Source organism: Polypterus senegalus, chromosome 15 (genome assembly GCF_016835505.1).
Source record: "Polypterus senegalus isolate Bchr_013 chromosome 15, ASM1683550v1, whole genome shotgun sequence".
In the NCBI taxonomy this organism is placed as follows: Eukaryota; Metazoa; Chordata; class Cladistia; order Polypteriformes; family Polypteridae; genus Polypterus; species Polypterus senegalus.
Window position 1 is genome coordinate 53,723,505 of NC_053168.1, and position 288,358 is coordinate 54,011,862.

Sequence of the window (288,358 nt, forward strand, 5' to 3'; positions counted from 1 at the left end):
TTCATTCCCGGGAATGAAAAATGTCAGGGAATCATTAGCTTCTGGTAATCGGGAGTCTGGGATTAGATTCCCTAATTCCAAGTACTCTGTTACTTCATGAGTAAAAGAGAACATGTCATCTTCATTAACCCCAGAGCCCATGGAAATGTTACATTTCAAGAACAGACTAATTCTTCTGCTGTCCTGTCTATGTGCATGCTGAGCACCCCTCACTGGTTACAATTTAGATATACAGTACAACTAATGTGCCATAATGTCAGGAACAGGCTGTGTCATTCAGTTTTTTTTTTAATTATAATTATAATTGTATTGTTAATTTTTTTTACTCTTATTTTTGTGACATCATTGTATCACAATTTGTTTAGCGCTTTTCTATGGATGCCATCATCTTGTGCTGTAGTTTGTATGGGTTATGCCATACCGTCAATAACGAGATGCCTGCTGCTGGTCACAGGAGTGTAGCACACTACTTCTATATAAATTACATTATAATCTGGACTGTTGTTTAAATTTTGACTCATTTATTATTTTACAGCCCTAAAATTTATGGAGGTAGTGTTCTGAGAGTTTTAGAGGTCAAAGAATTTAATGGACTAATCTGTTTTTTGATTTAGGATGTTTTTGAAGTCATTAATTTTGAAATACTTCTTCCTGTGGCACCATTTTGTTTTTAGTTTTGGCTCTGCCATTGTTTGCTGACTGAAATACTGGGTTGCCAGATTGTTACTAGACAAGACATCCATGAATGTGCGATGTGTGACGGAATAACCACAACAGTATATAGGTTAGTTTGTAAATAATTCAAAACTTAAAACCCTAACATCATCATTATTAAAGATTGCTCTGGCTGTGAGTTGTTCTTCAGCTTTGAAAATGTTTTGTGTTTTGGCTTAGCCTATGTGAAATATTCTGTTTTTGGTCATTCTTGCTACATCTCTTGATTTACAGTATGATTTTGTCTCACATCCTGGCCATCGTTTATTTGAATTTTATCCTCCTAGGTTCGACCTCGACTTGTTATTACCAATATGTTCTGTCTCCCAATTCCATACTATTTCAAACTGCTGCTGCCCTGTCATTACAGTAAGATGGAGGCACACTCAGGTAATCCCAGCCCGGATGCCAACTAACCCATGTCATCTACGACAACAGGCATTTACAAACATGGAAGTCTACCAAAATGACTACTCTATTTCCTTCAAACTGGCTTAGACAGATTGTATCAAGCAGAATCCATACTGAACTCTTTCTTATTTTTTTTATTGAAGGGTATATGCTGTTGTAGAATCATTAATAATTCAAAATGATCGTCTTGTTTTGATTCTGTGAAACCACAAGTATGAAAACTCACACACTCACCTCTTCCTAGCAGGTGTGTAATTGATACATATAATTAAATAAAAGACATATAATGGTTTGTTGTTGGATACGAATCTGCAACAGCTGACTGTATTATAGAAGGTAGAGTTGGCACTGAGGTCATTTTCCCATGTTCCTCCTTATGGAAATGTGGGAGGCCCAGTGAGAATTATTTACCAGCAGCAGTCTATGTGATTGCATGTATAAAATAAACAAAATGTTAATTTCCCTATAGTCACAGAAAAAAAAATACTAGTGGTAATTATCTTGTCTCTTGTGGAAAGCCATACAATCTAATAACATTTTCAAAACTGTTTTCCCTAAAATTTCAAACCTTGTAAAACAGCTTTTCATTTGTCAGATTTATTCACAGCTTTTAATAGCCTAAACAATATTTAAATTATCATCATGTCTCTTGTGCTTCCTAAAGTATCACTTTCACTTGTGTCAAAATGAAATGACTTATTATTCTTTCTTTAGGTAAGTGGAGTGTGAAAAGGGAGTGTGGGTGGATCAGTGCCACAGTCCATCTGCCAGCACCTTAAGGTATACACTGTTTAATGTAATTATTGGTTGGCTCATCATCCTGTGATCAGAGGTTGGGAAAAGGCCCATAGGAATGTTCTCTGCACAAGGAGAAAACATAAGAAATGCTTTATGAAAGGACACCACAGCTTTTATCACTTGCCATTCACTTACGGTATGTTGCAAAACAAATTTAAAAACTAAGTATGCTACCTGTAATGTGCTATGTTACTTGTTCTTTTTTTTAATTGTTATTCTATGTATTTATCAATTACATTATGTGCACTCTTTACTCGTGTCTTTGAAACTGGGCCGTTCCCACCATCCTTCTGCAATTTAAGTGTGTTTGAGTGTAAGAACAGTACAAATACATTTTCTGAGAGAAGTAGCTTATGTGCTGTTTTAGGACTAACTCTCTGTAGCATGTTTGGCAAGTTTCGATGTCACTTTTTTACTTCAAAAATGAGTATACTTGAAATCTGGGCATATTTGCTTCTTCAAATTCTCAGTACAATATGTTGGACTGCTGTTGAGTCACTATCCGTTTTTTAGTGTATAAAATACAGCTGTTCTGTCCCTCTTATTTCTAGTGCAGTGGTTCTCAACCTGTGGGGCGGGCCCCCCAGGGGTGTGCAAAGTAACAAAAGGGGGGCGCAAAGATGTGAAAAAAAGAAAACAAGAATCGAAAATATGAAAAATACATCTATTGAAACCAAAACAAATTAACTTAAACTACATTCTGATAGCAGAAAAATAAATATAGAGTTAGATACTGTAAATGTTGATAAAAGTTAAGTAGGTATAATAAAATACCTACCTATGATATATCATTAATTAAAAAAGAAAAAATTGGTATTAGTGGGCTCCTTTCAAAAAAACATTAGGGGGGTGAGATTAAAACTGTTATGAAAACTCGGGTCGCAAATACTTAAAGGTTGAGAAATGCTGTTCGAGTGTGATAGTACCAAATATGTGTACTGCATATTGAGACCATTGGCATAAAACTGGAGACAAACAGCTGGTTCTTAAGCTCATATTTCTGCTTTCCCAAATTAGTGACTTTGATCTTGTCTATCCTACACTGAGAAATTAATGAGTGGTATAAATCTATTTAAGTCTGAAGATAAGAGTCACGCTGTTTCTACAAAAGAGACAGATGAGGACAAATTAGACTTTAAGTGTTGTAAATACAAAAGAGGTTACCTACAGCAAATACATTGGTTGATACTGTAAAGGGAAATAAACTGAACATTATTGTGTTATGATTCAGTGTGCTCAAAATGGCAAATGAGCCATCGCCTGCTCAGAAATTAGAATCACCCTGGGTAGCCTAACTCCAAACTCTACTGGCAGGCTTTGGCCTATCTAGGCTTCAAAAATGGAGAACAAGCTTTTGAAGTGCAAAAGTACTGCATCTTAATTTCCAAAATATATGAAAATGCCCTTCAAGGGGCAAAGAAAAAAAAAAACTCTTCAATGCCGAGTCTAAAACCAGGATATTTATAAAGAAAGGAATGCATTTATTATAAACAAAATGACAAAAAAGAATTTTCCTATAAAGGCAATCCACACTGAACAAGACATACTCTCAGTATGTATCCTTTCTAAATGATGATGAACCACTGAAGAATCCAGTCTTGAGTGTTCCGCCAAGAGAAGGAAAATGGCAGGCCAAGGAGAGAAATCTGAGAATGGTTAATAAGATAAGCTGTAAGTAAATATACAAGGGTTGTCAAAAATAGGAAGATAAACCTAACAAATGTCCAACCCTAAAATGTGAGCCAAAATCAAGGACATCGCCAAAGAAATTCAACCCTGAAACACTTTAAATAGCACAAGAAGTAGCAGTCAAATTTAAACAGAGAATGCACTGAGGAGCCTGTTTAAGTATCATCACTTCAGTAATGTTACTAAATGCAACCTCTGGTTCAAATGTCCTTACACAAAATGTCGATGGCTGTAACAAAAAATAGATGGTGTCGCTGTAAAATAAAATCAAATGATAATTAATTTATATATACACAGACATTAATAACATTCAGTCTAACAATATATAGGCTCTGGGTGGACCTTGAGCCATGGTGTCAGGGTGGCTCCATCTCTTGAGGTTCCACCCACAAAACACAAGGAACGAAGGAGAACCTAAAATACATAGATAAGAAATAATAAGAATAATAGTAACAAAAATACGTAAAAACAATAAACACCAGGAAAATGATATTGTACAAGAAACAAAAAAGACTGCACAGACATAAAAATCTGGAGGCCTGCGTTCACAGACATGCACATCCATGCAGCATGACTACTGATAAAATTTACATTGCACAGATTCTCACAGACCCTCGTGGCTATGCAGACGTGCAAAGTATAAAGGGTACCTTCAGGTACAGGCTACTGGTAATGTGTATGTTTTTATACTATATAAAATAGTTATTTATTATATCAACAGGGTGGCACGGTGGTGCAGTGGGTAGCGTGGAGTTTGCATGTTCTCTCCGTGTCTGCGTGGGTTTCCTCCCACAGTCCAAAAACATGCAGGTTACGTGCATTGGTGATTCTAGTGTGTGCTTGGTGCGTGTGTGTGGATGTGTGCGCCCTGCGGTGGGCTGGCGCTCTGCCCGGGGTTTGTTTCCTGCCTTGTTACCTGTGTTGGCTGGGAATGGCTCCAGCAGACCCCTGTGACCCTGTGGTTAGGATGTAGCGGGTTGGATAATGGATGGATGGATTATATCAACACAAGGTTGTCATGTTGTGGTCAATGTTAGGCATGCTTTCCAATAGTAGCAGGCAGATTACAGTAAAACATCCAAATTTAAAGTGAAAAAGAAACAAAAACTGAGGAGAGTAACATTAAAAGACCTAAAGTGTCTGGCAGTTTGGTATGAGGCAAGGAATGCTGACAGGTAATCTGAGGTGTTGGTCTTAACAGATTAATGAGTTTGCATCGATCTGAAGAGAATTCAGCAGTGCACAGTAAGACAGTTGATGTGTTCACTCTGTTTGTTCTGTGTCATATCTCAAGCAGGATCTTTTTGAACTACTATAGAAAGCAGTGTGGATGGAACAATTGGAAGAAATCGGGAGTATTTTGTGATCAAAGGCAAAGGTCAAAGGTAAGGCTTTTAAGACAGTGGTAAGACCAGCAATAATGTATGGAGCTGAGACATGGCCAGTAAAAGGAGCACAGGAGAAGAGGTTAGATGTGGCAGAAAGGAAAGTGCTGAGATGGATTTGAGGAGTTACGACAAAAGGACAGAATAAGAAATGAGACAATTAGAGGTACAAGAAACGTGGGAAGAGATATCTCAGAAAGTATAGTAAAGTAGGCTGAAAGTGGTATGGACATGTGATGAGGAGAGACAATGAATATGTGGGCAAAGGAGTGATGGGAATGGAAGTGCAAAAGAAGAGAAAGTGAGGGAGGTCAAATAGGAGCTGGATGGATAAACTAAAAGAAGATATGAAGGAAAAGGACTTGACTGGCGAGGAAGTGCAGGGCCAGGCTGTTTGTAGAAAGTTGATCAAGCGCACTGACCCTTCATAGAAGTGGGAAAAGATGAAGAGAAGTAATTTGTCAATACCTTTGAATAAGAAGAGCACTGAAATGTGAATTGTAGAAATGCATGCAATTGGTGATGAAGGTGTCACTGGTTTGAGTACGTTTTTGTGCTTAAACTGAGAATGATTCACGTTTTGTGACAGTAATTATTGTTTGAATTATTCAATTTGTAATAAGATTATTCACCTTTGCTTTATTTGTTTTAAATTAGTTTTTTTTTCTTTTAGGCACAACTTGTTTTTTTGCCTTTAAATGGTATTTTCATTTAATTAATGGGTTGATTTTTGATTTCTCCCTGATGAAATTAGTTGAGGAGAATAAATAAGAGTTGATCAGGATGACAGGACAAGTCTGCATGAGTGGAAAAGCATACAGAAAGGAAAGTGTTGCTGGGATGTTTGAGGTTTCGAAGTACTACATACGTATAGCTTTCATTTTAACTTTTTTAATTGAAATGGTTTTACATTTTAATTGAAAACTAGACAATCTTAGGAATTTAGATTGAGTTCACGCTGGCAAGGTGAACTGCAAAGTGGTGTATTGGAAATCCAAGAGGCTTGGAATCTTTGTGCTATGCCAAAGTAAAAGGTGGAGGAGAGAACTGAAGTGCATTGGCTGGAAGGACATTGGAGAGAAACCTATCTGTCAGTTTCTATCTTAAGCTAAGCGCCTTATGAGGTAGGAACCAGACCACAGCTAATGGTGGAGGGTTCCTTTGGGATGGTGGGCTCTTTCCAATTCCTAAAAGGTGTTTTCTCTTCACAGATTGGTGGACCTGGTGCCAACGTTGAAGAAGCAGGAGCTACTGTAGCAGCTTAGACCTCAAACCTTGTCTTTTATATTTTATTGTAATAGTGTTTCCAAAGTTGTATATAGGAATCCATAGTTTCATTGTGTGGAACCTAAAAAAGAATCTGGTTAAAAAAAAGAAATAAAAATGGGAAAATCTGCTTCAATAGTAGAGTCCTAGTGCTCAGTACGTTATTATCATTAGGTGGTGTAGTCGGCCTATTTGGCATTAACATTCTGGGGCACATAAAAGGAGAAAAAAATCAAAGTCTAGCAATGATCCACAGGTGTTATGAAGATATCCTTACTGATCCCAAAACATAATCTTTTAAAAATGAGAGTGCTGTTGAGTCCCAGTAAGGATGGTGACAGTCAATGATGAGAAATGTATGCAGAAACCAGACTTTAGCAAGGTGGACTCACTATCTGAGGCAAGGTGGCGGTCCCATGACTAATGGTTTAGTTTTCATTGTGTTGAACTGTCCATAGATTGATGCTGTTGAGGCAGGCAGTTAGCTTTTGTATATTTGATATGATCCAGAGGCAAAAACAAGAGAAAGTCATTCTTTATTCACAAAAGCTGCACTTGGCAACAATAATAATAGTAATAAAACAAGTGGTTTAAAATGGAATTTAAATGTGGGAAACCTTTACTAATTATGTGGCATCACATACCTTGGGTGTGCAATCAGCACTAGTCATTATTCTCAAAGAACTTACTTGATACTTGTTAAAAAGTGAAATGTTCACCTCGGGTAGCACTTCTAAAAAACAATTTTGTATACTTTACCCACAATGAGCATATGTAATTTATGCAATCAATTTCCCTATAATAGCTGCATAATTTGGGCATTTTATGCAAGCAATAAGAGTAAAAGTGTATTTATTTTTTCCATGCTGACAGATGTACCATCTATATACAGTAGTTGTTACTCTTGGTAATACTGGTAATGATGTTGAGCTGCGTTACCATGTGTGTGTTATCTGACATCTTTAGCTTAATTTGGAAATGTACTGTCTATTAAATATAGTGAGGATGTTTTGGTGCAGCAGCCCTTAATAGTTATATTCCTATTTAATGTAAGATTTGGATGATCTTAAGAAAACTCAGCAAATGATCTTGGTTGGTGTAAAATGCAACATGAATCAATGGAAGAGACAGTTAAGTGGAAGTATGTTTAATAATAATAGATTAAATTGAATTAATCATGCAATGAAAAGCCACGAATCATAATACAAATAGTAATGCAGGCAACCTAACTGCTTGGTTTCTGGCGGTGTTGTTTGGCCCATGCAGTCTGCACCTAAAAAGTAGTAGACAACAACACTTACTCAGTCAAACTAATGATCATTTTGTGTATTAAAATATCACCTACTGTCCATCTGCCTCTTCTCTGAGTATTTTATTACCTTGTCTATTTAGTTCAATTTGTACAAAAATAATTTGACATTCTGGCTAATTCAAATCAGGCAGGTAAAGACACATGGTAATATAGTGCGTGAAAGCCAGCTCGACCACTGACAGACAGACACTGTTTTCCAGTCCTCCACACACGATTTATTAAACTATTTACAAATGCCCAGTCCATAAAGAGTCCCGCACCACACACAGTGCCTCCAGCACCAATCACCTTTCTTGTCAAGCCTCCCAATGCTCCTCTTTGGGCCGCCTTCTTTCCACTCTCCCAAGCCTTGTCTCCTTCCTCCCAACACCAGCTAACCGACTGTTGGAAGGCGGCCCCTTTTATGTTTCCATGGATATGCTCCAGGTGCCCCTTGATGAACTTCCATTGGCATTTCTTGGTGTGGTGGAAGTGCCGACTGAGGAACCGGAAGCACACCGGGTGACCCTGGAATACCTTTCGCCTTGTTTGGCAGAAGTGCTGGCTTCCAGGGCTTCAGGGTCCCAAACCTGCCCCCTGGCGGTGGCCATGGGTCCCTATAAGGTTGAGCTTCCCAGCTCAGTTCCCATGACGACCATAGCAACCAGGGCGGCTGTCCTCTCCTGGCAGAGGCACTATATAGGTGTCCCAGCTGGGTATGGCACCCAGCCGCCCGTGACAAGTGTATCTGCTGCATTCATTACTTCTGTTAAGAAACATTCAGTTACATTCACAAGTTACATCCCTCATTTTCTTGGTCCAAATGGTAGCTGGAAAATGTAAAATTAAAAGTGTAAGTCCAGGGAAAACACCAAAATGTGGTGTGCTTTGTTTGGACATGTTACAATATTTTAGATCATCCTGTAATCTCATCATAGTTTGCTATTCTAAAAAAAAGCAGATTTCTCAATGATAAGCATTGAAGAATTCCAAAAGATTTTAGGTAAATAATTCCTGTACAGTGCCTTTCATGCTGTAATATATACTTTTTATTGAAATGACAAAATGTATTTCTTAGAATGAACCTAACATATTAAACCAATCACAGACGTTTCTTTTTTTTGCTGAGTATATATTGTGGTCCACGCCCAGGAGGAGGAGAGGAGGGCTTGTGCCTCCTCCAGACCGCGAGGGGGCGTCCGTCCTGGTTATGTTGGGGGCCACAGGTACAAGGCTTGGAAGCCTAGCCCTGTAGGGACCCGTGGTCACCGCCAGGCGGCGCCCCGATGCCGGTTTACCCCGTGTGGTCTTTGGCCGGGGATGGAGCCCGGCCGGGACACCTTGGAAGACCAGAGGAGGGCGTGTACCTCCTCCAGACCGAGAGAGGGCGTCTGTCCTGGTTATGCAGGAGGCCCCGGGTACCAATTACCAGCCCTGTAGGGACCCGTGGCCACCGCCAGGCGGCGCCCCAGTGCCTATTCGTCCCGGGAGCCCAGCACTTCCGCCACACCAGGAAGTGCCAGGGGGAAGACGACAAGGGATACATGGACGGCTTCGGAGCGCAGCGGCACTTCCGCCACACAGGGTGTGGCCAAGACTAAGTGCCGGGAAGCAGCTGGAGCCCATCCGGGTTCCCATAAAAGGGGCCGCCTCTCCAGTCATTGATGGAAGTCGGGAGGCAGTAATGACGGAGCTGGAGAGAGGACAGGAGGCGGCCAGGAACAAAGGCACAGTGACTGTGGGCCCTGGACTTTGGGGGATTCAGTGCCAGGGGCACTGGGGTTTGTGTGAGTGCACGTGACTTTGGATATTGTAAATATTGTAAATAAACAGTGTGTGGGTGCAAAATATGTTGTCCGTCTGTCTGTGCCGGGGCCAGCGTTCACAATATATATATATATATATATACTCAGCAAAAAAAGAAACGTCCTCTGACTTTCAACTGTTTTTACTTTCAGTAAACTTAATGTGTAAATATTTGTATGAACAGTAAAAAGAGTCATCACCATAAGACATAAACTAAAAATGTTTCACAATGTGTCCCTGAATGAAGGAAGGCTCAAAATCAAAAGTACCAGTCAGTATCTGGTGTGGCCACCAGCTGCTTGAAGTACTGCAGTGCATCTCCTCCTCATGGACTGGACCAGATTTGTCAGTTCTTGCTGTGAGATGTTACCCCACTCTTCCACCAAGGCACCTGCAAGTTCCTGGACATTTCTGGGGGGAATGGACCTAGCCCTCACCCTGCTATCCAACAGGTCCCAGACATGCTCAATGGGATTGAGATCCGGGCTCTTCTACTGCGAGGATGATCAGCTGTCCTTCCTGTCTCCCTGTAGCGCTGTCTTAGGTGTCTCACAGTGCGGACATGGCAATTTATTGCCCTAGCCACATCAGCAGTCCTCATGCCTCCCTGCAGCATGCCTAATGCACGTTCACGCAGATGAGCAGGGACCCTGGGCATCTTTCTTTGGGTGTTTTTCACAGTCGGTAGACAAGTCTCTTTAGTGTCCTGCGTTTTAGAACTGTGACCTTAAATGCCTACTTTCTGTAAGCTGGTAAGGTCTTAACGACTATTCCACAGGTGCATGTTAATTAATTGATTATGGTCAATTGAACATGCATGGAAAACATTGTTTAAACCCTTTACAATGAAGATCTGGAAAGTTATTTGGATTTTTAAAACATTATTGTTGAAATACACAGTCCTGAAAAGGGACGCTTTTTTTGCTGAGTATATATATATATATATATATATATATATATATATATATATATATATATATATATATATATATATCAAATTAAAAGAATTGGGATCACAGCTGGGAAAGCTCTGTTTAATAAGGGGATTTTTGTTACATTGGAGAAGTAACACTGCTATGTCAGAGCTGTGTCTTGCAGGCCTACTTTAATGAAACTGATGCCATCTTTCCGGTGTAGGAGCCCATTAAGCAGCGTAGAGCGAAAGAAGATGAGTTTGATAAGGTCATAAGTGACATCCAGGTAGGACTTCTTCTGGAGTTGGTAATGGAAGGTCTCTGGCCTGGTCTCCCCACAGTATGGTTAAATCAGTCTCCATAAGACATTCGCATGGAAAAAAAAAACTCCTTTTAGTTGCCAAAAGCAATGGATAGTAATCAAGGCAAAAATAACAATAATAGCAATCAGTTACTCAGATGTTTCCTCTATTGAGGTGGTTGATCAATTGATAATACACTTCTAAACTGAGATGATCATTTATCCTGTCAGGCTAAAATGGGTGGGAAGGAAAATGGAGGTTTAGCTAAAGACCTCCTCAGACGTCAGTTTGTATATATAGTAACAACAAAATTCTGTCTGCTACCTCAACCTGGAAACACAATTAAAATAAAACTTTTATCAAAACTGATGAATTCATTAATATTAAAATAAGAGAATAAAAAGTGAAAAATATAATTCAAAGTAGCAAATATTTAGGGTTAGATTGAGCTATTTTCCCACCTCTGCTAAGCCTAATTTCAAATATTTTTCCTGCCAAAGGGCACCTTTGGAGCTGTTTTCCCCTGAATCCAGCTATTCTAATTTAATCCTGAAAAACAGTCAGCAAGGCCAGCATTCATAGCTGTATGATCTTTTTATTTTCTTGTGGGGCTGTAATGTATCCCCTATAACAAAGAAAAAAAAAAACTACAAAACTTTGATACTTTGCAATATATTCAACACAGCAATCATTCTTGAAATTAAATCGATACTGAAACCATGATACATGTAAATTATATTAAAATCATGATAAATGTTTTTTAAAAGCTGCCGTCTATATATAAATTCTATATAAATCATACTAATATCACTAACAATCAACAACATTACAGTAAAATATTACACTACATATTTAACTGATAACTCATAAAAGCAATTAACTCAAAAACCTTTCGAAGGAGGTCACATGGCACTTAGAGTTTGTAAACTGGGTGAGTTGTGCTGGCTGGGATGTTAATTTTGTGGTAAAGGCAAGTCACACTAAGCAGAAGCTTACTACAGGAAAACACAATGGATACCACACTCACTCCCATGATCCTCTGCTCAAGGCATAGTAAACACTGATAACAACATAGCTGCGGGCAGGCATTGAACCCAATTTTTTGTGTTTGTTCACATAGAAGTTTCTGGATGTAAAGAAGAGAGACTCTGTGTGTGTGTATTTAGCATATGTTATGAAATAATACTGCATTTCTGTGTTCCTTGCCAACCATTCAGTCTTTTAACTTGGAATAACAGTATGATGTTCCTTTAGAACAAATTTTCACTTTAGTGCCTCAATTTCAAGCATGAAAATGGAGCCTGTTCTTTCTGACAAGGGAAACATGCAATCAGGTTCTTCAGAGTAGTTGTATAAGAAATTATGGCAAGATGCTTTTAAATGCTTTCAGCAGAAAAGGGACTATTAGGTGAACAGGACAGAAGTAAAATTAGCGTACTTTGAGCCCCGGCATTTTAAATTATATACTTTTCATGTTTCTTAAATAATTTTGCATGAATCAACAAAGCACTCAGTACATTGGTGTTAGCATGCCAGTGATTTTATGATGGCTTTGTAAGAAGTGTGGTTGTATGCTGACATTTTTTAAATATACTGTATGTAAATATAATGTCTCCACATTCTCTATGTGTGTATATGTACATATATATAAATCCATTTGCTCAACTATATTTGCATCTTCCAAGACCAATGAATATATATGCAGATAAACACTAGTTGTGTAACCTAAGAGGAGTTGAAAACTGAGTAGTCAACATAGGCCTCATGTTTTTAATTTGATTCATCAGTTGTCCATCTAGTAGACCAATTTTCTTATTTTTTGACCCTTGTTTGATTATTTTTTAACACCCCCCATCTTTTGCCTATTTTAAATTTTTTCATCCTAACCCTAGCAACAGAATAGACACGCGGATACAGAGACACACACACAGACACTTGTCCTTTTATTAAGGTGGATATGATGATTCTGTGTTAGACATATTTAGATTAATATTTGAAGTACACCATCTGTTGGAATGTACAGTATTTTGTAATGCATGTAGTAATTTTTATTCCAGCAGAAATTACATCACAAACGTTAGCATTGCTTTTACAAAATCCATGCAGAACGCCATATAAAAAAGACAGCAACCAGACAGACACATAGATACACAGACACCCATATGGACACTGGTCATTCTATTAAGGTGGGTGTATATATAGATGTATTTTTCATATTTTAGATTCTTGTTTTCTTTTTTTCACATCTTCGCGCCCCCCTAGGGGGGCCCACCCCACAGTTTGAGAACCACTGTAGTAACAGATAGATAGATATAGTAGATACTTTATTAATCCCAAGGGGAAATTCACATGAACAAAAAACACATGAACAACATCAAAGGTTTGGGGATCCACCACATATACTTTAAAGTAGGTAGGCAACGAAATGAGGTCTTTACAGAGTTGAGTACAAAACAAAACTGAAAACAACAAAAATGGCTGTCATATATATAGTTGACTGAAGAAAAATGACATAATGGAATGTGGCATTCTGGAACCAGAAGTGACATCAGGAGGAGGCGGGATCTTGAGGATCTGAACCGGAAGTGATGTTGTGGTTGCCTTCTGATGACAGGAAATGATTGTTAATTTGAGGGTTCGTCGGTTGTTCTGCAGGAAGGAGGAAGAGTTAGACAGCAGCTCTATATCCTAGAGGGAAATTTGTTTTCAGCAGGAAATGTTTTATGGTGGACAGAAGATTCCTGCAACTTCGTAATGACATCAGTAAAGTCAGAAACTGGATGGAGGGGTGTATATATTTCATCATCCCTCAATGCAAAGGTTTGCTAGAGTCCTGCTGTAACTGTGTGTGGGTGTAACTGAGATTGGCAGCTGATCCATCAAAGGATGTTTCCTGCTTTTTCTAAGCATCAAGCTCCCCATGTTCTTGAACTACACAAGTAAGTAATGAAAAAAAATAGATATGTTTTTATATTTGTTGTAAGCCACTGCATTTTTGTGTGTCCAAGTGTTCTAGAATACATAATAATAGTCTCCCAAAATACTTATATCGGGGGACATTTCATAGAGGGAGCATTAAAGCAAAAAATGATAAACACTGTTGCAGGAAATGCTTCCAAACATTCCCTAACATCTAAAGGGCCCAAAATAATTAATTAGTAAAAGTCTCATCTAAACATATGGTTTACAGAATAAGACATTTTATATGTAAACTTATCACAGAACAAAGTTAAATGTTATATATGATCTCTTTATCTAATTTAAAGTGTTCTGGTACAAATGAAGTCAGGATGTCTTAATTTAACAGGCAGGCAGTTTCAAGCACTTTTTTTCCTTTTCCCTTTGTCACACACGTGCGCATGGGAAGCAGCTAAAGGGCTTGAGTAAGGGCAGTTCCGAGACATACCGGGATGTGGCAGAGTGCACTTTCTCCCTTGTCTGCAGACCATTCACGGGAGATTCCACCTGGTCCTTTTGACGTCTCTTCCGGGACCGTGCCAATGGAAGGAGACCATGCCGGCTCCGGCTCCTGTGATGTCACGTCCGGGCTCGCACCAATGGCAGAAGACCTTCATGAGCCCGACCCCTTTGACTTCACTTCCTGTCTTCCCCTTTAAAAGCCACCACCTTTTCCCTATTCCCTCAGTTCTGTTTTGGACTTGGTTTTGTGCACATCAGTGCGGTATTCATTTGATCGACTTTGCAACCAGGAAATCAATTATACGGGTGGCTGCCCCAAACCGTTTTATGACTCATATGTCTGGTTTTTGCGACACCTTACAACACGTACTTGCCCCTCTCATACGTGCCATTATAGATGCTGGGATGTCTGTCTTTCGAGTAAGATGGGTTTCAATTTATCGACTTCTAAAAAGCTACTCTCTCTCTCTCTTCTATTTTCTTCAGCTTTCACACTGTTACTGGCTTTTTTCCCCACAAGGGAATTCTTGTTTCTACATCTCACTCCAAGTACACAAGCTTTATATCCAACCTCCGGGTTACATCTTGCTAAAGCCTGGTTTCACATCTAAGGTCAGAGGCAGCTACAGAAACACCATACCAAAGCTCCTTCCACGAGCCACTGATTTCAATGTACCCCTGCACCCTCAGAACCCTTTAAATGAATGCCTCATTCAGGCTTCCGCAGGCTGCTTGCTCAGGCAGCAAAGTCTCATAGGTCCTAACTAGAAACCACCTGCTGCCAACTTCTAGTCTGAAGGATTATCACTGGTCACTCCATTTCTGTTTAACCCTCTATCATGGTTGTGTACCAGCCATGCGTCAACAGGAAGTCACCCTGGCTGGGCCAACTTTTGTCTTCTGGGCTTTAGTGATTCTGCCATAACTTTGTTGTCTACAGTGCCCCATGCAAAGTAACTGAGCACAAGGCACACTGGCAGTCACCAAGATAGACCAATTACTGAGAATCACTCTGTTGGAGTCTGAACTGCATCATATTGGAGTAACACATCAAATATTACACTCACTCCCATGATCCTTTACATAGAAAACATCTAAACAACTGTTTGTACGTAATGAGTCAATGGTGCTCATGCATCCAGCTTTGCCCCGATTTGCACTCCTGGGCAATTACCATGAGTCCTGCGCTCCGGGTCTCTCAGTGTTGCTGCCAGTTTTCCTGTTCACAGTTGAAAGTTCACAGTCAGATGTGTGGTCATACACAAGGAGAAACACAACATGTCAACATGTTGTGACTCGCGAGTCACTGTCTTGCACTCCAAAGCATGAGGCTGAGTCTCAGTACTTTAGCAAAACCAGCTTTATTCAACTTGAAATAGGAACAGCAAGGTTATTTATTACAGCGGGGCTACCACTCTCCTATACACAGACCCAGCAAACAGGCAGAGTCGGGGCCAGGGCTGTGCCAAGTTATACTGTTCCCTGCATTTATAATATTCCTTGCATCACCCATTCGTGACAAGCGCTATGCTGCTGTGCTGCGAACCTTGTCTCAGCGATGGACAAGCAGTCCTCAATGCGGCAGTCACGCTTTACTGTGTCGTCCCATTTTTTGTATCCTAAAAGAGTTCAGAAACCTCATAATGTATGTGTTTACATATGCTGTTATGACGTAACATTACCTTAACGAGTTCCTTGAACCTAAAACTGATTTAGACATTTAGATTTAAAATTGCTGAAGTCACTTTATTAAAGCACAATGTCTGGGTTCCAAAAGTGTAGCAAAAGCAACGACAATCACAGCAAACAGTAAAAATTTAATTATGGCCTAATTAATTGTGCCTAACTAGAGGACACAATATGCTTGTTTTCTTCCAAAGCCATGTTAAATCTCTTTAATCTTTTGTTTAGCTTTAGTCTGTTTTCTGTGCTAATGAGCTGTTGTCCCATTCCTTGCATTTTTCAACCCAAAGTAAACTGGTTTGGAGCAGCCAGTGCAAAGTCCTCCTGGAAGATTTCAAATGCTGGGAGTGCTTAGTGTCTGGAATCAAACATAAGGTTGTTAGATGGCTGTCCTAAGCAATACAGAGCAGAACCCCAGTAGTTTTCATCAGGGAATCTCTGCTGCCATCTTATAGTCGGGGCGGAGAAGTCTGGTGTCCCAGTTTTGGATTCTTTACACAAGAAACTTACTCACGGGCAGGTGAAAAAAGGTTGCTTATAGTTCTTTCTCGTAGTATGGTTTCTGGTTAAATACCTCTTTGTGATGCTGCTAACCTTTTTGTGGTCCAAAGGGGAGGAAAAGAATGTGGAATCGAGTTTCTTTCTGAAAATATGCAGCTGCCTTTAATAATGCAGGACATCCAGTACAAAAGTAATCAACACTGTACAACACAATCATCTGGAATTCTCCAATTATAATGTATTATTTTAATAAGAAAACAACTTGGGCAAAATGAATACTTTCACAGAGCTCAAGACAACAGCTAGACCTTGAAAATAAAAGAGTTTCCTTTCTTATACTAGCCAATCTCACAGCAATGCCTGATCGAGAGATTGCAGCAAACGACATCAATTTAGTGCTCCCCAACTGTCAGATAATGGACACTTTGCCATGTACTCTCCTGTCTGCTGCCAGAGGTCAGTGCTGTAAAGAACATCTTTTGCTCTTGTGACAGATAGTTACTTGCTACAGGGGGAGATGATGCTGACCACATGACCACTTAAACTTATCAATTTTCTTTTCTTCAGCTCAGAAAGTCCTTTGTGCTTTTAGGAAATCAAGTTTAACCCTTGCTGCCCACTGCTTGCTCTTTAAGGTGACTTATATTTGTGCTCAGGTGATTTTATGACTTTGGGGCTCTCCCGAATATAGCTGGGATTTTAATTTTGATGCATTACCATTCTAGATAATGGATATTAGATGGTTAAGATGCAGTGTCAGTTTTCAAAGCACACAAATAAATATATTGAACTGAGTAGCAATGAACCATTCCTGAGGTCATTTTATCATTACAAATGGAGCATCCTTCAAAATCATTTCATCAGCCACAGCAAATGATGATTGTTTAAGGGGCTGTCAGAAGTAACCAAATATTTTATTTTATCAAAGTAGTAAAAGCTGTGATTACCAGTAACTGTCACTTAGCCCTGGGGTTCAAGTAACACACTTAGATGCCCTGCTGTGAATGTGGACACTGTGAAAGGGAGCCCATTGGGATTGTAATTGCAAAGACAGGAATTGGGTCCTAAGATGCTCAGATGACAGGTGTTGTCATCGTCACTAAGAACAAACCACAGTCGTTAGGGGGCACAATACCCCGATATTGTACATATAGCTCTTGGAAAAAATGACTGCTGGTGAACTACTATACTGTAAGTCTGTGATTGTAGAGGATGATGGAAAGCATGCCTTAAGTCCCCTGAGGTGGCACCAGGGTGACTTGGTATCTAATATACCATATGCCTATCCATTCCTAGTTAGAATAGTCAAGTGACTACTGGATTGAGAAGCCATTTCAAAGAAGGCTGGGATGGCAAGGAATGCTTCTGTTTGCCTGGTAGTTACCCTAGCCCTTTCCTGACCCCGAATATGGTAGATAGGACCTCATGCAGAAGTAGCAGGACTTTTGTCAGCTATCATATGCTAATACAGTCGATTCTGGTTAATTGGACCACCGGTTAATCAGACCAGCCGCTTATTCAGACCAAATCCTAAAGAACCGAAACAGATCATATTACATAAGCCTAATATTGTTTGCTTGTTTGGACCAAAATTACATTTAATTGGACCAAAGAACGTGACAGAGAATAAGAAAAAGAAGCCACAAGTCGCCGGCGGAAAACGGATGTAAAGCAGGTCAGCGACATCGGGAGGATCCCTGGGCTCCCCAGCAGAATTTATACTTTTATCAAAGGTCAGGAAGTCAGAAAATTTGTACCAAGTGCAAACCAGTGGGGGTGAACTTGCCTGCTCTTTCTTTCCTAAAATGACTGCCCTGCAGCCAGCGACATGAAGTCGAGCGTAAACAAGTGCAGTGCGTAAACAGAATGCGTCAGATCACACTAGACAAGTTCTTCAGACGTTGACTGGAATTTGGTAATGTAACCTTTTTTATTGTGCTTCGCATGCTGAGTGTCGTGTAGATCGTTTCGAAGAATTTGTAGATTTCTTGTTCAATAAACAAAGTTGTAAGCAACCATATATGTACATGTACGTAGTTCTTGTTTGTACGTTCGCCATACATGTGTGCAGCACAATAAAAGTCATAATGACATTTTAATATGTTACTTATAGCACGTCCCATCTTGGTTGCACATGTATAGGGCATGTTCGTGTAATCGGACCAGCCGGTCATTAGGACCAAAATGATCGCGTCCCGATGTGGTCCGATTAACAGGAATTGACTGTAGTATATGAAGTGGGGAAGTCTAGTCATGAAAAGAGTACAACTGGTGGGAGAAAAAGAGGCTAAAGAAGCAGAAGGGGGTGGAATGAGCAAATGGGGTGTGTGCTGTTACATGGCTGTGTGGTTATGTGTGGTAGGCACCCAACCAGATACACAGGAGGAGAGCCGGTATGGGTAGCCCCAGAACAGCATTAACACTGTTGTTTTAACTTATTATCTAACTACTGACTATGATATTTAGTGGTCAATGAAAATCAGACATATTAACAGATACAAATATCATTTCTAAATCGCTCCAGCCATGGAAATTCATATTTAGTCTTTTAACAAGAACTATTTTGTGTAAAATTAGTACAATAAATGTACACAGTAAGCTGGTTAACTCTGCAGATGATAGCAAGACTGGTGGACTGGCAGATAATCTAGAATCCTTGAACCATTACAGAGAGACCTGGACAGCATACAGCCTTTGGCAGATTTTGCGGCAGATCAAATTTAACGTCTGTAGATGTATATTATTACACGTAGGATGTTTGAATACAGAAGGGAGGACTAAAAATTGAGAGTACACCTTATGAGAAAGATTTAGGAGTCATAGTGGACTCTACACTATCAACTTCCCAACAGTGTTCAGAAGCCATTAAGAAGGCAAACAGAATATTAGGTTATATAACACGGTGTGTGGAGTACAAGTCCAAGGAGGTTATGCTCAGCCTTTATAATGCACTGGTGAGGCCTCATCTGGAGTACTGTGTGCAGTTTTGGTCTCCAGGCTACAAAAAAGACATTGCAGTGCTAGAAAAAGTGCAGAGAAGAGCGACAAGGCTGATTCCAGGGTTACAGGGGATGAGTTATGTGGCAAGATTAAAAGCTGGCAAAAGTTTAAGCTAAATTTGTGAATGCCACTAAATGGCTTTATATCACTTCTATGCTTCAAAATGATAGAAATGAGGAACGCTGAGGTCTTGCAGCCATAAGCACTACAGATTCGCCCAATATTACAGCCTTCTTTTCATGGGTGTCAGGACGTGCTGTTACTGCTAGTATTTGTAAAAATGTACTAATAAATACAAGCAGCAATAACTGCCACTTGAAACTGTGTTTAACACTATAAAAACAATGAAGCTATCTAATTAATGTCAAAGCTGCGGAAGAGTTTAATACAAACCAGACATTAAAATTGGTTTCTTACTGGCATTAGCAGTTGTTTCTAGCGCTAACATACCTGGGTAAAATTTATAGAGAAACAGTGTTTATAGAATGATAGAATCTATTTATCTATTCTGCTGTTCATGTTCAGGGTTAAGGCTGTGCCCATTCTGTAGGCAATATGTGCTAGAATGGCAGTCCATTTCAGAAGCAATATGAAAGAGTCACACCATGATTTCAATTAGCACCCAAATTCATTGATTTATTCTGCACATCATGCCTACATCTCATGGAGTCCCTCAATAAGCTAAATGAGATTGTTCCATTGATGTAATGGTGCCCTAACTAAAGAACATTCCAGGCTTTGGTGCAGTACTTTTGACTCAGGTTTGGACCTTTATGACTGATCACAAGAGGCTTATTTGGAAAAATTGTTGGATGGCCATTTCAATGTAAAGCAGTTGATAGAAGTAAAATTAGCATTATACTATAATATCCATTCAATTAAATGAAATGTGTAATAATCTGGAAATTAAATAGGATCATTTTAAAATTAGAAAATATTTGGATACTACTTTTTATAAATCTTTGCCGCAACATTTTCTGTTTTGTGTTACTCCTGCATTCTTGACTCTGGATATTCCTTTAAAGCAAAAACGTTCCAGAAGTGATCTTGATGTCCCTGAACTTGCCTACAGAGAGTTTCTCAATATCGTCTCCCTGGAAATTAGTCCTGCCATCTTATGGCTTAAGGGACCTGACTTAGCCTCCAAAGAGTTCCCAGATGTGCCATAAATGTGAAGAAGCATCTATGCTTCATGGTTTATATTCCTCTGTATAAATGGAGCTACTTAGCAAACCCAAATATGTCAGTTACTTTGGATCTTTAGTTATTGCCATGAAGAATTCCAGCATAGAGTGTACCCATGTGGCACTCTACCACTCAGATCTACTATCTGGACCCTCAATCTTTGTAAGTTCTCTGTGTCATAATGTAACACAGTTTGTACAACTTCAGGACCAGAAACGTTTTTCTGAAATAGGTTTCAGTCAACACAGTTCCTTCTACTTAGACACTTACTTATAAACTTGGCGCTGATAGAAGCAAGATGTTATATAGCAGAGGATGATTGATTAGCAGGTGGGCTAGCAAGGAAGTCACAGCATGAAAAATACAGGAGCCCAAAATTCATCCAGGGTCCCAAATAAAACTAATTAGGCCTAATTAACTGTATGGTCAAAAAACATTCCTTCAACCGTATGAGTTAAATTGTGGTCTCATCCAACCTCATTACCAGAAAGTTAGAAAAATAGGGGCAAGTCAGTCCTTTTCATTATTAGTGGACAATTCCATATCCTTGCAAGAAAATGGATGGAAAACTAAATTTGTCAATGCCACTGAATGGCTTTATGCTGCTGCTCTGTTTCAAAATGATAGAAACGAGCAACACTAAGGTAACTTAACTTACATAATCTTAGAAAAGAGGGAACATAAACAATTCCATTCTAAGGAACTGAGTGTGATAATCAAAATGCTGCAAAAATGTAACACCCCACTAAAATCACTTCTTCATTTTTCATAACAGTCAACCAGAAAATAACAATATCCATCCATCCATTTTTTAAATTGCTTTACTGAAATTTAGAGGTTCAGAAAGCCAGAACTAATTTGGTAGCTTTCAGCTGAAAGCAGGAAGCAACCCTGGATGGACAGTCAGTCCTTTGTAGGTTACATTCAGTTGCACATGGTCAATTTCTCATAAGTATATGCTTCATCATTACTAATTTGGTATTCCAATCACTAAATTAGAGTATATTGTGCTTGTCAGAATTGAATGAATTGTCACCTTTTTCTGATGGAGCACTCTTTATATTTTCTAACTTGTTTGTCAGAAAAAGAGAAGGGTACATATTAGGTCTAGTAAGGGAACCACCAGTTCCTTGAATCAGGGCCCTGTGAAACACACAAAAGCCAAAAACATCTTTAAAAAGGTTTTCTTGTCAGATAGTAACCTCAGACCTGGTATGACTAAGCTGTGCCATCTTCACGTAACCATACTAGTCACTCAACCTGGAAATGACCTTGCATTATTCTGGCCTACATTACAACATATGTCAAGTGCTGTCTAGAGATTATTCAGTAGATTGAGATGTTATGTGTTCAGTGAATATCCCTTATGTCCTTGGAAAAGATGAGGTTAAATTAAAATTATATTTTGCTATAACCATTATAATTATTGTTATGTATAACACAGCCAGCAATCACTACCAGTAATCTCTAAGGACCTAACTGCTTGTATCAACCACCTGCCTCCAGATAATATCCTAACAGCCTGTTCAGTAAGATGAAAGGATTGTTGGTTGATACCAGCTATTAATCAGCAATGCCTTTTATTTGATGTATTTTACACGTACTGTACCACAAGTTGGGGAGAATGCACTGATACAGTGCATTGCCGCACCCACTACACAGCGAAACAACTCGGGATCCCAGTTTGCAACCCCCCAGACAGACACGCGATCCAGTCCTGCCCTCCAGAAATGACCCTCTATCTGCTGCAGCCAGGTTTTACGTGGGCGACCCCTTAGCCTGGACCAGCTACTCGGGTCCCCAACAATGAGGATCTTATGAGCCGGATCACCCTTGGGAAAATGCGCCACATGGCCGTAACTGACGCTCCCTCACAATGCAGGCAATGTGCCTCATTCGGGACTCCATGAGCAACCGCTCATTCGACACAAAGTCAAACCAATGGTACCCAAGGATTTTCCGGAGAGACACAGTACCAAAGGAGTCCAGTCTTCATCTCAGGTCACTGGATAGTGTCCATGTCTTGTAACCACATAGCAAGAGAGGAAGCACCAGGACTCTAAAGACTTGGACCTTCATCCTTTTGCATAGACATTGGGAGCACCACACCTCCCTTTCCAGCGACCTCATGACCCCCCCCATGCTCTCCCAATCCATCTACTGACTTCATAGGAAGAGTCACCAGAGACATGAATGTCACTGCCAAGGTAAGTAAACCTCTCAACAAAGTCAACACTCTCTCCGCAAACAGACACACTGCTGATGGCTGTGCCCAAGAGGTCATTAAAGGCCTGGATCTTGGTTTTTATCCAGGACACTCGCAAGCCCAGACACTCAGACTCCTCACTCAGTCTCTCAAGCGTCCTGATCATTGCCTCCATTGACTCCGCGAAGGTCACAGCATCGTCAGCAAAGTCAAGATCTGTGAATCTTTCTTCACCAACAGATGCCCCACAGCTGCTGGACCCCACGACCTTGCCCAACACCCAGTCCATACAAGCATTGAACGGAGTAGGAGCAAGAACACACCCCTGATGAACCCCAGAATCAACTGGGAATAAAGCAGAGGTCCTGCTTCCACTCTGCTCAACACTCACAGTACAAGTGTACAGGCCAGCCATAATATCCAGCAACCTCGAGGGTATCCCACGAACCCTCAGGATGCTCCACAGGGCAGCTCGATCAACTAAGTCAAACGCTTTGCAAAAATCGACAAAGGCTGCAAAGAAACTCTGCTGATATTCACGTTTGCGCTCTATGAGAAACCTCAGTGCCAGGATGTGGTTGATGGTAGACTTCTTAGGTGTAAAACCAGACTGTTCTGGTCGCTGGTAGATGAGCAAGTGATCACGGATCCTATTGAGGACAACCCTAGCAAGGACCTTACCCGGCACCAAGAACAGTGTTATCCCCCTGTAGTTGCTGCAATTCAGGCGATCACCCTTCCCTTTCCAGATAGGGATGACAAGTCTCATTTTCCAGTCAGTTGGGATGATGCCAGTCTTCCAAATGGAAGCAAATATTGCTTGCAATGCCAGGAGGACAGCCTTACCACCAACCAGGAGAAGTTCACCCCGGATACACCAGATCCCTGCAGCCTTTCCCCCCTTCAGCTGATTCACCACCTGTGCAATCTCAGTGAGATTGGGTAGTTCACAGCTAATTGGAGGATAAAGCTCAAGGACTGTGGTCCCGGAGATATCCAACGTCCTAGCCGGAGGATCAACTTTGAACAACTGCTCAAAGTAGCCAGCCCAGTGGGTCACAACTGCAGTGTCATCCGTAAGGACCATTCCATCAGCTGCCCTGACTGCGACTCTCCAAGGAATAGATTCAGATGTGTGTAATGCATCGATTCCTCTGTAAGCAGGATGTGGGTCGCTAGACCAGAGTTGCCATTGAGCCGTGCGCTGTGGTTCCTCTCGATGATATCCAGTGTGCCCTGTGAGATGAAACACCTCCTTCTGGGAACACCTGTAACACCAACACAACCCTCAGCAACCTTCAGGGTCTTGTCACAGAAGGTCTCCCACATCACATTAGGATTGACAGATGCACCCAAATCTGAAAGTTCCTCACACAAACTGCGCGCAAACTCATTAGAAACAGCCTGATTCTTGGAGTCTGGCCAAGTCCAGGCTCATTTTCCTAGTAGGTGGTAACCTGCTGGACCTAAGCTGGATCCTAAGAGTAGCAACAACAAGTCTGTGGTCAGAATTCACAAACTGGGTACTGTACCACACATTAATGAAATGATAATGAGTTAAAAAAGTTACAGAAAATTGCTTTTATGAAAACATGTATTCAACCGATGGTATCAATAATGTCTAAAAATTTTTCCTGGTGTGACAATTGTCTGGACTGGTCCAAGAAAAGTGAATAGATATTGGAGACCAAGTAATGGTCCATCTTAATTGTTATGAACTCAGAATGTTCCCAAAGCACATAACCTCCCAAAAATACTCAAAAATGCCCACTAGAGGTGGATATTACCATTAAACGCTAGCTAGTAATAAGGGCAGACGCAAGATTTATATTTTACAAAAATGTTCTGTAATAACATGAAGTTCTGTGGAGCACAGAAAGGAAAAACAGAGTTGCCAGCAAAGGTAATCCAAGGAAAACAAAGTCCCAATACACCAATCCAATAGCAAAGATAACAAAAAGAAAAAACATTCTAGCAGTCACAAATACAAAAAAACATCCTGCTTGTACCCTAAAAGCACCTTCCTTTTATATATGGAATAGTTTTCAAGCAGCGCCAAATACGTCATGCTGAGTCATATCATTAGGCTGTGAATGGGCTGTAGGGCATGATATTCACAGTTATCTGTAAACAGAGAGTGAATCCTTCCAGTGTTTTTACTGTGCTTTGGTTTCTAATCCTGAGAAGTGACAACAAGTAGCTTTACAAACTGACGAGAAAACAAAAAGTTCTTTAGTGCATATATGCAGCACTGGCCCTCTTAAAAGTCAAATTAGAGTCTATACAGTAATCCCTCCTCGATCGCTGGGGTTGCGTTCCAGAACCCCCTGCGATAGGTGAAAATCTGCGAAGTAGAAACCATGTTTGTATGGTTATTTTTATATATTTTAAGCCCTTAGAAACTCTCCCACACTATTTATAAATATTCTCCGCACAGTTATACAGTAAACCCTCGTTTATCGCAGTTAATCCGCTCCAAACAGATAAATGAATTTCCACGAAGTAGAATTCTTTATTTATAAATCTAATATTTTCGCAGTTAGAGCACTGAAAACATGTTTACGACCTTCTAAATGCGTTTTTTAACATTATTAGAGCCCTCTAGACATGAAATGACACCCTTTAGTCAAAAGTTTAAACTGTGCTCCATGACAAGACAGAGATGACAGTTCTTTCTCACAATTAAAAGAATGCAAACATATCTTCCTCTTCAAGGTGCGCGTCAGGAGCGGAGAATGTCAGAGAGAGAGAGTAAAGTAAACAATCAAAAATCAATAGGGCTGTTGTGCTTTTAAGCATGCAAGCACCGCAATAAAGCGGCGCAATGAAGGAATCAATGTGAAGGTAGTCTTTCAGCATTTTTTAGAGGAGCATCCGTATCTTCTAAGCAAACAGCCACTGTGCAAACAGCCCCTCTGCTCACACCCCCTCTGTCAGGAGCAGAGAATGTCAGAGAGAGTGAGAGAGACAGAGAAAAGCAAACAATGAAAAATCAATATGGGCTGTTAGAGTTTTTAAGTGTATGAAGCACCGCGCGGGAAGCATATTGTATATCATTGAGGAGTTTTTTATAATACATAATACGTGCTCTGATTGGGTAGCGTCTAAGCCATCCGCCAATAGCGTCCCTTGTATGAAATCAACTGGGCAAACAAACTAAGGAAGCATGTACCATAAATTGAAAGACCCATTGTCCGCAGAAATCCGCAAACCAGCGAAACATCTCTGAAAGCATATTTAGATATGCTTACATTTAAAATCTGCGATGGAGTAAAGCCGCGGAAGTCGAAGCGCGATATAGCGAGGGATCACTGTATGTCACATTCAACACTTTTGAGGTTGTTTGTTTGTTTGTCATCACACATTATAATAATGGCTTTGTAATATGAATTACTATACTCACTAATCATCATTTAGCTGGTTTGGCGTTACTTTCTTACTTGATGAAAGGTGTCATCATTTCGTAATTTGCCTAAAATGTATCTATGAATGGGTCAGAGTTGCTGTAAATAACACAAATTTTCCTGTTCAGTTTAAAAATCCAGACTTCTTGTGTGGAAATTTGCATACATATATTTTGGGTATCTTTTTGAGCTTATACAAGTTTTATAAATATGACCCCCTGGACAGAACTGATTTGCCTAGAAAGAGGCCTCACCCCTGGCAGCCTTGCCCCCAAACTGAAAAGGCAGGTTTCAAGGTAAATATAAACACTAAAGGAAATGCAGGCTAGAAATGTTCAAAAAATACTTTTAATTGACCCAATTACACAAACATGCCCTTGATGGAAGATAATTACTGTAAACCGTTGGATCGAAATTACAAAGGTTAACTGAGACTCTTTATAAATAAAGTTTTATTTAAAAAAATTCAAAATTAAAAGAAAGAAAATGAAAAGGTAAAAATAAACTAAAAAAAGTATGTCGAAAAAGGCAAAACAAGGCAAACAAGAAGGCCAATGGCAAAATCCAATACACGAAAACAAAAATCCACAATAACAATATTCACACCACAAATCTCAATGAAACGCTGAGGGACCTACACCTAAACCTGAATTTTAAAGACTGAGGATGGTCATTAAGCAATGATGTAATGGTGGCGTTGGCTTTTGGAGCTCCATCCTCTGAAAACAAGGTACATACAGTAAGTAAACAACATAAATATCCAATACATAAATATTAAACAATAAATAATGATTACAATATTACAATAAACAAATCCTAGCTGAAACAGAACTGTGTCTGAATGGACTTGTCCGATGTGCAAGTGTTGCAAAGTGCAAGGGAAATAAATCACTATGATTCATGAGCACATCCTCGTTTTGAAAAATTCTGAAAAAGAGAAAATGCAGTCAATCATCAGTATTAGTTTTGACAGAATTGGAAAATGGAAAGACTAATGTAGAAACTCTTAAGCAGACAAAGGTCGGAAGCCAGAAAATCAATCAATGTAGAACACCAAAGCCTAAAAACGTGAGCAAGATGCATTGTCAAAATACTTAGCAAAAGGGAGTTGTTACCCTAAGGCCTTTTAAGTAACTACTAGCAAGCACCACAAAAGACCCAAAATTATATATCAAATATCTACCACCCTTCTCATTTGTGTATTCTTACACTTATCAGTCTGCAGGGATATAGAGTTCGAAATTGCAATATTGTGGCACCCAGGATTATGGTTTGACTTCACCCAGTTATGACTGTCACTGTAACCTTACTATTGGAGGTGTTCCTCCTTACTCCTGATTGGTCTAACTAAGAAAAGTACTTTTTCCCCATGTTCTGGTGGCAGCACAGAGCAAAAATGCGAGCCAGGGAGAAGACTTATTAAACTTTATTTTTTAATAATTATCTCAATAATTAGTGCCATAGCCCAAAGGCAAACTAGAGTGTAACAATTCACACCATACAGCCTGGATTCTCCTGTAGTTCAATACAACAGATGAAGATCAGAAACACACCCAATATGAGTGCTGCCATACCAGGCTGCTCTTTTCTTGAAGGTTTTGCAGTGACTCATCGCAATCTCAGTTTGACTTCCCTCTTTGATCAGCTCATCATCTAATCTTACATAGCTATACTTGGGTATAATAATGTTCCTGGCTTAGTGGCACTTGTCTGTCATCTGGGACTTATAGCAGTAGACTGTTGTACCGTGTTAGCCATAAATTATTAAATTAAATATGCGCCTGTCTCCTCACCTCTCCCTCGAGGATTATAAGGCTATCTTACACTGCTGATGTCAGGAACAAGACTGGCAGGGTCTACTGCTTCGGCAAGGCATGTGTTTCTGTGTATTTGTGAGCATCTTTTATCAGCAGAAACATGCATGGCCAAGCAACACTTTTTACAGCATTTTAAATCAAATTTTAAAATGGAAATAATGCCATAGACTCTTGACAATTTTTACTTAAACTAATTATCCAATTATTCATGTAATTGTTACTAAATACAAAAGTGTTTCAAAGTACATCTTCCTTAAAACATAATAGGTTACACTAGAATATTATAGTGTTTTTTTGGACTTTCTCTTTACCAATGAGACTTGCCACACTGAGAAACAAAGTTATTTAAAAAGGAGAAGCAAATGTTTAAGCACTGCAACAGAAATTCTGCTTCTTCATACACCATGGTGGCAACAGAGGTGTACTGCCTGGCACAAAATGGCCGACCATGGCATATCCATCAGAATGGAAGTAATCAACATAATCAAAAAAATCAAAACTTCTATGCAGTGCTTACTTCCATGAAAAATGACACTTCTGTAATACTGTAGGAAGTTAATGCAACTGATTGCAATGTACAATAACTTAGAATCAAGTACATTAACTTTTATAATATTTAATATGTGCACAAATAAATGCACAATAAAATAGCCATTCAGGAGCACTATACCATGCAAAAATACACTTCATTTTGGAATGAAAAGTGTAATTTTAAAACATGAAAATCAATTTTAATTTTCCACACACACATACCGAAATCACATCTTCTCGCAGTTTTGAACATCATCGAATCATAATCCAAACTTAACTTGATAGTAAGTTGTTCACCAAACTTCCATGTCCATGGAAAATATAAACAAATCATAAACTTGACTAAACTTAGGGGGACTGGGGTGGGGGGGTGGGGAGAGTAAGAGAGCAAGCTATCTCTAATCTATCCTTTTAATCCTTATAATTATTATTACCAACAATAGACTGCATGGCAATAACTTTGGAATTGGAAATCAAGGTCAAAGCTGTCCTACTTTCAGTTAAGACTACAAAATGACATCAAAAATTCAGAATCAATGTCTCCATGAAGGGTCAGTTAACTTTGTGAGCTGGAATGTTAAAGGCCTGAATCATGAATTAAAGAGAAAGAAAGTATTCTCTCACCTAACAGGTTTAAACGCTAAAATAGTATTTTTACAGGAGACCCACTTATTAAGCATGGATCAGTTCTGGCTGCAAAAAGACTGGACTGGCCAAATGTTCCATTCCAGCTTTACAAAGAAAACTAGAGGGGTGGGAATTCTCATACATAGAACAGTCTTATTTTTGGTATCAGATGTAATATCTGATCCTTAAGGTAGGTATGTGATTGTCATGGGCAATTTATTTAATTGTAAAGTGATTTTGATAAATGTCTATGCACCAAATCTGGATGATAGGGAATTTATGCAAAATGTATTTGCATCTATTCCCAATGTGAACACTCATGAAATTATAATGGCTGGCGACTTTAATTGTGTTTTAAATCCAGAATTAGATAGGTCTCCTGTCACAGGGGTGACGATATATAACACTGCAAAGACAATCACAATTTGTAACTGACCACAACTTATCAGACCCCTGGATATTTCTAAACCCAAACTCAAGAATATATTCCTTCTACGCACCAGTGCATCATTACTACTCAAGAACTGATTATTTCTTTATAAATAACAATTTCTCGCCTACGATTAAATCTTACAAGTACGACGCTATTGTTATTTGCAACCATGCCCCTCTGGTCTTGGAGCTAAAATCATTATGCCCCACATACTCATCTCGCAGTTGGTGTCTTAACCCACTTCCATTAGCAGATGAGAACTGTACAGAATTTATATCAAAACAAATCATTTTTACATCCTCAGAGGTCTCTGCAGAAATACTTTGGGAAACCCTGAAGGACTTCTTAAGAGGACAGATTATCTCATATTTTTCCCACAAAATAAATTAGAAACCAAGTAGGTATCAGAGCTAACCAGTGAAATTACTAGAATAGATCAAGAACATGCCAGGTGTCCAAGTGAGGCTCTGCATTCAGAGCGCAACCTCTTAACAACTAAAGAAACTGAACAACTCATTTTTAAATCAAGACATCATTACTATGAACATGGAGAGAAAGCTAATAAGCTCTTAGCTCAACAAATCCACAAGCAAGAAGTTCACAATGCAATCCCAGCAATCACCAACACAAACAGAGACAAAATCATTGACCATAAAAATATAATGCACACATTTACAAACTACTATAAATCCTTATATTCTACTGAGTTTAAATAAGACAAGACACAATCTAATGTATTTCTGGATGTATTACAGATACCATAAATAGATACTCTTAGTGCAGAGGAATTGGGTAAACCTTTGGCACTATCAGAATTACTAGATGCTATAAAGTCACTTGAAAGTGGGAAAGTAGCAGTCCCTGATGGCTACCCTGTTAAATTTTATAAGCAATTCTCCACTTAGCTAGCTCCCTTTTTATTAGCAACATTCACAGAAGTTAGAGACAATAAAATTCTACCTTAAACTTTATGCCAAGCATTAATCACTGTCTTTCCTAAACAAAATAAGGACTTATTACAATGTGCATCATACAGACCAATTTCTCTTTTGAATAATGATGTTAAGATACTCTCCAAAGTCCTAGCTAGAAGGATGGAGAAAGTGCTCCCTTCGGTAATATCACATGATCAAACTGGATTTATTAAAGGCCAACACTTAGCTTCTAATCTTCTACGCCTATTTAATGTAATATATTCATACGCAACGCACGTTTGGCCTGAACATTTGTGCATGAATCAAACTGCTGTATACCAATCCAGAAGCTTCAGTTTGTATTAATGAAATTAATTCAGACTACTTTAAACTAGAACGTGGTACCAGACAAGGATGCCCCTTGTCCCCACTGCTATTTGCAATCATCATTGAGCCACTGGCAGTTCACTGTCGAAATACTTATCAGATAAAAGGGATTATCAGAGAAGGACCGGGACAGAAAATTTCTGTATATGGAGATGATATGATACTGTATATATCCGACCTACAAAATACTGTGCCTGCAGTCTTAACAGCACTTACAGAATTTCAAAAGATCTCTGGTCTCAGAATTAATTTGAAAAAAAGTGTGCTCTTTCCAATGAATTCTCAAACATACTATATTAGTTTGGAACACCTTCCCTTTTATCATTGCAGATCAGTTTAAATACCTAGGGGTAAACATCACAAGTAAACATAAAGCTCTTTATCAACAAAATTTCTCCATCTGTATGGAAAAAATTAAGCAAGACTTGCTTAGTCTATCCTTCATCTCATTTTAGCTGGAAGAATTAACATTGTTAAGATGAATATCCTTCCTAAGCTTCTCTTTTTATTTTAAAACATTCCAATATACATCAATAAATCGTTCTTTAAGCAATTAGATTCAACCATAACCTCATTTATTTGGAATTTAAAACATCCACGTATCCAAAGAGCAACCCAACAAAGACCTAAGGCAGAAGGTGGCCTGGCTCTACCTAACTTTCAGTTTTATTACTGGGCAGCAAACATACAAGCTATCAAAACCTGGACCCAAATAGATGAACATACACATGTTTGGTCTGCAATAGAAATAAAATCCTGCTGTACTTCTTTATATTCCCTGCTTTGTGCCCCTATAAATGCAAGTTATCGCCAATATACTAACAACCCAATTGTGCTTCACTCACTCAGAATATGGAACCAATGTAGGAAACATTTTAAGATAGAGTAGCTTTTATCTGTGGCACCTCTGCACAAGAACCACCTTTGTCAAGCCTCGCAAACATATGCAGATTTTAATATCTAGAAAACATTTGGGATTAAATCACTTAAGAGATCTGCATGGACAACTCCTTTGCATCCTACAAACAATTACATTCCAAATTTAACTTTCCAGCAACACATTTCTTTCACTGTCTTCAAATTAGAAACTTTGTTAAACAGAACCTGCCCGATTTTCCTCAACTCCCACCTTCCTCTATGCTGGAAAAAATATTGTTCAGTTTTGAGGACTCAGACAGCATTTCTGCAATATATAAAACCATTCTACTGTCCCTCCCTTTCAAAGATCCAAGAGGACAGTGGGAAAAGGATCTCTTACACAATATCACAGAAAAGGAGTGTAAGGTAGCAATGCAGAGAATTCACTTGAGCTCCATATGTGCCAAGCATACAATTATTCAACTTAAAATTATATATCAAACACATCTGTCTCATTTAAAATTGTCCAAAATGTTTCCAGGGCAAGATTCAACCTGCAAATGCTGTAATCAAGTTCCTGCCTCACTGCGTCACATGTTTTGGGCCTGCACCAAATTAGCACCATTCTGGACCAAAACTTTTAAATGCCTTTCAGGTAGCCTTGGTGTCACAATCCCTCCTAACCCATTAACAGGTGTGTTTGATGTTCTTCCAGATGGGCTTAAAGTGGAGAAGGACAAACAAACTGTGATTGCCTTTATTACACTATTGGCACGCAGACTTATCTTGCTAAACTGGAAGAATCCTAACTCTCCTCTTTTAAGTCAGTGGGTAACTGATGTTTTATACTATTTGAAATTGGAAAAAATCTAATTCTCACTTAGAGGATCCGTGCAGAACTTTTTCAAAACTTGGCAGGATCTAATTAATAACATTTTAGATTAAGCTCTTAAAGCTCTGAGGAAGCAGATTCTCTCCCCATTTCTTTTTCTTCTCAATTTATCTTTATCCATTTATTAATTCTCTAGCTTTAAGTTTTACTCTGTTGGCCATGGTCTGTTTCTCAGGGGTAGGGGTTGATTTGTTTTCAATCCTATTTTTGTAAAAATCGATCTATTTGTATGGAATGTTGTGTGATTACAATAAAATCTATAAAATAAAAAAAATGTAAAATAAAAATAAATAAATAACAAAATACATTATAAAATAAATCTAAAAAATCCTGAAACTAATAATAATGCACACAGAACATGAAAAAAAGAAAAGCCAAACATGCAGAGATTAACAAAAAAAAAAAAAACGCAAAACGATTTGTCTTTTTTCTCCTTAAGTGGTTATACTCCTGCAATGTTCTCACTGACACTCCGCTCCTGGTAGCCAAAGCGAGTGGGGCCTTCAATTGTTGATGTGTGTTGCTACTTATGGCAACCATCTTAGGCATCGCAATTTGATGCTCAGTGAATCCCACACCTCTTCACTGAGGAACAGGTTGTTGGTGGGTGTTTGCTTGCTGTTCTCCTCCATCATTAATTTTAGCTTCACTTTACATTTGCTTCTTTCAAGCTGTATTGCCAATTTTGACAAAGACAAACATCAAAGGGCCAAAACAGAAGCAGAAGGGGAGAAAAGAAAAAGTCTTAGTAAGAAAAAGAACCCAGCAAGTCTGAAACCAAGACAAGCCAGAGGCAATTAAGACATGTAAGATTTAGTACAGACATTTGGGTGGGGGAAACAAAAAAAAAAAAAAGAAAGGACCCAACCCAATAGGGACTACTCAGTGGTTTTGGTTGGAAAGCCACATATTGGTATTTGTTCCAAATAAATCTTAAAACACTTTAAAGTTTGTCTGGAGCTTCAGAGTAATTTTTGAGTACTTTGGTAGCAAGGATGGCAACATATGGAAAAATTAACAAGTTTCATCCAGATACAGACAACTGGATGCAGTATGTAAAATGTTTGAAGTTTTACTTTGAGGACAATGATATTGATTTGGATGAACAAAAGAGGGTGTTTTTTTAAGTGTGTGCAGAGGGAAGTAGTATATGCGGTCATACAAGATTTATGTCAGCCGAAAAGATCAGAGTTTTTTCTGTCTGAACTTTAAGGTAAAATAAAATATTCACTATTTCCAGACACACAGCATTATAGTTCAGAGGTTCAAATTTCATTCAAAAGTGCGCCAACCTGGACAGACAGTTTTGAGCATTTGGAGCTGAGCTACAGAGACTGATGGAATTTTGCGGTTTTGGTGCTGTACTTGATGACATGATTCGAGACAGATTGATGTATGAAATATATCATGAGCACATTCAAAGGTAGTTACTCTCAGAACCCCAATTAGCATTAAAAAGGGCAGTAGAGCTAAGATCGATGGAGGCGCCATTTATGACAAACCTTCAGCTGCTGTCAGGGCCTGAAGATCCTGTAAACAAACTCCAAAAGTCAAAGGAGTGACATTAGCGAATGGAGGAATGTTACCGCTGTGGAGGAAATCATGTTGCAGTAAAGTGCATGCTTACTGACGCAGTGTGTCATTCGCGCCAGAAGAGTGGGCATTGAGCTAGAAAATGTTGCAGCGCTGCATTAGCATACACTGGAAAACGAGTCAGAGACAAAAAGGTGAGTGGAACTCGTTCATTAGAGGAGGGGGGGGGGGGGTAGAACATATCTATTCACTGTTTGAAATTCTTGGAGATAAAATAAGCCCTTATAAGGAGAAGCTAAACATTAATGGACAAAGAGTGGAGATGGAAGTTGATAGAGGAGTGTATGTGACATAAGTGAAAACTACAGAAACATTAGGGGAGCAAAACTCCACCCAGCAGGATCAGAGAGACAAATAAGGGCCTGTTACTAAACCCAGGAGAAACATCTGCCTTTGCTTGTGGTACAGGGGACTGGCCCTAACTTGTTGGGCAGAAACTGGCTACAGCACATCAAACTACAGTACTGTATATTGAAGAGCATTTTTCAGCGTTAATACGGTGACTCCTTCAGAACTTGATTTGTTATTAGGAACATATGTTCAGTGATGAATTAGGCACACTAATGGGAGCAACAACAAAAATTTATGGTGAGTCAAAACACCAAGCCTCTGTATTCTAATGCCTGGCCCCTCCCATATGCTTTGAGGGATAAAGTTGAAATAGAATTGAAGCGATTACAGACTGTGGGCATTATTGAACCACTACAGTTCTCAGAATGGGCTGCCCCAGTTGTCACCTTGGTAAACCACAAACATTCTATATGGATATGTGAGGACTGCAAAGTCACGATAAACCAAGTTTCCAAACTGGACAATTATCCTGTTCCAAAAACTGAGAATTTACTGGCAGTGATAAGCGGTGGGGAAAGGTTCACAACATTAGATATGTTGCAGGCCTATCAGCAGCTAAAGTTACATGAGTACTCAAAAAATACACTTCAATGAACACTCATAGAAGTTTGTACCAGTATATGAGGCTGCCTTATGGAGTTTTCTCAGCCCTGGACATATTTCAACGTAGAATGGAAAATTTGCTACAAGGCATCCCACAAGTGGTGGTGAGAGTAAAGTAGAAGTAAAATAAAGCTGGCTAGTAAAGTGTGGAAAAATCACGATAAACAAAACGAGCATCATGGTCATTACGCACGAGAATGAATATTCAAGTAATCAAAGTCAGTATATGTGAGGGGTATCAAATTGGAGCAAACAGGTCCCCTGTCTTAGAAAGTAGAACCAAAGGAGGGTCAGGTAGTACAACAACTTCAGGATCAGTATGATGAAGAAAATAATCAAACACTAGATAACTCCAGTGCCGAAGGGGAAGATGCCACACTATCTCAGTCTCAACAGGCAGAGGCCAAGTCACAGAACAAGTGTTTTGAAGGCAGTGAATCAGCAGGCTGTAAGAGAAAGAGACAAAACTCTCCGGTTTATGAGAGGAAGGCACCTACTTACAATATCTTAAAGATTATGTGTATGTGGAGGCTAAATCATGTCCTTTTGTTCTCAGAAGGGGGGTTCTTTCAGTTAAGAATAATGTATGAAACTGACAGGGGAGGAGATATTGTAAGGTTTAAACTGCACCATTTGGTATAAGCATTTGTTTTGAATTGAAGCCTTCTGGTCATAGTGTAGCTTTGGCTTTTTTTAGATTGTTCTTTAAAATTTGCTTGTCATAGAGTATCCTTTTGAGTTATTGTTTGGCTTGTGCTTTTGCGCTACTTTGTTAGAGTTTAGTTTGTGTCTTTGAGTTTTGTATCTGCCAGTGTTATGATTTGGGTTTAGTTAATAATTTTTGATGTTCTTCTGCTGATCATTTTGCATGATCTTATGCTTGTTTTGAAGGTTTTCTCTGTCAGAGAATTAGAATTAGAACAATTAGAACAATCTAGACGAGAACAGGCCATTCAGCCCAACAAAGCTCGCCAGTCCTATTCACTTGCTTCCTCCAAGAAAACATCAAGTCGAGTTTTGAAAGTCCCTAACGTCTTACTGTCTACCACACTACTTGGTAACTTATTCCAAGTGTCTATCGTTCTTTGTGTAAAGAAAAACTTCCTAATGTTTGTGCGAAATTTACCCTTAACAAGTTTCCAACTGTGTCCCCGTGTTCTTGATGAGCTCATTTTAAAATACAAGTCTCGATCCACTGTACTAATTCCCTTCATAATTTTAAACACTTCAATCATGTCACCTCTTAATCTTCTTTTGCTTAAACTGTAAAGGCCCAGCTCTTTTAATCTTTCCTCATAATTCAACCCCTGTAGACCTGGAATCAGCCTAGTCGCTCTTCTCTGGACCTTTTCTAGTGCTGCTATGTCCTTTTTGTAGCCTGGAGACCAAAACTGCACACAGTACTCAAGATGAGGCCTCACCAGTGCATTATAAAGGTTGAGCATAACCTCCTTGGACTTGTACTCCACAGATCGTGCTATATAACCTAACATTCTGTTAGCCTTCTTAATGGCTTCTGAACACTGTTTGGAAGTTGATAGCTTGGAGTCCACTATGACTCCTAAATCCTTCTCATAAGGTGTACTCTCGATTTTTCGACCGCCCATTGTGTATTCAAACCTAATATTTTTACTTCCTATGTGTAATACTTTACATTTACTGACATTAAATTTCATCTGCCACAGATCTGCCCAAGCCTGTATGCTATCCAAGTCCTTCTGTAATGATATAACGGATTCCAAATTATCTGCTAATCCACCTATCTTGGTATCATCTGCAAACTTAACCAGCTTGTTACTTATATTCCTATCTAAATCATTTATATATATTAAAAATAGCAGCGGCCCTAGCACTGACCCCTGTGGAACACCACTCTTAACATCAGCCAGTTCTGATGAGGTTCCTCGCACCATCACCCTCTGCTTCCTGTGTCTGAGCCAATTCTGCACCCATCTAAAAACATCACCCTGAATTCCCACTTCTTTTAACTTGATGCCCAACCTCTCATGTGGCACCTTATCAAATGCTTTCTGAAAGTCCAGATAAATAATATCATAAGCTCCACTTTGATCGTATCCTTTTGTTGCCTCCTCATAGAATTCCAACATGTTAGTAAAACACGACCTCCCCCTTCTGAACCCATGCTGACTGTTCAGAATAACTCCTGTCCTTGTCATGTGTTGCTCAATCTTATCCTTAATAATTCCTTCCATTAATTTTCCTGTGATGCTTGTTAAGCTTACTGGCCTATAGTTGCTTGGATCTGCCCTGTCACCCTTTTTATATAATGGGATGATATTTGCCATTTTCCAGTCCTTTGGAATCTCTCCAGTGCACAGTGACTTCCTAAAAATACGTGTCAAGGGTTTATATATGTACTCACTAGCCTCCTTAAGAACACGAGGATAAATATTATCTGGGCCTGGTGATTTGTTTGATCAGTTATGGTATTTATTTTTAAATTTTCCAAATATTTTAGGAATTGTATAATATAATAATGTGGCTGCCATTTTGAATTCATTTGAATAGGACCACATCCTATGTTGTCAGTGATGCAGCCACAGAGATCGTGACCCATAGCTTATCGGCACAGTGCGTTAAATGGTCAGCTGTAGGTGCACTGCCTCATCTGATCTGCAGATTCAAAACCCTTACTAAATCCTTGATAAAAAGATTTTCTGTTCTAACATTTTTGCTGTGAAAGTTCAAATTTGATTTTGTCTTACACTGTAGTTTCATTGCTAACAGAACAAGATGCAGAGGACAGAAAGATATGGAAGAAGATGATCCGCTGTGGCACCCCTAACAGAAGCAGCCGAAAGAAGAAGAAGAAGAAGACTGTAGTTTAATTGCTGTTCTCTTGACCTAGGGCTGCCAACTGTCTTCCAGAACTGTTTTCCCAGACATGTCCTCATTTTTAATGAGCCACGGACTGTTTGGGTGGAATTTATAAAATTTTGAAAATGTCTGGAATTTTGGCTTCTAAAATTTTAAAATATCCATATCCTTATCATTGGTTAAAATTGAAAGCTGTACACCAATCAGCATTTGCAAAAGAAGTGCACACATGTTTTTCCCTGAATCTTCACTTCCATTCTGTTAGTAAACAACACAGATATGGACGAGAATAGTAAATGTCTGTTCAACTTGGCTTTTTCACTTCATCTTTTGAATTCAGCTATCTTCTTGGCGAGTAGACAATTCTTTATGAATGTTGTTCCTTTCCTTAATTATTTGTAATCCTAATTCACATTAACTAAGTGAATTTTTTCAAAATCAAAATTGCAATTTCACGTTTTCTATTTGAGATCTTATTTTCAATTCTTCTTTTACCGGCTTGGTTCAACAAGAAATTTCATACATCCAGGTACAGTCTGTTATATTTAAGTGCAAGTAAGTAATATTGCTTTGTAATATTTTAATGAAAAATATTGTTATTACCACCTCTTGTTCCAAAATGGATTTATAATGGTAAATTAATACATCATCTACTAAAGTTGGTGGCATGGTGGCGAAGTAGGTAGTACTGCTGCCTCACAGTTAGGAGACCCAGGTTCGCTTCCCGGTTCCTCCCTGCATGGAGTTTGCATGTTCTCCCCGTGTCTGCGTGGGTTTCCTCCGGTTTCCACCAACAGTCCAAAAACATGCAGGTTAGGTGCATTGGTGATCCTAAATTGTCCCTAGTGTGTGTGTGTGTGTGCCCTGCAGTGGGCTGGCGCCCTGGGATTGGGACCCTGTGTTAGGATATAGCGGGTTGAATAATGACTGACTGACTGTAATCTTTGTCTTGTTTTTTGTGTGTGTGTAGACTGCAAGATTGCTTCTTGAGTTTCAGGGTCAGACTTATTTCATTTTTCTAGTCCTCACTGGAGGTTTACACCGCCTTTTTGAGTTTCATAGGCACCACAAAGCCTACAAAGCAAGCAAAGCCTACATAGCCTGTCCTCCTCAATATACAGGATCCCCATATAATATGGGGAACTCTTTGCTGTCTTTTGCACTGAGGAACCATTTTTAAATGCCTTCTACTGATTTGTTCCTGCTTACGTGACCCTGGAGTAATCATTCCCGGAGCATTTTCTACAAACACATGCACTACTGCCTCTTATAGCAACCCATTTAACTTTTCTGGCTTCGTGTCCTGCTCTTAAGAGATGTTGTGTTGTTTGCATTGTCAAAACCTGATAGGGCCTTGCTTCTACAATTTTACTCCCATGTTGCCTGCAATGATGGTCTTGTTACTTTACCACTTGAGCTCCCACATACTATACATCTCCTGTTTTAGCAAATAAGGTTTCAAAACACTGTTTACCAGGGACCATTGTGTGTTCTTCTCCAGGCATTCCTGTTTTCCTTTCAAATTCAGAAGATGGGAAAGTAAGGTTGTGTGAAAGATTTAAACTAGCCTAGTTGTGTAAGTAAGCCTCGCAAAAGACCAGCAGCCTGTCCATTGTTAGTTGATCCTGATTGTCAGGATAGGCTCTAGGCCTGGCCTCTGTGCTGAGAAAAATGGATAGTGTCAGTCAGGGAGTGAATGAATTAATTTATAATTCTTTATTTATTTGTCACATACATAGTTATACAGGACACCACGCAGTGAAATGCATGTTTTCGCATACCCCTTGGGGTCAGAGCGGAGGGTCAGCCATTGTACAACGCCCCTGGAGCAATTGAAGGTTTAGGGCCTTGCTCGAGGGCCCAGCAGAGTAGCATCTCTTTTGGCAGTGACGGGGATCCTTAGCCTCAGAGCCACCACTTCGCCCCATTGCACATTCATAATTTGAATATACTGCACCTGTGAATTTGTATAGTTTTAGCCCATATATAAGAAGGCAAATATTGTTGAAATTCCTATGTACAAGTGGGACATGGCTGTTTTCTGAAAAGGTGTAAAAATGAATAATCAGCAGCAAATATTAATACTTCAGCTCTAATCAAGCCTGACGAAAATGATGCATTAAGGTTTATAAACCCTTAACACTTAGGACAGACACTGCCTCTACACAACCATTTAATGATAAAAGTATATTTAGAAAACAGATTGAAGGATGGAGGGATATATGGAGAAGCAATACCACTTAACTGTCGTATAGTACGATTTACTGGTTGTATTTCTTTTGCAAACCTGAAAATGCAATATCAACAAAAAGAAATACTTGAACAGACAAAAAATGGCAACATTTCACACAATACCGCTGACCATACATGCATAAATGTCACAATTTAATTTCAAGCAATGTCAGGTACTTCTGTGAATTGAATCAATAAACACGCAGAATGTTTAAAGAGGGACATTGTTCCACAACCCTAGGACAATGAATGGCCATTTCGGGGGCCATTTAGGTTCATTTTCCATTGTGCCAGGAAAAGCCTACATAATTTCTTTCAGCTTTCTCTAGACAGCAAATATAAACTGATCTTCTGGCCTTTAGCCTCCAGCCTTTCATCTCTCTCAAAATGGTGACGTTGCATGAAGTTTTAGTTTCCATAGTTACTAAGTACTCAATATTAAATGGTAAGTGCCAGACTGCTTTCTTTATAGCACTTCAGATTTAGCCTGAATAAAACATTTTATATTTATATACAGTTAGGTCCATAAATATTTGGACAGAGACAACTTTTTTCTAATTTTGGTTCTGTACATTACCACAATGAATTTTAAATAAAACAACTCAGATGCAGTTGAAGTGCAGACTTTCAGCTTTAATTCAGTGGGTTGAACAAAAAGATTGCATGAAAATGTGAGGGAACTAAAGTATTTTTTTAACACAATCCCTTTATTTCAGAGGCTCAAAAGTAATTGGACAAATTAAATAACTGGAAATAAAATGTTCATTTCTAATACTTGGTTGAAAACCCTTTGCTGGCAATGACAGCCTGAAGTCTTGAACTCATGGACATCACCAGATGCTGGGTTTCCTCCCTTTTAATGCTCTGCCAGGCCTTTACTGAAGTGGCTTTCAGTTGCTGTTTGTTTGTGGGCCTTTCTGTCCGAAGTTTAGTCTTCAACAAGTGAAATGAATGCTCAATTGGGTTAAGATCAGGTGACTGACTTGGTCATTCAAGAATTTTCCACTTCTTTGCTTTAATAAACTCCTGAGTTGCTTTGGCTGTATGTTTTGGGTCACTGTCCATCTGTATCATGAAACGCCGCCCAATCAATTTGACGTCATTTAGCTGGATTTGAGCAGACAGTATGTCTCTGAACGCCTCAGTATTCATTCGGCTGCTTCTGTCCTGTGTCACATCATCAATAAACACTGGTGTCCCAGTGCCACTGGCAGCCATGCACACCCAAGCCATCACACTGCCTCCACTGTGTTTTACAGATGATGTGGTATGCTTTGGATAATGAGCTGTTCCACGCCTTCTCCATACTTTTTTCTTGCCATCATTCTGGTAGAGGTTGATCTTGGTTTCATCTGTCTAAAGAATGTTTTTCCAGAACTGTGCTGCGATCATCCACCACTGTTGTCTTCCATGGACGTCCAGGTCTTTTTGCATTGCTGAGTTCGCCAGTGCTTGCTTTCTGTCTTAGTATGTACCAAACTGTAGATTTTGCCACTCATAATATTGTAGCAATTTCTCGGATGGGTTTTTTCTGTTTTTGCAGCTTAAGGATGGTTTCTTTCACCTGCATGGAGAGCTCCTTTGACCGCATGTTGTCTGTTCACAGCAAAATCTTCCACATGCAAGCACCACACCTCAAATTAACTCTAGGCCTTTTATCTGCTTAATTGATAATGACATAACGACGGACTTGCCCACACCTGCCCATGAAATTGCCTTTGAGTCAATTGTCCAATTATTTTTAAACTCCTGAAATGAAGGGATTGTTTTAAAAAAATACTTTAGTTGCCTCACATTTTTATGCAATTGTTTTGTTCAACCCACTGAATTAAAGCTGAAAGTCTGCACTTCAACTGCATCTGAGTTGTTTCATTTAAAATTCATTATGGTAATGTACAGAACCAAAATTAGAAAAAAGTTGTCTCTGTCCAAATATTTATGGACCTAACTGTACACACATATATATATATATATATATATATATATATATATGTATATATATATAGTGGCAGTAGGGGGCGCTAGTGCTCCCTTGAACCCTCAGGTACCACGCTGGACACTGGATAAAAGTCCAATACTCTTTATTATTTAAGAATAATGTGCACAAAGCACCCTCCACACTATTCATATATCAAACCAACACAACAATACTATTCTCTCTCCTCCTCGCCCAGACACTTTTGCCCTCCTACCTCCCAGCTTAGCTCAGTGTCTGGACTGGCCCATAGTCCTTTTATACACCCTGACCCGGAGGTGTTCCTGCCCAATCAGACCACAGTTCCTTATTCCTTCCTGGTCAGGGTAAACAGTCCTTTTCTTCACCCCGGGAGCACGTCGTTCCTTACTGTCGCATGACTGTGACGTACTCCCGGGTTATAGGGCACACAAGAGCCCACGAGCCCCCCTACAGCGACTCCCAGTGGCCCCCAAGGTATCCAGCAGGGCTGTGTATAAATACTACATAGTCCATGAGGCCCTGCTGGAGCTCGGGGCACGATCCTGCTGTCGGGAGAGCTCCTCCTGGCGGCCTGGGGGTGAGGGCCGAGCACGGCGCAGTCCTCCACAATATATATATATATATATATATATATATATATATATATATACATATATATATAATACTAAAGAACTCCAATATATATATAATAGTAAAGAAATATTTTAATGATGTTGTGCCTCTGTTAGTGTGCACTGCTATCATTGCACTCAGTCCATGTAACTAATATAATAATATACCTAACAGACAGACTCACTGATTAATATGCTATGAAATACTTAAAATAAAAACTAAAGTACTACTGATGTCTGAGCAGGTGACAAACACATTATGGAACAGGGAAAGCACAAAATATGTACTTACATTTAAGAAATCCCAATGCTGGTACAAAATGACATCTTCCAGAAACCAGTGTGAGTAAGAGATACGGGCTAAAGGCTGGGATTATAATCTAAAGATGGCTCCCAAGAAGTGAAGTCATAGCTGCCTCAGGAAATAGGAATAGGAATAGGAAAATATAATACAAATCATACCAACTGTGCTACCAAGGAGCCTCATTAGGGAAATACTGGGGCTTTACTTTTTGTGAAGGAGACCAGACAAACCTATTGCTCACGGTGTGTAAAACAGAAGCTTCTAAGAGCCTTTGTAATCCACATGTCACAAGTTTGTGGCTGGCCACCAGCAATTACCACAGTAAAAATGTCCTGTTTGGGACAGACTGTGGTTTGATTTAATGACAAAACAGCCACCTATGTGATTAATTACTTTAGTCCCTCATTTGTAAGCTTAGAGTTGGGAGGTAATTTGTACTGAATTCTCACTGGCACAGTCGCAAAGAGAGAAGAACGGGGGAGAGTCACAAACAAAGCTGGGAATTTTAATAATTTATATTACTTATCTATGTTCAATGTGAGTTTATGTGCATTGAATGACATGTACCTTTTTGGGCCTGCATAAAGCTTTGGGGATCCTGAGAAAGGGCAACATTAACAAATTCTTAATAGGCAATTTTAAAGAAAGCCTATACATACAGTAAATGTAATTCTCAAAAGCTAAAATGTCGATAACCTGTTTACTGTTGTTAAGGCAAAAATGCATCTGTTACTTATTTACTCTTACGTAAGAACAATTTAACAAGGGCTTCCTTTGGTCTTCATAACACTACAAAATATCAGCAGATAAGTTTTTTTTTCTTTGTACAGTGTGGCATATTGACATTATGGTAAAATGACTTATTAATAAGAAGAATTCACAGGTTTTATACTATCAGTTAAGCCACCTCAAACCACTCCAAAGTTTTGTTAGTAGGTCACATGGCAGAGAGGTAGGTCACTTTGCAGCCCAAGAGTATACCTCTGAAGATGAGCGACGTCCCTTCTGCTTGGCCATTTAAGTCTTGCCACTTTGGTCATCTAGGTATAAAGCAACTGGAAGCAGGAGTGATCATTACATTTAGGAGTATCCTCTTGCCAGGTGGAACCTGGAAAGGCAGCAGTGGGCAGGGGAGAAGGGTCTGGTGGCTCCCCGTGGAACACCATGGATCAGGCAGCGGGGACATGGGCCAGGATGGAAAGATGTCTGTGCCTATTGGTGGACGTCTGCGAGGTCCAAATTGGATAAACCGAAGACGCATTCATTTTTAAAGTGAAGCACTGGGGACTAAGAATTTTAAAGAAGACTCCTGCCTGAATTTTAACCTCATTTTCATGGATTTATTTATTTGATCAATTAAACCTCTACTTAAACTTGGATGTTTTTATGGATCATTTATTTATTAACTTTTGATTACTGCAGTTTTTGAACACTTGTTTTTGTTGAGTTTTTAATAAATGCACTTGCACTTTTCACCATCTCCGTGCTTGATGTGTTTGGTCCTTATCTGCCATGCTCATCTCGATTACGGTACTGATGGTGTCAGGTTCAAGAGGCTTCCATTACAGAAGTGGGAGAAAGGAGCTGTCCCGTACCGTCACATTAGCCCTAGGTGTCTATGCAAATATGGAACCCCAGTTGTGTCTTATAGAACAGGCCAGTTACAGGTCATGCCATCATTATATAGGGCAGCCGGAAATTATACATAATCTACTGAGCCTTCTTGCTGCCACTTATCTTCTTGAGGAGCTCTTAACATTTTTCCCAGTGTATATTGTGGTATAGCAACCTCTATCAGTGGAGGTTTTGTATCACTGGCAATGTTTACTCCCAGGGTCTCTAATGACCCTGTCTTATACTACCTCCTTTTCCTTGAAGTTGCCGTCCCTACCAGGGTCTCCATTGCAATATGTAAACTCTACAAAGAAGAGGACGTCTCAGCCTGGATTCATACTGGTGCATAAAAGCCGTGCAGCTGCACAGCTAGAATATTCCAAACATTTTCCACATTAATTTAAGTGAATATGTGGCACAGTAGTAGTGAAAAAGAGCTGTGTTCAGAGCTCCAGATTGTACTGTTTGATTTTGTTCTTCCAGTATGCCTTTTCCATTGAGTCAAATTAGGTAGGCACCACTGTTACAGCAATTATGCAGTACTCCTAATTCAATTTGCCTAGTGAAATTAAATTAGTCCTAAACTTCTCCATTAAAGCTAATTGCTGTTCATTCATTTCCATAAACTGGAGGAGTGTCTGGGGAAATCCAGATCATGAATTGCTTGTCTCTAATAACAGTGATGATAGTGAGTCTGTTATTCCTTCCAATGATTAATGAGCATGATTTTTAAATAAGATCAGAAGGAACATATATAACAAACTAAAACACACAGGAAGCAAAGAAAATGATCTGCAACATCATGAATGATCTTGCTTGACATGTCAAGCCTTTCTTGTAAATATTTTCTTATTATTCATAAATCAAAACGATTAAAAGTAGTGAAGTGTAGTAAATGTGCTTTTCTGAGTAAAAGATCAGGCTTTTGATATATCAGAAAACATTTGCCAGGTTTGTATACAGTGATCTGTAGAGGGCGTTCCGTATACTTTAAGCTCAAAAACAACTGTCAACTCTTATGTTTCAGGTCTAAAATACTCATTGTTTTTTTATAACTTCATTTTCCAATGGCCTCTTTCATAAACAATAACAATATTTATTATATCCTTTTCTTTCTATTTTTCCTGCTGCCTCCACCGCATGTGAACTTTGTCTTCCTCCTCGTCCACTCCTGACTTTCATTTTGCCCAGGTGAGGCAGAGAGATCCTTTTTAAGCTGTCCAAGGAGTACTTCTGGCATGTCAGTACTGTATCCAGGAAGGACTTCCAGGTTAGGGAATCCTACACCTGGCAGGAGAGCCTCCTCCCAGCAGCACCTTCAGTGACACCCAAGGGCCGAAACAGTGTTGCGCTCCAGAACTACATCTTCTAAGCAGCCATGTAGGTGTCCAAATGAGAAGTACACTAGAGGGATGATGCCACCCTCTGCCTCCTGACCAAGAATACCTGCCCTATACCTTATACCTGCTGCAGGAAGGGGAATAGCAACCATGTGGGCCACAATGCCCATCGATGCACAACGAGCATCCAAAATAGACTCCTGGATGGGTAAAAGTCCATGGACATCATCTATCACAACATAATTGTTCCTATGGTACTGTACATTACTGAAGAATACCAAGAAATAGAATTGGAAAATGTTTTCAAAATCACAGAGTGGATACCTATTTCTGTGTTTTTGGACTGCATGTTTGGTTGATTAGTTTAAATGACTCAAACGCTCTTGGTGGCTTAGAGTTCCAATAGCCCTAAAGCTAGATGATGAAATGCGAACAGAACTGCATGTGCTCCTGGGATATGTATGAGGTCACAGCGTTGTGTTGGTGTTGCTACAGAGGTTGTGGTCATTGATCATCCATACATATTTTTATGCAGAACTGCAAATACAGGGAATGCAGAGGATGCATTGCATAGTTGGCCACAGTGGCAGGGGCCCATTAAGACTTTGGTTCATTATTTAGTGACCACGACTGTCCTCCAGCATTGCTCTGTCAACCAAAGGTCACATTGTACTAAAGTAAATTGCTCTTTCTTCAAGGGGAGAGTCATAAGTACAGCGCTGAGTATGATCTTGCATTTTCACTTCAAAACAGCTTGTTTCACCACTGTTCTTAAGCACTATAAGAAAATATCAAGTGGGGTCATTAAATTTTAACGGGGTGAAAGGTAGAATAACCTTAATAACTTTCTCACAACTTCTTGGTTGCAAGTGAATGCCTCTACGCAAAGCAAGTGTCACACACGTGCGCATGGGAGGCAGGTGAAGGGCTTGAGTGAGGGCAATTCTGAATCTAACTGGAATGTGGCAGAGTGCACTGACTCTTTTTCTCACCTTCCTGCAGACCATTCACGGGAAGTTCCACCTGTCCATCTTGATGTCACTTCTGGGTCCGGACCTATAGATGAAGGCCTTGCCTACTCCGGCCCCCTTGATGTCACGTCCGGGCTCGAGCCTACGGCTGAAGACCTTTCCAATCCCGGCCCCTTTGATGTCACTTCCTGCCCTGACCTTTAAAAGCCTCCACCTTTCCCTTATTCCCTCAGTTCTGTTTTGGACTCCAGTTTGTGCACATCAGTGCTGTCATTTATTTGTAATTTGCAGACAGGAAAATAATATATAGGTGGCTGCCCCAAACCTTGCTATAGCCCTTTGTGGAGTTGTGACACAAGATAAAGTTGATCTCAGTGCAGCAACACAACATTAAAAACACACACATATATATATATATATATATATATATATATATACGACATTTACTTGTGTACCACGTGCCCTCGTTTAAGACGCGTACCCTAATTTTTACAAAGAAAATCAGGAAAATCGTTTTGCCCCGTGTACAACACGCGTTGTGATTGTATAGGAAGCATTTAGAGAGAGAGCACGAGAACGCAAGCAAGCGAGAGAGAGACAGAGAGAGCACGAGTAAGCGAGCGAGAGAGAGAGGGAGCGTGAGTGCGCGAGCGAGTGAGAGAGTGAGCGAGTGAGCAAGCCCAAGCAGAAGAAGTAAACATTACAGAATTACATTTCCTTGTGTATGAAGCGCACCTGATTTTCTAATGGATATATTAGGCAGCAAGTGAACAGCCAGCTATTAAATGTGATGTGCTGGAAGCAGAAAAAATGGACAAGCATAAGGATCTGAGTGACTTTGATTAGGGTCAAATTGTGATGGCCAGAAGATGATCTGAACATCTCCAAAACAGCAAGTCTTGTGGGGTATTTCCAGTATGCAGTGGTTAGTACCTACCAAAAGTGGTCCATGGAGGGACTACCAGTGAACCAGCAACGGGGTCATGAGTGCCCAAGGCTTATTGATGCACATATGGAACAGAGAAGCGCTACTGTAGCACAGATTGCTGAAAAATGTAATACTGGCCATGACAGAAAGGTGTCAGAACACACAGTGCATCACAGCTTGCTGGATATGGACCTGCGTAGCCGCAGACCAATCAGAGTGCCCATGTTGACCTACAATGGTCACATGGGCATCAGAACTGAAGCATGGAACAATGGAAGAAGGTGGCCAGGTCTGATAAAGGACATTTTCTTTTAGATTACGTGAATGGCCGGGTGTAAGTGTGTTTTTTTACCTGGGTAAGAGATGGTAGCACAACACACTATGGGATTAAGGCAAGTCGATAAAGGCAGTATGATGCTCTAGGCAATGCTCTGCTGGGAAACTTTGGGTCCTGGCATTGATGTGGATGTTACTTTGATACATACCGCCTATCTAAAGACTGTTGCAGACCACATACTCCCCTTCATGGCAACGGTATTTTCTGATGGCAGTGTCTACTTTCAGCAGGATAATGCACCCTGCCTGCCACAATGCAAAAATTGTTCAGCAATGGTTAGGGGAACATGACAAAGAGTTCATGGTGTTGACTTAGCCTCCAAATTCCCCAGATCTCAATCCAAGAAAGGATCTGTCTGATGTGCTGGAAAAACAAGTCCAATCCATAGAGGCCCCACCTCGCAATTTAAAGGATTATAGGATCTACTGCTAACATCTTGGTGCCAGATACCACAATCCTACATCTTTTTACTCCAGCATCTCAAAGGGAAGTATGTTAATTAAATAGCCCTTTCTCATGTGGCCCCTGTTGATGTAGGTATATGTATGGGTTAGCCTTGCAATGGACTGACACCCCACCCTTGACTGGTTCCTGGCTTGTGCTCTGTGCTACCAGAAATTGTAACTCTGAATTGTTATTATATATTATTTTATATTAATCATACAGCTCAAAGAGTTTTTCAAAGGATTGCATATTAGCTCAGAGTTATGTTGACAAGGGTGTAAAATGATACAGTTTAATCCATAAAAAAGAGTGTTAACATAAATTATTGGGCACAAAGAAAGCAAAGCACACTTAATTATTTCATTGTCTGAAAATATTTAACTATAATGACTGGAAACCATCCAACAGCATATAAAGTTTATTACTGTCATAATTTCCTTTTTAGCCCAGTCTTCAATATGTCACATTTTAGACAGTCATTCTATAAGCCCTAAATATGGTTCCGCACAGAACTGAAAAGGTCTAGCCAAATGGTGGAAACACAAAAGGTGTTGTGCTTGTTGGGAGGAAAGGCAAACATTAAGTAATAGAGGTAACCAGGAGAAGAAACAATAAAACAAGCTGAATAATTTGCCAACAAAGGGTCCACCCTACCATTCATCGATCTTAAACACTAAACCAAAAATCAAAGCTGAAAGATAAAAGAAGTTGTCTGAATGCTAAAGATAATTCCTAAATACTAACACCAAACAGGCAGAGAATTCTTTTGATTTATCCGTAAACTCAGATGCCCAGGAAGTGCACGAAGCTAACCATTTAACCTGTTGCCATGATGATGTCAGCACTGTTTTGTGGGCACTGTACTGGTTCATGTTAGTGAGGCGGTAGCTGAGTGTAAATGCAATACTCTCAGTTTATCAGCTGATCTTCATCCCTGTCCTCACCTTTTATCATAAGCTGTGGCTAATGGCTGAAAGAATGAGATCTGAAGTATAAGTAGCAGAAATAAAGTCACTTTGCAAGGTGGTTATGCCGACACTCCATTACAGGATCAGAAGCTCAGCATTTTGGGAGAACCTCAGAGTAGAGTTGCTGCTCCTCCTGATTGAGAGAAGCCAGCTGAGGCGGTTTGGGAAGTCTTAAGCAGGCTTCTCAAGAAGCTCTCCATAGAACTGCTTTGGGCACATCCCACTGAACAGAGATCTTGTGGCAGGACCAGGAGGGATTATATCTTTTGGCTGCCTTAGGAATGCCTGGGAATCACCAAGAAACGGCAGAAATCTGGAAAGTAAGAGCTGACCTGCTTAGCCTGCTACCACAGAGTCCCTCACCAGGAAAAGCGGTTTCAGAAAATGAAATGAGACAACTACAGATCATAACAAAAGGAACAGACAGTATCATGGTTAGGAACAGACAAAAGAGGCCTAGAGAAAACATAGAGAGTCAAAGTCAAATAAACAAACAAGATGTTTTACCACTAAAGTGTTCTCAGAAAAATCTTTTGGCTTCCACCAACACTAAAAAAAAATCAAAGGTCTGCAAGTAAGAGATCAAAATACAAAAATATCTTCTTTTATAGATAGAACCATCGCTTTTTTCCTGACTATACACAACAGTACACAGTACCGGAACCTTTTATTATTGTACAAAAGTTAGTCAGTCAGTCATTATCCAACCCGCTACATGCGAACACAGGGTCATGGGGGTCTGCTGGAGCCAATCCCAACCAGCACAGAGTGCAAGGCAGGAACAAACCCCGGGCAGGGCACACACACACACCCACACACCAAGCACACACTAGGGACAATTTAAAATCGCCAATGCACCTAACCTGCTTGTCTTTAGACTGTAGGAGGAAACAAGAGCACCTGGAGGAAACCCACACAGACACAGGGAGAACATGCAAATTCCACGCAGGGAGGAAGCAAACCCGGGTTTCCTTACTGCGAGGCAGCAGCGCCACCATTGCACCACCGTGCCGCCCTGTACAAAAGTAATCATAAATAAAATTGTTAATAAATATTACACTAGATGTCACTTTTCCGTGAATGAATTTGTTACATTGCCATTTACAATTTCTTTCGTTTAGGTTGCTACTATTGGTTTACTCCTGTTTTTGAAATATTTCCATTGTTGATACATGTAGATCAGTTGTTGGCAAACTGTGGACCGGCCCGTGGACTAATTATAGAAATATCACACATTCGGGCTCTCGTGACGTTTTCTAAGCAAGATGCTACTGCAGTTGGCAGATGCAAGCATAGCAGTCAACAAATTTGCTGTCCCACACACATGCAACCAAACCCCCAGCACTTCAAACAACTGATGCTGCTTAAAGGAAAAGTGCGCCTGTTCTGGTTGGCTCATTTCAGTATCTCAAATTGCTCCTTTGCATCGAAGCCAGGCAGAGAGAAACTCTCTGTGCTCACCCCACCACAGTGCTCTGAACTGCATTTACTTGCATACGTCTTTCCAGCTACACAAGAGGCACCGTGCTTTGTGGAGGTAGGTGATTACGATATTAAAAATTTTTGCAGAAGCAAACAGTTTTATATTTATAACCAGAGCAATGTCAAAGCAAAATGCCTTTGCTTTGAAACTACTCTGTATTAAAAGCTATCAAGATCAGTGCTCAAATGTTTATAAGCTAATGTTTGTGTTAATGACAAATATATCCACGGGTGCCATATGACTCATTATTAAAAATTCTGCCAACCACCAAAAAAGTTTGCTGACCCTGATATAAGATCGATTCTGATTAATGATCGAAGGGAAATAGTCTAATTGTTATATCCATCTTCTTTTCTTTATTTTGGCATTTTTGGTTAATTTCCCCCTCGGAAATATATTCACTTTTATTTCCTTTTTGCAGCAGCTACCAGCTTAGTGCACGTGCCCTGTGACTTGTTTTTAATCACAAAGTGATCTACCGATTTTCTAAGATGAATAAAATAAGTGCTTATTTCGTGCTGGCTTATCACAGGAGAAAACCTGAAGATGCAGAATCATCATCTGTTCCTACAAAAAAATCAAGAAAGTGAAAACAACATTGCCAGTACTGGATGTATAGATAAAGAGGAATACAATTCTGGTAATGATGGGCCAGAACTCAGAAAAATTATTTCTTCCAGAGAAATGAATGGCTTTAAACAAAGGATAAAATGTTAGGTTAACCCACACCTTAAACACCATTGCTATATCATCACGTGAATGTCAAAGAGGATAGTCTCGGATGAATCTAATAGTCACCCCATCGATATCGTCTTTGTTAAGGCAGACAACATCTGTAATGATGTTCCTGACAAACGTAGGACCTCCATTTCTTAAGTTCACCCCAGATAGATATGTGGACCTATGGTTGCTGTGAGGATGTCACTTTGCAGTAGATACTAAGAGCATGCAGCGATCAAGAAAAGCAGAAGGAACATCGGACGATATGTCAAAAGTATGGAAGTTCCTGTAAAATGCTCTTAATAGAAAATTTCATGTGACTACCACCGCCTTTTTTCTTAGAGAAAAAGCACTGGAAAGTACACAAAATCACAATGTGTCATGTTTACCTGCATATTACATGACCAGCAGTTGGCAGATTGGCTGTTGGTCTCAAAATGGTGGCACCCATCCAAAAAACAAATTACATAATGGCAATACCAAAATGACATAATAATTTAAAGTACAAAAACAAATTGAAATCTAAACAATAGGTGCAAAAATGAGTATTAAAAGATCATTTTTAATATTACAACAAAGACTTCCACATACTGTAGCTTTTCTATGCCATTCACATACAACATTTAGTCTGGCCTGCATAACCACTTTCCTGTAGCTGACTTGACATCTTCATCAATGGCATAGTGTGTTAAATCGGGGTACCCCTTCAGAATTGGTAAGCTGTTTGAAGTCACACAGGACCAGACATGGAGAAAAGGTGCATGTGATATCTCTTTGAATCCAAAGTTTCACAGACCAGCCTTTAAACCCCATGCAATGGGAATAATGAACAATGGTGCTGTCATGATTTAGTTTTGCTGTTGGTTTTTAGCTTATTTGGATAGTAAGTGGTACTGTCTTGTACTTGATTTGGAGATTAGGCGGTCAAGGATTCCTTTCCTGTCATTATTTGCTCAAAGTTCCTAATGGATTAGGTGTTTTTTTTTTTGTTTGTTTTTACATTTTGGATGCAATTTTATGTCCTTTAATAGCCACCATTTTTAATACTTGTTGTTTGGTCCACATTCTGCATTTCAAAGTTGGCTCAGCGTTCTCTTCATTATCTGATATCCAAATACCAAAAAAACTTCAAAACCTTTTTTAAAAATCTTTTTGTGCATTTCATTTAGCTTTGACCTCTAGGCTGGTACTTTTGGGATAGAATTTGTTTTGCTGTCTTTATGAGCATTTCCTTGGTTTTGCTCAAAGGTTTACCAGCCAGTTTGCTGTCAGAATATTTATGAAATAAAAAGGGTTGGCTGATAGCTTTCTTCAACGCTTTAGCATGACTGAGTGCTGCAAATACCACATCCAATCAACATAATATTGATCAGTTATTTCAGTCTGTCAATGCAAAATTCAAAATGGATTACACTCTAAACATCATAAACATTGTGCACATGATCTTGCCAGTGCTGGTTTGAATACTGAATTTTTTAGCTGTCAAGCATCACCATGCAACCATTGTTTCAATTCTTGTGTGTTCCATTCATTAACTCTGTGCAGGAGATATCAGACAAGTGTATCTCTGGATTAAAGGACATGCCCTACTCTGAGAAGCTAAAGGAGCTAAACCTCTTCAGCCTTGTGAAAACCTAATTAAGATCTTGAAAATTCTCAAAGCTGTCAGGAAGTTGATGCAGCAGATCTCTTTCAATTAAATATTGAATCAGTAACTTGCAATCTGGGTGGAAATTAAAAATATGTGCATTCAAAATTTAAATCAGGAAAACATTCATCGTGTAAAATGTCATACTAATCAGAAAAAAGCATGTGAATCGTATATTTGAAATAGAAGATCTGATTCATTATTATTTAATCTCTCTCTTGAGACCCTGGCCACCTGCTTTTCCTCAAAAAATCCCTGATGTCTTTCTGTTTCTCAGAAAGGCCACCCTCTGACCTTCCCTACATTCTTGAACCATTTAAATTTTATGAAAATTAGTCAGGATACAGAATTAATTTATCCAAATGCCTCCTGCTATGACTGCCTTTCATCATTAATTCTCACAATGTTTTAATAATATTAAACCATCCTTTTCGTCCTGGTCCCATCGTTATCTTTCTGATCCCACCTAGCAATCATTAAAAAGAAAATTGAGCCTGGTATTAACTTACTAAGTTCTATGCTTCCTCTTTCCCCTTCTGTTAAATCCTGCTAAGACATCAAATCACTCCTTTTCCATTTTTATGGAATGGTAGGTGAGCTCTGATTTGTGAAGGCTGAGACTGGTGAGTGGCCCTATGAGACCTTGAGTTACATCATTTCGCTTTCACACACACTTGTTCTTTAAACTCTATAGCAGAGGATAGTTTAGTTGAGAACAATTGCAGCGCTGAGTTGAATTGTGCTTTCACTTAAGAGTGTCCTCTGTCTCTTGATGAGTTGAAATTTTCCTTTGTAATTTCATCCTCCAACATCAACAGTGGTTCTGGTGGTGATATCAAAAACTGAATGTCAGCTATGGATTTCCTGCTAAAATGGGTGAGGTCCTAAAATTGAATGGTAAAATGCTTGCCTTCTGTTCTGAAAACATAGCACTTAGAATCCAACATTGGGCTGATCTACCTGCTGGTCTGGTGGAGTTGACTGTTTCCTACAGTCTGTAGGTTTATAACATTTTAAGGGCATCAGTCATTTGAGCGTTTTGTTTTATACTTTGTCCATTACTTGCTTAAAACTGCTAATGTTTCGTTTCATGCCTTATTCCATGTTTCTAATAAAAATTAACACAAAAAGAAGTAGCAGCCCTGACATCTTTTAAAATATAGTCATATAGAAATGTAGTACGCTTTTTGCTTTGTGTCCTCCCCACCATAACCCATCATCTATCGGGGGGAGCGAAAGCTTTAGATTTGTCAAATATTTTGATCTCCAGTTTTCAACAGATCTCGATGTTTTAGGGTTCCCTTGATACCAAAACCACTGATTTCTCAATGATTGCTGTGTGTCTGTCTGTGTGTCACAGTTTCTTGAGGACAGTCTAGAGCTAAAACAGCTGAATGGAAAAATACCAAACTGAAAACTTAAGCCTGTTATGAGAAGATGATGTGCTGATTAATTTTTGAGCCAAATCATGTAAGAGAAAGAGGCACTCTAGAGGAACCCTCAAATACAGTAATTCTGCAATTAATAAAGAATTCTTCTTGTCAATTGCTGTCGTAATGACCTATTTTATGATGAGAAAGATCAGCATCCCAGCGGTAAATAATTACTGCAATGTTATAGAATAGTTCAGGTAATTTGGTTCCTAGGGTGCAAAGCCTACTCATGCTCACGTCCAAATTTTTATATTGTAAAGTTTTACCTATCAGCACATACATCATAATTGCCCAGTCTTCACTAAGTCCTAAAATTAGGTACATTTAAGTTCATGTGACAAGGAACACATAACAAATTTGAATTTTTCACCATCTATTTAAAAAAAGAAAACAGAACCTAACATTGCTCATTTTGAATTGTATTTTCATTTCTCGGTTATGCCCCATAGGAAGTAGAACACTTTTATCTCTACTGGGTGGCAAAGTATTAGAGCATCTGTAAGGGCTACTGTACGCCATTCTTTGGCAAGTTAAAAATGGACTGATTGTAGGTGTTTCAGAACAAAAAGTACTCACGTATCTCTGTGTCACTTACTTAGTCTGGGTGGGTATGTCCAATATCAGTTTGATGCAGAGAAATTTGAAACCTTTACTTCAAAATTCCACCCTTTTGGTATCCTTCACAAGCTCAGATTTTATGCATTAAAAATGCACTTGCTCTTTCCCTGCAAAAGAACATTTTCAGCAAGCTTCCAGCTGAGAAGATTATGGAAGCAGCATTTTGGGATACATGGGGATATTTTGTGTTGACTACATGCCACATAAATTGCAGTGACAAGAGTAGGCTATTCAGAAAATTGCATACATTTGCTGTATTTACCTTAAACTTGAAGGTATAACAACTGCCATCGAGGGAATTTATAGGAGACTCTTGACTTTTACTTTATTATTTTGTAAACCTGTATTGGTACCGTTATGAAAAGCAATCCTTATATTCACATTTGGTGCACTTTAACAAGGTACAGGGCATTGTAAGTGACAGAGAAAGTTAAAGGATAATTGGAAAACATGTTATAGACAAAAAGACTTTACCATTTTCAGACACACTCCTAAAAGCCATTGCAGCCTGAGAATAGTTTTCGCTTAGTCTTGGTTATATAAAATCAAGTGCTCTTTTATATGTTTAAAAGTACATCATAACAAAAACAGTAACACTCACTTACTGCGGTAAAATTACAAGGTAATAATTATCCAGTATTAACAGCCAAGTTTCTTCTGAATATGCATGATGAATGTCATGCTAAATTATTCCTAACCTGCCATTTTATGTAAAAGAATAAAGCCTATATATACAACATCATAACATTCCGCATTGTGAAACTTGACACCATCTTGTTCTGTCTCATCCCAGTCCCCTTCCATACCATATCTAATGCACATTCCTTACCAAACTCAGTGTGCTGCACCACAAGTGTCACACCTTCAGTGTCATACCTGTATGATCTTCTGCTACATCCCATTCACAATTTACATGTAATGATTTGCATTTTAAAAATAAAATAGAAGATAACTAATATATTGAATTCAGCTTCATCCATTTCTTGTGTAATCCATAGTCTTTTTAGGATTATCTGTTATATTTTACACACAATATATTTTGTGTTCGTTCATTTCCTAGGGACACATTCTGTAATCTGCCTGCTGTGGCAGGCTTTAAAAGGTAATTTAAGGTGGAAATCTTCCACACTGACCTTTGGACTTTCAATGACAAAGCCACACATTACATCTTAAAAGTGACATGTGACACCATCAGTTCTTTTTCTAAAAAAGGCTGTCAAATATGTAAAGTGTTCGTGATCACATGGCCATGATAATAGTCAATGTTTTGTATTGTTCATCCTACAGAGTTACGTTAGCCTGTCGAGATGAAGTATAACACAGTTTGTCACAAAAACATTTTCATGGCAGTCTATTCGTCTGCTTAGAGATACCGAGTGTCCTTGCAAGTCACAGATGTTTCATTTTTTTGTAGCTTCGCATTGAAGATAAGTTCTTGATTTTCATCTTTGCTATTGTGTGAGAGCTGTGATTATGAAGTATATAAACGTTCAGATGGATGATCTTGTTTTCCTTTCCATTGTTATCAGAATGGCTTGATTTCCTTGAAGTAAGGACACAACTTTTATTTTTTTCCGAGTTTCATGGGGACAAATGAAACTTAAATGTGTAAAACAAGACTGATATTAGTGCACCTAATCTAAAACATAAATTAATAAAATTACAGTTTTGTGCTATAAATAAGGCAATAATGCAGTAAACTGTATTCTTTAATTTCAATTCATTTTGATAGAATTAAATTTGCCATTTTCATCACTAAGCAGTAAAAAAATGTTATATAATGAGTTATACAATGTTTAATAGTTAAAAGGTTTTTCAGATCAACTTAACTTTGGTAAATGACACCTGTGAACATGCAGAAATAAAAATATGAAAATATCAGAATTTGGACACAAAAAACACACTCACACAAGTAAAATAATATGTTTATATAATAATGAATGTGCTGTTTATTTTATAATTATACAGTGTTTAAAAAGAACAAAAGTTAATGAAAGCAATTTCAGGTAATTTTGAAATTATTTCAATCAATGTAACTAAAAAATAATTATGGAGCCTATTTTCCATGAGCGCTCTTGATAAATGAACTGACCAAAACCTCAACAACCACAGTCATTGTGTAAAATATCTTTTGTGTTTTGGTGAGAGCTGACAAGAGCCACCCACCTCCCCGCGCCCCCATCCTCCATTAGCTAGGGAAACAGGCAACTCTTTTAAAAACGAACTCTCAAAATAAGGTACACACTGTTTAATAAGCAATTTAAATATACATTTTCTCATTATTGGTTTCTTCAATGTAGCAGTCATTTTTTACTCCTTAAGCAGTAAAGGTTTACTGAATCTGAGGTCTAAGAATTTCACTGGACTATGTGCACATACCAGTATTACTGTTACTAGTTCTACTATTATTACTACTACTTTATTTTTTAATTATTTACCTGATTCATGGCAGGTAAATGTGAAAAACAACTTGTATAAACTTGGACTTTTTAAATATATCTCTAATTAATAAAGAAATTAGTAAAGCATTTTGCTAAACATACTTAGAGAGACTAGTAAGGAAAATAGAGAAAAAATAAAACATCAATAAAACCAAAGTACATAAACAGTAAATATCATTACATTTACTTTGGCCTATCAATAAACCAAAGTTTCTGATTTTGCATTTTGATACTAAGATGGGATACTGGAGTCCAGGTTCCTTCCAGTCTTTCTTCCACATCCCACAGATGTACATGTTAGGTAACTGTGAGTTGGGCTCACGATGTACTGGCATCCCAGCTGATGCTGGACCCTGGAATTATGGTTGCTGCTGGTGGGATAGGCAATGGGTTTCTAAAATGGACAGAATGGACAAGCATGATAGAAATGGATGAATGGGTGAATGAGACAGAAGCAAACTAGTTAACAAATGAAATGCAACAGATTTAAACTGGAGGGCTATGAAGGCACAATTTGTACTGGTGTAGGCTCTTAATATATATTAAAATATACAAGATGCAAATTGTGCCTATTATTATTATTATTATTATTATCCACTCTGACCTGTAAAAATCATGCAAATTTGCCCTTGGGGATTAATAAAGTATATCAAATCAAAAATTCTTATTACAGGTACTGACTGACAGTGACTCGGTATTGGAATATGCAGCTTCCGTAAATGGCTAACAGATTATTATTATTTTAAAACATTATAACTGATGTAGTTTAAGTTATAAAACTGTTTATCTATTTGCTGCTTCTTGGTTTTCTCACCTCATATATATTTTCTTCTACTGTACAGCAAGTTACTCAAGTGAGAATTGACTAAATGATGTAAACACAAGACATATAGAAAGAAAGTGTGTTAAAGTAAGAGTAGAGAACTTCACACACAATGTTGAAACAAGAGTGGATAATGTATGCAGTGTCCCCTAATATTTTACTTGTACATTTTTATTTTATTTGGTTTTTCAGTTACCTTCCTTTTTTTGGTACACATTCATATCTTAAAAACTACATTCATCTATCAAAGATTACCAAGTGCAGAAACTAAATATAAATACTTGCCAATATTATGTTTGAAAGAAGACAGCAGTAAAACGATAGTCATGTTGTTTTTGAAAAGTGTGATGTGATTAAATCCTGGAATGTGTAAAGAGGTTTGTAAAATACTTTCCTTAAATACTCTTCTGAATATAACTGCATTTAAAAATCAAATAATGAATAGAGCTTTCCTTTTGGGATTCTGGCGATTTTGAAATTTAAGCTTCCTTCTGCCTGTTTGTAAAATTCCATGTGTATATGTGTATTGTGCAGATACATTTGTAGAAGGATTAAATAACAGAGCAGGACGCATAGTCCACCTAAGCAAATAGCCAAGATGGCAAAAAGTATTTAATTTCAAGTTAAACACTGTAAGTTAATATGCCTTCTTTTCCTTGACTAGGTTCTCTGTGTATAGCTCACCTACTAAGAATTGTTCGGGCCACTTTAAATGTTGAATACAATTAGGTAAAAAAAAAAAGTGCATAGCATGCATAGCTTCCTCAATGCAGCAAATGTGATCTTTGTCATTATGTCATAAATCCAGCCATCCATCCTTTATGAGCACACTATTACAGCAAAATCTGGGGCATTGTATTCAAAAACAAATAATATCTCAATAAAAGGAGAAGAAACCACATCGGCTTAAATTATATCTCAAACATAAATGTCTTTTTAATTTAAAAAGGCCAAGCATGTTGCACCAGTTAACAATTAAGGCTAATACTAAGGAGTGATTAAAAAATGTAGTAGCTACATGCCATTTTCAAACACTTGTGTTAGTCTATTTGTTATTTTTTAACAGCAGCACCTCCTATACTGCGAGAACATACTGCTGAAGTTACTCTTTAGAATTGATCTTTTTCCACTGCAAAATACTTTTTTTCAAAAGGATTTTTCAAAGTATCTAAACTATCTATTTCAAATACTACATTTCACTTTCTGGCAAAAAATATTTTCCACATTTTCATTCTACATTAACAAATTTGTCATCTTCTTAAAAATTATAGATTAAGCAAAAATGAGAAGCGTTAGCAGTGTTAGCGTTCAAAGACATGGCTAGCGTGTAATTATTTTATTGCAATGCAGGATTCTTGCACCGCTCATTATTTATTAGGCAGACATCATAATTTTTTATCTCCATTTACTTCTTAAACTCTCTCTAAGTTAACAGAAAATACTTTTTAATCATGCATGAAAACCATAGTGCTGGTTATAATTTGAAAACAAAATATTTTTATGTTTTACTAGACTCAAAGGATGGCAGGATGGCAATGCCTTATTTTACAGAAACATTCAGTATTCTGTTATACTACTTCCCTGGGTAAGCGTAAATGCATATCTTTAGATCTCTAATAAAATGTGTAAATGGAATAATCCACAGTGTTGGAATTCTCTTTTGATCTTTTTAATACGCCCATTTGCTTAAATAGAGTACATATACCTGAACATGGAGTGGAGTCACACTGTACTGTGTGTGGGGCTTTTCATCTGGGTGTCAGATTAACAGCATGACACTGTTTTATAAAGCAGAATAAATGTATGCTTAATGAGTCTGCTGCCCTTTAGAAATAATTTACTCAGCAATCAGATATCATTTCATAATTAAAATGTGCTTTTTTTACTATGTTAAAATATTCAGCCACCAAGGTTTGGTCTCACTTTAAATTCCTGTACTGAAATAAAGCTATCATATATGTTAATGAAATTAATAAATGTCCAGGAGACTATATATTGACATTACACCTTGTTTTCTATTTTAATTTCTTACCTAATATGGGACATTTTCACTTACAGAAAATATTCTTCCTTGCCTCATCATAGTTTAATATAGAACATTTCTGATACAGGATGTTTGAGATTATACCTTAATCTGAATTATTTTAATTTTTTTCTTCCTTTCCCACTGTAAAGAACTGAAGTAAATTAATAAATACTTGCATTAATGACGTCACCAAACAAATTTCTGATATGTTACATAGTGAATGTCTTCGTAATGCATATGAATTAAAGTTTTATACCCTGAACGGTGAATAAAAAATAGTGCAATGTGATCTGCATTATATGCTATTGTGGTGTAGTGACTGATTTTGAAAATGACAATAAAACAAATAGAATATTCTGAAAAACATTTAGAAGATTTGTTTATTGTTTTGAACATGATGAGAAAACTAGTTGTAACTTAGTGACAAAAATACTGTTTGATGTAGTCCTGTATAGAGCACAGAATAAGATTGCATTCTTAAATATCAATCATATGTTGAGGTCCACTACACATTTTCCATCCATATGTATGATATACAATGCATTATTTCTTTTATTTCCAGTCTATGTTCTAATAAATGTTCAATAAACTATTGACTGCAAAAAAGTAAAGCAAAAAATATTTAATAATAATAATAATTCATATTATTTAAAGGTGCCTTTCAAGATCCATCTTTTTATCCATCAATTTTCTCAGCTTGCTATTCCAATTCATGCTGATGAGATGAACTCAAATAAGACCATTTTTTTCAATGCAGTTTATGAAACATTTTTAGCATTTCCTGCTTTTTGTTTCTTAACTTCCCTGCACACAAGCTCCATTACAACTTGCAAAAAGTTATCTGTTGAATTATTATGTGAGATTAATAATGATAACTCAGTATCTCCATTCATTCGTCTACTTTGTTAACCCACCTAAATCAGTGCAGAGCCTACCCGGACGCAACATCAGGAACCAACCCTGGATACCCAACCAACACTGGACAAGGCTCATTCACACAAACATCGACACGACTTGGTCTGTGTTAGTTCAGGGGGGTGGAGGGTTCTAGAGAAAACGCGAGAAAGGTCCACACTGGTGGGCAATGGTGGATCTGGTGACAGACAGTCAGCAGTATTAACCACTTTATTGCCATGCCTCACCTAAATCAGGATAGGATCACATTCATATTTTGGCATTTAGGTATTATTTAATAATTAATTTAGCAGATTTTTAAATGTGATTAGCCCAAGTTATTTGGTAAACATTTGTACCATGTACAGTATTTACAAAATGCCTTGACGACAGATGACTGAATATAATATATATTCAGACAAAAGCAATGGTTAGTTTTCTCTGTTCGTAGAATGTCTTTTAATTTACAATCTCACAGACACATACACACACATAATATATATATATATATTATATATATATATATATATATATATATATATATATATTATGCATGGTATTATGCATGGTAATTTAAAGCAAGCTTATTTGCAATACCATTATTGCACAGAATCGAATTTAAGCTTATCCTTCTTTTTTTCAATTTTAGTACATAAACAAAAAGAAACTACTTTTTCCAAGATTCAGATATAACAGTGTAGTGAAACATGACAGAGCCATAGTGTCACTGGCAGAATAAAAAGGTAGCTTCTGGAGAATCTGGACTAAGATTCATGTCAAACACACAGGCCTGTAGTTTCTAATCCACTCCTGATGCCAGGCATTAATGTGTAGGCCCTAACCTTATTTCTTCTATGCTTTTCTTACTGCTGTTTGGAAAATAAATGTCCATACCAGCACTTACCAGATATTTTTTGTCAAAGTGGCCCTAGTAAATTTCTCCTTCAGGCAATAAAAAGCACTAACATTTCCGTCTCCCGTACTTACCTTTTAAATAGAGTGCCCTTCGCTTTTTTCCCATGTCCATTAGGCCTTACAGCCTAATCGAGCAGGACCAATTGCTCCCATGGTGAGATCATTAAGTAAATTATTTTAAGATCAAACAGCCAGCAGTGACAATAAAGTCCCATGTAAGGTAAATGCTTCAAAAGGTCCCCCCTTTCAAATTAAATCTCCACAGGCTATTCATCACCTCTCGGGTGGGTTGCCCAGCTATTACTCGGCTTTTAGCTGCAGGCTAAGGTAGCACCACTAATTGGCCTGTGTAACTAAACTGACCTGTAGACAGAATAAAACTTTACGCCAGAAGAAAATAAAATCATTTAGGTTAAAAAAAATACACACTTGCCATGGTTACGTCAACTAAAAAATTAGCAAGTAAAATTTGTCTTGTTATCAAAGGTTAAAGGATGCATTGTCTATGTTTAGGTGCCCCTGAATGGAAAACATTCAGGTAATGGCAGTCAGCCCCCTATTTAGCTTAGGGACAAGCAGCTTTTGTCATTTGCTTTTTCCCTCTCTTTTCTCATTTTTATTTATTTCCTCACAGCAGGTGTCTTTGATCTGTGAAATTAATGGCAGATGGAACAACTTAAATGCCTCCTACAGGTGCACAGAGTTTCTTCCTCAGGTTGTTCTCCCCCACCCGACCACAAAACACACTGGATGCATACATACAAATGAACTTTCAGATGATTATGGTAGGTTGAGCACAAGCAAATTCCCAACAAAAATGCAGGTCACACCTACATGAATGGCAGAAATGAGGTAACAGCTTAATTAAAGTGGGGGAAAAGTATTAGTCCTGCTGTGAGTTAGTTATATCACTTGAGGAAAGGTAAAAACACTGGCTGCTTCTGATTTTTTTTGTCAACAATGAGCATCCTCCTTCTGTATTTTGATGCTAATGTTCCTTTGTAAAAAAAAAAAAAAATCCGTCTTTCACAAAACATTATTGTAGGCTTCCTTAGAATTACATTCATTCACTAAAGTTCCTTGTAGTGTTTCCTTTACTATTTTATTCCATATTCTTCCAATCCCAATGTTTGTATACAAAAGGCGATCTTTCCAAAGTTCATTCCTATTGTACGTCTCTTATTGCTGACATAGGCATTTGATCTCAACAGCTGTGTAAAGGAAAATGTGGGATCAGAATATGACTGAAACGGAGTTGGTATACTAGCAACTGTAGCTGCTGGTTCCTCCATCTGATGCTGCCTCTTAGAGGTACCAGTGACCCTCCCGCCCTACCATTTCATCTTCCAGTAGGCATTTCATCTAATAGTAGGCACACCTCTACAAACCAGCACTGATTCCACAGTGAAATCAACCAAATGCTTTCAATATAAGTTTATTCCAACAAACTTTATTTCTGCTTCTGCGTTGTCATGTGGCTATCAATCAATTAATGGACCGATACTGTTGAAACTCTATTTCTGCTTCTGCGTTGTCATGTGGCTATCAATCAATTAATGGACAGATACTGTTGAAACTCTATTTCTGCTTCTGCCTTGCAGGATATTCAACTCTTTTGCCCCCCTAAACCTTAAACCACTAGGGGCCACTATTAGTCTTTAAAAAGCCTGGGAAGAGCATGTTCTTATAACTATTTAAACACACATATAACATATATCTTTAGGCAGTACAGGCATTTCAAAAACACAATTCTCAACAACTTTTTAAACAACCTGCAAGGTTATACAATAAAAATAAATAGATGTCAATGTTTGACTAAAAAGGAATCTTGTGGATTATCATATGATGCTATGAAAATACCCTGTTGGGCCTGCCCTTGTTTCCATCTGATTGTAATCTTCTTATATCCTGTATGTACAGGCTGTCCCAAAGCAAATCCTCTGAACCCTAAAAGTTATATTATGTCTACCACTCACATACTTCTTTCAGATATGTTTGAAGGTCTTTTTGGTATATCATGCTTGTCCAATGTCACTGCCATTTTTAGACGTTTAAATCAGTAAACTATCTTTACCTTCTGTGTATTGCTAATGTAGAGAGAGAGCATATGTTAACAAGTATAAGAGAGCTTTATAATTGTTGATATGGGGAAAACCAATCAGTTTAATACAAAGTATTTCATAGTGAGGAATTAGTAAGCTCTTGAAAAGACTACACAATTAGAAGAATCAAGAGACATAATTCTGTATAAATGCATCACATATACAAACAGGTCAACAAAACTCACAGTCATTTCAAATGAGGAAACACACTGCAAAGCGAGCAACATCCCTTTGAAAAAATAATATTTTTAGTAACGTGTTATTTCAAAAGTAAAGACAAGAAAGGAACTCCTGATGTACAGCACACAAAACAGTCAAAGAGTGTAAATGAAAGTAACAACTGTTTGTATGGTGTGGTGAAAACACAGTTTTTAAAGTTTGCCATATTACATTTTAAGATTTGAGAATGAATATGCAAAAATTGAATTTTACCATAGTTATTACAATATGTAGAAATTTTATATTCCTCTTTGGAAAAGTAAGCTCACCCCTTGATTCAGTAACCCTTTAGATCCCTTAAAATAAGCCTTAATCATCACACCCATCCACCAACAAGTTTGATTGGACGTTCATCAGACCTGATATTTTGCCTTATGGCCAACCTACTCTGTTTTTGTGTCTCCTTCCAAAGCAAGTATCTAGGGTCTCATTCAAGTACACTTTTGAAAAGTTCTTACTGGTGAGCAGGCTATTTCACGATTTTTCCATAAGAGCCATTCCTATTTTTTTCTTTAATATGGGCTCATGAATTTTGATATTTACCTCAGCAAGGGAGGTGGAAAACATTGTTCAAACTGTCCCAAGGGGAGTGTGAATCTTTAAACAGCATCATGCAGTCAAAATGTTTGGTTACAATCTGGAAAAAGAGCAACTTCTGGGTATTTTGGCAATAGTCATGAACTATTCTTCTTGTTAACTACCTTGAATTGATAGACGTTCTATTTTTGTAAAATTTTCCTTTACCCTTTTTAGATTAAAAAGGGACTGATTTTATTTTGTTTTATTTTTTCTGGGCATGGTGTGTTACCACAAACTGAAGCAGATCAAATTTAACTGTGAAGGTTTGTGATGTTTCTATAAACAGTGTTGAGCATGGACTAGTTCAAAAGAGCACGTTTATTGAACAAGCTCATTTTTCTAAGAACGATGAACTTAACGTAAGGTATTTGCAAGTGAAGAACTTGAACATGAGCTAGTTCAGTTTTATGTGATATTCGGGATCTGGTTTAGGTCCAGATTAAATGTTTTGCCTTACCCTGCAATGTATGGTGGAATACAATAATTTATCTAAATAGGGTATTCATATAAGCACAAATAGTGGAGTTTTACAAATATTTACTTCGTACAAATTTTTTGCCATTTATTTGTATTTGGAAAAAATAACATTGAATCTGCCTGCTTGTGCTTAAGTTGCACCCCTGCTGACACGAACACGCGGTGAAGCTCTGCTTTCGCTTTTAGGAAAACATTGTACTTTACTAGGCCACTTTATATTTTTCCGCTTTGGACATGCAATATGTGACGCGGATTTTGACCAGCAGCATAATAGGTTAGTTCACCTACACACTGGTTCTACAGTCGCCATTTGTGTCACATGGTTGGAAATAGAGTGGTAATTTATATGTATAATTGCATCTATTTCATTTTTTTTGACTAGGAGGATATTAGCATATATGGTCATATATGTTTGTTGCTGGGTATAACTCAATAAAGTGTATTTAAATTAAAAAAAGTATTTTATTCAAGAACACTGTTATAGCCCAATATAAGGTATACAAAGTTGAATAAAGTAAACTCATGGGTTATTTATTTTCACTCCTTAAAAAATACAAAATGAACTGAACATGAACTAATTAAAATTAAAATGGTGAACTACGAACGTGAATGTATTCATTTTAATCTGTGTGAACTGAACTTTGAGCTAGTTCTTGTGAGGTGTGAACTTGCACAACACTGTCTATAAATGTCCTTTCACTTGATAACCATGCATGTGTTTTCTTAACTGAGATGTTATAACATATTGGGTAATTTTTAGGTTGAATATTCTTGTGTAGATTACCTTAAACTTTTTATTTGTGCTTGGTAAGGAGAGGAACAGTCGCATTACCTCCTGAAGACTGTATTTGGATTCTGCCTATTTTCAGAGTATACCACATCCCAAACAATGTGAGTTTCAAAGGAAAAATATGATGAGAGGGCACATCAAAAAAATGTTGGGTACTAAATTTAGTAATACGCTTGGTAAATGTCTGCCAGGCAATTCATGGACAATTAACAATTGGTGCCATGTTGAAGAGGCAGAGTCGGTGATGGGATTAAGGTGAGGTTATGAGTCCTCTACCTGGTATTGGTCTTCCTGGCTGAGAGTGGTGAGTGACAGTGTTACACCCAACTCCTCCTCTACTGTTCCTGTCACATGTATGATACATTAATTTGTTAACTCTAAATTAAAACTGCATGAGAGACTGTAGGAGTGTAAAGGACTGTTCTGTGCAGTAGCCTTATGGACTATTCAGGACCTGTCCTGTTACACTCAATGTTTTTGGGTTTGTCTAAAGCTCTCTGTAATGCTGAAGCTGTATCAGCTAGGCTTAGAATAAAGATGGATGATAACTGGTAAGAATCAAGTAAAGGTAAATGTATGTCACTGTGTTAAACGAACTTTTACTGGGTTTACATGTATTTTCTACTGAGTACATTCTATGATTACTATGAAATACAGCAGTTATTAATTCTATTAAGAAAGTCATTATGTACATATTTTAAATAGAATTTCACTCATTCCACCTTCTAAACAACTGGCTCAACACATGTAATTTAATGTTTTATTTATCATAAATATGACAGTAGTTCTATCTTTTGAATGATGCATTTAAGCACAGACCTACAGAGGGAATCTGCAGATGACAGATATATATGGTTGGCTCCTCTAATCTGGTAAATCAGTGAAAATCAACACTTTCTTTATTATCTTTTGTTAGAATTGAATTCAGTACTGTGGGATACATCAAGGTAGTGCTAAAAAACAGAAAAGATAAGACATATGATTTATCTAATGTGCTGACGTTTGTTTGAAATCCATTTTTCTATGTGGCTATTGTAATTTTTCTTGTATGTAAAGAGATGGAAATAAAAACTATTTGGTCAATATTCCATCTAAAGAGTTGTGTTGTGAGTTATTTCATTTAACGCTGTATTGTATAATTAACACCAAAGCTTTGAACTTCTATGTTTTACTAACTGCTTACAGAGTTTTCATTTCGCTGTTTGCTTTCTCTGCTTGATGAAAACAAATATTGCACTGAGAAAACTGACAAATTGATGTCTCTTTATTGTGATCCTGCTCTAATTTGATAATGATGATTTAACCTTCTGTTCATTTGTCCCTCACATGATACTCAAATTGTTAATTTTAAGAGGATACACAGGTGGTTCTTAAGATTTTACATGACATCGTATACAGAACTCTGTACTAACAGAGCCAGTGGTTCACCATCTACTTTTACTTACACCACTTCTACCTAATGACTGTTCCTTCATCCAGAAAACAGGAAACATCATCCTGGCTAACCCTATGATGGTTATGCTTTTAGTCAAGTGCTAGGCTGGAAGTTCCAGAAAAAGTTTTGCCTTTGCCAAAATCTTCACTATACATATAACATCAAGGAAGAATCCGTACTTTAGGCTATCATACCCTGACTAGAGCTGCTGATTAGCTCTGCATACTGTATGTCTTTTTGATGTACTGGAATACAAGTATCATTTTTTAAAAACTGTTACTAACCCTTCTCTGTTCTGTTTCTCTTGTTAGTATCTGGATGTGGCACTTGATTCCACTGCTCTACTCCTAGGTTCCTCTTCTGCATATGGAGAAGTCATCTCAGATAAAGCAGCATTGAAATCATCAAATGGAAAGATTCTCTCATCAGACTGGATGGCCAGCACATACCCCACTATAGAAACCCAGTAGCAGGTAGACGGCCAGTTGGCCGAGGTCTTCAGGACTGAGACTTTGAGGAAGACTTCCTATTTTACAATTTTACTCTTCTCTGTTATCAACTGGCTAACAGTTAATTAATGGACAGATTTTTTTTCTTGGTTTCCATTTCTGTTTAATCGGTTTCTACCTTGCTCTAATTGTTTTAAAAAAATCAGTTTTTTATGTGTACCAGTTCTGCATTTAGTAATTAAGATAATCTATATTTGAATTTTAACTGAGAATTGTTGACAGCGTTCTGTGCCTGCACTCAGTGAAGAGCGCTATAAAAAAAGTTTTATTGTGCTACATTGGGTGGTACGGTGGGTAACGCTGCTGCCTCTCAGTTAGGAGACCTGGGTTCACTTCCCAGGTCCTCCCTACGTGGAGTTTGCATGTTCTCCCCATGTCTGTGTGGGTTTCCTCCGGGAGCTCTGGTTTCCTCCCAGTGCAAAGAGATGCAGGTTAGGTGTATTGCAGATTCTAAATTGTCCCTAGTGTGTGCTCGGTGTGTGGGTGTGCGCCATTCCTAGGGTTTGTTTCCTGCCTTGCGCCCTGTGTTGGCTGGGATTGGCTCCAGCAGGCCCTGTGACCCTGTAGTTAGGATATAGCAGGTTGGATAATGGATGGATGGATGGATGTACTATATTGTGTACTGCCCTGAATGAGAAAGGCAGATATCGCTTTAAAAAAAGGACCAGGAGAAAAGACGTAAAACTAGGGACAGGTAAGATTTATAACCAGGAAGTTGACAATCATGAAAACCAAACACAAAACCCTAAATTGCAGTCACATCATTGAATTAGAATCATTAAACAAAAAATCTCAAAAAAATATAAACTTATTAATCTCTTTTTTGTTCTCTGAAAACTCAGAAGAAAAGCAAGTGTTCATCGTGACTTTTATACCCATGGCCACTTGATATCACTTTTGGTCACGGCCAGGTTGTTTAGCTAGAAATGCAGCAACAGCTACTCCACAAAATGGAGTAATGAAAAAGATGGTAAAATAATTTAACTTTTAAACAACTCTTTCTAGAGGCAAAATAATGTCAAATTCAGAATCATTGGGTTAAAAAAATCCTTTTTTTCAAAAACACCTCAGGGAAGGCACAAAAAATAAAGAAAAAACCAAACCACAATACAAGATGCTTTTAGTATTTCAACTTCCTCTTCTTCTTTTGGCTGCTCCCGTTAGGGGTTGCCACAGCGGATCATCTTCTTCCATATTGTCCTGTCTTCTGCATCTTGCTCTGTTAGCTTTTAGTACTACAAATATAAGCAAATATTTAAGAATAATTTGTTTACTAGATGTTTTTGAGATTCTCTGTGTCTAAAGATGGCTGTTGTAAGCAGAGCTCTGATTCTTCTCACCTTGAATATTATGTGTCATAAAGGTAATAGCTGATAGGCCTTTAGTCAAGTTTGGTCAAGCTGACTGCAGTGTATGCTGGGAGATTTAGATTTCAGAGTGCTTTGTACGGTGATTTTATTTAAGAGCTTTGAGTACGAGGGAACTAACATTCAGCCGAGTATAGGATTCGTTTGCTGTTGATGAGTTTGAGTAATAAAAGTGTTTTGTAACATTTTCTTCATTTTATTTTTCCTGCATACTGTCAGTTGGTTTTGAGAAACTATTAAAATGTCACTGCGGTGGGTTGGCACCCTGCCCAGGATTGGTACCTGCCTTGTGCCCTGTGTTGGCTGGGATTGGCTCCAGCAGACCCCCGTGACCCAGTGGTTGGATTCAGCGGGTTGGAAAATGGATGGATGGATTAAAATGTCAGCACACCCTGCTACCAGAGATGAGAACCTATTGCTAAGTTAACCACAATGTTTTATTTTACGTGCTTATTGGGCTTAAAAGGAGGGAAAGCTGCTGCCTTTTAAAGACCTGGCACTTTCGGAGGGCCTAATCTCTTCTTCAGAAAGAAATCTTTTTTTTTTCATTTTTGAATGAGAAGACATAATCTGCAACTAAGAAATTGAGCCACCTGTGAATGTTCACCAGCATCTTTCTGTTGCTAATTGGACTGCATGAAAGTTTAGCCAATTTCAGTTTCTATGTGTCATTGATGCAGATAAATAAAGTTTGTGAATGAAAACCTGAAGCCAATTTCTCTGTCTGGCTGCAACAAGTTGGCAAGGTTTGATTTTTAATTCCTTGTCTAACTGCAATCCATAAGGCATGAGGGGATGCCTTTGCAATGTCATCTGCTGTTGATAAACTGATTTGAGATAATGGTTTGGAATTAAAGACAGCCCCAGATAGTGAGCGGCATGGCATAAGGTGCTCAAGAGTGAAACATGTGGAGTGCAGTGTAGACAGTAAGACGGCTAAGATGTTTACAGGTTACAGTTACTCAATTGGTTTTGACTATTCTTAACATTTCCCATCGAGAAAAAAACCTAAGGGGTTAGTTAGTACCTTTTGTGTTAAGTGCAAACCACAGGTGATCTGATAATAAAATAAAACAGGCATTCACAGATAATTGAATCTGAGTCAGGAATGAGGCTAAAATGAAGAGGAGTTATACCGTTTCTTTTTCTTGCACTACAAACTTCAGCTTAAAAGTTTAGCTTTTATATTGTACTGTTTCAAGATTGATCCTTATGCCTTAAGAGGTGTTAAAAACAGACAGACAATGATAAAAAGTTAGGGTACCACCCTAGTGAACCAGTATAATTGGAATGAAGTAAACAAGCGATAATTGCAAAAACATCTTTTTAGATGCGAGTTCCAGAGTGAACTGTTTTCAAAATGACCAAACATCCAGTCACAAGTCCTTCCACACATGCATGAGTAGGGGTTGTCTTCAGGGCTTCTGTGCTGGTTGTAATTCCACTCTGAGTCACGGGGTTGGTGCTGTCATTTATACCCCTTCCTCTTTTGCCTTCAGAAACGAAGACAGAAGACTTGTCAAACAATGGTGTCACTTCCATTTCCATGAGAAGCCTCAACCCTTCCAGTCCAGGGGCATTTAACAACCAGCCACAGTGGAAGTCGCTAGTCACTTCAAGACTCACATCTGATAAGATTACATAACGTCCAGTATACTGGAAAAAACGTTTCTCTGCCTTTTTGATTTATTAAGTGAATTTACCAACATGCCAATTTATGGAGTTCATTGATTGGTGCCGTAGCACCACATTATCTTTGTTTTCTCTTGTTATTACTCTATATATTCACATAAAATATATACAATATGTGTTTTAAAGTATTATATATTTATACACACTGTTTGTTTTATTACAATGAGCTTGAGTCTGGATCTTTGCTTTTGATATTCTGTCACAAATGTTTGTATGCCGTACAATTAGGGAATCCATTCCCGGACATTTTTCATTCCCACATTCACAGGAATGAAACTGCTGTAATTCACAGGAAACCGGGAACGGCCAAGCTCGCATATATAGCATGTAAAAGTGTAAAAATCAATCAAGAAATAACAGAGTTATAGTTGAAAACTGAAGACTTCATTGATGTCTGTCAGACAACAGCTTTGAACAGCAAGTTTAAATTGCAATGCGTCAGTCTGTTGCATCCACATTATCTGTGTCAAGAAACTTCCCATCACAGAAACTGGATGTATCAGTAACAGCTGAAATGGCGGTGTTTCACAGCAACGGCAAGCAAGGGCGTTGTTTAGAACAAGTGTATCAGTATCTGATAACTGTGCTGCCTACTTCAGTGGAGGCCAAGCATGCTTTCTCAGCGGCTGGCGTACTCTGCACGAAGTACACTCTCGCCTGGACGATCGCACGCTGGACATGTTGTGCTTTCTATTTTCTATTACTGCAACTAACTAGATCAGGAGTGCCCACAGTTTTTTGGCTTGCAAACTACTTTTAAAATGACCAGGTCAAAATGATCTGCCTACATTAAAAATTATATATAAATATATATATACTGAGTATACTTTATACATAACATATATGTTGTTGTACCTTGCATAACTGAATGACCTTTATGGCACAATAACAATACATTTATGGTCACTACAGTATTTGGATTTAATAATCGTCATGTGGGAAAAGGCTGACTCGCATAAATAAGTAGAACTCAATAATGCAGTCAAGGAGCTTTTGAATTCAGCCGAGTGAAAAATGACGGCTGTCCGATTAACTGCGATTTTAGTTCCCTCTCCTTTCTCTTTCTCAGATCGCTTTTCGGAAGGAAGTCAGTTTCGTATTATGAACAGCTCGAAAGTGCCTTTCCACATCTTCCTTCTTTGGAATAGCAATGATACATTGACAGGTCAGACAAACGCACTTCAATTGTGATATTGTGGGAAAAAAAAATCCTCTTCCAATTCCACATCCAGCCCATAACCTCCCCAAACAATTTTTTTTTAAATCCCTTCTTTAGGCGATATAAATTGGAAGGCTAACAAGATCACAGCTGGAGGTTTGCAGTAGCTCGCACGTTTGATTGTGCATGCGGGATGACCAGTGTGTTAGAAGAAAAGAGATCTCAGACTGGCCGCCCTGCATGTCAATCAAGTGGCAAATGCCATAGGGAGGATATATGATAGACTAACATTTAAAAAAAAAAATGTTTTAATGCAACACGATCTACCTGCACTACCTTTGCGATCTACCGGTCGATCGCGATCGACACATTGGGCACCCCTGAACTAGATACATGTACTTATATGACAGCATGAACTGCTTGTAGATAAGGTAAGTCTTTTATTGGTGTCAACATATTGCCGTAGTTTTATTAAAAGTAAGTGTCGGTCATTCTAAAACCGTTCACTTGTGAGATGCCCGTGCACTGTGTCATCCCCAGGAGCCCGGGATTCCCAAATTCCTGGGAATGGATAAACCTATCCGGGAATGGATTCCCTACTTACAATGCTGTGACAAGACAGCAATGGAAAAAATTATATGCTTTTGTCTCCACTAGTGAAACAGTTACAATGAGTATCAAGAACACTTTTTAATTTGATAATAAAATGAAGTTATATATTTTAATACATTATTGTGGCATTAAAGAGTGACAATGTGTTGCATGTTGGGTGGACATACAAATAGAGTTTCACAGGAATCTGGGTACACATGACAAGAGTACAACTCCTACTATGATTATAGTATGGTATACATTTGTAATCCTTTTGACATCATAAGCAGCCTTATACCTTTTCACTATGTTATCAGAACATTCTGAGTCAAACATGCGTCTAACAAAGACATCTTTTGAAGGACTGAAAAATTGACCCTTGTGGAATACTTTTGCTTAATGTGACTGCCAGAATCCATAAATTGTGCAGAAATAGGATGATTCAGCAATTGAATTCAATATTTTGCATTACATCATGTCTTTACATGGTTTCCATGCTGCTATCTGTTTTTATTGGCACTCATTTAATATTTTTGCAAGATACATTTGGGGAAAACAGGATGTGTAGTCTAGGGAAACATTTGTAGTGGGAAGCTGAATCAGCCCCGGATCTGTTCAATAACAAGAAAACATGCATCTCTTCTTCATTAATTTGCAACTTTCCCCAGACTTTTTAAGTAATCTTCTTGTGTAACCTGAGGCAATAAACAATGGGATCCCCATTATGTTCAGCCAACAGATGGCGCACATCAAAATGTACTTATAAAAAGTCATTCTGTAGAAATTACTTCAATGTACTGTACTATGGCTCACTAACATAATATAAAAGAAAGTTTCCTTAAAAACCTGTGCTAAGCTAAGCTTGATTGTAGCTTTTATATGATGTAACCAAACAAAATTAAGCAAATATATTATAAACTGAAAATGTATCTTTACTCCCACACCAAACACTTCCTTTTGACTTGACAGACCTTGAGTGTATATTTACATCATGAGGGTTGCTGTCTGCTAAAAGTTAAATTTGTGGAAGGAAAAAGCACAGAGAAAAATATAAAATACAGTGATCCCCCGCCTATCGCGGAAGTTACATTCCAGACCCATCAGTGATAGGTGAAAATCCGCGCTATAGAAAGACCATATAAGTAAATTTTTTTATAGTTTAAGCCTTAAAAGACCCCTCCCACACGCTTTAAACACATGTAAACTTATTAAAACACACTTTGTAAACACATATGATACAGTATGTGGATGTCGGGCTAAGGATAAGAGTAACATAATAATAATAATAATATAATAATAATAATATAGTGTCCTTTTAATTCATTCAAGCCGTAATTGCAAGCGATGTCTGTGTAACTCTTTTCTTCCCTTCTTAGAAGATGCAGGACGCTTGGGAGCCATCGTAGGGTTTAAAACAAAATGAAAAGTTCACAAAAAGTTTGCTCACAACAATCGGACCACAAGCAAGGTACGCGATATGCAGAGAACTGAGATGCGTCGGGGACCCACGCTCGTTGTTCTTGCGAGATTACACCACGTTAGCAGCAGCCAATCAGAGCCCAAGAGAATGAAAATCCCGCTCTGTGTCTCCTCTTTCAGCCAATAATGGGCCTTGTAAGAAATCATCTGGGTACTGTAACGCGAAACTCTTTGTCTACAGTAGTGACTGCTGAAAACCGTATGCTTTGTTATAAATTGGCTGCAAAGTACACTACAGGTAGGATGTACTTATTGAAATGTTCTGCGATATAGCGGGAGTGCGATAGCTGAACTGTGATAGAGCGGAGATCACGATATAGCTTAAATTATTATGAATGCACCTGCACATACTACACATACATAACAATACTGTACTAAAAATGAACAAATGGATCACATGTTGTTTTTACATTTCATATTACTATCTGGGCGGCACCGTGGTGCAGTGGGTAGCGCTGCTGCCACGCAGTTAGGAGACCCGGGTTTGCTTCCCGGGTCCACCCTGTGTGGAGTTTGCATGTTCTTCCCGTGTCTGCGTGGGTTTCCACCAGGTGCTCCAGTTTCTTCCCACTGTCCAAAGACATGCAGGTTTGGTGCATTGGCGATCAAAAATTGTCCCTAGTGTGTGCTTGGTGTGTGGGTGTGTGCACCCGGCAGTGGGCTGGCACCCTGCCCGGGGTTTGTTTCCTGCCTTGTGCCCTATGTTGGCTGGGATTGGCTCCAGAAGACCCCCATGACCCTGTAGTCAGGATATAGCAGGATGGATGGATATTATTATCTCTTACATTGGACACAAGGGGGTAGAGAAATAACCCTATTGCTGAGCACAATGCAAGAACCACAACTTGGTTTTCTTTCCATAATAAATGAGAAACAGGCACAGTAAAGTCCTGCCTTGATGATATGATACATGAAAATGCTTTTTGAATTAAAAAGCTCCACCAGCTAATTTTCAACAACTGCAGAACATATTCACAAAATGTAAAAACAAATTTTATACTCTGTGTTCAACCTCATTTTATCTATTATATTTTTCCTACTATGCTCTGCAAGGTCTGACAGGTCTGTTTCGGGTTGCAGAAAATCTTGTTTTTGTTTGTCAGTCTCTGAATCTGACCATTCCATTAATGTATGTAATATACAGTAGATGTTCGTCTTCTTACTCTAGTCAATTTTCAAACTACAGTAGTTGTTTTACTTCTGTGAATTTTTTAGACCAGATCCCTCTGTGGGTCTGCTTTTTAAGAGTACTAGAAACAGAGTCAAGCTTCCTGTGACTTACCTGTGAATCAAGATTACTCTCAAACATAGAAAATTGAGTGTTAGGTCCTTTGTATCCATGTGCTCATTAAATCCATTTAAACTGAAGCATAATGTTTTCAATGTTTAAATAAATCTAGTTTTTAAGGGCCATACTCCCAGCCTTGTAGTCCTGTTGAATTATGTCATGAAGATTTTAAAAGTGTAGATATTTCACAGGTAGAAAGCAAGAGCCAAACAAACATATTTTTTTGCCACACATTCTTGCTGTTAAGCTATCGTTGCACCTCATTGCAAAGCAGTGGGGAACTGTGCAGTAAACTGAAATCAGCGTCATGTTTGTGGGACCTGCTTGAAATGATGTGTGCTTTGTGATGTGGCGATTATTCCCATTGGAAGTATGCATTAAAAAAAAGACAGAATGCTACCAGAAAAGAACACACAAGGTCAGAAATAATGGTTAGGTAAGTTGTAGCATTAGAGTGACACTTATTTAATATTAGGATGTTTTATACATCTGCATCAGTGGGTAACTTTCTGAGATCATCAAAGATAAGCACTACCACCCCAGGACACCAGTGGGCATGGTCACTGACTCTTCTGTTCCTTTCTCCTCCCACAGCTCAAAGAAGACACCCATTGAGGGCAACTGACTCCGATCCTTTTGGCCCACCAACTATAAAAGTAGAGAGCTCTTGGGAGGAGGTATGTCATTTGGGAGATGAGCTACCTGTCCGAAGGAGCTCCGACTCTAAAGCGTGACTGCTCTTTGGAACTTTTAAACTGGAGCCAAAGGCTGAACATATCTTTTTGTTCTTTATTGCGCCATTGTATGCCTATTATTCTGCCTTACCTTTTTGTTTCAACATTTTATTTGGACTGTTGCATTTATCATGGTTAACGACACATGCTTAATGTATTCCAATGAAAATACCTCCTATCATTAAGCTGCCATTTTCCCCCCTGTGCTACTGATACAATGTGTTAGAAACATGGAAATGTGTTGTGTAATTTTAACGCATAAAATATTTATATTCTACTGTTGTGTTTATGAAGTTATTGCAACACCAATTAGTGATCATTTTTCTTGTGTTCTTCATCATTTTGTGTGTGTTTTCTAGTGGCCAAACTAAAACTTATATCTGTACACTATCACTGATAACACTGGTTGGTGTCTTTGATGGTGACTCTGATGGTGACTTTCCTGGCCAGGATGTCTATATAATGGAGAGGCAATAATGGATGGGCATCCATGATAACTGAATGACAGGAAGACTGATTAATGGGACCCTGTATTCTCCCTAAACAATGGGTGACAGCATCCTGCTACTGGAGCTCACATTTGCACACCTGCAGGGCTACATTGGAGCTATAGTCCTGATGGACAGCCCTTTTGGGGTACTTGGGTGCCACCAGGTGATGCTGCTGGGGAACTCCCCTTTAAGGAGGTTTTGCTTCCTGGGTAGCAATCCTGGGTCCAATATAAACTGAGCTGCTCTGCCTCACCCAGGCAAGCTGAAGTCGGGAAAGGAGAAGGACAACTCTTTTCCGGGGAGGAGTAGCGATTCTGTGAACTCGCCAATCCTAATTATTACTCCATACTTACTACTGATGAGTGAACACAGGCAAGTATGGACTTGCATATAATTTTGATCAATCATGAAACACAAATTATTATTATTATTATTATTATCATTTTATAGGAAAATACATTTATGGAGGAGTTGCATTGTACCATACAATGACAATAAAGGAATTCAATTCAATTCAATAGAAGAGAGCACGTATTTACAAATAATTATGACTGGCTTCTAAGTCGATTCAGATTTCCAAGAGCTATCCTTTTGGAGCTGTGTGCTGTTAGAATACTAGAATGTGTACTTGAAATCATTTTTATGATGAAATGCATTAAATTATATATATTACATTCTACACGTAAATTGTTAACTTCATTTAAATAATGTATACTGTTAATAATTAAACATATGGGGGCACGGTGGTGCAGCAGTAGTGAAGAGGTGGTGCCCCGTGTAGGGATTGCTCCTTCCTTGTGCTCTGTGCTTGCTGGGACTGGCACAACTCTGGATGGATGGGTGGATGGAATACTTAAGCATGTATAACGAAGATTTTTCAAAGATTACAGCTGGTTTTATATTTATTTATAGATGCTTATCTTGTGGCGATTGGTTACATGGAAAAAAAAAATGGAAGGACAGGAATTAGGGGCTGGTACATTTGACAGACACAGTACTGCTGCACTAAATTATTCCATCCAGGGTCACACGAGGCAGTCATTGCTACTGCTGTGCCACCATGCCCCCACATGTTTAATAATGTATATACTTTAATGCATTTCACCATGAAAATGATATCAAGTATACATCTTAGTATTCTAAAGTGTTCAGAGAGCTGTAATATCATGAATGTATTGTATTCTGTGTGGCGATCACTGCCTGAATGTTACTGTCGGCGAAAGAAAAAGCCTGTTTTTAGAAGCACACATAGGAGCACGTAGAATATGAAGTATTTAACATGCTACTTTAGTTACGATGGAATTTGAGAAACTCTAGTAAATTAAATATTGATTTTAATATGAAGTTTATGACATTCCCCTTTAATGACAAAATAAAGAATGAGATTAAAGTGGATATTTTGAGATTAAAGTCAACATTTTTTACTTTAATTTTGACAGACCTTTTTTTCTTCACTCTGCCAGTATTTTTCTTCTCTGTGTCCCTAATACACTTCTGTATTGACACTCAGACAATCGCCTTTTCACATCAACTTCTAACTGCTTCTTTTTTATTTAGGGTACTGTGCAACTTTCTGAACTTGAACTTTTGAGTGCCACTCTATCAACTTCCTTCTGTTGCTCATACCTCTGCCTAAACCACTATGAAAATTTTGCATACTCCTTTAAGAGAACTACTTTTATTTCAATACCAAAGATCCATTTTTGGACTTCATCTCTCAGTATGACATCTGAAATATGTGGTCCAAACAAAAAGACTCCGCACAATGACAAACTTCTATAGTTTTCAAAGTCATTGAATGGAAAAAGAAGCTGCTTTGTAAAACCTGGCATATATTTAATTGTAACGACCTGGGGTGTGAGTGACAAAGGAATGGAATTAGCTTTGCACCGATTACTGGTTAGTAGCCCTAAAAAGAACCTTTGGCTTCTTCAGTGGCCTTGCACACTCATACATGCCTGCACCCTGGCTCCACCTCACTTTATTCATCCACGATAAGAGGCAACAGATATACCACACTGTCCACTGCTCTGTTAAAAGAACCAAGGCCAGGATCCTCATCTGAGGTTCACCGGTCACCATGCATCAGTTGATGGACTTTAGGAACAGGGTGACGAGATCAAGTGCTCTCTCTGTGCTGTGTCTGCACACCCCTATCAACACTGCTCATGGGACTACTTTCATGCTGGCTTCTCCAGGTAGTCCCGCTACATTGAAAATGTCTTGACCACCTGAGGAGCATGTCACTCTCAGGTCTGGACCCATGGGAGCTAAACTATATTTCAGGTAAGAGGAACCCAACTTTTGAGTTAAGGTAATTATAGTCACTGATCTTAGCACCAGAGTGTGGAGACGTGCTGCATGTTCATTTAGCACATGCTAATAAGAATTGCTCTGTACTCCGTACACCTGACAAGAATGACCCTATAAACTATAAGCTGTAAACATACTTCACTGGAAATCAAAATATAACACCTTATAGAAAGGATAGAATAGAAAATTTGAATTGCTACAAAGGCTGGGAGTTTGTTTTTTTTGTATTTAATTTAAATTTATTTATCACGACTGTACAATCCTAATCATATTTAAATATGGAAAAAGTATATGCTGGTGAATAATTCATATTTTTGTTTTTTGAAAGCTCAATATCTTAATTAAAAACACACTGCCATCTACAGGCTACTGATGAAACTACAGGATAACACTCTTATTATAAGGGAATGCAATTTTATTTTTTAATAGTATTATTAATATGTTAACCTCCCCTGTCTAGATATAATGTGCAGAACAATGTATAAGGAAAAAAGAAAGAAAGGAAAAAAGTCAGTTATCATTTTACTAAATGAAAATCAATCCTTTCTTTAAAGGTAGCGCGTTTTGTACTGTACAAATGATCATAGCGATACTATAGCAAAGTTGCCATCTTTTGTTTAATAGTGCATGGAAATCTGATGGAAATGGGAGCTGAAAATCTTTACCTAGACAACAGCATTCTGTTTTCTCTGAACTATCTGGTCATCTGATCTCTGAGTCTCCATGTGACATCAAATATACGCAAAAGTATAGAAAAAAAGATTACTTTTATGGACAGTGATTAACAGCTTGTGTGTTTGTCTGTGTCTCTCTGAGATCTTTGATGTTAGTGAGTAAGAAGAAGCACTAAAACAACCTTTTAATTAATAGGAAAAATGCTTCAGGTAGAAGTCTGCAATGCTTTGTGGCTTCTATTCCAGCAGGTCAGCTAAATGGCCATTAGTCAGAGATTACACATATAATATTGTCCTATTCAGTCTCTTTGAAAGCGTGACCTGTCTGCTTAAGGTCACAAGTGCACAAAGGTGTCACTTAAGCAGACTATCATTGCAGATAAATTATATCATAGTGTAGCTACAGCTCTAACAGCTTTAGGAATCCAGGGCCACATTGATTTTGCAGTATGTCTTTTGGAGATTTTACAGAGCATTCCAATGAAGAGAAAGGAACACACTGGTTCTGGACAGATGGGCGAGTTCAGTCTTCTGTAACTATGATCTTTCAAAACTACTCCAACACAAACTTTGCACAATGCATTGAAAGAATACGTCTTATCTTTTTTCATACAATTATAATTAAAATATTTTCAAAGTATTTTTATATAGTACAACCATGATCAGAATTGGGTGGCATGGTAGCGCTGCTGCCTCGCAGTTAGGAGACCCAGGTTCGCTTCCTGGGTCCTCCCTGAGTGGAGTTTGCATGTTCTCCCCGTGCCTGCATGGGTTTCTTCCGGGTGCTCCGGTTTCCTCCCGCAGTCCAAAGACATTCAGGTTAGGTGCATTGGCGATCCTAAATTGTCCCTAATGCGTGCTTAGTATGTGTGTGTGTGTGCCCTGTGGTGGGCTGGCACCTGCCCAGGGTTTATTTCCTGCCTTGTGTCCTGTGTTGACTGGGATTGGCTCCAGCAGACCCCCGTGATCCTGTAGTTAGGATATAGTGGGTTGGATAATGGATGGATGATCAGAATTAAGAGATGTTCTCAATTTTATGTTTGTTCAACCAACAATTATTTGTTTCATCCATTCACTTCTGAATCTGCTTAATTCAGTTCAGGGTCATGGGGATTGAAGTCTGTCCTGTTAGCTTTAGGTGCAAGACAGGAATCAATCCATCACAGGACACTCTCACATACCCATATTGACCTAAACTGCACATCTCTGTTATGTGACAGGAAAACTGGTATTCAAAAAGAAAAAAAAAAAACACATATAGACATGTGCAGAACATACAAACTTTAAAAAGCAATGCCAGGTCAGGATTCAAAGCCAGGAACCTCAGGCAGAAGCAGCAAGAACCACTATTACACCATATTGTTTATTTACCTACTCATTTTGAATAATACACTTTTGCCTCCTGCTTTTACCAGTTCATTCTATATCTTTCAGAAGTTTCAAGCATTCCTTGTTTTAAAAATTATCTATTAGGTTAGAACAGGGGTGATAATGGTGGCAGGCTCATACTGGCCTTTACCCAATTGAATTGCTTTTGTAACCACACCATCAGTAACAATAACTGGTGATTATCAACAGCTTTTTGAGCCTTAACTGAAGCACCTGAAGGAGATATTCTGTGGTACATTTAAAGATGAATGGACACCTCTTGAATTATTACTTCATGCCATACATGGAATGACGCTTCAGAGTTTTCACCCATATGTTTGGGTTGTACTGCATGTTTCTGGATGTTTTTCAGTCACTATGGCTGGGGCAGGGAGTTGTTTTAGTAAACTGATATTGATTATAAATTACTTACACTCAACAATGTACAAAGAAAGACTGAACAGTCTTGCAATTCTCTGCATTCAATGCTTGATTGTGCACAAAATGAACTTTGCGGATGTTATTAATGTTATTTGTTGCATTTGGTCTATAATGTTACAAAATACAAGCTGATAATCTTTTCCATTTCATATGAAATGTTAAAAGTTATATATTGATAATGTTCTGTTAGTAGAAACTTTGTTGAATACACAATTCGGTGTGAGGCTGCGACTGAGGTTAATGAGGAGCCCATTAAGAAAGTTCTGTTGCACTCCCTGACATGTACAATGGATTCAGAAGGTTTTCAGACCCCTTAGTCTTTCTGTACACTTTATTGTGTTGGGGATTTAGAATTAAATTGATAAATTTGCCACTTTTGTCCATTAATCTACACTACACTACACATAGTGTATGTTCTCTAGCACAGTTTTTGCTTTGCGTCCTCCTCCACTATAACTTATCATGTGTGGGGAGAAGCGAAAGCTTTAGATTCGTCAAAAGTTCCCATCTCCGGTTTTCAATGGATCTCAATGATGGGTGTCAATCAATCAATCAATCAACATTTATTTATATAGCACATATTCATACAAAAAAATGTAGCTCAAAGTGCTTTACAAAATGAATAGAGAAATAGAAGACACAATAAAAGATAAACATAAGTCAACATTAATTAACATAGAATAAGAGTAAGGTCCGATGGCCAGGGTGGACAGAAAAACAAAAAACTCCAAAGGCTGGAGAAAAAATAAAATCTGTAGGGGTTCCAGACCACGAGACCGCCCAGTCCCCTCTGGGCAATCTACCTAACATAAATCAAACAGTCCTCTTTGTATTTAGGGTTTTCATGGAAGGACCTGATGATGATGGTCACGTAGACTTCTGGCTTTCAGTCCATCAATGTTGGTGCATCATGATGCTTTGAGTAGGTGGTGGTGGCGCAGGCCGCCACCACAAAGAAACCGGAAAAAGAAACAGAAGAGAGAGTAGGGGTCAGTATGGATTTTGGAGCCACTGTGAATAGTTATTATGAAGAATTGAACATACAGAGTATCAGTATTAAGTTAAAGTGAAGTTATAAAAAGGCCATGTTAAAGTAATGTGTTTTCAGCAGTGTTTTAAAGTGCTCTACTGTATTTGCCTGGCGAATTCCTATTGGCAGGCTATTCCAGATTTTGGGTGCATAACAGCAGAAGGCCGCCTCACCACTTCTTTTAAGTTTAGCTTTTGGAATTATAAGGAGACACTCATTTGAAGATCTAAGGTTACGATTTGGAATATAACGTGTCAGGCATTCCGATATATAAGATGGAGCGAGATTATTTAAGGCTTTATAAACCATAAGCAGTATTTTAAAGTCAATCCTGAATGACACAGGCAACCAGTGTAGTGACATCAAAACTGGAGAAATGTGTTTGGATTTTCTTTTCCCTAGTTAGGATTCTAGCAGCTGCATTCTGCACTCGTTGCAAATGATTTATGTCTTTTTTGGGTAGTCCTGAGAGGAGTGCGTTACAGTAATCTAGTCTACTGAAAACAAAAGCGTGAATTAATTTCTCAGCATCTTTCAATGATATAAGAGGTCTAACTTTAGCTTTGTTTCTTAAGTGGAAAAAATGCTGTCCTAGTGGTCTGATGAATATGCGATTTAAAATTCAGATTACAGTCAACGGTTACCCCTAAATTTTTTACTTCCGTCTTAACTTTTAATCCTAGTGCATTAAGTTTATTTCTGATAACCTCGCTGAATCCATTATTGCCAATTACCAAAATTTCAGTTTTCTCTTTATTTAGTTTGAGAAAATTACTATTCATCCATTCAGAAATACCAGTCAGACATTGTGTTAGTGAAACAACAGAGTCGGAGTCATCAGGTGCTATAGATAAGTACAGCTGTGTGTCATCAGCATAGCTGTGGTAACTCACGTTGTAACCTGAGATAATCTGACCTAACAGAAGCATGTGTATCTGTGTGTGTTTGTATGTATGTCACAGGTTCTTGAAAACGGTCTACAGCTAAAAGGACAGGATGAAAAAATACCAAACTCGAAACTTAAGCCTGTTATGACATGACGATGTGCTGATTAGTTTTTGAACCAAATCGTGCAAGAGAAAGAGGTACCCTAGAGGAACCCTCAAATACTGTAATTCTGTAAGTAATTATGAGCTCTTCTCGTCAGTTCCTATGGTAATTACCTATTTTGTGATCAGAAAGATCAGCATCAGAGCGGTAAATAATTGCTGAAATGTTATAGAATAGTTTGGGTAACTTGGTTCCTAGGGCGCAAAGCCTAATGATGCTCATGTCCTAATTTTTTTTTTTAAAACACACAAAATAGTATAAGCATTAGATAGCTATTGGTAATCATGCCAAAAAAGGAAGAGGAATGATAAGTAAACCATAATTTGTTTCCTCAAAATTTTAATATATCCTTGTGAAAAAGTGCAGACGCACTGTTAAGATCAGGAAACAATGCATAGAAACATCATCAACTTTGAAGAACCGATGGAAATTGCAAGGAAAATCTGCAGTAGAATATCATCAAGTTGCTTGCGTCACAATATTGTATTATGGTGGTTTATTAATGCTGTGCAATATCTTAAGTATGCTGATTTAATTTACAGCTTATACATACAGTATCCCTGTAGGCTAACATGTGTCAGTATTTTACACCTGATAAGAAAATTCCATCCTTGAATAAACTCATCTCACATAAATCTTTTTTTTTTAATTGGATTTTAAATGGATTTTAAGTATTTTAGGACTTCTGAGAATTAGATGGAGAATATTCTCAATTATGGGGCATAACAAACTTTGGTCAAACTGTCTATGCTTTATTAGGGTAGGTTCGTGTGAGATATTTGTATTCTGAATGTACATTTCCGTATGTGGTACATGTCACAACAATATTAATGTGATGTTTTCACAACTAAAGGAAGCTTTCATACAACAGGAAAACTTGAAAAACATGGTGTGAGTTTCAAATAGTGCTGAAAGGACATTGGTGATTAAAAACTGTGAACAACTTCATGGTCTTCTGTATGCCATTCCATTGTTGGTTCTGGCACAGATTTTTGCTTCTCAAGTGCATTGGAGAGCCAGATTCTCAAGGAACCAACATCGTTTTCTGGATGAGAATTGTTCACTTTGAATAGGTTAGTGCTTGGTTAGGCAGTTTATAAGGATTCATACATGTAATTTTTTTTCATATTTATTAAATTTTTGTCATACCTACACTATATGTATATGTCAGCCACATTATAAATGTTTGCCCATGCAACAAAATTAACAAAACTATAGGGAAGCTCTACACAACTATTCAGATCTATGCTATAACATTATTAACATAGATCTGAATATGTAATGCATGTTAAACTAAAATGACAGCAAAGAACAAAGAAAAATATATTTTTTACGACAGCAATCATTAGCCACAATCTCTAAAATTTTATAACATGCTCATATACCAGTGTTAAATTGTGTCACTGACAACCGTGCTACAATTTCTAAAGCTGGAAGCGCTGGGCTTATCTATCTATCTATCTATCTATCTATCTATCTATCTATCTATCTATCTATCTATCTATCTATCTATGTCTGAAAGTTGTACTGTTCACTCTATGTGATCTGTTGCAGTGTGCCAGTGTGTGCATTGAAATAGGTGCGAGCTAGTAATTGGCCAGACAGTCTGTTTCTAGTGAAGCTGACTAGATTACTAATTAAATCTGCATTAGTCACTGCATTGAAAAATGACTTATTTTTAAAATAGAAGACAAATGATTTTTAAGAATGGAATCAAGACACTTGAGTTGGGGCACAAAACTCATGTCAACCTTACACCATGTCAGACTCTGGTCAGTCGGCATGGGGCAAACAAAGCGTCCACAAAACCCATGTCAATACTGCCTCTGAATGTAATGAGCAACTGTAGGAGAAATTGCTTCTTCACATAATTCTCATAAACCTCAGTGCATGAGAGGAAGAAAGAGCTCCGTAGTAACTAGTATGTGCTTCTTTACGTTCTGTTTGATTAAAAAACTTTGAGCAGATGAAGAATTTGAAACCCATCATAAATCAACCAAAAGGTGCTCCTGTCAGCTGGCTACAGTTAATAGTGTTGCTGACTACTGGATTTTCATATGACAATGGTTGTGCATCTTTAATACCAAGGTTTTATTTCTCTGCAACATAATGAATAAGAAAATGAATTCAAGTGCTATGCTGAACCACAAACCATGCATCACTTTGTATTGGATTGTCTGCTGTTCCCTGTGACCCTGACCTGGATGACCAGGTTAGAAAGAAAAATGTATGTATTCTGCAGAACAGCAAACATTAGCCATGTGCCACTGATGGAGTTATACTTGTAGAAGCAATATGTCTTGTTTTACAAGCAACAATAAAATGTATTACTTCTGCATTCCCATAGAGGGCATACAGAAAGCAAACAAGAAATCCCCAAACCTGACCTCAGTGTATGATGATATATTTCATCAAAAACTGCCATCCTTTACTGTATACTGTATTCTCCCACCTCTGCTTTGAAGTGGATTTATTCAGAAAGACTTAATGCTTTTATTTCATGTTTGGAATGGTGCCCTACTGGCACAAATTGTAAGCCCTAGCTTCAATCAACAACAATAAGTGTCTAAGGGAAAATGGCAGCATGCCTCTACTGGGAAAAGTCACCTTTGATTCTAAAATACCAAGTTTATCCTTTAGCTTTTTTTTTCTTATAAAAATGTAAGTGTGTATTTTTAACTCCCCTGAACTGGTAAAGCAGGTAAGTGAAATGGATGAATGTGTTTTCCATAAAACATCTTAACTGTATTTGATCCGTTCTGAATAAAGTACTCAGGTCAGAAATTTGTTGGCAGTGCTTGCTTTGGTGACTCTGTACATGCAGTTAGGACTTTTTTTTATTAAAACCTTTTAAGATTAGAAATTCACAGCGTTGTTTTTATGTTTATGTGTCAGCCTAATAGAGAGAACTGTATTGTAGTTGTAATCAGAAACTTTTAACAGAACATTCTCAACTGTAGGCAATGCATGGACACAGAGCAGAATGCAGTACCATAAACATTAAATTAAAATGACAGCTCTTGCGCATTGTGGTCCACTGATACACAGCTACAATTAATAGCATCATCTAAATATCATTATCACAGAAACCAAAGTAAAGACTTTAACCTCCAAATTGAACGCTGGAAATTACAATGCACAAAACAATTACAAAGAAAATATAATTAAGGCAGGAAAGTTAAGATAGTGCAAAAGTTCAAATGATGTTGGTTGATTGCTGAATGAAAAAAACACACTTGAAGTAGAATTATATGTAAAGTGCGCAGTTAATTACATAGACTGAATTAACTGAGCAGCTCACAGATTACTGAATGGGTGGCTAATCAAGTCATGATATAGCAATAACTTTTTTTTTTACTTTTAGAAATGAATATTTTGGAGAGGAGTTAGCATCCATAAAATGAGACTTGTGCTGTTCATGTTTACTAATTTAAACTTAAAAATGTCACTCTGAATCCATTAGTAATCCCCTCAAAGTAATCATATTAGACTGAATATGACCCTGACTTAATTTTTACTTAAAAAGTGAAATTATGCAGTCTTAAATTGGAATAAAGTATATTTTGTACAGAATGCAGATTGCTGAAAATTTCTACAAAAAAAAAAAAACAATTCCACTCTTTTAGATTTGCAGGCACCATACTTTAGAATGGATTATACAGTAGCACAGCTGTTCATTCTGCCACCTCATAGATTTAAGAATGTTAGATCACAGCACCGTCACTGTCTGTGTTATTTATGGGTCTGAATTTGATTTCCACACTTAAAAGATGTGTGCATGTTAAGCTAATTGCAGCCATCTAAAGTGGTCAAGTGCAGCAGGGAGTTCGACTGCTCTGGGCTCAGTTCAAAGTCATGATGGATAAAAGATGGGGCAGGAGAAGCACAGATAAATGACATTTTGTTAGACTGAGATTGATACCCTGATACCCTCTATTAAATGGATTTCTTATATTTAATGATTCACATTATTAAATAATGAGTAAAGCAGATATTTAGACATTTACACAATACCTAAATATTGCAATGCTGTCTGTAGGAAGGACCCACTGTTTCTGATTTACGCACATACAACTTCAACCAGATGCACATTTAAATGGGACTCAGTGCAAGAAAAATTCAAGGCTAATACTAAAAGTGCCAGAGAACTGGCTGAAACATGGCTAGCCAATGAAAACACCATTAACAAACATTTGGACATGAATCCAGCGTATGCAGGCTTGAAAAGAAGAACAGGCACATAATAAATAAGACTTTATGACCAACACCCTCCAAACCCTCATTAACATTCCCCAACATACATTTACCCTCCCTTTCTTATTTGCTACATAATATATCACCTTGGATTCCTGAATGTTTAATCATTTTCCCATGATGATGACTCCCGATAGGAGCTGAAAGCTTAGGAATAACAAAGTATTTTAATATTTCTCCCTTTATGGATTTTCAGCTACTAATATGCAAAAGCTTATACACATACTATATATATTTAAATTCATCATAAAAAATCCTTACAGTAAAATATTAATTTTATTTTAGTATTTTAACTTATCATATTGACTATATTAACTACGCATCTATGTAATATATATATATATATATATATATATATATATATATATATATATATATATATATATATATATATATACATATATATATATTGTGGTACATGGCCTGCAGTATGGTGGTGCCCCAAAGACCAGCAGGGAGTCATGGACTTTGTAGTTTTTATCCTCAGCCCTGCTGGGTACCACAGGGGCCGCAAGAGGGAGCTGCAGGGAGGACCGAAGACTTCTTTGTGCCCTATAACCCAGAAGTGGGTCAAAGAAAGAGCAATGTGCTTCCGGGGTGAAGAAAAGGACTATTTACCTGACCCGAAGATCACATGGACTGGGGATTGGGAACACTTCCGGGTCAGGGAATTTAAAAGGATTGTGGGAGCTCCCAGATGGAGAGCTGAGCTGGGTGGAAGGGTGGCAATGCGTCTGGTAGTCGGAGGATTGGATGATTGTGTTTAATTGTGATTGTTTATGAGTATTGTGGAGGAGAGGGTGCTTTAATAAAGTCATCATTTGTACTTTTTCCTGGTGTCTAGAGTCTTGGACAGGGGTTCAAGGGAGCGATACGGCCCCAATCTGTCACAATATATACATATCTAAATATATATATATATATATAGTGATGTTTGGCCGGACACCACCAGTCGGAAACCACATCTTTATAAAAGCACACGTTTATTTGTCCACAAATAAACAAAGAATCCAGTTCCAAACACTACACAATGCATAAAGCAAATAATCCCCACAATGAACTTTCTCTTTTTCTTAGTCCTTCGCCGCCTCTATTCTCCTCCTGGGAGCTTCGTCCTACTCCCACTCCCGACTCTGGCACCTAGACTGTAAGGAGGCAGCGCATTTTATTCCCGCCCAGATGTGCTCCAGGTGGTTGGTGACAATCTTCCAGCAGCACTTCCTGGTGTGGCGGAAGTGCTGCCCTTTGCTCTGGAAGCACTCCGGGCGTCCCTGGCGGGTTCATCCGCCATCTTGCCGGGTGTGGCGGAAGTGAAAGTTCTCCAGGTCCTATGAGGCTTGAGGCGCCCCTGGCAGTGACCACGGGTCCTTACGGGTTAAAATCTCTTTGTACCTTTCCCATGGTCCTCTCTTTGGCCAGGGCGGTTGCCCCCTTGTGTCCCGGAAGCTATTACTGTCCCTTTCCGGTCCCTCCAGGCATCCTGGCCAGGTAATAACCCAGACAATCTGCCTCAATATATATATATATATGACAAAGTCAGAGGCTTCGCCTTAGGTGCTGACGTCCAGGTAAGTACACCTTATAAACCCCAATAAGGGTGAAACATGTTGCATGTACTCTTTGTATTATTTGGCAGATACTGTATCATATATATACAATATATATATATATATTTTCTTATATAAAATGCTATATCTTCTAATATAATACACTACTGTGGCTCTCCATTTGTCTGTCCAGGATTTAAAATCACCTGTAGCTCGAAAACCATTTGAACTATTGACCTGAAATTTGGTACACATATACTACAAGACGTCTACTATTCGTTTTCGGGGTGATGATTGACCTCCAAGGTTATTCCTCATTTCATTTTTATTTTATTTTATTGTAGAATGAACTCTCGGCAGCGGGCAGCAGGGCGGCCGTGCGGTGCATGCATACATACAGGTGCTGTTCTCATCACTACCACCTTCGTTGTCACTTCCCCTACCTCTTCATATCTTAAATCGTTCTTGAGACAGATTGAAGACTTAAGTGCCAGCTTAAGTGAAAAGTTAAAGAAACCGTACTAAGTAACTGCAACACAAACACTGACTTAATCAGTTTTAATGCAAAAAGATGCCGACAAAAAAAGAGAAGAAGTGAGCTGCTAGGGTGGAGAATAGAAGAGCTGCTCAGGAAGCAGTAAGTGCATCAACCTCTGAGCAAACGAATGCTAAAAGTACAAAGAAAGAGGATGAAAACTATGAATGCTCAAGTCATTAGTGTATATATATATAGTATATATACTATATATATATATATATATATATATATATATATATATATATATATATATATATATATATATATATATATATTAAACTTACCCTGTCGTGGCACATACTGTATCGCTATTCTTAACTAAGATCCTCACCATGTAATGTCTACTACAAATAACTGTGACTGTTTCTGTCCTTTAATGGATTTTGTCTGACTTAGCAAAGTTTTATAAGTCTAGGGACACAGACTCCCACAAAAAAAATCCTCTCTGACCCATGACACAGTTTAAAGTTCTTAACTGCTTGATGTGGAAGCTCAGCATAACTCTTCTAAATAGCATTATTGTGACAGGAGACTAATAGCTTTACACAGGACAAAGAAAACGCTTCTGCTTCCTAATTTATATTTTGTGCCTCCAATTCCTCTTCAGTGGAAGGCGAAACTGATGTAAGAATACAGGCATGAACAGTAAAGCAAAACAATAGGAGCTTTCAAAGTTAAGTGACCATTCAAATGCTAAAACAGCATTGGCTAATTATATAGCATTCACTAGCCACTTACAAGTCTTTTATCTGAGTCACTCAAATGCAAAAAAGCCAAAATGCAGTGTTATTTCTTTCGAAGTGGTCATCTGCCTTGAATTGCTTTTAAAACATCTTGGAGATACTTAAAAATTTACTGTTGAGACAGGCCCCATCGTAGCATAAGAATAAGGATCTTCATTTGTTACTTACTGTATACTGAATATAGAAAACGCATTAGGTTTAGATGATCGGACCATTTGAAACAAGATATGTTAGGAAAGCAGAAAAGCTTGATGATTGGTTGTCTACTTGTTTGTAAAATTCCTTCTGCTCTTTAAGTTACAAATACACACAATCAACATATTTTATACACATGCACAATATATACATTGTGCATTGACTTGTAGTTTAAAACTAGACCTTTCCTTATAACGTATCATTGTGGAAACTGACTTTAAAATTCACACCAATACATTCTCTTTCTTTCTTTCTTTCTTTCTTTCTTTCTTTCTTTCTTTCTTTCTTTTATAAAGGACACCACAGATGGTAATCAATTAATAGATTGTAGACACAAATACAAAATCTTCTTAATGAAGAGAACAAGCCAGGTCAGCTTTTTAACACTTCATACTCCTAAATGGTATGCAATTTAAGCTAATTAAATCAAATTGTTCCCATACAGAACTAAGTTATTAATAATTTATGGCATGCAGGAAGATTTCATTTTTAAATAATACATTTATTTGCTTTTGCTTTGATGTTTCCTTTTTTTATAAGCCACAGGTGTAATAAATCTTTCTTGAGATTCCACGCTCCTAAGACTGTGCCCAGCAAAAGAAGCAACTCTGTTTAGACAAGTCTATGTTGAGCAAATTAACAAAAGTGAAAACTCAAAGGTTAAATCTGCTTTCATGTCTCTGCGTTCATTAATCAAATGATTAAAAGAAAAAGCTTTGTCTTAGGACCTCTAGGGGTTCTTTGGTAATTTATTCCAATTGCATATTGGCTATTTTTCTAATTTCTGAATTCTTTCTTCCTTTTATAGCTAGACTACCATTTGCCCTCACAGAAAATCACAATGTGCCCTGATTGTAAGGAATAATGATTTGTATCCGCAGCCTCTCCCATGTAACCTTCCAAAAATAAACAGCATTGTTGTCATGTACTCTTCCATTGAGACTTTACAGGGTCTAATTCAAAGCTGATTTTTGTCTACTAGACTACCTGTGGTGTCATAGTGGGCTAAAGCCTTAAAAGCATGGTACAGTCACAGTGCTGGCAGCTGCAATACAAGTGTTCTTTTTTCAGAGAAATGGGACAGATACTGGTTTCAGTATAAAAAAGGTAAGATTGTATTACTTTAGAACAATACTTAATTGCTCACAATACAAATGATCTTTAACATGAGAACCTACAACATCATTTCATGTTTTATACAGAATCCATGTTTGCATTTGAACCTAAAGCTTAGATAAACTGTAGTTTCCAACTGTCATTTTGTATTTGTTTAAAGTGTTGAAGGGTGCACCAGGGTTGGGACTATGACCCGTTATATTAAACTGCCAAGATAACATTACAAAATGTGAGGTTGTAAATAATGTTTATTGAAAGTCCACAACTACACCTAAACACATTCATTATTTCTATTACTAAAATATCTAATTTCCAACTTAATGTACTGCTTTGCATATAGACAAGTACATTCCCACACACACCACACCAATTAGACAATTAGCCTAAAAATGGAAACCCAAACACAGTTTCAACTCAGTACAGGCCTCAAAGCCTGCTGCTAACCACAAAGCAATCAATGAGGCATTTGCCTGCAGAAATGTACAGTATTTAGTACAGTATATTGTCAGAGTAAAGAACTCTATTTGGTTTAATTGAGATGTTAGACAGACTAATTAATATATTTTACTAGCTTGTCTTCCACTGAAATAATGTTACCCTTTACAGCATCAGCCATAACTATGAGTTTTCTCAGATGTGACATTAATTAACAAATTATGAGAAAAAGACATAAAGAAACCAATTATTTCTCAGAGTCATATTTTATATCCAGGTTTTTGAAAAGCAAATGACATACCATGTAGAAGAAATGAACTTTTACCAATTTAGGTCAGAAAGGTCTTTACTGATACAGGCAGTCATGTGGAGAGCAGGGCATTGCAGTTGTATCAACAGCTCTGAAGAAGCAACCTCAACATTGACTTTCATTCCATCTGAACAATAAATACACAGACTACGTATTCTCAAAGTAAAAATGAAAGGATACATGACTGACAGCTCTTATATACTGTATTCAAACACTTTTTGTTTTTAATACATCCTTTGTTCCAAAGAAAAACAGTCTTAAGTAAAGCATTTCATCCTTATGTTAAGTCTTATCTGTACTTGTACAATCCTTGGCGCTACGCCCAGGAAGCTTGTAACACTTTTGTTTTTCAAAACCTACCACACAAAAAAAAAAATGCAGATTTTAAATCTGACTCCTGATCAAGCCTCAGTGAGATAAAAGTACATCATACAATGGTGGTTATTGTTGAAACAATCAATATATTTCAATAGAATCCCACAACAACAGGCTCTGACGGTCAATCGTACAAGTAAGAATTTCACTGTACTCTGTGCACATGACAATAGCACTACTAATGTGTAAAAGCTGAGCTGCAAAAAAGGAACATAGCAAATAACTGATGGGTGTTTTCTTAAGGAGACACACTTTTTTTAATTTTATTTCATTTTTTATTTTTATTTTATCGATCTTTTTCTTCTGCAGTGCACCAGCCGAACCTACTCACTTTTTACTTTATACTGTAGATCAGAAAGTATTGGATTGTAAACGGTACTGTAGATTTTGTAGGGATTGTGAGGAGCACTTGCAGGGAGCTGGCCTTGTCTCTGTGCAGAGTGGGCACATTCCCCAAGTATCCATTTGGCATTCCATCAGCTATACTAATATCCTCCAAAAAGTGCCACGCATGTTAAGTTCAGTGATATAGTACCTGTAAATTGGACTCATACAAGTGACTGTTGGCAAACCCAGATTAAGACCCCCACAGAGCCCTGGGTGACTTAATGAACAGAACACCTTAACAGAGAATTGATCTTACTTTATATAATGCAGCTTGTGGAATGCAGTGTGGTAATTCCTACTCTTGGTTTTGGTACATGGAGACTCTACTGTTTCACTGAGTGGATGTGGGAGTTTGGGTCCCTCTTTTTTAATTGTGTTGTGTGGACACTCAATTGTTACATCAAGTGGGTTGGGGGGGTCAATTCAGATTGGTGAAAAGGCCCCTTGTCACACACCCAGAAAATCCCAGTCAGGAAATATAATACCTTGCATATGCGCTGGTTGTCCTGGAAGGGTCACAGGCAGTGGCACCATTACACAGTTGTACCTTGAATGGAAGCACTGAATACTCCCCTTGACACTAGGTGGCAGAAGTGCTTCACCTTATAAGAGAGAGATGGACCGGAAAAAGGATGGACAACCTCCATTACAAGTTAGCAAACTTTTCTTGGCTGGGATAACAGAAACTGGTTTGGTGTTTTAAGAGGTCAGGCAGAAAAAGGCTTCTTTGAGTAACTAAGTGTCCTAAGGTACAAGGACACCAGAAGACACTAGAGGAAGGCCTAGCAGGGTTGCACCTTACTCAGGAACTTTGGGGTTTGGATTAAGTGACTCTGGAATGAACTTTAAAGCCTTTTTTCAAACTTGAAAACTCAAAGTGAGGAGGTGAGCTGTGTCAAATGGCCAAAGGTGGAAGGAAGAGAGGTAAGAACAGAAAGAGACAGAGTGAGCAAGAGTGAGTAAATATTAAAAGGTGAGGTAAAGGAAGGAGCAGTTAGATAAGGTAAGGATTTGCTGAAGCCTGTAGAGGTACACCCTGCTGCTGTATTGTTTTGCTTCTCCTTATTTGTCCTTTGCTTGACTACTTTTGTTATTCCCTCTCTTAAATTTAATTATTTTTCACACTACTCATAATTATGAATATTGTACTTTGTAACGTTGCAAGTAGTATATATGCTACCAATTCTTATGTCATAAGGCATGCAGATCATATGGAAGTTTTATAAAAAAAAAGTTTTTCTCCAGCATATACTGTATATCTAATGTAAGAAAATTTGCCACATATATTGTATGTTAAAGAATATGATTGCAAACTAAGTAGCATATTATTCTATAAGGCAGGCATATTGTCCCAGAAAATTTTTACTTAGATTTGACAGGAATTAAAAGGACATACCATAAGAGAAACACACACTCTATTATAATTAGTATTGTTTCATTAAATTGTAGTCTAAACTGTATTCAAAAGTAGTAAAAATATGGCAACATTAGGAATGAATTTTTCATTTTTTGAATAAAATGATTCTAGAGATTTATACTTCAGAAAGAAACAAATACTGTAAATGAACTGACATTTTCTGTTGAAAAGTTCCTCACAGATTAACATTTATGATGGTTTTCAACAAACTGGTGGCAAACTTGAAGCTCACAAGATTTTTGCGTTTTCTGTTTGCAGAGTTAAAATACTATAAAATACTGAAGACTGGGCATATCAGTCACAATTACACCTGTGCTTTGGAACAGGTCATCAAATTGAAGCCAAGCATGTTCAGGACCAACCAGTACTTAGATGGGTGACCATCTAAGATAAGAAGCTAATGTAGCTGCTGGAAGAGGTGAGGCCAGCCGGGAACGCTTACCTTGTGACCTTTGTTTGGATCCCAATGTACTAGTGCAGTGATGGGGACAACTGTGCTGTAAATATGGTGCTGTCTTTCAGATGAAACATAAAACTGAGGTCCTGACTCTCTGTGCTCATTAAAGATCTCAGGGCATGTTTTGAAAAGAGTTGGATTTATTCTGGTGTCCCGGCTAAAATGTCCAACCATACCCTCGTGCATTCTTGCCCCCAAATCATCCTGTCTCTAACTGGCTAGCTATCTAATCCCTTTAATGTGTGGTGAGTGTACTGGTGCAATAATGGCTGCAGTTAGATCATTCAAGTCGGTGCTAGACATTAGTGGTGAATGAAATGGTTCCCCTCAAGATAAACTGCTTTGAATATTGAGGAAATTGCTATATAATTATAATTATTGTGCTGTTGTACTGTCTCTTCAAGCCAGTGGGCAAATAAAACATGAAAATAAAGTTTTTATTTTGAGAAATTAATATGGGGAGTGATAGAAGGATAGGGCAATGGATTAATCTAGTTCAAAACAAACAAAAGTGAGAATAACAAGTCCCTGTGGAACCTGTCATTGTGTTTGTTCAGCGGGTTGGCTCTTCCTCTTGCCTGTATCCATATATTGTGCTTCAACCACCCAGTCTTTCCTTTACCTCCAGTTCTTTCCTCTAATGGCCTACTCCAGCCTCCACATCCCTTAGATGAGCGCTTGAATCTACTCAACTTGTAATCTTACACTTTACTGCCCATTTGCACAGAGCGTTAATTACAAATGATAATGACTTAGCAAAGCGATTTGCACAAACCTGAATTTAGACCAAATTAGCAAAGCGATTTGCACAAACCTGAATTTAGACCAAAATTTAGTGATGTGAACGAGAGGCATAATTGGAATTGATTTGACAGGTGTGCTACAGATTATATGAATTATTTAGCTGCAGAAAAGAACACAGGTAATCAGTGTGAACGAGGCTAAGTATTACTTCTATCCACCCAAAAAACGCTTTAAAACCTCCAAAAAAACCTTTTTAATGAGATTCATATTTTGCAATTGTGGAATGGCATACCAAAAAAACTAAAATTACTGCCAGTTTTGAAAACCTGCTGACCCACAGTGAATTTTCTGTAATCCACATGTGCAAATTCTTTCATATATGGCACAGCAATATATGTTGCCATTGTCTGTGCTTTTTTATGTCCCAAAGTTAGGGCCATGTAAGGCTCTGTCCTTTCCCCACCCCACCTTATCTTGCCTACAACACCAGACATTACAATACAATTCAGGGAGTGCAGGCAGTGCAGGATTTACGTATAAGCTACACAAGCTATAGCTTAGGGCCCCCGCCTTATTGGGGGCCCCCAAAACAAATTGTCCGAGTGAGCAATTGTCATATATACTTATAAAGGGCCCCATGTCTCAAATAGCTTAGGGCCTTATCAAGTCTAAATCCGGCACTGTGTGCAGGTGCATAGCACTATAAATAATTCTTAGTTCAAAAACTATTAAACTATTAATAGTATTTTAAACTATTAAAATATTATACTAATTACTAAATACACAATCTTAGACACATATAAGACAGATTTGTGAAAGCATACAGTGACCGAGACAGAAAATGATTAAGCATAAATTGAAATCAACAATATCTGTCCATTGATTAAATGATGAACTATGATCAGTTAACAATGGTGTAGCTTAAAACTGTGAAAGAGAAAGTCAAAAACAAAGTCCCAGTCCCAGCTGCATACCTGCTCCTAGCTTTTCTATAGTGGAGACAGTGCTGGCAGTCCAATTTGATGACTCTTTCCATCCAATGAATCCAGCACTTCTTTATCTGACATGATCTACCAGATCCTCTGTTACATTATAAGCTCCTTGACTGACTCTGTTACTTACACAGATTTGCTAAAGGCTACTAGATTGAAGGACACTGCAGTGATGCTGTAGGTAGTGTTGCTGTCTCAAAAATCAATTCCAATGAATGACGGTTGTATGTGTAACGTTTGCAATGTGTGGGTTTTCTTCTGGGTACTTCAGTTTTCCTTCTGAATCTCCAAAATATGAATGCTAGACTGAGTGCTAAGACGTGAGTGGCTGTTCCAAATTTACCCTTTACATGCATATGTGTAATTGATCCCTGCAACAGATTAGCACCCCATCAAGGGTCGTTTCCTGCATTGCAGGATTTACAAGGTGTATTTACCAGTTTCAGTTTTTCTACGTTTTATAAAATATTTTGAAATATTACATAGTTTGCAATTTGGCAGAAACCTCTATTTCAAAAAGGGTTAGTGTAGTGATGCCACTAACTTTGCTCAAAATCCATTGCAGAAAGATTTTTAGTTTCAAATAGCTCTTAAATGTGTGGTTGATATGGACAATATGAAGAAAACTGCATTTCTCTGTTGCAGGTGACATTTGGTGTATTTGCAGGGACATTTGAGGTATTTGCTACATATTTAAGGAAGAATCCAACTGAGGACCTGTAAGCACATTTGTTTGAAATATTTAGTTTCTTGGAACTCTTGTCACATGAAGTAACCTTCATTCTGCTAAAAAACAATAGATTGGCATGTTTCATTTTGGCCATTTTGTAACCTACAACTGAACTTTAGGTATGTCAGTACCTTGCAACCCAAGTGAACAGAATAACTAGTTTCAGCAGTGCTACTGCAATTACAAAGGCTTCTCTAATAGCCGATTAGCATTTAAGTATGAGGTAAGCTAAGGGAGTTGACTCTTAGGACACTGAAGGAATGGCAGCTGAAAATGAGGCTTTACAGCCATATGTGAATAAGAAATTAAAAATCTGTCATTTCAAGAATAAAAGTGATTAGCAACACTAGTAATGTCTTGGCAGTATTTCTAATTCAATTTAACAGTATGTTGATAAGAAAGGTATGAGTTTCTATAAGAGACAGGAACATTTCTGGGGGACATCAAAATTTTGAATGGTGTATGTATATATATATATATATATATATATATATATATATATATATGTATATATATATATATATATATCAATATATATATATTGAGACGGGTGGCCAGGGCCATTACCTGGCTGGAATGCCAGCTTGATGGAAGGACAGGACAATAGAGCATCGGCAGGGCACTACCTTCACCATGACACTAGAGGGCAGCCCTAGGTGACTGTGGCACCATGGATTCCCACAGGGCACGCTGGGAGTTGGAGTGTGGCATAGCCCTGGTGGGTTCCAAGGGGGCTGCCAAGGGGAGCTGCAGAGCCCTATAGGGGGCTTTCACCACAGCTGGGGGTGATTCCAGGTCTGATTAATGAGCCACTTGGGACACTCCCAGGGTTTCCTTAAAAGGAGCCGCCTCACTCCATTCGTAGTGCCAGAGTCGGGAGGAAGAGGGACAAAGCTTGCCAAGAAGAGGAGTGGAAGCAGGCGACAAAGAGAGAAGAAGAAGTAAGAAGGAGGACTGTGTATTTAGTGCTTTAGTGCTTATGTACTGTGCTGTTGTAGGAAGTGAGGGAGAAGAGGTTCCCACATGTGCAACATCAATCTTCTGGTCTGCACAGAGAGGAAAGGCAATATCACAGAGCATCAACCACTGGAGCAGCAGAGAATTACTGTCACCAGAGCTCTTAAACTGTCCCCTATGCACATGCATGTGACAAATACATATATGAGAGTATAAGCAGTCAGTCTAACCTAAATATGTTTTCATGAAATTTTGTATATTTCATAGGAAACAATTAATAATTCTGAATCTAAAAAAACAAGTCAATTGAAACAAAGGCAAAAGAAGCCTGTTGCATTAGCACCAATGGTGGCTCTTTAAGATCTGAGTTTGACACCCCTATTTTAGATAATAAATGACAATTTCCTTCTTTTGTAATCTTGAAGGGCTTTAGAAAATACACAGATTACAATTTTATAATGAAGAAAAGTGAAAATGCATTGAATAATAATGATAAGCTTTTTTTTTAAATGCCAGTTACGGTGCATTGTAATGTTTTGTCAAAGCTTCCTTTGGCAGGCAAACATACTTATGGTAGCAAAACATGATTTAGCTATTAAAGCTAAACAAATTGTGTAAAGTGAATAAATTGTGCTATAATAGTCATTACTTATATGTATAGTATACATTCTGTTTTTTTGTTGATTTATAGTTCATAGCCAAGCCAAACTGTGCATTGGTATAAATTGTAAAAAAAAAACCCATATGTATGGTTAAAAAATTACAGGTACATACACCAACTAGTTCCTCTCATTGTTAATTACTTTCTCAAAACAAACAATAACCTCATGTTTGGCAAAACTGGTTTCACAAACCTGTGAGTAAATCACACCAAGTTTTCAACTATATATTATTATTCCATGCAGTAATATTTTATACTTAAAGGAAATGAGTTGCATACTCACATATATTATAATATGGAATGACTATACTTTAATTTACGTTTGTCTAAAGACAACTGAAAAAACATTATTATTATTATGCAAGATAATTGCTATCATCCAATGCAGTGTTAATGACAATGTATGTATAATGTACTTTTAGATAGATAGATAGATAGATAGATAGATTACTTTATTAATCCCAAGGGGAAATATATATACTGCAGAATTAATTTTAAAAGGAGAAGCACCAAACTTTTTTATTGTTCTTGGAACAATATCATTTGGCAAAGTGCTTGTGAATGTGCACAGGTTAAAATCTTTTGGAAATACGTGGTGGATCAGCCAACACAGACAATTTCTTACCCAAAAGGCAATTTCTAACTCCACTCCCTAAAGCACACAATTTAAGCGTGTATCACACAAAACTGTCAGTTACTGCTGGAGCCAGAAAATTGTCATTTTAAATGTTACAGTACAGGAAAATCACCTCCCTGCACTTACTGCCAAAAAAATGACAGCTTAATTTATGCCATGTTCAAACTACATTTTATACCCATCTAGCCTGGCAGCTAAATACACTCCCGGCTTACCTCTTCACTCAGTACGAGAGAAATGGAAGGAAGCTCTCAGCTACCACTGTCATCAACTGCTGTTCACATTGTGGGTTTCGCTTGTTCATTGACATTTTAATGAATTTTAAAGGAACAGTCCCTAGTCCTGCTCAATTCTCAATAAGCATTTTAGTATCCCATTGCCTTTATTGATTTTTACCAGAATAATGAACAATATTAATACCTAGGATTATTGAATTAACTTAAAAGAGCAAAATTGTATACACAGCTTTGGACATGTATGTGCCTAATGAACAATAACACTTTACATAAATAAATTCTCATAGACAATATGTAACAGGAAATATATGTGTATCATAGATAATATGATGAGATTTTTATAACCTTGTTTAATATTTTACTATTTTACTCTGCAGTGAATGAAAATGACAATCTGGAATTTCGGAATTACTTTGTTATATCCATATATACAGTTCATTTTGAATTAAAAACAGAAAGGCTAATTTAGCGATGCAGTGATTGTGAGAGACACAAAGGTGTTAATATTAGTAACCACTGAATTTCAAGTTGAACAGTGTTTAAAAGGTTTTATTAAAAATAATCAAAATAAAGCTGGGGCTAACAATAATGTGGACATTTGTTAAACACATTATGGCCAAAGTTTAATTTTGATCATTCCTGCACTTAAGATATCAGTCAGTCATTGTCCAACCTGTTATATCCTAACACAGGGTCATGGGGGTCTGCTGGAGCCAATCCCAGGCAGGGCGCTAGCCCACTGCAGGACAATTTAGGATTGCCAATACACCTAACCTGCATGTCTTTGGACTGTGGGAGAAAACTGGCTCGCCTGGAGGAAACCCACGCAGACATGGGGAGAACATGCAAACTCCACACAGGGAGGAACCGGGACGCGAACCTGGGTCTCCTAACTGTGAGGCAGCAGCACTAGCACTGCGCCACCATGCCGCCCCACTTAAGATATTCTCACTCCAATTTTTAAGGTATAGCATTTAGTTTATATGTATGAAAACACTTTGGTCATTCATGAATATCTGATGCCACCTACATGTGTAATGATAAATTAAACTTAAAGAAGCAGACAGAGGCAAAGGATCAGAATACAGAGGGAGAAGTCAAATACTGTAACTGATTATCAAAGACTAATGTGCCACAGCAGGAAACAAAGTCAAAGAACTAAGCAAAAAAGTCATTTCGTTCATTAGAATTAATTATCACTGTCAGCTGATAAGAAAGACAACATCTTAAATACCCAAAACCAGGTGACATCAGTAATTAGCCAGATGGTGTGCTCATAAATCCAATTTGCAAAATGGTGGCACTTTTGACAAAAATTAGTAGATAGATAAAACTTTATTTGTCATTATGGGGAAATTTGGCTTTTTGCAGAAGGCCATTAAATAATAGATAATAAATATATATGTGCACACACAAGCACACTATGTTTAGAAAAAACATCAGAATGACTAAAAAAAAAGAAAAACTTATGACTTGGCAGTTACAATTAGAGTGAGGCACTATACAGGCATATTGCAGTTGATACAAAGAAGCCCTAGTAACATTTCTTGACACACTTCTGCTGAATGATTATGCTGAATGTCCTCAGCATTAGTGTGCCGCAGAAAGGATGTGTGGCATTGTTCATAATGGCACTCATTTTTGTTTTAACTCTCACCTTTGCTATTACCTCCAGGGGGTCAAGAGTGTGTCCTATAGCTGAGCATTCCCTCATTCGCTTGTTGATTTGATGATTGTCCCTTGAACAGATGTTACCAGCCCAGCACAGTGTAAAAAATCACACTGGCCATCTCTCTATATATAAAACTCAACGTATGTCTGTATGTCTGTCTGCTTTTCACGAGAGAACTACTTAAGAGATTTAAATCGGATGTTTTTCTATAATTGGCTTGAACATTCCAGTTGATTTTGTGACTTCTCTCATTGTGCTAAGGATCATAGTTCGCTTGCAGGAGCAATAAATTCATGCTAATCTGAGACAGAGTCTGCGGGCCTAAGGGAGGGGAAGCGTGATGTCAGGAGTGGGGAGCTGGGCAGGGCCCTCCTCACTCACGTGCCAGCTTCTGTTCGAGTCGGTCTACCTCTGCGCTATGGAGTGGACCTTACCTGTGCTTAGCCAGTGATGCCTGCTTGTTTATTGATTTTTAAAGTTTGACTTATTTCACTGCTATACAGGTGGAGTTGTGGGGGATGGCTAGTAGAACATATAAACCCTAACCCTAACCCACATTAAAGGAATGCTGTCTCCTAAGAAAGAAATAGCCTGCTCTGCCCTTTCTTATATAATTCCCTGTGTTACGAGACCAGCCTAGCCTGTCATTGATGTGGACCTCAGTACTTATAGCTGGAACAGGAACAATTCAGGATGTTTTCCACAGCAGCGGCACTTTCTGAAGCCTTAGGGACAGAATAAACAGGTGTCAGTGGACACCACATAGTTGGTTAGCACAGGCCTTAAGAACGTGAGGACTGACTCCATCTGGTCTTACAGCTTTTCCTGTGTGTAGCCTTCTCAGCTGTCTCCTCACTTGTTCTTTAGCTATGGATACCTCATACTGATGGTCAGAGGTAGACTCATTACTGCCCATTCTAATTGAAGTGGCAGGTGTTATTGGTATAGTAGGGATGGTGTGGGGGGAATGGTCATTGAAAGAATGTGGCAAAGAGAGGGAAAGTATGTTAGTCTTCCACACCCCTTTCTGGCATCTGAGCCCTGGATTGCTTGATTCCGGTAATTATGTCCAGTCCATTCCAGACATTTTATATGTTTGGTTCCAATTTTAGGTTTGTAAACATTTTCCTCACTCAGGTATTTCTTCAGAACTTACTGTGCATCCTTTTTCTCCTTCAAAAGACTTTTTTGCTTCCTAGTAATCTTTGTTGATTGGAAAGTGATGCAATGTCTGAGGGCCCTATAGTGTCGAAACAAGTGCTACTATAGTCTGTAAAGCAGTGACTGTGTCCCTTAGTATCAACCCCATGTAATGTACACATCATTTCCCAATCTATCATTTGAAAGCAGATCTTCACAGACATTTCTACAGTACTGCCTGATTCCACATTCTTACTATCCTGGTGGTAACAGGTTGCCTTCTAATAACAGGCTTGTAGCTGGGGAAAAACTGAATCAGGTTGTGGTAAGATCTGCCCAAAGTTACAGAACTTTACACTTAAAGGCATTTTTAACATTTGAATAGATCATGTCCAGCTTGTTATTACCTTATGTGGAAGTTTGTCATTGTTACTTCAAATTCACATATTTGATGTTACCTCATGTTATAACTACCAGGTCAGCATGAGTCATCATTAAAGTGTTGGTGACGGAGTGAATCATTTCCATTGCTGTGTCACACTTTTCAAAAGTAAAGCAATATGACTGCCCTATCACCATAATAACAATAAAAACAACAGAATGCCAAAAGTAAAATGTGCTGAAATTGAAAAAGGAAATCCTTGTAGCAAATATTAATGAAAAGACAGATATCAGGTACAGTATGTGGGCAACACTAGCTTCCATATAAATTAAATATCTGACACATAAGTGCTGGCTTCTGGACATTCAAAGTGTTGAGATTTAAAGGCTGTGGACCACACAACACTCAGTGCTTATTTGTTCATTTCATACATGTTTATCATTTTTCATCATTAATTTAATGCATTTTGAAGACACTTTTATCTCTGTCTTAGGCATCAACCTTTAGGGTGTTTTTCATTGTTACAGCCATATTGCTGTTGGCATTGGTTGTTCATTGCCACACTGTGCCTCCATGAAGTCGCGCTGCATGATGTTGTCAGTTTGGGCAGTGCTCTACCTGTGGTGTTTAATATTTTAAATACTACTTCATACAAATTCCTTTTGACTAAGACTTTTTGTTCTTGTTTTTGGTTTCAGTATCACAGTACTCTGATCTCATGTTAAGTTCTTCTGCAAGGTCTCTGATGATTCTTTTGCTTTATCTCATTCTAGCACATTCATCTCCAGGTATATTTACATTTTTTCTCAGGACAAGCCTTTTTTAAACACCTAACAATTGTGTGTTTTGTGCCAAAGTGTTTGGGTTTGTATATTGGGTTTTGTTAGTTTGGTTTTACACAACTTCTGTCTGAGGTTGTCAATGCCCTTGGTATTTCCTATTGACCTATGTGAGAAATACATTTTTGCGAAAACCAAAATTATATGTAATTAGTTGAAACCATATGTTGTCAAGGCATCTAATTGTTTTGTTTTGAGGACAGTAGAACCACACCTTGTACTAAAGTGGTTTCTTGATATATTTTTCTTAAAGTTGATGGCAGGTGAAACTATGTAAACATGCATCTATCCCTGAACAAAAAATTATCTTCTTCTTCTTTCAGCTGCCCCCGTCAGGCGTTGCCACAGCAGATCATCTTCTTCCATATCTTTCTGTCCTGTGCATCTTGTTCTGTTACACCCCATCACCTGCATGTCCTCTCTCACCACATCCATAAATGTTCTCTTAGGCCTTCCTCTTTTCCTCTTCCCTGGCAGCTCTATCCTTAACATCCTTCTCCCAATATACCCAACATCTCTCCTCTGCACATGTCCAAATCAACGCAATCTTGCCTCTCCAACTTGAGCTGATCCTCTAATGTTCTCTTTTCTAATCCTGTCCATCCTTGTCACACCCAATGCAAATCTTAGCATCTTTAACTCTGCCACCTCCAGTTTTGTCTCCTGCTGTCTGGTCAGTGCCACCGTCTCCTGGGCTTTCTAAACATCAAAGGTGAAATAGTCTGCAGTCATATGCAAATAAAAGTTACAGGCCTCATAAAGGCTTACTATGTAAACTGCAAATTATTCCATGTCACCAATGTACAGGTAAGTCCTTTTTTTTAAAAAATGTCTTTGTTGAGTTTACTTATGACCGTGGCCAATGTTGTGATCATTTCCTTCAGTTCGGACAAATCATTTTGGCTTTCTTGCTCCGCGGGTGAAGTGGCAACCCCGTTACAGCCGATGCTTCTGGCTCATGAGGAGTAGATGAATGCCATCATACCATCTCTAGTTGCAAATGATCTTCTGGAATCGGCATGCTATCGTGTCCTGCATCACTTGCACCTTTGCTACCATTTTCTCAACTGGAGATGCAGTGGTAAGGGATCCTGGGAAGTCTGTGCTTTCGCCTGCCTGTTCCAGGTCAGTCTCTGAAAGGCCCTACCTTGTACTCGCACTTGGGCCTGATGCCTGTCTAATCTTGGATGTAGTTTTAGGTTTCTTTTCCGTTTCTTTCTGACCCCCTTTCTTGTTATTCATGTTTATATACTGTAGTAGAAACTGCCTAGGTTAAGTAAATACAGGATACCTCCGCTTCAGACGTCCATCTCCGATAACGGACGAGACCAACTCCAGGTAAGTCCTTTTTAAATGCCATTTATGTGTATTTCCAGTTGTAGGACATGACTGCAGGAGTGAAATTCAAAGCTGGCAGACTCTCACCACTGGGAGAAGCTGCAGCTTTCTTTTTTGTTTGCTAAAAGCATAATATATGTTAAATGAATGTCATTCTTAAGTATGTTCGTTTATTTAATCTTCACTTGCTGCCAAGTGAATATATAATGTTGAAAATCATTTAAAAGTGTCATTCACAATCTAGTAAGTTTACAATAAAGCAAGGCAATTTAAAAAAAATTATTTGAATAGTGCCAATAACTGTTAATTATGTAACACACATATTTAGAGCTGTATTCAAAGTCTTTACTAATTGATAGAGGCACTTGCATACAGAATTCAATTATTGTTATACTATTAGGTGCCCAATTAGGCTCCAGCTGCTCTATATGACCTTTTGGCACAGCTGAGTTTGACCACACAGAGACTACAGGTGAGCGAGGAAGGTGAATAAGAGGTACCAAATTATCCAAGCAAGGGACAATTCAATTTTCCCATTAAATAATGCCTCACAGGTTTCCTAAACCAGTCCTCTGACACACATATCTTTCCCATCAAAAGACATAACAAAAAACAAAACATCATAAACTGTAATTTGTGCTTGATTCCATTTTATATCCATTTTATACAAACTATGCTGCAAATATCTTTGGAATTCAGATTGCAGAATTAAATTGTGTTATTACTGAGCTGCAGAAGAGTGTAGCTGCTTGGACTTTTCAATAGTAAGATGGCCATTTTCCAGAAAGGAAGAAAGCTGTGCTTTTGTTGTCAGAAAAATCAGAGGACACTTTTGGTAACTATGGCTGTTGCATATATAAAGCTACTCTGAACAGTAGTTTAATTCTGCTTAGTAGTGAGTGTTCGTGTGAATAGCAGCAATTCAGCAATTCTCTGTTTGTCACTCACTTACAAGCTCACTTCATTCATTTTCTGGCCCTCAGCTTGATGTTCATATCTTGTTGACAATACTTTCAGCTCATGCTCCTAGACAGCTGCTTGCTTGGTGGGTTGGATGATATCATTTGAACAACCTCTGAAATGTCTTGTGGACCACCTAGGCTGAACGTGATACAAACAAGTGCGGGACACAAGTTCAAGGCAAACAGATTTTTTATTTTCTTTTTACCTCATGTGAAATGCCTTCCCCCATTTCTTACAAGTACAGTACAGTCTCAGCACAAGCACAGCACACTCCACTCCTCTGGTCAAGCTTCATCTTCCTCCTCCCGACTCTGGCTCCCTGAGTAGCGGAAGTGTTCCACGTGCTTGATGACTGATTTTCAACAGCACTTCCGGGTGTGGCAGAAGAACAGCTCATAAGGGCTCAGCACCTCCTGCTGCAGCACCCCCGGCAGCCTCTGCGGATCCCAACAGGGCTGCACCAAACTCCAACTCCCATGATGCCCTGTGGTAGTCCGAGGCACTGCTGCAACCTTGGGAGGTTGCCATCTAGCGTCCCGGGGGAGGTAACACTCTGGCCACACTTACTCCCCGGGTCGTCCCAGTGTGGAGGCATCCTGGCCAGGAAAGAGCCCTGGCTATATGCTACAGTCTCTAGAAAAAAAGAAAAATGTGCAGTAACAGCTTTTATTCCCTGAAATAATTACAATTTATTAGTCTGTGTACTGAATAAGCTGGCCTGAACACAATCTCAATTTCAGTGAGAAATTTATGTTTAAAATTTGTAAAAGGAATATTGTAATAAAAGATGAGGAAGTCAGCAATATGTGGTTGACTAATTTTTTGTGTATGTGTGTGTGTTTCCTTTTGTTTTTATGTGCTATCAATTTTTATTCCAGTTTGTTGTTGTTTTCCACAGTTATTATAGACACAACATGGTCAGGAATTCGCTAGTTTTTAATGAATAGCATTTTCGTTTTTATTCTGATGTGTTTCTGATTTTTGCTCTTTGTTGTTTTGTTTTTTTTTTATTGCTCTAATTTGTTTAATTGGTAAGCTGGTCTGAAGGCATAGCAAAGTATTTTGTGAACTGCCAGAACACACACATATTGATTAGTTCAGGGAAATCACAAGGAAATATAAAACTAAATGTGAGTTTAACAACATTATTTGCCACTAAAGTTAATATTTTTGTCTCATGTTCTGTTAAATATAAATAAATTGTGGGACATATTTCAAATACATGTGCTTTTACAAAAGTAATGCCTAGATACTTTAAGTTAGAATTTTTACATTTGCTTGATTTGCCTTTTGATCCATTTTATTTTTTGTTATGTGTCTATGAGCATGATTAATTCAATTTAATTATTCCAAATATGTCACATATTACATTTTTCATTCAGAATGAAATAAAGAGGATTAAGAGACACTTGAAGTGTAGGGTAGAAATTTTATCTAGAAAGTGCATGAAGGTAAATACAATTTTATTTGAAATACTGTATCATTTGTCTTTACATTTGTGCCTGTAAGCCTAATGTCTTGTTAGCTTCCTACTGGACCTTTCATTAGAAATGCTGGTTCTTACTCAGCCCAAGGAAACATTACAGTAGTATTGGAGCTTTTGCAATTCTAAAGCTAAGGTCCGAAACACCTTGTTTTCAACTGTTCATCTTGTATCAGTAGCAGCTAGCCAAGTCAGAGGTGGGTCGGAAAATAAATGGATTATTACTTCATTACTTGAAAGGTGTCTGCTGTGAATGAAGGCAATCAAATATATTAGTATAAATTAAACAAATCGTAACTGTCAGTATTTATAGTGCAGCTTAAACTTGTTTTGATCAATACAAAATATTTTTTCAGCAAATTAAACTTATAAATTATGTAAAGAAAAAATACATCTGTAATATAAAACATCTGGAACTATTCACGATACAGTCAAATTCAAACAGTCCAGGCTTGACTGAAACTGCCTCTGCTGAAGAATGTGATGGGAAACTACCTCAAGTTTTTCCAAGGCATGACATCACATATAATAATGAATACCTAGAAGATGATTTAAAAAAAATGCAGGCGTGCAGATTAAGAAGGTCCTTTGTGATGGAAGTACAACAACATTTGCAATGCAGATAGCACAAAAATTAAAAGTGCTCAAAAAAGGAGAACGGATGAAGAAAGTATTATATATGAATAGTGTGTGCATACTTAAAACTCCACTGTGAGAAGTGTTAACAATACGGCTGTCCTTGTAGCATCTCATAATAAAGCAGAAAAAAAAATCAGCAATGAAAGAAATTGGAACATTTTGCAAGGCCCGCAATATAATGTGTAACATATAGACTGTTATTTTACTGTCTTTATTATTAACATTTTCAACAATAGTTCACTGTTCAGCAAAACTGAACATTCAATTAAGGAATCTGTCATTGCCTTCTGTAGCTCGGAGGTTACCCATTTCAAAAGAACTGAAGGGTGAACCACAGCTTTTCAGTAAAATTATTCAGTTGCTGATTAAATGGAAAGTGAGTTGTTACCTGAGGCTCAGAGTAATCAGGGATTGTGCATCAGTAATACTGATCCTTATTGGTTCAATAGCAGATCAAATTGTATTTGTATTTTTAGGCGTTCTTCTTAGGTTATTTAAAAGTTAACTTTATTAGGGATGTTGAATTACAAACTGACTGATTAATGAGAGTCAATAGTAAACCATTCAAATACATGAAAACTGTTACGTTCAGCGGGCTTGTTGTTAGGAGCCAAATTCATGATTTTGACCTACGAAGTAAATAGCCAAGTCATTTCTCTCAGGCTTTTAGATTTATTCTGGGTGTGTTTTCCATGAGCTGCTTATTATACCTGCTCAGATATTGTTTGAAGCGACAGGAGAAAATGTAAGATGATGTTCTGAGGTGGATGGAGGTCAGCTCTGCATGGCCAGCATGAGTGTATTAGTAATAGTTTCATACTGTAAGTACTGCAGTGGCTTGTCTTACTAAAGCAAAATCAAGAGCTTCTTGTACAGCTTTCACGCTGTGACAATGATGATGTGGTTGTCTTATTACAAGCATCTTTATAATTAAATGAGAATGGGGTACTGTGTTTTAAAATATAATATATTTCTCCAGCAACTAAGCAGTATTTATACAAATTATGCTGATAAAACTATACTCAGATGTCTAAGTTGATAGTCTAGGCGCATCCTATCAGATCAGATGCCCTATCCAGTATAACAGCCTTTATGCTAAACTAGTATTCACTGTGTGGCTGCTCCCTACAATAACAAACAAAAAATATACAGTACACCCCTGCTAAAAATGGATAGATATTTATTTTTGCTTCTGTTTTAAATACTGGGGTGGGCAAAGGTAGGTTAACAGTTGTTTGTATGGAAAAAGACATGCAGGTTATGATTATTACAACAGCTTTATAAACTCAATAGCTTTAAGAAGAAGACAAATAAGAAGATAAATAATACAAATAATAATAATAAATAAACAATAATACAAGAATAAACTATATGTTTTGCGTACTCACAACTGTAAACCTACTTTTGCCCACCTCTGTATATACCACTTTAACAAAGTGGCATTTTATTGTAAATCACTTTGAAAGCAAAGTGTCCAGGAGACAGAGATCCCATACATTTGGGTTGCTCTGCACATGTCCATTTTTTATGAGCTTATCTGGACATTTTTTTTACAAAACTGTCAGTTTGTCTGGGTTTTCACACTGCAGCCCAATCTGGTTTAACTCCCATCCTGTTTTAGGTTTTACCTACCATAGTATTCTTAAAAAACATCAGATGAACTCACACAGGCAATGCCATTGATCAGTGGTTCTCAAACAGTATACAGCGGCACACATTAGCAAAGTTAATATAATAAATATACCCCCCAATCCCCTAGATTTACATGGAGAGAAACTCCAAACTCCACCCCATCGCCATACACACAAAATCTTTTTTTATTTCTGTCTGTTCTTTTTCAACTTAGTAGATATGGTAACCCTACCAGGAGATGAAAAACTGTTTTTTCATGGAGAAGACAAGGACACACTCAAAAGGACTAGAAGGAGGCTGAAATGCCATAAGGTTAAAGATACAAATGTGAAAACTTAATTGAGATCTACAAATCTGTAGTCAAAAATTGGTTGTGCTGGAGTCTTCACCAATCTAGAAATTTGACAAGCCTAACAAAAAAGTATTTAGAGAATTCACTGCAAGGTTATTTTTAGAATAACCAAAGTTTGGTTGTCCACACTAACACCACACCACACATCAGGTGATGTAAACCAAAATGGTAGCAGCCTACATATTACCCATGGCCATGATCATAAAGAAAAACACACAAATTGGTGGTGCCTAAGATAAGAGCAGAACGTTCAAAATGGTGTCACAATGATGTCAGGAACAGAACGTTATAATTAAATTACAATAAGAAAACAATATTCACAACATAATAACAATAAAAACATGAAATGTCAAAAACACCTTGTACAGTATAACAGCAGGAAAAAGCAGTCCCACAACGCTGATACTGGATCATTTACTTCTGTTTATTTAAAGGCAGTTCTTTTGGCTCTTATTTGGCTACTTTTGCAGAATTACTTCTGATTTGTTTAAATAAATAAACCAGCAAAGTAGCACCATCATGCATATAGCACAGTTCTAATATAGTTTTAATGTTTTTATTGCTTAAACGTCCTCTCTCTGTTTGTTAGCCATCAATGCTCATTTTAATGGCCCAGCAACAGTTGGCTCTGTGCACATCACTGCACTGGTGCACACAAATATCCATCCCTTCAGCCATTCATTCATTCATCAACACAACTGTCTTATGAACAGGCACAAGAGTCTAGAGGCCATCTTCACAGAATCACCCACAAGGCAGGGCTCAGCACTGTCCATCGGCAGGCACACAGACCACGTTCACTCACATGGCGACAGAAGGGCTGCCAGCGTGCCTAATGAGCAGGACGTTCATATTTGCAAAGACAGTCCTAATACTCTCTGAAAAACGCTTACAGACAGAAGGAGAACAGTGAACAGAGGTAGTGTTCTTTATTTACATGTCTGTTATGGGATTATTTACAGTAAGTTATTCATTTTTCATCCTTTCCTTTTTCAACTAACCTGATATGTGGTTAGAAATTAATACTGTAATGAAATAGATAAGAATACAATGGTTACCTCTATGGAATCACTAGGTTAAGGTCCGATAACCTTATTCTAAAGATGTTTTGAGTGGAAAATTTGTCCTAGATCAGAGGTGGCGAACTCCAGGCCTGGAGTGCCGCAGTTTCTGCAGGTTTTCATTCTAACCCTTTTCCTAATCAGTGACCAGTTTTCACTGCTAATTAACTTTTTCCCCGTCACTTTAATAGCCTGCTGAATTGATTCCTTTCTTCATTAAATGACAGCCAAGCAGAAATGAGATGTGAAACGAGCTAACAGATAACCAGCTAAACTGGGGCGTCAAACTCCAACCAATTTCACGCCAATCACTTTCTTAATGAGGAGCCAATTCTTGTTGTTAATTAAACCCGTTATTTAATTCCATGTCTTGTTGCTGCTCTCATTCTGCCACAGCACACATTTTGAAAACTGTTGTTTTTCTGTTCTTTCTAGGAGCACCATCAAAATGTTTTGGTGATCTGAGAGATCAACCTTACCAAGACCATCACCTCTCTTTAGTTTCAGATATTGTGTAATGGGCACAGGGGAGCTGGTCATGTGGTGGCTTGTTTTGTGTCTCATAATTGTTAATTAAAGAAAAAGAAACGACTATGGGGCCTGAGTCAAGTTAATTAAAAGAAGTAATCAGCAGCAAAAACTGGTCACTAATTAAGAAGATGGTAAGAATGAAAACCCGCTGCCACTGTGGCACTCGAGGCCTGGAGTTCACCACCCCCTGTCCTAGATCATAAAAATGGTCAAGTGATTTTGTTACTGACTGCTGAACTTTTTACATACTGGCAGAGCTTATAAATCATTCAGGTGCTTTACTCACGTAATAATTTACATTGTGTTTCTCTGCTTCTCAGCAGTTCATATGTTTATGACTAGTCATTGTACATTACAGTACTGTCAAGGTACCATTTGAGGTATGTAATTTAATGTAGATTGTCAAATGTTTATTGGTGGTGATATTCACAATGTGTTATGATAAAAAAAATTTCCACAGACAACAGCAAGTACCAATTTTATTCATCTTGATGTTTCAACAAAACATTTCTATGAAATCTTAATTTGCATTCTTGGCAAATATCCATGTTTTCTTAAAGTGATTTACACTTATATGTAGCATTTTAAAAACCATTGTATTTTTTATCGCTTACAATTTGTTTAGATTGAATCAATTTCAATATGCATAATTTACCTACACTTCATTGGGCATTTGCACTGAAAATTACTTTCTTAATGATTATGTACAATTTATCAGAATTGTGAGCTCACACACTGCCTGCCCACATGAATGGTCAGTATGCTTGCAAGTTACTATTAATTTATGACTTTAAACTGTATCTTCTTCAGCCTAAGTCTTCAGTTTAAATCCTTCAGCAGGTGCAGTGCTTGTGTTGTTTAAAAATTCTCCACATAGATTTATGCTGTATACAGTAGTTTACTTTCTCTGATTAAAATGTACATGTTAGGTACAGTATAATTGGTATTTTCAAATTGCTATTTCTGAAGGAGTGTGGAGATGTATGTGAGATTGTCCTGCGATGAATTTGTGCCCCATGCCTCTCTCTGCAATGCTGGAACAATATAATTGAGCATGTGAAATCAACTAATGAATGAATGATGCTGTTGATTTTGATTGAAAATGGATATGTATTTAACATGTAAACATAGCAGAAAAATAATATCTTTAAAATTAGCAAAAATCTTAAAACTACTTCACATAATCACTACATCTTCTCAAAAATTATATTACAAAAATGAGAGTTCTCATGATTCATCAACGCAACAATTCATATTTACTGGGACTTTAAGATAAATTTACTTGTAATGGTAAACGTAACTGATTAACGGCATTTTTAATTTGGCAGTAGTCGGAAATGCAGCACTGTGAAATATGTACAAATCATATTCTTCTTATGTCTTAACCTTAAGTTTCCCTCAGGCTGGGCCTTTTGTTCCTGTAAATAATCTGTTCTTCTTTTACTGTATGTAAAAAGCTGGTGTCCTACTTTGGCTTCTGAGCTCTTTAAGTGTTTATCATAGGAAACACAGCTAATTAAATAGAATGTTTTGAATACTAAAATATATAATGGACCTGTTAATTTCTAAAGTAATTACTTCTTACAAAACATAATTTCAGAAATACTGAAACACAGTGTGAGACATGAATTATTCATGTTGTTTACTAACATGGTTACTTTCCACACTTTCCTGCACAGAATATATGACTATATTTATTTTATTATTATCAGATAATCATCAATACTAGATGAAATTTTTCATTGCGTGTTTATCTTCGGTGAAATTTGCATTTTATTATATTTTATTAAAGTAATCTAGTTTGTTGTTATGCTTGTAGAAAAATATGTATTTATTCTTATCAAAACTGGAATTTGTTCTGTGTTTAAACATCCAGATGTTATAACAAATGTGTTAATTGATCTGTTAATTTTTTAAATCCCTTTGACCATGACAGGTCCATTGGGAAATGGTGCCCATGCTGCCAGAATTTGGCTCAAGGTAGGAGTCAACTTTGGATGGGACACCAGTGAATCAAATGTGCATTTGTTTGTGATGTGGGGGGAAAAAAATAATTAATCAAAGATAATCTATAAATGAATATGGAAGGAATGAATACACTCCATAACCTGACTGGGATAGAAACAAAGTTTTAGAGTTGTGAAACAGAAATATTAATTATGTCCTAATGTCCTAGTGTTATACATAATAAATGCCCATCAGTTTCACCGTTTAAATTAAGACTTATAGCCTACTCTTGTCTGAGCTTCTGATGAGGCTGTTTATCCATCTATCCATCAAGTTTCTTAAACTGCTTATCTGGAGCAGGGTTGCAAAGAATCTGGAGCCTATCCCAGCAAGAAGTGGATGCAAGGCAAAAACAGTCCATGGAAGGGGCGCCAGTCCATCACATACCGCTTTCATATACTGGTTTTGGGGCCATTGTTTTTTTAGATTGTCATTGTGTGTTTCCTTTTCTGGTTTGATGATAGTATTTGGTCTACCTTGGGGACTGACTCTCTTTGGCGATATGTTTTGCCTGTGAAATGATCAATTTCTAAGATCAGCTGGCCTAGGAAAGGAGGAATGTGTACTTTAAAAAGCATCCTGCACATTTGTATATATTGGAGATTATCCTTTTGTGGAAAACGTGGGACCTTTCATTACAAATTGACATGCTCTCATGCACCCAAGTTTAATGCACACACACTCATAAACACCCACATACACTATCCATTTTTGTGTATTTTGAATATTTTTGAACTAAATTAACCTCCTTTTTAGGCCTGTGCAAGCTTTGTAGTCTGCCTTTTGAGTTTGGGGCCAGGCTGCCTGTGGTGAGCACTGTTTCTAAGGCAGATCAGTGAAGCCCTGGGGTGTTTTTTCCAAAAAGAGAGATTAGATAATTCTGGATCTCAATATGAATCCTCGCTTGTTATAGTACAGTTTCACACTAGCAGATCAGCCCAATCAGCTCACATAATCCTAAATAGTTTAAAATGGAATTACAAATGTCCTTGGCAAAATTTTCAAGCCTTTATGAGTAGAGCATTGAACGTTCAATTAAGTATGGACTACAAATCTGAGAAAAAGTGAAAACAAACCTTCATACCAGCAGAGCAAGAGGTGCTGGTGGCAGTGCATTAAGATTATCTGCATGTCTGAGAAAAAAGGAGCAATACAGCAACATAAACTGTAGCTACAAGGAAAGATAGATATGGTGAAGAAATATCACTTACTAATGCGTAGAAGAGTTAATTATTGAAATACATAAAAATATAGTAAGGTAAATTATTGAATTATGCAAAATATTGCTTTATTGGAAATGATATATGTCTTCAAGTAATGTAATTTCAGTAATGTCTTCAAGTTGTTTGATATCCAAAAAGTGTATGCTTATGCTTCATTCGTAAAATCCACCAGCCAAATTAACTATTATACAATGCAGAACTAATATCAGTGCCTTATTCTATTACAGAACTCCAAATCGAGACTACATTAATAAGCATATTTATATAGATATTTCCTGAAGCAAATATTCTTCAGGGCTATTTCTTTTAAGGTGAAGATAGGTTGTTTATTACACAAATGAGTCTATTATCATTTATTGCTGATTAGAAATGCCGCAATTGTTTAAATTCAATTGCCATACCTGCGACTCTATGGAATTCTTATTTGATGCTAGTTATTTATTTCTGTCTCCGGAAGACAACTCATATGTGCAGAGACCGCTTCAAGGTTAGACACACTTTTGTGATCATTTTGCCAATATTTATGACAACTCCAATTTTATGAAGAATGTTGCAATTAGATTCTGAGCCCAATTCACTTCCCCAACACTTATGTAGGGATACTAGAATGTTTGATCAGAGTCTAATTGTGTTTCTCTGGGCATAATTTGGTCAATGAGTTCTGCTTCTGTGCCAATTGTTCCTTCAGAAAGGGTTGCAACATTTTCAATGCTTTTTTTTTCAACACTAATTTGGGTATTCTGCTTCTCAAATAGTGCAAGTGAGATCAACATTTCTGACAGGACATTCACAACCTTTGATTTTATGATTGGAAGCTCTTCTACTTAATTATTGCAGCCTCAAAGGGTTAATCCTTCACGTTAAACTTGCTCTTTTGTAGGTTACTTTCAGGAAATTGGTTGCCCCAGTAACTGAGCTGGATTCAACCAAATCTTTCTTTCTGAAACAGAGAAATCCTATGCCGCTTCAAAAAGCAGGATTAGTGAGTTATTTCCATCTTTGGCCTCATTGAATCGCATAATTCTGGCTTAATTCGTTCCAGAAATGCAGGTTTGACTAAATTCAGGTTTTCAAGATTGGAATTTGCTCGTTTCTTTAAATCTCAATTTACTCTAGCGAGATTTTACACTAATCCTGCTTTGTGGAACAGACCCATGGTCTGGTTCTTGTAAGGTTCAGACACCGTTTAATTCAAATGATATTAAATTTCATGGCTGCCAGGATGTCACGCATCACATGACATGTGCAGCACATGCCTAGTAATCATGCAGCATCATAGTGATGAGAGAAACAAAATGGTGGCACCCAAGAAATCAAGAAAAACAAAATTGCTGAACACATATAAACAGAAACACACAAAATGACATTTTTTTCTTATTAATGGTGAAAATATAAACACAAAAAATTAAAGTATTAACAAACAAGACAATTTTAATAGCTATTATGAAATACAGTATGTATAATATAAGGTTCCCTATGCTGTTTGTCTGTTAATGACAAGATCTTTCAGGTAAGGAAGGCGCACTGATCATATTGCCAGAGAAAGATGTGTTGCATGTTGATTAGCATGGACAAGTAAGACTTTCATTGTACTCCTTACACATGAAAATAATTAGGTGATCTTCACAGATACAGTAGTCTCTATTAATTTTTTTCAGTTTTAGCTCAGAATTACAAGGTTTTAAATTTGTGCTGTTTCAAAGTGAAAATGATATCAAGGGAAAGTACATGTAAATTTGTAAATGAATGTGTTCATTGCATGCTAAATGTATCCTCAAGATGTCCCATGTTTTGACTTCCTATTGTGAAAATATTTTGTATAATTATCTTAACGAAACTTTACAATGGCGTTAAAACATGATGGAAAATAAAAGTCTGTGTTTTTATAAGTGAAGGATCTGTGCTGCATGGAGTAATCATGCTATGAGTATAGATTTATAAACATAAATTGGTGTTATCTTTAACTGTTTTGTACATTTTTCATAAAGGAAACATTTGGGCAAATAAACAGTACATATAGCACAGTGGTAGTTTTTTATTGGCAAAGCTATAAATTCTGCTCTGAAAGATGGAATTTCCCTTTCCAGCCTGCTCCTGTGTATATACCACTATAAAATTCCCATCCTGAAAAAATCAGCCCACTTCTGGAATCCTGGGGGCAGAATGTGAGTATACATTTATTATTAGCCTACCTGGCACATCGGTTTACATGCCACACAATAAAACAAACTCTTGATGGTGGCTAACAGGTGTGATGCTGGAACATCTGCTGCTTTTTGCCAAACCTGTGATATTTTATCCAATAAAACCGGCAATGACATCCACTGTTAATAATTTATAACAGGGGTGGATCTTAGTACTTTTGCACGTTCCACTTTTGGGCTTTACATGAGTTTTCTTGTGAATTGTGAGACAAAGGATACTACCATAAGTTTAATCTATACAGTAGGGGATAATTATTTATTTGTGGCTTACACGGTATATTTGAAAAATATAGCTAATGCAGTAGTACTGTGAAACATTTTAATCCTTGCCAAAAATTTGTCACTGGGGAGAATTTTATAACAGTCCTTCTCTATCTGTCCATTAGACCCACTCAATCCATTCTAAGGTTGGTGGGGAGTGTCAGGATAGGATTACCATACATCTGGGTTTCTCCAGAAATGTTCTTTATTAGGTGCCTATCCAGGCATCTGGATGAATTTTACAAAACTGTAAGTTTGTTTGGGCTTTTCTGCACTGCAGCCCATTGTTCCCAACCAGATTTAATTTTTCTTAAATGTATGTCCATTTTTTCAGGTTTTGCATACTGTTTAATTCTTAACACACATCATATGAACCCACAACGGTGATGCAGTGGATGAGCGGCTCTCAAATGGTAAACTGCACACATTATGGAAGTACTGTAATTACAAGTCCCCCCCAATCCTCAAGTCATACAGAGAAACTCCAAGGGGGGGAACCACCCCCTACTCTGTGAAATGGAAAAAAAACTTTAACCCTACATCAGGACACAAGAAACAAATTTTAACACTACACAGCCACAAGAAACAACCAACCCTAGATGGGCCAACAATTTATTGGCATAATGGTAATTTAAACTTTAATATATATATCACAGACTACAGTAAGTAAACTGAACACATGGAAGCATACCTGATTGTCACAAAATAAAAATAAACTACTCTCCACTTCATATACCTGAATGGTGAATAGTGCTGATCAGTGAAATTTGGCAAAGCAATTTTCATGGCACATATACTTTGTTTGCTGGTGACCTTGTTCGTGTAAATGCGCTGTGCGCCCGGCGTAGGCAAACATTTTTTTCCCGGTGCCCCCTGAGACTTTGAAAGGGCAGCATGACATCACAGAGCTGTCACAGCCATGCACAGTATGTTCATGCATGTGTATTATAAGATCATCATGGGGCTGCTTTGGGCATTCATGATGTCACCATCCAATCAGTGTTCCAGCATTCTACTTAGTATGAGATTTTTAAAACATGAGGGGTACATATGCTGACCATTGTGAGAACATTATCAGAATTGCCACTGGACATATAACACTGATCTCTGTGCACTGGCCACACAATGCTGCACACAATTAGCCATGTGGCCAGCTATAAAACAAGCCTTAAAAGAGCCCCCCTTCTTCCTGAGTAAGAAAACACATGGGGCCCTGTGAAATAATAATAATAACAAATGATATATTACTGTTCACATGGCATTTTTTTTCTTCATGGAAGAAAAAGAGTGTAAAATATCTGCATAAACAAAAGAAAAAAAAAAAACATTTGAGAGACACCCAGTGCCGGGAATTCAATGAATGGAACAAACCGTTGTTTTGTTGTGTGGCTAATGTTTTTCGCAAAATTGGAACTCTTTGAGCATAATGATGAATATATATATATATATATATATATATATATATATATATATATATATATATATATATATATATATATTAGTTATAGCTAGATTGTAGCCATTTGTTGCATTTTGTTTGTGGTTACTGTTCCATTTGCATCCTTTGTTATCTAATTCATGGTAGCGCAGTGGTTAGCACTGCTACCTCACAACTCAGATCACGTTTTCGCCACAATAATCTGCCTTAACCCTCAGGGACACAAAAAATGTCCTCATTATAAGCCACTCAAAACTACTTCTGTTCCTCCTTTCCCCATTGACTTCAAAGCATTTTGTGGTGTTCGGTGAAGTTTGCAAATATTTTCACGATTTCGCCAAATTCACACTGAAGCAGACTCTGCAGGGTTTGCTCATCACTTATTGCTGAACTATCCTTCAAATTTTGTAGTGTCTGAAAAACTTGAATTATTTTACTTGTCAATAAATCAATTCTTCTTTGCAAGCGAATGAAAATGATGTCTTATATAATGGCATGGTGGGAAACATGTATGTCCTTAATTCATGAAACACTGCAGAGTCAGGCACTTTTTCTTACAGTCAACAATTTTTATGTATCAATAATTTATTTTTGCACAACTCTGTTTAATTACAGATACTTATTTTTTTATAGCTTTATCATGGTAGAAATAAATTTTTTAACAATTATTGAATACCAGTAACGCCATACTGCACAATAACGTTCAATCTGACTCAAGAATGATTTAAGATATGAAGAGGTAGAGGAAGTGACAGCGAAGGTGGTAGGGATGAGAACGGTGCCCGTATGAATGCGCCGCACAGCTGCCCTGCTGCCCGCTGCTGAGAGTTGATTCTATAATAAAATAAAATAAAAAGGGTAATAAAAATCTTCATCCCGAAAGTGGATAGTAGACATCACATAGTATATGCATACCAAATTTCAGGTCAATAGGTCAAATGGTTTGCAAGCTACAGGTGATTTAAAATCCTGGACAGACAAACGAACAGCCACAGTAGCGTATTATATAAAAAGATAATAGGAAAGTTTCGAATTTTTGTCAGTTTAGCAAAAGTAAAAGATTATTTCAAGCATGCTCAAAATGTTTCTACCTTTAATTGTATTTCAACAAAAGTTAATTGCTGACATTGAATACTATATTCTGGTTTATGATTCAGTAAACTTGAGGAAGGCGTCAAGTAGTCATTCCAAATTAGCAAAACAATGGCTGTTGGAGAAATCACTTTAGGTTGTCATCAACTGAAATGTTAGTTCAGTACTGTACATGTTCAGTTCACAGAATCATTACAATAGTGATTAAAAGTTCACTAAGTTTCTTTGGGTATTCTGCCTCTTAAACAGTGCAGGTGAGATCAACATTTCTGACAGGGCATTCACGACCTTTGATTTTATGACTGGAAGCGCTCTTACTTAATTACTGCAACCTCAAAGCATTAATCTTTCAGATTAAACTTGCATTTTTGTAGGTTTGTTTCAGAGCATTGGTTGCCCCAGTAACTGAGCTGGATTTCGTCAGATCTGTCTTTCTGGATCAGACAAAGCTTGAGCCCATTCCATAAAGCAGGTAGCGAGTTATCTGCATTTTTGTGTGCAAAAGACAGTGGTACTGTGGTGAAAGTGCATTTTTCAGGGAGCACATATCCTGGGCAGCATGGCAAAAGTATGTACCAACCTCACAAAAAACAATGGACAGGATCTTAACAGAAAACTTTGGTACTGTAAAAGTAAAGCGATCCACTATGACATTGTGTCACACATTACCAGTAAATTTAATAAATAAGGTGTGCAAAGGGTAATAAGGGTTTGCTATTCTACTGCAATCTTTTCATAAACAACCCCAGAGGCTTAAATATGCTTTTGTTTTAATTCAGCGAGGTTACGGCAGCCTCTATACACTGTATTATATATGGCAGTACCGAAATGCTTGTTAATGTCACATTTGTGTTACTCGGTTGTTGGATTTTTATTTGCCAGTATCTTTTTTTAATATTGTAGGTAGGGAACAGCATATGTAGCGCAGGTCTTGATTGCTCTGAGTGTACGACTGCTTCTAATTATGTTTACTGTCAACTTCAGTCCCATTTTCATTTTTAAATGTTTTGTTTTCAGGTCCAGGTGTGCTGGTAAATCCATGATTTGCACAGATAAGACAGCCCAATTGACAAATGGTTCATTTTAAAGGCTTACATGTTCATTCTGAAAAACGGATGTTACCTACCAAAATCCATTGTCTCCCTTGCCATTCAGAGCAGGATGTTTATCGATTCTGTGCTTATTTCTAAGGAATGGTAAATTGTTTGGAGAATCCAAGAAGAATTTAATTTGTAAAAGATGAAAAATGTTTCCAGGTAGTAAACCATAGCAAGAGTGCGTTTGTCAGTGCAGAAACAAACTGTGTTGAAGAAGCATTCACTTTCATACTTGTAGATGAACTTGTACTTGTACCCTTCTAAAGGAAGAAGTCCTGACCATTCTTTAAAATTAGCAAACATCATGTCTGCAAATAGTCTACTTTGAATTATGCAAAAGCAGCTTCTGTAATACATCAGTTTGATTAAAAAATATTCTGCATAAGGCTTTGTTAAGTGTGAAGAAGCTATAATTATCTTTTTATATGATTACATTAAATATAGGCTTGGCAAACATGTACAGGGGACTTTTACATGCCTGCCTATAGAAACATGCTTTAAAGTATCATGTAACAATCTACAACTATTACCCTATTTGGGTCTCTACCAGTAGATTATTAAGTTGTGATATAAGCAAACAGCAGCATTTATCAAATGAAAGGTGAAACACAATAAGAAAGAGCTCAAATTTCAAGTTGCTAAGCAACTGGCATCAAAAAGTGCTCATGCTTAATAAACAGTGGAGTTTTGCTAGCAATTTAACTCTTTCTGTTCCAGCATCACTGGGAACAAGCTAATTTATTGTTTCTCAACCCAGATGTCAGGAAATAGTATGTCTGATGGTTTTAGTCGGTTCCAAAGTTTGTCAGTTAAAACAACAATTTATGTAGCATAAAGTTTCCTTAGATATGAAGAAGGTTTACTTAGAATAGAAGGCAACAGCAGCTGGTTCATCTGGGTTCTGATACAAAATTCAGAGCGTTCCTTTACACGAAAGTTGTGTTGAACTGGCTTTGTTATACGCTTCAGCTAATTAACTGCAACTAGGCAGCAACTGAATTCAATTTGAGCCTTGAAAACAGTTGTTTTACACATTCAGGATGTACTCATGTCTTTTGCTGGACATGTAGATAGATGTAAGAACATAATACTGTCATGCTGTATGTCATTCGGTTGGGAGACAGATCCAGTTATAAGATGCTGTCTGTCATAATCATCAGATAATCAGCACTCTTGTGTCTAGTAATAGCAGCAGCATACCCAATGACAACTGAGACAAACACAAGTTAGCAACATTAGCAAAATGCAAAAAGTAGGTAAAATAAATTTCTCAAATGCTAAAATGCATGATACATACAGTAAACAGTCAAGAACCTAAATATGGCCAAGATGGAAAATCGGCTTGACTGTAGATATCAGGGTAATGTGAACCAGCAGAAGTCAAGAGTTTTAAGTTAAACTAACATGAAAGTCACAAAACTGAGCTTAAAGAAATATTCCACCTATAAAGGATTTTATTTTACATTTTAGTCACCCTATGTGTTTTGTTGTGATAGCAGAGAAATACTTTTAATCTCATGTTTTCATGTAGAATGAAGAAAAAAAGGTTAATAGAATTCAGGCCATTGGTAACAGATGCTGTGCCACAGCATATGATATGAAAAACATCCATGGAAAAAAAAAAACGTAATCTCACGTTACTTGTGTCGCATAATCCATATATCAGTTATCCAGTTGTTTTTTTACATGCAAAGCACATGCATTTTTTTGTTAAAATATTGTTAATTGGACATTTTGGAAACAATCAGCACACATTATAAACAGGGAACACATTTCACATGGAGTTGCATTTTTGAATTGAAGATTGAGGAGGAGAGGTGGATATGTTGACAAGCCCAAAATGAAGAGAATGTCAAAAAAAAAAACAAAGGCAGAAGTTCAAAACAAAATGTTTGTTAAGAAAAGCAGAGCAGTAGAAACAGATGCTGCTAAAATTGGTCACATATACAAAAAAAAAAACACTGGCAACATGATAAGTATCAAAATAATAAAATGGCAAGTTCAAAATAATAAAGCAAAACAACAGTAAAATTTAAATCTTCAAGTTTTACAGTCCCAGGGAAAATTAATCTCTGAAAAATTGAAAAAACAAAAATAAACAGAGTTTATAAACAGAGCGCTCTCTTGCCTTTCATGTTATTTTTTTATTTTTAAGTACTTTTATGGAATAAACAGACAGACTTTGAAAATGTATCTTAAATGAATAACATGATATTATGTACATGAGATGGGGGAATGTGCAATGAGATTTCTTCCTAAAGGACTAGAAGCTGGTGGAATAGAAAAAAGAAGATCTATAGAAATTATGCATGGTTATGCTTCAACACAAGTATTAATAGAAGTAGCATGATTCATAAAAGGACAATTTAAAATAATGCTTGTTTGATTACAGGTTTTTGGAACTTTATATATTTCCAGCAAATAAAGAATTGTATCTAACTTCAGAAATGATCAAGTAATTCATTGAGGATTAAGTTTTCTGACTATGCTGCCTTTACTAAGCTACATAAATTGATAGACCCGTCAATAATAGTTGCAGCAAAGAATTTTTCTTTAGGTACTGTGCTTTCTGGTTCAAGTGCCCATTTGTTGTCATGAGAAGTTCTTGATAAAGTATCTACCTTCAATATTCAGTTTTCTGCACTGTATAAAATAGCTAAATTAAATTTCCTAAAAATAGTTTCTGCCTATCTTGACAGGCATTCAGTCTCTTAGCAGTTTTAAGATACATGAGATTCTTATGATCTTTGAATAATACAAATGATGTTTAGCGCCCTCATGCCAATTGTCTTCCAAGGCCAGTTTTATGGCTAAAAGGTATCCGTTACCTACATTATACAGTGGTCATTTCTTTAGAAAAATAAGCATGGGGATGAAGCTTAACCCTATCTGGAAATCAGTGAGAGAGCATTACTCCAATACCTAAATCTCATGCATCAACTTCCAATTCAAACAGTGAAGAATCTGGATGTTGAAGCATAAAAGGAGATGTACATAAGGATTTAAGTTCATCAGAAGTTTTCTGTGTTTTAGAACCCAAATAAATTTCCTATTTCATTTTTAGAGAAGTAATTGGTGCTCTCTCAGCAGATAGATATACATATACTAAAGCATATGCCTCCAACAGATCTCTAAAAATAGGAATATGAAAAAATGCTGGAGTATTAGCCAAAATACTGGCCATTACTAATTATTCATAATTACCTGTAGTAGTATTGAAGGTCACTTTATCATTCTCACTTTCTGTCATTCTTATTAATTTTTAGACATTCAAAGACAAATAAAGTGGCAATTAGATTCAATAAAGTAGATGGAATGGATAGAGAAAGTTGTTTTATTTAATTGTCAACTAAATAAGGATGCAATGGACCATCCTTTTTCCCTCAATGAAACTGAAGCCACTACCCAAGGGACTACTAGACAAGTACATAACATTATTTTGAAGACTTTCTTTAATATATTCATATATATAAGATAAGAAATTCCCTTTAGCCAAAGGAGCTACTGGTAAAAGATCTACTGGAAAATCATAAGGTCTATGGAGTGATACTTGCAGAACCTTTTGCTTACTGAAGACATCAGTTAAAAAATTTCTGTAGCTTAGCAATAAATTAATCACTTATCTCTGTATGCAAATCATTTTTTGAAATAAAAGAGTGACATTCAGAAAATATATAACCGATTTGAACAGGAAATAAGTGGAAGAACGTTTTGAATTGTACCCCGACCAATGGGTCCACCATCAACAGTGCAAATTCTGAGTTTGTTTTTCAAATCTATACTCTGAAGGTTAACAATTTCTGAAAGTAACAGACAAGATTACATTTTCTGATGATCCTGAATCTACCCGGGCAGACTGGGAAACAGTGTTCATTTTAATTGGATCCCCTAATGAATTCAGGTTCTGGAACTGACTACAATTACTTTTGATAAATAATTTGGGACAGGCTAAGTACAAATATTCAGAACTGCCGCAATAAAAGCAAAACTCCTCCCACACGTTTGAACAAAGTTTTGCTTTTTCAGAGATTTTTTAACACTTAAATTATTTGTTTTGCCATGGAAACAATCTCAACAAAAGTACTGTTGTTTAGCAATAAGGATGTTGCCTTCTGAAAAGGGGTGTGGCTAAAAGGAATATGACAGTTTCTAGAGGACACTTTATAAGGGTGTACTTATACTAGACATGTGTGTTCCTTACCATGCCCAAGCACAATTACCCCCCCGCCCCCCAACTCCCCTACTAGCCTGCACTCCCACTGTGCTTAACACTCTGGGCTGGGACACGCTTTCGTCATGACCATGCAACTTTCTGTAAAGCCAAAACAAGATCCAAACACGGATACCATGCATGTCAAAATGATTTTACTTATTTTCTAGGTTTTTTGGAATTATGTAGATTGGGATAGCGCTCTACCCTTTTACAGATTTATTAAGTGTGCAGCACCACGTTTTGCTGTTAATCATGCTGCATGCACGAGAAGATTTTTTACAGTGACAAATGATGTTAAAGGAGGAATTTGCAGCTTCTCTTGCCAACTACAATTCATGTTCATGTATAAGGAGAGAATACAAATCTGTTTTTAACTCAAATGGTATTACATGAAATGAGAATTACATTATCTGACATCATTTACATCATGCCTGTTTTCTGTGCTCAGGCACATTTAGAGATCACACTGTTCCCGAATCCTACTGAACTGTGCTCGGGCCCACCTTTTCCAAGTGGGCCATGGCTTGGTACGGTTAGTCCAGCACAGGGCGATCAACTTAGTCAAACGAACTAGACTTTGTGGAGTTACATGTGAACAAACGTGCTTGGGTATGAAACAAACTGCTAGTGTGAATAATAATGAATAATGTACACTCTAAAACATGTTTACAAAAATCGACTCACTAGGTAACTGTGATTTACAAATACTGTGTGTATGTAAAACCTTTCAGTTTCTGAATCAACCTTTTCAGTTACAGTGCTGCAATCTATCCCAGTAGCACTAAGCATATGGCAATCCATCAAAGACAGCTTGTGTGTATTAAAAGTCATTTTAAAGATGACAGCATTGAATATTTATGACTTTGTCACTTTATATGTATCATTTTAACATTCTTTCAATGTTTTTATCTCGGTGCTCCTGTTTTTTCCCATACCTGAAAAATGTGGAGGTCAGACTGGTGCGCCTAAACTGGCCAAACATGATTCAGTGTGTAAGCCTGCAGGGTTATTTTCTGTCTGTACCCATTGCTTTTGGGATGGACTCTGCACCAGCCCTGAATCTGAAATATGCCTTCTTGCACAGTTTCTCTGGTCTATTCTTATTTTGCAAAAGAATATGGTGTCTGGTTAATTGACAAATCTGAACTGTCGTAGTGTTAGTGTGTGAGTGTTCATTGCAATAGAATGACATTCTGTTTTGGTTCTGTACTACCACTGTAGATGTAAGATATTCTGTGGACTCTTAAAAATGTAAAAAAAAAATTATATTTGAGGAGACATTGCAGCATTTAGAATTTGTAAACCTCTAGTTACTTTTTAAACATATAACTTTTGAAACAGCAATAGTTCAGAGGTCTCATGGTAAGATTCTTGTAATACTTGCTGATCACAGTGCCGGAGAGCACCTTACTCTGTACACATGACACTAATTTTAAACTTGAACTTACTAAATAGTTCTAACTACATATGTATGGAAATCTTTTAAAATGTTTGCTCTCTTTCATGACTATGATTTTATATATTCGTTTTTTTTGTCTTCCCTGGTATGTTATGATTATGTTGCCATTGCACACAGCCAGCACGTGTGAAAGCATATTACATTTTTTGGTGCTAGCTTTAAGTACCTAACATTTTGCTGGTAGTAGCGTTTTAAATTTTGATCCTGTTTCATAACTAGTTGTTAGTTTTGATCAATTAAAAATCATTAATCAATAATAAAGGACACTCAGCCTAAAAACACATAATGTTATGCAAGGATAAATTTCCCTGACTTCAAGAGAGTAAGAATTTGTATTCACATTGTGGTAATAATGAAGCTTTGACACAATAAAGAGGTTTGGGGAAGCAAACATAATTAAACAGGATAGGAAATGATGGCGGATATATAGTTGAAAAGCAGAAAGAGGAAGGATCTTGGGACTGGAACCGGAAATTAAATCATCGGCCTGTGACTTCTTGGGATTTAGAAATGACGTCATTAGGAGGTGGACTGTTCTGTTGGTCTGGAAGTGATGTCTTCTGGGGTAAGAAACAAAAAAAGACATCATTTGGGGTGGAACTGGAAATGATGTCTTCTGGGTCGGAACCGGAAATGACATCTTGTGGGACAGAACCTGAATTGATGTCATCCTGAGAGCCAGGTGGAATTTCCCACATTTGCTCTGCAGGGAGGTAAGAGAAAGGATTAGTGCACTCTGCCACTCCCTGGTCTGAACAGGAATTACCCTCTTCTGAGCCCTTTAGCTGCCTCCCATGCGCAAGTGTGTGACAACATTAAGTGAAAAAGTGTCACCTGTGTATTTACATTATCAGAGAGATTTTTAATGAATTATTGTTTAGGAACAGGAGCATATTAATATGCTGAGCACTCGTGTGTGCAGTCTTTTAACTGTCAAAGCAGAACACACACTGTCAACATAAGACCGATGTTCTGGTCATGCTCAGGTTGCTTATAGTTAAAATCAAGATACATTTGAAGTCGTCAATGACTAAGATTTTCAGTTTATGAACAATTAGTGTCTAGATGGAAAATTCTGTGTTTTTGTACTACAGATTTTATTTGTTAATCTTCACCTGTGTAGTTGCATGTTGTTATGTTATATGTTAGTTAGCACAGTCCACAAGACAATTGTTAGTGGGAGCTTATTGAATGTGAATAGTGGTATTTTTGACTCTTGGGACTTCTGAATAAACTCTTTTTCCTGACAGTTTTCCTAGATAGAAAGTAACCATTTAGTTGTTAAAGACCTTTGCTGTCAACCATATTGATTGGCAACATGTTCTATTCTGTCATTGTACACACACTCTGTACCATTTTTTCCAACCAGCAGTTGTTTCAGTTTGCTAACAGTGAAGGTACAGTAAATTGCTGCAGTCCAACCTTGCTAGTGGTATGACTTGATTGGTATGCTAATGCATTGTAGATATGCTACTTTTATATTTAGGTATAATAGTAAACATCATGCAGTAAATCTCATCACTTTTCACTTGAAATATCCTGAAACAAAGTTACATTTGGCAAGGTATCTGTTCTGCTTCTGTATGTCAAATAATATGACATTTATCTTAAATACTGACCTATATCTTTTGGAAAGAACAGCATGCCACCAAAAAGAACGCTTTAGACACCGCAATGCAGTACAGAAGTTAAATTTCCTAATGAAAATTAAAAATTTTTTTTTGTACACAACAATGGTTAAAACTAAATATTTCGTTATATATTTATTAAAATACAAATTACACTTTTCCTTCAGATTAATAGATTTATTTACTGAGTGTTTAAACATCAATACATATTTTAAGATAATTTATATTATTTAAAATTTTGAAAAGCAGAAAAAAAAAACTTTTTAAGTTCAGAGGAATATTAGTAGGAGTAATGGTAATGAGCAAAACAGCTGAGTTTTGTTTCTCATACAGATTGTAAAATTCCACTAAAATTGTTTTTAAATGTTTTCTTATAGGATTTTTGGGGTTGTACAGAAGCAATATTGCTGATGCAGCTTGCACTTGTTCTCCTACTTTTGATGGCCCTAATGAATCTCACAGTGTTTCTGCTTTTGCTTTGAGCCGAGTCCTGAGGCAGCTCACTGGATGCTAATGCCACATGCACCTCTGCACCTTCTAACTTTCACCTTGCCTGTCAAAAACTGCTGAGCTAGGCAGTAATACAAGGCCACAGGTGATAAAATGGGAGGGATAAGGACTAACTCTGGCTAATGCTTTATCAGTATTCATTCGCTATAAGAACAGCATGATCTGATGGGTATGGAGATATTTGAGGGGAATGTTATGTGATAGGAATTAAGCTCCTTTCTTCCTGTGGCAGTGGTGCAAATTTCACTGGTTGAGGAATACCATTGTTTTGGAAAATTCACTGTTGTGCGAATTACCGACTTGTCACTAATATGCAGTAGTCTAAAGCTGGTGGCACTTACACAATTTCTAGTCCGTTGGAAAGTCAAACTTGATGACTGCACAGGGTGATCTCATCAGCTGAGGATGTCAGGTAACACAACTGTATTTCACAGGGCATGAAATTTTACATTACTCCATGATAACTTTCCAGCACAGTTTCACATTTCTAAAGTATTGCATGCTCAACCCCTTTTTCTTACAGCCAACAGTGTGCTGCCTGATGCAGCCCATCTATACAAATGTTTTCCAGATACAACAAATTCAGCCATAGTCATAGCCCTTATTTTTCTTTTTTCCCAGTCTGTTGTGGTACATAAAACATTAGACATATGAGCCTTTCTTCTGCTTTTGAGATCCAAAATTCCCACATTTAATATTCCTCATAGCTGCAGTGACAGATAGGGTGTGCCACTAAGCCCCAAACCCTGGTTTAGTCTAAGGTTTAACAAGCACAACTATGATCAAATTTTCCTTCCTTCCTTCTCTTCTCCCTCTGTTTAGCACGTGTTGCATTTCCTTTCTCCTAACTCTAACTCAGCTGGAGGAAGCTGGGCAGCTTCCTTTTATATTGGAACCCGGGAGTACTTCCAGTGCCAGGGTATAGCTCAATGGAAGTACTTTTGGGTCAAATGGAAGTCCCAAAAAACAGGGATCAGCACCCATGGGACTCAGCAGGGCTGACTCACGACGTCTTGCAGGTGTCCACATTGTTAACAAAGTCCTGTGATGCTGCCATCTAGTGGATGGGGGATAAATAAATTCCTAAATAAGAGCTTCCCCCCACTTCTCCTTTGTTTTGTCCTGGCTGCTCTTCCATCCCTGGTGGGATGCTGGATAATCCTGGCTGGTACAAAAGCTGCATTATATGCATTTTACCTTTGACTGACACCTTATTGGTTGTCATGTGCTTGATTTCATCACTACAAATTGCAGGGAGGTTGGATCTAGTCACTAAGTATACGGGAAAGGTGCTATATGATTAAAATGTATTATTATTATTATCAGATTATATTGCTAGAGATCACAGGAGCACACCGTTACTGCCTCTGACTTCCAAAGAGTATTAAAATAAAGTGTACACCCAAATAATCACTGAAAACATCTTATAATGTGACAAGGCTTTTTGCCATATTAAAATAATAACATTGTGTTTTCTGTAAAATACCAATGTGAAATGCAATTTGTTAAGCACACTTTTATTTGTTAGGTTTCAAGAAGAAGCTTTAAGTAATTTGCCATTGAAACATTTTCCTGGTGTGACCAAGAGTGAGTCTCTTTATATATTCCTTGTGATGGACTTGAAACCTCTCCAATATTAGTTGCTCTGGGTGCTTCGTGGACAAACTCTGGCCTCACACAATCCTGTTAAATGAAAAAAAACGGACTCAAAGAAAGGATTGCTGTTGTAACAGAACAAGATAAAGAGGACAGAAAGATATGGAAAAAGATGATCTGCTGAGGCAACCCCTAATGGGAGCAGCCGAAAGAAGAAGAAAATAGCGCTACATTCTTATTATTTATTTAACTCTTTCAAAAAAGGTAGTGCTATTTAGTTTTCATTCATGCATTACAAAAATTGTTCTATTCAGTTTAGAGTCAATCGAGCTGGATATATCAAAATATAAAAGTTTTTTTTTGCAATGTTTTAGGGAAATTTTTGCATTTTCAAATATTGAATTAGGTAAACTTATCAAGATATTATATGTATAAAATATAATATCCGCTAACTGGATACGTTTACTTCTTTAAGAAAACATCCTGTATTTCCTGGTTTGAGTTAAAGTGAAAGCAAAGTTGGCATAAGTAGTATGCACATTAAGGGAAAACAGAAATGACACTTGCAGTACATGCATTCAGGATAAAGTATCCCTCCAAATGAATGACATCAGTGTAATCTCGTGGAATTCAACAAACCATAAGTCATGTCACTATCTTTTCCACCATCTTTATAAGACTGCAGGATTCTAATCAATCTCACAGTCATGTTTTTAATCCAAAATGTTTAACCTTGCCCATTTACAATGTCATGTCTTCCCAATGTACATTACAAACTGGTCTCATTTTCCTCCTCAGAGCACCTAATAATCCGTTGCATTTGGTGACTCATAAACCACCTGAATATCAGAATAAAGCAGCTTTCCAGAAATGGCAATGCCTTGACCAGCATTTTAATGGTAAGTTGTGGATGTGTTTGCCATTAACCTCTAAGTAAGGCATAACAAATCAAGACATTAAGTCTTTAATTATTTCAATAATTCCTGTATGTGATAACACTCTTTATTTAATTTAGTGTGAGTCCTGAAGTTTTAATGGGCCCCTCAGCCAACCTGTGAACATTTACCTGTCAGGTATCAGAATAACCTCTTGGCGCAGTCTCCGCAGTCTCAATTATGTCTGCTTTCATATTGATTTACCCAAGGCCAGTGTTTGGACTGAACCCAATAATGAATTCTTAGATCTACGAAAACGGTGGTTTTCTTGATCTGCCTTTTTATGTATGTGGTTGCAGTGGTCAATTAATTCCTGTTTGTAAGGAACTTTGCAATTTCCTTTCAATTAGGTGGCCTTCCTGAGCAAAACTCGAGCTTATTCATACTAACTTAAGTGTACAGCACCAGCACTGCTTATTGGTGGATAAATAGCATGCTGTCCTCTGATTAGATTCTGAATTACACTCATTAATTAGAGATTACTTATATTTAATTGCATTTATTTTATATAATTATTTCTCAGGGCAATTTTAATGTATTCACCTGGCAGGGCTCTGCTGGGAAGACATAAAAAAGCCATTGTCATCCTCATGTTCATTCTGTGTATCCTCATGAGAGTTACAGAAACAGTGTACCAAGACATTAGACATATGAGCCTTTCTTCTGGTCTGGTCTAGGCTGACCACAACACTCTATTCTCTGCAACATTTTTCCAGCACCTCCTGGGAAATTTCTAAACACCCTTAGGTCAACTGAGAGATATCATACCTCCAGTCTGCTCCTTGGTCTTCTCCTAAATGGTTTTATTGGCATACACAAAGGGGGTGTTTTAACTAAATTCCCAATGCATTTCAACTAGCTCCTCAGAACCTGAACTCCATAGTCCTGCCACACCCCTGAGCTCCTGGTCCTGTTACATGCAATGAGCCCAGTGACCCTATCTATAAACCATATTTTAGCCATTTCTGCTTGTGAACTTGTTGTTTTGGGCACTCACCAGAGCTCATGCCTATAGCAGAGGCTGGTGATATGGATTTACGAGCTAATCAAAAACTTTGTCTGCTGACTTAATTGCAGCTTCACCACCATGATCTGGCACACTGAGTGCAAAATTGTTCCCCTAGCACCAAAGAATTGGCCAGTCTCATGATCACCAACAGAGATTCCTGCAAGTCTCCCTACTGCAGGAGACAACATCAGAAGTGGTATTCGGTAATGTTATAAAGATAATTAAATGTTATTCGTTGTTATTATTAGTATGTAATGTATTCAGTGAAATTATGTAAAAATTGCTGACAATGTGTATTGCTTAATGTCCACAGTCTACACTTTCTGAAATGGATTCTTCCAGCAGGATACTGCACCATAATACAAAGTATTTGTCCTCTCAAGGTGGCTCCATGAACATGACAGTGACTTCACTTTACTCTAAGATCATACCAAGTTTCCATATCCAATCCAAATGAGCACCTTTGGGATGGTGTGGAAGGTGAGGTTTGCAGCTTGAAAATATGGCAGACAAATCTTCAGGAGTTGCAAAATTCTATTGGGTCAGCATGGACAAAAATCCTTAAGGAATGTTTCAATTGTGTTGTTGAAGCCATGCATTGAAGACACTAGGGAGTTCTGAAGTGGGTTAGTATTTCAAAACTGTTTATTGCGTTGGCCACATGTCATCTTGTGTTAAATGTTAACTATACTCTATTTGTAATTAGTGTATAGTGTGCTAATCTTGTTAGAGGATCTGTGCTTTCTTAGAATAAATTGAATTGAACAATATTAGACTATCATATCTATTATTTCTAATTGAACAGAATTCACAAAATCAAGTTCACAAATTGAGAGCAACCTTAACCAGACATGGCATACTTGAGACAACAGCCCACAATATCCATTAAAAGAGTTACAGACTTTTTACAGTCAATTGGTTTCTGATGGATGAGAGTTAGATTTGTTGCAGACAGTTTTCCTACTTTGATTCATTCATGCTGATGGTACTTTTATATCTTTGGAGTTTACAGAAGGAGATAGCTGCATACTGCAATGTGTAAGATGAAAAGAATTAACCCATATCTACGTGCACGGGTGTGAGGAGTGACTATTGAAGTATTGATTGCTTTAGATCTGAAAGATCAGAAAAATTAACCTTGGCTGGAATGAATACCAATGATTTGCTTTGGTATGATTATATAGTATGTTTAATAAGTAATTCATTTTATATGATTTTCACATTCAATCGTTTCTTATAACATTCAAAAGAATCCAAATGCTTAGACTGCAAAACTGTGTTGAAGTTACATGCAAAGGATTAGTTAAAACATTAGCTTTTCTTTAAGTTTTGAAGCATTACTGTATGTTAACAAACCTGAAAAATGCAATTATGTGCAGCTGTGTGATACTGCAATGATAATGGGATGGCTCACTTCAGTAAAGATGATTTTGTTAGTAATGGTAATACACAGTTTGAACTTTTTATAATTATGTGGATTTTCCGTTCTGCTAAATGGACATGGGGAGCTTATACATGCAGCATCAGGCACAAGACAGGAATCAGTCCTGGAAGACACTCTGGTCCATCGCAGATGACATTCACAATTTACTTACTCGTTCTCACACATGGCTAATTCAGAGTCACCGACTAGCCTAACACACTCATATTTAATCTGCGTACTTGGAGAAAAACCTCAACTCTGGGAAAATATAACGATTCCACACAGGTCTTGACTCCCACCAGGATTTGAACCCTGTCTTGTGGAGCTTAATGGGATCATTGCTAACCATTGTTCCACCATTAGGAATAAAGACATGTAAAATTAAGTATATCATAAGAGTTTATAGTTACAGTCTGATGAGCCAACAATAGTTTAACTTTGAACTATTAGTGACATCCATTTTCAATATATTTATACCAAAACATGCTTCTATTTTTGTAATCCAAGTGTTAAAAGGGTCCAGAAAACCAAATAACACTTGTATGTAACTAGATGCCAGAAGAAAGCATGTTAATGGGAAACGAAGAGTGATTGAGACAAGTAATTATGCCACCTCTGTGAACAGCTTAATTTCCTAAATTAGGCACTTTGATAATTATGACATCTCATTTGTCTTCCAAGTGGATGCGCCCTGAAGTTTACCTTTGATTTTTTTTCAGCCCGATAAGAGACACAGATAAGACACTGGCCTATTATTCTCCAAGAAACTTAAATGCCTCCTGATTGTGTCAGATAATCTGTTCGTCTCTGCCTCGGGCTGCATTCTTAATCCTAACATCCACTTTCATGGGTTTACTTTACAAAAAACAATCCCGCTTCATCAATAAATCCATAATCGGTTTTAAGTACACGCTGTATAAACTGAGCGGTAATTGAATGACTTGATCTGTGAAAACATTTTAAACTGCCGTTGAACAATTGCATCTATAAAAGCAGAGCTGCACTAAAAGTGGCTTCAGTGCTTTAGTTTCCAAGCCAGCATAGTTGATCAGGGAAGTCTATTGTTCTTTAATGTCTTGCCTGTTATTATTATTTTTATTATCATTAACAGCAAATATCTTGAGCATTGACTGAAACAAAATCACATAAATAGAGTGATAATTATAGTAGTTATTTGAGTTTGAATTCCAAAAACGCGTATTTCTTTTTGGAAAATATATATATATTGCAATGCACATGCATGCTAAATTGTAATCCTTTCATTAAAATATGATATTTGTAAAACTTGAATGCATGAAACATTAAGGTTTCATCATAATAAAGAAAATAATCCAAAAGGTACAGTGAAATAAGGAACTAATAGATAAGACCACATTCTCAGAAAATTTCATTTCAGGGTTGTGGGTGGTCAGAGTCTTTCCAAATAGCAGGAAACAGTTTTGAACAGATTGTCACTCCTTTGTAGGGCTCATTTACACACACACACACATACACACACACTGGGCCAGTTCACCTAGTCTGCATGTTTTGGGGATGCGGGAGTTCAAAGCTGAGCAGCTGTATTAAACCCACCACTGCACAAATTGCAACAGGCACAAAATTCAAAGTCAGGGTGCTGGGGCCGTTAGGCAGCACAGCGAACCACTTTGCTGCCACGCCATCCTGACAGACATAAGCTGGTGGTAGTTCTGCTTTATGAAATTATTCTAAGAGGAAAAAAATGGTAGGTCCTTCATTATTGTTTTACTGAATTTCACAAATAATAATAATTATTCTGTTTTAAAGCTGTGATTTAATTCCCATCCACCCACCAGGTACCACTCCTTGTTAATTATAAGTGTCCATGCACCAATGATAAAGAAAAAAAAATGGACCTGTCCAGACACAACTGTATATTTATAGTAATGTAACTATCATCTTTAAGATGATAAAATTTACAACATTAACAATAATAATATTTTTTTTTACTTCTACAAAGCACTTTTCTCTATACTCAAATCACTTTACATAGTAAGAGGAGAGTCACTTCAACCACAATTAATGTGAAGCATCCGCCCAAATGATAAAATCAAAGCCCTTTTTGCGCCAGTATGCACACCACACATGAACTATTAGCTCTTTACAAAGGATGTCCAAGGATCTTTTATGACCTCAGAAAGTCAGGACCTCGATTTTACGTCTCATTTTTACATCAAAGTGACCCCATCACTGCATTGGGAACAACATTCTGACCACAGGGTAAGCACCTCCTGTTGGCCACACCAACACCTCTTCTAGAAGCAACCCAAACTTTTCCTAGATGGTATTCTATCCAAGTTCTGGTTGGGCCCAAATTGTGGAAGATTTAGATGGCTTATTCTGTAAAGTAATTATTATCAAACATGAACAGCATAAATAAAAACTCAAAATAGTGAATTAGCAATAAAAGCTCAAATAGCTAAAGTGCGAATTCCAGAGACACAAAAGAAAATGTGTGCAAATGAATCTCACTGCTCTAAATGATTACTATGCGCCCTATGGACTACAAATCACTCTGGTGTTAGCCTTGGTCAAATCAAAACCAAGTGTACACTACAATCATCTAAAACAAAAAGTAGCTGAAATACCTCCCATCATTTTAAAAGCACTTACTTTCAGAAAAATACAAAATTAAAAGAAGAAAATGGAGACTGGAAAGTAAAAAGAAGGAACAGGACAAGTAAATAGTTGGAATCTCAATGTTAGAGTCCTTATTTAATACTTATCACACCTAAATTGGTAAATAAAAATGAAAAAATAATAGTCATTAAACACAGAAATGCTTCCTACTGCTGCTATTCCAAAAAAATGGTCATGTGTTGGACTGTCTGCAAAACGGAAGAGGAAGATTTAGGTTTCTGTCTGGGTCAGTATCTTTCCATCCGAGGACAAAAAGGGGAAATGGGTAAGCAAATGTGCATCTTTTAAATTCTTCCTTGGTGTACATTAAAATCCTGTCCAATAAAAGAAACACTTGGCCCATGCATATGACAAGACAAGACAAAAACAACACATGACAGATCTGAAATGGACAAGTTCTTTGTGAAAGACAGTACCAACTGTATTGTGAGCTGTTTTAGGTTAGATAGATAGTGTGGCAGACAGCTGGGGACCCTACCCAACCGGGACGTCTGGACGGTCCAGGAGAGGGACAATACCTCCCCTGGGCCACGAGAGGGCAGCCACCCTGGTCTGCTTGGGGGCCACCGGAACAGAGATGGGAAGCTCATCCCTGTGGGAGGATGTGGCCACTGCCAGGGGGTGCCCGGACGTTTCTGGAACCCTGGATGGCAGCACTTCCGCCACACCAGGAAGTGCTGCCGAGTGCTTCCAGGTGCTCATCTAACACTTCCGCCACACCAGGAAGTGTCGTTGGACAGAGCACCTGGAGCCTTCCCGGGTAATTATAAAAGGGGTCACCTCCCTCCAGTAGACGAGCCAGAGTTAGGAGAAAGGAGACAGAGCTTGTGAGGAGGGAAGTAGAGGCGACAGAGAAAGAGTGAGAGAGAAAGAAATGAGAGTTGGTGAAGAAGGCATTGTGGTGCTGTTAAAAATAAAATGTGTGTTTTGTGGACATTCTGGTGTCTGTGTCCGGGGGATGGCTTTCCACAGTAGATAGATAGAAATGTATTTGTCCCCAAGGGGACAAAGTCAATAATTCTTACAATACAGAAAACTAGACTAGATGTCATTATTTAGATATGTTTCACTTGGTTTAAATAAAAATTTTTACAGTGTACAGAAGCTCTTTAAATAAATAAATACATAAATAGAAACATAAGTGGTAGCGCTGCTGCCTCGCAGTTAGGAGACCGGGTTCGCTTCCGGGTCCTCCCTGCGTGGAGTTTGCATGTTCTCCCCGTGTCTGCGTGGGTTTCCTCCGGGCGCTCCGGTTTCCTCCCACAATCCAAAGACATGCAGGTTAAGGTGGATTGGCGATTCTAAATTGGCCTTGGTGTGTGCTTGGTGTGTGGGTGTGTTTGTGTGTGTCCTGCGGTGGGTTGGCACCCTGCCCAGGATTGGTTCCTGCCTTGTGCCCTGTGTTGGCTGGGATTGGCTCCAGCAGACCCCCGTGACCCTATTCGGATTCAGCGGGTTAGGCAATGGATGGATGGATGGATAAATAGAAACATAAGTAAGTAAATAAATAAATAAATAAATATGCACACTTTAGTCTGAACACACCAGAATGACTATAAAATGAGAAAATGAAAAAGAAGGACTATGACAGACAAGTCAGAACTTTTCTAAGTTAGGCATTATGCAGGCGTATGGCTGTTGGTATAAAGGAGCCCCAGTAGTGTTTCTTAACACACTTCTGCTGAATAATTTGTTGGCTGAAAGTACTCGATGTTAGTGTGTCAATGAGAGGATATGTAGCATTCATCATAATGGCCCTCAGTTTTGTTTTAATTCTCTCCTTCACTATGACTTCCAAGGGATCTTGAGTGTGTCCTATAGCTGAGTCTGCTTGTTGATTCAGTGGGTCTCTCTTGAAGTGATGTTACCAGCCCAGCACACTACACTACTGTCCACCATAGAGATATAGAAGACTAGGGGGGCCTTGCCCTCTGCTCGCTTTGCTTGCCCATCCTCCCACCCCCAGGGCGCGCTACACTCCAGCCACTTCATGTCTCTGCTGCTTGCGTTGTGAAAGGGGGGGCTGAACGCACACTTAGTAAATGCAGTCTGATCAGGTGCTGTCTTTCTGCTTCTGCAGCTGAACTGCATGTTCTGCTTGTCACACTGCGTGTTGATCATTCAAAAGCCTGTAGAGCAGCTGTCCTTTTGTCTCACTGTCTTGTCTCGCAAGGCGATAAAGTGTCTCTCACGGGACATCAAAATGTCTTCCGAGAAGATCACGTATCGACCCAAGATTTTTTTATTAACAACACTTCCTACATTAAAGGAACAAAGTCTCCTAATGCAGAAAACCCTGCTCAGCCCTTTTTTATATATTGTAGTTTCACACCAGTCAAGCCGTCACTAATGTGGACTCCCAAGTACTTGTAGGAATGGATTACTTCTACATCCTGTCACACACGCGTGTTAGGAGGCAACTAAAGGGCTTGCTACTAGTGAACACAAGCCCCTACAAGTCCCCAAAAGTCCAGGCCAATACCATACTGCCTTCTCTCTCTTCAGGCCTCCTCCAAGACCTCGTCTCTCGACCTCCCGACTCCAGCCCACGAACGGAGGAAGGCGGCCCCTTTTATCCACACCCAGATGAGCTCCAGGTGCCTCCTGGCAATCTTCCACCGGCACTCCCCAGTGTGGCGGAAGTGCCGGCTGCACACCGGGAAGCACTCCAGGTGTTCCTGCTCCTCTTCCCCCCAGCACTTCTGGGTGTGGCAGAAATGCTGAGGTCAAGGGCAGCCAAGGCATTGGGGCGCCCCCTGGCAGTGACCACGGGCCCCTACAGGGTTGAGCTTCAAAGCTCTGTACCCGTGGCTCCCAAAGCCACCAGGGTTGTCGCCCCCTTGTGGTCTGGAGGAGGTGCAAGCCCTCCTCCGGTCCTACTGGTTGTCCCGGCTGGGTAGCAGCCCCAGCCACTGCCACAATATATATATATATATATATATATATATATATATATAGTAAGCTGGAGGGGTGATCGAACCCCAAGAGGACACAGACACCTCTGGGAAAACCCCTGAAACAGAGTCTACCTTCATATTGCTCCTTCCCTTCTCACTTACGCTATAACGTGTAATAAAGACCTCGCGCGGTACTCTGTTTACTTAAAAACCTTGTGCAGCACAGCACCTGTCAGTTTTGGAATTGATTGTTTTGCTTCTCGCTCTCTCTCTCTCTCTCTTTCGCCAGGAAACTGTTGGATTGGGAAACTAGGTATGCGGCAGTGGAGCAGGAGGCTTTGGCTATTAAATGGTCGATTACTAAGCTGAGATATTACCTTTTGGGATGTGAATTCACTCTTGTGACAGACCATGAACCCTTACAGTGGATGGCTTTGCACAGGGAGTCCAATCCACGGGTCACGAGGTGGTTTTTGGATCTACAGCCATATATATAATTCGGTCATTTATCGCCAGGGTGTTCTGCAAGCCAATGCTGATGCCCTTTCTAGATGCCACGACTTCTCGGACACCCGACCTGACGGGTCTAGGCTGAAGGGGGGCAATGTCACACACGTGCAAATAGGGGGACATTGTGTGGACCAAATAAAGGTAATTCCACGCCAGGCCAGGGGAAGGCGGGGTGCATTTAACCTTCTCCTGCTATCTCTACAGACCAGCCACAGGAAAACCTATCTGAATCAAGAACGTCACTTCCGGTCCCGGCTCCCAGGCTGATGTCAGAGAAACATCATTTCTGGCCAACCTACATCACTTCCGATTAACATACATCACTTCCTGTCTGACCACTTAAAACCACCATCTTTTCCAACCTTCATCAGTTCTGTCTTGGAATCTCTACAATCAACTACTCTGTTGAATGAAAAAACAACTTTTCCTTTGCAGCTCGGAATATTATACAGGTGGCTGCCCCAAACCTTTTTACGTATGTCAAGTCTCTTCCTTTTTACATATATATATATATATATATATATATATATATATATATATATATATATATATATATATATATATATATATATATATATACAGTAAATATCTTATTTCAGATTTTAATTTAAAGCAGAATCAATTACAGGACAAGCATGAAAACTATAAGTAGACAGAAGTAACTCAGACAATGTTCTGTAAAGGTACTAGGAAAGAAATACAGTTCAGAGACATAAATCATCAGACAAATAAGGCTTCAGATACTTTGCAGACTAGCAGGGACAATGCTTGAGCACTGGTTTATTTCCCTCTTCTTAATATATTACTGCATCTTGATTGGATGAATGGTATTTGATACAAATAGCATGTCAAATTATTGGCCAGTTTGGAGCCCAGCCTTTACCATACAGTATCATTTTTGTTTTTCACATCCTTCCCTTTCTTATCTATATGGTGACAATTAATGTAAGAACCTTGGTAGTGCAACCACCAAGGGATGTCACTAAGCCCCCAAACTTCAGACACAATATCAACCAACACAGACCTTTTTTCAAATAAAGAGGTTTTATTTGTCACAAACACTGTCAAGATGAACACAAACAATATTACCACGACTGTAGTTTGAAACAATAGCTCTCCTACTCGTTCTGCTCCACTTGGTGAGTGTTACCTTCTGTCTACCAACTCTGACTCATTGAGGAGTGGGGGAGGGCTCCTTTTAGGCTGGATCCTGGACACACTTCCAGTGTCTGGGCAAGGCCTGCAGGAGGTACTTCTGGTTCAGGCAGATGTTTCATAAAATAGGAATGGTCCATCCCTGTAGCTCCCCCTGGCAGCACCCATGACACTCAGCAGGGCTTTCACATGGGATGCAGATTCCCGGCATACCCTACGGGCAGCTAATAGGAGCAGCAGCATAGGAGCACTGCCATCTATTGTGTTGAGAGAATATACATTCTAAAACGACCTGTACCTTCCATTATTCTGGCCCTCCCTTCCTGTCAAAGAGTTACCTTCCATCATGGTCAGGATGCTGGACAATCCTGTCTGGCACTTACAGGAGATACAAAACCTGACTGTCTATTTGCATTTTTTTCATATTTTACAGATTTTGCAGAATATTGAAGGTTGGATGTTACACATAATAGCATAGCTGGTTTGTAATTTGACTAGCTATTGCTAGATGCTGATGTACTCATTTCACTACATCATGCAAAATGCAGTTTCTTTTCTTCACACATTCACAAGAGTAGGTAGGCCTGTGCCGCCAAATCAAAAAGTAGTATAATTGTACTCTCTGAAATTTGTTATGAACAATGCAATGCCACTTATCATTAGATATCCTTCAATCCCTTTCTAAATATACTGCATGCACAAAAACATAAACCAGTTTGAGAAAGCTTTAGTCATAGTTTTCTTTTTTATTGTTATTTTGGTGGCACTCCTATTTTTGAGTTTTCCTTGATGTAGTTATCTTTCAAATAAATGGCAAAGTTTTGTTTTGGATTGGCCTGTGATTAGGTGGCATTGTCGTGTGTTAGCTTGCCTGTAATTGTGTTCACAGTCAGCATTGACCCAACTGCCTGCCTTTTTATGTAAGAGACCTCTTCTAGCTGCACACTGAATTACTTCTCTACCATAAAAGCTGTGACCTTCATGTTCAATATGTTATTATAAAAGGCCATTTGCTTTCTGAAATACAGCCTGTGACTCAGTTATAGGAAGTAGATGGATGTCTTTTGAAATAAAGTTGTGTTTTCATGTTTGATTTTTACAGAAAATTTTGATGAACATATACCACTATTCTTTTTATTAGATCCTGACTAACTGTTGATTTTTACTTTTAACTTTACAGAATACTAGCATATATTGTCTAACACAGAAAGGTATGCATCTTGTTAATTGGAATTATATTCTTGTCAGGTTTGTAAAGCAACTGTTGATTATTTTCTCTCTAAAAAGTGGTAAAGTTAATTAATAAATACATGTATATTGGAAATGTATATATGGATAACAGTATTATTAGTCAAATTTGTAACTGCATTTTTAAACATGAACAGACACATGGTGAGCTAGCCTGATGTCTTTTAATGTAATTTGAGCTGTGAGGAATATGTACACATATAATTTTCTATCTATAAATTAATATCTTCAAAATGTAAGTGCCAAGAAGGACAGACGGATATGTCGGCTGGACGGGAAAATGACTTCTAAAACAGTCAGTGGTATTTAAAGGATGGACCGGCTATATGGCCACGAGAAGTACCATTCATCGTACAACAGGTGGCAGTGGCCCTCTCGAGGCATCCCATGATGGACACACGCAGGAGTACACGAGAGTTGGAGTACATTGGAATTGCAGCCCTGTTAGGGTCCCAGGGTGCTGTTAGAGGGTATTGTTGGGGGAAACCTCGCTGGTTTCCACATGACCCGGAACTACTTCTAAGAGGATGCTATCGTATCAGTGCTATTCTCAGGTCCAGATTAAAAGTGGTCTGCCAACTCACCTGGAGGAGTCAGAGTCAGGAGGCCTCAATTGACACTCAACAGGAGGAGCAGAAGGAGAAAACAAAGATTTGCTTGCTTTTTAATTGTGGTTTGGTTGTTTGTGCACACTTGGTGAGATATTTACATAATAAAATCCTTCATTTGAACCTGGGACTGTGTTGGATGGTATTTTCTCTGAGGTTTGGGGTGCAGTAGTGGCCCCTTGTGGCCACAACACTAAATCACAAAAGAAAAATTAAAGAAACTTGTGATTAAATACAAATAAAAATTATACAATATGAAATTGATGGATGGATGAAAACATAGTTATTTCATTTTCCTCATGACCTCTCTATTATTGTCTTCAGTTTGTAATCAATACAAAATATAATATGCATTTTACATAGTTGATGTTACAATGCAAATTATCCATACAATACATATATGAATCCTTCATATTTCATGACATGAAGTCACTTACATATGTTTAGTTATATTGTTCCTTCCTAAGTAAATAAAATTCTACATACTTTATATATTTTAACACTTGTACTTTACACTTTGTGCTTACTGTAAAGAGGAAACCATTCTATTATGTTCTTAATACTGTATTTATAAGTAACATAATCGAACAGACTACAAGGTTAATAGTAAATTCCTAATTCTTCATTTATACCTTATCTGATATTCTAAAAACACTTTTCCTGGTGAGGGTCGTGGTGGCAGCAGGCCAAGCAGGTCAGCCCAGATTTCGTTGTCCTCAGCTACAGATTCCTGCTGTTCCTGGGGAGTTTCCAGGCATTCCAAAGCAAGCTAAGAGATATAATCCCTCCAGTGTGCCTTGGGTCTGCTGCAGGGTCTCCACCCAGTGAGATATGCTTGAAGCAGTTATAGGAGGAGCCACATGGAAGAGGGGTGCATCATCCCCAAATAACCTCAAGTGGGCTCATATTGACTGGACTCTGAGGTTCTTCCACACTTCTGTGTTTCTCAACTTATCAGTGAGTGTCAGCCTAACCACCCTGTAAAGAGACCCTATTTCTACCACTTGTACTCATTATCTCATTCTTTCAGTGATTACACACAGCTCGTGACCATAGGTGAGGACAGGGATGTAGAATGACCATTAAACCCAGAGTTTTGTCTTTAGATTTGGCTCTCACTTTAGTATCATGGACTAGTACTGTACCCACAAAACAGCTGATGCCACATCTCAATCTCACTCTTCCGTTTCCTGTCATTTGTGAACAAGATCACAAGATACTTGAATTGCTCCAGTAAGGCTAGTTGTAGTAGAGGACAACATCATTTGCATGAAGCAAACCCCTCACCTCCCGAACTGGACAGTCTCACAATTTTCATCTGCAGACACAGCCATGACGGAGCCTGACACCCACAGCGAACAAATTCGACTTATCATCAGATATTCGGATGCAGATCTCAGTGCATTCATATAGGGAACAAATATCATCCTGTTACTCCATATTCCTGCAGCACCTCTCTTATCACATTCCGAGTAACATGGTAAAATGATTTTCCTTCATTTACAAAACACATGCAGACTGGGTTTTCATACTCCCATGCACTCTCCAGTAACTGCATTCCAGGAATGAAATCTACATTGATCCTTCTGTTTTTTAGGCTTACCATCGGATGAAGTCTGCTCTTCAGCACCATTGTATACGCCTTACCTGGGAGTGTAATTTTACTTTTGTACATTTGTAAATGTATTATATTTGGTTAGATAGATAGATAGATTGATAGATAGATAGATAGATAGATAGATAGATAGATAGATATGAACAAGTAAAACAAATCAAATGAAATATTGTGTTTGTAATTTAGTACTATAGAAATAATACAATTTGCACATTGATTTCATAGCAGATTAAACTATACTGTAATGACTAGAATATACTTTATAGTAAAAAATGAGATATAAACTTCACACTGTGATGAACACAAGTGGAAAATAAAGGGACTGATTTCTTGATCGTTTCTATTTACAGTCAAAAAGGCAAAAATAAACCTTTAAAATATATGCAGATAATTATTGCTTTAATGTATCGCAAGGTTCATATAATGCAATTATCAAGTAGAATAACACACTGTAAAACACAAAAGCTGTAATTGTTTTTGTGGTGCACCCTGTAATTGAACATTCCAGAGCTGTACATGAATTGCATTTAAATGGTTTTTTAGCCAAATGTGTCTAAGTGTGAGTGTATGTAAATATTCTTTACATAGAAAAGCCACAAATTCACTATGATTTCAAATAAACAGAAATTGTTTTACATGGTTGTCTACAGTATACTTTTATATATTGTAAAAAGATTAAAAGTTGGATCCAGAATTGTAATCAACTAGGGGCTCCTGCACATCACCCATCCATCCATTTTCCAACCTGCTGAATCCGAACACTGGGTCACGGGGGTCTGCTGGAGCCAATCCCAGCCAACACAGGGCAGGAAGCCAACCCACCGCAGGACACACACAAACACACCCACACACCAAGCGCCAATTTAGAATCGCCAATCCACCTAACCAGCATGTCTTTGGACTGTGGGAGGAAACCCACGCAGACACGGGGAGAACATGGAAACTCCAAGCAGGGAGGACCCAGGAATCGAACCCAGGTCTCCTAACTGCGAGGCAGCAGCGCTACAACTGCGCCACCGTGCCACCCGCATCACCAATGGTTCCCTTCTAAATATTATAGCAGCCAGAATGCTTTGGATTTGCACAGTCATTTATGCGTCCTGAGGCTCAGGACTGCAGGGACACTTGGGACTGGTAGGGGGAGGTCTAGAATGATGGCACCAGGAGTTTCAGATGGCAGTCTTGAATCTTGAAATTTCTAGGGAAGTTGACATTTAAGAAACCCCTTAAAAACCACTCTTAGCCATGGCTCAGTGGTGGTATGAAATTGACAAGAGTCAAAATGTTTGGGGGAAAAATTCACAGAGAATTAAAGCATGGTAGTGGATTGTAACCCTTGGGTTGTTAAGATGGGTAAGTTCTTTAGTCACCCCACCTTAAAGAGACTGCCTGTGGGTCATACTATTGTTAATAAAATTACTTTGGGTTCAGGGAGAGTTTAAAGGCACCCCCTAGCGTTTACAATGCATATACTGTAGATCAACTCTATGTAGCCTATATACTGATATACTGTGGTAAATGTGCTTTAGTATAGTAGAGCATTGATGTAATGGACAACCAAACTCTGGCAAGACGCTTCTACCAATACTAGAAAATTGGTCTAAGCGTTTGAATCGATTTTATTAGAATTGCATACTTTGGTTAGAACTGCTGCTGAAGATGTTTCACACTTCATTTTATAATGATTTTGTATTAACTGCAATCATTATTTTTTGCTTTAATGTTTTTTAGATGGTTATTATATTTTCTTGGTGGCACAGTGGTGCAGTGGTAGCGTTGCTGCCTCACAGTAAGAAGACCTTGGTTCGCTTGCCGGGTACTCCCTGCATGGAGTTTGTCTGTTCTCCCCGTGTCTGTGTGGGTTTCTTCCGGGTGCTCCGGTTTCCTCCCACAGTCCAAAGACATGCAGGTTAGGTGCATTGGCGATCCTAAATTGTCCTTAGTGTGTGCTTGGTGTGTGTGCCCTGCGGTGGGCTGGCGCCCTGCCTGGGATTTGTTCCTGACTTGTGCCCTGTGTTGGCTGGGATTGGCTCCAGCGGACCCCCGTGACCCTGTGTTCAGATTCAGAGGGTTGGACAATGGATGGATGGATGGATGGGTTGGATAATAGATGAATGGGTATATTTTCTTTCTTTTCTTGATCTCCATGGTAGCACTTGGACTGCTTTGGAGTGAACATGTTACTGCTGTTTTCAAAAGTCTTTCATCCATGTAAAATTGTCATTGTTGGGCTATGGGCCTAAGCTAACCTAGAAGCAATCTGTGCTCCTTAAACAATCTTGCATGTTTGTCTAAATATACATTTTAAAAATATATTTCATTATATTTCTCTATGTTCAAATAATTATTTTCTGCGTGTTTAACGTACTGGACTCATAAGTGGAAGTGTACTAAATATGAATAAATTGAATTGATTTGAATATAATACTGTGATGGGTTGGCACCCTGCCCGGGATTGGTTCCTGCCTTGTGCCCTGTGTTGGCTGGGATTGGCTCCAGCAGACCCCCGTGACCCTCTGTTCGGATTCAGCGGGTTGGAAAATGGATGGAAGAAAATCATGTATGAGTCCACATTTCTCATGATTATTGTTAAGACTACAGATCATTTGGTCGCCAGAAGAAAATATACTGTATCTAAATTGAAATGACTATGAATGTACTGGGGTGGCACGGTGGTTCAGTGGGTAGCGCTGCTGCCTCGCAGTTAGGAGACCCAGGCTCACTCTGGGCACTCCGGTTTCCTCCCACAGTCCAAAGACATGCAGGTTAAGTGCATTGGCAATCCGAAATTGTCCCTAGTGTGTGCTTGGTGTGTGTGTGTGGCGCCCTGCCCAGGGTTTGTTTCCTGCCTTGCACCCTGTGTTGGCTGGGATTGGCTCCAGCAGACCCCTGTGACCCTGTGTTAGGATATAGCGGGTTGGATAATGGATGGATGGATGAGTGTACTGCTACAAAACAATGTAACTATAATAGCTCTTCACTGATAACATTAAGACTTAGAAAGTAATATGTTCAAATAGTTTACTAATCTTGCTCAGATCAAACTATTTCACTTTTCATAGTGCAATAAAATGAGTTAAGGTTTCACATTTGTTCAGTTTGTTCAGCCTAAGTTTGCTGGTGCAACGAATTTTGATCACAGATTCTTGGTATTATTTTCTTGAGGTAAGGATGTTTCCTGTTAGCTCACAACTGCCATCATTAGTGAAGTTTTGACATTTTCCACAAGTGCACCACCAATCGCCATTTAAATATGACCTCACCTTACCCTCAGGCTGCACATTTTCTTCCTTATTTCTCTCCTATTTCTCCCCTCCTGTGCTGCTGTTGTTAGATTATCGCCCTCCCAAATCTGGGGTGATTTTTCTGTCTGAATTGAATAAACTTCTCACTGTAATCTCATCTATTTGCCATGCTGTAATTGTACTTGGTGACTTTAATATTCATGTTGATATCAACTGCTCTCTCACAGCTGAGTTCATCTCAACTTATGAATGTTTTAATTTGATACAGCATGTTGATTTCCCCACTCATACTCATGGTCATATTCTTGATTTGCTTAATTCAAATGGCTTCAAATAAAGTGTATTTCTGTTCATAAGCTTATTGAATGTAACTTTAGCGTTAATACCACTACTTCAGTTGAGAAAAAGTTGGTCTCCTATCGTAACATTAGGTCTGCTAATTCCGATTTGTTTGCTGCTTCCCTTTTGTCTTTGTCTCTTTCTGGCCTGCATAGTCTTTCCTCTCCTGACAGCATGGTTTCCCTTTATAACAACTGTGTTTCCCATGTGCTAGATAATTTTACTTCTTTAAGGACTAGGCAGGTTCCAGTCACCCGCTTCTGTCCCTGGCACACCCATGAGCTCAGAGCTATGAAAGCCGCTAGCTGACATCTTGAGCAACTTTATAAGAAAACAGGACTCATAGTTCACTCACAGTTTTACACTGAGTACATACTTAAATATAGGGATGACCTTAACTCTGCTAGCTCCAACTATTATTCCTCTCTCATAAATGGTGCAAAGTCTAGGCCAAGAACTCTTTTTAGAAATGTTAATAAACTCCTCCAGCCCCTTCCTCTAGCATGTCTCACTACAGCTGAACAGTGTCAGGCTTTCTTACACTTCTTTGATACCAAAATCGATCAAATCTATCACAGTTTCCCCTCCACACCTCAATCACTCACTTATTCTAATCTACCATCTCCATCAACAAGACTCACTTGTTTCTTGCTCGTTGACTCTCTCTCTCTCACCATCTCTGAACTTATTAATAAGTCTAATTCCTCCTCCTCCTGTCTGCTTGATCCTGCCCCCACTTCTCTGCTTAAGACATGCTCATCCATAATTATTATTCCTGTTGCCTCATTGATAAATGCATGTTTCGTTTTAGGTTCTGTGATTGATTGTAAGTGTGACTTTTTGTTTTTTTGGTGATTGTCTATATGTCTACAAAACAGAGACAGCAATCTGCTCCTTTGTGGCAGCATTCAATAAATTGAGCAGGGGGATTTTTTCAAAGTGAAAAAGGTTATGCTAGAGAAAACCAGACTGTGGATAAAAGAGGGGGGACAAGCACTGAGGTGAAGCGCTTCTTTTGAAATGTATGAATTTCACAAAAATGACTTTTTTAAATAATAAAACACTGTTTTACAATATGAGTGCAATCTCAAGATCACTAGATAACACTCTGGGTTTAAAAAAATGAACATATTTGGTAAGTTTTAAGGCTTTTATTTATATACGTTTAGACCCATACCCCATTAAATCCCATTTTTAACCTGCAACAGTGGGCGTAGTATTTTTTTATAATTTATAAAAAAAATTGCTTCATTTTATAGCACAATTTAATGTGGCAAAAATAATATACAGTATACCATTATTATGATGAAACATATTAGACATGAAAAATATAAAGCTTACCATTTCTAGCCTTGAAGCAACAGTGATGACATGATCCAAGAAATTAAATGTACTCATTTCATGCAGTAAAGAGAACAGATCTGAAAACAAAACCATAAAATTATAGACCAGAAATTAATTGAGATTGTATTACTGTATTACTGTAACAGTACCTGTTGCTAGTTAACATAGAAGTCTTCCTTAGAGTTGTTGTATTGTAATTCTGCATTTCCATATGCTTAGGTGAGCAATGCTTTGCCCAGGTAATAAATGTTCAGTGTTTATATTGACTTGATTATATGCAAATAGAGTGACTTGGGCTGTTAAAATGAATGAATAAAAAATAGAAGGCATCAAGTGGGGCAAATGAGGACAGCCTCAGGACTGGGAGCAGCTGCACTTTGCTCACTTACTGGTGGGCAGCAAGAGGCAGTGGAAGTGAGTTTCGTAACCATGAAGATAAATGGCCAGCTGCTGTGTAATGAGGAGCCTAAATAGAAGCTACTGTGACCACATCATACAGAAGAGTTTTAAGTGTACACTCTCAGCTACATTATCCCTACTTGAATTTTAAAATTAAAATGCAAAGGGGGGATAAAGAGAAATTCTGGTACTTTGAAGATGTGCTGCTCATATTTAGTGAGTCAAATTCCTTTGGGAAAGGTGTATCCAAGATGGAATTGTTTTTTATTAATATGGGTAAAAGTGCTGAGGTGGATAATTTTATAGTAATACTGATTTTGATTCATACATTTTTCTGACTACATATTTCATTTTGGGAGTCTTAATGTGCTGGCCTACTCCCCTCTTCTCTAAAGTACATAATGGGTATAGGCTCCCTGGCAGTTGCTGAGGGATAGAAATACAAATATAATGTAATTTATTAGTTTACAGCATTTTGATTGTGTGTGTGTTTGTGTATGTAACCTTGGACATTTTGAACAGATTAAAAAAAGTGAGAAAAGAGAAAAGTGCTGCATGGGAAAGTTGAGATTGCACCTGCCCTCTCAAGCAGCTGAGTGCTTACAGAAACACAAGTTGTGATATTTAATTATATATCTTATACACAGAGAACATTTCATATATTTTTATAGTACTCATGTTCTAAGCACATGGAATGCGCATACTAAAAGGTAAAAAGGTTAACTGTGATAATGATAACCAAAATGCCATCTAGCCTGACATAATTTACTAAAATGAAAGATCCTTTTTCTCATTAAAGTGTATAGTGTGGATCTCTTTTCCACAAAATTAAACATGAGCAGTGAGATTCCTGGAGGTGAAGGACTCTTATATCATAATACAACATCCTCAAGCCCTCTCAATCCAATCCAGGTTTATAGGGGGGCTAGCGTGTTAGATGCAGAGCAGGAACTAACCCTGTCATGGGCTTTTTCAGGTTACACTTGATGCACGCAGTGGGTCAATTCTGAATCTCAGATTTAGCTAGCATGCAAGTTTACATAAATTATGAGGTAAACCAGAGTAGGGGAGAACATACAACTTTCATCTAGACAGCCACTGAGTGCAGAATTCAACTCCAGAACATTGGATCCATGAAGCAGCAGCAGTGAAAGTTTCTAGTGCTTCTGTAATGGCATGAAACACATATTGCTGGTCCTCTTTGGGTGCACTTATTTTCCTTGAAGAACTTTCCTAATTGATATTTATTGAAAGTGAAGTTTAACTCACAGTCTCCATGCAACCTGTGTGTGCTGCCATATATCAGGATGGAGGTTTACAATTGACCTTCTGCCAGTACCCACCTTTATAAAGGTAAATGTTCCTATTTCTCAGTGCTTGACTCTACATGTTGCTCCCTATTAGCTCCTAATAATCCTCCACAGCATTATACTTTCTCCCAGGAGAGGGTCAAACACCACGGTCATCTGCATGCCTGCCTGCCCTCTTGTGCTCAGTGCCATTCTGTTAGTGTCCTATTCTTTGGCAACCTCATGTGAGCCAGAGACATCCTCACATTGTGTTAAAGAAGATTCTATATTTATTGATGGATTAACTGTTCTATCATCTCTTGTCTTATTAACAAGTATAAGACTTGATGTTTAATATTTTGTTTTGATTAAGCTGTTTCATTTTTGAATGAATTCATTATATATTGTAGAGGTGCAGCCAGAGGAACATATTCCTTAGTTCTCTTTTACAATGCATTGTGGTACAGTAGTTAGTGCTGCTGCATCAACACTCATGAATCCTTGATCACATTCATCCAGCAAAGAGCCTGTGTGAAGTCCTCCTCAATGGATTTTCTTCAGCCATTTTCGTTTTCTTCATACATCCCTCCAAGACATACAGATTAGGTTAAATGGCAGTGTTAAAATGGTTCATTGTGGGTATTGTGCATAAATGTGCCCAGTGATGGGCCACCTGTTTATGGGATAGGCTGCAACCTCTGGTGACCCTGAACTAGACTAAGGTGTTTAGAGAATTAATAGTTGGATGATTTCACTCTTTGGAGGTATTGATTCACTTTGATAAGCTAAGCTTCCTGCAGTTTTGTATATTTCAACTTCTGTAGACTCTGTGGCTTTGGTGAGTTTGAGTATGTGTCAGCGAGCTGTGCTGTGGACTGGTGCCTTCTGCTGTGGTGCTGCCTATCTTACACCTGGCACTTCCTGACTGTTGTTCCCATTAAACATTAATTGCCGTAAGTAAAGCAGGCAATGGGGAGAAGAATGGATTGTTTGATCATATTTAGGGTTTTGTTTGTATTGTGCATCCGGTATATGCTCCTGTTGAGCTTCTGTTTTGCTTAAAATAATTTTCAGCTTAACATAGACTTCATCCTGTAAAAAAGTGTAATAGATGTAACCATTGCTTCAATGAATTAAAGCTACTAAAATGAATTGTTATTCCCTTTCAAAAAGAAAAGCAGTAAGGTAAGCAGATGACAAATTGGGACTAGGTTACAGACTGATAGGGCTTTTATAGTTTGTCAAACCTTCTTATGCCTTAAATTCTTTCCCAAAGTTAGTTACAGCTACAGTTGGGTTTTTGCTATATTTTCACATATCTTTTTGATCAAATCTACATTAATTCCAACTAATCAAAAAATGATATAATCAATTAATCAACTTGTCCTTCTATAAAGCCACTAATTTTTACTTAATTTATTTTACCCATTTCTCAGCTACTGTGAGATAAGACCCTTCTAAATAATTATAGATGTAAAGCCCTAACCTGCCCTAGAAGACACTTTAGTCCATAGTTCTGCTCAAATACTCATAAATATACTCACATGTCAATAACATATAGTCCACAATCAACCTTAAAACAGGAGAAATATTCAGATTCCAATCAAACACCCTAACATGGGAAGAGCATGCAAAATCCGCACAGACCCTGGTTGTGATGGGCGGCGGTGTTGATCATTGATGAAATCCAAAAGAAGTACAAAATTTCAAAGGAGTCTGAAATAATCTGAAACTCCTAAGAATCCAAATATACAATAATTATGATTGTAACACCATTTTTATTTAGGATTAGAAAATCTCACAAAGGTCTAAGGTCAACTAATTATTATTTTTTTTTAATTAAATCAAAAGAATCCTACCTCCCGGGCAGTTCCATAGTGTGTAACTGTTTGAACTCCATCAATCCATCCATCCTTTATCCAACCTGTTATATCCTAACTACAGGGTCACGGGGGTCTGCTGGAGACAATCCCAGTCAACACAGGGCACAAGGCAGGAACAAACCCTGGGCAGGGCGCCAGTCCACCGCAATGCATGTCTTTGGACTGTGGGAGCCCCCGGAGGAAACCCACGCAGACAAGCAAACCGGGAAGCAAACCCAGGTCTCTTAACTGTGAGGCAGCAGCACTACCACTGCGCCACCCTTGAGGGGTTATTATAATGATTAACTATAAGCAAAAAATACACATTTGTTTTATATAAAACCTTACACACGTATTATTACTACTACAAAGTGTTGTATTATGTAAATAAGAATATAATACTGAACAGCTCATTCAAAAATAGATTAGAATTTAAGGTAACTACTGAAAACTAAGAACAGTAAGATTGGTTTTGGGTAGTTGCTAAATTTAGACATTGACAAGATGTTTTACAATGGTATGTGAGAAACCTCTGTGTCATTTTGTTAAGGTTTTGAGATTGTGCTCTCTGTCAAAGGCGCTGTACTATTTCAGCCATTACTGCATTCTCAGGTAAAAGGTTTGAGAGGAGGACGCCATGCCTATTTTGCGAGCAGACATTAATTTAGGTGATCAAGTCAATGGGGATGTGGATTATGTGATCATTTTCTTAAACAACAGAAGAAGCAACGCTCATTCCTCCAAATGGTGTGCCTCAGAATGAGAAAATGCCACAAGCTTGCTGATCCTGCTTTAGTGCGTTTAACAAAGAACGCTTTACAGTCACTCAAGAGTAATGTTTGTAAGGCTCCTGAAACCAGCTTGGTTTTTAAACAAAGAATGTAAAATATTATTTTAATCAATGAGAGCCATGCACAGCATTTACAATTATGGAAGAGAATTCGAAAACCCACACCCTCATCACGTTACATTTTCTTCCACCTTTTCAAATTATACATTCCTCAAAGGTGACAGAAAGTGAGCTGTTTAATTTCCTACTGTGACTAAAGGTTACTAATGAATTTAATTTTGAAAAAAGTAAATTCTTTTATGATGACAATAATTTCTGCTACTGGGCCATTTAGAAATGCCAAATAATGATAAAATTGTCAGTGTCTGTTAAGCACAGATATTCATATCTTTACATCTACTGACAATCTTGACTTACTTCATAAATAAGTAAGTTACAAAAGTATAATATGCCTAAATGTATACCATACATAAATATCAGTTGGGACTTTTCCACTTATCAATGATTCAGTTATAACAGTGCAGTATGTATGATAATAAATAAATAGTAAAATGGATTTAGCGTGTAGCATTGCTGCCTCATAGCTGTAGGAGACCGAGTTGAAATCCTGATCTGGTCACTGCATGTAGTGTTTCCATCCTGTATTCCAAATATTTGTTGGTTAAGAGGACTTTAAAGTGGCCCAATGTTAGTGAGTGCACTCTGGGGTGGAGGGATGGGCTTTGGTCCTCCATTTCCCAGTAGTAGAATAAATATTTTTGGAAAATGGATGGATGAATTAGGAACAAACAAATAATTTATTTTAAAATTGCTTTTGACAAAAATGTAATCAGAATCAGTACTACATCACAGGAGGACTGAGAGAGGTGGCTGTGCCTAAATAAAAATAAATGAACCGTATCTGCATAAAATTATTGCAAAAGAAAAATGATAAGTAATTTTTAACAATTAGATCCCATGCTTGGTGAATTGGAGCTTCCCCTTGGCTGACTATAAACTCTGATACTTTTTATTCTCTTAAAAAAAATTACCACTCATTCAATAATTGGAAAATTGTGAATGACTAGAAAAAAGGAGTCTTTTTAGTAAGGTATAATAAAGGTACATTTTTAACAATTGTCATTCAAATAAATTAACTTTCTGTATGTGCGGATGTACCCGAATATAGTCCATCTAACTAAGCTTGGGCCAGTGAGAGCACCTCAGTTTTGCTGTTTATTAGTTTGCACAAAAACTAGGAGCAAATATCTACAGTATCTGATTAAGAAGGATTGCAACAGAACACTGTCTGCCCATCCCTTTTCCTTACTGATGACAGCATTTAAGGTATTTAGTCAGCTCTATTTTACCTTTCAGCAATATTTTCTAGAATGAACAATGATGATTTGGTAGGATACTATTTATTACGATTTGACACATTCTCTTTGAAAAATAATTCAAATAATTCATAACTCACATTAACTTTTTATTGTATATCCCAGATTACTCAACCAGAATATAACAGTACTGTAATGTACATGAATGTGGCTGCTGCTTTTAACCACACAGATTAAAGTGCATTTTATGCCATTCAGACACCTGGGAAAATAAATAGCAGCAATGCTAAAATCTTCAGCCTTTAGCAAGTAGGAGATGCACACGGGAAGTGACCCACCCTGTCTTGGTGCTTACAACTCCTGTTCTAGTTAGCCTACTGTAAAAAGGCTTTTTATTTGTTTCTTTAGATTCACTTCTGTAGACTACCCTCAGGGGATCCTAGATTTATCACCTTATCTTGGACATCTGTTCATCTCTAGGAGGGTCATTCCCTGTGGGAAAAAAGGACCCTTGAACCAAAAGCTTAAGTTCTTGAAGTTAAAATCTCTTGGCTTTGTTTCCTTTCTTGAATGGAACCTTATACCTGGCATTAGTGACCACTCATTGACTCACTTAAGATGAAAATCTGTCCTAAGCAATTTACTTACATATAACTAAACGGCTAAGAAATTATCGCACCAGAACTCTGCCACCATTTCATTTACACCATAGAGCAAAAGAAAAGAAATTATGGTAAAGAAAGATGCATAAAATGCTCTTTTTATTAAAGGCTTAACGTGTGCGTAAATCTTTTAAAGTTGAAGCACCTCAATGGTACAGGAATAATTCTTTTATAAATGAAATCTACAAAATGTGTTGGAGTAATGTGAGCGTATAATTAAATCTTAATAAGCATACACATGTAAAAATGTTCAGATGCTGTATGCAATTTTTCTGCCACCAACACTGTTTAAGAGATATACAGAAATAAAATATTCATATGTACTTTTTTCATTATGGAATAGTGACAAATTAAATACATGAAGATGCAATTGTAAGATAATCAATTGAAAAGGTGCAGCGATATATAAGTTATAAAGTTTATCTAATATAATCTAATCTAAACATGGATCATTAAATAAAGGTCATCAAATTATTACAATTTCATAATTTTAAATTTACTTAAATAATGTTGTTAATAATTGTTGTTAATAATGAGGCATTCTTAAATAAATACAGTAGCATTAAAGAATCCATTAAGAAATGTGTCATTCACAGAAATCCTGTTGTTAAATTAAAACTGCCTTTACAAATAAGAAAATTTTGATATATAGGATCTGCAGTGACAAAACTATAGTATTGACACATAATAAAATTGTAACATTGAATGTCATAATAATTAGATAACTTCTATTTAAGCATGTCATTTTTCACAATTTAATGACTTGTTTATGTTTCATTGCACTTTTTCATAATGCCTTTTTATTTTTTTTTTATTTTGTACTAATATAATATAACATAAAACAAGTCAGAAATAGATGGATGATCTTTTAAAAGACTGGGTTTAGGAGGTGGATACTGTAATTCATGTATACTCAGCTAATTGTAATACTTTATGACAATATTACTACTGCTACTACTTGTATTACCCAATAATGCATCACTCAGACATTAAGAGTATAGCATTGCTGTAGCTTCACAAGGTAGCTTGTTCATTTTCCTCTTCTGTAGCTGACTTAGAAATGGTGAGTTTGTAGACTTTTGTCTAGACGTGAACCTACCTGCCATGGGCATGGTCAAACCTGTTAACACTGGTCTCAGAGGTGGCATAGCCCTTTGCAAAGGATGTTACTGAGTTTTGGAAACAACCTGCTCGCAGAGATCAGCTATGACCTCACTATCGTGCACTGAAGAAGGCAGACTGGTGCATACCAGTTTACAGGAAACTGCTTTTTTGCTCTGCAGGCTTTGGCTTGTTTTTCTGCCTTGTAGTTTTGCTGGGTAGCACGAAGACTGAGGTTCTACTGAAGGAGGCGACTTATTCATGGTGGGCACAACACAAATCTGTTACAATGTCTATCATGTAACTCCTTTGCTTGACATACTTTGTATGGGGTATAGTGTCTTATTAATCATAAATTTTGACTATACAACTATACAAATTATGCATATTGACTTTTTTAAAAAGCATTTTTCTTATCAAGAGCAAGTTTTTATTGTACTTTTCTAAATATCCTTGTGTGTCTTTTTGAGCCAAATTTTAATTTATGCCCAGGTTCTTTATAGTGGATTGGTATTTAAAAAAGCCAAGACTTAGAGATAATTTAATTTCATTAGCTGTTAATTTCTTCTGTATAAAGGTTGATTTGCACTCTTATTAAAGCTTAGCTTTTGGCAACCCTCCCAGTTGTTATCTGTGAAAAAAAGAATTTGTCAACTAGTGTTTTTATGTAATTTATAAATTATTCACTCTGAAGAGTTCTTTGTATTAACAGTTTGGATTTATGAAACTAAAACAGTACAAGTAATCAAACAAATAAGGGAAACTGGTATCTATACTTTACATCTACTTTTTTCCTGACTGGCTCTGTCACCAAAAAAAAAATCTAAACATATCTAATGCAAAGCACATAACATTAGAATATGCATTGAAACAGGTTAGTGCTACACCTGCAATTGAAATGAACATTACAGACAGTGTGGAGCATACAAACAATGCTCAATCCAAAAAAAATAATAATAATTATGTGGTCAGTCACATCTTTGTGTGACTGGTTTAGAAGTGTCATTTTTTCACCTTCTTACCTTTTCTGATTCTTTATGTATTTATACAATAAAAGTGACTAACATATTACAAGTCTCTTTCTTTCACACACACACTCAATTCTGCTCGAAGAACATTCTTGAAATTGTTAAACAACATCCTATGAATAATTTATGATAGATGGCCTTGAAACACATATAGCTTTGGCTTTGTCCGTGTTAAATATGCTACAAAGTTGTTGAGGCGGTTGAGCAAGATAAGCCACTGATTTTACTTCACATTTATGAATAATAGGGACATTTTCAAATCTTCCTAATGAAACTAAGTCTGGCTACAAACAATGTCAGACTTACAGTATATTTAAAAATGATAAACAGCAACATTTACCCTCGTTTATGTCATGCAGATTCTTTTCAAAAACACTCAAAATACATACAGTCTGTTTAATCCTGCTGGCAAAAAGGAATTAAAGGGAAGAATTGTAAAGAAATTGATAAATGTTTACCAGTACAGAAAAATTAATTCATGTTAATGTTGAAATTAGCAGAAGAGTTCTTCTCATCAGAGAGATGAGGTGCTAGTCCACTGCAGGGCACAATCACTTATACAGGGATACCTTTCAAGTTAATATGCACGTCTCTGAAGACAGAACACAGAACAAAGTATATTAAAGAGACTTCCTTTTTAGCTGCAGCGTTATTTCTTGATTGGCAAGTGTAAAATAAATACAAATGCAATGAAGAGAATTAATTTTCTCAGTCAATCACATTTAGTAAATAGTTATACCAATGATGGCATAGAGCACAACAACATTATACTGATTCTTCCTTTGAAGCCCCCTTGTTGAATTTGCTGTCCACCAATTATGAGCTAGAAAATGAGCTAGAAAAAGAAACAATGTGCTCGATTGTGCATTAAGATTTGGAATGACTTAAGCAGGGCTCACCTGCATTTTAAGCACTTTTGCATGTCACAAACAAGTGTACCTTTGTAGAGCTTAAAAGCAGCTTTTTAAACAGATGCTTTAGGCTGGAGGAATGCAGAAAATGAGCCATTAATGTATGGCGGACAAATGAAAATTTACAAGGGTGTAAAAACTTGGTAGTTTGTGTTATAAACATCACTCGAAAAAAAAAAAAAAAAGTTGCCAAACCATGAACAAGATTTGACATGTATTAAATAGTGCCTTGAAGGGCTGAATGTTGAATATCCTTGACGCCAGTGACTGCAACTTCTGTCTGTGTTTATTAGAGGCAAGAGGCACTAACTTTACAAATAGCTGCCACACTTGCCAAAGGCGATTCCTCCTTTCCACGTAATTCATTTATAGGACCTGGCTCCAGTCTGAGCCAGGATGCATGCTATATCTCTACTTGCAAAAAACAGTAAACACGTCGTTCTTTCGAAATTTGACTCAATTGAGGAAGTCTCTTTGAGACACAATCGAAGAAGTTGTTTACTATGTATTTTGTTATTTTAGATGCTCACATTTCAATGGAAAGAGGTATGAAGCAAACATTCCTACAAAAGGTTTGCACTCTTAAGGTGAATAGGAATGAGATTTATACTTCTTTAGTGCAATGCTATTTGGATAATGCACTTTGTGTGAAAAATAAAATGATGAATTTGATGGTTAGATTTATAGCAAATTCTGATTAGTAACTCTGATCCATGTCAATGCCATATGCATATTAAAACAAAACTGCCTAATGAATTTCATACCTAGTAATAAAAGAGAGTTCAGATCTATGAATAATGCTGAAAGTATGATTCCTAATTCAAGTGAATGATGTAAGTAAAATGGAAGCTAACAAATTCATTTTATTAAGCTCAATGACCTTCAGAAAGAAAGTTTAAGAAGTTAATGAACACTTAGACTAACTACTGTATGAAAACAATTGCACACACAGAAAATGCTTGCTGCCGATGAGAATGTGTGGGCATATGAGTAAGTCAAAGATGATTGCGCTTATGAGTCACTAGACTAGCACTAGACAGCTACTTCCTACAGGTGACAGGCAATGTGCTGTTTGGGCTTCACCTGACTAGTAATTTTTGGATCATGATCACAAGGGATGCAGGCTGATGAAATTATCCTGTCCAACATCAAACACGAAATGGCAGTAAATCAGGCTGGCTTTATGCTAGAAGGAGACCCATTCATTCTTAATGTTTGCGATGGAGGCTCTTTTTTGTAGTTGCTACGTTAAGAATCTTAACAATGTCATCAGGCAGCTCTATAAAGACTTCTTGTATTTTTCTCAGTGTGGGCTAGGCTGACAGACCCATTAACTTTGTTTTAATGGCCTAAACCTGTTCAGACCTCTACCAACATTAGGGAGCCCATTTAAACTGTTTGACCTCTGGTCACAACAGCTTTTAAAAAAGAATACTTCAGCAATAAAAAGAATGAAAGCATTTCTAGTGTATTTTTCAGTATGAGTAAACTTAAATGCTTAAACAAGTCTCACACATCTTTTACTTATATTTCAGTCAATTGTGAGTTTCAATGTGTAATAAAATCTACACACCATTGGAACAAAAATAATGGTTATAATAAATGTTAAAAGTTATTTTAAAAAGTACATTGTTACAACAATTTAGGGTTTGCTTAGTGCTGCACGTACGAGGCACTCTACCATTTGTTTTAATTGTTCATTTCAATTTTTGCATTTATTATCCTTAATATTTCAGATGTGTAGATATTTATGAGGTTCCAAAAAATATTGAATAACATAAGGCAGTTACAACTTTCAGGGGTAGCAGGGAGCTGAAATGTTAAGTGCCGCTACTTCACTACCACAGATGGCTGCGGTTCTTCTTTTGTACCGGGACACCACTTCTCTAAGTAATGCCTGAAAGGTTGGCAACTCTAAATTAGCCTGATATGAGGGTATGTGTCTATGTGTATGTGTGTGTGTGTGTGTGTGTGTGTGAATGGACCTTACTGGGCTGATATCCAGGTCTGATTTATACATTGTAACTGATGCTACTGGGATAGGCCCCTTTTGTAACATTGCATCTGAAGATGCTGGTTCAGAGAATGGCTGGTTGGATGGCTACAGCATTCAATGCACAAATACCAGATAATAAGCCCTATCTACAGTGGTTGCACCTGACATAAACAGTACAAAATCATTTTTATCCAGTTTTATTCAAGTACCTCTTTTTATTAACTTGCACTTCCCATTTCCCTCGAATACTCCTCTAGCTGACTACCCTGACAGAAAGTAAAATAATAGTACTAATACAAGATAGGGACAACCCTTCATTACCAACCTGAAAAACGTCTTGACTGCATTTAGTTGGCACTTTGTGTTGCTGTGTGAGGATGTTAAGCAATAGGAAAATTTCCTAAGTTTCTAGAGTGCCTAAATAAATAGTACTGGGGGCCAGTTGCAGTAGTTAGTCAGTTTGGATGTAGCCTGAGCAAATCCAGGGCTGCCTGGCCACATAAATACTTAAAGGGTTTCCTGAAAAAAATAAGATACTGCACTTAAATAAACCCTGATTCTACAAAAAATAAAACAAATAATAAAATAAAACACAAAACTCAATTAAGCAGTTTTAAACTAAATTATTTTTGTCTGTTTATTGACAGGAACTATATAGTGTTGCAAATAAATGTTATTTTAGTACAGTCATAAGCAAATTAACTCTGCCACCAGTGAGTGAGATGCTGTGTTGCTTAAAACATGTCAGTTTCACTAGTAGTAGGAGAAGGAGGGTGCATCAGCCAGCCAATCAGGTGGCATTGCATTTTCTTCCCCGTTGCGGTGCAGCCAATCACACGGCAAAGTTAGAGGGTGGGAGAGTCAAAAGCAAGTGGCACTTAAGAGAAGGAAGGTGTGCCGGCCATCAGAGACGCTGATGCCAGCCAGTGAGGTGGCCTCCACTTCTGTGCTCGTCTTGCCGGCAGGAGACCACCCTGTATTGGCTGCGAATGTGTTCAGCTTGTGTATGATATACAAAATGAACACATTTGAAGTCTGCAGAAGCCTCAGTCAATGTCAGTGTAAATACAATATAATGTAATGTATACACAAACAAAGACTTCATTAAATTTTAAAATAAATAACCTAGAAACCTAGACAGGGATCGATTTGGGTTTGAAAATTCAGAACTGTCAACTCTGCCTTCACCTAGACACAGTTTGGTAAACAGGGAGTCATTAATTCTATTTTGGATCTTCCGCTAGATACAGTTGATGAAAAGAGGGTCTTTGGTTTAATTTATGCCCCAGGTCCCGTCTGTATGGGGTCAGAACATTCCTCTCATACTCGTTTTTACCCAAATTCTAAACATATACATAATAGGTTAATAAGAGAATCTGAATGGGCAAGTTGTGGGTGACAGTTAGTTTACCCATCAGTGTACCACCAAAAGGGCCATCCTCCTGTTCATTGTTTGTTTCTACCTTCACTTACTGTGCTAGGACAGCCGTCGGCACTCTGCCATACTGTAATGGACTGAACAGGTTTAAAAAATAGACTAATGGCCTTTGCTAACAACTGTTCATAAAAAGTGATGGATAACATGGAACACATCCCACCTCTTGTTGTGCTGCATAGTTATTAAAGCAAGCAGTATGACAGAAATAATAGCTTTATATATTTTTAGACTAGATACTGGCTCACTCATCAACAGACCAAATCTGCAAAATTAATATAAAATAGCATCATAATCATTATAATAATGCATTTTTCTTTTGTTGTTTTAATTGTTTTTCATACATTTGTTTGGGAGATTATGAAAGAAATACACATATTGTATCCTATCTTAATGTATCATTCAGTTACCTTAAAATATTACCTAAATAAGCATCACGTTCCTTTTTCCTTTGAAAGGGGGTGAGTCAAATTGATCCCCAAGCAATGCTGTTAACATGGATGATAGGGTGCCAATTTCAAGTGACATTTTTCATGCATCACTACAATTTATGAGAAAGAGGCCTGCCTCAAAACTTATGAACACACCTTTAGCACACAACTGCTCCTCAGTGTTAGTGCTATGCTACTAAGTGTGTAGCCATTGAGTCAAATTTTTGCCAAAAAATTCACATACACATGATGTTGAGCCAAGCCACACTGATTTTAACTGTTTAAAAAGTAAAAGAATTAAAAGAATGTCACTGTCTTCATTCTCTCTCCCCTTCCCTTCCTCCAACAACTGATTTCTTATTCCACCAGCAATGGATGCTGCAGCCTCAGCAATCCCCTCTGCTGTGTACACGGGTACCACAGCCCTCTCGACATTCATCTTTTGGCACCTTTGATCCCATTGCATTTGATCATTTTGTGTTTAACATAATTTTATTTCAAGATTTCTTTAGAAGAAGAAAGAACACTAAAGTCCTTATTACAACAGAGTGATGTAATCTAAAGGTATTCTGACAGCCTTTTAATTATTGATTGCCTTTTTGTTTATTTAATCTTTTTATATATTTGCATCCCATTAAGATAGAAAAGCAGAGGCTTTAATTATGTTCTCTAATAAATCAAAAGGCCATTTTCTGTCAGTTGTGCCAGATGTTCGAACTCTTGCAGTGACCAGTGCCCACTAAGGAATGAATCATTAATGTCTTGTTAGCTCAACAGTAAGAAGTGTCTCCTGACCACCACCACCCAGTTAATCTGTCTCTATAATGGTATTAGTGCATGATATGCATGCAGCTTAATTCAAAACTTTAACATATTGCTCAAACCGCAGCAGGACTGAAAAAATTCTATATGTAGTAAAAGTAAGTATTTTTCAGAATAGAGTATCAAAAAAATGATTTCCAGTAAATTGAAAATAGCAAGGGTTCTAATGTATTGTGGTAAGAAAATGAATATGACATCTTAGTAATACATCCATCCATCCATTATCCAAACCGCTATATTCTAACTACAGGGTCATGGGGGGCAGCTGGAGCCAATCACAGCCAACATAGAGCACAGGCAGGAAACAAACCCCAGGCAGGGAGCCAGACCACTGCAGTCTTAGTAATAAAACAAATGTTAATATACTAAATACAGTATTTAAAAGAAATACATTTATTACCTAATGTTTTTATCTTCATTCTTGTAAGACATAAGGCTAGCACCCATGCAAATTTATTATTTCTCATAATAACCATATTCATTCTTGAATCTTTCAAGATTTTTCTGAGACTAACACATTAAAGAAGGATGGTATAAAGTATCAACTAACAATGAAAAACAATTGAAAATAGAGGTCGCTGGAGCTATGCATGTTTAGCTGTGGATGCGTGGAGCTGTGTATGTTAAACAGAACAAATTTTTGTTGACAAGACCATGAAGGACATCAAGAGCCAACAAAACCAAGTAAGAAAAAGGACACACAATGCAACATTCACATGTGTTCAGAGACTTAGTTAGCTGGTATCAAAGCTGGGGCATTTTTTAAATTTGCTGATCGCTTCACCAAATACTTTGTTATCATAATTTTTATTTATACATATTTCTGTAGTCACATTCAAAAGTAAAAGAGATAACAGAATAGCATGTAGTTATGTGCATTAGTAGTGTACATAAAACATGTTTTTTTTAAATATCATTTTACAATTTTGTGTGCCTGAAGTTTCTTTCATGAACAGCAGATCCCAACTTAACTGATGAAAAGATTCAGTTGTTGCTGTTGTTAGTTGTTGTTGGATGATGAGGGTCTGAGGCTAATTGTAGTTCAAATTTCTCAAACATAATAAAAACAAGTTAAAATTGTTGGCTGCATCTGAACATTATAGATTTTGGATCACCATAGCACTTTGCAAATTTATTACACTGTCAGAGAAAAATTGAATCATTGTAATCTTTAGCTAATGCAGCCCTGAGGATGTTTCTAATGAAACAGAAGTACTGAGTTCATGTTTAGTCACTGTAGCATGAAAAGAGAACAAGCCATTTTTCATACATTTCTACATAAGTTATGTTGCTTTTATTTTTTACATTTACAGACATAACCGTCATGTTGCTTATCTGCTTCAATTTCAAGAAGCAGGAGAATGGAGCTGTTGTAACTTAGGTTTGTAGAAGACACCGTGCAGCTGCAGAAACGAGCATGGGATGGGGTGGAGACAGAAGCCAGGCTGTTAGCATATATATAATGAGATTTTCCCCTGCAGTCATACAATAAAAGATAAAATAAATAAACAATATCATTTCTACTGTCGAGTAAACAAAGAATACCTGCTTATTGAAGCAATAAATTAATTTATAGTTGAAGTTGCAAAGAATGTTTCTCTGTTTTACAATAGACAAGTTTACAGATTCGCCAATGCATTTCGATGGGAAATGTTGAAATTTCAAAAACATGTACTGCGTGTTGTTTTTGAGATATCACCATGAAAAGCTCTTTACAAATTTACGTGAAGAATAAGTCTGCCAAGTTTCAACAAAATAAGTCCACTGGAAGCCAAGTTGTTTCATTTGGACAGATTAACAGACAGAGAGAAAGACAGACAGACGTGGTTATTGCAGTAGATGCTTTTTGCCTTACAAACAAACACACCTAAAAAGGAATCTACTGCTTTATTTGCCTAAACCATCTTGCTAATCGCATAAGCCTGATGTCACAAGCATAGAATGATACTAATTTGACAGAGATGGAATAATATTCATTACAAATCTTGTACGTCCTGTGATTGCTCCATTTATGCATTGTCATCATGCCCTGTAAGCTGAAATTAAAATGTTGGTAACGTTGTTTTTTAGCCATGGGAAAAACGAAACTTTGATATGCTTTTTTGCACCAAACTTCGAACACCCTTACTACACATCAAGTAATACACAGATGTATTCATTTCCCCACCGGTCCATCAAGAGAGTGCTCATGTACGGACTGTGTGTGGCATAGCAGCTGCACTTCCTCAGAAAGGAAAGCGCTCCACAGGGTCGACAGGACAGCAGAGAGAACAATTGGTTTTCCCTTCCCACTCTGGAACAAATCTACACCTCACGATGCCACAAACAAGCAATGGACATTTCACAGGATTCATCACATCCCGGTCATTGCCTCTTCCAGCTTTTGCCATCGGGCAAGACATACAGAGCAATGAAAACCAGGAAAAACCGCCTTAAAAACAGCTTTTATCCAAAAGCAATCATGGCCCTGAACACAGAATAAAACTACTCCATATTATGTGCAACATAGACCTTAAGTCAACAAGTGCAATTTGTATATTTTGTAAAGTACTTTTATTACTATTCGGTTTATTATTGTTTTCTCTCTTCTTGTCTTTTTAACTCTTATGCCTCACATGGAGTCGACTGCACCTTCAATTTTGTTGTTCCTTTGTTAAAGTGACAATGAAAATTAAGATCTATCTATCTATCTATCTATCTATCTATCTATCTATCTATCTATCTATCTATCTATCTATCTATCTATCTATCTATCTATCTATCTATCAGTCCATGAGAGTTAATTTTTAAAGCAATCTCCATTCATGCAAATGTCTAGTTTTCCAGGAGTTGGTGTGATTGATAGCACACACATAAAGATCATTGCCGCAGTTGTGGATGAGCCTGCATATGTGAATCGCAGGCAATATCATAGTATCAACTCAAATATTACCATAAAGATAGGCGGGACTAGAGGAGTGATTGACAGTGAAATGTCACCTAGGCATGCTGAGTTTTGCATTTCACAAACCCCTGAAGCATTCACATTAAACTTTACAGGAAGACGAAGGAAGGAGCTTCCCAGGGCATTGGAAAAACAGAGCCTCACAAAAGATACAGGGGGAATCATAGAAAGAGGCACTGCACACGACAATCAGGAACATTGGGAAAATTAAACACAAAGCGCTCCCCGTTGCCATAACAGTGGGCAGGTGATTCTCCAAAAAGTATGGTTGTGTATTTATTCATTTTTAAATAAACATGCTCATTAATGAGCTTTGCTCTCATTTTGTCTTGATCTTTGCTTCTTGGTGCACATTACTGTATTATTCTTGATGTTGTTGGGATGTTGCAACAATTACATACAACCCAGAATAATATTCTAACTTATTATACTTTAACATGGCCTTTTTTACTTTAACATTGCCTTTTTATAACTTCACTTTAACTTAATACTAATACTCTGAATGTTCAATTCATCACAATAACTATTCATAGTGGCTCTAAAATCCATACTGACCCCAACTCTCTCTTCTGTTTCTTTTTCCGGTTTCTTTGTGGTGGCGACCTGCGCCACCACCACCTACTCAAAGCATCATGATGCACCAACATTGATGGACTGAAAGCCAGAAGTCTACGTGACCATCATCATCAAGTCCTACCATGAAAACCCTAAATACAAAGAGGACTGTTTGACTTATGTTAGGTAGATTGCCCAGAGTGGACTGGGCGGTCTCGTGGTCTGGAACCCCTACAGATTTTATTTTTTTTCTCCAGCTCTTGGAGTTTTTTTTGTTTTTTCTGTCCACCCTGGCCATCGGACCTTACTCTTATTCTATGTTAATTAATGTTGACTTATGTTTATTTTTTATTGTGTCTTCTATTTTTCTATTCATTTTGTAAAGCACTTTGAGCTACATTCTTTTGTATGAATATGTGCTATATAAATAAATGTTGATTGATTGATTGATATATTCTTTCTTTTTCTTCTTCTTCTTCTTCTCTTCCATCTACTACTACTTTGAAAAATACTACTGTCATCTTTGTGGTAAAACCTTAGCATTAGTATCAGCAAACTACAAAATTTCATCATGAATGCCAATTTGCAGCCTGAGGTTCTGTAAATTGTAATGTCATTCATTCTCAAACATGAACTCCTACTCCTTGCTGGTAGTGCATATAGGACACTTCATAATTACTTCTCATTCTGTACTCTGGGGTAGGATACATTTTTATGCTAAACAGACATTTAGTGCAATTCCTAGGAGTAATTCTGAGAGGCTTGATAAATACAAGAACTCAGTCTTATAGGAAGTATGGAGAATCAACTAAGGAGAGATGTACACATCAGATTCCCCACATAATTTTATGGAGGCTGAACTTTTCTGCAAAGAAGCATGGGATAAAATGAAGAATGATAATTGGTGGAGACAAACAGACTCAGCTGATGTAAGAAAAGCAAAAAGGTGCTTTCATGAAATATTATTAAATGTGGCAACCAAGACATCAGCTGTTTTTACTTTCTTAAATTATTACAACATCAAAGGAGACTCACATGATTTGTCTTGATTTCAGCTTTTACCTATAGACTTGATATGCACTGTAATTTTTTCAAATGTGTAACATTTTAAAAATGTTATTAGCATGTCAATATTTAACAATTTTATACATTTTCTTATTTCGAAACCCTTTTCACAAAAAGATTAAAAGAAAATGATATCTTACCAACAATGCGCAAACAATTATCTTTGCAATATTATCAAGTACGAGATTTGCTATGTTGTCAAAATAAAATTCTATTAACCACAATGAACTCAGGATACTGTTCAAAAGCCCACGGTTACAAAGAAGGTCTTTGTCTTTGTAGTCACATGGAGCAGAATCATTGACTTGATATTTGGAAATCATCCATAAAATGACAAGCTTTAAATACGAGTAGCTACAGTATAGATAAATGCAAGGCCTAACTGCACCTTGTCAGTTCATGCCAGAATTCAAACAAAGGGTCAATGCCAGTCCACCTAACATCATGTATTGTACTGTGCATTGAAATGAAAGAGCAGTTCTTTCTGGGGCTCCTTTTGTAAGATGTTTAAGTGTACTGTGGCTTCAGTGCAATTTGATTAAATCACCATATCCTCTGGAAACAACAATGGCTTACAAAACTGACTAAAAGTTCTGACTGATAAAAATGAATGTAGTGAAGAATGGTATAGAACTTTCTTCAAACCCACTTTATTGTGATGCCTTAGTTGTTTGAGTGTCGAGACAGAATGATAAAGAGAAACAAAATGAAAAAGACATTTTACGGCATCTTCCATCCACCCATCCATTTTCCATCCCGCTGAATCTGAACACAAGTTCACGGGGGTCTGCTGGAGCCAATACCAGCCAACACAGGGCATAAGGCAGGAACCAATCCCGGGCAGGGTGCCAACCCATCACAGAACACACACAAACACCAAGCACACACTAGGGTCAATTTAGAATCGCCAGTCCACCTAACCTGCATGTCTTTGGACTGTGGGAGGAAACCGGGGCGCCCGGAGGAAACCCACGCAGACACGGGGAGAACATGCAAACTCCACGCAGGGAGGACCCGGGTCTCCTTACTGCGAGGCAGCAGCACTACCACTGCACCACCGGGCCGCCCTTTACAGCATCTTTATTAAAATTATTTCACTTATTTTCAGAACTAACTGTATACTAATGGGTGACTCCAAAATCACCTACTTTCGGTGACAGTAACAGTGTGCGTGAGAGGGCTTTGGACCAGCACTAGAGATTTGTAGGCTCCAGTCCTACATTAAATGTTGGAAAGATGGCTTGATACAAGTAATAACAATCTATCTATCTATCTATCTATCTATCTATCTATCTATCTATCTATCTATCTATCTATCTATCTATCTATCTATCTATCTATCTATGTGTACATGGTATTGTCAAGGAAATGGCCTTGACTGGAAACAGTTAAGAAAATCAAAATCCTTAGTGGAGGCACGTCATGAACAAGCCATCAAAATATGTTTGACTTCCTAATTTAATACTTCAAGATGTGTGTCAGGAGCCCATTAATATGTTTTTCTTTTGTTTGAACATCTTAATTATTTTTTACTTGTTTTTTGTGGTCTACTATGAATTATTGTTTTATTATTTTTTCTTTCTGTTTATACATCATGTACTCTCTTTCATACGTTTTTTTTTCTAGATGACACTATTTTTCTTTATTTTTTTAATTACTCACATTTCCCAATATATATTTGTATTTCCTTCACTGTTTTTTCATGTGCTTGTATTGTTTCTTTGATTATTATTTAATTATTTTTAATGATTTGTTTGTCATTTGTTGTGGCTTTTTTGCAACTTCTTAAATGTCTATGTTTGATTTATTTTGATTAAAGTATGTATACAATTATTCTTTATATTACTGGTTTAAGGATTTTGATTACGTTATTTTATGTCTTTTTGACTCCAAAAATATTAGTTTTTATTTTTTCTCATCTATATTAAAATTCATTTCATGATTATTTTATGCTTTAAACAGTTGGTTCTTCTTATTGATCTTATTCCTTTCTCTCATTTATTTTATTATTTTTTTATTTCCATCATTACCGAGAACACATTAGTATATCATATTTCTGTTCTGCTCAGAAATGTTATTTATTATTATTTCTTGTTTTGATTTTTCTCTGCGTTTCCCAAAGGGCTCCAACATTTTGTGGTCACAGGTGTGGCACAAGCATATTTAAAAAAAAACTTAAAGTGAAAAACTTGGGAACAATACAGAAGAGGTCTTCACAAAGTGCAGGGAGTACGGTGCTGTAGGAAAGATCATAGTTCGTCTCTCACCTTTATTACTGGAGCTCATCCCATCATGTAACTGCAGCATGATTAGCACTACGTAACTACAGACACTGACTGACAACTAGCTTTTTGTTTAAGGGGTTTGGTTTTGTTTTTGCCCTCATAAATATAAAGAAAGCTCATGTACAGCTCCTACATACTTTCTCTGATAAACATCTGCAATTTGTCTGCCTTTTAAAACATGTATCTTATTGGACTGCAGCATTGTGAAATGTCTAGTTTAAACATTACACATCACTGACATGAAGAAAAATGATATACATAATTAAAACCCTAATACAAACCTTGGCATGCTGAATGTGTGAGAGGCATATGGGGAACTAAGATGGTGCAAAATAGGATAGCAATAAAAGTGGGCCAGAGAAGTGCACTTTGGTGTTTGGAGAATTTAACAGGTAAGCTCCACTGGTAGCTAAGACTACTAGGACAGCACAGTTCACACTCAGTTCTGTCCCTTTAAAAGTTGTTGTTCTACCTTTATTAAGTACAATAGTGATGTAGTTATATATTTGTGCCAGAGCTCCAAACTCCTAAATTGTTCCCACACAGTTTTGTTTGGTAAAATGTTTGTTAGGAACATAAATGAATTTATACTCTTCCTTTTATAATCTTTCTCCTGCACTTTAATTTCCAATGAACCATGCTGTCTGATATATACAGGCTGTTTGGTATTTTTCTGCCAGGGTAGATAGACAGATAGAAAGATAGAGAGATAGACAGAGAGAGAAAGAAAGTCAGTAATTAGCAGTTATTTGGGTTGGTTGTACAGCTTTCCTTGCACACATGTGGAAACATGGTGAGTCTGTTGTCATTGTGTAAACTTCCAACCTTGATCAATCGGCTACTCTGCTTTCTAGTCCACAAAAGAAGAGCACTGAGTAGTGATCCACTTTTGATAAATTGAAGGAGTACCAGGGGCCGAAATCCATGCAAGGCTTTGGCGCAACACTGAGACAGCATGGATGTGTGCTGTTTTACCACAGTGGAGTGTTTCTGAATGGTCAGACAAGTAAAACAAGTGAAGAAGGAATGGGACACCCGTCCACTACTGATGACAACGTTGAACTAATCTGTACCATGATTCTGATGAACCAATGAAGATTTCTGAATAATTTATAATTATTTACTTACCCTTGTACTTTGTTTATCCCAAAAGGAAATGTAGTTTTTACAGAAGCTTAAGAATTGTAGAAACATTATAACAGACAATCTCCCTCAAATACACACAAGAATTAAAAAAAGAATAAAAAAACTTCTGACTTGACTGAAAATAACACCGCAGTCACATGAGGCACTATAAAGGCATATTATTATAGATACGAAGGAGCCCAAGTACCTCAACAAAAGGTATTATTATATTGTATACTTCTCTTCAATGTTATTCATAAAATTAAATATTTATTTTAAAAAAGTTAGCACAATTAATTGCAATTCCATAAAAATATACTATTTTATATAATGCATATTCACATATGTGTCGTGGGGTGGTTCCCTGGCTGGGGTTTGTTTCCTGCCTTGCGCCCTGTGTTGACTGGGATTGGCTCCTGCAGACCCCCGTGACCCTCTAGTTAGGATATAGTGGGTTGGATAATGGATGGATGGATATACACATACAGTATGTGACATGTATATTTTTCATTTTAATTTGTACACTGAGTAATTGAGTAATGATTGATGTTTTCTTAAAGTGCTAGGCACCAAGCACAACATTCCTGCAAGTTACTAGTTCAATAAATTGTTATACACAGTATGAAATGAAAAACGTAATGAATTCCAACCAAAAACTTAACAAATGCAACATGTACGGTAAGTCTAATAGTTTTATCTGAATATTTCTTTAAATTCAAGTATCTCTCTCTTCACAGTAAATGTTCCTGTAACCTGTAACTAATTGCTATAAGGACATTTAACATGACATACGTCACCAAAAAGAACCACATCTGGAAGATTTTGTGTTTGAGGAATGTTCTCTGTCATGGTGTTTTGTTATACAGGTACATCAGGTTTTATTTCTTAGGAAAGATGGCAAACACTTATAAAAGTCAACAAGCATAAAGCTATTTGTAAATCTATTAAAAATACAGTACAGTACATGTTTTATAAACACTTCATAAGACTGGAACTACTAGTACAAAACTACTTTTGAAATGGAAATAAATATCAGTGCACTGAACATTAATTGATACTCTGAGAAATTATAGGTAAAATGTAGAAGCATAGGTGGAGTTTGGCATTTGGACTGGTGTGGGCCATATGAACCATAAAAAAATGATTTGATACTGTTAAATATTTACATCATATCTCAAGTCAAATACCATAAATTGTTTGTAATACAAAATTAAAACATAACCAAAATCTCTAAGGATAACACAAAATTATGAAAACGTACAAGAGTACAGTTGAAATGACTGAAGAATATTTTTAAGTTTGTCTGCTTATTGCACTTGGGAAAAAGTATTTACTTTCTTCTTGTTTTTTTTAAAACAGAAAATGTATGCTTGGCGTAACATTTGCAGTGTTCTGTGATTGGGTGAACTATTTTGAAAGATATACAGTGATCCCTCGCTATATTGCGCTTCGACTTTCACGGCTTCACTCCATCACGGATTTTAAATGTAAGCATATCTAAATATATATCACGGATTTTCGCTGGTTCACGGATTTATGCGGACAATGGGTCTTTTAATTTATGGTACATGCTTCCTCAGTTTGTTTGCCCAGTTGATTTCATACAAGGGACGCTATTGGCGGATGGCTTAGAAGCTACCCAATCAGAGCACGTATTACATATTAACTAAAACTCCTCAATACTATAAGATATGCTTCCTGCGCGGCGCTTGATTGTTTACTTTTCTCTCTCTCTCTCTCTCTGACATTCTCTGCTACTGACGGCGCTCCTTTGAAGAGAAGATATGTTTGCATTCTTTTAATTGTGAGAAAGAACTGTCATCTCTGTCTTGTCATGGAGCACAGTTTAAACTTTAGACTAAAGGGTGTTATTTCATGTCTAGAGGGCTCTAATAATGTTAACAGGGTGGGAGAGTTTATAAGGGCTTAAAATATATAAAAATAACCATACAAACATATGGTTTCTACTTTGCGGATTTTCACCTATCGCGTGGGGTTCTGGAACGCAACCCCCGCGATCAAGGAGGGATTACTGTATATGCTAGATGAATTTGCCATGTTAAATTGACACCTGATGTGCGCGCGTGCGTGTGTGTGTGTGTGTGTGTTTACCCTGTGATGTGGTGCCATCCTGTGCAGGGATTGTTCCTGACTTGCTCCCAGTGCTTTTTAGATTAGGTTCCAGCTACAAGTTTAGAAAATTAGATGGATGGATTCATGGAAGTTATAGCATTGTTCATTTTTTTATTTATTTCATCAGAGATGTTATTTATTAATTATTATTTATTTATTTAATAATTATTATGTCACAGTAGTTTGTATGATGTGATAGAGGTTTGCTGACACCATCACACTGCTGTTTGTACAGGTGGCACATTCAGGTGTAAGCTGCAGGTATGCACACAACTGTGCCGCCCTTTCAATATCTCAGACTGCCTGCTTGAGGATGTGTTTGCTGACAGTAGCCGCTATCTGTCATGTAAAAGAGGACGATGCTGCATAAAATTATACAAGTTGAAGTGACCTCTCTCAACAGCAAAAACAGTAACCTAATCTGTAATTGAAGAATGTTTCTCTATTTACCTTAAGGGTAGGCAGCGTGCAAGGCTAGCATGGATTTAGTTATAGTATTCATTGATTATTAGCATATTTATAATAGTTGTGGCCTTTTTGTCGGAAAAAAGTACCAATTATTGGAGATTTTATTTATTAATATAGTACATCCCTTTTGGGGCAGTGGAAGCCTTAAACTTCACCCATACATACAATGTTATACATAACACATCTTTGTAAGGTAGAATCTACTTACTTTTTTCACTAATTCTTTATCATAAGAATGTTTGTAAAATTAAAATTGTAAAAAAGTGTGTCAAAAATACAAAATATGTTAAAAGATAGCTGAAAGAGCACCTGTATGGTTTGTCAGCGTTCTTTTGTAATGCTGTTATCAGTGTCTGTCAGTCTCATATACAGTAAATTATCTACTTAGAGGGCCTACTAAGTATGCATGATTATCAGGATTATAATAATCTGTTTAATAAGAATATCAGTAGTAAATTGTATGTGTTTGATGGATGTTCATCCACTGAGGTGATTCTTGGTAAATGCACAAGTGTAAATGAACATAATTTTGTAAGGCTGTTACCCAAAGCTTTTTAGCCAGAAGAATAATATAACAATAATATGTAATACGTCAATTAAATATCAGGCAGTAAACCTGTGTGGTATGATATTTTAACTATAGGAAAATTACCATTGTTACATACTTAGCATTTGTGAGACACAAACATAGCAAAACTTTATTAAAGCTTCTTTCAGGCTTATGATTATTGTTTGTTTTTGGACTGTTTGAAACATATGTCGCTTAAGACAAGATTTATTCAAAAAGCCACAAGCATCAGTGTATTTTGCCACCTGATGATGCTTTATCATTCCAGCACTTTGACTATGTTTCTTTGGCGTGCTCACAATTGTTCCCAGTATTTTCTCATGTACTGCTTTAAGAATCCATATTTTATATCACATTCATTTTCCATCTAGGCATAAATGTGTGGATTTTTTTTTCTGTTTGGCTAAATTGTATGTAACACAAATTAAAACCACAACAAGTAGGTAAAAGAGCCATTCATAAACTTTAATAAATAGGTTTCTGCCACTGACAGGTCATGCTTCTGAAAAATCTGTAGTGACCTCCTTTTCCTCACTCCCATTTATCTCCTACTACTGTCCACTGATAGATTTCTACTATATGATTTATTGCAGAAAAAATGTCACAGTGGAATGGGCTTTTGATAAAATTGTTCAAGGGATCCGGGGTAATAAATCCTAATCTTTACATCCAGGTTGCAGGCTACTTTAACATTCTTCTGCTATTAATAAGACCCGCCAAATGTGACAACAAATCCATAACTTCAGAATTTTTAAGGTAGTTTGGGGAGTGGGTAACATTTATATTTAAGATAGAAAAGAAGCAGCATGCAGCGTTTAAAGAGATGCACACCCAAAAACCTTCGAGGTAAAGTTAACATGAAGATAAGTCACCTTATATTTATAAAATATCCTCTGTGTGTTTCAAACTAAATCCGAAGACAAATCCTTTTGCATCAGGCAAAGATATTTTATATTGCTGAACTATGTACGTGTCACCAGATGTAAAAGGGAAACATTTCACTTTTTAGTACAGTATACATACTTTTGAGTACTTGAAATATCCTATATTTACTCATATATTCCAACTCTGTAGAATTCACATGTTATAGACACCATATTAATAAAGAGCATTGTTTCTAATGAACAAAGAATTTTGGTTTTAAATTCCATTTAAATGTGGAATAGCGTACATTTCGTTGTACGTGTCAGTCAACAGCATTGCACTGTGATCAGCATACTTGTGAAGGATAAAGATAATAACAATTGATGACTGGTTAGTTTAGTTAATGTTATTGCAATTGAAAGAGACAATTGAATGATAATGTTAGTGCAAATTGGTCTGACACACTGAGAGAGGGTGAAAGCAGGCACAGCACGATCTCCCCACACCAGCTCTATGCACTGTGTCTCTCCATAGAGCACAGATGACGATGTGTATACAATACAGGAACACAGATTTAGAGAAAACGCATAATGAAGTAGACATGTTAATAAAGGTTAAAATAATTTATTTAACAAGCCTGAAGCCAAAGAACAGGATGCAAAATATAAGGCAGGAGGTCATAAATGAAGCAGGCAAAAACAGGAACACCAAATTCAAAATCCAAAGATATGAAAGGGAGTCAACAAAAGGAATTCAAACCAGAATAAAATATGTGGTAAAACAGACTGAAGAAATCCAAAGAACAGTGCAAAGCTCAAGAAACACTAAAGCACCGCACTACATTAATCTGGGGGTATAGGTTGATTGGTATGGTATAGGGTGATTTTTGTTGTAAGGGTAGGATTACAAATGCTCAAAACACATTATTATCATTGACTGCCTTTTAATGTCCATAACCCTTCCATGAAGAAAACCATTGCATGACAGAACCAAATTTCAGTGGCCTATAGAAAAGGTGAGGCAAAAGGGATGGTACAGACTGATTCCAAGCCCGTTTCTGACAGACATAATCTTTATTTTCTAAAAATCTGTACATAAAGTGAAGCAGAATGTAAAATAGTCAGAGACAGAGTGGAGTGTCATTTTTGGCGAATACATAATACATCTACAGTAGGTACTATGGACATTTTATAAATTATTTCATGGATCACTGGTTAGCACTGTTGTCTATAAGTTCTTGGGCCTAGGGTTTGATTGCCATCCAAGTCATTGTGTGGATCTGGCATTTTCTCCTTGGGTTAATTTGTTTAGTTTAATTTTGTTTATAAAACACATTTAAAACAACCAATGTAGACCAAAGTGCTGTACATTACAATAAATATGGCTATTTACTGGGTACTTATATTGCCTTTTCAATCCTAAATATTTTGATGTTAGGTTAAATAAAGCTACTTAATCATTTGTTAACTTATTTTTCCTAACTTTTAACATTTGGCAAAATTGAAAAATTTTATATGAATTGGTCAAAGTCTAATTTAAGTATTTTACCCGCAGGTAACACTTAATATACCTCAGAATGGCAAAGTAAAAACATTCTTTTAGATTTTTCAAAAAAGCCAAAAACCTTTACAAATTTATTAAAAATATAAATCTGCAATATCACAGTTACACATGTATTCAGCCCCTTTACTCAGTACTTAGTTGAAGCCCTTTTGGCAGAGATTTCAGCCTGGAGTCATCTTGGGTATGATGCAACAAGCTTCAGACACCTGGATTTGGGGGTTTTCTTTTCTGCAGATCCTCTCAAGCTTTGTCAGGTTGGATGTAGACCATCGGAGGACACCTACTGTATCTTTAGGCCTCTCCAGAGAAGTTCAATTAGTGTGAAGTCAGAGCTTTGGCTAGACAACTCAAGGACATTTCCAGAGTTGCTCCAACTCATGTGTTGTCTTTGCTTTGTTCTTGGCTCATTGTCCTGCTGAAAGGTGAACCTTCAGCCCAGACTGAAGCCCAGATCACTCTGGAACAGGATACCATTAAGGATATCTCTGTACTTTGCTCAATTTAGCTTTCCCTCAACCATATCTCATCTCCGAGGCCCTTCCACTAAAAAAAACATCACACAACATGAGCAGTGCCCGGTTTCCTCCAGAAATGATGCTAATCTTGGTTTCAGCAGATCAGAGAATCTTGTTTCTCACTGTCTGACAATCCTTCAAGTGTATCTTTGCAAACTCTAGGCAGGCATCCATGTGTCTTTTACTGACAAGATGTTTCTGTATAAAGCCCAAATTGTTGGAGTGTGGAAGTGGTGGTTGTCCCTCTGGAAGATTATCCCATCTCCACACATGTTTCTGGAGATCACCCAGACCATTGAGTTCTTAGTCCCTTCTCTTACCAAGGCCTTTCTGCTGCAATTGCTCTGTTTGGCTGGATGGCTAGCCCTGGGAAGAGTTGTGGTTGTTCCTAACTTCTTCTATTTAAGAATTTTATAGGCAGCTGTGCTCTTAGGAATCTTCAGTGTTGCATGAATTTTTTTTAATCTTTTTTTACTTCTTCACATTTTCACCTTGACACACTCCTGTCTCTAAGCTCTGTGGGCTACTCCTTCAGCCTCATGGTTTAGGTTTTACTGGGAAACACAACACCAATAGTGGAACCTTCTGTAGAAAGGTGTGTGCTTTTCTTAGTTGGTACAATCTTTTGAACTGACCACAAATAGAAACTAAAAAATGTGTTGAAAAATCTCAATGACGATCAATAGAATGGGATGCACCTGATCCACATTTCAAGTGTCATAGCAAAGGGTCTGAGTACTTTTGCCAATGTGATATTTCAGTTTATTTTTAAAAGTCTAAATTAGCTTAAGCCATCTTAATATGAGGTATTCATAAAAAAATGTAATGATTTACTTCATGAGATAGAAGTACATAATAAACAAGAATAGTTGAATTGTAGTATTTCACCACTGTGAAATAGTAGTGTATCGTATTTTGATCTTAATTAGTTTCAAGAGGCCGTTTGAACTGTGAATTGTCAAAAAAAAAAAAAGTCAAAATCAGTTTTCCCCATTAGAAATAATGGAGGGTCAATTGATCCATTCCCAGACCCTAAACAATAGCCATTTCAATAAACCTATACAGCAAATACACATAATGTATGATAAAAATAACACAAATGTCCTAAATAATAGATTAAAACATGAAACCAATAAATAAAATACATAAATACTGTATAATAAATTGAAAATTGAATTTACTGTACCTTAATGAGTAGGGTGATGTCCCAGGTGAATGCCATAGTTAACAGATAGGGGTTATACAGTTAGGTCCATAAATATTTGGACAGAGACAACTTTTTTCTAATTTTGGTTCTGTACATTACCACAATGAATTTTAAATGAAACAACTCAGATGCAGTTGAAGTGCAGACTTTCAGCTTTAATTCAGTGGGTTGAACAAAACTATTGCATAAAATGTGTGGCAACTAAAGCATTTTTTTCACACAATCCCTTCATTTCAGGGGCTCAAAAGTAATTGGACAATTGACTCAAAGGCTATTTCATGGGCAGGTGTGGGCAAGTCCGTTGTTATGTCATTATCAATTAAGCAGATAAAAGGCCTAGAGTTGATTTGAGGTGTGGTGCTTGCATGTGGAAGATTTCCCTGTCAACAGACAACATGCGGTCATAGGAGCTCTCCATGCAGGTGAAAGAAGCCATCCTTAAGCTGCAAAAACAGAAAAAACCCATCCGAGAAATTGCTACAATATTACAAGTGGCAAAATCTATAGTTTGGTACATCCTGAGAAAGAAAGCAAGCACTGGTGAACTCTGCAGCGCAAAAAGACCTGGATGTTCACGGAAGACAACAGTGGTGGATGATCGCAGAATCATTTCCATGGTGAAGAGAAACCCCTTCACAACAGCCAACCAAGTGAACAACACTCTCCAGGGGGAAGGCGTATTGATATCCAAGTCTACCATAAAGAGAAGACTGCATGAAAGTAAATAAAGAGGGTGCACTGCAAGGTGCAAGCCACTCATAAGCCTCAAGAATAGAAAAGCTAGATTGGACTTTGCTAAAGAACATCTAAAAAAGCCAGCACAGTTCTAGAAAAACATTCTTTAGACAGATGAAACCAAGATCAACCTCTACCAGAATAATGGCAAGAAAAAAGTATGGAGAAGGCGTGGAACAGCTCATTATGCAAAGCATACCACATCATCTGTAAAACACAGTGGAGGCAGTGTGATGGCTTGGGTGTGCATGGCTGCCAGTGGCACTGGGACACTAGTGTTTATTGATGATGTGACACAGGACAGAAGCAGCCGAAGGAATTCTGAGATGTGCAGAGACATACTGTCTGCTCAAATCCAGCTAAATGCAGTCAAATTGATTGGGCAGCATTTCATGATACAGATGGACAATGACCCAAAACATACAGCCAAAGCAACTCAGGAGTTTATTAAAGCAAAGAAGTGGAAAATTCTTGAATGGCCAAGTCAGTCACCTGATCTTAACCCAATTGAGCATGCATTTCACTTGTTGAAGACTAAACTTCGGACAGAAAGGCCCACAAACAAACAACTGAAAGCCACTGCAGTAAAGGCCTGGCAGAGCATTAAAAAGGAGGAAACCCAGCATTTGGTGATGTCCATGAGTTCAAGACTTCAGGCTGTCATTGCCAGCAAAGGGTTTTCAACCAAGTATTAGAAATGAACATTTTATTTCCAGTTATTTAATTTGTCCAATTACTTTTGAGCCCCTGAAATAAAGGGATTGTGTTAAAATAATACCTTAGTTCCCTCACATTTTTATGCAATCTTTTTGTCAACCCACTGAATTAAAGCTGAAAGTCTGCACTTCAACTGCATCTGAGTTGTTTCATTTAAAATTCATTATGGTAATGTACAGGACCAAAATTAGAAAAAGTTGTCTCTGTCCAAATATTTAAAACTATATATGGACTCTGTACATATATAAAACTAATCACATCAAAAATAAATAGAAAAAAGGCACTGAAAACACATAAGCATAACGCTGTTGCTGCTTTTTCACTGCACGCACAGTTTGAATGTAGAAGCATTGTTTGAACTTTGGATCAAATTTCTTCAATTTAGTTTTTGAACTGTGGAATATTCCAACTTAGCATTGCATGAAATACGAGGCAGCACTTTATTTAAATTTGTACTTTAATTTGAATATTTAAATTCTAAATGTTCTTTATTGTAATAGAAAGTTGACATTTTTCACTCTCTGATAGAGGTTCATAGTGGGCTAGATCCCTACTAAAGGATCAAAGATCAAAAATAACATCATATTCATAATCACTGGCCTTGAAATAGTCTAAAACGATACCCCTTATGCTCACGTTTGAATTTTGCCATTTTTAACATTCCAGAAGTGGGTGTTAGAGGCTATGACAACTGGTAAAGAATCCAATATCAGTCAGTCAGTCATTTTCCAACCCCCTATATCCTAACACAGGGGTCTCCTAGAGCCACTGGAGGAAACCAACGCAGACACAGGGAGAACATGCAAACTCCACGCAGGGAGGACCCAGGAAGCAAACCTAGGTCTCCTTACTGCGAGGCTGTAGCACTACCACTGTGCCACCATGCCACCCCTAATCCAATATCAAAATATTATTATATTTGTGATCAGCAACCTCAAAATAGTATATGATTATATTAGTCATCTCTATTTGTTTTTCAAATTATGCAAAGACTAGTAACTTTCATGCCTTGTATTCCATTAGGGGGTGAACCCCTGAGGTTTGGTTGATGTAGCAGGCTCAACTTTAAGCCCTTCTGATCATTTTTCTGAAGATACCTATTCATATACTGTTTTTCATATGGATGTAATGTCCTACACAAAATATGGTCCAAAAATGGATAAAATGAGGGCTTTTTGGGTCTAGAGGTGGCAATTCCAAAAAGTTGGATGTTTTGTATAACTAGACTTTAAGCTGAGTTGAACAGTACTGCATATCATGTGTGGGAGGTTTCTCATACCAGTTAATAAGGGGATTAGTGGACAATAAAAAAAAAATTAAAAAATAACGATTTCAAAGCCTTCAGTAATTCTTATGCAACAAAAATCCTGTTTTTGATTTTTCACTCAAGGTTATTTAGTATTGCTTGATGTAGTGAAGAATTCATTTAAGTGACACAACACTGCAAGATCAAAATGTGAAAAAAATGAAGAAGTCTGAATACTTTCTGATTTCCACTAGAGGCACTAAGGGGACATTTTTCATCAGAATCAGTTATTAACTCACATTGCAGCAGTAGCAGTTCTACTCGCATGTCCTTTTAAGTGTCATACTCCTCATCACTTGCACTGAAAATCTGAGCTGCATAAAATCGAACACAACTGCAGTGAAGTTCAGCAGATCTATACCAAAACACTTTTCTGCTCCTGCTTTCACTTCCAAGATGGAAAATTGTTCCCAAGTCAACAAATTCAGTAGTGGTGACTTTTTGACAGTAGTTAGATGGGAGCCCTTTGGGAGAAAAGCCTAAAACTGGGTTTGATGGAACTATTCTAACTGTTGAGTATATTGTGTACATTTATAATTTGTTATTACAGTACAATGCAAGGCTAATGTGCTGTGGAGCAATCAACATGAGAATCAATTAAGAGCAGGCTGCCAGTCTTCTGTAGGTGATGCTCACTACTAGTGGGCCAATTCTGGGACACCAGCTAACTCATCTGAAAAGTTTTTAAAGATGAGGATAGAATTGAGGGTAATGGGAGACAGTGTAGTTTGAACATAAGATCCTGGAGCAGACCCGGGAGCAATGTGGCAACAGCGCTAAAACGTTCAGCTCCTTGTTATCCATTCAAAATTTCAGTCAGAAAAAATAACCTAAAAAATAGAATATACCTATTGATGAGAGGTCTTTAATAGTAATTAATTAATATGTTGCTGCTCTGTATGCTTTAAATTTCTTTATAGACATTTGCACTGTTTTTGCTACAGAATATTTACATTTATATACGATTAATTTTCAGCTTTACTTACATTTATAATAATTGCCAGATGGGAGGGGAGATGATAAAATAACAGATGTCATTTATGGTATCTTAAGAATTTGGACATGTTAATTGGCCATTTTAATTCTTCTCAGCTTTCTTGAGAGTATTATTGGGACTTAAATGATCACAGTAAGTAAATCAGGGCCAACAGCAATATTGCTAGAGTATTGGTAGGTTCTGTCAAAATGCCACTGGTTTAGTGGAGTCCTCTCTCAGATTATACAATTAACTGTAATGCAGATTCACGTGAAAACAGGGTATGATCAATTACTGTGTGTGTAATGGTTTTGTTCTTTGGATTTATATTTACAGATTATTTTTATTTTTGCTAATGTTTACTTATTTTAACATGGTGATGGTAAGCATCATCACATCACCATTTTGGGCTGCGTTTTTCTCATGGCAGTCAAATTTTAATCCATAGTGCACTAAAAGCAATAAATATGGAAAAACAATCTTTATCTCATCTTCTCAACCACTTTTCCTGGTTAGGGTCACAGTGACAGCAGGCCAAGGTGGTGAGTCCAGATTTTCCTGTTCCCAGCTACAGATTCCAGCTTTTCCTGGGGAATTCCCATACATTTCTAAGAAAGCCCAGTAATATTACCCCTCCATTGTGTCCTGGGTCTGCAGCAGGTTCACCACCCATTGGGATTTGCCTGAAGCAGCTCAACTGTCTCCTCTCAATCCAAAGGAAACATGACTCTGCTCTGAGGCTCTCAAGAACTGTTAAGATTACAACCCTATCACAAAGTGTAAGCCCAACCACTTTGCAAAGAAACCCAATTTGTGTCATTTGTACTAATGATCTAATTCTTTCAGTCATGACCCACAGCCTATGACCATAGGTGATGTGGATTGACTGGTAAACTGAAAGTTTTGCCTTTAGATTCAGCTCCAGGTTCACTAGCACGGACTGGTAGAACACCTGCTGCTGCTCCAAAGCAGTTATTGTATTGTGCTGTTTAACACTCTCTTTTTCCATCTCTTGTGACCAAGATCTGAAATACCTGAACTCCTCCACTAAGGGCAGTAATCCCCCTTACCTGGAAAAAGCAGTATAATATTTTCCAAGAGAGAATCATGACCTCAGACATGGAGGTGCTGATCCTCATTCCAGCCTCTTCACACTCAGCAGTGAATCGCTCAGTAGCTGAAGGTCACAGTCAGATGTTACAAAGAGGATAACATCATCTACATAAAGCAATGATGCTACCTTGGCAGTGCCTTGATAACTTGTCCATGAAAAACACAAACAGGAGAGGTAACAATCTACAAAACACATGTGGACTGGAATATTCTACTCCCCTGCATTCTGAGAAACAATGCATTTCATTTAAGAATTTAAGAAAAATGGCTCCAACATTGGAAAACAGCTATGGAAATTCTTGTTAGTTGATTTTCGAAGATGATAAGAGTTTGTGTAATGATCGCGTGAAATAATGTGACACCAAATTAGCTATTTTTTTCTTTTATTTTTAGTGACAGAAAAATTATTTTTAGTTTTGGAACAATCAAAATCAATGGTTAAAGGGCATGCAGGATTCTTTTACTAAAGATTAAAATTTTGAAGCACTTAGATGCTAAACAAAAATCTAAGTCAAATTTTATTTTTGAAATCAAAGCAAACTAGCCCTATTTTAATTTATGTACTTATTTATTTATTTTCCCAAAGCACTGAAGATTACCAAGCACCTCTCTTTGTTTATTACAAAGTTCAGACATGAGTGAATGTGTGCCGCCATCTTTTGCAGGAGTGAAGTGAAGATGTTACTCAATGTGAATTCCATGACTAACAACAGGGTCATTGTTCTAAACAACATGGCAGCACCCATATAATGTAACACATAAAGTTGTGGTGATTAAGATTTGGTCTCATCCGTTTTGTGAGATGGATTTCTGAGATGGATCTCCGTTAGCAGTGGTGTTATTTTTCCTTTTTCATCATCCCGAGGTATCCTGTATTCACTCAATTTGAGGGGCGTCAGTCACAGTATATGCAAGTATATATAAACATGAGTGTCAGAAAAAAGGCTCAGACAAAAATGCAAATGACAGCCAAAGCTTCATCCAAGCCTAAATGGAACTCAAGTTCAAGTTCAAGGTATGGCCTGCCAGAAACTGACCTGGAACAGATAGGCGAATGCACAGACCTCCTGGGACATGATGCTGCAGCATTGCCTCTAGCTAAGAGCAAAAGTGGGAACAAAATTGCAAGTAAGTTGGGCCAGGAAAGATTGTCAATTTCAGAAAGTTCATTAAAACTGAAAATGGCTTTACTTTCTGCGCTGTCAACTACCCACCGTGACTCAGCAGCACCAACTCTGACTGGGCTTGCTACTCCAACAGCGGAGCAGTGAAGAAGACTGAAACAAACAGTACGAGGTGAAGGTAACAATCGCCTCAATGATCACCACAATAACTACCACACTCTTGGGGACATAAATGAGATAAAGAGTAATATAAAGAAGAGTAAAAGGGATATAAGGAAAGATATAAAGGATATAAACATGAGAATGAGAAGCTGCCTCAAGATATTAAAGACTTGGAGAAACATTCAAGTAATCACTTTGAGACAACCTTTAAAGGTATGCTAGAAAAAGCTGAGTAAAAAATACAGGAATATGCAAGTTAAGTTTGAAAATAAATTTAGACCACTTGGTGCTCATCTAGAAGATGTTAAGCAAATGTTCATGACTCGTATTGAAATATTTAAACAATTGGCTTCAGAATGCAAAGTGCTTAGAGACAGACTAGCTGCACTGTAAGATAAATATAGAAGAAAGAATATCAGAATTGAAGGTCTCCCTTAAAAAACTGTGGAAGCCGAAACCTAGTGAAATTCATTGGTGGCCTATTCTCTCAAATAACTGGAGAGGACTTCAAATCAGTACCTTACCACATACGTGGATTGAACACCTCAAAACCTTGCAGCCTTACTATACGTTTCAACAAATTACAGTCTAATGTAAATCTGATGTCGCTTCTCAGACTGAAACAAGAGATTATATTTGAAAATAACTGCATTCGCATTTTCATTGATTATTCACCTTCAACAGCTGCTAAACATGCTACATTTTACAGCATTAAACAGCATTTACACAAAACTGAATCATACATTATCTGCTTCTCTATGGGTACTGTTTAACATCATACCCTAGGTTTCTTTCGGGTCTGTTCAAGATTATATTCTAGGTTTGTAGTATTTGGACTGTATTGCCAATAGGTATCTCTCTTTACTTTAATCCTTCTACACTGCTGCTTGGGTGCTTGTTTTGATCTGAATGTGCTCTGTCTCTTGGCATGTCAGAAGACTGGGACTTTGTGAAGCATGGTCTGCCCTCACTTGGGGAGGCAAACTGGAGCTGTGGTGGGGGGGGAAGTAGAAAAAGAGCAAGCTATTTCTAATCTATCCTTTTTATCCCCACAATTGTAAGTGCCAACACAACAATAGGCTTCACAGCCCTAACTCCGGGCAATATTGGAAATTAAGGTTAGCCATATCATATGTATTAATGTACTACTTTAGTTTAAGACTATAAAATGACAACAAAAGTTCAAAAGCAATGTCTTTATGACCAAACAGTGAACTTTTTGAGCTGGAATGTCAAAGGTCTTAATCATGAATTAAAGAGGAACAGTTTATTCTCCCACCTAGCAGGTCTATTTTCACAGGAGACTCACTTAATCAGCAAGGATCAATTTTGGTTACAGCAACATGTACTAGACTCTTAGAAGGACTAGGTTAAATAATCCCAATTTTCAATTTTTATAGATGTGGAGTATATAATCCTCGGATTTTTCACCCTAACATCATTGGTACAATATTTTTTGGAGTTTTGTTCTATTTAATACCCCTGTTACTTCATATGCTACTTCTGGTAATGTGCAAGCAGTAGCCTTTTTACAGAAGCTCTGTATTTCTCACAGTTTTTCTTTTTGTTTCAGAGATTATTTACTAGTTACTAATCTTATTCAAAATTAGAATTGATCTGACTTCTAACTTGTCACTGATAGTAGCCACTAGAAATTGCTTAAATGGATTTTAATTGGATCTTAAATTTACTGACAAATGGCAATGCATGCAAAACCCAGGCACTAACTTGTCTTGACTGCACTTTAAACAGGCTGCAAATTGGATGGAGTCGCGAATAGGACCTGAAGGCTGCCTTACGTCTACAACACCTAATACAGTTAGGGACACTGAGAAAATGTGATTACGAGCTCTTAAGCAGCTCAGTTACACTTTACTGTAGGAGCTGTTTGTCCACAGTTGGAGAAGGTGACATGCCAGTGCTACAGTACAGTAAAAGCACAGCGAAAAGGATTTAGAACTGGTCTACCATCTATTGTAATGGGCAATGTTTGATTGCTGTCAAATAAGATGGATGAATTGTCTATGCTTATAGTGGTCCATGGAGCATACAAGTATATTGGCATTCTGTGCTCTATGAAAAGCTGGCTTAAACTTAATATACCTGAAACTGTTTAAATGCTAGATGGATTTCATCTTATTTGACCAGACAGCGACCCAGTGTGATGTTGAAGAAAGGGAGGACAGGGAATGATTGTCTATGTGAATGAGGAATGTTGTAACAGGTAGAATATTACAGTTAGAACTACAGTTTGTAATTCATACATTGAAATTCTGGTTGCCAGAATTGATCCACATTATTTGACCAGGGATATGAATTATCCTTATTAATGTTTACATTCCTCCTTCTGCAAATGGGGACCTAGCAAAGGAAATGATACATACTGTCTACAGCACTTTAGTGATGACTCACTCCGACACTGCAGTTATAATATGTGGTAACTTCAACCATGTGACTTTGGAACGAATGATGACAAATTTCTACCAGTTTGTGACCGGTTCCACTAGAGGAAATAAAAAGCTAGACTTCTGTATTCAAATGTTAAAGATGCCTTCAAGTGTATTTTACTGGCTCTTTTAGGTAAATCTGACTACAACCTGATTCATCTTATTCCCAGCTACAAGCCTGTTATTACATGGCAACCTGTTACCACCAGCACAGTGAGGAAGTGGATCCAGGAGACTGAAATAGCTCTGAATGATTGCTTCCTAATAACAAACTGGTTAAATGATGTTCAAGTGAAATGGGGATATTGAGGGACTTTGTCACTGCATCAAAGAATATATTAACTTCTGTGTTGACACGGTACCAACAAAGACAGTGCATTACTTTTCAAGCAAGCCCTCGCTTACTAAGGAGCTAAAAGCATTGCTGAATAAGAAAAAGACATGTAGAGGGTGTGCTAAAGAAAAAGGTGAGTGAAGGAAATGATGTTTACAAAGCTAGAATATAACTCAAACACACTCTGAATAACATTAATGATGTCTGGAATAGACAGGGTATAATTGTTTGACTCAAGCAATCCTGGGCTCAGGTGCTAGAAGAGAATGTGGACAAAACTAATGCCCTGAACCAATTTTTTTTTATAGATTTTCCATCCTACTGCCACCTTCTTCCAATGACCAGTCTCCCCACACCATCCCAATACATAAACAACTCCTACCACATCAAGTGGTAAGTCCAGTGACAAGTTCACCTCTGACAACTGTGGAAGCTACACACAGGAAAAGCTGTGGGGCCAGATGGAGTCAGTCCTCAGTTCTTAAGGCCTGTGCTATCCAACATTGTGGTGTTCTTTGTCAACTGTTCAGTTTGTTGCTAAGGCTTCAGAAAATGCCCCAGCTGGTGAAAGCATCTTGCATTGTCCCTGTTCCAAAGAAGGCAGCTGCTTCTTCACCTGACTGCAGAACAGGGGTTTTTACGTCTCACATCATGAAGACCTTTGAGAGGCTGATTATGAATTATATGAGTCCTCTTATGGTGGACCACCTGGACCCACTGCAGTTTGCCTATTGCATGAAGATTGGAGTGGAGGATGCAATTACCTATCTGCTCCACAAAGCCTATTCTCACCTTGACAAAGCTAGCAGCACTATGAGAAATATGTTTTTTGATTTCTCTAGTGCTTTCAGTACCATCCAGCCGTCCCTGTTAAGCAGTAAACTCAGAGATATGCAAGCGGATGAGGCTATGGTGTCCTGGATAAAGGACTGTCTGTCTGTCAGACTGCAGTTTGTGAGGCTCAAGGACTGTGTTTCTGATACAGATGTGAGCAATACTAGAACACCACAAGGAACAGTCCTGTCTCATTTTCGTTTCACTCTGTACACCTCAAACTATAAATATAACACCAGGTCATGTCACTTGCAGAAATTCTCAGATGATTCTGTACTTATAGAGTGCATTGATAAAGAGGATGAGAAAGAGTATATTAATCAGGTGGAAAAGTTTTTTTCTTGTTGCAAAGAGAATTGTCTACATCTTAAGATCAGCAAAACCAAGGAATTGGTTATTGACTTTCCAAAAGAGCCTCTATTTCCGTTCACTATTCAAGGAGTGGATGTAGAGGTGGTGCACTCCTAGACCCACTGTAAGTAGTAATGAAGGAGAGAATTCAAATAAAACTGAGTGCCATTTACTTAAAAAGTCAGACCTAGACCCACACATACTTAATACTTATAGAGCAATTTCAAATTTGCCTTTTCTCTCTAAAATACTAGAAAAAGTAGTCTCCAATCAGCTTCAGTCACACCTTACGCATTACAATTTATTTGAGAAATTCCAGTCTGGTTTCCACACTGGTCATAGTACAGAAATGGCACTAACGCGGGTTGTAAACGACATTCTGATATCCTCTGATGAAGGAAACTCCACTGTAATTATGTTGTTAGACTTAAGCGCAGCATTTGACAACATTGACCATTCTATTTTACTGCACCGGCTAGAAAATTATGTTGGACTTACAGGCACTGTGCTCACTTGGTTTAGTTCTTAATTATCAAAACGATTCCAATATGTACAGAAATGTGCTGACAGTACTCCATCATTATACACAGAAGTTCAATATGGTGTTCTGCAGGGCTCAGTACTGGGACCTTTACTGTTTTCAGTTTACATGCTTCCACTTGGATCTATCATTAGGAAACATAATGTTAATTTTCATTCGTATGCAGATGACATCCAGTTATACTTTTCATTTAGATGAAATGAAGTTTCTCCAATGTTGTCTTTAATTAGTTGTGTTAGTGAATAACGCTGATCACAACAATATTTTGTCATCATTTAACTCAGTTGGAATCACCATTAATTTTACTGAATCAAACTGCAATATTGGAATTATCTTTGACACTAGCATGTCATTTAAAGCGCACATTACAACATTGTCCAAATCATGTTTCTTCTATCTAAAAAATGTTGGGAAATTAAGGCATTTTCTAAATAAGCAGGATTGTGAGAAATTAATTCATGCATTTATTTCTAGTAGGATTGACTACTGCAATGCTGTATTCACTGGATGTTCAAACTGTTCTTTAAACAGCCTCCAGTTAATCCAAAATGCTGCTGCAAGAATTATTACAAGAACAAGAAAATATGAACACATAACCCCAGTTCTTAAATCCTTACACTGGCTCACGGTTAAGTTTAGGGCAGATTTCAAAATCCTCCTTTTAACATATAAAGCATTAAATCGCCAAGGTCTGGCTTTCTTGTCTTAACTTATCATGACTTACAAACCAGAGCACACTTTAAGATCTCAAGATGCAGGTTTGCTAATGGTTCCAATAATTAATAAAATAACAGTGGGAGGTCGAGCTTTTAGTTACAGGGCCCCTAAACTGTGGAATGGTCTGCTTGCTACTATAAGAGATGCCCCTTCGGTCTCAGCTTTCAAATCCCGGCTGAAGACTCACTACTTCAGTTTAGCATATTCTGACTAGAGCTGTTGATTAACTGTACAGACTGCATCTCTGTTGTTAGTGATTAGCACTAAAACATAATTAACATGATAGTTATAATTTGTTACTAACCCTCACCTGTCCTGTTTCTCTTCTCAGTACTCAAATGTGGCACTTGGTGCCGTGGCCCACCTGTCAAGTTGTTTTGCCTGCCTAAGGTAAATTCATCCCTGATGGAGGATCACAGGAATCGTGAGGTAGAGGGGTCCTGCTCCGTACTTATAAATTTTTTATTTTTGATACTGTATTGAGGATTTGTTCCTTTCTGTGTATTGTATTGTATTGACCCCCTTCTTTTTGACCCACTGCTTGCCCAACCTACATGGAAATGGGTCTCTTTTTGAACTGCCTTTCCCAAGGTTTCTTCCATTTTTCCAACAAGGGTTTTTTTGGGTGTTTTTCTTTGTCTTCTCAGAGAGTCAAGGCTGGGGGGCTGTCAAGAGGCAGGGCCTGTTAAAGCCCATTGCGGCACTTCTTGTGTGATTTTGGGCTATACAAAAATAAATTGTATTGTATTGTGTTGTATGAACAATGCTGCACATCCCCTCTCTGACACACTAACACTGAGTAGTTTCAGCCAACAAATTATTCAGCAGAAGTGTGTGAAGAAACGCTACTGGGGTTCCTTTATACCAACAGCAATACATCTGCATAATGCCTCGCTGTGACTGTGATGGCCAACTCAGAACTTTTCTTTTCGTTCTTTATAATTTTCTTGTTTTCTAGTCATTCTTGCGTGTGTTCAGACCAAACTTAATGTGTATGTTTATTTCTTTATCTATTTATTTATTTACGTATTTATTATTTATTTTTAAAGAACTTCTGTAAAAAGTCAAATATCCCCACAAGGGACAAATAAAGTTTCTATCTATCTATCTATCTATCTATCTATCTATCTATCTATCTATCTATCTATCTATCTATCTATCTATCTATCTATCTCTCCTCTTTGGGCTCTTTTACCTCAGCAGCCAAATGCACAATTGTGTCATAGACACAGCCATAAATATCTGTTGTGAGATCAGAAATTCATTTCCTTTAACCTTTTAAACATCTAAACAATTCTCAGGGTGCCACATTTTGCCATCCTAGTTTCTGATATGCGTCAGTGGAAAGATGCAGAAAAATTAGATGGAAAGGACTGGAAGATTAAATTTTTTCAGAATAACAAGGTTATGTTTTTCTAATTTTTTATACTCATTCAGAGATAAGAAGCATGTAGATTTTAGTTTTAATGATATGTTATTAAATTTATTTATTATTGTAATTTCCTGATGGCATTTTGTTTATTATGGGTAATGCCATTTTGTGGAGTTTTTGCTGTGGAGTTGCTAGAGAGGTCACAAATCATGATATCAGCAGTTCAACAGGTTTCAGCCACAATGCATTTCCTGTTATCCGAGATTGTAGATAACTTCCTTAAAATTTTGCATGCAAAATTATTCTGTCTAGTTTTTCTTGGTACTAGGGGGCTTTGCCACCTGCTCGCTTCGCTTGCCCACATCCTACCAATCGCCCTCCCCAAGGGACGCACTACATGCCAGCCACTTTGCATCTCTGCTGCACGCGTTGTGAAGGTGGGGGGTGAACGCACACTAAGGAGATGTGTTCGGATCAGCTGCTGTCTTGCTGCTCCTGCTGCCGAGCTGCGTGTTCTGCTTGTCGCGCTGAGCGTTGATCATTTAAAAGCTTGTACAGCAGTTGTCCTTTTGTCTCACTGCCTTGTCTCGCAGGACGTTAAAGTGTTCCACAGAAAATCATCTCCTTTCAAGCTTTCAAGATTTTTTTTATAATAGAGAGATAAGAACTTCTGAGAGCACTTTTTGTTCTTCTGGTACTGACCTGTGATTATTTTCACTATGTTTCATCTCCTGGCCCCTTTCTGTTTATCTGCCCTCTTCCTGTTACAGCAGAACAATGTCAATACTAAAAGGTGAGTCCTATCTTTTACCAAAATCCCTAACAGAAACTGAAATTAAAGTCAAGAGTTCATAGCAAAAACAAAATTTGAGGATAAGCTAAAACTGAGAAGCAAAGTACACACTAGTGAGAGTTTGTATTTGTTTCTGCAAACTGCAACAGTTTCTATGATTGTGTCAGTTTGATATCATATCCCTTTATATTATATACTGAAAGAAATATAGGACAGAATACACACAAAATATGATATGATTTGAATTTTAATCAATTTCAGCAACTAAGCTGCATATCAAGGTCAGTTCATCATCCTTTATCTAGCGGCAGTTACTTGGCAATAACATCAGAAGTGAGTATTTCTGAGGACAGTTCAACTTATTCTACATACATACATTTAGATTTGCAATATCATTTTTAGTATAACTAATGCCCTTTTGAAACAATTAATGTTTCCTGTTTTCTTCTTATACAGTATAAGTTTAATTTATACACACTCTCTTGGAACACTATTTGAGCCACAGGCTCATTCCCTAAGGTTTGCTAAGAAATGACTCTGGGGGTCTTTGTTGCCCACTGCTATCAGGCAATTCAATGCTTCCATCTTATGTACTCATAAACTTTATTTTTATTTATTTATTTAGCTATTTATCGATTGATTGGCTGTATTATCTGTCCTGTGTGTCTGTATTCTTGTTTTTATGCTGCTGTATGCATTTGAATTTCCCCATGGGATTAATAAATTTGATCAAATTTAGTCTAATCTAATATAATCTAGTTTTTTTTTTCTATTTAAAGTATGATGTAGTATGTATTAGCCAGCAACAGCATTTAAGTATGAGAGAAACACATAATGTAAAGAGGAAGTATATTTTGTGTTTAACAAGTACAGACACATAACACAGCAACTAAGCAAAGGTTTAGCTTATGTTTAAACACTTTGTAATTTAAACAATGTAATTGGTCTGCTGAATACTGAACAGTAAAGAAATTTTACAACCTGAAACAAATGACAAATCCAAATGCATTTTTGGATTATGTTATAGAATGAGCAGTAATTTGTCAGCATTTTAAAGGAAATATATATTTAAATAAAAACAAATACTGGCCCTCCTTAATCTTTGAACTATATACAATTTAAAAATACATGAATGTTTATTAGTGGCCCACCTCAACATGTGATTTGTTTTTCTAAAATCTAGAGAAAAAACATTTGATAAGTAACAAATGCCTTTTATGGAATTTTTTGAGAAGTCACTTTGATTAAAATAATGCAGCCCGAAAACTACAAGTAAAGTCATGAAAATGTGAGGATTAGCTCATCAAAAACTGCACATTACAACATTAATTCAGCTTCCTACATTGCACTCTGAGTAATGGCACACAAGTTTCCTAACCTAACCTATCATTCTCAAATCTGTCCAATCCAGTTCAGACTAGATCTCAGCAGCATCAGTTACATGATGGACACCAATCCTGAATCACTCACTAATGCACCCACAAGCACCAGTTAACCCAATACACATCTCTGAGATATGAAATCAACACCAGAGTAAACAGAGAACAAATCCTTACAGATGCATATACAGCAGTTGCTTGTACGTTTCCTTATAAAATCAGTATAAAAGCTAAACTTTCTTTTTCCAATGTCAGCATGCTGTGTCCTCTGCCACGTGTTTTGAGGTGTGTTTGAGTGTTTTGAGGTAGACTCCCAATGAAATAACCTATTTGGCAATGAACATTTCCCATTGCAAAATATAGTATGTATGTCTGAATGAAAGAGCAAGAGAAAATAAATACACAAGAAATACAAATTTATTTTCAAAAGGAAAATGAGAATGATTTTTTTTCATTACATATAGGAATTACTAAATTCTTAACTCTACTCCTTGGAGAAACCTGTATGGTTACTTTTTTCTTTCCATTTGGTTTATTCATTAGAGGCCAGTTTGTGCTTTTTAGTGGCCTGCTTATGTACATTAGATTAATCACTGCTTAAAGTTAGTGAATATTACCAATATGTCAACATCCATTTCTGTTAAATAAAAAAAAAAATAAAAATATTATAGTTTTCAGGGAACCAAACTTTGAACATATGCATACATATTTGGATTGCCCGAGTTGGTGCACCCTGTCTGCCAAGACCATCAGATTCACATTTCACACCACAGAACCATTCTCCTTCTGAGCACTCAGACCATCCAACTGAACAACAGTTGACAAAACCTAGAAAGTTCATTATTTACCTTTGGTCCAATGTGCAGAAGTAAGAAATGCATTTATTATTATTCTGGTTTAAAAAAGATGAAATAACAATTTAAAACTTGGATTGAGATCATGGGGGACAGTCTTCTAAATTATTTCCTACCAGGTATCATATTCAGTGTCAATAAAAAGCACTCATTCCCTTTGGAAGCTTTCACATTTTAATGTTATACAGCAGTGAAAAACAGTCAATTTAATTTGACTTTTTGACACTGATCAACAGGAAAGACTTGCGAATGTCAAAGTGAAAACGAATCTCTGCAAAATGGCGTAAATTACAGGAATTCTCCATCCAAAAATGATGTTTCGTTAATGTTATCTACATCATGTGGCTTGTATTGGTGGCCGAGAAAATAATCTCATGTTTTCATGGAGAAATGACATAATACATTTTCTGAAAGAACAGAACCCAGTGGTGACCAATGCCAGACAACAGCAAACCACTTTAAAAACATTCATGAAAAAAAATTCACATTACTTGTATAGCAAAAGCCACATAACCAACCTGCGTGTGGGAAAAATACCACCCTTATAGAGAAGCCTATTTCCAAGGCCAGGACTGTGTATAAATTCTTGTCTGACCTTATGTAGCCCATATGTAACCCATACTTTTCAATTTCCTACAAAAGCTCTGCATTTTTCATTACTGTAGTGTATAAAAACCTTTATTTCTTCTAGTCCTCTAAGAGTTCAATCATTATTCAGAAAAGAGTGGATGCATTTCTGCTGACGTATTTAAAAAATAATTTGCAGACAATACACTTCTTTGGTTATAAATTAATCAGTCATTTGGGTGTCTAGAAACCTAGTGTGGTGTACACAATACTTCAAAATCCTTTACAGAGATTCGTGATTGTGAAATAGAAAGTTGGCCATTGAGGATTTCTGTACTTGCCCTTTATTACTGGAGAGGTGAGAGAGACAGATACTGGGAGTAGAGACTTCTCAAAGAGGACCTGTCTCTTATAATGTGGATGTTGGGGGTCACAAAGCAATGGGAACATGTGGATCAATTTTTTGCTGCAGCAGAACCAAATGGATTCTCAATAGCTGAGTCAGAGGAGGCATTGCCATCTGACATTAACACAGTGTATCCTTCTCCTCAGATTGCTATGGATGTTTGTTGCTACCTACTTGCCTAAAGACCAACAACATACCTTTAGTGATACTCCTGAGGATTTTGAATAAATCGACAAGTCACCTGATGGCTCACCAACAAAGAGATGGTTTAGTTATTACCCTGCTTCTGTTGGGTGTCTAAGCTCCAAGACCACCTGGCAGTGTAAAAAAAAACCAAAAAACAAACCAAAATATCTGATGGGCATAAGGTTGTATACATTATAATCTAAACTGGCTTAAGGTTTGGGGCAGTCTACAATCTTTGTCTACTTTACTTAGTAAGTGAAGTAAAAGAAAATGTTTCATTTTTATTTTTCCATAAGACAGAAGAAAATATAAGGTATTGTCTGAAGCTATTATTATTACTTTGAAATTTTCCATGATAACAACTCTGACTTTGAAATGTTTTGAATTTCGTCTTTTTTTTTAGTCTCCTGCATAAAGATGTGTGTGTGATTTGGTAAATATGGTGCTACATGTATGTGCCATGAGGAAATCCAATAAAGAAGAAAGTCTCTTTTGCACTCCATGCTGTCAGCTGTATTACTGAACTTAGCTAATGTAATTGTATCATTATGTTCTGAAGTGTTATTGTACCCAGGAAATAATATCCACAACTGAAGCAACTTTACACACGCCAAAGGCTAACTAACCTCCATAGCTGTAGTCTAGCATATATGGATTTGTTGCATAGATCATAATCACCTGCTTGGGAAAACATACGACCACCAAAAGTTTACTTCTTTATAGCTGATGGGCTATGTGGACCTCACTTATTGAAAACAAGCACCCTTTGAACTAGTTCTAGAAATCTATGCTAATTGTGAATACAGGGGTGACTTTTTTGTAATATTTCCCCAGATGTTTAAGCAATGCAGGGCATACCTCCTCACCAGACCAGACTGCTCTGAGTTCTACTAATGTGATTTCTGTTGCAGTAGCTTCAGCTTTTGCTAACTTAGTCCAGCAATTATATTTTTCATGTTTGATGGTGCTAGAAATTCCCAAGCTCCAAACTCTCATTAGAATTAAAATCTTTTAGAGGTGCTTCCTCATATTTTGGATTACTGCTGTTGTTGTGCCTAAGAGTAGGTGATGCTGTTGCGCCTAAGGCAGGGGGGCAAAAATTCCTGTAATTACAGTATTAAAAAAACATTCATTATAAAACTTATAGCAATTCTGTTGTAGTCACCTTCAAAGTACTCTCAAAATCCTGGAAACATTTCTTGTTCTCCTTTTTTGTTACCATGTCTACAGCCTGCTGTATTTTTCCTGGATTTCTTCCAAGTTAGGAAATCTTCTTCCCTTCAGTCTTAGTTTTAATTTCAGTAAGAAAAATAAGTAACAGGGAGTAAAATCTGGTGGCCATGGTTGGATTTGTTTGGTCGAAATCTCTTTGATGAATAAATAGGTGTGTCCAGTTGTGTTGTCAAGGATGTAAAATCCAGTTTTGAGTCTGCTACTTCTCTGGGAGTTTTTCTCCTGAGGCTTTCCTGTAGACGATACAACAACTTAATGTTTTGTCGCATATTAAAAGTCTGCTCACATGGAACAAGCTCTTTATGAAGAAGTCAGTCAATGTCGAAAAGGACTATCATTATTGTCTCTTGGAAACTTGCTTTGGTGTTTTGAAGAAAAAGAATTGCCCAAGTCATATGTGTTATTTTAGAATACAGTAAATTCCAGAAATACGTCAATGCCAATCGGCGGACTGATTAACCAAGTTGTAGGCATACTGTAACTAGCTGCATATATGAGAAGTACATATTACTCAAGTGCTATTGACCAATTCTGTAAAATGTTGGGTCCCACCTCATACAGAAGTTGTAAAAATCAATGGGATACACCAGTCCCTCCACCACTCCACGGTAATAATACTAAGTGGTATATAGAGAAAATATTACAATTGATTTTTCAGAGGTCTTTATAAACTATGGAAATTCTATGGTACTGGAAGCAAGGCAGTCTTATACAATTAAATAAAAAGGGAGCTCAAATAGAGCCTGACAATACCAGAACACCTAGCACACCTTGCATTTCTGAAAAAATTGATTAGAAAAGCCAACATAAAAAGAAGGCATCCAGTAGTAATCATGTTATTCACTTTAAAGAAACATAATAATGCACTAACTGTGAGATGAATTGACTTAAATGCTGACAAGAATAGTTTATCATATAAGAATATTTTCTTAAATTAGAACAGCAGATTTGCAGATGTTATCAAAGTTGATCATTTTCATCTCTCTTAAAAAAATAAACTGTGATATAACACAAGCAAACAAGATAATGAAATTGCACTAAATTAGGTGGATTATCATATACTTAGCAAATTAAATCCCAACAAACATGCTTTGGAAAACAATTATGCTTTGGACTTGCGTGTGCCATATAAATAAATATAACGTTACACACATAGAAAGGAATATTACATAGAAGGAGTATAGACCTTAATTAAAAAAAAAGTAAACAAAAATCATTTGTTTCAGATTGTAATTCTTCACATTATTCATCACTGTACACAATCAAACAGTGTAAAGAAACCCACTGAAAAAATAAAAAACTTTAGTTATATGGTTATATGCTATGCTCATTTTGTGGTGTAACGAACACATGATAAAGGTAATTAAATTATAAAGGAATAATATAAAATGACCCACCAAAGGGCAACTGTGAAGAATTTGTGAATAAAAAAAGCAAAATTAAGTTTGAGCCAGTTCTAACTTTAAAAGAAGATTTATAACAAAAATACCGTGCCACAGGTTAAAAGTAATTTTGTAAGCAATTCTTCATCTCATATAACATTTCGTCACACATTGTACTGAAGATACATAGAAAATCATACCGTAATTAAAAGTTGCACTTTTAGGGGAATTTCAAATTGTACTTTACATTATTTTTGACATAATAAGCAAATCATATTAATATATATCACTTTTTCAAAAAGCATGTTCTGATTAATAACAGAATACTTTATGGTTAAATTATCGATAATATCTTTTTTATTACATTTAGGAAAATTACAGAGTTTAGAGTAGCTTGGGTTCCGCACCTGACATAAAGATAGAGTTTAGGATGCTAGTGACTTGTCCTTTAGAACTCTCATATTAACTTTACGTTTTGTATTTATGCTTAATTTCAAGAGGGTGTCAGGAATCGTCAAGGATTAGTAATGAAAATTACATAATCGTATTTGGACGCATTATGTGCCTTCACTGGTTTTATCTTTCTCCTTTTGTCCTAACATTCTTATTACTGTAATAAGCTCTTCCTCTCTCCTGAATTGAATAAGCAAGGGATGAGTGCATTGATTTCTATGATCATGTTTTATATGTCAAAAAGCAAGTGTTTGTCTTAAATAACAGGTTGTACCATATTTTTAAGGATTTTAAGTGGAAGGGCAGCACAATTATATTTGTTGCAACATTATTACAAATATCCTTTGGCAAGTCCCTGACATAATTTATAGCTATAGCAATAATTAGCATCTGGAATCTCTAGTCCAATGTGTCACATGACTTTAGGTTTTTCTGAAAAGAATTGCATACTCAGTGAGCTGGCGCCACAGCAGATGAGAGAATCGGCTTAATCACTTTGCAGACCTGCCAGTTGTGGTCTTCTTGGCATGATGTCTACAAGGTAAAAGAGAGCTGAATGAATGACCCAATTTCTTGAACAGGTGTTTTTTTTTTTCTTTGTGAACTAACATGTAATGACTGGTTGTTTCTGACAGGATGAAAGAATGGTTTACATTGTAACACAAGAAAATACTGCCTTCCTGTTTTTGTGCTGAATGTTTTAAAGATGTCTAGCATTGAATTTTTGATTACAATGGTTTAAAATGCATTTCAAATAATGTGAACAGAAAAATTTTGTATTTATAGAGAACTCAAGAATTATATTTAGAAGCACAATATTTTAAAACTTCATAAATAAATAAATAGACATCTAATAATTTGATTTAGATATTTGTGGGTCAAGCATAAAACAGCTTAAGAGCTTAATTTAAAATATTAAATACGTAAAAGTTGAGTAATATCAATTTCTGTCTTACAAAATATTGGAGCAGGTAGAGACCTACCTGTATCACAACATGTACATATGGATTGCACAGTATTTGCAAGTAAACTTATTTGTATAAATATTTTTCACCAGCGAGCCCTTAGCAGGGAGGCGGGTCAATGGCTGTACTCCTAGCCTCTCATGGATATCGCCACCCCGCTGCCTGCACTTAGGAAAGCAGATCAGAACCTGGTCCTCCTTCAGCCTCACTACAAACCAAACGTGAGGGAGCTACCTACAGCCACACGCTCATTCAGGAAGTGCTCCCCTGAGGCAGAGCAGGCTCTGAGAGACTGCTTTGGAACTACGGACTGGGATATCCTGCAGGGGTCATATAGTGATAACATTGAGGAGGTTGTTGACTGCACTACTGACTACATCAACTTTTGTATGGACATTGTAGTTCCAGTAAGAACAGTACGCTGCAATGCTAACAACAAGCCAAGTGACATCAAGGGCCTTTTGAACCAGAAGAAAAGGGCTTTTAAAGGCGGTGATCAGCATGAGCTCAAGCATGTGCAGAAAGAACTCTAAGTCCAGCTCAGGGCGGCGAAGGAGCAGTACAGGAGAAAGCTGGAGCAGAAGTTGCAGAATAACAGCATGAAGGAATTGTGGGATGGGATGAAGATCATCACTGGCTGCAGCTCGAAGCGGGGTGCCACCATTCAGAGAGACATGGAGAGAGCAAACCAAATGAATAACTTCTTTAACAGGTTTGACCACCCTAACCCACTCTCACCTCGAAGTACTGCACCCTCCAGCCATCCTTCTGCTGATACCAGCATAGGAGAGACATACCCACCCACAATTACAGCAGCCCAGGTGAGCAGAGAGCTGAGGAGACTTCGTGCAGCAACGCAGTGGGTCCATATGGAGTATTGCCAAGACTGCTGAAGGCCTGTGCGCTGGAGCTGGGGAGTCCTCTACAGTGCATCTTCAACCTGAGCCTGGAACATTGGAAAACATCTTGCATCACCCCATTCACAAAGGAATCATGTCCTAGTAGGCTGAATGACTTCCGGCCTGTCGCTCTGACATCACATGTGATGAAGACCATGGAGCGGCTACTGCTTCACCAACTGAGGCCACAGGTCCGCCACGCCCAAGACCTGCTGCAATTCACATACCAGGAGAAGGTGGGAGTGGAGGATGCAATCATCTATATGCTACACCGATCCCTCTCCCACTTGGACAGAGGCAGTGGTGCTGTAAGAATTATGTTTCTGGACTTCTCTAGCGCCTTCATCACCATCCAACCTTGGCTCCTTAGGGACAAGCTGACAGAGATGGGAGTAGATTCATACCTGATGGCATGGATTGTGTACTATCTTACAGACAGACCTCAGTATGTGCATTTTGGGAACTGCAGGTCTGACATTGTGGTCAACAACGCAGGAGCGCCGCAGGGGACAGTACTTTCTACGGTCCTGTTCAGCCTATATACATCGGACTTCCAATACAACTCCTACAGTCCTGCCACGTGCAAAAAGTTCGATGACGACACTGCTATTGTGGGCTGCATCAGGAGTGGGCAGGAGGAGGAGTATAGGAACCTAATCAAGGACTTTGTTAAATGGTGCAACTCAAACCACCTACAACTGAACACCACCAAAAACAAAAGGAGCTGATGGTGGATTTTAGGAAACCCAGGCCTCTCCTGGACCCCGTGATTATCAGAGGCGACTGTGTGCAGAGGGTACAGACCTATAAATACCTGTGAGTGCAGCTGGATGATAAATTGGACTGGACTGCCAATACTGATGCTCTGTGTATCAGGACAGAGCCGACTATACTTCCTTAGAAGACTGGCGTCCTTCAACATCTGCAATAAGATACTGCAGATGTTCTATTAGACGGTTGTGGCAAGTGCCCTCTTCTACGCGGTGGTGTGCTGGGGAGGCAGCATAAAGAAGAGGGACACCTCACGCCTGGACAAAATGGTGAGGAAGACAGGCTCTATTGTAGGCATGGAGCTAGACAGTTTGACATCTGTGGCAGAGCGACGGGCACTGAGCAGGCTCCTGTCAATCATGGAGAATCCACTGCATCCACTGAACAGTATCATCTCCAGACAGAGGAGCAGCTTCAGCGACAGACTGCTGTCACTGTCCTGCTCCACTGACAGACTGAGAGGATCTTTCCTCCCCCACATTATGCGACTCTTCAGTTCCATCTGGGGTGGTAAACGTTAACATTATTCAAAGTTATTGTCTGTTTTACCTGCATTTTTATCACTCTTTAATTTAATGTTGTTTTTTATCAGTATGCTGCTGCTGGAGTATGTGAATTTCCCCTTGGGATTAATAAAGTATATACAGTGTCTATCTATCTATCTATCTATCTATCTATCTATCTATCTATTGTAATAAGGTTTCTTTTGAAAAGAATAATATTTCCACAAAGAAAAAGTTTTGGGGACCGTCCCCATATATTGTCGTCCAGACAATCAAAGAAAACACGATTCACAGTCTTAAATAAAACAATGAACAATTTTCTTGAGAAAAAATGGCGACTTTATAGAGGGAAGGATTATGGGACAGGAAATGGTTGGCAGTAAGTGACGTCTTGAAACAGGAACCGGAAGTGACGTCATCGGGATGGGACGGAGGTGATGTGAATTGATGGAGCCGGAAGTGACGTCATCATGGTGGAACCGGAAGTGATTGTCGCGGCCATTTTGGAATCCGGAAGTGGAGGAGTTATTTTTCTTCCAGTTTTCTGTCGGGCAAAAGAGATTTAGGTAAGTACCACGTGACAACCCTCTATCTCGCGATGTTTCACTCACCTTTAGGCTCTTTGACTGCCTCCTAATCGCACATGTGTGACATGACCCCCCCCACTCAGCCCAGACCTCTCGGGTCGGGCGACCTGCACCGAGAGGTCGTGGACACGAGAGAGCATCTGCGTTGGCCTGCAAGGAACCTTTACGATAAATGACATTGAAACGATAAGGTTGAAGATTCAAAAACCACCTAGTGACGCGAGGGTTAGACTCCCGATGAAGGGACATCCACTGTAAAGCGGCATGATCCGTCACCAGAGTAAACTCCCGCCCCAGTAGGTAGTACCTCAAAGGACGTAACAGCCCACTTAATCGCCAAGGCTTCTCGCTCCACCGCAGCATACTTGGTCTCTCGGTCCAGCAGTTTCCGGCTCAGGTACATAACAGGGTGTTCAGCACCATCAACGCATTGGCTCAGCATGGCACCTAAGCCTGTGGCCGATCGTCGGTCTGGAGGAGAAAGGAATAGAAAAATCAGGAGATCGTAAAACAGGTGCTGAAGTAAGGGCCAACTTTAAGTCACTGAATGCTTCTCAACGAAACATCCCATACCACTTTTAAAGGTGCTCGTTTCCTTGTCAAATTAGATAAGGGCAGCAATTTCTGAGAAATGAGGTACAAAGCGCGATAGTAACCTGCCAATCCCAAAATGCTTGTACCTGCCGCTTATTCATCGGACGGGCCAATTAAGAATGGCATCAAATTTTGGAACATTGTGGTTTAACAACACCCCCTCCTACTAGGTAGCCCAAATATTTGGCTTCTTTAATCCAAAAACATTTCTTTGGATTAATTCGAAGACCAGCATTCACTAGCGTGGAGAGTATTGTTTAACCTGCCAGACATGATCCTTCCACGTGCTGGAATAAATGACCACATCATCTAGGTAGGCAGCTATATGAATTGTGGGGCCTTAGCAGTGTGTCTACCAGGCGTTGGAAGTAGCTGGTGCCCGTGCAAGCCAAAAGGAAGGACCCTGTACTGCCAATGTCCACTGGGCGTACTAAAAGCGTTTTTTTAGTCCGCTAAGGGAATTTGCCAATACCCTTTCGTCATGTCAAGAGTAGTTAGGAATTGAGCGTTCCCCAGCCGATCAAGTAAATCATCTATCCGCTGCATGGGATAATGCATCAAATTTAGAGACCTGATTAAGTCGCGAAAGTCATTACAAAACCTCCACGACCCATCAGGTTTAGAAACTAAGACAATTGGACTAGACCAAGGGCTATGGCTTTCCTCAATAACCCCTAATTCTAGCATTCGTCTAATTTCCAACTCTACTTCCGCTTTCTTTGCCTCCGGAGCCTATAAGGTCTCTCTCTGACAATCACTCCAGGGTTAGTAATAATATCATGAACAATCAACGCAGTACGTCCTGGTATCTCGTTCACAACTTTAGGGACAGACAAGATAGCCGTCTCGAGATCTTGTCGTTGTTTGAATGTCAAATCGGGCCAAAATTGAGATGGGCACATGACATAAAAGAGAACGAGGCTGATTGGACGAGGGATCAGGTTCCCTGTCCTTCCATGGTTTCAGCAAATTAATATGATATACTCGTTCAGTAGGTGCCGATTAGGTTGTTTAACCAAATAATCAACGAGACCTTTTCTTTCTTTAATTTCATAAGGGCCTTGCCAATGTGCTAACAACTTTGAATGAGAAGTTGGGACGAGTACCATCACACGATCACCGGGACAAACTCGAATGGTGGTGTTTCGGTTATAATAACGGACTGCGCTGCTTGTGCCTTTTCCAAATTTTCTTTTAGAATGGGTCTGATTTTCTCTAGTCTATCGCGAATTGCGCGATATATTCAAGAATATTTGAAGTTGGGAGGACCTCCTCTTCCCATCCTTCTTTTAGCATATCCAAAAGTCCTCTGGGTTGTCTTCCATATAATAATTCAAAGGGAGAAAACCAGTAGAGGTCTGAGGACTTCCGATAGCAAACAAAACGAGAGGAAGCAACTGATCCCAGTTTCTTCCATCCTCGTTAACTACCTTGCGTAACATCTGTTTCAAAGTTTGATTAAAGCGTCTACCAATCCGTCAGTTTGGGGATGATAGACAGACGTTTTCAGATGTTTTATTCTGAGTAATTTGGCTACTTACCTGAACGTCTCCGAAGTGAAAGGAGTCCCTTGGTCCGTTAAAACCTCTTTGGGGATCCCAACACGAGCGAATATCCCTACTAATTCCCGTGCGATGTTTTTGTATTAGCTGAGCGCAAGGAACAGCTTCCGGAAAGCGAGTGGCATAATCTACTAGCACCAAAATATATTTAAAACCTTTTAACGAGGGTTCCAATGGTCCTACGAGATCGATACCGACTCGTCCAAAAGGGATATCAATAAGGGGAAGGGGAACGAGAGGAGCTCGCGTCCTTCTAGGAATCTGGCGAAGTTGACACTCGGACAAAGAAGCAAAATCGCCGGACCTCCTCGTTAATTCCCGCCAATAGAATCGAGCTTTATTCTCTCTAACGTTTTTCGAGCCTAAATGGGCTCCTAGAAGGTGAGCGTGTGCTAATTCACACACTTTTCGCCGAAAAGTGCGTGGAATTAACAACAACGTTCGCACTTCTCCCTCGTGATCTGCCACTCTATATAATAATTCATTTTTTAATACAAAGAACGGCATCGGTGGCATGGGATCCAGGGTTGTATAACCCTCGGTAGATACTACTGCATTCCTAATATTTTTTAAGGAATCATCGTTCCATTGTTCCCTTTTAAAAGATGATGGTGTTAATAGAAATTGAGCAGTTAAATCTTGTATAGGGTCTTGTGCGACCTTAAGGGGCGTGGTTTCTGTCTCCACGTCTTCTGCGTTAACTGCACTGGTTCCCGCAGAGGTCGATGGGACATCAATTTCTTCACATTGGGTACCCGTATGGGTCCGTGCTACTGTGGGACATGGCGTGGAGGCAGTCGGAGCAGTATTCTCCATTACTAAGCCCAAATGTTTCGGAGGTACAGTTACGTTATTACCGCTGGTAATATTATTCCAGTCTCTACCCAATATAACTGGAAAAGGGGATCCGTAATACAGCCATGGCCATACTTGTTAGGTGATGATTCACGATATTACACATCTGGCGTTTTATAATACCTGATATCCCCATGAATACATTTTAGACTAGTTTTATCCTAGTCCACTGTTGGGTAAAACGAAACGGGTGGCAACAATGGAAATGTTACTCCCGGAATCAAACATTGCTCTTACCTTCCTGCCATTTATAATAACTGCACCTGTATATGGAAGAGATAAAGGATTAGTCACAGTGGCACAATACCTTTCTCCCTTAACTAATGAGCAATCCATGGCTCGATGGTACAGTTAGGGGACAGATGTCCAATCTCCCCACACTTGAAACAGCGGGAAGACTAGCACCTCTGTCCCGCTTACGGACGGCAGGCTCGGGAGCTTGTCGGGTGGGCTCAGGAGTTGCCCCACGTGCCTGTTGGGTTCGACGAGAGAACCGTTCTGATTTCCCTGATTTGCAAGCCGCCCAATGACGCTCTGTGATCTGGATCAAGGAGTCCATGTCCTCAAAATTATGTTTCCGGACTTGCTGGGCGATATGGTCAGGAGGGCATGCACAAAAGTCTCATGCGAGCAGTTCAGCCATTTTATGGGAATTATTGATATCGGGCGTAGCCAGCGACATACTTTTCCCCAGGCTTCAAAGCCCTGGGTTCTTATAGGTCTGTCGGGATCAAACTGCCACTCCCTCCATTCTCTCGCCTGCTGTTCCGGAGATACGCCGTAGCGTTTGAAGACCTCCTTTTTTAAAGCGTCATAATCAGCAGCCTGCTCCTCAGTTAGATCGTAATAAGCTCTCTGCGCCGTTCCCTTCAGGTAGGGAGCCAGTATGTACGCCCATTCCGACCTCGGCCACGCGTTCCGCTTAGCGGTACGCTCGAAAATCAAAAAGTATGTCTCAATGTCATCTGACTCAGTTATTGTTGCTATAGCAACAGGTGGTGGCCGAGCGACCTCCATCCGTGCACTTGCAGTAGCAGCAGCAGCATGAGCGTTGGCTTCAGCTACTTGGGTCCTTGTTTCCCCCATCTGTAGCTTCAGGGTTTGCAGATCTGTCATGATGGTGCTCAAAATAGAATTAAGGTCCTGTTCTTCCGACATCTTTTAAACTTGACGAAGAACAATCCTTGTCGACTATGCCAATGTAATAAGGTTTCGTTTGAAAAGAATAATATTTTCACAAAGAAAAAGTTTTGGGGACCGTCCCCATATATTGTCGTCCAGACAATCAAAGAAAACACGATTCACAGTCTTAAATAAAACAATGAACAATTTTCTTGAGAAAAAATGGCGACTTTATAGAGGGAAGGATTATGGGACAGGAAATGGTTGGCAGTAAGTGACGTCTTGAAACAGGAACCGGAAGTGACGTCATCGGGATGGGACGGAGGTGATGTGAATTGATGGAGCCAGAAGTGACGTCATCATGGTGGAACCGGAAGTGATGTCGTCGCGGCCATTTTGTAATCCGGAAGTGGAGGAGTTATTTTTCTTCCAGTTTTCTGTCGGGCAAAAGAGATTTAGGTAAGTACCACGTGACAACCCTCTATCTCGCGATGTTTCACTCACCTTTAGGCTCTTTGACTGCCTCCTAATCGCACATGTGTGACACTATCTATCTATCTATCTATCTATCTATCTATATAATTCTCACCCTATCTCTATGAGAGAGCCCAACCAGCCTGCAGAGAAAGCTCATTTTGGCTGTTGGTACCTGTGATCTTGTTCTTTTGGTCATTACCCAACACTCTTGAGCATAGGCAAGGGTGCTGACATGACCGACTGGTAAATCAAGAGCTTTGCCTTCTGGCTCAGCTCCTTATAAACCACTACTGATCAGTATAGTGACCACATAACTATGCTCACCACCCCGATCCATCTTCTCCTTTGTCAGATTACTCTTCTTGGATTTTAGCTCTGCCTTTAACACTATCATTCCCCAAATGCTGGTGAACAAACTGTCACTACTTGGATTAAACTCAGTACTTTTCAACTGGATTTTGGATTTTCTAACAAACAGGCCCCAGTTAGTCAAAATCCATGGCATTACATGTTCTAACATCATTCTCAGCACCAGCTCCCCCAGCTACTGTATACTCAGTTGACATATTACTCAATATCTCACTAGCCAAACAATCAAATAGTGAAATCTGTAGATGACTTAGTGGTGGTCGACTTGTCACGCATCATGATGAGTCAGCATACAGGATGGAAGTGGCTAAACTGAAGGCTTGATGTAAGAACAATGACCTTAGCATTAATGTAAAAAAAAAACTAAGGAAATGATTGCGGGCCTTCAAATGACTGGTACTCTCCCTCCTCTCCATTAATGGAGAAGAGGTTGAAATTGTCACCTGCTTCAAATACTTGGGGGTGCATATTTCATATGACCTCTCTTGGAGCTACAATACAGCCTGTCTGGTAAAGAAAGCCCACCAACATCTCTATTTCTTGAGGAGGCTGACGAGGACTGATCTGTGCCTCTATTCTGACCTCCTTTTACAAGTGTGTGGTATAGAGCATCATTACCTTCTGTATTATGGTGTGGTACAGTAGCTGCTCAGCCGCAGACAGGAGAGCACTGCAATGAGTGGGTAAGTCGGCACAGCAGATCTTTAGCAGCATCCTACCCACTATCAAGACATTTACACTAGCAGGTGCAAAAATAAAGCTTCCTCCCTTATGGAAAATGTCACTTACCCTGTACCTGGACTGCTTGCCCCCTCACATCAGGCAGGAGATTATGCAGCTTACGGGCCAGCACTACCAGGTTAAGGAACAGCTTCTTCTTGGATACTATTAGACTAAAGAATACAACATCACTAAATCTGACTGTACACTCTGTGTGACTTATACTACATTTTGCATTTTGGTTCAGTAGTCCCATGTACTAAACTATTTGCTACTACCTGTTTTACTTGCTTCTAATTACAGGGCATACTGCAATATTTCTTTTAGCTATAGGTATCTTATTTTATGTATTAATGTTATTTCTATATTATTATGTTTATCTGTGATATCTTTACTATGAAGATTTGTGGTTTAGGGGCTAGTAATGTGATACTTTTTATTATGAAGTTTTTCTATGGGGTTACAGTGGGCACTGTTTATCGAGACCTGAGTACTGAATTTTGTTTCTGCATATGAATGTTGGAATGACAATAGAAAAATCCTTGATGCAAGAAAAGCTCTTTCGGAGGCGGGAGTTGAAAGTCTTCTGGACAGGGGCTGCCCCAGACATTTCAAGTTCACCCTCACTACTCACTTGAGCTTTTCATATATCTGTCCAGGTGCCTCCCTCACCATCGGACCCTACTCATCACCAGGTGGTGATGAGCTTACAACACTGCTCCTCTCTTCACCCAAGTGTCCAGAACATGCAGTCGCAAATCTGACAATAAGATCATTAAATCAATCATAGATCTTAGGCTTAAGGTGTTCTGATGCCAACTACATTTATGAACTCCCTTATGCTCGAACATAGTGTTTGTTATGAACCAACCGCAAAACACCAATCATGTTTGAATCAGGAAGGCTGTTCATTCTGGTCCTGCCTTTCCAGGTGTTCCCATTGTCCATTGTAGTGAATTCACTCAGCAGAACAATGGAGTCCCCACATGGGACTCAACCCCTTCTGGCTCTTCTAAGAAGGTGTGGTACTCCAAATCACTATTTTGGAAAATAAGAATATGAAAAACAATATTAAATAAAATAAATATGTACTGGATTATTTTGCTTTTCCCGTAGTCCTATTGGAATTGTTTGAAATGAAGAACATTTATGTTAGGAAGAGTACCCAGTGGAGGCTGGCTGGTATCTTGGCCTTGGAGCCCCAGCAGATTTGTTTTTTTTTATCCAGCTTATCTGGAATTTTTAAAAATTGTTTATCTGTTTTCCTGACAATCTGACCTTATCATCTTACACATTTTTAGAAATGATACTATATATAAGGGCTCTGCTTTTCTACTAATTATATATTGATTTTATGGCAAACCCATATTGATTTATTTGTTTTTTATTCATCATTATTTTACCTAATTTAATTTTTCTTTTTTTTTTTAAATATTTCTCTGACATTTTGTAAAGCACTTCGAGCTACATCCTGTGTGAAAAAGTGCTTTAGAAATAAAAATGTTTTTGTTGTTTGTTTACTTTTCTAGGTAGTTAAAATGATAGCACTCTAAGACTTCATCCACAATAACACTGATAAACCTGAAAATGCCATTTATGATTCAAAGGCTTTTCACCCATACTAGTATTTTCAGGTTCTTTTCAAAAAAAGTTTGTCATCCACACTGAAACGCCAAACATATAAACAAATGAATTGGTCATTTGCTGTCTCTGTCTGTTCGTGGAACAAGTGCAAAGTAAATCAAAATACTGAAAGCATGAGGCAAACAAAGAGCACCTGAAGAAAACACCAAACCAGAGTTCTTTTTTGAGACATTGATAAAGTGTAACTGCTTTCAAATCTTAAATATAAGTAAATATACCATGGGAGTCCTGTCACAATAAATAGACGTATTCAAGCATTTTCAAGGTGCAACACAGACCAGCTAATGCGGAGAAGTTAGGAATGGACTATATGCACAGTAAAGAAAAGATGACAGTTATGCTATCAGTGAATGACGATCATATAGGAGGGTTTTCAAAAAAACAAATACATTTACTGACTTTGTAGTGCATTTTAGGTGTGCAAAAACAGTTTCAGTGTAAATGGAAGGCTAAAACAAATAAAAAAAGATGTGTTTTTAAATGTTTCTTTGATAGTGTGGGCTAGGTGTAAGACCCTGTATACAAAGACTTACAAGAAATGACTATGAAAAATAAAATCTAGTTAATTTCATCTTTTTTAATTCAAATAAGTAACATGACCATTTTGCTAAGCAGGACCTAAGAAATGCACACAACCTAATTAAAGTTAAGAAAGGTGATGAATGGAAGTTCTTTGCCTTTAAAATCTCGTCAGGATATTATGAAAATGTAGTAATGAACTTTCTGGTTAGGATATTCCAGTTTATTTGTAAATTTCTTTTTTAATGGTTTATTTGGAGTTTCTTCTTGTTGAGTTGAATTGAGCAGAGTTGTGTTGCATTACAACGGTCTGTTAACCTCAAATCAAATGTATGTTTTTATTATATTGTAGAAATATTGTAATAATAGAAGCTCACTACTCAAAACATTGAGCGCCCGGTATCAAACCCTTGACCTTCGGGTTATAAGGCAGCAGTTCTGACCTCTGTACCATTCAAGAATACGTGTAAATTCCCTGTCACATGTAAATCAAATGCTTTTTTTTTCTTTGGTTATATTCTTGAATAAAAGTGCATGTATTTATTTGATATTTGGACTAAAGTCTTCACACATTATACACTTCTCGTCATTATTAGTATAACATGGAAAAAGTTTCTGCTTTAGGTATGTGTTCAGCATTTCTTGTATTTCCTTTCATTGTACACTTACCCTGATCTTTGTAGACACAGAACACACATGAAGTGCATGTATTCCAAATAACGATAGTATTATTTACCCTATACAACTCCAAGAACCTCACATTCAGATAAGGAGCCTTGGCTTGAGCTGGGAGAACTTTTTGCCCACAAGTTGAGCTCCGTCAAGTTGGGGAAGGGAACAGCAGGCTGCATGCTTCTTGTGCTGATCAACACATTTACAAAACAAAAGACGCTGATGATAGAGGTGCGAAGGGATTTAAGGTGGGCCATAATTATGAGTTTTTTCGTAGGCTTCAGGAATTCTAGTGTTAAGAGTTTAGGTCTGCCTTACAAACCTTTATTATTGATTTTAGTTTTTGAGCACTGACCTCTGGCTTAATCCTACTATTCTTCTGAAACACTCTTACAAAACACTAATGACTGATCCCTGCCATTCTTCCTTACATGTTGTCTATAAGTAATTAAATGAATATTCTTTATGGTTATGGCAAACAGTTGTCTTGTGTCTCTCAGATATGCTCTTCTCAATACTAATTATCTTGTTTCCTCAAGGCATCTATTTTTTGTATCCCTTGATGTTCCTGTTTCAAATTTTTGTTCTTGCTTACTGCATTCTTTGTGCCCTGAAAACTATGTACCCTGTTTGTTGTTTTCCTGGCAGTTTAAGCTGCTATCTATGGCTGTCTGTGTTTATACTGTCACTGCACTTGTGCACAATGTAAATTTTTGGAGCTACCATTTGTGCCATTACACTTTACTATAATAACTATATCTGTTTTTGTGACTCTATCAAAATTTTTCTTCATTTTGACCTTGTTTTAGTAGTTTTACAACAGATTGAAATTATTTTAATGATTTTTTAAATTTATTTAGATTTTTTTCTGTTATTTGTTTATGAGATGTTCTCGATTTGTCACATGACTGCAGTCGTCATGCTTTTGACATTACTGCAATTCCGGTTTAATATGGTCTCCGTTCCATATCTGGATATATTTTATATATGGTCTCAGTTGATAGGATGAAAAGTAACCCTTCAGTTATAGCTTTAATTCAAGTAAGTGCTATGTTCATTTTTGACTTTGATTTTTTGTTATGCTTTGAGTAGTCCTTGCTTGTGCTTTGATCTTTCAGTTTTGAACTTTGCCTGTCACTTACTATGATTTTTGACTCATATTGACAATCGTGGGTATTTTAGTTGCTCACAATAATCCCTGGATATTCTGTCTCACAACATTTACCACTTTGTTTTCTTTGTGAGAATTTCTGGTTGGAGGTTTAAGAGAACTGTGATGTCGCTGCTGGTATTTGCCTTATACAGTACAAGCAAAAAAGCAATTCAAAATTATCTGTAGTTTAGTTCAGGAAAATAAAAAGGATGGAAATGCATTACACTGTTATTTTGTATTGAACCAATGTGATAACAACAAAATGCTAGCATTACATCAAAAGTTAACAAATCTAAGTAACAAGGGTCTCTCCCACAGGTACCTATCACTTGGAAGGATGCTGAAATGCAATATGTATTAAGGAACTCATATTTCGTGCATTTCCTGTATACTGTATGTCATAGCATATGAATTCAGCATATTTCAAATTGATGGCAATAGCCACTGCTAAGTCTAATGTTAGCTCAGACTCAGTAATAAGCAGTTTCTCAGTCTTGGTGGAGAAATTCAATAAACAAAGCAGACGTTCATCATCTTCTTCCTTGCAGTATCATAACAGCCTATCACAGGTTTACTAAAACAATATTTTAGTGCTCTGACCGTTTTCAAGGAATTTATGTCAAGCAAATATTGTATTAGTTTTTGGAAATTACATGTGCTTAAATCTAATCATATTTGTTATTTTTTCTGTCTGTCTTTTGAATGTCCAAGTGTGGGAAATGTCTCGCCTTCATTTTCTATTTCAATTTAGAACATGGCTCCATTTTTCAGCTTCTCTTTTTTCTTTAGCTTTTTTTCTTTTAGAAAAATCTGTAATTATATATTTTGTTAGTATTATCATTATACATGGGACAGGTGTTTTTCAAACCATATTTGCTGTGCAGGGCTTTTAGTAACATCTACTCTGATTTCAAAAAGACATTATATTTACCTACAATTTTGTCTCTTTTATGCTTCTAATTCCGACAATATTATGCTTTTCTTACACCTGAAGAAATAGTGGATGTTATGGAACCAATGTGGAACTATTCATTAAACATAAAATCTTATTCTATACTTTTTTCACTGATGATTTAAAACTGACCCTAGATTTTTCAAACCAAGGCATCCCAGTTTCCAAGCATATCAGTGTGACATTTGCTTTTTAAAAACATTTTCTCTGGAATACAGGTAATCATGGTCATATATGACCCCTATGGTCTTAATGTGTTCAGAGACATGCTTTCTGTCTTTCCAAAACATGATATTTTTTACGTGATAATCATCTCTTTTATATTCATTTTCTGAATTATTTAGTGTTTTTCTGTTTTCATTGCTTATGATCAGATTCTTGCTAATGCCTTCAATTAATTTTCTAAATCATTTCAACTGAGATGATTTCATTGATATCTTTAGAACATCCACTTATTTCTTTTTTTGTGGCTATTCCAATATAGTGTCTATTACAACAATAATAAACTCATCTGTTGACACTGGCTTTGTGCCGCTCACTTTAAAACCGCTTCTGTAACTCCAATGTTAAAAAAGTCTATTCTTGATGCTAATAATAATAATAATAATACATTTTATTTATTTGTAGGTGCCTTTCTAAACATTCAAGGACACTGAATAGACAAAATGCAGATTATAAACAAAAGTAAAATACAAAAGTTAAAATCAGACAGAGCAATTGTAATTAAAGAGAAAAAGCAGTCTTAAACAAATGAGTTTTAAGTTTAGATTTGAAACTTTGAAATATTTCTAAGCTCAGATGGTAGTGAGTTCCAGAGCTGGGGAGCAGAGCAACTGAATGCTGTACTCCCCATAGTGGTAAGACGGACGAAGGGGACAGTCAAGTGGATGGAGGAAGAGGATCTAAGGGTACGGGAGGGAATTGCAACATGGAGGAGGTCAGACAGATATGGAGAGGCAAGGCTGTGGATAGCCTTAAAAGTAAGTAGGAGAATTTTGAATTGAATTCAGAACTGAACTGGAAGCCAATGAAGCTGCTGCAAACCGGGAGTGATATGGTGAATAGAGGGGGTTTAGTAATGATGCAGGCAGCTGAATTCTGGACCAGTTGAAGCTTATAAAGAGATCTGCAAGAAAGACCAAAGAAAACAGAATTGCAATAATCCAGACGAGAAGTGACAAAGCTATGAACAAGGATAGCAGTGGTGTGGGGAGTGAGGAAGGGGCGAATACGATTAATGTTAGCAAGTGGAAATATGTAGACCGGGAGATGTTATTGATGTGGGACTGAAAGGATAAAGTACTGTCAAGGATGACACCCAGACTCTTAACCTGTGGGGAAGGGGAGGCAGAAGAATTATCAATAGCAACTGAAAAATTATCAGTTTTGGATAATGTTGATTTTGTACCAATGAGGAGAACCACAGTTTTGTCACTATTTAATTTAAGAAAATTTGAAGAAAACCAGGATTTGATTTGATTTCTGCTATGCAATCAGTAAGTGAGGAAGGTGGAAAGGAAGCAGTAGGTTTGCTAGTGAGATAGAGCTGTGTGCCATCAGCATAACAGTGGAAACTAATGTTATATTTACGAAAGATATTTCCAAGGGGAAGGAGGTAAATAATGAAAAGGAGGGGCCCCAGGACAGACCCCTGGGGCACACCTGAAGTAACAGCGGTGGGTTGGGATGTGAAAGTTTTAAGCTGAACAAACTAAGTGCAGCCTGAGAGGTAGGATCTGAACCAATCTTGTGGAGTGTGGGTAATACCAATTGAAGATAATCTATTGAGAAGAGTAGCTTGACAAATAGTGTCAAAGGCTGCACTCAGATCAAGGAGGATGAGAATAGTAATTAAACCAGAATCAGCTGCCATAAGGAGGTCATTAGTAATTTTTATAAGTGCCGTTTCTGTACTGTGGAGGGGACGAAAACCAGACTGGAACTGTTCACACAGATTATTTTGAGATAAATGAGAATGAAGTTGAATAGCCACTATTTTTTCAAGAATTTTGGAAATGAAGGATAGATTAGAAATAGGACGAAAATTGCTGAAATCAGTTGGATCGGCACCAGGTTTTTTCAGTATTTTGCAGTAGTTTTAAAAAAATGAAGGAACAGTACCAGTAGTGAGAAAAGAGTGGATTATAGCAGAGATAAGGGAGGCCAGAGAGGAAAGGCAGGCTTTGACTACAACTGTAGGGAGGGGGTCCAGTTGACAGGTGGGTGGCTTAGACATACAGACAAGATCTGAGATTTCTAAGAAAGTAGGAAGCTGAAAAGAGGAAAATGAGTGAGTTGGTGGGTGAAATCCAAATGAAGTACTGGAGGAATCCGTACAGTTAGACTGATGAATCTTCTGGATTTTTTCATTAAAAAAGGACATAAGGGAATTGCAAAATTCAGTTGAGTAAAGGTGAGAAGGTAAAGAATCCGGGGGTTGTGTGATATTATTAAGTAGTGAAAACAATGACTTGGTGTTTCCTTCATTGGAAGAAATAATGTGAGTATAATAGTTAGATTTAGTTTGGGCAATACAGTACTTGTAATAAAGTATATGGTTTTTGTACATCTCTTTGTGAGCAAAGAGTCCAGTTTTTTTATATAACCTCAAGTTGCCGGCCTTTGGTTTTCAAAAGCCGAAGTTCAGGCGTGAACCAGGGAGCAGAAAAGGAGAAAGAAACAGATCTAGTTTTTAATGGAGCGAGAAAGTTAAGAATATCATTAAGTCCAGTGTTATAGTGTGAGACCAGTTCTTCAGGAGTGGATAAATTATCAATGTCCATAAAGGAATCAATACTAGAGGAAAGAGAGTCTAAGTTAATATTCTTAATATTACAGAAAGACATGAGACAGGAAAGCTTAGTGTTGGAAAGTGCAAGATTAACATTGAATGAAATAAGAAAGTGATCAGTTATGGGGAGTTCATCTACAGTACAATCAAGCAGGGTAACTCCAGAACAGCAAATCAAGTCCAAGATATGTCCTTTGGAATGAGTGGGAACATCAGTATGCTGCTGGAATTCAAAACTCTCAAGGCAGGATGAAAAGTCTCTAGTAATAGGGACATTGATATTATCCATATGTATATTGAAATCCCCCAGAAGTATTATGTTTGATGAAACAGTAGATAAGTGTGTAAGGAAAACAGCAAAGTCGTTCAGAAAGTCATTATTTGGTTTGGGGGGCCGGTAAACAGTTGCAATAATAGTAGGAATAGGTCCATTTAATTGACATACAAGAGATTCAAAAGAACTGAAGGCAGGAACAGACAACGGCAAGACTTTTTCTCACGATACATTAACGCGAGACCTCCACCACGGCCAGAGCCACGGGGTTGAGAGATGTAAACAAACCCCGGGGGAGTGGATTTGTTAAGTTGGGAAAAATCAAGGGGTTGTTGCCATGTCTCAGTTAGACAGAAAAAGTCAAACTTGGATCGTGGATGTGAGGCCTCTTGCTCAAGAGTGAGCAAATGTTCAGCATACCAAAGTTAACAACGGCATTATCGCATTTAGCAACAGTATTAGCTGACTGGGCTAGGCTGGCTAACACACTGTGGTCAACAACTCTGCCTAAATTACGTTGAGGATGTTGAGAACTGGACCAGATGCAGTTTATTATTTTTGAACTGTCAGCTTGGATACTCTGGCGGGACCTGCGGTGGCTGTATCTATGACAGGGGAGGAATACGAGGTCTGGGTGGAGATACAGCCCAGTCAGCGGAGGCTCGGACAGGTGAAACTGGAGTCGGAGTAGCTCGGCAGCTGAGTACTGGAGCAGGCCCATCTCAGGTTGGATTGCGAGAGACAGTAAGAACCAAACAAACACAAACCAAATAAATATCCTACTGGTACACAGGTTAAGCAAAGACGCAGAAAACTCAGATGTCCGGAGAACAAAGTCAGTCTCAAGGCAGGGATAGGCCAAAAAAATAGTCCATACACAGCCAAATCAGCAGTCAAGCTAGAAATAAGTCTAACTTTAAATGATTGAAAAATAAAACTGAACGAATAAATATGCCCGAAATGAAAATGAAAACAGCTGCTTAGTCCATTAGATTGTAAGTTAATCATAAAAAAGTTAAAAAGTTACCAGAGAGCAGCGGCAATCAGTCACACCCGCGTTCGCTCAACCGGAAGTACAATCTTAACAATTTTCAGCCTATTTCTGTCAAACATTCTTGAGCATGTTGTAGCTTCCCAACTCACCAACTACTTAACTTCTAATAATTTGATGGAAGCCTTTCAGTCTGGTTTCAGAGCACAGCACAGCTGTAAAACTGCTCTGCTACGGGTAACCAATGACTTGCTTATGGCAGCAGACTCTGGACAAACCAGCATATTAATTATGTTAGACCTCAGTGCAGCATTTGACACTGTCAGACATGACATTCTACAGTCCAGAATGGAGAACATGCTGGGTATCTCTGCTACTAGCCTCCAGTGGTTCAAGTCCTATCCGACTAATAGGCAAGAGTTTGTTAGTCTTGACAAAAGCAGGTCTAGCACAGCGCCAGTCACACAAGGAGTTCCACAGGGCTCTGTCCTCGGTCCTCTGCACTTCTGCATTTATATGCTTCCCCTTGGCCATATCATTTGTAGCTATGGAACGGGTTATCATTTTTATGCAGATGATACTCAACTTTATTTCAATGTTAAAAATGGATCAGAGCTTTCTCAGCTCACAACTTGCCTCAGTGGAATTAAAACCTGGAGGTAGCAGAACTGTTTAAATTTAAATTGCAACAAAACTGAACTCCTGCAAATTGGGACTAAAGTGCAACTTAATAAAATAAGCTCCTTCCAAGTCAATCTTGGCAGTGATCTCATCAGATCTGCCTCTACTGTAAATAATCTTGGCATCATTTTTGATTCCTCCTTTTCTTATTCCGCCCACATAAATCACATTAAGAAACATTCTTACTTTCACCTCCATAACTAATCACGTGTTTGCTCCTTCCCCTCCTTTTCTAACGCTGAGAAACTTGTCCATGCTTTTATCACATCCTGCATCGATTATTGTAATTCCCTACTGGCAGGTGCCCCTTCTAATCTTATACCACAGCTCCAGCTTATTCAAAACTTGGCTGCAAGAGTCCTTACAAGGACCAGAAGCAGCGAGCACATCACACCCATCCTGCTTCACCTTCACTGGCTCCCTGTGTCTTATAGAATTGAACATAAAATCCTACTAATAACCTACAAAGCCTTAAACGACCTTGTGCCAAACTATATCAGTGACCTTCTCCATCACTATCGGCTTGTCCACCCACTAAGAACCTCTGATTCTGGCAATCTAGTTGTGCCCAACACTAATCTACACTCCATGGGTGACAGGGCCTACAGCTGTATCGCGCCCAGACTCTGGAATGACCTACCGCAGTGGTTCTCAACCTGTGGGGCAGGCCCCCCTAGGGAGGCGCGAAGTAACAAAAAGGGGGGCGTGAAGATGTGAAAAAAAAACAAGTATCAAAAATATGAAAAAAACATCTGTTGAAACCAAAACAAATTAACTTAAACTACATTCTGATACTAGAAAAATAAATATAGAGTTAGATAAATGTCGATAAATCTTCTTCTGGTCCTGCATTTATCGTTAGCTTTCCATCATACCACTTTTAGCATTCATGGCTTAATGGTAAAACTATTACTGCAACAACACTTTGCTTCTGTTAATGTATTAGAATACATTTTATGCTTGTAGATGATCTATTGAGACTTACTTCAGCTGATTTAGAATACCAAAGGATTTCATTAACACATTTTGCAGTATAGGTTATGTTTATTAGAGTTACAAAGATGTTTATCAATAATTTTAAATGAGATAATCTAGAAGTTAATAAACCAAATTGTTTCTGGAGTTTAATAATACAAATGATTCCTCAAGGTTAATAATATGTTATTTCTTGATCTCAAGGAAAAAGCCTTAAAATACAGCCTAAACTGAATTAAACATTGCTATCATTTTAGCAAATACTTTAATAACTGGAGGCTACCTTTGGTTTTTGAGTTTCAAATGCAACTGTTAGGACCCTATTGAAGCAGTGACAAAGAATGATTGTCAGCTACTGTTTAATTTCAATTCTTGAAAGGCAATGTGTGAAAAGGCTGACATAACAATGCATTTTCATTTTCACTTATTTCCTTTCAATATTTTGATAATTATACTTCTGGAAACACTTCAGCTGTAGCCAAGCTCCCTGCCAGACTCAATAATGTTAACACCTAGAAGTCAGGAAACATCCTGAACTGAATGCCATGAAAACAAAACAGCTGTCCAGCTTAACTTAAGAAGTCAGACTCATACATCTTAACTCTTGTATTCTGCCAACTTCCTCCTTCTTCTTTGACTTGCCTTGATATTTTACTTGATTTATGTGTGATTGTCCACTATCACATTTCATTGTTCTAACAATTTCTTTCTGCAGTCTAAGTAACCTGTTCATAGTCTCTGGCATGCAAGTGTTTTGCCAGGCCTTCTGTGTTTGGATTGTTGCCACTAGTTCGTCATTTGTTATGCTGGCAGCAATAACAAACATTGGGGCACTTTTATGTAATGCAAGATGTACCCAATCTATGAGACATAGTATTCTTATCCATTTCAATCTTTAATATTTTTCTACTCACAAATAAAACACTAAAAAATATGAATTAACTGTTCTGCATGGAGGACCAATTTATCAATGGGTACATTCCAGCACAGACCTACAATTACACTGGGCGAATCAAGAATTACCTAAAAGTGTAGGGTAATATACATTTCTTTTGGATGGGTGAATCACACTACCCAGGGAAAACTCCAAGAAAGACATTGATCAGGTACAAATTTGTACCCAAGACTCACAATCTGTGAGGCAACAGAGCTAACCAACATCTCACCATGTCTCTCCACCTATAATTTAAACTTATACAAATGTACGCATTTTCATATCTTACTAATGTTCCGACATGGAGAGAAGGGGGCTGAGGCCACCAAAATAAGCCACAAAGCAACAATATTTATTTCTATAGCACATTTTAAAACACAGAATGTAGCCCAACATGCTTTACAACTTACGAAAGAAATAATTATAAAACTAGAAAAACAAATTAGCTAAGAATAACAATGAAAAAGTAATAAATAAATCAATGTGTGCTTACACAACACAGATACAAAACTAATACTCATGGGCAGGGTAAGTGTATTTCAGTTCTATTAACATTTTTTTTTCGGCCTTCTGTGAAATAGTGTTGTATTTTTGGCAAATATGGGATGGAATCAGCACTATGAAAATGAATAAAGTATGCTGTTACCCAACAGGTGAACCATTTTGCTTGAATCAATCACATGACTCCTTGCCAGAAAACTACGGTATGTGACAAGGCAATTTTCTGAAAAGCAGTTGATGTTTCCGATAAAAAGATCCTGCTACACTAGGAGTCTTCAAGTACAGCCTTGAAAGTCCTGTCTGCACATAGGCCTGGAGCTTCTTGAAAATGTAAGCCTATGAAGAGTTATGACAGGAGCCAAGATGCAAGACCTTTTCTAGACCTCAAGGCTCTCACAATAAATAAAACATTTAGGAGACACATAATTGTACTGGGACTTGCCTCTTTTTCTTCTGCTCATAGCATGGACTCTAAGCCAGGCATCTGCTTTTCAGGACCCCGCTGGCTGTGCTGCTGGGAATCCCTGAAGACATCACTGTGTTTTACTGAGCTCTAGTTTGCTCAGTTTAGTGGACTGAGGAGCCACTGTCAAATTTGCTGTATGGACATATATTAAAGTGTCTTCACCTTTGTTCATCATTGTTCAGAATTTGAAAAAAGTGTAGGATTTGAACCCTAAGATCATACAAAATTAGTGTGGTAAATATCTGTTGTTCCAATTAACTTATTTAAATATTGCAAAGATACAATACTAGGCATCCAATGCAGTAACAAAAAGCATCAAGATGGAAATAACATATATCTCTGGCTCATAGTATTAGTAATCCATATAGATAGATAGATAGATAGATAGATAGATAGATAGATAGATAGATAGATAGATAGATAGATATCTATCTATCTTTCTATCTATATGGATTACTAACACTATGAGCCAGAGAAAATAAAAATACAATGTATTGAAAAATATGCACTTTTGGAACAGGTGGAGGTTAGCACAACGGTCCTTTGTGGTCTAGGAATAGTTCATGAGGCAGATTTCTGTCAAATACTGTTTTGCTCCCTGAAGGTAAATCTTGAAGGAGCTCTCACGTTTGAAATGATGAAATACTGTATATAGAGGTGCTGAAATTAAAAGAAAGAAGAAGATGCATGTGTTTGTCCTTTCCTCTGTCATAAGATCAGCTGCTTTTTTTGCTCAACTTTCTCTGCAAAGTGTAAACATTAGGATTGTAGTGCTGTGACAGTTAACAATCAAGCGATAAAGTACTCACTATATTTTATTTAATGGGTTTTGTAAAGTGTGCTTGCATCTAAACTTCATGCAGAAGTACACAACTTTTTCCCAGTTTTTTTTAAACAACACTACCTAATAGACTCCATCCATCCATTATCCAACCTGCTATATCCTACAGGGTCACGGGGGGTCTGCCGGAGCCAATCCCAGCCAACACAGGGCACAAGGCAGGAAACAAACCTCGGGCAGGGCGCCAGCCCACCTCAGACCTAATAGAGTATCTGCAAAAAATATTTTCATTAAGATAAATTAAACTGGCAAAATATTAATCATCCCTTAGATGTCCAGGGTTACATGTGCACTACACTGAAATAATTAACTTGTGCCATGTCATTGAACTCCATGGGGGCTGGTAATAACAATTGTTCCGCACAAACAAGAAATTCCAACTAAATGTTGGTCATAAGCACACACTGATTAAGTCCCTGCCGTTTGTACACACCACTGATTGCTACTACCAATTGGATTGTTTGGTGAGGTCCTTATATTGTCCCAGCTATGGGTTACTTGCAGCCTATGGCACAGCACCTAGAAGATGATCGAACTTGACTATAGAGGAAGTAAAAGTCCTAACATGGTACGGGATAGAAATAGAAAGCTGGTATATCTTCCTGACTCCGTCTCCCCCAGCCAGTCCTCAACCTGAGCTGGCATCCCACCAGAACCTAACTCCATTTTTCCAATAGGATTAATGCTCCAGTATATGCGGTATTTTTATTCATGGGGTTTTTCAGGAACATATCCACCCACAGATAACAAGAATTGAATGTATAACATAAAAACAAAAAATAAACTAAGGAAATTAATTCTGTACAATAAAAAACATGATAAAAAAAATGTTTCATCCAGAAAATAGGGTAACAAAGCAAAAAAATCAAAATACAAAGCTTAATTTCTGATCCAGCTTAACACTTACTATACTAACTGGAGAGGGTGACAACACAGTGAGTTTCCACAATCAGAAGAAGCCAAGGTTGCCATAAGCATCAGAACAGTGCATTTATTTAAATATGCCTATAACTCATGCACACAAATAATGCTAAAAACAAGATGCCTGCATTCCTTTTTGACTAGAGAGGTAACACTCCCACTTTCTCCTTTTTCGACTGCTTCACCAAAACACGTTCTTCTCAACTTCCATTTCCTTGTTTGTCTCTCTCTCTCTTTCGGTTTCTTCTGTAACAACATTGACGTTTTTTGTGCGAACTCTTACCAACTTACCAACCAGACTTATTTCTTTCTCTGACCTGATGTGACTTTAAACTACCTCCTTACGTCATTTCTTACCAACAACAGTGGCTATCCTTTGGCTATAGGGATTATTTGACTACCACTTCATCATCTGCTCATTCTCTTAAAGGACTCTTATTATCTTTATGTTAATATATTCAGACGTTTGTTTGACTCCTATTTACATTTTGCCTAGCCCAACCTTATATTGAACCTCATCAAGCTTCTCCTCAGCTGGTGTGCTTTTACTTTGTCATACACTGGTATCCCTCCTCATATCATTTCTGAGACACCTCACATGAAAGAGTCTACTAATTTCTAGCAGCTCCAACCTTGCCACATTGTCATGCCCTGTTGCTCTCACATTGTCAGTGTTGTCTGTGTCTCTTTGGATGTTTCTTGTTAATAGTCTTCTTTTAATTTTCTTTTTGGCAATTATGTTCCTACCACTCTGATATAATGTGTATGGCTTCATAGCTTTAATGTGAATATACAGTATGGTAACCACAGTATGATTAGAGTATGATTACTCTGTAAATATACATTGTGTACATACACTATACTGTAGCATATTCAAATAATGTTGGGGCTGTTCACTTGGCACCAAGGTAGTGATGCTTTTGAGGCTTTATGCTTTGGACTGAGTCCCAGAAAAAATTCTAATGGAAAGGATGTTTTGTAGGAAATGGAAAACAGTATTCAGCCAGATTTCCTAATCACACTTCAGTGATAAATTAGGTGTCAAGATGCTAGACAGCAGAAAAATTAAAAACAAAATAAAAAATAAAAAAACAAAATGATGATAGAAGTAGTGACAAATATCAGAAAAAGTCTGCCCTAACAGTTAGTATTATTTTTTGTTTGCAACGGTGCAACCTTAAACTCAGAAAATCTGGAAAAAAGGGGTAAGTGATTGAAGTATATCATTAAATATATTACACAGAACAAAATTGAAAATAACTGAATACTTATAAAATATTAAAAATTTTCTAAACACGATGTTTAATTATCCATACACCCATTTTCTGTTTAAAGCTTATTTAATTAAATAATTATTTAGCTTTGAAGTCTTTTTGGGAATACCTGTGTATCCAGGTAGGCCTCAGCCCTAGATAACATGCCAGTCATTAACAGAGCATTTGAGGCATACTCACCCACCCAGATCTAGATAGTTGCTAGTCAACCTAAAATGCAAAATACTGGAAGGTGGGAAAAAAGAGACCTTGCAGGAAAACCATGTACTTCTTTATATTAAAAAACACATTCATTTATGTATGTATGTATGTATTTATTTATTTATTATTAAACAAACAATAGAGGAAACACACAGGAGTTAACCATATTAGAAATAAGGAAAAAATAAATAACCTGGCAACATTTCAGGGATTTACCCTATACAGTTTTTTGCCTAATGTTTTTCAAGTAGTGCCTACTTCATTCACACTTCATGACCAACAGCACACCCCTATGAAAATATGTCCTGATCTCCATTTACTACCACTTGCTTCTCTTCCTCTTGCCACCTGAGCTCTTGTCTCATCCAGTCTCTTTTAAGCTTAGCCTCTAATGCTGTGATCATGTGCTCTCAGACAGATCATAATCCTACTATATATGGAACTACTATATGAAGGCTTGACGAACTTTGAATTACAGCTCTGACAATTCAAAGTATTGCTACCCAAATTGTCCAAGCTGTCATGTAGCACTGACTTTTCACCTTAGTCAATTGTTTAAAATGAAACATATATCCTGGTCAGCCTGAAATGCCATTTTTTGGTTGAAATGCATTTGGAGTAAAGTGATACATATTCAATATGTTTATTTTGCAGTTTATTTCCACAAAAAATGCCATTTATCCTTAATTGTTTTTTTTTTTGCAGACCAAGTAACAAATCAATGTCGACCTTACGTTTTTCCCCAAGTAGTGTGACCAGAAACCCACGTAAACGCACTGAAGGTGAAATGTCACAACTTGGACTCCTAATAGCCTAAGAGCATGTGAACACAGCATAAGCACGTCTGGGTTCACTTCCAGTGCTCTTGGAAACACTTCCAGGTCAAGTTCTACTTTGTCTCTTCACTAAAGACAGCAGGTCAGAGCTCCATGTAATGGAGTCAGTCTTCCCTGCAATTGCACAAGATGCTAAGCATAATGTAAATCAGGGCTCTACGTTTAAAATAAGGTTCCCTATGGATATCCATACAGAGTGTCTCTTTGAAAAGAGCAGTTAGAAATTATTATAAGGCATTGTAAAAGAGAGAAAAAAATTTGTATAAGATATTGCAAAAATTAATAAAAATAATTTTGGATTTAATTGATGTAAGCAGCATTTGCCAAATAATGCTGAATAAAAGTGATGCTCATATTTATGAACACTCTGTGTTATGTGAATTGTCTTTGAAGAATTTTTTCGTGTCTGCTTTCATAATAGGTTATTTTACTGGCATCCTTGTAAAGTCTGTGCTAGACAAACACTTTAAGGTTTAAAGAAAAAATTGCATTGTAATGTTTTACTTAATATATACTATATAAATACATTTCCTGCTTGCTCTGTTCACTGCATGATAGGTTAGAGCTAGTTAAAAGAGGACCACAGGGTTGTCTAAACCAGTGGTTCTCATGTTCAGTCCTGGGACCCTCTGTGGCTGCAGGTTTTTGCCTCTTCCAATTTCTTCTTTTAATTGGACTCCTACTTTAATTAGGTTAGTTATTTCCCAATTTCTATGTTTTTTGCATCCATCCAGAAATTACAAACTGGTTATGTTACATGTTTACTGAATGGAAGGAAATTTATATGTGTTAAATGGATAACATTCTTTTTTCTTTTAAATATATGTATTTTAATGTTCTTGCTATTTAGACAATTATTTACTAATAAGCTTACAAGTGGGTAACACTGAAGTAGTTGCTTTTTTCAGAGTCATTTGCACTGGTGTCTTCTCTGCTCATTTTTAATTGTCAGTATTCAGTTACAAATAAGAAAAAAACCCTCAGAGAAAGTCAATTTAAAAAAAAAAAAAAAACAAAGTAAGCATTTAAAGATACAGAAAAAGTACAAATAAGTTTTAATTACTTGTAACTGTAAATCTGACGCTAAAATTTCTAAATGCAAAATAAAAAGATAAAAGGGTCTGTTAATTAAACACTGAGTTCAATTAAAGGTAACAGTGACTGACTGATTGTGAAACTGGTTAGAAGAAAAATCTGCAGCCACAAGGGGTCCCTAGGACTGAACTTGAGAACCACTGATCTAAACTGACATATCAACCACAGGCCAAATGGAAACATTTTAGCATAGCCCATGGCCAAGAGTGAAATGCTGATTGGTAGAAGATTTCGAGAACATACAGTATGTTGAGCCTAGCTATTACTTGTTCAGAAGCATGGGGCCAGATCACAGGAAGGGTGTATGCCTCTAACCTACAACACCCTTCTGGTCCAAGGGGCATATAGTGTGTAAGAACCAGCGCCTGTGAGCATCTCTAGGTCTTTCCTTCAAAGACCCATCAGCTCAGTGGTGCAAAGCAAGACTGAAATAGCCACCTAACATCTAGGCACATTGGGTACCTAGACTTCCATCAAGAAAAGCTGCTATCCATCCAGGTTGTACTGTCATGAGCTTGATTTGCAGTACTTCTGCATTTGTTATGGTTAGATCCAGGGCTTATTCCCAGACTTATCCTTTATTCTGCCTTGAGCCCTGTGTTGCCACCATAGGCTGTGGCAATTGTAATTTTGCTTTGCACTGTGTAAGCTCAAAAATTGATGAATGGTATTGCATTCCTTTGTGAATTCCTCTGAATTTTTGTTGTAGAAAAGGTGTTATGTAATATCAGTATTGCCAACTACATTTTTTGTTTATTTAAGTTATATTGCTTCTCATTATACTTGTTTCTAGTTAGTTAATATTAAAAGTTATAGTAAATTGTTGAAACAGTTCAGGTATTGTATGCCCAAAATTTACATACAATCATTTTCCAAAGGCACTTTGTACAATGCAGGAAAATGGCAGGAAGTAAACCAGGAAAGGGCAGGAGTCCATTAGCAAGTACACTCACACACATAACCTTATTTAGGTCAATGTATATTTGTTCTCCAACCTGAAACTCAAACCAGAATACCTGGTGAAAATCTGTACAAACAAGAAGAACACTCTGACTTAACTCAAGGAGACTGACTGGTCCTAGATCTGTGAAGCAGCTGTACTATAAGTCAATAATTTGACTTTACTAATCATCCTTACAAAGATAATCTTCATAATCATCATAAGAATAACACTGATATTGCCATTAAGTTCAAACTTCTTCCAATGTTCAACCAGCAAAAAGTAATTGTTTTCCTTTTCTGTGATAATGTGTTACATGCAGTACTTCATGCCAAGACACCAATTTAGGAGTGAACAGGAAGTTATGGAAAATTAACAAGAAAAATCAGATATTGCATTTTAATTTCTAAATATATATATATATTCATATTTTCATCTCACTCGTATTTTGCTCATACTTTTGAAAGACTTATATGATTATCAAAGATGAGGAAGTAAAATTTAATTGCATACATGCTCTAATTGCAATGGGCTGATAGTTTCAAAAACGTCTGTACAACAAGGTTTTCTTTTCATTCATTTCCACTGATATTGTTGGTGTGTCCATTTTTACTTTCAACACTCAATCACTCTGATACCTGTTGGTCAGTTAAGAGGACATATCTGTTACCTTTGTTTCCTACCAGCATTCATTCAATAAAGTGTTCTCCTCAAACATGTGCTTTACGATTGTCTTCACTTATGGAAAGCTGTCTGGATATGATTACTGATTCAAAAAATCATAAATCACATTTGCCATAAGTGATACATTCTGAGCCAATACTGAAGCAATTTAAATTCTTACTGAATACCACTTTGCAGTAGTTTAATACTTGGTGCTCTTAATATATTTTGTATTTATTTAAGAAATCTAAAAGATGATTGGTGCCAGTCCCCAGTCAGTTTGTTGATTGTTCTAAAATATATTAAACATTAAACAGATGTTGCTATAATATTTAAGCAGCTCTTCTTACCCTGCCTCTGGCACACATTCTGACAATCTAACAGTCTCCAGCTATCCTGCTGAGCGAAAAAATGAGCGATCAATCTGCTTTAGTAAAGGAACATCCCTTTCAACCAGGCAGTTTCTACCACTGTTGAGTGTGGAGAAGTGACTTCAACTCGCCTCCTGCAACAGACTGACACTTTAGATCTGTTACAACATAATCAATGACGACCAGCATGGAGCGTGACAGATATGCGAGTGGTGGTAACTCAGTTGCTGCAAGTTTGTGTTGTAATAAGCGGTAAATCGAAGACAGATTTTACAGATCAGATTAAACAGATCTTGTTTAATGAAGAGCTTTCTTTAGCCTCTTCTATAATAATAGTATCAGACAAAATGTGGACATTTTGTTTCTGAAGCACATTATCTTATACTGAGAGAATTGGGCATATATGTCCCCAGGAGGTGCACATCAGAAATTGTCCTTGAACGTATACAAAGTGTATTACAAAAAAAAAAACACTTTTTATTAAATTTAAAGTAAGGCAGGCTGGTGGTACAGTGGTTAGCATTGTTGCTTTATGTCTTCTGGATTTACATTTAGGCTCAAGAACTTCTCTTTGGGGAGTTTTCATGTTCTCTGCATGTTGGGATTTTCTCTGGATACAATGACAAAAAATGTACACATGAGTGCCTGGGAGAGTTTGGCACCACAATACCATAAACTGCAATAAAGGATTTGGAAATTGATGAAAACTTACAGGAATGGGAGGATGGGGTAATAATACAAGACCAGTCCATTTACAAGTAGAATTTAATGTTTAAAAATGAAAAAGGAATAGAATTATGCTTGTAGCCCATTTACATACATAAATATAACTCCATTTAGCCCGCACTTGTTTGGCCCTCATAGACCAACTTTGCCTTGTAGTGAAGTTCCTCAAATAATACCTAATGAAATATTTATTTAAAAATAAATACAATATTTGATTCAGTTTAAATATTTGGACACACTGGTTTATTTCTACATTTACACTGATCATACTAACACAGTGGCACCACTAACTGTAAATAGCAAACTCTATAGTTCATATGGCAGTGGTTAGTTGTAACAACCATCAGACTGGTAGAAAAAGAAAAAAGTCCCATAAATTTGAATACTTCCTCCTACTGTTGTGTGAACTAGGTTTTAATTCCTTTGCTTATAAAGCTGTTTACACTTGCTCTGGTCATAAAATCACACCTTCTGAAGGAGCAGCAGGCCCTGCCTTTTCTGTTCTCAGCACAACGCTCAAAGCCAGCATTCCACTGTGATCTAATTTCAAGGGCACGCAACAGCAGTTTGCACTTTTTTTTCCACATTACTGAGATACTGAGTAATAAGCAAACTTGTGTAACAACAAATTCAGCTTTTAAAAAAATATTGGTTGCTTTCACAAACAAAATAACTTACCCAATTATCCTGAACCTGATTTTTCTTACACAATGTTATAGGGCGCTGGATCTTAAGCAAGCAGCTATTGGTGTACAGCATATCCATATGCATTCTCATAGAAGCCAATTTTGAGATAGTAAGAATTTATGTGGAAATAACTACAATTTATATCCTTGGCATATGGTACAATTTGTATGTTGATATTGGTAAATTATGTAAATTTCACAGAGACAGTTACTGGGCTAGTCATTGAAGCCATTTTGTCACAATTTTTATGATGTGCATGGAGAAAGTATCAAATAGTTTTCTACTTCTCCACTCTAAATGTATACTCATTATGTAATTACATGTATAGTCTAAGGCTGATGTCACATTACGTGATTTCTAGTTGTGGAGTGCGTCAGATTAGATGACCATAGTCAATGATGTGACATGATTAAAAATTGCCACCTAAGTCACATTTAATGATTGCATGCCAACCATCCAGCACTGTCTTGCTTACCCCTTTTTTGTAACAGCCAATAGCGTGCTGTACAAAAGGTTAACAGGTACAGTGAGTTCTGTCTCTGTCCCTTATTTTTCTTTTTTCCATTCTGTTTTAGTGCATAACACACAAGACATCAGAAACACAAGCCTCTCTTCTGTTTGCAAGGTTCAAAACATCCATGTTCTTTATTCCTCATCGCCACATTCTATGCATTGTACCCCTGGTTGAGAATTCATTGGTTGTCAGCTCTTATGTATACAGAGCCCACCACCATGACAAAAGACAAAATGAAACCTGTTTCAATTTTTCGTAGCAAGTTGGAGTGACTTGCTGGGTATGTCACATTAGGCGATCGACTTCACTGCAGTGCGTCACCAACTGCCTCTGACTCACTAAGATTTTGTAAATGAAGGTTATGACTGAAAATTGGAAAAGTTGGCTAATGGCATAAGTACGCTTCGATATAGGCTAAGACACTGCACATAAACGAAAGGGTAAATATTTCCAGGCATGAAGCAGAGTATTACGTTTGTATAGTTTCTTATTTGGTTTAATCCTATACTGTTTTTAGAGATGTTAGCTCTGTATTTCACTTTATGCTTTCATTAAAATGACAAAATAAATACATTTAACTAGGGTGTAAAATAGCTTTAGTTTTTTATACTGCATGCAACTGGTAATTATTCTGTTATATCTGTTTCCTATACATCAGAGCAACAGGGATAATATAAAATGAGCATCTCCAGACACAAGACTTCATTTACTGCACATTAAAATGTGAAGTTATGCAGTACACACAGTAGATCTTGATATGGTCATTCTTTTTTTTCTCAGCTCTGTTGAATACAAAAGTATGCAAAATATTAAAAAAAAAAATTACACTCTTCAAGAAACCTGTAAAGTGTAAGAGGAGTTTGATTTTAAGAAATGTGTTCCCAAAATGCTTTCATTGGGACATTTGGCAATACCTTTGACAAGCAGCACTGTTAAGAGGCAGTCACCTGAAGAAAATAAGAACCATGAAAGTGTCCATTGTTGCACCAAGAGGAATGGTAGAAATACAATAAGTATTTAAATTCACAATAACAAAACGAAACAGACATATATATGGGAACATTTGCTTGAATTTGTGAACCTGATTAATAAATACGTACTGCTTCTTTCAGTTGTTCAGCATTAAAGCCTGTGACATCCATGAATTTATCCTTGGAAGTTGCTTGGAAGGTTTTCTTCAAACTGAAATTGAAAGGCATAAACAGAAAAGCTACTGATTTGAATAACTGCTACCTGTGCCGCATATACTGGGTGCTGTATAACTTACCGTATGAACGTCACGCCCCTTCTCATTTGAGAGCTTTGCACATTTCATATTTTGTCTCCTTTTTTTGGTTAGAAAATGAGATGTTTACAGAAAAAAATGGATGCTTCATTTCACACTTCAGTATTTGAAAAGAAAAATGCTATGTTAATTTAATCTTCTTTCCCAAATGCTAGCAGTGGTATAAAAATGGTTGTTCTCATCTTTGTAATCACTTACTCAGAGCAGAGGGCAGCAGTCCCTTGTGCCTCATCTGTGAACTAATCTTTCATTTCATAGCAGATCTTTCCATATCAAACAACACAAATGGCTCAATTTGCATGACAGGATTTGCAACGGGGCAAATCTAGTGTCAAACTCGATTAAAGATTACACCAGAGAGCTATCATAATCAGCCGTCTAATGAGCCTAAAGAGTACATGTAAAGTCTCCCCTCTTTGCCATTCCAGTCATGTATAAAAGAGAACGAATCCTTTTCTAACTGACAAGCTACTTCTTTAGTTCACACATTATGCCCTATGCGACGTTCAAGTCATTGCAGGCCACTCTTGGAGCTAAAGGAGGAGGAAGAATAATAAATCAAATATCATTCTTTAAATGACACTACTCGCAGTAAGCCAACATCTGAAGATTTTAATTCTTCTAATCTGCAAAAAACATGAATATGAATGGGGTCCAGAATTACAGGAGCAGCGTTAATGAGGACCCTGGCACGGGATCTGAGGAGACACCTCACAAATGTTTGTCACCTCAGCCATTGGTAGGGTCATCTGAATGATTGCACAAGGCTGATGAGGGCAGGTTTTATACAAATGTTTTTCATTTAATTTATTCTTTCCACAAAGTTTCACAACATTTGCAGTGCAAATTAATTATAAAAGCAAGAACAGAATGGTTTTGACATTTAAGGACATAATGTTATACATACAAACACACACACAAGAAAACTCGTCTAATATGCAGATGTGTCTATATTATTTATGTGCATATATACCCTGTAAATATGTCACTTTTTTTTGTTTGTTATATACTTACTGCATATATTTATGCATGTATAGACTGCAAGGTTATTGACAATATGAATTCTGTGCAATACTTCCCCGAGAAACATTATCTTTTATAACTACATATATTTTTGCTGTTGACTTGTAACCTGGTACAAGTTAAATAAAAACGGATAAAACCAAAATAGTTTCCATGTACAACCTGTGTGTATGTGAATACAACATACAATTCACAAAGTAATTAATTCATTCCTAATCATACACAACACAATAGAGTTACACTGTTAAACCTGATAAGTTAAAATTCAAATTATGTTAGCTCATTTCACAAACATTTATTTGGCTATTTAACTCTTATTCATTTGCATTGCTTATATTGAATTCACAGACTTATTATAAATACAAGCTATCTTTTAGAGCAAAAGAGATGTCTTTGCAAATATTCCTGTCATACAAAGTAGCAAATGTACTTCATTTGGCATTACGTACAGAAAATTGCATTCGAAACATCATGTAGCTGCCTTTTGACTTACCTTTATAAAAGTGTGTTTCTTACCATCTTTATTACTTGAGTTTAAGATACTAAAACTCTCCTGCATTCTTTTACATGGAACATGGATGTAATGAAATGACAGAGAATTGGCATCAATGTAAATATGCTTGTTGTAAATACTATTTATTGACATGAAATAAATAAAGTTCATAAAGTAGAGAATAAAAAGCACTGAAGATGTGCAGCACCATCAAGCGTAGCACTCATTACACAAGTCTTTGCTATACACTTCCAAAATTACTTAATTGTCATTTTGTGAGGCAACTGTTTTGAGCAAAGAGAATACACACATGGAGGAAGACATCCACAACCACAGCAAAAGTTACATTTTAAAGCAGACATTGCTATCTGAAAGCAACAATAAATCAGAAGTAATCTAGAAAAAAAAAAGATTCTGATTATTTTACCCTAGATGTTGGATCCTCAAGTATTTTGTTCTGCTTTTTAATTTCGCTCAAAGATGCACTCTCACCGGCAAAGAGATGAGTGTTGACTGTGTCTGCTGTAATTCTTTTTTTTATATACAGTACCATCCAGGCTTAGCTCTGAATTACGTTTTGTCACTCTTCTCTGTCAAGAGTTCTTCTTGCCAGGCAAAATACCTCCCTGACCTCAGTGCTGTACATCTGATCCCCCGCACCCCAGAGGCTGTCAGCAACCTCCCTCCTTCCCAGGAGTTGAACACACAATAGAGAATAGGCCCTGGCTGTGAGGTTCAGCAGCCATTAACCCCTACCAGCTGCTCCAGCGGGGTGCCTTCTGTGGCTGAATGTCCTTTCTCTGCGGAGGCCCTCATTTCCACTAATCTAACTATTGTTGGGTAGGAATGCTGACAGGAGAAAAGAAATTTTTCTTGTGTCCATGCAAGCGTGTGTATCCATGTGTGAGAGGAAAGAGACTGAAGGCTAATTTCTATAGTTTCCATGAAGGAGGGAACCATGAAGAAAGCTAGTTTCACTCTCTTACAAAATTCTTTTGCCCCCAAAATGGACAGCAATTGTTGGTCTCTCAGAAACGTTTATTTGGTAACTTCAAGAATTTTATTTTCATTCATTCTATCTATCTATATATTTTTATATATATATATATATATATATATATATATATATATATATATATATATATATATATATATATATACACACTTTATTTTAAAAAATGTCCTCGATCTATGCTAAGGTTCTGACAGTATTCAATTTTCTGAATTAATAATTCAGTTTGTTTTCTTTGCATACAGTATGATTTTTGTGTTAGAAAGTGTTCATCAGTAACAAGCAAAATGTAACTGCACTCTGTTTTCATCATGCAGGAAGAATATGAAGCCTGATTTTTATTTAAAAATTAAACCTTGTATCTTTTGTAAAATTAAAAGCACAGCAACTGTGCTACGTGTTTCAAATACACACACATAAATAAGTGAAAAATGCAATGTGTAAAATGTTAAACACCCTTTTTAATTTACAGCCATTTATGGCTTTTAAGAGACATGAACATAAAAAATATCCTTTTAAATATAGCTGGTAAAAGAAAGGTGGTACAGGAAAATGTTTTTTGTATTCTTAAAATACACTGTGTTCCCAAATCATAAAATTGCCTTATTTTCTGTTTTAAAATGTTTTTATGCTTTCAGAATATATCAACAATTAGTCAGTTTCAATTAACATAAAATATTAAAATGGCATTTTCCGGGCAATTTAACTATACAGCAGCAAGGCCACCATTAGCCTTAATAAAGCCTTACTCTGCATCTGCTAGCGTCTCTCACATGGAGCATCAATTGAGAGAAAAGCAATTCTATAATGCAAAGCAAACAGCCCCCCTCAATCAAAAGAATACATCTTAATATTTATAAAGCATTCTTATAATTACCACACTTTTTCATCTCCTGCATGTAAGAATTGTTGATTTCCTATAAATGACACTCTTGGTTTCAGAAACTGTTTTCTGCTTGTGTATGGCGGAGTTTGGTTAAAGTGACTGAATTTTGCCTTGTGATACATTGGGCTGAGAAAGAATCACCAGGGTGTCACTATGGAAACATTTATGATGCTACGTTCAGATTTTGCTGTTATATAATGAGTACAGATACCTTAAGGGGAGTCACCAACATCTGAATTTCTTCATTAGAAATGATTACAAAAAAAAACGTAAATTGCAAGGAAGTATTTTAACCCACTAATTTTAGTCTGGGTCATGGTGATTTGTAGGCAAGGTAGATAGACACCTGAGTTTGGATGGGTTAAAAGGACTTTACAAATAGCTGAAGGCTGATGAAAGCTCAGCAGGCAAACTAATGCGTTGCAAACTTTACCATTCAGCATCCAGTTAGCTTTCACTTTTTTTTTTTTGTTGCACATGCATGCTAATACTCAATTTAAAATGCAGGTCATTAACAAAGTCAGCCACAATGTGGTGGTATAGAGACATCTATCAGCCATACTAAACGTTTGTGAAGAATCACACATGAACACAGGGAGAACAAACAAGCTTCACACACACTGCACCCCTATTTGGAAACTACCCAAGTGCTGTAAGGTGCTGTCTTTACAGGATATCATGTCAACATTTCAACATTTTCAAAGAAAAAAAAAGACAAATAAGTGTGGAAAATGTGTATGTTTATGAACAAATATATTGATGGTGCAGTGGTTAATGCTACAGTCTCACATTTTTAGACGACTACGTTGGAATCCCAACCTTGTGGAGTCAGATCATTATTTGCATTTCCATCTGTTTTGAGTTCACATCTCTAAAACTTTTGTGTGCACCCCATTAAGTGGTAACTTTAAACTGGCACAGTGTGATCATGTGGTTTTGCACTCTATAATGTGATGCCCATCTAACACAGGATTTATCTTACCTTGTTCCCGATACTGCCAGGGTAGGACTTGACCCTCCTGTTGTCTTATAATTGGATTAATTGGATTATGTGTATCGATTGATCAATGGATAGATACACCCATTTTCTGAGGCTGCTTGTTTCGTTAGGCATGTGCACAGTTTTGAACTACAGCTGGCTAGTTTAACATTCAGAGTTGTTTCCTCCCCATGCAACACCGCTTCTCATAACAGTTATGACACTATATATATTTACTCTCCAGTATATGCAGTATATTTACTTACATCACTGTGGGAGCTGAAATAAATGACTTTTGGGAAATTAAGTGCATATGTTAAACACTAACTGTAAAGAAAGTGTGGTTATAGTCATTCTGAACACATCAGATTTATTCAATTTTTATTCGGTTTTTCTGGATGATCTATACATTTCTGAGAAATGTTTTAGTCTGATCATGCTGATATTGAGTTGAACTTATTCTGTAGAAGATACTTACTTAGTGATTAAATTGTACCTAGGCAGACCGCAGTAGGCCACCAGGACATCCAAAGTGTTTTAGAGTTCTGAAAAATCTTCTTTATTGGCACAAAGGTGACATGGAAAAGTAAAATTGTCTCAGAAAAAGGCTGGTCTTTTTAGCTAAAATATTTGTTATTGGAATAAATTTCAGTGAAAATTTTTAGATCTTATTTCAGTTCAAAACATAGGCAGACATGTAAATAACTTGGAAGAGCCAAAGTAACTGAGCCCGGAGAAGCGTTTCTAATCAGTGCTTCTTCTTGTAAAAGTTTTAATGAGGTCTGCGGAGATTCATTTATTCATTCATGTGCTCATTTTTGCTTGTTTAAAAAAAGTGAAAGAACAAAGAATGCATGCTAGTGCTCTGACAGCAGGCAAGAGCCATCATTTACATATTTGAAGAAAATAACAATATCAAAATGCTCGAATGGAAAGTGTTAGAAATTTTTTTAAGTGTTTATGTGCACCCCAACACTGTCTGCTGTGTTGTGACAGGCAGCAGTATCAGGCATCAGTCAATTATCTCCACAAATGGCTCTTGTGCTAATGAGCACTCACAAAAATCAGCAGACTTTCCTGGCTCAGAGAAAAGATCAGTTTCATTGCTTGCAGAACTAATTCAACGCACAAAAGTAACGGCTCCACCATCTCTGCCTCTTTTACTGCTCCTTTTGTGAGGCCTTTTGAAGTGCACTGAAGAGATCGGCCAGCGTTTAGGACGCTTCATCTCCAGTTCATTGCCTGTCATTAACATACATATCCATATGAAAAGTTTGGGTAAGTCACTAACAGCTGTCCAGAATGGATTTTCAGAGAAAGGGGACCAATTTCTTCTCAAAATGCTGACAGAACCCTTTAGCCTCTTTTGGCAATGATATACCTAACCATTTAAACAGTCTTTCACTAAAAAAGAGGCAATAGGCATAATGCAACATTCACGGCCGCAGTGGTCTTCATTGGTTTGCGACAGTCATTTGGTGCATTCACAGAAGTCAGAGGACACAGAAAGAGTGAGAGAAAGATCTAATGCCCATACAAAGTGCATTTCAAGTATTTTTGACAAAAAAGGATGTTCAAAATCATTTTTAATCAGTCTATCTCATAGTTTTAAAAAACAAAAACATTTACGAATTAAACCCTAAAGAAGTTAAGGGACTAAATTGCAATTTTAGTTTCAGAAAGAATTCAGATGCAGGCATTAGCCAATATCTTTAGTTTCTAGTATATTATGTAATATAAATCCAGAGTGCATAGCTTCTACAGCCTTTAAAGCCACTAATGCAATTATTCCTTTGTGAATGAACCTAGTCATATGACTAATTGTGCTGTTACAAAGTTAATTTGACATCTAGCCATGAGACAATTAAAAAAATCTCCAAAGTATCTGTGGCAGAACAAGAGTACTGTATATGTACTAAATGTGGGTCACTTTTACTCATATCAGTATAATGCAGCTCAGCTTTATGTATTTCTGATTCAACTTATGACCCAAATATGCAAGCCTTAATGTTCACATGTACCATGCATACTCAGGTTTGAACTGATGAATTGTTGGAGATTCACAACTGTCTTTCCCATCTTTCCAACTTTTTTTCTCACCTCCAATAAAAATTGTCGGGGAGCTGTAGCCTATTCTTGGGGGAAAGGCAAGAACCAATCCTTGATATGATGCCTTTTTCTGACACTTGGAAACTGACGCACACTCAGTCACATCAGATAGATTTCATTTGTTCATTTTTTACAAACATTTTTATTCCTGCAGGGGGCAGCATCGGGTGCGAGAAAGGAATCATCTCCAGAAAGGACACCAGTCCACTACAAGGCACACTCACAAACAACATACCAAATTTGCATTGAGACAAAAGAATTAGTCCTTACATCCATTTAGAATATGGGAAGAAACCAAAGTACCCAACAGAAATTCAAACAGACTCAAGATGAATATGTAGACTCCACACAGGCAGTGACCAAGTCCAAAATTTAACTGAAGTCTCTGAAAGTGTAAGACACCATTTATAGCCATTTAACTACTAGGCCGTACCCATACCCACTTACTTCCACTAGGCCAGCTTCATTAATTCATTCATTTTATGAAACCTTATTATTACAATACAGGATTGCAGCATTAGGTACAAGGCAGGTCCAGTGAAATTGACGAACATGGACACAAAAGCATACCCACCATCACTCACACCAGGTCAATACTGAAGGTAGAGAGTAGGAATTTAGACAACTTCAAATTCCGACTTTATGGAAAGTTGGGGAGACTAGAATTGGTCAAAATTGTTCTAATATAAATTTAAAAGTTAACTTAATGTACAGTGGGATCACACCAGGGTATCCCAGCAGAAATATTAAGAATGTGTAAACTCTACACATTGACTAAGCAATAACCTAATTCTCTTTATCCATCCACCATCAAAATCCAGTTCAGAGGCCACTCAAACACCCATACTCATTCAAAGTGTTCCAGTTGGGAAATGCTAATTAACCTAACTTACCAGCTTTAAAATGTAGGAGGAAAACCAGATAAAAGCCCACGCAATCACAGGAAGGAAATGCAAACTGCAGTGCCAGTAAACAAATTGAAATTTAAATGCAGTCTCCAAAAGATGTAAAGGTGCAACCACTACACCACTGTGTCCCCTGAAGTGAACCCAGACTCCTGAAGGTTTGAGACAGATGCACCAAATTAACTATTACCCTATGCACATTAACCCTAATGTCAAGTCAAGTTCCACCTAAGATTTGCAGAAAAAAAGTGATAAATACTCTTTTCTTTACATAAAAAGTGCTGATTCCTGTCTTGACAGGATAGACTTTAAGGTTCAGAAAGTGGACGGATTAATTTTTAAACTGAGCCTTTTATAATATAAATCCCCAAACTGATCACATGACTGGAAACACAAACCAATTTGTGTACTTTAAAAGAATTGGTTTAGTCTTCAAGTTTAGTGGAAATCGAGATAGTGAGTTGCATCAGTTCCTATATATATTTTCAGTGACCTCCTTAACCTTTCACATTCCATAACTCATGGAAACAGAAGTCATAAGGAGGAAATCTCAGTCTTATTCAGCTTTTCAGGCATATAAGCAAAATACACATTGCTCTCCAGGGTGGCGAGAACTTTCTAACTCAATCCAGCACAAAGCTGTTGCTTGCTAATACTCGTCTGTTTAAAACAAATGAATTTATTGGAGGAAAAGCTATTAGTTGCATGTGTTCGGAAATGATGTGTAACGAGGGGCTGTGGAAACTGCCACCCCTAATTTGTTGTGTAAATTGCCACCTGGGATCCATAATTGTCCCTGACTGTCTACAGTAACTACATTTAGCATATGGTTATTTAGAGAACAATTTAGGGACATTTATAGTGATGCACAGGCAGAGAGCTGCCAAAATTAGGATTTTCATGGTGCCTTGTGACACATATAGAAACCAGCAAAATAATCCTAGGCCCTTTGGCACCTTTTGGCACATCAGCTCTAAAAACAGAAGTCACTCTAATGTATGAAACAAAGCATAGGTTACAGTGAAATAGAAAAAAAAGGAATTGTTAGGCATTGTTTTTCTTTTAATCCTTAGTAATGTGTAACATTCCAATATATGAGTTAGATCACTTTAGATTACAAAGTGCTGTGTATGGTATGTTCAGGCATCTTAAGAAAATTATAGAGATTATTTAAAGGCTATAGAGGTGTTGGATATTGGGGTGACACCACAAACCTTACATTTACTATCTTTCTCTACAGCTGTGAAGACCACAACACGGAAGAGTTTCTCTGATCTTCTGATCCCACCTCTGACCCACCGGTATGTCCACCTCTGTCCCACCAGTAAGTCCACCTCATCAATTGCTCAGCATACTTAGCCCAGATGATCTCCCATGAGGGTGCCAGCTGAGACAGAGAGTGACGGAGACATGCTGATGTAGTTGAAGCACAAGCTTTTTATTTATATTATTCAATATGAACCGCCTGATTGCAATTAAACTGAGTTTTCTGTGGAGGAATCCCGAGCATTTCTGCTTGTTCTTTTTTGGACAAGTGTCATAAAGTGGCTGATGCTTGTACTGTAAACCACACAGTTTTCTGATCATTCCCAGCCTATTACTTGCTGTGCCATCCTGAGCAAATTACTTGACCTGCTATTACTGTAATTGTGGGAAATGTGAATAATTGTACACGGATTGGTTAGTCACTTTGAACAAAATATGATCTTAAAAAATTAATTCTGTATCACATCCAAAGACTAATGGGTTTAAGTACTGGCCTGGTCACTGTCTGTGTGGAGTTTAAACGTCCTCCTTTTGTCTACATAGTGTTTTTTACTTGGTACTCTGGCTTTACTCCTACATCCCAAAATGAGTGGTGTTAGCTTGACTGGCAGTTGTAAACTGTCTCACTGTGAATGAATGTAGTAGCTCCTTAAATTTATTTTTACAGATGTGGGTGTGTATGTGTAACTTAACTGATAGACATCTGTCCGTTTCAGAGTTGGTTCCTTAATTTCACCTGGTGCAGGCAGAATACACTCTGGACCCTCATAATACGATCAAGCAGGTTAAAAAATGAATGAAGACTTGATAATCTGGGATGGGCTCCACATGAGAATGGTAAGAACCTGTGGTTCACAGATCTAAGAACCTGATTTTTATGCTCAACCCAGTCACTGTCAGTATGTCTGACGTTTCTCCTGGAGTTCAAACTTCATTCCAAAATGTATTGGCAAATCTTAATAGTTCTATTGTGTGTGTGTGTGTGTTAGTGTGAATGAGAGTGACTGCTGGTAGAGCAGCAAGCCTTCTAGGGCTGATGCCATCTTTATATACAAGGAGTGTTCAATTATAATTAGGAATTTTCATGCTCTGTTCTTATAAAGAGTGCAATGTAGACCTGACTCATTGGACAAACACATGCATGTTTGAACTTGTCATTAGTAGTGCTGGCTGCTCTTTACTTCCTTCCTGTCAGTTGTAATCAACATGTTGGAGCAGTAGTGTTGCCCATTGAATTATTATTACATTTTTGACAAATGAAGGAGTCATTCTATCTCAGATTTATTCGAGATTAAAAAATCAGTTTGGGGATGAGTGTCTCTCTCATTCCAGAGTGTATGATTGGTGCAAGGCATTCAGAAAGGGGCTATAATTTCTTCGGTCCACTTAAGGAATTTTTAGGAGGGAAGAAATTCAAGTCGAATAAGGAGGTTATTGACACTGTACAAGAATGGGTCAACATGCAGTCAAAAGACTTCTACTCTTCTGGGATTAAGAAGCTTCCTGAGCACTGGAACAAGGGTATTGCAGTGGCAGAAGACTACACAGAAAAGCAGTGCTTATGTCATTTCATTGTATTCAATAAATAAAGTAACGCTCATAAATTCCTATTTATATTAGAATGCCCCTCGTAAATTGCTACCTTCAGCCTTCCAAAGGAAAATGACTGGACAGAGAGTGGAAGGATGGACAAAATGAGATCTTGCAGTTCTGTTCCAGAAGAGATAGAAGATGTCAACTTCTGCAGGAACACTGTACCTTCCACAGTATTCTGTATCATTGGTTTTCATGTTGTTATCGTGTTTTTAATGTTAAATATATTTTCAGCTGTTCCTTTTGTTAGTTATCCAATAAGAACAGTGAAGCCCAGGGAGTTTCTCCACATTATTGCACATTTTGTTCTCTCTGACTAGGTTGTTCATTCACATTTGCACTTAGTGACATTCAAATACTGTGCAGTGGTTGTTGGCGGAAGACATGGAAAACACTATTTCTGCAAAGTTAACAAGTTTAAATATATAATTAATTGTCTGTTCTTACTGAATAATAAAAGTAACAATACATAAGTGTACTTTTTATTCTTGACCACATGCAACAAAGTAGGTTTGACTGAAAAGCCTCTAGGGGAAAAATCGAGGTAACTGGTAATATTTTTATTTTCTCTCATGGTGTGCTTTAATTTGACTTTCAAGATTCATTTTCCGTTTGGATTAATATATTTTCCAGACTATGGTCCCATTTGCCTAACCAGTTCTGTCTGTGAAAAGCTCTTAGGTGCTACATTTGTAGCAGCTCAGGAGAGCGGTATCACAGATTGCTGTGTACAGTATGTCATTACATCAAAATCACAATTTACTGTACCACAAACACAAGAGATGCAAGGCACCAGCCACCATGACCTTATAGATATTTTGAATAACATATTCATTATAAAAGCAGGGATAACTGTTCTGCTTTGGGAATGAAAATTGTCCTAATTATAGTAATCCTTGATATATAACGTATAGCCAGAGGCATTCAACAGTACTGTGGGATAGTGCTCAATTGGTTTCACCACCACAGAACTGCAATTAACATAAAGCTTGCATGCACTAAAGGTACTTTATTTCAATAAGAACCACTCACAAGGGCTAGTATTTGAAAAGATACTGCTGCATAGCATCAGAATGATGAAGATGGCTTGTTTTGATGCACAGTATTACATTTGGAGGAAGAGAACTACTTTAATTCTGTGCTCCCACCGCCAATGGAGAAAATGCAAACCTGTAATAATTTTTGTCTCAACATTCATCATGTCACCTGAAAAAAGGTTTTCTTTTGGAACCAATGAGTTTCTCAAATGAATCAGTGATTAATTAGAAGAAGTCTAGATCAAGAGGCTTTTATTAGCAGTGATTCATTTTTATGCCCTTTACTGTGCTGTTCAGTAATCACCAAAATAACTTGCTTGTTATTCACTATACAGAAATGCAACAAAAATGAAATACTACCATATATATAATATATTCAGTATTGTAGAGAAGAAGTGCTAAGAAATATGAGGAGCATCAATGGGCAAAATATCAGTTTGCGTGGCACACATTGTAAGAAACCAGACCACCAACTTTTAAATTAAAAGATTTATATTTAACAATCAATACAGCAGAAATTTTACACATTAAGATAGTTCTGATTCTATATCAAGGACAACTGCATTTTTATGAGCAAACAGTAAGTATTTACTTTAAGTATTTGTTGTGCAGTTGATTTTGGTAGATCATTGTCCATACTTTCATCCTTAACCCAGTTGTTCCAGTACAATGTTAAAGCGAGCCAGAGTTCAACCCAGAAGAATGGGTATAGCAACTTTAATAATATGATGCACAGAAAAAGCTGAAATAGTTTAGCTCCTTGTATTAGAATTATTTGTACTGTACAGGATGAGTTCTTGCTATTAACACTACAGAGATAAGGTGACTCTAGAACAGTACAGCTGCCTCACTGGCTCACAAAATGCAATGTGCTGAGACTCGGTTAAAATTTTGCATGTTGCTCTCTATATATAATTTTATCCAACATCCAAAAATGCGTGTGATAAGTTCACTGGCTCTGTACAAATGAGTTTGCCTAGTGATCGATTTATGCCCTTCCCAGAGCTGGATTCTACCTATCTGCTAATGATGCTTGTACAATGGACTCATACAAGTGAATTATGCAGTGTGAAAAAATGGTTGGATGCACTTCATAAATCAGTTTTCTTTATTATTGTATGCAGTTGTTTATATAATGAGCTTTATCACAATATAATGAGCACTTTAAATAAATTAAATTTGGTGCTACACTGATCAAACTGAAAACTGACTAAGTAATAATCATCTGCATGTGAAATATGCCACACCAGAGCAATGGCTTCAATTTCACTAGTTACTGTACTTTTGGCCTCATTGTTTTGGAAGTCATTTAACAATACTGTATATGCAAGGATATTACTCTGTTATGAATACGGTATTTTATTAAAATGCGAATAACTCCATTCTATTTTCTTTGGGAAAATGTATCACTCAAGTGACACCTTCAGTTATTTTACTAATTAATACAGCAGAGATTTTTACTAGGTCATTTTCTAGTTCCATGCTTCAAGGACTGGGATTGTAGTGTTATAGTATTCAGCAGCAATGTACGCTGACACAGATGCTAAAAGAAGGTTAGAAATTAAAGAAGTTATTAAAGAAAAAATTTAAAATGTTGGAGCCTTACGCCTTTAAGCTGTCAACTCCACTTTGCCATCGCAGCAGTCGACCTCCCAGATGGGTGTTTCAGTAGCATAAGAAGGTTAAACGACTTACCTAAGGTCAAGCAGCAAGTTGCTAAGTTGGGTGGGAGGAGGTGGGGGTGCTTCTGGGGTCAGTCCATCAGATCCAAGATTACTTGCTGCTTGATTTCTGTCTGCTTTAACTGTAAAGCAGTTTTACAGGAAGGCTAAGTAGGGCAACATATAATATATTTGACTTTTTATTCTAAACTCAAAGTCGCCCAAAAAAGTTTGTAATAGTTTTACTTGCGGATGCATAAAATCACACCTCTTAGTACTGTTTATTAAATGTGAGAAAATATATCAGTGTTGATTTAAAAAAAGAAATATATTGATTTAATTAAATAGGTTCAAAGGAAGGCTATCGTAGAACAGATGGAAAAAGGAGAAACTTCTGAGATTCAACTATTCCAGCTTATACCTTCTTTCCCCTCATTCCCCCCTCCTTTTTTAATTCAGCTTTAGAAATAAGGCAACTGATTGATAAATCCTTCTCCCCCAACCCCCTTGGAGTTCATGACCCTTGAATCGTAACTGACAATACGCTGGACCTCGCATTTCTAAATCTCAGTTTGAAAAACAGGATTGGTGAATTTGTGTCAATTATTAGGGCTCTGACGTGCTTTTAGCAGGGTTATTATCCAAACCAAAATGCCCAGCAGGGTACCAGCCACTAACTCTAGTAAGTTTTTATTCCCCAATTGATCCTCCCACCATGCATCAACAGCTTGTGCTGCATCAAAACAGGACTTTAATCCTACTTGTTGCTTCCTTTTTCTCCCCTCTATACCCTTTGCCAGCGGAAGCATCTCTCCCACATCAATCACCAAAATCTTTTGCTCTGTCTATTATTTTCTTAAAATTAAATCTTATTTATTATGCACCCTGTTTGTTGTCCTTGCAGAAGTCCAGCATTCATTAAAAAAGGGGGGAAATAGGGAGGGTAAGAAGGCTAAGGGAGAAAGGGGGAAGGGGAGAAAGGGTGGTTGGGGGGGCACAGGATGACTTCTTAAACACATTTCTCTCTTTGCCGCAATTAAACAAAGTGGGGCTGTGATTAGTCCACCACAGGGTGAAAAGAAAAAGACACCCTTGAATCAAAATGGGGGGACCTGACTGTGCATTATCGTCTCACAATGCAGGAGTTTATTGCTGAAACCTGCTTATCCACTTGCATGACAAACCATGGGAACTTCAGTCAGGTGGAAATTTAGTTTTTTAACCCCCCTCCCCCAAACCCCCCACCACCATGCTTGTTACACTATGCAAACCATAAAGGTCCTAAGTGCCACTAAATCCTTTAAAACCCACCCCAGAAACTGAGTCGTTTGAGATAATCTTTATGTGAGTTTTGCGTGAGCTTGTACTTGTCGTGCGTTGTTAGAATGCACTTAATGATGAGCTTCCTTGGTTTCTCCCCCTTTTTTTTTTCCTTATTTTAAGCTAAGCGCCTGTTTAAGTTAAGTACCTCCTCCCTGCAGCCCTTGGGAAACCACTCAAGAGAGATTTGCTTGGCTCTGTGTGCATGACACATAATGAAAACAATTTTACGCTGCGGAGGGAAGTATCGAGCAATTACTGATGTGACAGCCACCTGCAGAAGCGAGCCTCCGGCTGGAGCACTGGGCTGTTCATGAATATTTTATGGTGAGATGTTATTATGAATAGATAGGGCAGGTGAAGAGGGCTGGGGATGCAATAAGTAACTCAGCTGGAGGTGGTGTAGTGGGCCTGTTTCCCTGCAGCAGTCCATAGAACAACACCAAGAAGAATTCTGACCCTGGATGGGCCTTAGTGAGAACAAATAAGAGTGGATGAGAGATGATGTGACAAGTTTCAGGGAAAACCTTGGAAAATCTCTTGTTGGCCAATTTTACACATGACGTCTAGCCCAAAAGCCACTGTAGCTGGGCTGTTGTCAGGGCCCTGATTTAATCTGATAACTTAGCTTTGAATAAGAATTAAATTAGTATTTCACCCTAATGCCTTTTACGCATTAGAATCGCATTATCTGTATAGAAAAAAAAAGGAAAAATATATATATATATCTATGTTTATATGTAAATATTTTATTCCTTTTTTAAAGTAATTTATTGTTCTTTACTATTATTAAACATCTGAACATTTTATTTTGCTTTTTAATTAGAAAACGTTTTTTTTAAAGTAATTTGAATAATTTTTCATTTTAAAATCTACACGGAAAGTAAGGACACCCACAAAACAATTGCTCTGAGTGCAATATCCCTATAGTTGTGTAAAAGTTAGTAAAGTGTATCCGCAATCAGTATTATTCTCCAAGATGAATCCATGGGAATTTCAGTGCTGCACTGATGCATGAGTTAATGTACTGAATACCTAATTCAGGAAACAAGAGTAAACAAGTGTTAGATAGGGTAGGGGGTAGCGTGTGGGTGTGTGTGTGTTTATTTGTGCTGGGGGGGAAACTGGGGGGCTCTACTGTGGTTTAGTGGGGCAAGAAAAAAACAAAGAGTGAGGTTTACTGGTTGCACAATACATAATTAAAAAACCAGACTCAATAATTAAGCCTCCATGTTTCATGCAAACAACAACAAAAAAATATAAAAGAAAATAGTATTATACTTTTATGATATTTTTTCTTTGGCTTGTCATACTACATATACTGTGTGAAAATGAAACAGAAACATCCTGACTAACACCTTTTAATAGAATAAAGAACCATTGATTACAGTTTGACTTCTTGCTGTCATATTGTTACCAAAAATAAGTAGCCTATATATCTATCTATCTATTTATCTAGCTATCTGTCTGTCTATTCCTCACTGCTAGCAGCTGTATAACCCTTGCTACAATACTTTAAAACTAAACCAAAGAAAAAGAAAAACAATTTAACTGTGAAGTTAGGCCAAATCACCTTCATGGCATAAAGTCCAGTTATAATTATAATTGAAATATAACAATTTGATGACAGAGGAGGGAAAAAAAACAAATAAACCTCAAGTTAATAGCATTCCTGAAGAAAATAAACCTCTCTGGGCCATGTACTGTTAGTTAGTAAAAGCAAACTTTCTGTTTCAGTGACCGTGAACAACCAGCTTTGGCTGTTACAGTAAAACACCCTGACCAATAAGGAATGCTATATTGCTAGAGTCAAACATTAAACAGAATTCACAGCTGGATACGTTTCTAGTGTAAACGTAACATAAAAATTCTGACTGACACAGATTACCCTGGGCTGCAGATTATTAGAAACTAGCAAACATATACAGCATTCCCTGTGTGTTCTTGTATAATGGGTTAAGGTAACAAAGCGAATATTTGTGTTCTTTAAATGTTGACCCTTTTGTCATTGCTAGCTGAAATGCAAGGTCATCACCAACACTTCCTCTTCTCATAGCTTCAAATATGTCTGCTCTCATGAATTTGTTATTTTTTTGTATGATTGCTTTTCAAAATTGCTAGAATCTGAAGTAGCATGAACGGTAATTCTTTGCATTTCCTGGTTTAGTGTGATTTCACAAAGAGACACTTAATCACACATTAATAATCTAGATGGCTTATTGAATAATAGACTCATTGTAAGGTGGCCAAAAACTGCTGGCCCTTGTTTCCTCTGTTGGACCCCTATTAATGATGAAAACTCCTTAAACTCTCTATGTTAAGTTAGGCAAAATGTAATATAACTGAAAAATTTGATGAACATCCACTTAGCTGTTTTGGAGTAATGTGTGATTTTTGTGGTGTTTGCCCTCCTGTTATGTCTGCTCAATGAAATTAATGAACCAACATGAAGCCTATATTTTAAATTGCACGAACAATAATATAAAAAAATTTTGAGTGATGTGCAATTTTTGAATGAGTTCCCGGTCACAGAACAAACCAACTCTTTCTCCTGCCGCCATTTCAATTGACTCACCTACATTGAAAGAGGCCCAAACTGTAAGTAGGGCCAACCCTAAACAATATGCTAAATTCATTACCACATTGAACAAGTTTTTATTTTTGTGGCAGACCTTTCTAGTCTGTGAACAGGTTAAGCAAACAGATCAAGAGAGTATTTGCTCTAAAATATAAAGGGAAAGACTAAAGCAATGCCAGTTTTTACTTTAAAGTAAGTTAAAAGTTTACAATAATTAAGACTTAATGGTACATTTTACACAGCTGTTAAAACATATGCCATCTAACCTGGAACAATTCAACACTATGCAGTAGCAGTGCAGCTATAGCTAGGTCCTTAAGCTGTTATTTTGTAAACATAAAGTTAATAAGAAATTCTTAATTTCTTTTGCTCACATATTCAGTTGGAATAGGAAGAAAGAATGCACTGTGAGCAAAACCATATATGAATGAAGGAGTCTCAAATGAAAAGAAAGCAAGAATAGGTTGTTTTTATATGTAAAAGTATCCCATTTTGCAGAAAATGTTTACATTTTATCATATTACAATATGCTATTATAAATATTTATATGGTATTTTTTACCTTTCATCAGCATAAGCTATTTTGTGAATTGAAAAAATATGCAAACTTTAAAATGTGCTTCCAGATACTTTAAAGATGATATGGCTAATAATAAAATTAGTAATAAATGGACCCTTTTATTTTGACCAGCTAAAAGATCTGTGTCTTTCAAATTTGAATAATTGATGAAAGTCAGTTGACCTGAATTAAAATTAAATAATGAAGGCAAAGTAAGATTCAAAGGAAATCCTCTGCAAATTTGTTGAAAAAGGGACACTCAGGAAAAGGTATAAAAAATGTTGAAATAGTAAATATTTAAAAGCACAGTAATATCCATTAAACAGAATATGAGAAAATATATATAGCTGTGAACCAGTATACCACAGGGCTTCATAAAAAACTGAACATCAAGGTAAGAAGAGTACAGGCCTGGGTGATCAACAAGAGGTCAATTATATCTCAAAGGTTGTAACGTTTAAACAGCTTAGATGGATTAAACAGTGCATTTGCTCTGTTGCTTAACAAATGTGGGATTTATATCACAGTGTATATATATATATATATATATATATATATATATATATATATATATATATATATATATATATATATATATATATATATATATATAAGAAATTACGAAAATAAATTGTAAACAGCAAAGTGTCAAAGAACTTTTTTTCACAACTGTTAGCAAATGTTCTGGGAATTCGGAGTAGGATCATTAATCAGTAGACAATATCCTAAAAGATACTGCTAAAAAGATAAAAAAAAATGTTTAGGGAGAATCATTATTTCAATAAGATTAATGAATGATAATAAATTACTTATATTTATTTTTCAGGCTTATTTTAATAAGCTTCAATGCTGCATACTATTATTAAACTACTGATAACAGTATTATACAGTAATACCTCAGTTCAAGAAGTAGATGCATTATGGAATTTTTAAATCATTATAAGAAACTGATATAGGAGATTTAACACACCACACACCCAAACATATAAATGTTCTAGCCTCATGTTCTTTTATTCTTTTGTCCCTCTATCACTGCTAAAATCCAGACAACTCAGTTTCATATTGTAATGAAAATAAAGAGACACATAAAAAAGTTTGGAGCACCAAGGTGAACCCGATAAATTGTGATGGCCAAAAATAAAGTTTTCAAAACGTAAATTAATAAATGACATTTTATTCAGATGGGAATCTTCTGCAGACTCATCCAAGATGGCAGTGCGGTCAGTTATAAATGTTGCAACCCAGAAAAGGCGGGCTCAGGGGCGGAAACTGGAAGTGGTGTCAGAGGTGAGAGGACAGTCGATTTTCCATTCCAGAGAGGGAAGAAGAGAAAAGGCATTAGGCAACAGTGCCACCCTCTGGTTTGGAGTAAAATAACCATTACTGTATATGAGCTGTAACATTGTATCCCAAATGTGTGTATCTGACATTTATTGATTTTACACCATGTTTAGTTTTTGCTTTCCTGCTTAATCCTTACAATGCATAATAGATTCAATACTGGATAATAGTAATCAGGAGAAGAAAACCCTAAACTCAACATGACAATCTAGCATAACTGTGCTCACAGCTACCTCTGATCTCACACTTAAAAATGAATGGAATGAATTAGAGTAGGAACATAAACATCACTGGGCAAATCAAATCACATTCCATGGGACAAGGTCTGAGCCAAAGAACAAGATGTTGTATTTGATTACTTAATTATTTTAAATAAGTCATTTTATAAAAATTTCTAATAAGGCTCTATATGAATGAGGGGTTGAAGAAGTGCTAGAAAAAATGGGACAAAGAAAAAAGTGAAAAAACTCAAGCAATGAAACCTAAAAGGATTTGGAGAGTTTTAAATTGTAAGGATGGATGGAGGGAACATGTATGAAAACATAAAGGGCTCAATTAATTTCGGAGTCAATTTTTTTAATGTCATGGTGAAGCAAATATTCTTTTATGTAATGTGAAAAAGGTGAATCTTTTCTGTTTTATGAGTATCAGAATATTTTTATTATTATCAGAATATATTGTTCAATCCATTAGTGAAGTTCCTGAAGTCACACATATTTTGGATATTTCAACATCAGACACATTGACCCAGCCAACCTTGTTGTGGCTAACTGAACCATAAAGTGTATTTAAGTGGCATTATGCTGCATATCACCCAATCACCCAGGATATTCTCTCTTCATCCAGAGTCGTCTCAGTGCTTTCTCTGTTGCCTCTGGGATGTTGTTAATAGCCCTCATTTTCTTTTCGTTGGTCTACTTCAGCTGACACTTGTCGGGTGTTATAAGTTTCAACAGAATAATGGTTTTTGTAGACTCTGAGGTAAGGAGGATATCTGGCCTCAAAGAGGTCTTGACAATGTTGTGGGAGTTGTTTTCACATCGGTCATGAGCTGCCAGTCCCGTTCAGTTTCTACGGTTCATGCCGCATGCTTAATTCTCAAGTTTGGATGCTCTCCCACATGGATGAACAAGATTTTTTGACTTGTGGGACATGTCTGTCTATTTTCCCCACATTTGCAGATAAGATGGCCTTTACAGAACGTCGTCCTCAAAGTGAAAAAGGAACTTAATCAATAAATCAACATATGTGATTTTCCTCTCCATTGCCCTCTACTACTTTGTCCAGGCTTGTTCTTGCTTCATTCCTATTACTCTTGTGACCCAGCCTGTCCCTCTCATCTCCTCTGGACAGCCTCTTCCACTTTCCTTTACCTGCCTTGAATGCTATCCCCACCTGGGCCAGCTTTGGACCATTTTATAAAGCAGCAGTCTCAGGCTGGTGTCATTCCTATATTGTGCTATTCTACTGAGCCTCCTGGACAAGTCTAACTAATATTTCAGGATACTACTGATTCTTTTCTCCAAGACTGTAGGAGGTGGAGAGTAGTGGCCAGAGTATGCTCAGGAGGATGCAGTGTTGTTAAATTCATGCTTTAAATTTACCCAGTAGCCCTGACCAGACAACCGGACTCAGCCCTTGCTCCAGCTCTAGACAAGTGGCCCGGACTGATCTTGTGTACTACAGGCTACTGTCAAACAACTTCTGAAAAGTCACACTGGCTACCTGGGACTTAAAAGGAAGAACAGCAAATTTGTATGATTATAAAAAATGGGGTAAACTTTATGGTCCGGTCATTGACAGTAGTGGCATTCACAGCTTTGGTCTTGGCTGTGCTTAGAAATTGGTTGATCATCCTATGACATTTACAGTATGATAAGCCTAAACACTTTGCATAGTATGTCATCTGTGCTGTTGCAATATTGACATATCTGACATAGGTAACAGTTCATTACCTGCCTTTTGTGACACTCAGCTCTATGGTAATTAACTTCTTCCTCAGGATGGCCCTCAGCTCTGCCAAAGGTTGTTGTTCCTTCAGAACTCTTTCATAGTGTAAGCTGCCCTCTCTGGCCTCTACTCCTCTGTACCAAACCTCTCAGTAGCTTGTCTGACTATGATTGTTGTCATAGTCTGTAGTCTTCTATCGACATCCCTCTTTTATCTTGCTTCCAACAGTTTATTCATGCCCTTGTCAAACTGCAGCCAGACTGTTGACATGTGAGCCCGTGGCCATCTGACTTGGACCTTCACCAATTGTCTGTTTGTTTTGACATACAAAGGATCTGGGCTTGGCTGCTCCTGTGTCTTACCAGGTCTATTACTAGAGTGCTGTGTCACCACTTGCCTTCTAAACATCTCACCTGGGACTGATGAATCTTTATGCGTCGGCTATTCCTTCAGGTCTTTTCACACACACACATCTTACACATCATTATTTATCTGTTTGCATGGCTTGCTAACCTTTAGCCTGTAAGATTTTGGGGCTCATTCTCGGCCCCTCTAATGCTCCCCTGCGGTATGCTTCTACTTGACTCTCTGTAGCTTTTTTTGGGTTTCCTCCTCACAGAGGATGTGGATTGGGTTGCTAACCCACCCTGCCGTAATTGCTGGACCTCTGTTTTGCCCGTTGTCTTTTTATTACCAAACTATTCAAGGTGGTCAGCCAGTCTGTTTCAGGTTGCTGCTGGATTTTGCCAGACGAATAATTATAAGAATACATCCTCCAATGCTCTTAAATATATAATCATTAATGTTCCTGGGGTTATAACTGCAAACTTTGTAAAAACAGAAGGAACTTATTAGCTGAAACAGACAGTTCTTAAATGGATAACTGTAGAATTGTCTACATGGTTGTTTCATTGTATATTCTCTCCTTTCCATTGCCATCCTCTTTATTACTTGCCATTTCTGAAGATTTTATTAGAGTCTGTGATGTTTCAGAGGGGGAGAGGATTCATATTATTAAATTGACTAATTCTTGGAGAATTTGCCCACTGTATACTAGTAATATGACACATACAGTAAGTGCTGAAATAGCATCCTCAATGGGTCGGGCTCTCCTCTGGCTGCAGGGTCCTAAGTGGTTCCTTAGCTCACTTATTACAGGGCAACATCAGAAGATCTTGATTCTTAAAAAACATGAGCGATAGAAGATTACCTTGAACATAGTAAGCACTGGCAATTAAGTGGGTTATTTTACCCAATATATCTCCTTGTCAATTATTTGATTGTGCCCATGTTGCCATGGTTGTCCTGTAACAGTAGGATATTTTGATTAATTAATTTGTCAGATTCTGTGACTTCTTAGTGTGTTTTATTGTCATTCATTATTTCAAGGTAAATTAATTTTTAATCTTTTTTAAGAGTTTATGGGAAATCACATGCCGTCTTATTTTACCCTTGCAAAAGTTGCATGCTAAGCATAGGCTGTGGCCAGGTGCATATCTATATGTACCATATTGGGAGGACATTTACAAGTACAAGCTTTATTTATGGCACCCTTCTCAACTTTATTAAAAAAAGCATCCATGAATAAATATCAAGTTACACATGTCACATAATCCACTGTCAAGTTAGCCAGTTGTGTGCTCATAACATCCCAAACATATGTACATTTACTAAAACATATATTAAATAAACCAATCCTGGAATATATTCTTGTGAACTAAAAAAGCAAAGCGACCAAACACAATTTAGCATTTGGATTAAAGTCCCACCTTAACAATTGTATTTTGAGTCATGAGTAATTTGAGAATTTTTTATGGATGTTTTGATATTATTTGCTGTTTTTCTGCATTGTTCACCACAGACTCCTATCAGAAATATTGTTATCTCCTTTTCACAACAAAGTATATGGGATAAGTAACATATAATAAAATATCAATTTTGGGTGAAATATTCCTTTAAGACTTGGTCTTAACATAGTAAAAATTTTAATACACCATTAACTTTTACTTAAGGCAAAAACCTTTCCTCTGATTAGAGTCTTCCATTTAATAAATGTATGATTGAATGTATTTGTAATTATAATGTGTAGTACAAATTTGGGAAGGAACACACTTTAAAGGAGAATTCGAATAGGAAACCATGCCTTGTCACCAGTACATACCTATGATATATTGCATGCAACAGACAAACAGCCTTTCTCATTGCATATCTATACAAGTACAGATGCCAAGCATATTATTTTTTCCACTAAAGAGTGAGAAGTCACCTTTTGTCATTTTTAAATTGTATAAAAATCAGTAGTAATAATAAGTACATTGTGAACAGTACCTGAATTGGTATAGGTTTAATTTTCCATAACGTTTACCACTGATCAATGGGAAGATTATCTGAATCACTTATTACAAATGGTTCTTGAATATACAATGTAACACAACTTGTTTTTGTATAGCACTGTTCACTAAGTGCAGGAGCAGAGCAATGTGAAGAAATTCTAAGTGCAAGTATAGATGATACTAATTGCTAAATACAGAATTAGTACATATAAAGATATAAATCTGTTAAATGCACAAAAAGCAAAGTAGAAACTGGTTAACATAAACGGAAACTATCAATATCTGTCCTTTACTTAATTTTTAAACTATGGCCATTCGACAATGGAGTACATGAAAATTGTAAGAGAGAAAGTCAAAGGCAAAGTCAGACACAATCAAAGTCCTGAAAATCTCAGCCAACTAGCCATCTACTCGCTCCTGGACAGCCTACAGCAGTGTTTGTGCTGGCCATCCAATTTGATGAAAGAAACTTTCCATTTGATTATATCAGGGCTCATTATTCTGAGATAATATTTCCATAGGCAGGAGAGCAGCTTGGCAGTAGAGCTGTGGCATCAAGTGCCACATCAACATATTGAAAAGAGAAATAGAAGGGGATTAGTAATAGTGTATATATACAGTATATTGTGTTACTCATATGCTTGTACAAATGAATAACATATAAAGAGGAAGCATGCAGAGCCAATCAGCACCTCTAGTCAGGGTATGCTAGACTAAAGATTTGAGTCTTCAGCCTGGACCTAAATGCTAAGACTGAATGGACATGTATTATACAAGTATGCAGATAATTCCACAACTTTAAGGCCCAGTAACTAAAACTTGACCTTGCACTGTTATTTATTTATCTTTGGAATTATAAGTAGGCCAGCATTTTCATAGCTTAATGGGCACTCTGGTTTGTAAGCAATGATAAGTTCAAATAAGTAAGAAGAGCCTTGGTCATTTACAGCTTCACATATTATTTTTTTTCTAATTAGCCCTACATTAAATATAATCCAGTGCAAGGTCTTAAGAACCAGAATTATGTGTTTATAATTTCTAGTTTGTGTAATAATTCTTACAGTTGCATTCTGTAAATTAACTGAAAACTGCATAAAGACTGATTTGAGCATCCAGTAAATAATGCATTACAGAAGTCAATCCTACTAAAGGATTATCTGCAGGGTTTTGTGTTTCCCTTAAAACAGAGCACAGTTAAACCAAAAGTAATGACTACTTTAATAGTACAAATGTACACCTTGACTTAAACAACTCCGGTTTTCTTATTAAAGGGCTGACTATTAAGGAAAATTAAGGATCATTTTCACAATGACACTACCATAATATAGTAACAAATGTGAACAGCATGAACACTGGGAGCTAAAGGCTGGTTTATACGGTACTCAAATACATCAGCATGGTGAAAATGACATCGCACACTTAGGCAAGCCTCTGCGTGCTGCTAGTGCACACTGGGTTTTTGCCATGCACTGCACCTAAAATGCGGCAATTATTTATTTCTGGAATTATCCATTTAGAATTTTTGGAACACAGTAAATCACTGATAAATACAACCGCAAAATGCTGTGAAATAATTTTTCATTTGCAAAATATTCTGAACCTGTGCAACTGCATTGTGGCTTGAGATTGTCTTTTTAACTGGCTGTTCTTGGCGCCTGTTCTCTTCTTCAAGTCTTTGTGGCTACCACTAAAAACTAACCCTCCATCTACTTCTTTAAAGAATGGTTTGTTGAGTGTGGTGCCCATTTCATTCCTGTCACAATGTCAGCTGTTTAATTTATGTAAATTAATTTGTTATTCACCAATGTGGAGCTTTTAAGCAATTCAAGCTTACAGTGTGGACCACTATTGCGAGGACTATGCCTATGAATACTTGTCTATAGCAACTGCTCTATATGATGCTATTAATGAAATCCATTTGAGTGCCTTATAGGTAATTTAAGGCCAAGTTAATTACTCTAGGTAGGCAAACATTGAGCTTCAAAGTGTCTAGTCTCTCTCATTCTCTTTTACACTCTGTTGTCGTGGCATAGTCATGGGTGTGATCTGTGGATCAAGAATTCTTGCTTTCTATTTAATCTTTTTGTTGCTCTTTAAAAACTATTTAGTAAATTCTGTTATTGATTATATCTTTTATCTCTCATTTTAATACAGTATATATATTTTAATTCTTTGTTCATTTTATATTACTGTTTTATTTTGATTAAGTATATTTTTGTACTTGAAATCATGTGCCTTGCTCTTTGAGTGTAGAGCCTAGGTGAGCGGAGCAAACTGATGTGGCAGCTAGGAAGCCAAACCAGTGCTATTTACGAGCCCAGCAGACCACAACATGGCTGTTGTAGCACTAATATCCACTTCTGACTTTCTGTACCCCGTTTGAATTTTAGAACTGCAGTTTTTGTAAATGCAATCTTGTTTGATATTTAGGTTTACAAATTAGTATTTGGTTTAAAGGTAAAGATTTTTGGTATTGTGGATAAATTTTGTTTGCTCTTTTGTTTACCTTTTACACATTTTTGCTTCTGATTGTTTTTTTAACTAACTTGTTAATAAATATATATATATATATATATATATTGTAAAATAAAGGACAAACACAGCATAAAGGGTTGGGGTTTCTGGCTCCGTATACTGTAAATCAAGAAATCAATTTCAGGTCAAAATTATACAAACAAAAATCGTTCATATGCGCGACGCATTCACATGCGTCGGCGGCTATTTTATATAGGAGGAGCCGGAAGTGGAGGAATGCTGGGAAGGAGGCGTGAGGGATGACGGGATTGCTGACGTCAGGGAAGATGGCGGAGGAAGGGCGGAAGTGGACGTGCTGCGGTCATGTTACGATGGCGGAGCATCTTTTTTCCTAGCAGAAAGGTTAGTACCCCACCATTCCCTACCGGCACACGTCCTTCGAAGTGATTTCAGGTCCTTCCGCGGCCTCCTACTCGCGCATGCGTGACTATATATATATATATATATACCTTGTATATATATATATATATATATATATATATATAAAATTCAACGTCTGTCTGTCCACTTTTCACTAGAGAGGTACTTAACAGATTTAGATCAGGTTTTTTTCTATAATTTGCTTGAACATTCCAGTTAATTTTGAAACTTCTCTTATCACGCTAAGTATCATAGTTCAATTGCGTTACGGATTTATTTGCTTGAATCGTAGAGAGCAGCTGCATGCTAAGGGGGGCAGGGCCCTCCTCAATCACATGTCAACCTCTGTTTGAGTTAGTCTACATATGTCTTGCCACATGTTGGAGCGTGCTTTGCCACCGCTTAGCTTGCAATACCTGTTTGTTCAACAGACATTATCATCTACAGATTGTTAAGGAGTAACGTTTTACTTTTTTGAGAGAGAGATCAGAGCTACGTGTGTTTTAAAGGGTAGCTGCTGATTGGTAGAGATATCACAGCCACGTGCTTTTCTTCCCATGAGGGGGATGCTCTCCCTTCTGGGCTGAACACGATCAAATACAGTGCCAATGTTTGACTCTGGAGCGTACCGATCTTCTGCTTGGCCAGAATCATTTTTTTTTTGATGTTTAAACTTTGTCCTACTTAACCACTACATGGGCAGAGCTGCAGGGGACAGCTAGTCTTTAAAATATAAAGAAACTTTATTTTTGTAGTTTAGGTCACTTTTGAGTTCCCCTTTGTAAGTGCTTTGTGAATATAAAAAGACTAGCTCTTTTTTTGTTGGATCTGTGTGGGTCAGAAGTCTGCACCTTGAATTTTGCAAAGAAACTCATTTCTGATTATTAGTTTTAGTTATGTATTGAGTACTACTCCTTAAGGTGAAGGCTTCATAAACTTTTGCAAGAGCCAGGCAGATCACACTTTGTGAGTTTCCATTAATCTCTTTCAATAACAAAATTAAGATGCATCTTTTCTCCTTTGATTTTAAAATAGTTACATCTTGAGTGAAACACTTTTTCTTCAAATTTCTTATGTCAACAATGTTTGCAGGTATGTAATGTGCTGCTCACTGTTCAAGGGTTTAGCAGGCAGAAAATAATGGCACAGAAGATCTACAGTATATAACCTGTCCATGTCCTGAAAGAGAGAGAAAAACGTGCTGGCACCTCTAGAGGAAAGTACATCTGTGATAAGTGGTGTGATAAATAAGTCGAGGAAAACAACTCGAAAAGTGTTAGGGAATTGCCCCGTATATTGCTTGACAGCAAAGTTGGTCCAAATAAATGAAAAAACATCCAAATATCAGACAAACATAAGAGGTGAACTGGTGTCTTTTATAGGGAAGACAAAATGGCTGCAGGAAATGATGAAAAGGGAAATGACGTCATTAATGAGGGACCGGAATTGATGTCATCAATGAGGGACCGGAAGTTAAGTGAATGATGAAGTGGTAGATGTTCCATTCTCTGAATTACTGTTTATATTGTGAGTATGTTCAATTGTCTTCTTTAGTTCTATAAGGTCAGAGAGAGAGGCATTAGTACCATGTAACAAACCCTTATCATTTGTTATTTCGCTCACCTTAGGACTTGTTGACTGCTTCCTAAGCGCGCGTGTGTGACAGTGGTCTATGTTGTAGAGTAGATTTTAAATAAAGGCTCAGAACCGCCTCGGGTGTGTGCAGAAGCGAAGTGGATTGGTCAGGTGCCGTATTCACGTCTCAATCAGGCCAATAAAAGAGGAGCCTGCATAGCTGAGAAAGAAAGACAAAAAGTAAAAGAAAGAAAAGAAAAAGAATGGAGACAGAGGTTCAAAGGAGAAGAGATTAAACAGGTGGCAGGATCAGTAGAAGCTCATGTGTGGAGGATAGGAGGCAGGCAGCTGGGAGGAAAGCCCCCCGGGGGCTGAAGATGGTCACTCCGGTGTATCCGTTAGGGAATTGAAGTGATCAAGCTGGACTCCCACATAAGGCCGAGGATTGTTGCAGAAGGGAGTCTTGGCATCGGGTCTCAGACGGAACCAGGGACCTGAGCCTGGATCGGAAGGTTGGCCGTGCCTATCAGTAGAATATCTCCTCTGTTGCAAGGTCCCATGTGGAGACATCAGTTTTAGAAGGATACACTGGGGCTTATGTGAGTTTTAAAAGACAGTTTCTTGCCATGTTCTTAATGTCTGGTTTTATGGAAATGTTTATTGAACTGCTTTAATCTCAAGGGAACACAAATAATTTTATTGGATTATTTATTTATGGAAGAACCGGATGCACTGCACTACTTATTTAAACACTGTTTGTTTTTTTGATTTCAATAAAAGCATGTGTCACTTTTTGCACCTACCCCTTGCTGTGTGTGTCTTCATTTGCCTGGTTCATCTCAGTACATTAATATCAAAGGTTTTGGGTCCAAAAGGCCCCCAGAAGCAACCAGGGAGCATGGAGCCGACCCAGACCATCACAACATCCTGTAATTGTAGTTTATTCCCTGTAAAAGCAAAAAAAGGGACATCATAAAGAGAGACAGAGTGAAGTACAAACTGGAAGCAAAAAAATTCTAACCTAGAACTTTAGAGGTCAAATGTCCCACCAAATGTCAGAAATACTGTATCTAGCACTTCTTTGTAGCAGAGGGCAAAACAGGAACTGGTTAGCCAGGGGTTTAAAACAGAGATTTTAACTCAAGAGTAGCAGAACCTGCATGATTTTTGCTTGACTGCATATGTGGCTTTGGAGGTCACCAGAGGGCACTGTGGTTTCCAGAGATCAAGATTTATTGGTCCACCTCTGACTTTATATGTGATTTACACACAAAGTTGCTCCCAGGACAGAACTTAAAGACACCAAAGGCAGAGCCACCTCTTCCTATATGTACATCGTGTAGTTCACTTGGGGGCCATCATATCAACGCCTTGACAGTCATGTTATGATAATTTTTATTAATGAGTAGAGGAGATGGCTTCAAGTCAACACTAGTCAGGAGGACAAAAAAGAAAAAAAAGAAAAATTTGAAGAAGCAGCTTGTGCTGCACTTTCAGGTGTATTTAGAAATCGAAATTTGTCTAACTTCCAGTAAACTAGCTAATATTACATCACTTACCACTAAAGCTAGCGGTTTACTGGAGTAACAATGTGTTATAGTTTAGATACTAAATGTTTAAAATAGATATTATCTGTTACAATACCTAGGTGACTCATGGGTGCTTACATTAGTCGACATAGTAAGTGCTCCAAGTTTTGCTGTGTTGAAGACACATTTGTAATCTTCACCAACACAAAGGCTCTTACTTAATGTACTTGTTAGTTACTGGCTGAATTGTGAAAAAGAACCGTGCAAGCAACTCTGAGAAACACAAAGAGCAATTAACTCAGATCAACTTCAATTGTGAGTTAATTTAATTGGTAGCTAACTTTACCAATTTAGTCAATGCATTGTTGCAATCTGCTGTCATTGGATGGACAAAATGAAGTTTACATAAATTTGTAAGTGTAGGTGATATATTCATGTGTTAGTTTTTTCAATTTGTAAATATTCAGATTAATTTTGACCCTATATTTCCAGCATTAAGTAAATTTATTAAACACGTTCAGTAGGAGTATTAGTAGTTTTTATCTTATTATGAATATCAGCATTGCATTTTTTATTATTATCTTTATTACTATCAGTAGTACCATTTATTAATATTATTATTGGTAGCAATAGAAATAGTGTTAGTAGTAGTATGAAAATGTTTTTTGTTGTTTTTGTTGTCACAAGTGATACTTTGGCTGTTCATTTTTTAAATATCTAAATATTCAGCTTCATTTTGACCCAATATTTCCTGCGTTAAGTAAATTTATTAAGCACATTCAGTAGTAGTATTAATAGCTTTTATTTAATTTTTAATAATAGTATTATTTTATATATTATTAGTAGTAGTAGTAGTGGTTGCATTTTTATATTTATTATTATTAGCAGTAGTATTTTTATTATTGTTATTATTATTATTAGTAGTAGTAATATTGTTGTTGTATCACAAGTGATACCATTGGCGATATCACGTAGCAAAAAGAAACAGCACATTGATACACTAGACCATTATTATTATTATTATTAATTAGGCCTTCATTTACAAAGGAGACAAATCAAAAAGCTATACTTAGGTTCATTTCTTAATATTTATAGATTTATTGTTTAAATTAAAGTTGTAAAACGAAACACCAATGTGACTCAAGGCCCATATTCAAAACAAGTTACATGCAGCCTGCAATAATGGATTGATTTTCTCAAAAGATCCCCTTTAACGTTCATTGTATATATCTATCACATTTGTATATAATTTAGCATTCATAGTGTACAATTATGTAACGCAGCACAGCTACTAAATTGTTAGAACAGAAACTGCTACTGACCCAACAGAAAAAATGTGAAAAGAAGGTGACACACCACACTGCTATAAAGAATATTAGTGTTTTAACACAATGACAAAAATTGATAAAGATCAGTATAGACAGACAGATAGAGAATTATGGCTGTATCTTTTTATCTACATAGATTTATATGTATAGATAGATAAATGACCAGCAAGATAGAAAGGCTACCACTTATTCACTTTTTAAAAGCTACACGAGCATCAGAGCTAGCAATGCTTCCATGGTACTGACAGGTCTGTACTGTCAGTGATTTTAAACAAAGATTTTAGGCTTTCATACTCAAGTCTTTGTTTTGCTTAAATCAGATGTATTCACATTACTAAAGTTGTTTATGACTGTGAAAATCTTGGACATCCTTTGATGACTCAGGAATACAAAGTTATTGTTATGCCAGTGGACTTGGCCGTTTTCTCTGCCATACACTGTTGTTTAGTAAAGCTCTTAACTCATTTCATAGAATGGGTAACATGAGACATCAATATACATTAGTGCATACTGGTAGAGATAACTGTTTTTCCCCACGTTCTAACTGTAAGCATCTGATGAGTGATTTGTCAAAAGCAAATTTAGAAACAAAAGCTGTGTCTATTACATGTAGTAGTGATGACATAAAAACACACAAGACAGACTATTACCAAACTCATTCACTGTAAAGAGTCAAAAAAGTACTTACCTTCCACTATAACTCACCCACATTTACTAACTTCAGCAGTTCTAGTGACTGAACACTTTGCTCTGCAAATATATTTTTTGATAAAGTAGTCCACAGATTTGTATAAAAAAAAAAATAAAAAGGATTTATATGGTATTTGTTTTTTCAGTGTGTATCATACAGTACAAAAAATTAAAAAACAAGTACTTCCTAAGTAAAATTAATATTTATAATTACACCTCAATAATTAGTACAAGCAGCAAGAACTGCAGTACAATTAGTGGTTTAAACATTATGTAAAACAAATAAATGCATGCATATTTACTGTACATCTACGCAGTGTTTAAACTACCAATATCAATGAATTATTTCAGTTTGCAAGAGTATTTAATGAATAGTTGTATTTCCATAGACTCATAATGATCCTGACTTAAAACACTAATGCCTGTAAAAACAGTGTAAATATAAGAAATGTAGAATCCATTTATTATCTTAAAGTTTTGACCAACCGTCATTTCATTTTTTGTAAAAAGTAAAAAACACTTCACAATATTTTAATAAACAGATCTAATAAAGGACCACTTTTATTAATTGTTTATCAACATTTTATACTTAGTAGTGCCTACTAATCCAGTGTAAGCAGTTAAGCCAGATACTGGTCTTTAATTGACATAATTCAATTTAATGGTAATACTGTAATGATGATGAGGATAAAAGAATTTTAGTTGTTTACAGCCTTAATTTTTAGACAGTATATTGAACTGTCATTCTTACTGTTTTTGATGGTTGCATGTTTGGAATTTTACTTAATTACTGCTAAATTCTGGTATATTTCTTTATAATTGCTATTGTTCTTAAATTCACTCCTTTCACCACTTTCACAACTCTGAATGCTGAAAGACTGAAACTACTTCAGTGTCAGCACTACTAATGTGTTCGTCGGCAAATAAAGGAGAATGAAAATCGTAAAAGCTATGTAAAAAAAAAAACATTAAATGATTCACATGTTACATACATAAAAGCTTGGTACATTCTAATATAACAATTACCAAACTTAGTTAAATTATTTGTATATAAACCCCAAACTATACAAATTTGAATATAATACATTGCTTCATTAGGCTAGTAGTCCAATTAAAAACAGAAGTTGTTTGGAACAAAAACCTGTAGCCACAAAGGGTCTCCAGGACAGAATTTGAGGACGACTGGACTATAGTAATATGAATTGTGTGTTGCATTTGAAATCTAAAGTATCATTGTTAGGTTACATGGTCCTGTTTCAAGTCTGTTAAAATCAGTTCTACATTTTTGGTAAATTAATATGGCGCTAATAAAGTCTACACATGCATACTGCCCCAGGTCCTCTAAATCTACTCGCATTAGTTACTGTATATATAGCGTTAATTTTGGCCCTCAATAAACCCGAGTTTGACTGTATGGAACAGCAGCAGAATTTAATTAGAAGAGGAATCAAGAGATGAATTGTAACTAAAGCAACAAACGGTGTGTTGTAATCTGAAAGTCGGAAAAATAAATAAGCAAGGTTCAATACATGCTAGAACAATTATAATCAAATAGACAGGGCAGAAAAGCAAAAATCAATAAACACACATGTAACCAATCCCAAATTGTTAATCTTAAAAACGTAATCAAAAAGTAGAGAAACAAGAAATATTTCAAGACAACATTAAAATATTAAGAATTGATTTGATTACAAACAGGGACAATCAGGAAGTGTATGATGCAACCTTTACACTCCTGGGGCCTCATGTATAATGCCGTACATAGAATTCACACTAAAACATGGCGTACAGACAAAAACAGAAATGTGTGTATGCACAAAAAAATCCAGATGCGTAAATCTGTGCGTACGCCAACTTCCATGTTCTCCTGCTATATAAATCAGTGTGAAATGTAACGCATGTGCACATGTCTGCTGTCCCACCATAAGTCTTTCCAGAATTAAACCTCTTTGAGTATACAAATCAATATAAATAGCCCCTTAAGTTCAGTGTTCTGTGAAAAGACAATGGCGAAAACACAGGGAAAAAAGAAGAATTTCAGCAAACATCAAGTTGAGGCAAGGAAAAACGTACAATTTGTTCATTTAAGCAGTGGTATAAACAACAAAAGGAAGTTGATCTAGTGACACAGAGTGGTGGGCAAACTCGAAAGTTCAAGTTCAAAAAGTTGCTCATTGCCCAAAATAAAAAAAATAAGTGGTCAGATATCAAAGTCGCAGTAAAAAGGCAAGTCGTAGCCCACTGTCTGAGTGTCACATGGAAGTGTATTAGGGTACAGAGAAAAGTAAAAAAAAATAGGGACACAGTCGAAAAAAAAGGTTGAAATCTCAACTTTGACCTTGAAATTTACACTTTAATCACAATTTGTCATTAAAGTAGAATGTCATAAATGTCATCTTAAAACTCCTTTAATTTGGTAGTTGCTCAAATCTCATCATAACTAAAGTAGTACATTAAATGCATTATGCTGTGTTCTTCTATGTACTCTTATGTATGTGAATCACTACGTGCTTTTTAAATGGGCTTTCTCTTACACCAACAAGACACAGAATACATTACATTCATATTATTACAACTCTCTGAACAATTTAAATACTAAGATGTATACTTGATATCACTTTCATGATGACAGGAATTAAAGCTTGTATTAAACAAGGGGGCACGGTAGCTCAGTGATAGCGATGAGCTGGCACCTCGTCCAGAGATTGTTCCTGTGTCCCGTAAGATGCTTGCTACGCCATGCAAGACCCTTGATGAAGTAATTTATTGCAGCAGTACAGTCTCTTCCAAACGTACTAACCCCCAATTCATGTCCTTCCTTTTCTTTTTCCAAGTAACCAATCTCCACATAATAAGCTATGAAATAAATGTCAAGTCATCTGTAAGCTTAGAATACCGATTTCTCAAAACTTTTAAGGAACGTTGAAATATCTTTGTAGTACTATATTACAACTGTAGTGGAAGTTTACAGTGAGGTAATTGTACTTATAAATACAAACAGTTCTACCAGGAGCACTTGATGGAACGATTGAGTGCGTTTAGAGCTCTTAGGAAGAAACTGTTTCTGAACCACAAGGTCCCTGAAGCGCTTGTCGTATGGGAGCAGTTTAAATAGACTGTGTATGGCTGAGGCAGCGTGTGCTAGATGCTGTATCCCAATAATCCTCTTTACAATCAGCTGCTATAGACCTGTGATTCCACACTCAGAAACAGTAGGTTAAAATACTCTGGGCATTGCACTGAGAGTAAAAACTCTAAAGCAGCTATGGTATTTGGAATAGTTTGGCCATTCCGTGGACCATTATATTATTACAGGTTGATTACAATCAGATGTCTTAAACTAATAAACAATATGCGGTTAATTTCAATGTATTTGATAAAGCCACATCAGGAATGTGAATCTAATAAATAAACGGAAACCACAAAGGAACAATAACACTGCTTTGACACTAGGTGCTGCCAGTTTGCAAAACCAAGCCAAAAAGTTGCATATGCACTGGATTAAGCTGGTATGAGAATGTGTGTTAGTTTTTATAAGTAAAGGGGCGTACACAACATTATTGTGTGTACGCACCATTTTTACATAAGGCCGCTGATCTGGATGTTACCAGCCAAACAATTCTGGCTGACCTTGCCTGGCAACGGAATAGCATCTCCCCACAAATACTTTTCAAAATGGCGGTGCCCATAAGAAAAGCCAAACAGAAAACACTACTTATTTTCAATATTGTTAAAAACATGTTAAGCACCAAAATAGATGTGACCATAAGATTCCTTGACTGATAAAACCTGTAAAACAAGGTCAAAATATTTTTTTAAAAACCATGGAGAATTTATAAAATATCAAAATCAAGAGCCTGATAATGATAGCATTAAGCCTTTACAGGTATGGTGAGTTCAGGTGTAATCTCAGCCCTTTCATTTTGCTGTTTCAGTTCTGTCATGGTTCAAATATTTGTTTGTGTTTGTTTTTCCATTCCTGGGGATGCATGAATGTTGTATGCATTCCAAGTGAACTCTTGTTGGTTGTCAATTCTTGCACACACACAAATATGCCCTATGATTTAAGATAAATTCACCAGTTTGATTTCTTTGGGGTGTGACACAGACAGGTCTGACTGAGACTTAGTCCAGACTTAACTTGGATAAATATTTTCAATTTAAAAAAATTTTCTCCACTCTAGTCTTTTCAGACAGTTTTCTAAAAGTTTATAATACAAATGAAACACAAAAATGCCTCAGTCTTTCTTATTGGATGTCTGCAGTTTATTAGCATAGAGGGCTGTTTGTTTACAAACCTGAAGTTAATTAGAATACTTGAAAAAATGAAACAGAAAATGAAATGCAACTGCTTTTAAAGATTACAGAAGAGTATAAGGTTGCCAAAGCCTTGGAAGATTTACATCAGGAGTCCTACCAAAATAAATAAAACGAAATATTTGAATGTTTCAATATGTGGTACCTGTCAGTTGATACACAGAGGTTAGAAAATGACAACCCCTGTAGTAAAGATGACAAAACTGAAGTCAGTGTCTGAAGATGTAACAATTATATATTACGTTTTTGAAAAGCTGCTTTCTCCATCTACACATTTTGGAGTGCTTTTTAAAAATGGTGGTCAAAAACCCTGTTTCAGTATGGACAAAAGGCCAAAATTAATAAAGAAGATGCATTTTCAAATGTATCCATGTTAGTGTGGACTAAGTGTGAAATGTTGAGGAATGTCAAACTACAAAACTGGTAGTCACGGGATTGTGCTGCAAATGCCTCCATCTCTCAAAAATTATGTAAATAAAGTCTGTTACTCAAAACCGCTGGAAAATTACATATTGTGACAGGGCTTAAGGCAATGTGAACACAAACTGGTTTATATTTGACAAAACCTATCCAATAACATTCCCAAATAACTGGAAAATTTTAGCAAAGCAGTAATGTGGTAAATAAAAAGTGACCTTTACAGAACATAATTATTCCTGCTTTCATATTCTTAATGAAGTTGCATCCAAACTTTTCAAAAGGAATTTTTTGTAGGCTCTTAAAAAGAAAAATAACACTGTGAAAATAATGTTGTAAAAAGTACTTACATACCAGCAGCTAAATTAAGTGATCTATACTAATAAAAGGCAAAGCCCTCACTGACTCATCACTAATTCTCCAACTTCCCGTGTGGGTGGAAGGCTGAAATTTGGCAGGCTTATTCCTTACAGCTTACTTACAAAAGTTAAGCAGGCTTCATTTCGAAATTCTACACGTAACAGTCATAACGGTCAACAACGTCCACCAACTTGAACTTTCTTATTTATGGCCCCATCTTCAAATTTAGTAGGCGGCTTCCCTGCGCTAACTGAAACGATGTACATACTTATTTCGATGGTATGACGCCACTGTCAGCTGCCATATTGAACTTTCCAACATCACTAATTCTCCAACTTCCCGTGTAGGTAAAAGGCTGACCCCATCTTCACGAAATTTGGTAGGTGGCTTCCCTGCGCTAACCAAAACCGATGTACGTACTTATTTTGGTGGTATGACGCCACTGTCGGCCGCCATATTGAACTTTCCAACGTCACTAATTCTCTAACTTCCCGTGTAGGTAGAAGGCTGAAATTTGGCAGGCTCATTCCTTACAGCTTACTTACAAAAGTTAAGCAGGTTTAATTTCGAAATTCTACGCGTAACGGTCAACAACGTCCGCCATGTTGAACTTTCTTATTTATGGCCCCATCTTCACGAAATTTGGTAGGCGGCTTCCCTGCGCTAACCGAAACCAATATACGTACTTATTTCGGTGGTATGATGCCACTGTCGGCCGTCATATTGAACTTTTCAACGGTCTTTGTTACTTATGGGCCCATCTTCAAAAAATTTGGTAAGTGGGTTCCCAACGTTAACTGAATCCTACTTATATACATATATACGTCCATAACCTGCAGCTCAGTCACCGTGTGAGGCAGCGTTGGATCCCCCATCCCAATGCCTCCCACGTTGTTGGCTGCCTGCCTATATAAGACCGTCCATCGCTCCAGTCTCTACATTCCCTTTCTTGCTACGCCATGAGATTCACATCTCCCTGCTGATAACTACAGCCTTTTAATTTAATCCACGGCTTCTCCGCTGTTTTATTGTTCATTTATTACGATTATAGTTATTGTTTAGGTATTTTAGACTTACTTTACATTGTTCAGGTACCCATTTCCTTTGTCATTCCAACCGTACCCCCATTAACATGTCTATCAAGGTGATCACCATCGATCAAAGAACTGTCACTTACCGAGTGGTTTCCATGCCCGGAGATGGCACCTGCCTTTTCCATTCTCTTTGTTACATATTGCACGGCCATATCAGGCTCACTCTTGATATCCGGAGGAACATTGTGTCTTATGTATTGAATGACTGGGACAGATTCAAGGTGTGGACTGATGACGGTACAGGAGACACACAGGAGCACTATAAGAGTGAAATGCTTAAGCCCTTCACCTATGGTTCTGCATGTGAGTTGATGGCTGCCTCTGAATTGTTCGGTTGTTGCTTTCAAGTGTACCGAAATGGCCAAATATTTTACACCTTTCGACAACCGCCAATGCCTCTTAAACATCTTAGATTCACAGGTGACGATTTCACTAGTGGACACTTTGATGTTTATGAATGTTTAAACTCTCAAAAGCTGGATGTGATTTTATCGCTGAAACCGGTTGTATGCTTACAACGCTTGACAGATGCCGAATGTCACTTCAATACAACAAATCCTGCAAATACTGTCATAATTGAAACAAACCATGAAACTCAAACCGATTATGACAGCAGCAATCCAAGCTGTGAGATTTGAAACAAGATTACTGTTCACATGGCCAACTGTACGTTGCATGCTCAAGAGTACGCTCAGCGCACAGCTTGGTCATATTACAACCAGAGGGCCGAACTCACAATGTGGTATACAAAGAGATCCTTAATAAATAATTATTGGTATATTTTCCCTCAGTTTAAAAAGGTTTAATTTTCTTCTTAATAAAAATTTTAAGGCAGTACTTCACCGCTGAACGTGGGTATGTTGCTAGTTTAAAACTAAAATGCCACTGTTCTAAAGCTTGATGTTTTGATGGTCCTTAGAATGATGTGGAATTTCTGTTTGTCAGGCCCTTTATTGAAGAAAAGCCAGAAGAGGCAGAGTTTGATGGTAGGTTATGGTTGTTGCTGTTGTTGTTGTTCTTCTTCTTGTGGTTCTTTATTTTTGGAGCAGAAATGGAAAACATTTACGTTACCGTGTCATCCGTAAATTCTTTTCCCGTGCACCCTCACAGTCGGAACATGATACCTGCGCATTTAATGGCACTTATAGAGTATGATAAGTAAAACGCTACATTATACAGTGCAATTACAGGGTATGAAACATATATCTGAGATACCTCCCATTATACACAATATGCTATAATAAGTTTCATCCAGTAACATCCAAAATGATCAAAATGGCATTCAAAAGATTAGTTGCAATATAACCATTAAGTAATCCTTCCAAAAAAAAACAAAAAAAACTTGTGAATTACTTGTTGTACCTAGATATTAAATTTATTATCTGTTATTAAAAGTAGTAAAATAGCACTTTTTTATTGATTACAATGCTAAGAGAAAACTATGCAAATTCACAAAGGGAAAACAGGAGAGATAAAGAGCCATTTCAGTATGTAAAATTGAACAGAAAGTTTTCCCTGTAGCGCAGTGAGCCAAAGCACTTGAACATACTATTTTAAAGTGAGCGTGAAGTTATCTTCCAACAACATTCTTGCCAACATTGTTGCCAATGAAAACATCTTTGTTTTAATTGCCAACATTGTTGCCAATGAAAACATCTTTGTTTTAATTAAATGGTAATTTTCAATACAAATACTTTAACAGTTACTTTCCCTGTCACCAGTTTTGGTTGCCTAAAGGGGCAATGTGGCCCCTTGGAAAACTCTTCATAGACAGAGAGGAGTTCCTGCTCCAGTTGTGCTGCTTCTTTTATGACACAGAGGACAATCCAGGATCATTTTAACTGTGTAACACATAACTTACATCAGGTGTGATAACAGGAAATAAGTCAGTTCTCTGGTTTCTAATATTATTTTTACATTCTATGAGAGTTTTCATAATTTAGGGGTTTCTAACCTCACAGATTCACATACTGTCAGTCTATCTAATATCTGTACATAAAAATATTTTACAAGATATAAATATAAATATTGTTCACAGCACAGAATTATATAAGACTTTGTCTTTTCACATTGATGCATGTACTTTTCATCAATCATTAAAAAGAAATAAAATAAATCAGAACTAAATAGAACATGATTAGATTGCATTCTAATTTTAAATCAATAACTCCTGTACTTAAAAAAAAAAAAGTATTTGAAAAAAGCTTAAAATGTGATTTACATTCTCTTCACAGATGGACTCTCAGTCAATTTTCTCAGAAAAAGGAGAAAAAATAGCAGTAATAACAGCAACGTGGACCTACAAAGTACTGTGCTGTACATTGTGTTGGTAAAAAGCATAGAAAAGGCCAGGGTCATTAAACAGCAGATCTGAAGCTTACTTTTCATGTTACAAAAGAAAAATGTCTGTCATTTTATGGAAGCAATAATGGACTTCACATGAGAGAAATAATCTAGATACAGTTAACATCACTGTCTCACATGCTGGCATGCAGAGAATGAGCAGTAGTCATTCTTGTGACCATTTCAGGTACTTTGACCTTTCAGTTTTATGTGGAAGTGTACCTCTGTGGGAGGTGACATCTAGATTTTATTTTTATTTTTACTGCATTTTCTTTAACAATTGCTATTTTTATTCAGCTGCTGATAACACCTCTTTTTAAGGTTATAGTTTGACGTGTCATTCCCTTTATATTAATTGCAGAGTAAAATAAATATGCCAAATGCAGATAATAAACCTTTTCTTTGTAATTGCTCTATTGCTAATAAGATGAATGTAATGCTTGCATCTGCTAACAATGGGATACAAACATTATGCATAGTGCTTTTAAATCTTCTTACAGCTATTCTACAGTATTTGGAAAGTCATATAGCAAGCTTGTACAGTATATGTCCAAGATTGATGACTTTTCTATTTCCACAATTTTATTTATTTTGGAGATAACAAATTCTGGGAAGTTATGTAAAAAAAGTGAAAGACGTTATAGCCAAGGGGAGGTCTTGAACTGTCTATTTGTCAGTAGTGTCATCAGTGTCCAAAAAAGGTTCTCTAAACACTGACTAAGTACAGATAAGACAGATAAAAGGAAAAGATACAGGGGCATTTAATGCAAGGCCACCGGGAAAGTTTAAGTGACTATTCAGCCCTTGAAGATAAAATCATCAGGCTTAGCCTGTGGCAGTTGAAGCTACCAGAAGGGAGAAAAAAATGTGAAGGAAAAGTCTGAGATATGTGTCTACGAGACAGGGCAGGAAGTGAAATAGAAGGGCCAGGTAATCTGTCATGCTGCAGAAAAATATCAAACGAGCAGACTTGTCCGACAAAGTAAAAAGGAGTGATTGTAATGACAAGGTGAGAGAATGCCAGGTCTTAGAGAAACACAGATAGCCATCCTAATCATTAATCAAAACCAGTCCAATCTAAAAGATAACATCCTTCCAGTTCAGATAATATGGCAATATTAGAGCTTCATCAACAGAACTTGGAAGTGAGGGCTGAATAGGCTTGGGGGACAGAAGCCAGCTACAAAAGAAGCGAGGTGCAAGGTTGAGCGCAGGAGCACGTGAATAGAAACGATGAAAAATATCAAAGGAGACACAGCAGGCAGAAACTGAAAGGGGTAGAAGATGAAAAGTAGTAAATTAATCTTCCTGCTGTATCCTGTGGAAAGGAAAATGCGTGCTAGTCTTTATTTCTTGTAACAACTCAAGACAAATGAGTACAGTTGGTGTATTAGTTCTGATGAAGGACATGTGCGAAAGACAATGGCTTTCAATTTTTAAGTTAATCAACCCTCAGTGTGATGTATTTCTGAAAATAATAAAATGGATTAATCAGGAATCAGGGTGCCAGTGGAGACAGGGCAAATATTTTATTTCCACCATGTGTAGATGAAATATACATAACATAATAAAGGAGTTTCTGTCGAGTGTCGGCAAGAAAAGCAACCGAGAAGATTAAAGCAGTGGACACAACATTACCAAAATACTGACTGCACTGAATTAATGAGGGCTGCAGAGAGACATTCTGTAGAGTCTTCATTTATTTTCCTTTTCAAGCTCATTCTTTACAAAAATGACAGTGTCTTCTTATCGATTTTACACTCAGAGATCAATCAGAATTGCCCTGACTCAGACAAAATTTACAGTTGCTCTCTGACACTGCCTAAAGCGGCTTTAAGGCTGCGGGCCTGGCAGCAAGGAAGCAATATATAATGTTTGTATGTAGGGATTGACTGGGGTAAAAATAAGCTAATCTGGTGTGGAATTTCCTTCTTTCTGACAGGGGGGTCGGCCCAGTTCTTCGTCCCCCTTGTTATGAATTTTCCTTCCCAACCCCACAATTAATTATAACCCATACAGGATTTGTGCATTTAAGCCCACAGGGAGGTCATCGGCTGTGCCGTTTTATATAAAATATAAACTAGCAGATCACTCCTACTTAAACAATGTGAAGTGTCATTTTGATACACTTCATAAAGAAGCCCAGGGTGCTCCGTCAACAGCTATGATCAATTCTGACAACTGAACAATATCGGAGCTAAATGATGGGCTCACACATTCCTAAACAGCCCCAGTGTAAATCACTGCATCCGGAAGCCCTTTTGTGAAAGTAACCAGCTGTATCAAATGTAATAATTATGGAAGTGAAAACCAAATGCTCAGATCTTTAGATATTTGCTGTACTTAAAAATCAAATTATACATTATTAAAAGCCACTGAGATGGAAACACAGCATCACACTACTAAGGCATTTATTATTTTTAAGGTCAAACGACTAAAAGTAACATATTTAGGCTATAATCTAAGACATTTATATTATATCGGCAGTTCATGAAAAAAACAGCAGTTAGCTAATATTTATCCCTTTCATCAAGTTTCTAATCAAAATAAAAGTAGAAGTCAAAACTCTTCCTTCAAGTTCATAGCACTATATGGGTTGAAACTTGCATTACTAGCTTATTTGACGGTGATAGTCTCTGCTTCTCTGCTAGTACAAAGATTCAATGTGCAGTGCTTTACCATGACTTTGAAAAATCTTTAATATATAATTTATCTAATTTACTGTGCAATAAAATTCATATGGGCCACACAAATCCTAATCATGCTAAAATGCTGTTATGCTATCATGCTATACTGAGAGCTTCCATATTTTAATAATAGATTCATAATCCATTAAAATGCAGCAATAAAATAGAATTTATTATCTCATAATACAAATAGCATTTTTTCCATAATAATAGGCTTTCTATAGTTCATACCATGCCTGTACAATATTTTTAACTAATTTAAATATTGTAACAGAGTTGCAGAATTGCAACTTTTTTTTTGCTCATATTAACAGTAATCCAGAAGACAAAGATCTGTCCTGTTAACTTTTAAGTTAATTCCTCTAAGGAAAAAGCCCAAGTATTTATTTTGTAAAGGTTTATAAAAATTTTACTCATTTAGATTTCCAGGCCAGGTAACACAGTTCTACTCTATTAATTTAGGATTATGTATGTGTCGTGTTATTTCTGGTTTTATGAGTGTCTTCTCCACAGTACAGATTTACGAGGATGGAAATTTTGCAGTGCCTGGGCGTAAGTGAGTGTGTGTGTGAAAATTACTTGCGATTGACTTGTGTTCTGGATTGACTTGTGCTTGACAGAATCTGTGTTATATAATGTTTGATGATTATTTTTTTTTTATTCATGACCATCTCTTTATTTTTCTTTTTGCTTTTTCCTGCCAAGTATGGGTTTGAAACTGTAAGGAATCCTTATTGAATGTTAGATTTAATGTTCAAGACATTTAATATGTATATTTAATAGTATGTGCAATACTTGGTGTTGTGCAGAATGTTTGAAGGAGTGTGGTAAAACCCAAAGACCATTTGGTGTTGTCACAAGTAGGAAGACATTGTATGGACCTTCTTCTTCATCTTTTGGCTGCCCATTTTAGGGGTTGCCACAGCGGATGATCTTCTTCCATATCTTTCTGTCCTCTGCATCTTGTTCTGTTACACCCATCACCTGCATGTCCTCTCTCACCACATCCATAAAACTTCTCTTAGGCCTTCCTCTTCTCCTCTTGCCTGACAGCTCTATCCTTAGCATACTTCTCCCAATATATCCAGCATCTCTCCTCTGCACATGTCCAAACCAATGCAATCTTGCCTCTCTGACTTTGTCTCCCACCCGTCCAACTTCAGCTGACCCTCTAATGTACTCATTTCGAATCCTGTCCATCCTCGTCACACCCAGTGCAAATCTTAGCATCTTTAACTCTGTCACCTCCAGCTCTGCCTCCTTCTTTCTGGTCAGTGCCACCGTCTCCAAACCATGTAACATAGCTGGTCTCACTACCCTCCTGTAGACCTTCCCTTTCAATCTTGCTAATACCCGTTTGTCACAAATTACTCCTGACACTCTTCTCCATCCATTCCACCCTTCCTGTGCACTCTTCTTCACCTCCCTTCCACAATACCCGTTACTCTGTACTTTTGAGCCCAAGTATTTAAACTCATCCACCTTCACCAACTCTACTCCTTGCATCCTCACCATTCCAGTGACCTCCCTCTCATTTACACACATGTATTTTGTCTTGTTCCTACTGACCTTCATTCCTCTCCTCTCTAGAGCATATCTCCAGCTCTCCAGGGTCTCCTCAACCTGCTCCCTACTGTTGCTACAGATCTCAATGTCATCAGCAAAGAAGTTGTATGGACCAAGCAAAGGTAATTCCATATCAGGCCAGGGGGTGACGGGGTGCACTAAACCTTCTCCTGTTATCTCTACAGACCAGCCACGGGAAAACCTGTCTGACTCATCATTGAAGACGTCACTTCCGGTCCCCCTACGTCACTTCTGGTCTTTCCATTTAAAACCGCCATCTTCTCCAAACTCAATCAGTTCATGTGTGGACTCCATCAACAATACTTTTGTCTTAAAAACAAAACCCATTGCAGCCAGTGGTAATACACGGGTGGCTGCCCCAAACCTTTTTAAGTGTTTTATGTCTTATCTTTTTACATTGTAAAGAGAAACAGTAAATGGAGCCCAAGAATACCCAGTAATTTAGGCTAAGAACAGATTGCAGGGATACTGCAGGTTTGTTGTTTTGGTGGCACCTCATGTAAATAACAGCAACAGAAAAAAGATTGCAACATCAGAACTATATGAAAATCCCATTTGCAAAAATACAGAGCTTCACATCTTCATCTGTTCTTGTCCCATTGTTAAGATAGGCAAGCAGCCCAAATGATGACGCAGTGATGTATGGTGGAAGTCACATGGATCAGCAGGCAAGCTCTAAATTGAAATGATATGGGTCTTTCTTGTACAAATTACTCCAGACAGAAGTGAGAAGACCAGGTTTCAAATACAGAACACCAACATTTTTTTCCTCCCACAGTTTCACCAAGTACAGAGAAGAACATCAAAATAGTACAACATCGTCCTACTTCTTATAAAGACAAGACTAGCAGCAGTATTTAAACAAGAGTGTAATCCGGAGATGGGTCATGGTTTTTGTTCTATCACCAAACTAAGCAGGTCTGAGATGATATGAAAGTTAAAAGCCAGAAATGAGGATGTCAAAATAACGGTTTCCAAAACCCTAGCGCTAACAAAAATCATTGTCAAAAGGCAATGCAAATGATGTTAAAACAAGAGTTAACCAAACACACATACAAAAGCTTTTGGAATATGGATGTAAAAGAATATGTGGCATCATCTCCTGAAGCATTGTGCTAGTGACATTACATGGTGCGACTTTTGAGACTGTGGAATGGCACTAACCATAAGAAAACAAAGTGGTGTCACAATATACAAAAGTGCAAAAACAATAATATATGATTTCAAGTATGTGATTTAAACAAAATAATTCAAAACCGTCCCTTGATTATTTAAGAAAATATTAACAGCTTAATAGATTTTTAATGACATCCAGATGGAAACAATTTTATTAACAGGAAAAGGTGGCCACCCAGAAGGCAATAATATAATAAACAGGTCCAAAATATTAAACAATGAGTGTAGTTTAAAGAACATAGTAGAAGAGTTAAAACATAAAACTAAACGTTGCAGTCAATTAACACAAGAATTAACTGACAAAAGACTGATTGAAACCCTTTGGAAAACACCAAGTCTTTTTTTTTTGAGGTTTTTGGACAATCAGGAAATGCACAGCACTGATTTTTACACTTTCATCCCAGTGATGTCATGTGTTGCACACTTTGGGTTCACCTTACCTATCAAGGGCATATCAACCATTAACAGAAAGGACACAAATGGCAGCACCCATAATACAAAACAATCTGTTGCTGCAGAAGAATGTATTTAATTTAAGTTCATTGTTAAAAATGCAATGAAACAAAATGTAAACCTAACCACTGGATTTCTTGTCCTCCAAAACAATGTTAAAAATTCTTTTAGAGGCCAAGGAATAAATACAAAAAAATTAAAACAAAAGCATGTCATATTACTTGTCCTTGTCATATTTCTCAGCTGACCCTCTACCCTTCCTTCCCTCTCAACTCTAAGGTCAATGAACCAAAAAGGAGAGGCCTTTCTTAAAAGTAGAACTTCCAGGTGAGATGAATGAGGGCAGGGAAGCCACATCTCAAGACCTTTCTCCAGCACCTCTGGTAGTCTTTGACAGTGCTGCCTGCTCCAACTACAATTTCTTTTCAGCCTTGCCGGGACTCCAAACTGGAGCAACACCAGAGGGGTTTTCTGATTATTCTGGTTTTCCATGCTACCAATTACCTTGATTTTCTGACCATCTGTAACCTATATATACATATATATATGCAGCCTTAGCATTTGGAAATGTTAGAGTTTACATGAAGTAACCACTTCTTTAAATGTACAGTAATAGCAACTATCAGCCTTACTTATTTCCTTAATTTCAGGGACCTACAAAGACAAAGTGAACTTTATTGTCATCTCAACCGTATACAAGTATACAGATAGACAAAATTGTGAAGCTCAGGGTCCACAGTGTAACAACATGACATGCAAATAGTTCATTTAAAATAGAATTAAAATTTAAATTTAAAATTAAACACAAACAAGACAAGACATTGTGCAAAGACAAGACAAAGAAGTTGCAGAAATATTGATGTGTAGTTAGCAATATGAACATTGATGCAATATATGGTATTTGCAATCTAGATACATAAGTATAGTCAATAGATATGTAATATAATTAATAAATAACAGATATAGATAATACAGAAATTATTGGTGTATGATAATAGTTGTTTAAGACATGTGTAAACAATGACGGGTCAGAATGTTTCACAGCAGAAGGATATCAAGAATGTCAAAATACTTAAAGGTCAGTATGAGATTTTCAGTTCTTTTTTACATGCTCACTAGTCTTTGCAGGAAAGTGGCTTGCATGTATAAATGTTCTGTTTTTAGAGGTAGTTGAGGCAGTGTGTAAGATCCCAGGGGTCAGCATGGAGTCTGCAGCCTGGCAGATCTGGCTTTGATGCTGCAGTATCTCCTCTTGGATGGCAGAAGTGTGAAAAGTCCATGTGAGGGATGTAAGGGGTCCTGCACAATGCTGCAGGCCTTGCGGACACTGCGTTTGTAAAATATGTCCTGTAGTGAAGGGAGAGGCACCCCAATAATGTTCCCTGTTGTCTTCACTATCCTTTGCAGGCACTTGCGGTCGGATATGTTACAGTTGCCATACCAGACAGCGATGCAGCTGGTCAGAACACTCTCAATGGTGCCTCTGTAGAACATGGTGAGGATGGAAGGGAGAAGACTTGCTTGCTTCAGCCTCAGGAAGTGTAGTCTCTGCTGGGCTTTCTTGATTAGTGATGAGGTGTTATGTGTCCATGTACTGCAAGTTCCTCAGTTATGTGCACACCGAGGAACTTGGTACTCCTAACAGTCTCCACATCTAAACCGTTGATGCTGAGTGGGATGTGGGCAGGACGTGATTTTCTGAAGTTCACGATTATCTCCTTTGTCTTGTCAACATTGAGAGATAGATTGTTGTCTTCACATCATGCAGACAGCCGTTCCACCTCTCTGTATGCTGTTTCATCATCCCTGATTATCAGTCCCAGCACCATCGTATCATCCGCAAACTTGATGATGTGGTTAGTGTTGTGCGTGGCTGTGCAGTCATGAGTCAGCAGGGTGAAGAGCAGTGGACTAAGCATGCAGCCCTGTGGCTCTCCAGTGCTCAGTGTGATGCAGCCCATCCAAACTGACTGGGGCCTCTCTGTCAAGAAGTCCAGGATCCAATTGCAGAGGCTGGTATTCAGGTCCAACCTGCTCAGTTTTACAACCAGCTTTTGAGGGATGATTGTGTTGAAGGCAGAGCTAAAGTCTATGAATAGCATCCTGACATATGTGTCTTTTATATCCAGATGTGTCAGGGAGAGGTGAAGGGCAGAACATATGGCATCCTCAGTTGACCTATTTGAGCGGTATGCAAACTGAAGACATCTACTTTTTAATTCAACTATGGATTTTGCAACTTTTTAGTTCTAATTTAAATTTCAGAAAAACCTACAGCATGCATGTCACTCACCTGTAAACCCGAGTTTTGTTCATATTCTGTAGGTCTTTGAAATGGAAAAGTATCAGCAACATCGATGTAACAGCAGTCTTTCAGCTATGTGATAAATAACATAGTTATAAATACTGGTAGAAATTAAGGAGAAGTGCATTTAAGACAAAAACCAAGACGCACTTCTTTACACAAGGGGCTGTGGAAATCTGGAACAAACTACTAAGTCATATAATTATATTAGAAACATTGACAACTTTTAAAAAGTATTTGGATGCAATACAACTCACCTACTAGGAAGCCAAATCAGTCTGATGGACTGAATGGTCTCATTTCAATTCCCTGACTTCTTATGTGCGTAATTAAAGTGGCTTGTTTGTGTATTAAGATATAATAGTCATGCAAGTGGTTCAGCTGCTCCAAGATTATTTCCAGTATTGAAAATTTGGCTGACTTTTTAAAACATTTTTACAGAACATATTGCCAGATTGCTCTGTACAGTAGAGTCTCGCTTATCCTACCTTCGCTTATCCAACATTCCGTATTATCCGATGTCCCACCGCAAAAAAAAAAAATGCATCAATCAGCAACAAGAACTGCAAGTTGTGAGCGTAGTCTATTTTTTGTTGCTCCTGACTCTACCGCAGCTAATTACAGTGGAACCTCGGTTTGCGAGCATAATTCATTCTGGAAATGTGCACGCAGTCCAAAGCATTTGTACAGTATATCAATGCAAATTCCCCCATAAGAAATAATGGAAACTCAGGTGATTCATTCCACAACCCAAAACTATTCATATAAAAATGAATAATATATAATATAAAGTAAAAATTAAGCAAACTAACCTGCACTTTACCTTTGAAAAGAATCATGGCTGGTGTGAGTGAGTTTCTAAACTCTTGTGGAATTCCACCCAACTGGACGACACGCAGAAGAGCGTCCCAAAGCAATCGCAGTCTCCCAGAGCGACAGCAGTTTGCCATAAAGGCCAATCTGAAAAGACTGCGGACATGCTATATGTAAGCGCCTGCCATTGATGGGTGATACAAGGAACATTATAAATGCTCAGTGCACAGTGTTACCTTCCCCCCGACCCTGCCTGACTGCTGTGGCTGTGTATAGGAGAATGGCAGATCCCGCTAAAATAAATAACCGCACTGTTGCTGTTTCAAGCTGAATAAAGCTGGTGTTGCTAAAAGTACTGAGACTCAGCTTCGAGTTTTCGGGTGCAAGACGGGGACTCGCACATCACAGCACACACACACACACAGTCACAATGCTGTAGTAAACAGTATATGCTCGTACGAATGTTGACTATATGAGTGACGGAGTTAAGGCTCTAGAAACTGCAATTAAGTACATTGAGCAACAAGAAGAAGCTACAGGAATCGACATAATGATGCTGCAAAGATGGCAAGACTTGACAGCACAGAAATGGCTCTCGTCAGGAAAGCAGACTATGATCAAAAATGTCTTTAAATCATCACAGGACTGAACTTTTTAAGTACAGTACATACTGTATTTAACTCCAGACAATTCTGTAACTGTAAGTTCAGACTATAAGCGTAAGCTTTGGGAGCCTGTAAGGTGTCATAAAAGGTAAGTCATCAATGGGGCGGAGCAGACATCCTGCTCCTATCTGCTTGCAGCGCTCGGGGTGTGTACAGAGAGTACAGAGAGCGTGATTGACAGCCCCGGCGAGAGGATGTACAAGAAAACTTTAGAGAGAATCTATGACACACCCAAGGAACCTGGCAGTACAGCCCAAAACACCCCTTGAGCATCCCGTTACCTCACCCACCTTGTAAAACCATGCCCTTTATAAAGCAAGGCATATTTCAGATACCAAAAGTGTTTAAAACAATAATTTCAGAGTGGATGTACAAGGAAAGGTTTAAGAGAGAATCTAGGACACATCCAGGGAAAAAACCTGGCAGTCGTCCCAAACACACCCATGGGTATAGCGTTACTTTGCCCACCATGTAAAAACCATGCCCTTTATAAATTTAAAAAACAAGTTTTTTTCAAACAAAAAAGTCCCAAAAGTTTAAAAATAAAAAAAAAAATTAAAAAAAATTTCCCCAAAAAAAAAAATATTTTCTGTTTCCCCCCCCCACAAAAATTTTAAAAAAAAAAAATTTTTTTTTTAAAACCCCCCGTCAAGGGGGGGTTACAATTTAAATTTTTTTTTTTAAAAAATTGGGGTTTTTTAAAAAAATTTTAACAAACCCCAACCCCCTTTTTTTTTCTTGGCTTTTTTAAAAAAAAAAAAAATTTTTTTTCAATAACTTTTTTTCCCCAAAAAGGGAATCATTTTTCGCCACCCCAAAAAAATTTTTTAACCTTCTTTAAAAAAGTTTTATTAAATTTTTTAAAAAAATTAACTTAAAAATTTAAAAATTTTTCCCAAAAAAAAATTTTTTAAAAAACCCCCTTTAAATTAAAAAATTTTTTTTTCCCCCCCCTTTTTTTTTTTTTGGCGAAACGGTTCCCCTTTTGAAAAAAAAACCCGTTCCCCCCAGAAAAAATTAAAAAAAGATTTTTTTGATGGAAATAAATTTTTTTAAAAAAAAGGGTTTTTTAAAAAACTTTTAAAAAAAAGGGGGGCGGGAATTTTATTTTTTTCATGGGCTTTTTATAAGCCATTTTTTGGCCCGCTTTAGCGTTTAGTTTAATTTTTTTTTTTTAACCACGGGGGTTTCCTAAAAACCCCGGTTTTTCTTTTTACTTCGCACGTGCCAAAAAAAAGGGGTTTTCCCAGGACCCCCTTTTAAAAAAACAAGGACCGAATTGAACCCCCGTGCAAACAAACCGTTTTAATCTAAAAAGTGCCCCCCGTTCCCAAAATTTTTTATTTAAAATACAAGGTTGACTTTTTGGATATATGGCGATCTTTGGTTTGCCTTCATTGGGGCCGGTTTTTATGTTTTCCCCTGGCCCCAAAAAAAAACAAACAATTTTTCAAAAATATAACTAAATTTTTTAAGATGAACAATTTTTCTTAAAATTATGTTGTTGTAAAACATAACGTAATTTTAAAGTTCCAAATTTAATTTTTCTTTTTTATAACCAAATTTTTCGCAACAAACGCTTAAATTTGAGAATTTCGTTTAAAATTAAAATAATTTAACCAAATAAACCCGGAAAATTAAATTTTAACGGAAATGCGAAAAATTTAAAGATTTCACCGGGAAATTTTAAAAAAGTTGCCCCCAAAACCTGCATTAAAAGCCTGATCATTAAACCGCTTTTCCCCACTGGATAATTTAAAACCCCGTGACTCGATGGTTTACACCATTTGAAAAACAGGTTTAGTTCCCCTTGAATTTAAAATTTTAACCGGTGTTTAATATCTTACCCCCCGGGTACTCTAGGGAAAAAAAAAAAATTCAAAAAAAGTGTTGGGGGATAACAATTCACTATGCCAAAAACAGTGTTAAATAGAATTGTTTCAGAATCAACTCATAAAGGTTTGGGAAGCCTTTTATCAAAATTAATAGGGAAAAATTTATCCTTACAAATAAAAATTTTGGGCGTAAAAAAAATTCAGACAGTTTTTTAAAAATTGTTAAAAGGAGCGAAAAAAAGAACCCCAAAGCTTTTCCCTGGCCAAAATTTTAAAACATTTCATTTGTTTTTAAAACTGAAAAGGCCAAATGTAAACGTTCAAAACCCTTTAAACCAAAAGGAAAATTTTCCTTGTTTTAATGTGTTACCCCGAGATTTAACCACAGTTTAAACTAATTAACAAGACCTGGTATGCCTTAAACATTTGGGAAAAAATTAAAACAAAAAACAAACAAATTTTTAAATATGTTTTCCCGAAAAATTCAATAGTTGTTCAAAGGTATGAGGGGTTTTAAACGAATTTAACTTCTTTTAAAGATAAACGTTAAAATTTAAGAGGTTGATGAATTGGGATTTTGAGGATTTTAAAAAGCCCCGATGTAACCAACCGTAATTTCCCTTAAATGGAACCGTTTAAAATTTTGGCAAATTTAAAAAAAAATTTTTCTGGAAAAAACCCCCCCCGGGGAAAAAGAAAATTCAAAAAGGGGGAAACCTCCCAAAGGCTGGGGTTAACAAACAAAACCCCTGGCCAAGAAAAAAGGCACAAAGGGAACTTAAACCTTTTTCCCCCTGTCCCCCAAAAAACCTTAAAAACAATAATTTTAAATTGTATAATTTCAAAAAAACGGGTTCTCCTTACCTTTGGATCTAAAATTTAAATTATCTCATAACCCCAGGATTCATAAAAAAAAAAAGGGGCCCTTTTTTAACCTTTCAACAGGTTTTCCAGGTTACCCTGGCAAATTTATATAATTTTTTAAAAAAAGTAGCGGGCGGAAAAATCCCTTACCATTGGATGGGGTTTATAATTTTGGGTGAAATAAAAATGTTACTGTATGGAAACCTTTTTGTTTGAGGTTTTCATAAATTTGTAAAAGGATTTTTGTTTAGGGAAACCCTTGGAAAAATTATAAACGCTTGTGTATAATTTAAAACCCCTTTTTAAAGAAAAAAAACATATAAAAAAATTACCTTTAAACGGTCCAAAAACAGCACATGTTTAATTTTTTTCCCCCAAAATTTTTTTTGGTTTGGGCCCACACCCCCAATCGGTGCAAAAAAGGTTTTTTGAAACACGCCTCCCTTTTTTGACAGAAAGAAAACGGGGGAAAACCACTTTTTACTGTTATTTGCCCGCCCTCCGGGGGGCAAATGTTCTTCCCAAGAACTTTTTTTGGGAAAAATCCAATTTTACCCTGTTTAGATTTTCTTATAAGATACAGGCCTTTTCGGATGTTTGTTGCGAACCAATTTTTTTTTTCAGTGAAAAGGGGGGGCCGGGAGGAGGCCCCAATGCCACGGGACCAGCGAAGGGAAAACGCCGGGCCGGGTGCGGGGATCGGCAGACCGTGCCAGGCCGAAATGCCGCCCGCACGGGATTTGGCTACGGGCAAAATTTGAAAAGTGGGGGATCACCCAAACCAAACCGCTGGGTCGGAAATTGGCTGTGCGTTTCTTTTTGATTGGGGGTTTCCCCGCCATCTCTGCATAAGGAGATGGCCCGGGCGGTAAAAAAGGAGAAGAAAATAAAAAGGGAAAAAAAAGAAAGAAAAAAGAAAAAAGGGGGGGGAAAAAAAGAAAAAACACAGCACAATTTTTAATCTTTTCTGGGGGCCCCGGGTTTGGGTAAAATTTCCGACAAATATGTTTTGGGGGGTTTTAAACCGGGGGAAAAAAAAACTTTAAAAAAAATTTTTTTAAATCCCCCCAAATATTTTAACCCAATCAACAAACACATCATGTTACCAAGGGAAATTTAAATTTGGGTTTGGGGGGCTTCCCCCTCAGAACCAAAATGGGATAAAAAGGCGCTGGGGGAAGGGCCCTTTATGGCGGCTACGAAAATAAAGGTAATGGAAAAAAATTTTAATTGGGGAATTTCAGAAACAGAAAAAACCCCCGAAGCTTGGCGCATTCCCAAGGGGGAGGGGCAGAAAAAATAAGACGGATCTATCTATCTTTTTTATCATGATTAAAATAGAATTGTTTACCCAAAAACCCCAAAAACAATTAGAAAAAAAAAATGGAATGCTTTTCGTCTTTTTTAATAAACAAATTTAATTTTTAAATGCTGGTTTGGAGGCGGGGCAAATTTTTGCCGGGCCGTCTAATGTGTTTTAATTTTTTTCATTCCGGTAAACTTGTCCCTTTTAAAAAAAGAAAATGTTTTGGGCATAGCCCCCATTTTTTTAAAACTGGGTTTTAAAGGAAAAAAAAACAGCGGTACTTCGGGCCTGGGGATAGAGCGCCTTTTTAAAAAAAAGACTTTACCTGGAAGTACAATATGACAACTTAAAATGTTAGATTGCCCTTTACATTAGGCCTAGGGTGTTCATTTTTTAAAACACATAAATGAAAAGGAAAAATGGAATTCTTTTTTCGGTTTTTAATACCCCAATTTTAATTTAATAGGCCGGGTTGGTAAGTCACGCTGGGGGACGGTCTTGTAAATAAAAAAATAAAAAAAAACCCGGGAAGGTTTATTTATATATATAATTGTTGCATTAATTTGACTTTTACCCCCTGGCATGATTAATTTGGCCCCTTAAAAAAAGAATAAGAAAAAAAATAAACCAACAGCCTTTTTTTCCGGTGGCGCCCCCGAAGCTGTCACTTTTTAAGATAGGGATCGGGGCGACCCAGACAACAAAAAGTAAAACATTGACTTTTCAAATGTGTATATGATTTCATTACTGTATGTTATTCTTTTTGCCAAGTAAACTAAGTGGTAAAAATGGAATTTAGCAGGAGTTTGAAATGAGTAATGTTTTTTTAGGGAAGGCAGATGAAAGCATCCCAAATTTTGGGGGCCATCACACTGAAAGTTCTGCCACCCATAACAAACCTGTATTTGCTCTGGTAAATTCGTCAGATGATCTTAAACCCTCACCGGGGTTCAAACACTTTCTAAGGTTCAAAATCCTTATAAAAAATTTTTTTTAAAAAAGTAACACTCTCAGGGGACACGGGAAATTGTTGCTGTTTTAAGATGGGCGGGTGGGGCCTTTTTGGGAACATTCTAGTTTACCTATTAATAAAATAAAATGATAAAATTCTTTGGGAATAGTTTCTCGTCTGTCTATAAGTGAAAACGGGGAACTTTCCCCAGGGGTATTACATAAAAAAATGATATTTAATTGGCCCTTTTTAAATTATTTTTCCCCATGTGTCCATAAACGATAACATGATTACCTGTTTGGGGGTTTTGGTCTATTATATATAAAGGGAGGAATTACATTAAATTTTTTACTTTTCTTTATGGACATTAGGGCCCTTTTTCAGATTCATAAACTGATGATCACCTTCCGTTCCAACAAAGATTTGTATATTATATATTCATGCAAAATTGTAAAAAAAATTTACTTTGTCCCGGTCGGGAATTGCTAAAGGGGATATAATGCTATTTGTATTAAAAGTAAATTTTTAAAACCCCCCAAAATTTTTTTACCAGGTTTTTCAGAGGAAATTTGGGCAAATTTTCATTGATACTGTCCCCCGGGAAAAAAGACAAAAAGGGAACTCCCCCTTTGGAAACAAATTTTATTAAAGGCAGATCCCAGGTACAAAAACAAAAAAAAAAAAAACAATAAATTAAAAAAATAAATAAATAAAAAAATAAATAAAAAAAAACATTGGTTGAAGAATTTTTCTTTTTAAAAACCGATCTGTGGTATTTTTCAACTCAAAAAAGGGGGGCCTGTGTTCACCGGAAACCGTTTGGGGCAATGGCCCGCATGATAAGACCTTGGGGCCCGGGGCCCCAAATGGGAACGGTAAAAAAAGAGGATGGGCGTGTGTATTTTATCGGGAGCTGGGAAGGATGTACTTTTGGGATTTATGCAATAAGATTGTGTTTGAACATTTTTTATATTAAGGGTGTGCTTTAAAAAAAATATTTACTACTTTCAGGTTTATACCCTTTAATGAAGAAACCAAAAGATATCCACTTTTTTTACAAATAGCATTATACCCTTGGGGACACCCAGGGGACAAAGAATTTTTTTTTCCCCAATATGCATGTTATAAATACAAATCTTAATTCTGTGAAATGGAAAGGTGATCACGTTTCATCCAAATTTGGGGGAGCCAAAATGCCCAAAATAAAATGCATAAAATGGAAATTTCCCGCCCATGTTATATAAATAACCAATAACCACCAAACATGCAACAGTTTATTTTTAAAATGGTGAAACATAACTGAAAACGGGTGCTACAATTAAATTGCATCATTTAATTTAAAACCTCGGGAATTTCCACCGTTATCCTTATAGACAGACGATAAACGTATTTCCTTTAATTTTTATTTATTTTATGTTTGGGTACATCTAGAATGTTCCAACAAGGCCCCTACACTCCCCTCACTTTAAAGAAGCAGAAAGATTCCAGTGTCCCCCCATGTTATTTTTGTAAAAAAATTTTTTAAAGGTTTTGAATTAAAAGTTTTTCATTACCCGGTGAAAAAGATCATCGTGCCCTAATTTACTACCGTAGAAAAATACGGTTTGTAACTATGGGGGGAGAACTTTCGGTACCCCCAAAAATTTTGGCATCCTTTCCCTATCTCCCTTTCCCCGGAAAAAAAT

At 37.4% G+C, this 288,358-nt stretch overlaps 1 long non-coding RNA gene across 2 annotated transcripts; it reads left to right on the plus strand.

Moving 5' to 3' along the window:
• The first annotated feature begins 1,960 nt into the window (after nucleotides 1-1,960).
• On the plus strand, nucleotides 1,961-6,255 carry LOC120515841. Of its 2 annotated transcripts, none has more exons than XR_005630712.1 (3): nucleotides 1,961-2,059; nucleotides 4,907-4,997; nucleotides 6,209-6,255. It is a non-coding gene; the product is annotated as an uncharacterized LOC120515841 (long non-coding RNA). The 2 variants fall into 2 exon arrangements; XR_005630711.1 differs by having other exon boundaries at nucleotides 4,910-4,997.
• Nucleotides 6,256-288,358: the final 282,103 nt, after the last annotated feature.